Source organism: Mastigoproctus giganteus, chromosome 10, assembly GCF_048544385.1.
Source record: "Mastigoproctus giganteus isolate SK-2022 chromosome 10, ASM4854438v1, whole genome shotgun sequence".
Classification (NCBI taxonomy): domain Eukaryota; kingdom Metazoa; phylum Arthropoda; class Arachnida; order Uropygi; family Thelyphonidae; genus Mastigoproctus; species Mastigoproctus giganteus.
In genome coordinates this window covers 36,443,526-36,687,318 of record NC_143584.1, presented here as the reverse complement: position 1 = coordinate 36,687,318, position 243,793 = coordinate 36,443,526, and the positions used below count along the sequence as shown (strand labels likewise).

General features: G+C 36.6%; 3 protein-coding genes across 5 annotated transcripts; all 3 read right to left on the bottom strand.

The window, feature by feature from the left end:
* Window positions 1-1,204: 1,204 nt before the first annotated feature.
* On the bottom strand, window positions 1,205-125,191 carry LOC150078984 (serine/threonine-protein kinase NIM1-like). Of its 2 annotated transcripts, none has more exons than XM_090382455.1 (5): window positions 125,015-125,191; window positions 43,126-43,252; window positions 36,910-37,256; window positions 28,527-28,795; window positions 1,205-2,059 (listed from the first exon to the last, which is right to left on the bottom strand). In XM_090382455.1, exons 3-5 carry the CDS (start codon window positions 37,238-37,240, stop codon window positions 1,292-1,294), a joined length of 1,368 nt encoding a protein of 455 aa, XP_090238581.1. In that variant the 5' UTR covers window positions 37,241-37,256; window positions 43,126-43,252; window positions 125,015-125,191; the 3' UTR covers window positions 1,205-1,291. The 2 variants fall into 2 exon arrangements, with proteins under 2 accessions (XP_090238581.1, XP_090238582.1); XM_090382456.1 differs by lacking the exon at window positions 125,015-125,191 and adding an exon at window positions 74,854-74,958.
* Window positions 125,192-150,257: 25,066 nt separating this feature from the next.
* Window positions 150,258-230,893, bottom strand: Dph5 (diphthine methyl ester synthase). Of its 2 annotated transcripts, none has more exons than XM_090384118.1 (8): window positions 230,684-230,893; window positions 216,769-216,829; window positions 202,917-202,980; window positions 193,858-193,966; window positions 191,006-191,126; window positions 175,357-175,396; window positions 167,566-167,678; window positions 150,258-150,511 (listed from the first exon to the last, which is right to left on the bottom strand). In XM_090384118.1, exons 1-8 carry the CDS (start codon window positions 230,816-230,818, stop codon window positions 150,291-150,293), a joined length of 864 nt encoding a protein of 287 aa, XP_090240244.1. In that variant the 5' UTR covers window positions 230,819-230,893; the 3' UTR covers window positions 150,258-150,290. The 2 variants fall into 2 exon arrangements, with proteins under 2 accessions (XP_090240244.1, XP_090240245.1); XM_090384119.1 differs by having other exon boundaries at window positions 216,759-216,829; window positions 230,684-230,797.
* An 8,625-nt stretch (window positions 230,894-239,518) lies between these two features.
* LOC150078982 (uncharacterized) lies at window positions 239,519-241,031 on the bottom strand. The gene has a single exon (XM_090382909.1). It carries the CDS (start codon window positions 241,016-241,018, stop codon window positions 239,519-239,521), a length of 1,500 nt encoding a protein of 499 aa, XP_090239035.1. The 5' UTR covers window positions 241,019-241,031.
* Window positions 241,032-243,793: the final 2,762 nt, after the last annotated feature.

Sequence of the window (243,793 nt, the reverse complement as noted above, 5' to 3'; positions counted from 1 at the left end):
AAGACCATGTAGTCGCATATTGCCCAGGATATTGATTAGAGAGATGATCCTATTATTAAAATGTTCCTTCAGGAAAAGAAACACTACAGTCATCACATTTGGTCCTGTCGAATCTCGGAAAAATGTTTCACCACATTCACTCCCATTTCTTGAAGAAGTAGAACAAAGTAATTTTGAAAGAGTTTCAGGTAGTATTCCACATTAACTTTGTCATCCAAGAAGAATGTCTGATGACTCTAGCTGTTGAAATACACTTTTTAGGATGCAAAGGTGTCTCTATGACTATGTGAGGGTTCTTGCTGCCAGAGCTGTCTTTCTGCATAGTTTCCATCATCTGCCTGGGATCCTTGATTGTAGGGGATGGGGAGCAAGCATGTTGTTGACAGTTAAGTGGATTGCTGGTTGCTAGTCTATCGATCACCCAAATTGTAAATGATTTGAGGGATCATTGAGCCAGAAAATATGCATTTTAATTTAATGCTTTCAAAGATCATAATAAGAAATTATTTGGTTCTTATCCCCCCCCCACAAAAGGTGAGCCCTTGAATGAAATTGCTCCGATTTTTTATATACACCTTGTATATATATATATATTTTAATGGATATTATCATTATAATTATTATTTGAACCTGATATTAACTAATTTTATTTTAATATATGGTTAATCAAAATTAAACAACAGAGAAGTGTCTTGATATCTACTGTTAGTTTCTTACATGAAACACGCCTTCTGAAGACTACATTATATGACTTTTTATTTCCCCTCCCTCAAATATGTCCTGTCGAAACAAAATCCAAAAATGAGCATTAGATGTACTCCATTTCCCCAATGAAATTCTGCAGTTCTAGTATTTTAAAATTCTCATATCAATTAGGTGCTTTTGTCTTCCCTTTTATGAATTTGATAAAAATGATAACACGTGTTAAAAGGAAACAAGTACATGTGTCGGATTATTATATATGTATATGTCACAAATAATGATTTTTAAAGAGTCAATTAGGCAATATGAAACAAAATTATCTGTTAAATGTACAATAATATATTTATCAATATACATTCATTTTACAAATAGAATATATCTTGTCTCTGTATTTATCAACATGTATTCATTATTTACATACATTACATTTGTGGACAACTGCAAAGCTATATCAATTAAATATATTTCCAATATTTCTTCATTTATGTATCAGTATATAGCATTGAAAGATAATATTGTACAGGAAAGGCATAATATTTGTATGTACACAAAGTATATACCCGATATTAAAAAGAATGCCTAAAAAATGTCATAACACTGAACAAGTTTGGGATTTTTTGTTTCGGATCCCTGTTTTTCTTTCTTTTTTCTGGTGATTTTTATTAGACCATTTGGCTAACACATTTGGAGCAGCACTACTAGCTGAGTCTGTTTCCTCCTGATATGATATGCTCTGCAATTTGTGTAGAACAATGCGATAGGTACCTGTGACGTTACTGCGGGAACCCTTTTCAGAACAATCTTTCATCATGTCTTCAGTGATGCCTAAATCTTTTAGTTGCTGCCAAGATGCTACTTCATCTTCAGATAAAGGAACACCTTCATGACCATTTGGCTGCATATTGTATTTAGTCAGGCCTTCTGGAAAGTGTTGCCCTTTAAGCCAGTTTGATTTTTTTACTTGATTCATTGTGAACCGGGCTTGTGGGTCCTGTTGCAAAATGCCACAAATTAGAAAACGGCAACTCTCTGAGAGAGATGATGGCAAACTAAATTTACCATCTAAGATGAGTTTTTTCAAGGCTACTACAGTTTGTGCTTTGAATGGCATCGAAGCAGTAAGCATAAAATACAGCAACACTCCCAGTGCCCATATATCAACATATGGACCAATGTAGCACTCATCCTTGAATAATTCCGGAGCAGCATATGGTGGTGACCCACAAAATGTGCTTAATGCTTCTTCTCTTTCTTTAACTTGCGTGCTGAAACCAAAATCACCTATTTTTACTATATTTGGACCTGAGAAGAATACATTCTCTGCTTTTAGATCACGATGGATAATATTATGTTGGTGCTATAAAGAAATACAAATATTGTTAATATTTTATCATATCACACTGTTATTATATATCTTAAATTTCAAAACAGTCTTTTGGATTATTGATATTTTGGGCATTTCTTTAATATATTCAACTACTGCAATCTTTAAAAATATCCCAGTTTATTTCATATGACATTATCTGGCCACTTGATATCACATGGTAGTCATACTTGATACCTTTTTTTTAATAGCAAAATGTCTATTGTTATTTGTCATTTAAACAAAATGAAAGCTTGCTGTGATTATGACAATAATCACATCAATAATTATATAGGCATGCAAAATAAAACCTGTAGAGTGAAGCTTTTTTTTTTTTTTTTGAAAATTCTGATAATGTACAGAAAACAAGACACTAAAAGACTATTAATTTGAGGATACAAGAATGTGGCCAGAAAAATATGATGAGGTAGGATATCATAGTGAGGAAAGAAGGAATAACAACAGCAGTTCAGTAAAAAATAATCTATCAAAGTTTGCAATTGCGATGACAAATTAAAAAGGTATTTTATGTGCTTTTAGAGAAATGAAAACTGAAATAATGAAAGATATTCTTGCATTGCTATTACTGGGAGATGTAGCTGGGGGTCTTCAGGGGACAAACAAATACTATGTTAGGATTAATAAGAGCAGGAACAGGTGTAAGTATACTTTTAGGTACTAATGCTAGGAGTATAGTAAAAAAATTTGATGAATTTGATGTGCTAGGTAGGTTATCAAACAAACTTTGTAGGATTATTGGGGACATGGTACCACTCAGATATAGGAATTTGAATATGGTGAGTATAATGTGTACAGAAAGGGCAACAATAATAATATTTATGTTAATGACTCCCAAGCTTAACTTATACAGTTAGTCTTCAACTTATGTAAGCCCGAGTTAAGTAAATTTTTTTGGTAAAATTGTAAAGATACTTTCTGTAAAATTTTTAAGTGAAGTTGAATGAAGGAACAATAAGTATAAGTCTTTATTTTCATTCCCATACAAACTATGTTGAATAATAACCTGCAGCGTAACTAGAACCTAGGTAAATAAATTTCATTTTCTGCTTTAAAAATTCTGAAAAAATATTCGAAAACATGTTTTGAGACAGATGAACTACGTTGAAGTACTTCTGAGAAACCCCCACAATGTTTAAGTCATGTGGACTGTGTCCCATTGGCTTTTTATTTGGAGAATTACATTCTAGATCTTTAACATCCTTGATGGAATATGCAACATTTCAAGAGCCTAGAATGATATGACAACAACTTGTATGAGCAGAGTTTGGAAAAATCTTCTAGAAAATTCCGAGCTTAACAATGAAGGCTTCAACAAAGATGAGCTGATGTCTTCTGTTACCAAAGAAATTGTAAACTTAGCCCACAAGTTTCAACTGGTCCTGGGGAACGAAGATGTAGATGAGCTTGTGAATGAACAAGGTGAAGATTTAAAAACAGAAGGCCTAGCCCAGTTGGACACGCAAATAGTTGAGGAGCAAGGGAGAGCTGAACCCATTGAAGAACCAGAGCAACCCAAGAAGCAGTTCAAATTAAAGGAAATGGCAGAAGCATTTCGTAAAATTCAGGAAGACCTCTATGTTTGACAGAATGGATGAAAACACCGAATGTTTTTTGAAAATAAAAAGGAAAGTTCAAGATTTCTTATACCGAAATTTATGAAGAGAAAAAAAAAAAAAAGCATACGAAACAGATAAAGATCAAAGAGTTCATATCACATACTACCTCCCTGAACTCTACTCTACTCAGCCTATAACACCCTGTGATTAATGTGTCTTATTAATGTTTTGGGTTCATTTTAAGTTAACTTCAGTTCATCACACCTGAAATGTATAAACTTTGATTCAATGTGTGGTATAGACCAATTTTTTTAAATATGTATGCTTTGGTTTTGATTCCCTTAGTAGCCCTTATAAAGCCTACACAGCGTACGAAATACATATCAGTTTTTACAGTACAATAACATGCGTTTTTGATTCCTTTTATGTTTTCTTTTCTTATGTGCCAATCCGGTTAATTCGCCACTGTCCCCAGATAAAGTTTTTAATTGTTATGGTATATAATTATTTTTCTTCATTCTTCTGAGGATATTATGTGGTTTTTGTAATTTTGACATATCAGGGATGTAGCAATATTTTATTAGTCATTCCTGAGTTACGTAAAAATCAACTTACGTAAGAAGTCCTGGAATGTATCTCTTATGTATGTCAGGGACAGACTGTATCTGTATTAGTATATTATGTCTATAGAAGTATATGTTTACACACTTCTATAGCCATAATATGGCTGATCTGCATGTTGTGCAGGCTGCAAAGTCTGGAATAACTCATAAGGGGGAACTCTACTTCCTCTACCTAAGATCAGCTAGCTATAGCCTTGATTGAAGAGGACTTTAGAAATTCCTTCAGTCATTGATAGGAACTGAACTCTGACCTCTTGAAATAGGTGACAAGTAAACTCCTTTTTTATAATTATAGGAGTATACTATTTCTAATGTGAGAGATAGTCTTTATTTATTAAAAGGGTAATGAGAACTGTGGAATGAAACATTTCATCGTGTGATACTGACTTCATAAATTGAGCATTTCATAACTGCAGTGGTGATCATGCTTTTTGCATTAAGTGGAATCATTTTTTGTTTAAAATTTTGTGGACTTTGATATTTTTATGTTATAAATTTGTGGTAAAATTATATTTTACATTGATCTGATTAAGCAAATTTTGCAGAATCCATTGTATGGAGATGGGTATAATTCTTTAATATTTTCTTTTATGTAATGCTGTTAAATGTACAACTAATATTACATAATTTAATGTAATACATATACAGTAGATCCCAGAAAAGAATTTTTCCGAGGGACTCGAAATTTAGAACTTCTTACATGGAAAAACTTCTTAGAAGGGAAAATGACCTAAGGGTATGAAATATTAACTGTACAAATAAAAATTAAAAGATACATAAGTTAAAGATCATTTTAAAGTACCATTTCAGAATTTATAAAATATTTTACTCTGCCTATGGTAAACATTTTTAAACTTAGGATTTCTAATTGCTTAACATTCTGTTCATTAAACTCATTACCAAATACTCACACCTTAAAATGTAACTTACACCCTTCTAGCCAATGGCTGTCCTGGGGGTGTCTCCTCAACAGAGAAATAAATTGATAATAATAATAATTACCAAGTTGGAAGTGAGCTCCTTTGGAGTTTCAACATACCTTAAAAAGTTACAATTATAATAAGACAGAGCAACAATCCATTAAGTAATTCAGAACTGTTCAGAAAAATGAGAACTTAATGGCAAATACTTCACCGTACTTGAAAACAAATGCAATATGTCACTTTCATTATATCAAAATGTTTATACTAAAATGGTTTTAGCACTGAAAGCCTCAGAATACAGAAAATTCATTAATCAAACAAGTTATTGGCAATTAAACAAGGCATTGTTTTTGTGATATCACATATTGTGAATATTTTTGCAAGGTGGTGCATGTGAGAATAAATTTTTTGTTCACCAAATTTTCGAATACATGCAATATTTTGATTAAGTCAAGTTTGGCTGATTTGCATGTACAGCCAAGCCAACTTTTTGCGATCGGTGGGAGAAAGTGCTTGTATTTTGAAAGAAAGAATTTGTATTGTTTTAATGTTTCAGTAAATTAATGAAAATATTAAAAATTGTGTATTACTTTAAAACTCAAAGGTGGTGCACCATGCTGCTGGTGCCCATGTTGTGAATGCCTTCACAACAAGTTGCCCTGATATTAAACTACCTAGAATAAGCAAAGCTTCAACACTGGATTCTCGAATAGGCAATGGCAGTGGATTCTCGGCAGATACCACCATCCCCCTGGGTGGTGGTATCTGCTGAGAATAAGTAACATTAGTCTTCTCCATTGGCAAAGCATTACTTATTGGAAGTAATGCAATATCAGGGTAACTCATTGTGAAGGCATTCACAACATGAGATATTTCAAAAATGATGCCATTTCACCTACTTCAGTGATTTACTATGAACTAAAATGATGCTTGGCACTAACTTTTTCAATTACCAAAATGTTTATATTATTTAATATAAAAATAAAAAATTTCTATATTTAAAAAATGTATTAAGTGGGAAAATGTCATTATAATAACACACTGTATTCTTTATCACAAACTTTTTATGCTGGAAAACTTTTTACCTGAGAAAATAATACATTACAATATATAGAGGTGAAATTGGGACTTAAGAAACCAAACCTAGTATAGGGGATAACTTTTTATGTGGGAATTTCTTATCTGGGTTCTACTGTATATGATGGCTGTTCATAATTTGTTTTTGAAAAACATACCTTTATTAATCATCAATATTTTGATGGTCCTTTTCAAAATAGTCCCCATCTGATGAAATGCATTTACTCTAATGTTTCTGCCATTCTTCAAAAACATGGTGGAAGCCATTTTTTGACGTGTTTAGAATTGCCTCTGATGTCTTTACAACTTTTTCTGACAATAATGCTGGCTAAGTACTCGATGACAATATGAACAACGTGAGGTCTTGCATTGTCATGATGCACCTGCATGCAGTCTCCACCTGTATGCAGTTGTGGTCATTTGTGACGAATGTGATCCCACAAAGTGTGCAGTAAAGTTCTGTAGTAAGGTCCATAACAGTCATATGACATGGCATAACATACTAAACCATTCCTTGAATGTCAAAAAAAGAGATGACCGATAGATAACCTTTCCTGCAGAAGACACAACTTTTGCTTTTTCAGTGTTTGTGATGACTAGACCTTCAAACAGAGCTTTGTTGCTTACCTTCTAGGTCAAAATGATGAAGCCATGTCACATCCATGTATCACCTTATGCAGAAACTCACCATCCTTAGTAACCTTCATTGCAGCTCCTGACAAATCTCCTTGCAGATCTGTTGCTCAAGTGTGAGTAGGCTTGGAACTCAGCATGCAAAAACATGTCATATGCAAATGGTCAGGGAGAATACCGTGCATACCTCCTACTGATATTTTCAACATGATTGCCAGTTGCTTTACTGTTATACAAAGATCTCTCACGATTACAGAAGCAGTTTTTATGGGGTTGTTCTGTGGTGACAGCAGTGGTTGGAACTCCAGGATTACTGATTTTTGTGATTGAATTGCATCCACCTTTAAACATTCAAAACCACCTACAAGCTGTGCTATATAGAAGTGCAAATTCACCATAAACTTCTTTTAATGCTGCAGCTGATATTTTCAGGAGTTGGAAACAAAAATTTGAGAGCAGCATACTATTCCTTGTGTGTCACATCCACTTGACTGAACAGTCATAAACTTGACTGACTGCCAAGGTCACATGATGTGCACAAGTCAACTGAGCAATTGCTATGTGATGCAGCTGGGTTTGGTCTTAAATTCCACAACTCAGCTAGAAACAGCAAGCAGTACAATTGTTCACGAAAAATTATGATCATTCTTTATTGAACAGCTCTCATGTGTGTGTGTGTTTATATATACACACAAGAGCTACTTACAGAAATATATATATATTTCTGTGAGTAACTGGGTTCCGAAAGTGTAGACACACTTGGTTTTTTTTTGGGGGTATATGCTGTTTTTGTGAGCACTTTTTTAATGAAATATGTACAAATCATCCCACTAATTCCACAAAACGTATTAAATTTAAAGCTTTGAGATTAAATGCACTTAAGTATATATTAATTCATAATAGTATGTATACTCAGCTAACGTTTATGTCAAATCTGTTTTGCATTTGTTCTCAAAGGTGGAGGCTGTGTGCAGGGCCGAAACAGGCTATATAGCCGTCCCTATTCCAACCGGCCCCCATGGTCAATTTTCTTATATCAATTTTTTTTGGGAATTTAAAAAATATATATATCCAAAATAATATACAATTTTAGTTTTTAAACACAAAATAACATATTATGATACATGAAGTAAATATGTTAAAAATAAAATAAAAAAGCAAAAATGCATTTATTTTGCTTTGGCTGCAGACAACAGACAATAAAATAAAACTACATACATATAAACTTAAAATAAAAATGCTAATAATAAAACAATAACAAAACATTATATAAATTTAACTTGTCTTGCTTTGGCTGTAGCAAAATCAAGTCATAATGTTTTTATATCTAAAGAATCATAAATATGACTTTCTGTAGATATTTTCTGCCAAATTATTTAATCTTTATTGATGCATTGATGAACAAAGGTAATTTTTATTATTTTAATTTCAAAAAAGAGCACTCACCACTAATTACTGATACAGGCATTGTTAACATTATTCTTAATGAAATGAATATTAGGAAGTAGAGTGGTTAAATTATTTTTGAATGTAAAACTTAATTTCTTGTGGAGTCTGATTCATGGACATAAAATTTTGAAAAATTTGTATTTCATTTGCAAGATCAAGAGCAACAATATCTTTTGGAAATTCCTCATTGGTGGCATCTGATAACTGTAATTCTAAATCTGAACAATGTTTTAAAATTTCATCTTTTGACATTTTACTTAGCTCGCTAAAACATTGTAAAATATTAAAATTGTTATTATAAACCACAAGCTGTTCAAAACGTTCATCTATTGCATTTCTTGTAGTATCTAAAATGGCAAAAAAGAAGTTTATTTTAAAATTATCTTTTGGTGTTGGCACAAATTCATCTCCAGATTCATAATCAAATAATTTTTTCTTTCCTTCCCATTCTTAAGTTTTCTTTCAGAAAATCAGTGGCAATTTCTAATGAGTTATCAATTTTTGCTGCATTTTCATGTATATGTACAAAATGCTCATCTGTTCTAAAGTTTATAATTGTCTCCTTTAATTTTTTTTAAATGTGTTAGTGATGTTAATATATCTGATTGTGTATTTTGTAATAATTTGCTTATAAAATTTACATTAGATAAAATGTCAAACCAAATAATAGTAGAGCACACGAATTTAAAAGCTATAATTTTATTTGACAATGACTGAGACTGATGTTTTGTTTTTAAATTGAATTTATTATCACAATCTGAATATATTTCATAAAGAGCGTTATCAATTTGTTGTAGATTGTATATTAGAGGTTTTATAGCATCAATTCGACTTTCCCAATGCGCGTCTGACAAAGGTTTCAGTGAAAGATTTGAAACTTTGTTTTTTAATATTGCCCACCATTTGTATTACTAGAAAAAAAAATTATAAACTTCCTGAATAATTCCGAAAATATCAATTGTCTCAAAAGATATTTTTGCCGCATCATTTACCACTAAATTCAAAGTATGTGCAGCGCATGGTACGAAAAATGCTTGGGGGTTTATATCAAAATTTTTTCCCCGAAGACCGTTATGTTTTTCTTTCATATTGGCCCAGTTGTCATAGCCTTGCCCACACATATTTTGAATATTAATGTTATATTTTTCCAAAAATTCTAAAATGAATGTAGTTAGTCCACTACCAGTTGTATTTTTAATTTCACAGAAACCTAAAAATGTTCCCTAATTTCAATGTTTTGTGTTTCATCATTATAAATTACAAATCTTAAATTAATTGTCAATTGTTCCTGATGACTGGCATAAGGTGTACAAGCTAAAATCAAAGAATAATATTTAGCTTCCTGTAACTTTTTTAAAATTTTTGTTGTTATACTATTTCCTATTATATTTAAAATATCATTTTGAATTTTGTCTCCTAAATAATGTGGCATGTGAAGTTTATCAATCCGAATATATTGGATGTGTTCCAAATATATTGGATGTGCAAATTAACACATTGAATATATTGGATGTGTTAATTTGCAGTGTAATCAAATTTGACAATCATTTGTCAAATTTGTTTGCCAAATATTGAAACTGACTTAATACTGATTGCCATCTTATTTTTTCTTGATTTATCAGACTTTGATGATGTGTATCTGCTGTATTTTGTAATTCTAAGTTTTTATGTAAATTAATTAATTTGTTAGTGCATTCAGCATACATATTGCTTTTTTCGTGAATATTCAAATGTCTTGTTAAACATTGCCAATCTTTGAATCCACCGTTTTTTGTGGAACTGAAATACTACTAGTTAAAAATAATTTACAATTATAACAAAAGGTAGCATTTTTCAAAATCAAATACAGTAACCAATTACACAAAAGTGATTCACTGTGTTGTAATTTTTTAGTGTAATATTCAATAGAAAAGTTTCTTCTATTATTATCTTTATTTTTTGGAAAATCAAATTTTTTTAATTGTTCTGGTTTGTTTTCAACTAACATCATTCTTATTTTATTATTTAAAATTTGCGGCCATTTACCGGGATCATTAAGTGAAATTAGTTGATCTCGTATGCCACTATCTTCCTTTCCTCTTCATCCAAATTTGCTTCACTTGTGCCTAGTGTTTCTTGCTGAATTAGAATGAATTGGATTATCATCTTGGACAGGTGATAATTCATGTGTTTCAGTTTCTACATCAATAGTAGTAAAGCTAGAGGAAATCGAAGTCGATGGACCTGGCTGTGGTTAGATGTCCAGAAACCTGATAATCAAACTTTGCTTCTTTTATTTGGTCGCTTTTCATTTTTTTTTTTTTTTCTTTTTCTGTATTCATAACCAGAGAGTCATTTCTTTCCATCAGACAATTCAGAAATATTGGAAAAAAAAAAAAAAAAGTTTTAATTTTAAAATTTAGATTCATTATTTGTTAATATAAAATACGACAAAACACATTCTTTGATACACTGAACTTTTAGTCTCCTTAGTCTTTGCAGTCTCTTTTAGTGTTTACAGAACATTGGTTTTTACCACCTTTCTCAGTCATTGCTGCCCTGGTGTAGTATGCTACTTGCACCACTGGGTTGGCGTGGCTCTGGCTGCATGAAATTATCTCTGGTATAGTGTTACTATTGTATTGGAATATTACTGTTGTAGTATGAGATGTAAGCACTGTAATTTTAATTTAATTTTTTTAACTAAAATTATTTCACAGACTAGGGCAGCAATTTATTTGGCCCAGAGAAGTAAAGATACCTCTTCACTCGAGGCTCTAGATAGCCTATCTCACATGATGGGAGCAGGGTTTCCCTGCGAGTAATCTGGACTTTCCAGCTTGCATAAAATGCAATTAGTCCATGAAAACATACTTATATTGACAAATGAGCAACAAACTCACGTGTCATTAAAATAATAATGGAGAGACTTGTAAATGAAATCAGCTATGAATATATTGCACAAGGTTCATGAGGTACAATTTTTCTTAGCATAGCTTATACTTGTTAACAGAAGAGAATGTTTTTAAAGAGATGGGATATACTTGAATAGAAAAGGTATGAGAGTATTGTTGATGATATCAAGGAAGTGTTAGGTGTTTTTGGAAACATTTAGTGGTGGTGTGTGTGGGTAGGGAACCGACTAATAGTTTAATGATGGTCATGAGCAGAGGTGGCTATCATTAAACTATTACTAATACTCATGAGCAGACGTGGAGTTGATTCATTTACTGATTCTATTAGGACACACCCAGAAAGCAGGGGAGGGAATTACAAGGCTTGCTGGAGGAGGTCCTCTAAGACAAGGAATTATATGAATTATGTTACAGTTACTAAGAATTCAAACAAGTGCACATAATAATTGCTTATACACTAACGCTAGAAGAATAATAAGTACAGTAAACCCCCGCTATTTGCGGGGGTTACGTTCCTGAGAAATGTCGCGAATACCGAAAACGTGAATACTGAGTTATTGCTCCCATAGTAATAACGGGGTTCCGTTCCAAAGTATGTAATATATAAGAAAAACTAGTCTAAAATTTTGACTATGTATGTATTATATGTATCTTCATAATATGACTATGTACATAGACAGTACATAGTGAAATGCAAGCATATGGCATCGAAATGAAAATAAGAAACAATTTAATAATAAATGTAATATTTATTACAAATTTCAAACAAATCTTTCAATCCAGCACCTTTGCTAGCTAAAAAACATATCCTGCCAGTGCTATCACCAGTTTCGCTAAAGTGTTGATAAAGGAGTTTTGCTTTTTCACGAATGATGAGTGAACTTAACGGAATTTTATTTTGAGTTCGGTCTTCTATTCACAGATTTAAAGCTTTTTCCATTTTTTCTAATTTAACATCACGAGTTACAGAGCAAATTTTTGAAGCAAATAGCACGTTTTCACGTACACTACGGCGGATTTTTTCTTCCGATTTTTTGATTGATTGTACCGTTGACTCATTGATTTTATAATGTTTTGCCACTGAGAAGACACTTTCACCATTAGAAAGTTTGTATAATAACTCAATTTTATTCGCTAATGTCATCACCTTCTTTGATCTTTTCACATTTCTCTTGTTATTCGTAGCCATATTTTTGTACGGGTTAGAAAGAACTTGTCCACAATAAAGTCACTTTCTTCCGTTAACACACTCGAAAAAGTCTGTTTTACACTGCAAAACGGTAGAGTTTTGTAAGCATATCAATTTATAAATTGATAAATTTATTCAATTTATAAGCATATAAATTAAAAGCAAACGACGAAACCTTCCAATAAGCGCATAACACATACGGAACAAGGATTAGCGAGAAACATCCACGCTCGAGATTGTCACCCTCTCCCCCCCACCCACTGAGCGCTGTTTTGACTGGGAAAGATAATTATAGCCACGCCCATGTTTTTTTTATGGGGGAAAATATTCACGGCGCTTTAAATTTCACATTTTTTTAGGTTTCATTTTATACTAAATCAGCGATCGCGAATACGCGAATACAGATACCGCGAATAGCGGGGGTTTACTGTATATCTGACATTGAAATATTGCTTTTCTAATGCTTAAGTTATAAAATTAGCATTAGCAGTAGCATATGATGCAAGATAGCAAGCTTACATAGCATCAGCCAAAAAAAAACCTCGTTTCACCCATCCATTCACTCCAAAAGTTTGTCCAGTTCAGCCTTGAATTTATTTAAGCTGTCAACTTCCATAACAACAGATGGAAGCTTGTTCCAGCAATCAACCACCTACTGGCTAAAGGCAAATTTTTGCACATCTATTCTACAACTGTCTTTCCTCAATTTGGATTTATGCCCCCTCAGGTGCAGAATCTTAGCAAAAGGAAGAATCCTATCACCACTGAGCTTGCTCAAACCATTCAAGGCCTTATACACCTCAATCAGATCACCAAGCAGGTGCCTCATTTCCAGACTCTGCAATTTGTAGAACTTAAACCTTTCTTAATAACAGCAACCCTTTGTTCCACTCACTAATCTCACTGCCCTTCTCTGTACTCTTTCCAGCAGCTCTACATTTTTCCTAAAATGAGGTCTCCAGCCTGTACACAGTACTCAAGGTGTGGCCTGACCTTTGCCTTATACAAGGGGATAATCACCTCCTTATCCCTGCTAGTAAAATTCCTATATATCATTGACAAGACCCCCATGAGCTACTCTTGCAGCCTTTTTGCACTGCTCAGAAAACTTTATATCTGACTGAACAATTACCCCCCCCCAGTCTTTTTCATTCTCCACTACACTGAGTATAGTACCAGACAGTGGTACACATTACTCTGGGGTTACTGCTACCCATATGCAGCACATTGCATTTGTCAACGCTAAACTTCAGTTGCCACCTCTCAGCCCATCTGCTCAACTTTTCCAGATCCTGTTGCAGTAGCATACTGTCCTTACTGTCATTAACAACCCTACCAACCTTCGTATCGTCTGCAAACTTGGACAGTAAGCCTGATATAACTTTATCAATATCATTGATAAATACAGAAAATAGCAATGAGCCCAACACGGACCCCTGGGGGACATCACTAATAACATTAGTCTACAAAGAGCAGTGTCCATTGATTACCACTCTGTCTTCTCCCACTCAACCATCCCTTTATCCAGAGCAGCAACTTGCCCTTAATGCCATACTGCTCCAACTTGTACTGTAGTATTCCATGTGCAACAGTATCAAAAGCTTTCCTAAAATCCAAGAATATTATATAAAATTATTTTTTTCATCCGGCTCCTTTGTGACCACATCATAGTATCCAATCAAACTTGTCAGACAAGACTTACCCTTAACAAACCCATGCTGTGTCTGAACTATAACTGCAGCCTTGACTAGATGATCCTGCAGTGCTTCTTCAACCAGTGATTCCATTATTTTCCCTGAAACAGAAGTTTCGGTCTGTAACAGGCCAGTAACTACTCTTATCACTTTTTGATTCCCCCTTTGTGAATTGTGGATACATTTGCATATCTCTAGTCAGTGGGTACCGCCTCTGAGTCCAAGGATGCCTGCTTACTTCCTTTGCTGCCTCCTTTAATATAACTGAATAGATCCCAATCATCCCAAGTGCCTTCCTTATGTTTAACTTCAACAATTTCTCTTCCAATTTGCTCTGAGTTATTACAAAATCTTTTAGCTCCCTGTTACAGTTTGATAAACTTCTGAAATCAACAATCGAACTACTGATGATTGATAAATCAAAATGCTGACATTATAGGAATATCAGAAACATGGGAGTATAATGTACACAGAAAAGTTAAAAAATCAAATTATTATTTTAACAGTACCAAAGGTTGTTGTTGCCCACATCTGTATATATGTGTATTCATCAATGGAAGTGTGTGCTCATGGGTTAATATGCATACTGTGCACGCTGAAAAGCACAGACTAATTCATGGTGAAAAACCCTACTCACTCCACTTGAGATCAGCTAACTACAGCCTTAATTAAAGAGGTTATTAAAAATTCCTCCAGTCACTGACAGGAACTGAACTTAGACCTCTCTAAACAAGTGGCAGATAGCCTTGAATCATGCAGACTAAGCCACCACAGAGGCCTCTACAGAAATGAAAGATATGGTAGGAACTGGTGGCAGGATATTATTCTTCTGATTAAGAAGTACTGTACATATAATCTAAAAAAAAAAAAAGGACACTGAATAGACATAAGTTGGCAGTATAATACTGAGGCAGTGTGGTGTGACAAACATTAGGAAAGCAAAAATGAGAGTAGGAATATGTCATAGGCCAAAACAATTATGATGCAAAACCACCAACTTTAGACTTTCAAAAAGCAGGTGATAAGGTGGGCGCCTCCGTAGCCAGGTGGGAAGGAGCAGCAGTGCGTAGCACACGCTTCTTGATTAGATCAGAGTTCAAGTCCGTCACCACCAAATACGGAGGATGCGGAAAGGTCAGGGAATGACCACAGCATATCCCGGAGCAATATGGCCTTAGTTGCTAATGCTCCTAAAAACCAAATAACAAACAAACAAGAAGATAAGGTAACTGTAAGCAGGAGGAAAACAGCAGATTTTTGAAACAAAACAGACAAAAAAAAATGCATTTTTTTTGCAAAAAGCAGTAGATCATTGCAAAAACAGGAGGAAAATACCAAATTACCAAATCCTGAGAGACCCCATCCATTCATCAAATCAATCTAAGAAGAGCAGTAGTCATTAATAATCATTCCCTGTTTCCTGCCATTCAACCAACCCTTTTTATCCTGATGATCTCCTATGTTATTAGGAGATTCTTAGGATAAAAAGCTAGGCTCCTTACTGTTCAGTATTTATCAGCAGTGTACGTTTAATGTCTAAGTTCAATCAAGTTAAGTTTGTTAATAACACATAAGGTGAGCAGGGTAGTTAACCACTTCTATTATGGTATTGAGAGATGCCACTTCTTAATTTTTTTTTTTTTAATTTGTATAAATTAAAAGTGAAATCCAATCCTCCCATGTACCTTTGCCCACAAGTATTCTCTATGTCAGCAGCTCTCAAACTGTGCATCAAGACACCCTGGAGAGGCACAATAATTTACCAGGGGCGTTGCAGACAATGTAAGATTTCCATGGCAAATATTAAAAATGTATTAAGAATGATTTTTTTTTACTATTAGATATCTACTATTATTTGATCTGTATTATTAATGTAAATAATTATAGAAAATATTTGGGGAATTTTTGAAGAAGAGAATGAATCGTGTTCCTTGACCATATTCTTGGGATCCGATTACTACGAGTGATTGGTTTGGGTATTTTTGCACGTTACTTTACCTTGACTGAGTCTAAATTATTGTATTAACATATTAAAAATAAGAAATTGAACAATTATAGATGTTTTACTCTAAGGGAGATGCCAGTAAAATTTTACGGGTCAAGGGAGGAGTGGGCTCAGAGAGTTTGAGACTGCTGCTCTATGCGATCATGCAGTATTTTCTGTTTTCATCATTTTTCATTTTCTGTATTCACAGTATTTGTTTTAAATATACAGCCATACCTCACTAATATGACAGGTTAGGTCTCAGACCACTGCCGTAAAGCGAATCACAGCTTTTTTTTCACTTGCCAGCACATATAAAAGCTTAAAACCATATTTACACTATCATTTATTAAGAGTGCAATAGCACTAGGTCTAAAAAAATGATGAAAAAGTAAAAATAATAAATTTAAAAAAATGCTACAGTACTGTATTGCTAACCTTAAAATATTTTCGTCTTTTGTTTATGGTGACTGACGAATGAACATTTTAGAAGAAATAATTATGTAAGACAGGCTGAAGGAGATAGTGGAGATTCATCATCTGAGCCTTCAACGAATCTTATTTTCTTTTCAGTTTGAGAGTCTTGCCTTGATGTTGATGGCTGTTGCAGCCTTTTGTAGTAGGTGGCCATGGCACTTTCTTAAAATAAGACAACAATGAAGTTTGCCTCACTGACTGACGCTTCCTTTTGTGAAGGATTTCTCTGTAGCATGCTATACGGTTATTTCACCCACTGTAGAACTTCTTTCAAAATTGGTGTCAATCCTCTCAAAGCCTGCCACTACTGTATCAAATAAGCCAATGCAGTGTACTAAATCCTTTGTTGTCATTTCAGCAATGCTCAATGGATCTTCATCAGGAGTAGATTCTAAAGAAGTAACCTTCTTTGCTCATCTACCAAAAGCAAGTCATCTGTTAAAGCAGTGGTTCCCAACTTATTTGAATCGCAGAACCCTTTTTACCTTAATAAAAAATTTTGGAACCCTGACAATTTTTACTGATTATAAATAAAACAACAAATCAAAAAATCAAAAATAATTTATTGAAAATACAAAAAAACAGGTTAATAATGGAAAAGCAAATATTATTAATTCAAACTGGTAATTAATGTGAAGGATTAAACATCTTCTTTTCTTTCAATATTCTTTCAAAATTTGGTTTAATTGTGGACAGCTGAATTCTAATATCAGGAGTGGCATCCAACTTACTTCTGTATTTTGTTTTTGTCACAGAGTAGAGCAAAAATCCGCTTTCACACAAATATGTGGTACTAAACAGCAACAAACAATGAATTGCCTTTTTGAATAAATTTGGATATTTTTCTTTTAAGTCACACCAAAACTTGTTTAATGAAACTTCATTAAATTTAACTTTTATTTGGCTGTTTGATGTCAGGTCGATAAGATTTTCATATTCTGAAGTAGATAGTTCCACTGGTTTTTCTTTAATATTGAAAGGATTGAAAACCCAATAGTTATTGTCATCTTTTAGTAGAGGGAAGTATTCATTTAATGCCACAGTTATTGATTTTAGATGAGAAATAATTTATTTTAGAATTTCCTCATCAATTTCACAGTTTGATTCCTGTAAAAAATCATTTAAAGTTGGAAATGGATCCATATTATTTTTTTTCAACAGCCATGGTCCAGTAATAATGATCGTAATTTATCTTTTGTGTTGAAAATATTTACATTTTTTCCTTGAAGGGAGAGAGAGAGAGAGAAACATCATTCAATTTTGTGAATATATCCACCAGATGAGCAATTTGACTCAACCACGAAACATTTCTAAAGCGATCTGTTAATAGAAATTTGTCATTGTGTAGGAATATGGTGAGCTATTCTCATAATTCAAACAATCTGACAAGAACTCTGCCATGTGACAGCCATCTAATTTCAGTATGTACCAGCAATGATGTATGTTGGCTGCCCATATCTTCACATATAATTTGGAATAATCTTGTTTTTAACAGTCGTGTTTTCACTAAGTTAATAATTTTCACTGCTTCATCTAAAATACATTTTAAAGATGAAGGGATATTTCGAGAACCAGTGCATGTCTATGAAGAACACAGTGACTATGAAGAACACAGTACACGTTTTAGCAACATTTTTAATTCATGTTACTGCCCCTTTCACAAGTCCTATCACTGACTTCGCACCATCACTACATACATTGACATATTTCTCCCAACTTATTCCATGAGTCTTAATAACATCGTTGATACATTTAAATATCATTTCTCCTGTTGCATTGGTTTGTAAATTTTCAGAGTAACATGTCTTCTTCAATAGAATTACTGTAGTAATAACAAATGAAAAGTAATAAAATTGATAGGTTTGCAACATCTGTTATCTCATCTAATTGCAAAGAGTACTCATCACATGACTGAAGTCTTAAAATAAGTTTCTGCTCAATATCCTCAGTCATATCATGAATTCTGAGTGAAATTGTATTATTTGAGAAACAAATTTTATCAATTTGTTGACAGGATTTCTCATCGAACATACACTGAACAACATCTTTGATGCATGGTTTTATGAGTCTCAGATATTGTATGCACTTCACCTGTAAGTGCTATACAGTAGCTTACTTTGTAGGAAGCCACTGTTGCCCTTTCATTATCTGACAACATTTTCAACATAAAATGTTTAGTTTTGTCAAGAGACTCAAGTTTTCTTTCAAAAAATGTGACATCTTTATTTTTATATTCTGAATGGTTCATTTCAAAATGTTGGACAATTTAGCTGGTGCTAACGAACTATTTGATAAGATCTTATTGCATAATATACATAACACATCAGGGGCTTCGGGATTTCCTGTGGTCGTGAATCCGAGTAATAAATAACTCAAGTCGTATTTACGTTTTTTTAGCGATGTTTTAGTATTGACAAACAACACTTCCCTTTTCCTCGATTCATCTGCTACACAAGTAATGCTAGTGCCTTGATCTGTATTTTCATCAGTATCCACTTTACCAGTCTCCTTATCACTAGAAACATGTGAACTGCTTGCTACACTTTTTTTTAAAACTCCTTCTCTGAAACGATCCATGATATTTTAATTTGGGGTATACACAATCGTAATATTATAAATTAATACAATGCCCATTTTATTTTTATATGAAAAGTACATAAGACATCACAAAATGATTGCAGTGCAAAACACCACCGATCTATGATTGATAAGCCAGCTCGTACACTGTACCGCTGCATCCCACCTCACTACAGATGATTTCGTCAGGGGATATGACTCAACTAGTGGTGGGAGAATTGAATGCAAGTATTCAATTCATTCATCCACCATTAGACTAACTGAATTTTATTTTCCACAAATGCGAGCCGTGCAGAGTCTATGTGCAGGTCCCCTCTCCCTATGGAATAGTAATAATTTTTGAAACTTTATTTAAATAAATTTTTCATACATATTTTAAACTATTAATTAGAAATTAATTAATTAAAATTAATTAATGTTATCAGCGGAACCCTAGGGTTCCGCTGATAACATTTGGGGTTCTGCAATAAAAGCCACATCTTCAGGCTCCACTACCAGTTCTTTTTCCATTTCCACCACATTTGCAGTCACTTCCTCCACTGAAGTCTCGACTACCACTGCTCATCTATCATTCTGAAAATCCCTAGGATTTTCAGAATAGTAGATGAGCAGTGGCTTCAACTTGCAGTCACCTGCTGCATTAGCCCCTAATGAGAGGGTCAGCCTACCCTTTGCAGATTTCAAGCCAGGCATTGACTTCTCCTTAGCTATGAAAGTCCTAGATGGCATCTTCTTTCAATATAGGGCTGTTTCATTGATGTTGAAAATCTGCAGCTTAGTGTAGCCACCTTCATCGATTACCTTAGCTAGCTCATCTGGATAGCTTTCTGGAGCTTCTACATCAGCACTAGCTGCTTCGCCTTGCATTTTTATGTTGTGGGGATCAGTGCTGGCCTTAGCAAATGCGGGGTCCGATTGGAGCATGACTGCAGGGGCCCCTTGAAAAATTCAATATTAATCCCTCAATATTTTGAAATAATTAAAAATGAAAAACCTAAACTATTAATAATTGTTTATTATTTTTATATTCTTACAATTTGTTAACATGATCAGACATGTTGATAATTCAAACAAACAAAGCTAACCAGAAGGAAATTTTTCTTGCCCATTTATCGGCAAAATCTTTGAAGACTTTCTCAAAATTTAAATTCCTTGCTTTGCCTCTTAAAATGGATATGATAGCAAGGCTGGTGAGTCTCTTTTGAAGCGTTGTCGACCTTAGATATGTTTTAATCAAATAATTTATTAAATAATTTTGTATAATTTATAATTTAAATATTTATTATTTAATTAATTATGTTTTAGTTAACTTTAATCAGGAAAAGCTTCTTTCCCCAGATGTTACAGTCACTGGAATCATTAAAAATATTCTTAGCAACATCAATAAATTCGGAAATCCAGTGGCTCTTTCATTAGTTGTGAGAAATTTTAAAAATATTTAAAGGATTTTCGAAGCATGATTCTGGAAGAATTAGTTTCAGTGCTTTCATATGGCCATCAATATCTGCCACCTTCACAGACTTGACTAATTCGTTGCCCTCAATGATTTTAGCATCTGAAAGTGCAATTTTTAAATCTGCAGCATGTTTTCTTAACTCGTCCTTTGGCATTCTTAGAAACTTATCCAAGAAACTAAAAAAGATTATTATGTTTTATTAACTGCTAGAAACATGGTTCTAGAGACTGCAAAGCCTTGTCTACAATTTTATTAAAGCAGTTTACCTTGTAAGCTTCCTTAGGCTTATTATTATTATTATTATTATTATCATTAGCTATATGGTGCAAGGAAGCCTAAGGCTTATGCTGAACCAGCCAAAAAAAAAAAAATCCTGAGTTACCCTGAGGGGGAGAGAGAGAGAGAGAGAGAGAGAGAGAGAGAGAGAAGTAGAAAGGAATCACCAAGAAAGAGAAGAATGACGATATCCAGCTCAGGACCCTGGGTGTGTCAAGCCCATACTCACTAGATGGGAGTCCCTGGAGTTATAGGTTCATGAGGAGGCTGGTAATTGAAGTGCCTCTTTCTTTTTTGTAATCTTGTGCAAAATTCTGGAGATACTTCCAATTCTGTCGCAAGTTCTGTGTCACCAACTAGTCTGTGTGGGTAGCACAGTGGTATCGTCACTGTCCTCCCACACAGGTGGAAAAGGCCTGGGTTTGAATCCCTTCGATAATGCGAGGGACTTGAATAGGCTTTTTTCACTCTGTGGCTGAGTTATCGGTCTCAGGCGTAGATAGCAAGGTTTTCCCCCCCCAGTAACTGAGGCTTTTTCATCCAGCAAAACAGGCAAATCGACAAGAGAACACACGCAATTTACAGACACAAATACGGGTTTATGTAATCAATTACGGGGAATAATAATAATATTTTTTTTGTGGCACCAACTAAGATCTGTTTAAAGCCAGTCTCTCTATACTTTGACATCCAGTGCAGAAGGTTTAAAGAAGAAGAAAGAGCTGTATCAAGATCTGTTGTTATTTGGTTTGTATGAGCATTAGTAACTAAAGCCATATTGCTCCGGGGATATGCGGTAGTCATTCCCTAACCTTTCTGCATCCTCCATATTTGGTGGTCACGGGCTCAAACCCTGGTCTAATCAAGAAGTGTGTGCCACACACTGCTGCTCCTGCCCTCCTGGCTACGGAGGCGGAGGCTACGATGACGGAGGCGCCATCAAGATCTGTAGAATCGCTTTGCAGTTCTTTATTTACATGAAACAAAAAATCATGCAAAAATACTAATGAAACAAGAAGCTTGTATTCCTTGATCTGGTTGGCTAGTGATTCAGCTTCACTTCTTGCTTGGGCATCTTCTGATGTTATTTCCAAAAGTGCATCATCGAAATCACCAACTTGATACCTTAAAGCCTTCACACTGCATTTGACACTCCCACCTTGTTTCACAGAGAGGCATTACACAAAGACCCTCCATCACATATTTTTGGAAAATGACCATTTCTTTGTTGATGCTGAAAAGAGCACGTACAGAAGTTGAAGTGTCCCAAAAAAGGTCATTGCATCAGGACAGGTTTTGGCCACATCCCCTAGAACTAGATTGTAACTGTGACAAGCACATGGTGAAAAAAATATCCTTGAAGTTTCCTGTAAAAGTCCTGCCTGAACACCTGAAACTTTTCCTTTCATATTAGCTCCATTGTAGGATATTAATTATGTCTAATCCTAACACAGTATTTCGAATTCCTGTTTCAGCACATTGTACAAATTTCCTCTAGTACTGCTCTTTATATTGATTAGTTTTATGAGCTGTTCATATGCACTGACTAGCGTATTGGGGAACATTCCATTGGAGACATGTAATTGTGAGGGACCTTTTTTTCTGATCGGTGTCGGATTAAGGCATGAGCTAACAGGGCAGTCGCCCGGGGTGTCATTCTTACAGGGGCTCCCGAAAAGAAAAAAAATATTTTATTAGGGTCTCCCGTAATTGATTACATCTACCCATGTGTTATTTTGTCTGTAAATTGCATGTGTTCTTCTCTAGTCGATTTGTCTGTTAGAAGAAAAACCCCAGTTTCTGGGGGAAAAACCTTCTATCTATGCCTGAGACCGACTTACTCAGCTACAGAGTGAAAGTCCATTAAAGTTCCTTGCCCCATCGACGGGATTCGAACTCGGGTCTTTTCCACCCTGTGTGGGGAAAGGATGGGGGCAATACCATTGTGTTACACACTCAGATAAAGAATAGTATTAAAAATAAATAAATTAAAAAAATAAATCTATAGCAATGAGTAACATATACTATTATTACAAACTATACAACATTTTACAAAATCGCCGACATCGTGGACCATTCATAATTTGTGAATGTCCATAATGTAAACTTATGAAAACTGGAATAATAAATTCACTTACATTTAATAATAAAATCACTTATTACAGAATCACTACAAAGTTGGCATTGCAGCGCACAAAGCAAATCAATGCATACTTCTCTATTCAGAGGTGCACATTTATTGTTCACTAAGTGCAAGAAAAAAAAAGTGCAGACTTTTTTGAAATTCATATTATATCTTTCTCTGATCTGTAAATGATCCTTCAACAAATTTTCAATAAAAAAAAAAAAAAACCTGACACCAGAGTAATGAAATTATAAATCATTCTGTCAAATTACAACAGAATGCAAAGAATAGTAAAATAAATAAATAAATCTACAGCAATGAGTAACATATATTAGTATCAAAACTGGACAACATCATGGATAATTCATAATCTGTGAATGGCCCACATTCACAAATTATGAATCCACAAGTTGTGAACGAAATCCGGAAACTGATGTTAACTGGAATAATAAATTTACTTACATCTTCTGCCTTTTTAACACAAGTTGGGAAAAAAAAAAATGGTGATAATGAGCAAATTTTTTCATGTTCTGAGAAACTTATAAATGTAGAATCATTATTCATTCATAAATGTATTACACATAAAATGGTTATAAAATGTATTATTCATGGCCAGTGACAGGCTGGGCCTGTTGGCTGTATAGAAACAGAGCAAATAGACAAGGGTAGAATGTTCTTGTGAAAATGGAAAAAATTTTCACAATTTTCACAACCTCAAAACCATAAATTTAACGAAATTTAATGCTTTGTAGTGATTGAAGTAGATGCTTTACTCTGCCTGGTCATTGCTTATTCCCTCTGCCTGGTCATTGCTTATTCCCTCTCTAAACAACATGGGATAAACGCTAATTACTGGAAGGATCCCTCTCAATACACTGGTCAGGTTCGGAACGCCATATGCGAGGATCAAAGGATGGGCGATTCAGATGTGTCGCTTGTTAGCATAGTAATAACTCATTCCTAGTCCTTGCAGTTTTTCGTTTCAGGAAAAAAAAAAAGCCAAATCCAGCACGATACGCATTAAAAATGACAACACTGTCCATAGCCAGACTGTTATGCAACAAATTTGTGTATTGTAAAATGCAACAAATTTGTGTATTGTAAAATAAAACATATTTTTACCCTACCCAACAAACTTTTACCATATTTTTACCATACCTACGACAACAATCAGAGTAAGCATACACACAAAAAACATAAAATAAAATCAGACTGTGATGTATACTTATTTGACACTGGTGTTGCTGAATATTTCACGACTATCTTTTATTTACTAATATTTCTATAATCTTGGAATATGTCTAAACAATACTCAGGTGGTGGCCAGTCGCTGGGTTAATAAGAATGTGTTATATTTAATTTAAAAAACACTTGCTCGTTTATGAATGAAAATTGTGAATTGTCTTGAGAAATGAATCTGTCTTCCAAATTTTGCAGGGCCTTTCAAGCTCGGCTCCGCAGCTGCATTGGCATAATTATGTCACTGGGTTTGTGTTGCATTCCAGCTCCAACTCAATAAATAAAATGAAGAATAATATAAATTTTACTTACTTACACAATGAGGAGCAGAATTATTCAAATAAAAACACACCAACATTACAATACAAATTTATTGTGATGTGTACTGTGTTTGGTGGAGCGAGAGGGGTTGCTCAGCCATACAGTGGGAGCCAGATGAAAGTAACTAAGTTTCCTACATGTATACCCCACCTTATGTCTGGCCCATACCTAAAGTGGGATACACATGTGTGAAAATTAATTACTTTTGATATTTCAAGGGATGTGTAAAAACTGACATTGAGATAATTACCTAGATAATGGCCAAAATTTCCACACCTTTATAAATTATACAGACTTTGCTTTTCACATATTATGAATTAAAAAAATAATAATAATAAATAAATAATAATAATAATAAAAACATTATTTTTATCTGCGTCCTTTGTACTCATTAATAAAATGCTAATCATATTTTCTAAACCTATGTAAAAATGTCATTGTTTTGGGTTTCACAGGAGTCCTTTAACTTAAAAAAACTTGTTCCTTCTCTTTTTTTCTTTATTTCTTTCCCCCCCCCCTTTTCATTTAATTTTAATTTTTCTGTCAAGCGCGGGGCCCAATCGGTCCATGGCCGGTCCTGGTGGAGATGGCTTCTTTCCTTAAACCTTATGAACTAACCTCTCTTCTGCAGCTGCTTCGCCTCTCTCAGCCCCCCAAACCTAGCTTACGGCCTATCTCAGTGTTTGACATGCCTTTCTCACTAAGCTCAATCATTTCTAGCTTTTGATTTAAAGTAAGAGGCTTGCGACTCTTCACTAGCACTGCACGTAGGGGCCATTGCACTGTAATTAATAATTACAATAATAACAATAACACAAGTAAAAAGTTTGAAAAATTTTGAAAATTGCCAGAATATAACACTGAGACATGACCCCGGGGCTCACATCTGGCGAGTATGGGCTTGGCAAATCCAGGGCCTGAGCTGGACATCATCATTCTTCTCTTTCTTGGTGATGCCTTTCTACTTCTCTCTCTCTCTCTCTCTCTCTCTCTCTCTCTCTCTCTCTCTCTCTCTCACACAGAGGTAACTCGGGAATTTTTTTTTTTTTTGGCTGGTGCAGCATAAGCCTCGGGCTTCCTTGTACCATATGGCTAATAATAATAATAATAATAATAATAAGTGCATAAATGCAGTAAATAGACTGAGCATGGGTAACAAAATGGCACTGGTCAACTTGCTTGATTCAACTCAGAGTCTGCTGATGTGCGTGTTACTGCCGAAAACCCCCATTAAGTAAGGCAAGTGCCAAAAATAATCAACATGAATATAATTGAAAAGCACTTTAAAGTGAAGCACCTTAAAGCGAGGTATGCCTTTACCGTGAATTACAAAACATTCATTTTATGCTTGGCATTTAACAGTTTTGTTAACATTTTGTTTGGTGTCTATCTTTCTTCTAGGCAATTCCCATCCCCATGTGGAGTCTGTGATGTGTCTAATTTTATTGTAGAGCTTGGCTTCACTGACTAATTACAAACAGCTGGCAAAAATACAGACATTCATGTTGCATCTGCCAGACACTACACAAGCATCTGTTTTAATGTGGGGATGAGTGACCTTGAAAATTCCAAAAAATATGATAAAACCTTTATTATTGTTACCAGTTTCTTCAATTTATTTTTTAAGTGAGTGTAGCAAATCTGAATTAACAGATCGCCATTTCCAATTTGGTAAAAAAGCTAATAATTAATTTATTCTAATTAAAACAAAAAGGGGATACAGACACCATGTGAGTATCTCTGTTAAATTGAGGGCACAAGTGATGGGAGGTTAATGAGGATTGTTAAAGTAATTGTAAGCACGATGAAAAAGGATATTTTTCAGACACAACAGACAAAAAAAAAAACAGTAGGTTGTTTTGTGAAAGATGCAGGAGTTCATTGCAAAAAACAGGAGGACAGCAAGAAGTATGATGTATGATACTGCAACAAGACAAACAAATCAGGCGGATGGGCTGACAAGTGGCAGTTGAAGTTTAACACTGATAAGTGCAAGGTAGGGCATTTTGAATAGTAGTAATCCCAGAATTTCAAACCAATTGCATAGCTGACAACTTTTGACTTTCAAAAAGCTATAGCCCAAGTAATTGTAGCAGGATGAAAACAGGATATTTCTAAGACATAACAGACAAAAAACAGTAGGTAGTTTTGTGAAATATGTAGAAGTTCATTGCAAAAAACAGGAAGACAGCAAGAAGTTTTTGTAAAGTTTATACTGCACAGAAATTAAATTTCACTGATAATGTACATATTTTATGTTGAAATATAGACACAGGATTGCTCACTGGTACAGTATGCTTTCAAACATTAGCTTACCTAGGATTTTTCTATATCTCAGCATTTCTGTTTAGATTTTCTGCTAGACATAAATTGATTTTGATTTCTTCAAGAAAGGTACTGTTGCAAGATTTGTTCTCTTCAGAAATGTGTCAAAGATTTGCTCATAATAATGGCCCTGCTATCTATAGAATTAGATCTAAGTTTGATTTACTAAAAATTTTAAGAATTCCATAATAATAACCCTTAGTCTAATAATTACCCTTGTCTTTGCAGCCACTGAAGAAGTGGTAAAACAATACAATGAAACATTTGACTCTGTTATGTACATATTTCCAATTCAGAAATAAACATAATAACAACATAGGCTTTGAGTGCTTCATAATCGTTCAATCTGACAGGAAGTTCTCTGAGCAGTGGACAGGCTATGAAACAGCTCATGCAGTTCTGTCAGTGATATACAGGAACTTTGCAAGAAGTGATAGAGAGATGATTATTTAATTGTACAAAACAATGGTTAGACTACATCTTGAATAGTGCATACAGATTTGGACACCTTGTTTTTTGGAAGAGATCTGTAAACTAAGCAGCTGTGTGTTGACCTAATTGAAGTATAATAATACTTTGAAGGTTTAAGTAAACTAAATGTTGACAGCATCTTTACTCTTTCTCACTAGGAGGAAAGGGATGAACTACATTGGTCCACTGGATATACAAATTTGTATATATGGCTGAACAAGACACACACAAGGGGATATAAATTTTAAATAGAAAAAGGAGAGTTGCAGAATAGTTCCACCTAGTGTTGTGATATAAATTTGAAAACAAATTGGACAAAGAAAGTTTGGGCAAATAAAGTGTTAAATTTTTTTTTTTTTTTTTTTTTTTTGATGATGGTGTAGAAACTTACTTTGAATTATTTTGTCAATGCTAATACTAAATCTGAAAAAGTAACTCATATTTAATAATTTGAAATGAAACTGCCTTATATTACAATTCCTTTCTTGAAATCTTTGTCAGAGGCTAAACAATGAAAATTAACTGAAAACAGGTACACTTACATAGTAGTGATTAAGCTACCATACAGTCCTACACTGCAAAGCAAAGAGTCTTTCTGGTATATGAAGGAATAAAGAAATGAAATGTTTTGACTATGTGCTAGATACATACTTGGCACGCACACACACACACACACACACACACACACACACACACACTACAAGATTTATTAAAAGATCCTCATTCTTTTGTGTAATAGCAGGAATCTATTATTTCTTTTAGGATGACTTGATCATGACCATGAAGTGTATCCAGTTCAGTTAATTTTTTTGTTTCTCTTCCAAAAAAACGTTTTGAGAAAAGAAATACAATGCAAACAATTGTATTCCAAATTATAAAATGCACTCATCAGTTGGTTTTCCAAATTTATTAAATGATTAAATGTCATATGCAGTGAAGCTAAATCAAATTTAAACTGTTTCATATTTCCCCATCTACTTTCTTTCATTGATTCATTGTGAGGCTCAAATTTCCTGAAACATGATGATCTCATATTTTATAGTCAGGTTATACCTATTGTTAAATTTAAGACATGTGAGAGAATTTTATTAGTTTTAAGGCGTTAATACTAATTTTCTAAAAATATATTTTTTGATATTCTGAATGCTTACTATGTGATCAAGAGCAGCAGTCACTTGGGCGAAGATAGGCTTCGCTTCTGCTTCGGAGAATTTTCCATAGGAAGAAATGCGATGGAAGAGCTCTCCCCCACTGGCATACTCCATTATTAAGTAGATCCTAGTTAGTGTTTCAATGACTTCATAGAGACGGATGATATGCGGATGGTGAAGTGCTTCCATGGAAATGATTTCTCTGGACAACATTTTGTGAGTTTTCTGATCTAACTTAGCTTTTTCAATTATTTTAACTGCTACTTTTTCTGCAAATAATAATATAAAGGACTTGTAAGTGATCATATACAAATAGTTTTTAATAATTTTCTGTATTTCTAATACAAAAAAGCATTCATACAATTATATATTTAAATAAAGTAATTATACAGTAATTTAATTATTAATTAATTGATATTAATTATAAGTACAGTATTTTTAATTATACAGTAATATCTTGGATTTTTTGTTTTTCAAAAATAACTCTTATTATTAATCTGAATCTGACTACATCAGCTTGCTTGTTTTTATATTTATTATTATGGGTAGTAAGTGATACCTGTATTCATAATAAATTACAGAATTTATAACAGGGAATTTTAACTTTCCAGAAATTGATTAGAATTTGTGGTCTGGTCACTCACACAGTAGCAGAGCCTGTCTTTATGTATTAGAGGACTATCTGCAACAGCATGAGACAAGAGAAAGCAATACTCTTGATCTGATTATTAGCAGTGATCCTTCATGCATTAAAAGTCTCCAGATAAAGGAAGTACTAGGTGGAAGTGAAATTTGCTTAAAGATATAACTACTGTGAAGGGTGAAGGAACGGATTTTGCTTTAGCAAAGGGGAACTACAATGGTCTTAGTTTCTAAATCGTTTTCAGTGGGACCAACTACAAATTCTAAATGAGAAACATTCAAGAAGGTAATCATAGAAGCTACTAAGTTTTTTATACCAACTAAGAGATATTGTTCAAACTTAGACCTAAATGGATGTCAGATCTGATCATACTAGCAGCAGACAATAAAAATGCATGGAAAGATTATAAATTATCGGAAGATATAAAAACCCACTGTAAGTACAAACTAGTCTGCAACTAAGTCACTAAGGCAATCTACACAGATTATGAGAAGTCTGGCTCAGAATGCAAAGAAAAGCAGCAAATAATTCATTGCTTATGTGAAGGAAAGGAATGAACTACGCTGGCCCACTGCATATGAATGGAATAACTATTGATAATCCTTGGTATGGGAACATCAGAAATACACCAAGTTATAACTGGGAGCTAATTGATTTTGTGATAACTCAGAAGAAAATGAAAGAGAAATTGCTGAAACTAAAAGTAAATAAGGCACCTGGGACTAATGATATCTATCCAATTTTATTAAAAGAGCTAAAAGAAAAATAAGAGAAGAAAACCTTTTGCCATAATTTGGAAAGCATCCTTGGATGAAGGGAAGCTCGTATGAATTGGATATGTGCAATTACAGACCTGTAAGCTTGACTTCTGTTCCAGGGAAAGTAAGGGGGATTAGGTTATTAGGGAAAGTAAGGGGGATTAGGGGGATTAAGTACATGGGGTCACATTGATAGGAAAGCAGTTAATGAAATCACAGCATGGATTTGTTAAGGAGAGATCTTGTCTGACAAACTGAATAAATATTTTGCATCTACATTCACAGTGAAGATAGTAACTAATCTGATTAGCTACTATGATGCAGTAACAAAGGAACTGGTTATAGAAAATAATTTTTACATCATGTATTTAGATTTCAGCAAAGCTTTTGACACTGTTCTACATGAAAGACTGTTGTACAGATTGGAGCAGTGTGGCATTAAGGACAAGCTGCTTACTTAATGGGATGGTTGAGTGGCAGAAGACAAAGGGTGGTTATAAACAGGCACTGCTCTTCTTAGACCAATACTGCTAGTGGACTCCCTCATGGTTCAGTGCTGGATCCCCTTACTCTTTTCAATATTGGCAATATTAATGACAGTGTATCAAGCTTACTGTCAGGGCCGTACTTATAAATAGGTGCATGAGGTGCTAGCTTCACAATAGAGGGGGGCCTCTGTAATAGGAAACTTTTTAAAGCCCTAATCTAAACTAGGACCCACTTGTGCCTACCATGTTTACATTGTAACTAGAGATGGGTAAAATTTACTGAAAGTGTGGATGACTCATTTCTCCGAAATAACAGATTAATTTCCAGAATAAAGGAAAATCACTCTCTCCTAATTCTCTAATAGGGTGTAACAATAGACACAGGCTGACTACGGCATATTAATTGCATCGAGAATATGCCTAAATCTTTTCCACTGGCTATGAACACAAGAAAGCAATGACCAGCACGACCTTTCGGTATAATATGTGGGAGAGGTGGTTGTAAATGTATTACGAACAGTAAATTGTGGATTTTTAATCCTTATAGCTCTTAATTTGTGCTTTCTATAGCAGCAGCTCTATTGCCTAAAGGCTAGAAGAGCAAATAATTTGTACCCAGCCTCTCTCGAAATCCGTTTGTTATATGGAAATTTTATTCGCTCTGCAGAAACTATTTTAATTGGACCACCCATGGATTTGAGAATCTATATAAGCTGAGACCTGAAAACTAACATTTATCTATGTATGTATCTATTTCTCTGAAATTAGTGTTTTAGTTTAATAAATTTTTATTCTGTTGTAACAGAAAATTTAAATATCAAATCTATGTAATGTTTCGTTATCTATTGGTACTGTGGCATATATTTCCTTTACTGAAAGCATTTTGTTTTCTCACTCTTAAAATATGAATTGATCCAAGTGTTAATTTTTTATATTGAATCATTATCAGTTATTACTTTTAACCTGTTACTATAATCTCATTTTAATTAAAAATCTGAAATTGTCAGATTTTTAATTAAAATATAAACAACAAATTTGATGAAGCAGTAATTAAAACAATGATATTAATATTTAAAAAGGCATTAATCATAACAGCAGCAATGCCAAAGAAGAAAATGTTTCAAATATTGAGTATATGTTTTTTTGTTAGTTGTTGGCGCATCGGCTTCTGTGGCCATAATGCACCTCCCAAAGTTTTTGCATTTTACTCTGATCCAAGCCCGAGGCAGGATTCGAACCCACAATTGAGTATGTGTACAATATTATTAATGATGGATTTAGATTGACATTTCCGAATGTTGAAACAATTTGTCATTGTTATTTACTGAATCTGAACTAGTAAACAGCATTAATTATGATGATTTAACAGATATTTTTGCCAAGGAAAAACTATTTATGCACATAAATTGTATGAACTCATAATTTAGCTATTGCATTGCTGTTTTATAATGCACCTGCTATTATTTACTGCTAACAAACAAGATGTGGCTGTATTTATAATATTTTTGCAACACAATTTTTGATATTATGTATATATGAAAGTTTTTTTTTTTTTTTTTTTGGACTGGTATCCTAAAAGGGGGGCCCACAAGAGCTTAGTGCCCTGAAAAGTGTAAGTATGGCCCTGCTTACTGTCTAAATTTGGAGATGATACAAAGGTTGGCAGGATAGTTAATGACAAGAATTAAGGATTATTGCTGCAACAGGGAGTAGAAAAATTGGGCACAGAGGTTTAACTGAGCAACTGAGGTTTAACATTGATAAATGTAAGATACTGCATATGGGCAGCAGTAATCCCAGAATAACATACCAGTTAGCTGGAATGACACTTAAGGTGGTGGAAAAAGAAAGAGATCTAGGGGTAATTGCACAATCTGATATGAAGTTTTCTGAGCAGTGCAGACAGACTGCTAGGGCAGTTTATGGGGTTTTTGCCAATGATATACAGGAATTTTTCCAGCAGGAACAAAGGAGGATATTATTATCTCATTGTATAAGGCAATGGTTAGGCTGCATCTCGAGTACCATATACTTTTCTGGAAGCCTCATTTTAAGAAGGATAGAGATCTCTTGTAACAGGTGCAGAGAAGAGCAATCAGATTGATCAAGGATAAAAAAGGGGGTCTTTTTTTGCAAAACTGAAATCTTTTGTGGTACCTTACTAAAAAAACTTCAGTTCCACAAATTGCAGTGTTTAGAAGCTAGATACCTGTTTTGTCTTTCTTGGACAATACATAAAGGAACCCAGTAGCATAGCTACTATGTAGGCAGGCAAGGGAATTGCCTCTGGGCCCAGCGTCTTTGGCTGTCTCCTGTTTTTGCAATTTTCATTAATTAAGTAGGGGCCCGAATGTGTTCTTTGCCTCCGGGCCCAAAAAAGGGTGGCTACGCTAGTGAAGGAACCTAAACTTATATTGAAAAAAGATGCATGAAAATTTCCTTTCAGAAGAGAGTAACTGATTGTTGGAACAAATTACCATCTAGTATTGTGGAAGTGGATAGTTTGAATAAACTTAATGAAGAATTAGACAAATTATTAGAAGGGATGGACAGAGGAGTTTTTTTTTTGTTTTGTTTTTTGACGCTATAAGCTTGTTTTCTTGCATCATTTGCCACTACTAATACTAATTCCAAGACCCCACCCTCAGCCACAGAATTTTATATACAGCATCAGATGTTTGGTGCAATATTTGAGAAGGAACAATCAAAGTGTTTTTACCTGCTAGGGTGAGCAGTGACACTATGCATTGTGCTGTTGTGCTATCCATGAGGTCACCAATACGAAAATGCTGTTTTTTTAGGTAATGTATTTATATCTGGATATATGATCTTTTTTCTATTCTAGCTTTTCAAGCAACTGTATGCATTAGACAAGTAAAACAAAAGTGTTTTTTTTTTTTTTTTTTTTTTGTAATGGTGATAATGTTGACACCCATTCAGATTTTGTAGCCATTCTGATTATATATGTTGTAATGTCCAAGTTTCAGATCACACACTTATCTAGATTTAAAGTGAATGATAGCAAGGATTATTTCATATTTTCTTACCTTGTCCTTTTGATACTGTTACACATAAAAGACTACTGGACTACTGTACAAATTAGAACAGTGTAGCATTAAGGGCAGTTACTACTATACATAAAGAGATGGTTGAGTGGGAGAAGATAGAGAGTTGTTATCAACAGGTACTGCTCTTGGACAAATGTTATTAGTGGAGTTCCCCTCCACCTAGGGTTACTGCTGGGCCCATTGTTGTTTTCAGTATATATTAATGATACTACCTAATGTCTAAGTTTGCAGGCAACACAAAGGTTTGCAGAGTGGTTCATTACAGTAATTGGGGAATACTACTGTAACAAGATCTAGATAACTTAACAGATTAGCTGAGAAGTGGTACCAACTGTGTGGTACCACATTCAGGGTAGTGGAGAATGCAAAAGATCTGTGGATAATTAATTCAATCAAAAATTAATTCATAAATTCAAACTGAGGAAGGATGGTTGCAGGACAGATGTGTAGAAGTTTGCCTTCAGCCAGCAGGTAGTTGATTGTTGGCACAAACTGCCATCTGGTGTTGTAGAAGTAGGTATGTAGGTTGAATAAATTCAAGGAAGGATTAGACAAACTGTCAGAAGAGATGGATAGGTAATATTAGAAGTGTGTTTTTTTTTTTTTTTTTTTTTTTGGCTGATGCTATATATGATTGCTTTTTTTGTCACTTCTAAAAAATACTAGTCTGATTTATAATTATTAAGAAATGCAAGATCTATTTAAGAAAAGTCCTAAATATACACTATTTCCAGCTTAAAGCATTTTTGTTTCTTCAAAAATCTTACAGTAATTAACTGGAAACTATTCTAATATTTTCATTTTGTATTAATTATAAAGTGTATTTTTTAACTGTAAATATGTTCAAAAAATGCTTAATGGTCATAAAAGTGTATTTTGTGATTTCACTTATCAGAGGAGGTGGTCAGTAAACAAGTCAAAATTCAAGGAAGGAAAAAGAAATAACTTAAGTAGAAAACTGACCTGAATACAGCATTTTTTCATCTAAACATAACCAAAAACATATACAGGAAGGCCTTGCATAACGCGAGTTCGATTAACGCGAATTTCAGTTAAGGCTATTTGCAAAATTATACCACTTTTCACTTTACACGATCAAATTTCCAGTTAACGCGATCTTTTTTTTTTTTTATGTGATAGTTGAAAAAGATTTGAATCGCGCGTTAAGCTTACTGCGAGTAGTATGGTCAATAAACAAACATTTGCCTGCTGCCCGCTTCAGTGTGTTCCATCGGAAGAAGACGTGTTACTTGTTTGTCTCCTGCTAATAAAGTCAATGCACACTTGCATAAAAATTCAAATTTTTAAATGAGCCAGATGAAAATGTTACCGCGAAGGAGATAACGGTAAAAGAATTAGATGAAATCTTTCGTATCGCATAGAACATCAAACTTTGATGTTCTCTGCGATATTTATTTCGCCAGGGCCCAGAGAAGATTGTTGTCGGCTATCGGAAATTGATTGATTAAAAGAGAAAGTCAACACTATTCAAATATTTCCGCAACAGTCATTTCTTCATTGTGTATTTTATGTCAGAGGTTCCCAAACTTTCTCGGTTCATGGCGCTCTTAGTGTCTCAGTAATTTTTTCAAGGCGCACTCAGACCAAAAGAAATACCTAGCAGTTCCGCTTAGTAGTTAGGTCCAAACAACTTAATAAGAAATGTTGAAACTGTGAACTACCTCGAGCTAGTAGTTTGCGCGGTGTCCGACAGATGTCGAGTATCGCTGCGTTTCCCTTGAAAATTTAAAATATTCTGCGGCACGCATTTTGGGAACTGCTGTTTTATGCAATAAACATTTAATTCCATAATTATTTTCATTATCTTTTACATTGTATACAGTTAAAAAGTTATTTAAAAGGTATTTTTAAAATTCTTTATGGACATTACAGAAGGTCAAGGACCAATTATAATTTTTCCTATTGGTTATTATATTCGATTAACGCGTTTCCGTTTTGCGCGTTTTGCTCACGGGACGAATTAATTGTGTTAATCGAGGCCCTTCTGTATACACTTTCCCCATCGTTTTCTCAAATTCGGGAAACCACTGCGCAAAAAGATGTTTGTTGCTGTCATAACCAGTGATGTCCCTCACCACCAAGAGAAGGCATGAGGGACAACAACCTAGTTTTCTGGTATGCCTTGTTCTTTAAATATTTATTTGTACATTTCTCTATACAGTTTGATGAACTCTATAATAAATTCTTTGGACATCTTAACAGCAAAGTACAAAAACAAAGTGTAAACTACACATTAGGTGTAAGTTGTTTTCATAATCTGTGGCTTTGTTTGCTGATAAAATTGGCACTGTCTACTGCATACTAATGCACAGTTTTATTTGCACTGATTTTGTCTGCAGATAGATTTGGTCATTACTAGATGGACCAGATAGAAAGGTGAAATGACTGTGAGCACACTGATATATACCTTAAGAAAATACAAAATCTTGCATTAGGAAAAAAGACATCTTTCAAGAAGCAAAACACAGGAAATTATTCCAAAGCTGCATAAACACATCTAGTACATAATGTGAAATAATTAATGCAGATTACTGTAAGTTTCTCTCATAACATTCTTTCCTGTTTACCTCTTATAATGTAGATAAACAGCATTTAAAACTGATTATCTGAAAAAATAGTTGATACCTGAAATACCTTCAGTCCCAGTTGTTTCAAAAAAGTGGAATGCTATCATATTTACAACTTCATGATATTGTTTTTAATTTAAGCAAATTACTCACCTTAATATACAGAAAAAAGATCTCTCTCTCTCTTTTTTTTTTCAACAGGAAATATAATGTTAAATAAGCACTCTTCAAAAATAATTTATACATCTTTCTGCATCCACTTAAAAACCAGAGTTGTTTTAGCATTTCAGCCTATGGAAACTCGAATTTTGTGGATTTATTTAAAAATTTCACTCTTGCTCTTGCTTGATGCACCAAAATATAAATAAATAATCTTTATTCATCACAGTAACACCAATAAAAAGTCAATAATATTAGTAATCAGTATTACCAGTAAACTTGTAACATAAATTCTCTATTATAAAGCTAATGTTGATCGATTACTCTATAAGTATAACTAACCTCCTCAGTTCACTCCTACAGAATGTACAGCACCATTTTATCTCTGTGAAAGGAAACTTTACAGAACTAGTTTATTTTCACATTATTGTTATTCTTTTCAACATTACCTGGCTAGTGTCCATTCTAAATTTTTATCATGTGCAATTAGCCATTTTCTACCTAGAGGATTTCAATGTGACATAATTTAATTATAAACACTGTATTTCAGTGAATCTGCCTTTTCTCATGTGCAAATTATTAAATAAAGATATGGGTTAATGATAATGGGCAAACATTTTATTTCTTTCTCTCAGCAATTCTTACATTTATCATCCAAATAAATTTATCATTAACATACCTTTGGTAAGAGAATGAATGGCCGATTTCACCTGTGAGAAATTGCCACTACCAAGGTCACCACGGAAACGATAGAATCCTACTCTCCTTCCCAGGGCTATTTCTTTCTGCCACTTTTCATCACAGCCAAGTCTGTGGAGGACCAACTGGTAGGGAGTGAATCCTGTCCTGTCAAGGGAATGGGAAGAGGAGCTTCGGGTGTCATTATCTCCATTACTGGAAGTATATGTAGGTGTATCTGAAGAGATTGAAGGCCGCTGTTCTGCGATTGGAGACACCCTGGCGACCGGCATTGCTTGATGCTTGGCACGTGTTAGGGACCAAAGATACATGGATTATAGTTCCCATCTATAGATGAAATAATATTTTATAACATAATTTATCTATTTATCTTTTTATATATATATATATATATATATTATTGCTAAAAAAAAACCCCCATTCTCTCTCTCTCTCTCTCTCTCTCTCTCTCTTTTGAATAATGTGGATAAAAGGCATGCAAAAACTAAAGATATTTCCAAATCACATTATACAATGCTTGATTTCACCATATAAATATTCAGTATAGCAAGGATAAAAGTGAATAAAAAGATGAAGTTAATTTTGGTTCAACTTTTCCCTGAGGCAAAATTATAAATTCTGTCCCTACCCAGCAACAAACAGTCCCCCCCATGATCTTTTAACAACCATAGCAGCCACTGGTCCCCCCCCCAGTGCCCTGCTTCCCCATTGCATCCTGGCCAAAACTTGTGATGATATATTACCCCCAACCTTGCTGTTACATTTTTTGAGTGAAAAACTGTGTGATTAGCAGTTAGTCTCAGCTTGTGAACCCTTTAAATGACTGGGAGCAAAATTATGGGTGGCATCCATATTCAGAAATTCTGATTCGTGTCTGGCCTCCATGATCTCCAAGCATAATTTTACTGGATTTTTTGAGAAAAGAATTTATGAACAATCACCCTCATTGTAGGAGCTGTTGACGTTACCAAAGCAGTGAAGAAGATTCCTAAGGATAGGCTGCAGTGTATTACTAAAAACCCGTTAAATCGTGTGCGCATGTGCATAACTGAATATGGAGATATCTAATGATTATAGTGAATCATTGTGTAGACAAAGACTAAGGCATATTTCATAAATATGACTTTGTAACAAAATAGTAAAGAAATACTGATCATAACTGGGTTATACAGGCTGGTCACACAATTATTAGGAGTTAATTATCCTAATGTTTAACCTTGCTGCCAACAGGTGCCTTTTGAAAATATTTGTTGTGCATTAATTTGATTAATCTGAATTCTTTTCTACCCTCTCAAATATAGTTAAGCTTTTATTCAAGATGTTTTGGAAGTGAAAAATTGTTTACTTGGAATTAAAAATACAAAGAACCTGTCAAGTTCTGCATGAATATTTACTGTTTTTGCCTTCCAATGTGCTAGCTTCGCTTTCAGCATCTAGTGAACAACAAGTTGCTCACACATGTAGTTTGGAATTGGCACATCAGTTGATATGTGGCAGAAATGGCTGCTATGGAAAGTAGTTCCTCATTGTTTTATGTTTCATTATTATGCAAAATGTGTTTCTTGTCTAGATTATTAATGTAAAATGGTTTCTTGTTTTAACTATTATTATTATTTTTACCTGTTTATTCCTTTATTTGTTTGATAAAATACAATAATATGTATGCAAATGTAAGTTTTAAAATTTGAACCCTTAACAGTTCTCTAAACTGGTAGTTGAAGTGATTGTTAGTTTCATGTTTATATGTTATGATTGTAACTTTATTTTTTCATTTTCATTTTAAAATATTTTTAAATAAACTTATAAAAACTGAATATTTTATAAACATTTAATTTTTTTATTAAAAAATTACATACAATAAGTACTGCAATCCATTAAGAAAAGAATAAATATTGGTACAGCACAAGAAAAATTTAAACAAACACTTTTTCTAGAAACAAAAAACAAAGTTTGACACTGTCAGGTTCTGCATGACAAGTATATGTGGCAGAAATGGCCACATATACTGTCATGCATGACAGTACAGTATATATAAAAAGCAATGGCATGAGTGCTGCTAAAGGCTAAAGAACAAACACAAAAACATGAATACATTTTTAAATACAAATAAACATTGAACCCAATATTTGTTACTTATGAAATAAAATAACCTGTCTAATCCAATAAAGTCGTAAACCCTGTTATGTGACTAACAGCATTGTGAGAACACCATGGAACCAGTTCCATTTTGCTGAAGCCAAAACACACAGACTGTTTCATTAAGACTGTCATCATGTCACCTCCACAGAAGATTGCCATCATCTGGTTCTAACTTCAAAGCATCATAGAGACTTCATAGCATGACAACTTGCTTCACTGCTTGCTAGCTCTACAGGAGGACTTGTATCCAGGCACAACTTCTATAGAAGGCTTCACAAAAGGGGTATTTTATGCACAATGATCAACTGTGCTTCTGTGATCACAGACGAGCACATAGACAAAATACCCCATCTGAATTGTTGCTAACAGCAAGCAGACTGGACCCAGGGGCAATGGACCACAATGCTCTTCACTGATGAGTCCAAATGCAGTCTTCTATTGAATTCCCAAAACACTTTCATCTGGAGTAAAGAGGAGTAACTAGATTCCATCCAGCAAACATCGCAGAAAGAGGTACATTTGTAGGTGATTAATGGTATGAGCTGGGATCAGTTAATGGCAGTACAGGTTTCAAAATGCTCTTGTGAGGAACTCTCTTATGGCTGTAAACTATTAATATGAGATCCCCCAATTCTTGTGTATGACCTTTTGCTGAAGCAGGCAGTTTATCCAAACTTTCTTTTAATGAACAATAATGTATGTTCTCAGAGAGTTCCCCTAGTGACCAATACCTTCAGAGAAAGCCTATGGGAAATGGCCAAACAAATCTCTGTACCTTATTTCAATATAGAAAGTTTGGGGAACTGCCACTTATAGGTCTCCTTCTTCCTCCCAGAAACATCATAACCTCATTGGGCTTGTCAGCCTTTATATAAGAATGGACAGACGGACAGAGAGAGAGAGAGAGAGAGAGAGAGAGAGAGAGAGAGTATAGTATTAGCTTGTTAATAATTTTTCTAATAAAATTATTGAACAAGCTAATACTATACTTTAAGTGTTGCTGATTTTCTAACTTTTCAGTAAAAACTATATGAGAGCCAGTTCAAATATTGTAATGCTTCATAACAGTAGTCACCATAGAGTCACCTATTGAAGTATTAGTATTGGCATACGATGCAAGAAAGCAAGCTTATGCAGCATCAGCCCAAAAAAAAAAACAAAAAAAACCCTCCCATTCATTCCAAATGCCTGTCCAGATTAGCCTTAAGTTTATTTAGGCTATTAACTTCCACAACAAAAGATGGAAGTCAGGTCCACCAATCAACTACCTGTTGGCTAAAGGCAAATTTTCACACATCTATTCTACAACTGTCTTTCCTCAATTTGAAACTGTGCCTCCTCAGGTTCTTAATCTGAGCAAGAGGAAGAATCCCATCAGCATTCAGCTTGCTCAACCCATTCAAGGCCTTATACAACTCAATCAGATCACCTTGCAGGTGCCTACTCTCCAGGCACTGCAATTTGCAGAACTTTTTTGGTAAGAGCACCCCTTTGTTCCTCTCACCAATCTTGCTGCCTTTCTTTGTACTCGTTTCAGCAACTCTACATCCTTCCTAAAATGAGGCCTCCAGACCTCAGTACACAGTACTCCAGGTGTGGCCTGAACATTGCCTTGTACAACGGGATAATCACCTCCCTGTCCCTGCTAGCAAAATTCCTATATATCATTGACAAGACTCCATGACCTGCCCTGGCAGCCCATCTGCACTGAAATGCTTCATATTTTATTGCACAATTATGGCCACATCTTTTTCACTTTCCACTTCCCTGAGTGTAGAACCACACAGTTGGTACGTTTCTCTTCAGTTATTGCTACCCATATGCAGTATTTTGCATTTGTCAATGTTAAACTTTAGTTGCCACTTCTCAGCCCATTTGCCCAACCTATCTAGATCCAGTTGGAGTAGCATACTGTCTTTACTGTCGTTAACAACCCTGCCAACCTTTGTATCATCTGCAAACTTGGACATTAAACCTGATATAACTTCATCAATATCCTTGATAAATATACAAAACAACAATGGGCCCAACACTGAACCCTGGGGAACTCTACTAATAATATTTGTCCACGAAGAGCAGTGTCCATTGATTACCACTCTCTGTCGTCTTGCACTCAACCATCCCTTTATCCATTGTAGCAACTTACCCTTAATGCCATACTTCTCCAATTTGTACAGCAGTTTTCCATGTGCAACGGTATCAAAAGCTTTCCTGAAATCCAAATACGATATCAAAATTATTTTTGGCATTCAGTTCCTTTGTGACCACATCATAGTATCCAATCAAATTGGTCAGACAAGACCTCCCTTTAACAAGCCCATATGAAGATTGTTAGAAATATGTTGACAGATATGAAAAAATTCCATGGGTATGGGAATGCAGCTGCACACAGGGATGGAGGGGCTCAGAAATGACCTTTTGGCATATTCTGCCAAACGATCATTTTTGAACATGCCAATCAACAACTGGCATGCAAATTTCTGCATCATGCCAATTTTCTAAATAAACTTTACCATCGACATATCATCAACTTTTTATGTGAGAAGTTGCAGACATATCATGAGAACCTGTTGTAATTATGTCTTCACAAATATGTTAGTATTTATGAAGACAATTAGTATTGTATATTTTAATTTGGAACTAAGATTTTAATCCTGTGCAGAGTATTTTGCTTCCTAATATGATTATTCTGCCATCCTGACCAGTGGCATATCATCACAAGATTGGGCCCTGGTGCAACTTAATTTATTTTCCTTTATGTGATTTTCTCATTCTTCTGTTTTCCTTTTGGTCCCCACCCTTTATAGTGGATTGCATAGAATGGTATGCCACTGATCGTGATATATGTGAACATCCCCTCTTGGATTTTTGCTGTCCAGTGGTTTAAGATGTAAATGGAAATACATTTTAAAAAATACTTAATTTAAAGTATGCATTGTCATCAGGTTGAAAGAATCATTTGTTGTTGGTATTATTAGGTAATCACGTAAATGTGACTCATTAGTCACAAAAATCTGCAAATAATGTTAGTGAAAATATTCCAAGATATCCAAAATGGAAACTCAGACAGCAGAAATCATATCAGTTTAGTGTAAGATCTGGTATCTATGACATTTCAGCATATGAAATGTCATAGAATCAAGAGTCTATGAAAGAATCCAGAATATGATTGTGCACCATAAATGCATGTCATGCTGTAAATAGTAAACTTATTGAACATAGTTCATGGTTCTTTTGGTTGTTAATAACTGGAATAAGTTGCTTCTGTGGATGGTTCAGCCTGACAGCTTGGATAAATTCAAAAATCAGCTGGATAGGTACCTTCATGACGAGAAAATTCAAATAGGTAGTTTGTTTTATTTTATTATTTATATATTATTTATTTTATTAATTGATTATTTATTTATTTATTTTTGGCTGGCATGCACATATGGCTAGTGGTGATAATCTTCAAACAAGTGATAACTAATGAAACCGCTATCATAGAGGATTCTTGTTTATGTAAAGATGGGTAAAACTATCTTATGAAATATAGGCAGTGGAAGAGAATATACTTATCAGACTTTTGTTTCAGGATGCACATATATAATACAATTAATTTTTTTTTCTACTTTCTGTTTTATATATGCAATCTACAATGTTCTACCTCTGGATATGCTGAGAAACTGTTGCTGTAGGTTGATTTTGCACTGAGGAGCTAAGGCCATGAGACATCTGTGTGCTGTGCTGTGCTGTGTATGTAAATTGCAAGTATTCTGTGGTTTCAGTGGAAAGAAATCATGCAACACTTGCCTGAGACCTACTTGGCCACAGTGCGAAAAAAAACCTGTTAAAAACTTACTCCCATCTAATTCAAGCATTTTCCATATGGTGTTAGAGGACAAGGATTATAATTACTATGCTAGTCACAAATTATGGGAAAATAACTTGATAGTTATGTTATTATCCCTGGAATTTAATTAACAGATCTCATAATTAAATTTCATGTTACTGAATAATATGTATTTATTATAATTTTTAAGATTTAAGTGTGTAATGAAAGAGTTTGAGTACTTACCACAGAAGGAAATCAGGCATTAAGGCTGGTAGGAGTCCATTATAACAGAGTATTATGTGGTATTCTGGCCAAGAGGCTATGTGACACTGAACTATAGGAGTGATGACTGAACAGCAAAAACACATACCTAATAAATAAAATCAGGAAGCAACTGCATTGAGTAAGAGAAGTGTAGACAAATGTTTAAGTTATACAGGGTTATTTTTAAATTGAATATCCAAACCAAACTATAAGGGGATTTGCTGCAGAATGTAAAAAGCATACCAAGCTTTCTTGTCTTTCTGTGGGTGGGTATTCTGCAGGAAGGTATATAAATAATTTTTCTGTTTATACTCCGAGACAACCACACAGTCAGAGGAGTTCACAGGTAGAGAGAACACAAGAAACAGCACCGTATTCAGCAGTCACTCAAGGCATGTGTACTTATGCACCTGCACACATGACCACTCGGCTACGGCAGCCCTTAAATATGTGCAAAGACAAAAGATAGAATATCTTTTTTTTTCTCTGTGCAAAAATACACCTTTTCCTTTGAGAAAGTTTTTCACCATTTTACAAAAATCATCACCATGTCTTTTACATTACAAGATATTAAATTTTCAAATACAAAAAGGTTCTTTCCACCCTCCTCTTAACCTGTAGGCCTGTATTATTTCACATTTTAGTTAACATCAATTATTCTGGAAACAACGTAAATATCTTCTGGATTAAAAAAAATATATTACTAGCACATGAAATCCCACATTTCTGATTTTTGTATTTTGCAAGAAAAAGCAGGTAAGTTTCTGGTTCGATCTACTGTCATTTTTGTCATACTATTTTTAATATAAAATTACTCAGAAGGAAAATTTTATTATTCAGCATGAAAGTAAGCTCTACGACCCATAAACATATATTTTTGTTAATTAAAAAAAAAAAAAAAATCCCGTTTATTTTCATGGAAACTGATATCACTTGATCGCTCCTGCACATCGGCGCTGATATCCCTGTAAAAAGCACTTTCCTGCAACATTCAAATGTAATGCATTATACACTGTGTTTCAATTAAAAGGCACGGTGATCTAACTGGATTTTCTTCCCACCCCCACCCCCACATCACATTTGAGCTGAAATTTGAGCAAAAACAGTAGTTTTTGCTTCAAATAAAATAGGTTTAGGTTTATTTCTGAATTAGAGACGACTTTTTAAGACCAAACCGAAAACGGGGAAACAACTTTCCCATTGAGAACAAAGTAGTTGATTATGCAAAATTTTAATTTAAAATTCATAAAATCTAAATGGTGATATTTAGTCTAATTTTAACATCAAATTCAAATATTTTATTCCAGATAAGACAAAAAAAGGGGGGGGGACCAAACGAAAAATAGCCTTAGCTCAAAAATAAGCAAGAAGATCCCGGTGTCCGTCTTTTATTGAAAAACACTTTGTATATAGCACAATTTCCGTCAATGTTTTGAATGGGCGGGCTGCTAGTAAGTTCGTCTTTGAAGACGTGTAAAAAGCAGAAAGAAAAAAAAAAACCAAAAAAAAAACCCACATATATATATATAATCTCACCAAGTATTTCGTTAATTTTTAACGGCATTACTTTGCGATGTAGATTATAGTTACGAATATTTCCCTGGGTCAGATGAAGGCAACGCAAATTTTGCGTTTGTGTGGTGTGCAATGACTTGCGATAAAGGTAAGATGATAGTAGGAAATTATTACAGGCGAAAATGACCTAGGAATAAGACAAAACTCTATTAGGCAGATTGAAGAGAACTAGTATTACTGTCTCATTATGAGACAGTAATACTATTATTCAACCTACCTCTTTATTTTTACCTTATATAAAGGAACATGCGGATCGCAAATGTACTATATGGTAATAGTTTTTTTGAACAAACTTGATGATTGCTATTTATGCCAGCATGTCCCCGACGGCACAAGGAACTACAATATCCTTAGTGATTCTCGCTAAGGAGTCTAACTGTATTAAAAACTTGACAGTAGGAAAACCAACAGCAAGTAGGAATCACAATAATATAAAATGAGTTACATAAAGAAATCGATGTGATAAGGCATAAAGGCAAGAGCTTCAATTTCAAGAAAGGGGACGATAATGGAATAAGATATTTCTCGACTAACTGGAATGGCTACTGAATGCTGTAGGATACAAACATGCTATGTGAAATAGTCAAAGGATTTATCCTGGAAGCCACAAACGTATTCGTATCAGCAGTCATGTTCAGTAAGCGTAAGATGCTAAAATGGATGACAGATGAGGTACGAGTTTAATTGAGCAAAAGAAACAAGCATGTGCCAGTTACAGACAATCATACCACACCAATTGCATGAGCATTATAATATGTAACAAAATCACTGCTGGATAAGACTGGCAAGAGCTGATTACGATAAATCACTAATTAAGGTTAGCTAAAAACGGGGATAGGGAGTTCTTCTCATATGCGAATAAGAATAAGAGGAGAGTAGGTTGTAGTGTAGTGTAGTCCACAGAAAGTCCAGTAGAAATGGAAGTTGGCAAAAAAAGTTGAACGCACTTCTTAATGGTATGTTCAGTCGAAAGCAAGCTGGAATATCTCAGAATGTTAATGAGCCAGATTGCTGTGAAAAACAAGTGATATAATGATCTTAGAGAAAACATTAGAAAAAGCTTTTGCTCGAAAACCCTACGGAAGTTAAAGGAGAGCAAGGCTCCTGCGAGAAAAGTATATACTCAGTTACAATTAAAAAGGCTACATGTGAGTGCACCAAACCGTTGGGAATGTTCATTAGAGTCCGGAAAGATCCTCTTAAACTGAAGAAGTGCCGTCTCCCCAATCCACAAAGGAGATGCTAAAGATTAATTGGGTACGTATAGCCAGTGAGTTTGACTTGTGAGAGAAAAGATCATAGCGTCTATGATTAAGGATGCAATTCAGCGCCAACTCGACAAGAATAGTACAGTATTTTAAATGTCTCCCAGCATGGATTTGTTGATAATCTATAAAATCGTCAAATTATATTTGACGATTGGACTTCAGGTAGCAATTTAGATGTATATCACATTTGGACTCTGGTAAAGTTTTGATACTGTCTCTCATGGAAGATTACTACATAAGTTGGAAGACTTTGGAGTTATGGGTAAGATCCTACGCAGGATCGCAGGCTGGCTAAAAGACAGGAGACAGAAGTCATAAATCGTCAGCTTTCACAGTGGACAGTATAACAAGTGGAATCTCTCATGGCTAGGTAGTGAGTCCCCTTCTATTTCTAATTTTTATGAATTAGTATTTTTGATATTAATATTTTTAGTATTAATATTTTTGAGAGTACCCAAGGGAAGCTGTCCAAGTTTTACGATGATTTGAAGGTGGGAAGGGTGGTTAACAATTCGAGTCATGTCGCGTTGCTTCAAAAAGAATTGGATCGGTTACATATATGGTCCAAAAAAAAAAAAAAAAATTTTTTTTTTCGCTCATGTAGAACGATTTGTAGAGCCTTCCCAAATTTCATCAAAATCGGACCAAATATCAGGCAGTTATTATTATTATATATATATATATTTTTTTTTTTTTTTTTCATACATATATACATGGGCTACCCATATATCCTATATTATAGCTGAAGAATTGGGTATTACGCTAGTTGGCATGTGCTGGTTTGAGGAATGAAGGAGCAATTTGGCGGATGTTTTCTCTGTTCGCGAAAAAAAAAAAAAAAAAAATGTTGGTTTTTGCTCTTTTTTTGTTTTTTTATTGTCATAAATCATGAATTATTTCTATTAGCTAATGGGTCTGAAATGTAGCGCACTGCGTAGATTAACTAACTTATTTATAAAGTAAAATAACTTTTTAAAAATGAAATTTTATTCAAGGAGAATTCATAAACCCTTTTCTGTTCATTGAAGCTTTACTAAATGAAATAAAATGTTTACATTATTAAACGAAACGGTTCTTTACTAATGAGAATTAAACATCCTCATTAGTAAGGAACGGTTTCGTTTAATTTTTTTTACTAAGCAGTGTATATGTTATTCGAACTAAATGAATACAAGACACCACAAATAGTTTTTACCAACAAGATAATAAAGAACCACATATCAATACGCGTAAATGCAGCGTGGTCAAAAAAGTCCAGACACATATTGATCTTGGTCTGAAATGGGACGAAAACCTAAATTTCACACCGCATTTCGGACATGTAAAAAAGAAAACTTACGCAGCACTATGGACCTCCAGACAGGAGCTGGTAGGTATCAGGAACTTTGGCCTTGTTAAACAATATATTTTAAGATGCGTCATCCCCATCCTTCTCTACTCATCTCAGATTTGGTCTTCTGCCCCATATGCTACCATCAAGGCAAACCTTCAAGTAGACCCAGAAAGGCTTTGCACAGAGAAGAGGTACAGGAACTGAAATGTTTCAGAATGCATTACTCCACCTATAAATGCTGCGAGGAAGTGAAGCCCACAGATGAAAACAAAACAGAATGCAGGAAATGAAGAATGAACAGTTCGGGACTGTTTTTGTTCCGCACTGGTGCTCCTGTTATGCAGGGGCGGCGCTAGATTATCCACCAGCGACTGGCGCCCTAGGAAAATCATGAAGTCAGCACCCCCAAAACTCCAAGGGAAGTATAGGCTGAAGTCAGTACTGCGCCCCTCTGAGGTCTGCGAGGCGCCTCCGTAGCCAGGTGGGAAGGAGCAGCAGTGAGTAGCACACGCTTCTTGATTAGACCGGGGTTCGAGCCCGTCACCACCAAATACGGAGGATGCGGAAAGGTCAGGAATGACCACCGCATGTTCACGGAGCAATATGGCCTTAGTTGCTAATGCTCCTAAAAAAAAACAAACAACATCGAATCCTCTGAGGTCTGCGCTATAGGCGACTGCCTAGTTGGCCTAATGATAGCACCGGCCCTGCTGTTATGTTTATATTATACGTCTTATCTTTCTGTTATTTCGCTGTAAATAGTGGTGTAGATGTGAATATTCTTTAAAATTCTCTAATTGCGTGTAAAATTACAAATTATGCTCTCTATCTTGCCTGGAATGTAAAAATAAGGCAATGATATGTATAATATAATTAATTAGACAATGTATATAATTTGTATAATTTATTAAGACAGTGCTATGTATAAATTATAAGTGGATAATTATGTATATAACTTATATTTTTATGTATGAATGTGCACCCACTGGTTAATAGCCGTAAGCGGGTGTCTCTTAGGAGATAATAATAATAATAATAATAATAATAATAATAATAATAATAATTTACAGCCTTACGCAAAATAAAACTCTCTAAACATGCTAATATAAACACACACAGAATTCTCATTTGCGTGATTGGAGGGAAATTATCGCTGTTAGAACACACGACTGCTCCATCCTGATATGATTTACTTTCGTTATACTGTAAGGGTACCTCTTATATTTGTGAAAGATATGGATATGCTTCACTACAAATAGAAATTACACAAGCAGCTAGCGACTTGGGTAGAAAGAAAAGTGAATTTTTATTCATTTAAATATTCCGTGTAGTATGTAACTATGTTAAGGGCTCTTAACACAAGAGATGAAAAGGAATCACGCTTGCTATTTTAGCATAAATTCATTCATATGGAGATTTGTGCTGTTTTTATTCGATGATCAATAAATAAGCTCTCATTAATTCATTTATTGACAATGCCACAAAACGCAGTATGTTTTTTTGAAGAAGAATACACAGAGGACGAACGATTCTGGTTTTATCAACACATCAATTTATACGAAGATACAAACGTGATCGTCTGTTGCCTAGCAACATTTTTCCCAGTATGGCCGTTGTAACAGTAATCGATTGTTTCTTTTCATTACAGATGGTACGCCATTTACCCGTACAATAAGCTTTCATTCTTATAAAGTGCACGCACCAAGCAAGCATTGTTTTCTAAAAATTACATTTATAAACTTTTTTTTTTTTTTAATCCCACTCTTCACAATAAAAAGTCTGGGTGTACAGCATAGACATTGTGCTGGTATAATGGCGACATTTCGAAGTGCACAATCGATGCCAGTCTTCAAGGTCACGACTGCAGCATCATTTGCTTAGTAGTTTCTCATTTTAAATTCTTTCAATTTTAATTCTTTAAATACTTCTTGGAAATGTATAATAATTCATATATCTTATAAAACGTTCCATGAAAATTCTTATACATGGTGTCTCAAAAATATTGGTACAAACGTTTAGGGGAGGTAGGTCTAAAGGAATGTGAATCGCATAGGAACCCATACCGGAAACGTCACCGTAAGTCGGTACACGGCGCTGTTCATCAGTTCGCGAGAGGAAAAATTTCTGGTTTACTCATTTTTTTTTTTTTTTTTTTGGTAGTTGTTGGCGCATCGGCTTCTGTGGCCATAATGCACCTCCCAAGGTTTTTGCAGTACTTTGATCCAAGCCCGAGGCGGGATTCGAACCCGCGACCTTTGGGTTGCCAGGCAGGCACTTTACCCACCCGGCTAGCCCGGTCGGCGGGTTACTCTTTCAAGCAGTAGTCGCCGCACGAAGAGCATGCATCGATATACGAAATGTGAGCTGGCAGACATGCACCTAGTGTATGGATTAGCAGAGGGCCCCACAAGGTGTGTGCCCCCATGCGGCATAACATCGTTTCGCAATAAATGTGTGGACAGGTATGGTCGGTGACTGCTTAGTCGACCCATACCTGTTACCATCCCGCATGAACTCCGCTAAATATCGGATCTTTCTTGAACAAGTTCTACCAGGGTTACTTGACGATGTTCCAGCAAATGTGAGACGCAACATTTGGTTTCAACTTGACGGGGCGCCTTCCCATTATGGAAGGTGTGTTCGTGACCATTTGAACAGGCGTTTTGGGCGTCGATGGATTGGCCGTGGTGGACCCGTTGCCTGGCCCCCACGCTCACCTGATTTATCGAGCCTTGATTTCTTTCTGTGGGGGCCCTCAAATCTATCGTGTATGAATCGCCTGTGGAGACGGAAATGGATCTCGTGGTGAGACTCGTCTGCGCTGCTGCTACTGTCAAAGAAACTCCAGGTGTGTTCGACCGTATCCGCCAATCCATGCTGCGTCGGTGTCACGCATGCATCGCGTCTCATGGTGGAACCTTCGAGCATCTGTTGTAACATCATGAAATGCATCCATCTCGTACTCCATTGTTAATATTATGTCAAATAAATGATTGCCACTAATTACTGTCTTGTGTCATTTCTGCTTCTTGTGCCTCTGCTATTACTTTCCCATGACGTTTCCGGTTATGGGTTCCTAAGCGATTCACATTCCTTTAGATTTTACCTACCTCCCCTACACGTTTGTACCAATATATTTGGCCGACCGGGCTAGCCAGGTGGGTAAAGCGCCTGCCTGGCAACCCAAAGGTCGTGGGTTCGAATCTCGCCTCGTGCTTGGATCAAAGTACTGCAAAAACCTTGGGAGGTGCATTATGGCCCCAGAAGCCGATGCGCCAACAACTACCAAAAAAAAAAAAAAAAAACCAATATTTTTGAGACACTCTGTATATACAGTAATTAACAAAAAAAAAAAAAAAAAAAGAAAGAGATTAAATAACACCATTAAAATTTGAGAAATATCAAATACGTAAATTTTTAAATTATTTTATGTATAAAAAAACTAATATTGGGTATAAAATTCTGTAAAAGCGTTAAAGGACAGTTGTTTTCTTCCGATTACGAAATGAACTTACATTTGTTTTCATTAGAATTGTGTAATACACAGGGTGTCAAACACAGAACAGCTATGGACCGCACACAAGCGTTTCCCCAGAGATGGTGGGTCGCACACAAGCGGTTCCCCAGAGATAGTGGGCCGCACAGGTGTGCATGCCGGTGTGCGTGTGGCATTGCGGAAATGTGGGAAACCCCTGGTGCCGTTTAACACTAAACGCACTCAACACTGTGCGTGTGACATTGCTGAAAGAAACATTTTCTCGTATTTCCTCCCTTTCTTTTATATGCGACTTCATGACCAGTAACAATTACGAAGGTATAAATAATATAGTGTACTGTATCTCATTTAAGTATCCCCATTTACCTTTGTTTTCACGTAAACACGGGTTTATTAACACGTAAACAGGATTACGCGTTAATACTCTGAGAACGAGAGTAGCCTTGTGCAGGCGTGGTTTTTACTGCTCCTGGAATAGAGAAGTTTTTTGTGTTTTATTAGCTTATTTCCTAGAGTAGCTTTATAATCCTAGTTACGATACTTAGTTTAAAGTTTAACTTATATAGAGATTTTGTAGGTGTTAGTTTCGGTAAGGGTACCAAATCCACGTGTTAAGAGTTGCAGTTCCGCTGAACGAAAAGGTTTTTAGCCATATTTAGCCACTTTATTGACCGATTGTTGTATTAAATTATTTTCTGTAAGTAGCTTATAGACCCAGTCAGGATCCTTAGTTTATTCTGAATTGAGACAGCGAGATTTGGAAGTTAATTAATACTTAAGTGTCCGTAGATTTACCGTTCGTAACTTGCCGCCAAAATTATACGATACAACGTTATATGCCGAACTAGATGTCTGCGTGGGTAGCACAGTGGTATCATCACCGTCCTCCCCACACCGGGTGGAAAAGGCCCGGGTTCGAATCCCGTCGAGGACGCGAGGAACTTTAGTGGGCTTTTTTCACTCTGTGGCTGAGTTAGTCGGTCTCAGGCGTAGACAGTAAGGTTTTTTCCCTCAGAAACTGAGGTTTATTCATTCAGCAAAACAGGCAAATCGACCAGAGGACTCACGAATACGAGTTATTGTAATCATTTACGGGTAACCCTAATATAGTAATTTTTTTTTATCCCGAACTAGATAGCGTTAGCTTAGTATAGTATATAATTTAATTTTGTCAATTAATCAGTAAAATCTATTAATCTTGTTAAACTTCATTGTCAATTAAATTGTACTTTTTAACTAAATACATATAACGACTTAGATTTTAGAAACGTAACATAATTAATTAATACAGAACTTGATACGGAAGTTATATAAACGGAACTCTTAGATAATACTCGATACTGAAAAATATATACAGTATAGATATATAGTGTTATTATAACTGTGTTGGGATACAAGTTTAGGGTTATAATTTTGTACTGAAATTGGAATTTTATTGAAATTAAATCGAAATCATGACTCAGACCAGAGCAGCAAAGAAAAAAGCTCAAGTTAATGGGAGTGCTGTGGCTCAGGAGAGAACTGGGGGGGGGGGGGCAGTTGCCCTCTGAATCACAGCCTTTTAAAATGCACTGCTTGCATGATGTTTGTGGATCCATCGGGTACGGGACGTGATATTGCCATGGGGGATGTCTTTGTGTGTGTGCGCGATGCAACGAGTGTAACGAAATCAGGCGACAACTCAGCGTTGTTATGGGCCTATATGACAGCTTAAAGGACAGGGTGGATGCCCTCGAAGGATCTAAATTGAGGGGCCCATCAAGCTCTCAGCTGTCCACATCAATGTCAGAGCTTGCACTTGGTCATCATGCAACACAGCGGCAACCCACAAGGCAGAATGCGCTGGTCCCACAGGAACTAGTAGTTGTTGGTGGCTCTATTGTCAGGGAAACGGGGAACATGCTTTGTAAAAAGGATAGGTGGAACAGGACCAGGTTATGTCTGCCAGGGGCAAAGGCTGATGACGTTGTAGAGCAGATATCAGCTTTTAAGGGCACAAAAGGTGATATAGTTGTACACGTTGGCACTAATGATATTAAGAGTAGGAGACCGGCGGAATTACTTAACAAGTACAGGTCACTGTTGAAAAAAATCCGTGAATTAGGGATGAATTTGAAAGTGTCTGCAATTCTGCCCAGACACGATAGGAGGGAGTATATGATGAGAGCCTTGTCGATCAATTCGGCCCTGGAAAGACTGTGCAAGGCTCAAGGGGTAGAATTTTTTTCAGTCTGGTCTGTACTTGTTAACAGGAGAGACCGCTTCTACAGGGATGGAATACACTTAAATAGAAAGGGTGCAAGAATATTTGCTGATGCTATCACGGCAGTGTTAGGTGGGTCGGAACACTGCTAGCTTGGGGGGATACAAGGACTAATAGATTAACAGTAGCCACTGGCAGAGGTGAAAGTGATTCTTGCACTGCTTCTACTGGAATGAACAGAAGCCTGGAAAACAAGATGCAGGATATTTCAGAGACTGCTGGGAGTCATTGCGGTACAAGTAAACACATGGGTTGTGTTAGGGTAGCTAAGAAAAAGAACAGATGCATGTATACTTGCTTGTACACCAGTGCTAGGAGTTTGGTAAATAAATTTGATGAATTTGAGGTATTGCTCAAAGCATCAAAGGTGGATATTGTTGGGATATCAGAGATGTGGTGTCACACAGATATAAGGAATGCAGAACTGGAATTTAGGGAGTACAACGTCTACAGAAAGGATAGACAGGATAGGAAGGGAGGAGGGGTTATGCTATTAGTTAAGAAACACATAAAATCCAAGGAAGTGAAGCCAATCGACATCGCTGGACAGTGCACTGTCGAGTCTGTTTGGTGTGACATAAGCATAGGTAAATCAAAATTGAGAGTAGGAGTGTGCTATAGGCCTAATGACTCTGATGAGTATAATAAGACACTGTACAGGGAAATAGAATGGGCCAGTAAATCAGAGAGTCTTATAATGGGGGATTTTAATTTCCCAGATATTGACTGGAATTTGTGGGTTGGTCACTCACACACTAGCAAGGCTTTTGTGCATTTATTGGATGATTGTTTTCTACATCAGCATGTTCGGGAGGCAACTAGAGGGAGTAACGCTCTTGATCTGATTATCAGTAGTGATTATTCATGCATTAAGAATCTGCAGGTAAAGGAACAACGGGGTGGCAGTGATCACAGTGTGCTGAAGTGGGATTTACTCAAAGAGGTAACTACCATCAAGGGTAAAGGGAAGGGTTTTTGCTTTTGTAAAGGCGACTATGATGGTCTGAGACAGTATTTAAATTCTATGCAGTGGGACCAACTGATGATGTTACTAACAGCAAATTCAAAGTGGGAAGCATTCAAAGAACTTATCTTGGAAGCTATTAGGCTTTACATAATAACTAAGAAATATTGTTCAAAGTTTAGGCCTAAATGGATGTCAGATGAACTAATGAGACATATGGCAGAGAAGAGAAATGCATGGGATACATATAAATTAATGGATGACATGAAAGCCTATGATAGATATAAACTGGTCTGTAACCAAGTCACAAAGGAGATTAGGCAGGCAAAGGCAAAGGCAGATTATGAGAATTCCTTGGCAAAGGATGCAAAGAAAACCAGAAAGAGTTCTTTACCTATGTAAACTCTAGAAGGAAAGGGATGAATCAGATTAGTCCACTTGATATCGATGGTTCAACTGTTGAAGATTCTGCTCAGGTGGCTAACAAACTAAACGAGTATTTTGCATCTACATTCACACGTGAGGAGTTATTCAGGAAGGGGAATGCCAGAGGTGAAGTAAACTCTGGCAGTGAGCTAGATGATTGTAATAACTGAGAGGAAAGTGCAGGAGAAATTGTTGAGGATAAACATTACAAAAAAAGGCACCCTGGGTGGATGGGATCTATCCAGTTATATTAGAGGAGGCAGCAAAGGAAGTAAGCAAACCCTTAGCCATAATAATGAGAGCTTCTTTGGACTCAGGGGAGGTACCCACAGACTGGAGACGTGCAAATGTGACCCCAATTCAGAAAGGAGGGTCAAAGGCTGACACAAGTAATTACAGACCTGTGAGTTTAACTTCTGTTCCAGGAAAATTAATGGAGGCACTGGTTAAAGAAGCACTGCATGATCATCTTAACAAGACTTCAGTTATAGCTCGGACACAGCAGCATGGTTTTGTTAAGGGAAAGTCTTGCCTGACCAATTTGATTGGATACTATGATGCAGTCACAAAAGAACTGGATGCAGGGAATAACTTTGATATTATATATTTGGATCTTAGAAAGGCTTTTGATACTCTGCGCATGGAAGATTGCTGCACAAATTGGAGCAGTGTGGCATTGGAGGCAAATTGCTGCTATGGATAAAGCGATGGTTGAGGGGGAGAAGACAGAGAGTGGTAATCAATGGACACTGCTCATCGTGGAATAATGTTATTAGTGGAGTCCCTCAGGGTTCAGTGTTGGGTCCATTGTTGTTTTCTGTATTTATAAATGATATTGATATTGTTGAAGGGCAACAAGATTAGTGAATGGAACAAAGGGTTGCTCTTATGAAGAAAGGCTTAAGTTTTGCAAATTACAGTGTCTGGAGACTAGGCACCGGCGAGGTGATCTTATCGAGGTGTATAAAGGCTTGAATATATGCTCAAATGCCGATGGGATTCTTCCTCTTGCTCAGAATAATCACTTGAGAGGGTATAAATTCAAATTGGGACAGATGTAGGATAGATGTGCGGAAATTTGCCTTTAGCCAGCGGGTTGTGGAAGTTGATAGCTTAAATAAATTTAAGGCTCAGCTGGACAGGTATTTCGAACGAACGGAGGGAACAGGTTAGACAGTTTCAGTGTAAACAGGTGGTTAAGAAGGCTCATGGTGTCCTGAATATGAGTGCTTACACGTAGAAGTTGCACTGGTCAACTACTATGAAGGCCGCCGTAGCCTAGTGGTCAGGCGCGCTGGTGCATAAGTACACGTGCCCTGAGTGACCGGGGTTCAAATCCGTGACTGCTGAATACGGTGCTGTTTCTTGTATTCTGTCTATCTTGCGAACTCCTCTGACCGTTTAGTCGTCGTCCTGGAGTATAAACAGAAAATTTATTTATCTATGTGTTCATAGCCAGTGAGAAGCTTCCGCTTTATGTCGCTGCTGGTTTCCGGTACCCTAAGATATATACGAATAATGTGCCTTTAGCCAGAGGTTAGTTTATTGCTGAAAGAAACTTCCATCGGTCGTTGTGGAAGTTGATAGCATAAATAAATTCAAGAAAGAACTGGACAAACTGGAGCGAATAGATGGGTGAAATGGAAAGGGTTTTTTTTGGTTGATGCTGTATAAGCTTGTGTTTTTGCATCATATGCCTCTACTAATGCTAATGCTGTAGTACCTTCGGAAGTAGATCTCATCCCTTTGTATAAGGCAATGGTAAGAACACATTTAGAATTTTTTTGTTCAGGCGTGGAGGCTACATTTGAAAATAGAAATCCTTAGGGGAGATCCGACAGACGCCCTGAAGCGAATCAGTAAAATGAACGATGGAGGTATATTTTCTAGATTTGATAGAAGAGGGAAGACAAAAACACGGGGACAAAAACACAAAATTCTGGTGTGTAACAGAAGGCTGGATCTCGTGAAGTTTACTTTTGGGCAGTGTGTTGTAAATCACTGGAATGGAGTGTCTGCTACAGTCGTCGAGGTTGATACTTTGGTGAAATTCAAAGCGGAACTGGATAGCCACATTTGGCGAAGGAAAAAGCATGAATGATTGATTTTTTTGTTATTATTTTTATTTTTTTGCAGATGTAGAAAACAGCCTGCTTCCTTGCATCATTCTGCCATTATTAATGCTAAAATATGACAACACTTCAGGATAATATGTGACCCACCAATTTGGCATATCTGGTGTAGAATAATTCATCCAGTACTGCCAGCTTTTAATGTCATCTGAAAGTAGTGCACGACAGTACTCGATTTTATGTCGTTAATTGCGAATATTCTGGTATATACCATATTTCGTAAAAATCGTCAGTTATAGGATTCATGTCGCTAAAGGGTGGACACTATTGGATTAAAATTAATCCAAAAAAGGATAACGCCAAAATGAGGACGAAAATTAGCACAACCACAATGGTACCTCTCGAGACCTCGTTTACACATAAACAGCCCAACAGGTAGAAACGTCTAAAATGAGGTACAGAGAATCAGAACAGAGTACTGCAGACTGGGAAAAAAGGGCCTAGTGGTCTCCAACGAAACCCGCTTCCGATGACATCGTGCAGATGGGAGGGTTAGAATAGGAGAGAAACAGGTAGTCCTGGACACTTAAGCAAATAATAATATTACTTGTTAAAAATATATTTATTAAAGAGATAAATACATGTCATGCAGCCTTTCAAGTATGACAAACTCAACCAGAAAACGTAAACAAAATTCGATTATAATGAATTGAAGATGAGTGATAAAATAAAATAGTAAAAGTAACATTTCTGCTAACTGGCAAAGCATAAAGAATAACCCCAGAAATTTAGCATAACTAAATTTAGGTATGCTAAATTTTTATTTTTGGAAATACAGTAATCACTATAATCATAAAGATCATCTGGTTCAGCATCCGCACGTTCTTCATTATCAGAGTCCAGAATTCGAACCAGTTTTCTGAAAATGGTTCTCCAGAGATGATGGATCCTCTCATTTGCTTCAACTACTGGGGATTCACAGTAAGAGACTGGCCATACTTCTGCTGTTTATTTACATCTAATGATTTCTTTTACTTCATTAGATGTAAAGTGGTTTGCATGATACACGTGTTTTTCAAGTTCAGTATTATAAGCCATATTTTGATCTACTGTATTTACTGCTCCACGATGATTTCTTTGTAAGGATTAGAAATCAGAATTTCACTTTTTTTGAGCTTTTCTTTTTCTAGCTGTACTCTTATTGCTAGAATCGGACAATGGTGATACATTTTTAATATTTCTTCAATCCATTTATTCTTAGGCCTATATTATATCTTTATTGCATTCAGCGAATAGTTACATGGATGCCTGATGTAATACCCGTTACAGCGACAATGTAGGGGCTATCACCGTTTACCCTAAGTTTATGACTGTAGATTGCTTACGTAATTTTTTTAGACCTAAATTAAACTTAGACGTAAAACATTATGTAGTGCATTTTTCGCGGAATCACCACTCCATAAACTCCAATTGGTCGACATTCCTTTGAATTTGGCATGCCTACCAGCATAAATAAAACAACTATAACTAATAATAGGACCAAAGGTTTCCTTTATGTCTGGGACCACCCTACTTTTAGCTGTCCGGCATTATCCGTTCTAACACCGTTAGCACAAAATCAAAAAATAATAATAAATTTTCTGTTTACACTCCGAAATTAACACTATTAACGAAACATTAGAAATCGAGAAAATACGTTTCTTAAAACATTATGCACGTTATAAGTAAATCCATTTACCATATTTGGCGTAGGTGGCTGTTAAGTTTAACTTGCGTCTGCCGAATGGTACTGAAAGAACTAAAATTACGTCATAACTAGATGTTCAAAAACGAAAGTTATTCAAAGTTTTGCAAATGGCAAATGTTTTTCCTCCAGAAAAACATGCCCTAGGATTAATAGAGCAAATTTTTATGGGGATATAGTGTACCTCGATTCCAGTGGACCAATGCCTGAACACTGAAACGTATTTAAACGTTGTTGCCAACATGTGCACCTTATCGTGTTAAACCTTATTCTTCCTTCTTCGATGTCCCTACAATCACTGGATCTTAATCCCACAGGACATGTGTAGGATGACATCGAAAGGACCATCAGGAATAAGTGACATCCGCTCTAAGAAAATTGAAAATTCCGTCCACCGCATTGGCCAGTAGGCTATACTATAAAAACGTTACGGCAAGTTCATGCCGAGATGAATTGCTGTTGTATTTCAGGCAGAAGAGGGGAGGGATAGACGATATTAGATAAGTGTACCTCATAACGTGAATATTGAGTGTATATATGTGGCTCTTCTGGGAACGAAATTCCAAATAGAGCAGGAGTTGCCAATTTGATAGGAGGCAGGCGTCACCTGCTGGCAGAACCAGTATTTTTATTTTTGGAATATATAAATAAATTACATCTTAGTCCTTTGAACTGTATAAAGCGCTGTTCAAGTAGAAACACCTGCTTAAACTAAACCAACAGTACGTGGTTGGGTCGAGTTTTTTAAGGAAGTTCTGAAGCAACTAAAAGGCCATGATGCGTCGGATGTCTATAAGTTGCGAGTATCCTGTCTGAATCTACGTGGGAGAAAAATCAGAGCTCTTGTACGAAAAAAAAAAAAGCTCCAGTTTTTTTAAGAGGAAAACTTGCATTTGCTTCACTCGAAGCTGTAGTTTGTCGGTCTCACTCGGAGATGTAGGTACGAGTGTAGAGGACCTTCTGACGAAAAGTTACTTGAATCTATCGTGAGCGTTAGCTATCAATACGCCCAAGTATTCCACGCAATAAAGTCATTTTAACATTGCAGATAAGAAACGGGAAAGCAAAAGACTGGAAGAAGGGCGGGGAGAATGAGAAAGGAATATCCGAAATTGTTCGCTTGATTCAATTTTGAGCATCTGTTCCATAAAAGATAATCTAGGAAATTTCCTTATCTCCGCTTGCCTGTCTGTCTCTTCCGTCATTTATTTTATCCATTCATCAAATTTACTGTTTCACTCCAACAATTTACTGAAAAAAGTCCTTAGAAAATACAAGTCGACTGAGCCACCACCATGTTGATATAGCAGGGGTGTACAACATATGGCCCGAGATTTCATGAAGTCCCCCTCGGCATATTCTTTTTACAACTGTTCATCCAATGTTAACTTCGTAATCTGAGGTCCCACAAAGAATCATTTTTTTAACTTTCTCAAAGCAATCTGCTACAAATGTAATTGAAGCAATCGCAATTCTTAAACAATACCGTCACAAATAGCTTCAACAAGTCCATTTTGATATTGGACTAGAAGTAAAGGCGCTGTGTTGGGTACATCAACATTTCACAAACGAAAGATTTTCGAGACAAGCGTCACATCACAAGAAGATGAAGAAGTTCTAGGCAACTAGAACTTCTTCATCTTCTTCTTCCAGTGGTTACTTGCCACAGGCGCTGCCTAAAACAGACGCTGCTTGATGCTCTACTGTATACAAATGTGTGTTAAGATACGATATGAATTAGGCGCTGTTACAAGGTTTTGTCTCAGGCTCCACAAGCGCTAGCGCCAGCCCTGCTTCTGTCGTCCCATTAACATAAAAAACAAGACATTTTCTTGCAGCCAGATTCTTGACCAAGCAGCACGTATAAAAGTTTCAGGTGAATAAGAATCCATTCATTCTCATTATACTTAACCCTTTTAAGGTCAAGATTTTCGTATGTTTTAAGCAAACTGAAAGGACCACACAACAGAAGCATAGTAATTACATTAGTTACAATAATACGAACCCAAATGCAGACATCTTTAGAGACATCTTCAGACAGCTTCGGTGTCAACTGTTCAACATGAAACAAATTGGTTCAGTTGTCTCACTTTTTGGTCCACTGTACAATGCACAATTCGTCCATTACCTTTCCACGTTTACAGACAATAAACTTTCGATCGACCAGTGACATTAGGCAGATCTTGAATTTCTTTGTATGGCAAATTTTGAGTTTCATTGGTTGCTGCTGGTGAGCTGAGCATAGCATGTAACAAAGACATCCAAAATTCTTTGTTGCGGGTTTCCTTTCTTTTGCCTCTCGGTGGACAATATCAGTGATTGGGTAAAAATTGTCTCGATATAAGCTATGTAGAACATTTCAAATTAGAATTTCTGTCACCAACCGAGGGGACCAAAGTAACTAAATGCAAACAGACACAACACACTGTCCAGTCAAAACATTACGACCATCTACCTAACAGTGGCTATGTTCTCCTCTTGCCGCCAGTACCACAGCAACATGGTGAGGCATGTCGCCATGACTGAGTCTGATCACGATAGTTTATGGTGGAGAATCCAAACACCAGATCTGTCGATCCACGTAATTCCAGAGGTCTATCCGGCGGTAAAGGTAGCACCAGTCACTTTTGTGCATGGAGGGATGTACCCAGAGCCGGCACAAGGGTTTCATGCACCCTAGGCGAGACTTAAAATTTGCGCTACAGTTGTATTCTGCACCATCCATCCGCCTATCTATCCATCACCCTGCCTACCAACAAGCTTTCCTATTCTCACCCATTCATCTGATATTTATCTGCTTGATGTATATTATTATGATTTATTGTATGACGTGATAATAACAATACAGTGCACAAATACGACATGGAATATTATCCCGATAATATTATAGTTGGGTTTTCGGCATGGGACTTTTGGCGTGGAGGTTTGTACTTTTGCACTATGTTGTAGTTGCTGCGTGAAAAACGGAGAAAGCATCTGACTTAAATTATTATCCCTTCTTCCCTACCTTTTCTATTAATATTTTCGGAAGCTTTTAATTAAATATCAAAGTGATGCGCCGACAAAGCGACCCCGAATGTCATAAAACCATAAAGAGGATTGTGCTGTAAATCGATCTTTTTTTGTAAATATATTTTTAATATTTGAGAAAATATTTAGATAATGTTATTTCTTTATTTAGAAATAATTATTACCATATTTCATTTAAATAATTATTTTTTTTAATCACTAAAAAATTACATTTTGTTGGAATGCGCCCTTAGGCGACCGCCTAAGGGCGCATTTTTTTGTTTGCGCCCTAGGCGACCGCCTAGGTTCGCCTAATGGACGGGCCGGCTCTGAGTGTACCTGTCAGCCACAATGGATTTAAAAAAAAAACAAAAAACAAAACCGGTCGTATTAAAGCAACCCAAGAACTAACTAATATGTCCGTAAAGTGCGTGCGTTCTCTGGTCGATTTCCCTGTTTTGCTGGACAAAAAAACCCGAATTTCGGGGGGACGGGAGCCTTGCTATCTATGCCTGAGATCAAACTAACTCAGCCACGGCCTGAAAAAGAGCCCATAAAAGTTCGTGGGACTTTTCCACACGGTGTGGGAGGATGGTGATTGTAACAACTGTGCTACCCACCCATGTATGTATAGACATGTATATTATCTTGTGTAGGACAGAACTGAACATCAGTTCATCTCCGCCTTGGTACACTGTGATGGATACAGAACTCTGTAAAAGGCCAGAAATAAAGCGATCACATGGAAAGCCTGTCCAATGTCCGTCTACACCACGGGGAGGTGGGCCACAACTGCGCATGTACTATAGCGGACCACGACTAGCTCGTGGGTCTACTATTCCTTGTATATGCTATATTGTACAAATCCCGCACCCACCGGAGGAAGTGCTATCCGGTGGGCTATGCACCTCTCTGTTGTCTGTCTTGTGCTATGCTAGCCATAAGACAGACAACAGATAGGTACATTTTAGCATTCAGAGACTTCAAGAGATTTCTAGGAAAAAAAAACCTACCTCCCATATCAAGACGCTGCCGCCACTTGCCTGTCCCTATTGTACCAGGCCATCACAGTGATTCCTCTCTGCAGTTTATCACCCTATCCTGTCACTCTACCTACTGTCCACAAAGCATATCAGGAAATATGATTTATTGGAAAAGTTTAACGCAGACTTTAGGCGTCGTTTAATGGGTGGCCATAAGCATGAGTAAAAGTGACCGGACGCCTATTCCAGAATCCTACATGGTGAAGGGTTTGTTGGATCGTGGCCCTCGGAAACACCGCTGGTTATGCCCTGGTGAAAAGTTCATGGTCAGCCATTTTCGGTTATCAGCTCGTACAAGGCGGGACAGCCTACGTTTACCATGATCGATGAGGCGTACGTACCGGCAACTGCTGCTCTGTACACTATCTCTTCACTCACGTAACACCCTAACTACAGTACTCCGTGGCACAATTTGGCCACAGTAGCCCTTGCGCCAAAAAAAAAAAAAAAGAAAAAAAAGAAAAAGAAACAACAACAGCAGTACTCCGTGAACAGCCCACGAGATTCGCAGTTTCCTTAATATTGCCAACCTTCAACTGGTATCCGACAATCATCCCCCTTTTAGGAGTTTGTCAGGTCATGTCCTTTGTCCATTCGATCAGTTAAGTCGTATAGACCGCATGCCACGAACTGCAGTACCACATTTATTGGTCCAAGTCGCGACACGTGTATACGCCACCAGCGGGGAGACTGGACGATTGCTAAAACACAGTAGTAGTCATAATGTTTTACCTGGACAGGGTATTTACTTTAATTTTTGAGGTTATCACTTATCGGTTTTCTTTGTAAATAACTGGCGTTATAATGCCTAAATTTATGCTGAAAATTTATTATCCAATGCATACTGAACTTTCGGAATCACACAAAACATTCAGAGCTGCATATTGAAATATTCCTTGCGTAGAGGTAAAGCAATGATTACAAATTACACACAATTAGCAGTGTGAGAGCAATGCTACTCAACCCAATATACTTCTTTCAAATAAATGAAGACTGTGCCAAGTAGAATACTGAACAGAATGTGCAGAAAATTATTTTGCACATTTGTAGAATACCGTATATTCCGGCATATAAGATATTTGCCTTAAAATTTCGCTCTTACTCATATATTTACCGAATAAGTCCCGTCTTTTTTTTTTTTTTTTTTTAATAATCATCTTTCGCACTCGTGTAGTGGCACCACTACGTGAGTGCGAAACAATACATTAAGACCACAGTCTATTTTTCAATCCCATTATTTCTACTTTCTTTTTAAATTTACATTGTGACATTTTATAATACTGTACAGTAAATTGTAAAGAAAGCGGTAAGTGTATGCAGTTTTTTTTTTTTTTTGTTGTTGTTGTTAGCGCATCGGCTTCTGTGACCATAATGCACCTCCCAAAGTTTTTGCATTTTACTCTGATCCAAGCCCGAGGCGGGATTCGAACCCGCGACCTTTGGGTTGCCAGGTGAGCACTTTACCCACCTGGCTAGCCCGGTCGGCCAGTGTATGTAGTACTACTTGATGTAGCAGCTTAGGTGACGACCCGACTTGACCTCGCTCTTAACGATGCTATGCTCCTACGTTCCTACATGGGAGGCACTGATTATGTAACTGAGCCATTCCTTGTTGCCTGTATAGCACTGCACTATAAATTGGTTTCTCTGTAAACAACACCTCAATATGGAAGGGAGTTTGCTGTTATAAATTGGCAATCTCGAAAGTTCACTTTTTGATAATTCAAAAAGTAAACCGAAAACATAATTACAGACGAATTCCATAAACTATTTTCGTGTGATGAAGAAGATGAGTAATTTCTTTGGTTTTAAAAAAGGAGCAACAATGAATATTTGTGTAAAAATATAAATATAATAAATTGTAAATATATCAGTCTAAATTTATGTCTTTCTAACCCTAAAGCAATTTTAATTCAAGTTTAAGATTTCACTTATACTCGGCGTATAAGTCGAAACTTAAATTTTAGACAATTTTGTAGCTAACGAGATAGGCTTATACGCCGGAATATACGGTAGTTCCATCAATTATAAACATTTATGCCATATATAAATAACACAAATGTTCTGGCTGAAAATATTTAAAGCAACAGAAAGCTGCTCAAGAGGGATGATTATTCAGAGAAAGGTGACAAATGCTGTGACGGGTGGCGTTCAGAACTGGCTGACACTAACCAAGTAAGCTCCAAATACAGATGACTTCCATTAGTGAAACTCCCAATGAACTGAGGTTGCACCCTTTCGATTCCATGTTATTGAACCGTGATGGTATTAAAATTTTATCATCAGAGGTTAGTTCGACCATTTAGTCAAAGGTTATAAAAGGTTATATTAGCGATTCAACAGCACGTTTTGAAACTGCTGCAAGAGTAGTATGAGCCTAATGTTTTGAGTACGCAATAAGTGATTTTGGACATGGATCAGAAGAGCCATAATTAACTCGAACGGCCTTATACATTTTTAATTATTAACGCATATAACAAAGGCCACTGGAAGCCATGTGAAAATTCCATGTATAATGTATCAAGAGTGCCAAAATTATGGGCGGTGTCTACCAAGTTGAATATAGTACGATCGATAATAAGAGCCCCTGAAGCTTGTTGTAGCCGAGAATATAGGTCACAGAAGTTTGTTTCTGTAAAACGATAGGAATATCTCGTTTGCCCTGTTTACAGTCTGTGATATAATGCGGAACACGCCAACTGCATTATTTTTCCTAAGACAAATGTCCAGAAATATTCTTCTACTGCATTGCATTGCTATACTATTTCATTTTACTCATGACTGAAAAAGAATGCGTTTTTTTTTTCTTTGTTAGATATAATTCAAGAAAAATGCAGAGTGAATAATAGCAATAATAATAATAGTAATAACAATAATAATAATAATACGACACTAGCTTAATAAAAACAAGTTAGTTAATGTACGCAATGCGTTACACTTCAGACGAGTTCGATTTTTATTTTTTAAATGAATTGAAATTTTGTTTTCTGTGATTAGTAGAAGTGAAAAGTAAATAATTAATTATCTTGTTACCAATTAATTAACTAATAACATATAAGGTAATTGGTTTCACTACGCACACCTCACAATATTTATTCAGCTTTTTTGGCAGCACAGTGAATATAATCATCGTCCTCCCCACACCAGCTAAAAAAGGGGTGGGTTCGAATCCCGTTAGTGAGAGAGGATTTTTATTAGCTTTTTTTTTTTTTATCATTTAGGCCAGAGTAGCATAACTCCTGGGAAGCGGGATTTTCGTCCTGTAACCATGCAAATCGACCACAGAATACAGGCAATTTACAGACACAATATACCGACACCTCACACAGCCTAAGTCGCTTAAAACGTACATTTTCAGCTTTTTGTAATACAGTACTTTACTTAAATTCCTCCTGAATTTTAATAAAAATTGAAATGCAACACGTATTTCGCGAATCCGCAATTTAAATACAAGATGTACTTCGCTTTTCTGTTGTGATTAATATAAGGTGCAAACAGTATAATTCATGATTTATATTAGTAAATTAATAATAAAAAGGGGCACTTCAAAAGGCAACGAGATTAAACCTTTTCTTTTTTGCTCATCCGCCATACATATCAAATTTCTTATATCATTCCTCCAATCAAAGCACGGAAACAAACATAATATCCAGTGCTTCAGATAGAATGCACAAATATATGGATAGCTTGACATGCATGTGAGGAAAACAAGAGAGAAAAAAAAAAAAAAAAAGAAATAATAATGACGGTACTTTTATTGGTCCGATTTTAATGAAATTTAGGATGTCTCGAGAAAAAAGTTTAAATACACAAAAGTGAACTGCAAATCATAAAACAGTCAATTTTCGAAGAATGGTAGTCTAAGCTGTCCTACATGGACTCAAAATGAATTTGGTCCCATTGTGAACCCATTAAATCTAGTCGATTGATTTAAAAACTCATTAAGGTAGAGCGGTGCTTTTGTATGCATATGACAAACAGAGAGAACGGATAGCAAAGGAAATGAGTTGACGGAGAAGCGCAGGAGAAATTGAAAATCACTAGAGGATAAAAGTATATATTTTTACTTAACGTGGACTTTGATACCATTAGTTTACGTTTGCAATGTATGAGGCAAAACTATAAATCTTAGATTTCCCTCGCCAGATCACCCCAACAGCTCCCACGTGATCTTTAACAACCACACCAAAGCAACCGTCGGGTTTCCTTACTCCTTCTACTCCCTCACTGTACAGCCCAGGCGGTATGGTAGTTTCGCCACTGATCAGAATTCCAACTGCGATGGGAACGCCTTAAGGGATGCGCAAAGAACCAAACAAAATACCAAACTTTTTTTTTTTTAAAAAAGTAGACGGAAAAATTTTTAGAACAATATACGCTGAAGGATTTTTATAAAATTTTTAGTGTTTTTCATTTAAAATTAACATTAATGGCAGTAAGGAATTTTGGCAATGCGCCCCACTGCCATACCTTGTGAGCTTCTCTGACTGTGTGGTCGTCCAATAGAGTATGCTGTATCTCCATTATATGTTTTAGTCTTGCCAGTACATAGCTCATATATAATTCCCCATGGGTTCTCATTGCCAACTGTTCTAACCAACGTTCTCCAGGCAGTTAATTTTGATTTAGATATCATACGCACGTATGCGCTCCGTATCCTCTGATACTCTACTTTAAGTACATTAACTTCCTCTTCCCCATTGTTACGCTTACTTCTTTGGTACCTTTTCCGAGCTTTATGAACCTGCTTCCGAAGTTGGCTTAACACACCAGACCACCATTTAACTGGAATCCTATTACAGTTCTTTTGCTTCATAGATGTGCTGGAAGCCTCAAAGAGAGAGCGCTGAAGTAACTCCACTGCATTCTCTCCAGACATCTGACTGAATGCCCAAATACCCAGATTCCCAAGTCGGACATGAATATATTCGTCAAACCTATTACACTTTGCATTTTCGATAGCAAAATCGTCGTAACTGGAATAACGTAACTGTTATGTCCCTGACAGAAAATACAATGGTCCGATGATCAGAGCAGACCCAGTCTGCTCTTAATCGCCAATCGTCCACGATACCAGCTGCCCTTACGTTACATATTGTCAAGTCAATATTTGATCCTCCATTAACAGTGAAGAAAGTACTATCTGAACTTGGTAGATTTTGTATAAACAATCCACAACAAGCCAAGAATTCATTTAGTTGACAACCACGATCATCTGTAATTCTATCAAACCACGATGCTGATCTTGCATTAGAATCCATCGCAAATATCACTGAATTACTACCCAAGCGATTTTGAACTAGTTCCATGTACCTGATGTAGAAATTAATGTCTGTTGATTGATGACTGTACATACAACATAGATATAATGACGCAAGATCTGACTCTATTCCTATGCACACCATCTGTGAGGAGCACAACGAATTTATAACAGTAATAACTATGTCCTTATTAAACACTACAATTGCAGCTCTTAAGTGTGGTTCATCTGCACAGAGTACACGTACTGAAAGTGGATATCCTGTAGGCCGACTTTTCACTAAGTATGGTTCCTGTATGCAGGCTATATCAATATTCTCTCTCTGCTGCACACTAGTCTGATTTCATCAGCCACCGATTTTGATCTCTGAGCATTAATCTGTAGTATACGTAGGTTACCATTCGATTTTGCATTGTACTGATTAAGAATTAAGTGATTATCAATATCTGCCATTAACGTTATCAAATTGCCGTGCTCTTTCTTTGACCAATTTAAGTGCATTCAAGTATTCTGGACACTGTTTACTCCTTACAGAATGATTTGCAGCTCGATTTTTTGCCTTACAATTGGAACAGACGGGTTGTTCTCGCTGATGAGTACAGAATGTGTAGGAGTGTCCTACACCTGCACAGTGACTGCAGACAGGGTCTGTGCGATAACATGTTCTGGCTGTATGACCAAATCCCTGACAATTGTAGCACAAAGTAACTAAATGAAAGTCATTGAACTTATACGACATGAAGCCAATGAAAATCTTACCATGCAGTAACAAATGACTTCTAATACGCCTTGACACCTGGAGGACACAATTATTTCCTGTTTTTGCTTTATTAATACTACAAAAACAGACAAATATTTCCATCTTCACTTCCTCCCTAGAGATGTTCAGGACTAGATAAAGGGGTGCCATTTGAGAATAGGCGTGAAAAGGGCTGCTTGAGAACAAACAATAGAATGGGAGACGGGATTAGACGAGGCGCCTCCTTTGATCTACAACACCATCAGACCAAAACAGGGAGTGCTTGTCCAGTGTTCGTTTCAAATTAAAACCGGCGTCAGGCTGACTGATATTTGAGTTTCTGATACCGTTAGAAATGTGCGATAATAAAATGAGTGTTTGTGTAGGTTACTGGTGGACATCAAAAGGTCGTGCTGCCTGTGAGAAAAAAATAAGAATGTTCGAAAAAAAAGTTGGTTTTCGCGCTAGGGAAACAGCCTGGGAGAAAGGTGTTAGCGAATGAAACGGAACGTAAATTTAAACAGTAGTGCCAGGCTTGAGGGGACGGTGTAGAGTTCGGGGGACAAAAAGAAAGAGCGCGAGAAAAGAGAGAGGTTTTTTTTTTGGAACGAAAATGAGAAAGTTGAGTGAAATATAGGGAGGAGATAGTCGACGGAAAAGGTCGAAGTGAGGTTATCGGAAATGTAAGGGAGTGAGAACAAAAAGGGGTGAACGTGAGGGGTAGTAAAAGGGAGTTCGGCAAACAGTGAGAATGAGAGAAGAAGTATCACATAGATGACCAAGTCCACCGAGGAAGGCAATAATACCCTGAATAGTCTTGAAAGGCAAAGTAGCAGCCCCAGAACAGAAAGCAGCAGCCCTGGAACAGAAGGTAGCGGTCCTGATAGGCAGAGATAGAAGGCCCTAACGGAGACATCCCACCAGAAATTTAAAGTAAGTGCTAAGTTAACATAAGCACTCTTTAAATTATAAGGACTATAGAGAATAATAAGAGAATTATAGGGGAAGGTCATATGGAAATTTATACACTAAGATATATGTATATACATGAGTACAGTTGTGGTGTTAGAACATAGTAATGAACGGAAAATATATGGAGATGGTCAAATCACATATGAATGAATAGAAGTAAAGTAGCTAATATAGACGGGGAAATTAAAAGGGATAATTAAGATAAATACTGTTATATATGATGATCCAGTTGTACTATGGTGACCAAGTCAGAAAGTTTTTTTTGTTTAGTGCTGGTGTGACCCAGATAAATTAGATAAAAGCTAGTTAATAGGATGGTTTCAGTTGTATCATGTTAATTTATCCAGAGGAGATTTTGTGATTAGTATTGCTATATAAGAAGGAAGGATTGTATAAGAAAGTTGAATGTGGAAACTGAGTGTGATCCCAAAGAAAAATCGATGATAAATTAGAGAAGTTATCATAATGGAAATTCATGAAATTGTTAATATCCTTGTGCTAGATAAGTGATGTACATGAATATAAATTTACATAACCAATTAGTTCATACAATGTGTCATATATGTGGTGTTACCATGTTATAATATGTGCATAATTATTCTTAATTTCTTGTCCTGTATATATGTGTAATAAAGATTAGTATATAGCCTTAATGAAGTTGTGACTAGTCATTTTGAACACACAGCCCAATCCGAAGGAGGAATATACTTAATATAGCCATTCCCAAGAACCCGATTTCTTCTGTGAGATATACAAGTCAGATGCGAAAGATGGAGTAAGGAAAAGAGAATAAAGTAAAGGTTCAAATACGAATATTGGCATTCATACGGGTTAAAATATCCCCCCCCCGAACAATGCTATTTTATAACAGTTATAAAAATATCTAATTAAAGAGAGGGCATAGGCGTAATTTTAATAAAACACAAATTTCGAAAAATTTAATACATGAGAAGAAATCGCTTTGTAACCTACTTAAAAACTTTAAATATTGCAGAAAATGCTCGATGCTCTGTGACCTGCATTCTTTGACCTGAATCAAGACAACGAATGTCAGTTCATTCCCATCACAACCTTGGAAATCGTTGGGTGTGAGATTTAGCAGAAGGATTAGCCTGTACAAAAGATAATTTTCAATGGCAGACTGCCAGGAAGTGTTCCGTAGGTGTTCGGATAATTATTTCCACAATGTGGGTTGTCTGCTAAATAGTCCGTGGAAAATGCGCGGAGCTGCCGGGATAGGCAGATTAATTTGTCAATATGTTCCTAAGGAAAGCAAGAACGCTGTCTCAGGCTGCTCACGTCATGCATTATATTGTTACGCTGGCGAACGCCACACGTAATTGACATGCTCTGATAATTGCCATGCGCGCACGAGCGCTCTATTGTTAAAATACAATGCAAAGAATTTGCTTTAGAGTGCCGCTGGCAGTGGACTGTTCTTAAAGATTTATAAGTTTTGAATGACAGCAATTTAGTTTATAAACCGATTTTACCATTGGGGGCAAGTTACCATAAACATTTCTATCAGATTAATCCCTTAATGTGTGTTGCTCTTTTTATAATTTTGGCTGACTTCAGATTATGGGTACACCTTGTCGCTGCGATGCGGGCATGGCCAAATTCGGGACGAATTCAAGCAGAAGAAGTGTGGTGTTTTTTTTTTTTTTTTTTTAGTAGACTTTCATTTTTGGCTAGTGAAAAATGGTTATGTTAGTTTACGCCAGTAATTCGGGACGGATTCAAGCAAAAGAAGCCACTTCCTCCGGAGGTGTACCCATAAACTGGAGAATAACCATAATTTTTTTTTTTTTTTTTTAAATTCAGCCTTTAGGTTAAAATAAAATCCAGACAGTTGGATACAACATCCAGATTTTAGTAGTTAATCCTTCAGCGAAAATTAGTCGAGAAAACATGGATCTTTGTTTCGCATAGAGTAAAACTTGTTTTAATTTAAAACATATTTCGGAAAATAAAATAATGTATACTCATTCTGCAATAATAATATTATATTAAATTAAATTATTTATAGTAACTACAACGCGCGTTTTAAAAGGAACCTCTTGTTGGAATACCTGACATAACCGAGTGGCCAGGAGCGAGAATGCATAGCACACGTTCCTCGAGTGGACTGGGGTTCAAACCCGTGACTACTAAATACAATAAATATTTGTATTGACGATTTATTGTAAACTCTACTGACTTGGTTGTCGTGCCGGAGTATAAACAGAACATTTATTTATTTCCAAACATGAAAAGCAGGCTTGCGATTGCCACCCCTCCCCTAATAACTTGGTGTTTACAGTGTGATACAAACCAACTTTACAGTACAGTACACGTGAAGTACTGTACTTGCGTCCCGTGATGCGGTTACTTCTATCCGCCATCTTGAAACAAGATAAGCACCACTCAAATTATTAAGTATCACGCATTTAGAACTCTTGTGTTTACAGCTCAATCCAAACTAAATTTATAGAATAAGGGAAGACTCTATATATATCCTTATAGGGCTATATTTATCACAACCAGACATTTCAAAACAAGACTAAAGCAAGTTCCATTATTCACCGCTGAAAGAGTGGAAAGTAGCCCTCCAATAGTTCCGCTTAAAACTTCTTGTTAAACGTACCGTTCACCCACTCGTTAGCTATTGGCTCACTATATTAATAGTTATTATTGATTGTGTGGGCTGACACTATACTTTCTCTGAATAAATACATGTTTTGTTCATATCTAATGTCCGCGACTTTTAGTAAGATAATGTGTCTTCTTCTTTAAGGGTTTCTACTATTGTTGATGTCACTACCGCCCAGTCAGAAGTTGAAGGAGGTACAGTAGAGTCAACCAGTGAATATTAAAAAGTTGTTCAGCTGGAAAACGAGGCAACTGCTCGTGAAATTCAAAGAAGTGAATGCTATATAAAAATGTTACAACCTAAAGTTTCTATTCAGTCCATTTCCTTGATAATCGACTGGCCAAGTTTGAAAAGAGATGATGCGCAACCTTTTCACAAAGCCAGCTGGCAAAATTCCTCACCTATTTAATGCGATAAATGTGACCACTATCCTTAAATTAAATTCATGGCGTCTTGTTCTGCATTCGAGTTCGGTCTGTCAATATTTCGATTGGTATTTGAGTCTTTTGGTGAACGTCCATCAGCCATTTAAATGATCCATCATTCTGTCACTTTGAAGCTGAGCGGACCTTTGTTTTAAGAATAGTTCAAAAAATGTAAAAGACAAATTTTATAACAAAAATAAGATCATTTTTAAACACTGTATATATTAATACATATTTAAATATTCAATTATCGTTGTAAAAAGGTCCACTATTTGAGAAGGCAAAATTCCGACTCCTTCATACCGAGATTCTAGGCACGCCTATTTTAGTCGATGTGTACAAGGAAGGTTTTTTTGGGTTCTATTTCTAATAAATATTTGTTGGGTCAAAATGTAGCTGGACCAAGAGAAAATATTATTGTTTACACAATAACGTACTGTTTACACAATAACGTACTGTTTACTCACGTCAATAATGCAAATACATATGGAAGGAAACCAATGTAGACAACAGAGAGCTACTGTTTTATGGATCTCCTGGGACTCGCGGTTAATAAACGTGATGCAATAAAGTATAAAGGGGCGGGTCTAGGCAATGACTAAGTCGAAATATAATGCATTTTGCCGTCTATCCTTTGTGATTTAACAATATAAGTTTACATAAGTTTGTAGAGGAACAGAAATAATTTTCATTGATGTACAATAGTACCATGGGTTTCTAGGACCACTGCGGTTAAGAACAGAACAGCTTTTGCAACATAAAAGTTATTAGGAAGCTTTTTCTGATATTATAAAGAAAGGTTTTTTTTTTTTTTTTTTTTTTCGACATAGAACTGAATCGACGTCCAGTTATATGTCTGTGATTCCAGGAATGGAAAACACTACAAATTCCTCTGAGAAGCAACACCTATACGGATTCGTCTAAACTAGTTTTGATGTATATTGGGAAAGGGTTGAAGGAAACTAACGAAGACTGCCAATAGCAATTCACTGTGTGTGTATCAAAACGCTATTCACTCGACAAGGCTTCATACGGTTAATTGCTGTTTACACTCTTCTAGAAAATGGTTGAAAAAAGGGCGTCACCTCTGCCATATCGAACATGAAAACTAAGGAGGGAACTTGTGCACATTGCCGAAAGAAGTCAAGGGCGTTTTGCAGTTGCCTTAGCAACCGTGACGTTCATTTATTAGCCACGTGATACGTGTAACAGCATATTAATATTTCTGCCTTGAGGAAACAAAAATCTGTTGAAAGACAGCTTTAACAGCGCAGACAAATTTCGATGAGCTCAGCTTTGTAAGAGCCCTCCAGAGTGCTAAAAGGATGTACGACATGTGCCCTTGAGGTGCTAGCGCAACTCACGGATCACTTCCAGGTACACATATGAGACAAAAACCATTTATTTTCAACTCCACACCTATAGAGTGATGTGTGCAATGGATCTTAAGTTTCATAGCAAATATACAAAGTGCACCAATCAGAATATAAGCTAACGACACAGGTACAATATGCTGTAATTATAGTAAAAATGTTCTTTCGAAAAACAAGCATCAGATAAAAATATCCATCATAAAAGAAATGGTCTAATAAATTATGTGTATACTGTACTCCGACACGAACACATAGATCAAAGAAGTTTACGATTAATCGGTATTTGACAACCGTTATATCGTATTTAGCAATGATGTGAGCTCAACCAATGTGAAACAATATATTGAATAAAGGAACTTTTGTTTTTTGGAGATTTTTGTTATTTTCATAAGCCAAGACACATATTTCTCTGGATGAAAGTTAAAGGCGCATGAATTTCTTGAAAAATGCTAACTGATAATAAAATGATTTTTGATGTGAAAACACCTATTAAATTTTTCTGACTATAGTAAAACCGATTGGTAACGAAAATGCGAGACGGAAATGACGTTACTTCCTAGATTACGCTAATGATGCTAACTCAGTCACTAACGATGCTTCGATAGAGTAAGGTGCGGCCGTGAGCAAAAACTTCAGTTCTAGCTGTTCGATTTTAAAAATTTAAACGGATTTAATTTAATCTGAAGTGTACGTTTCCGAAGTATGTTTTCACATTAAATAAAATATCTTTTCGTGCGTACAGAGTACACACACGCTGCTTTTTTTTTTCTATTACTGTACCACTGTTATTCTACTTATATATTTTCTGTATACAGTAACAGCATTAAGCAAAAGGCTAATGTAAATAAAGTAAATAAAGTAAATAAATTTTACTTAAGTAAATAAAGTAATCAGAACCAAATGCAAAACCTCTTATTCGGATTTACATTTGGTTCTGAAAAAAATGTTTAAAAAACAAAACATCTAAAAATACAAAATATAAAGAAAGAGGAAACTACCCAAAAAAGGGAAGGACTGAAAAAATCGAAAAGAAAGCAATTGAAAGAGGGAAAAACAAGAGAATGGAAGAAGGAAATAAATTACTGTACAAATATGCATTTAATAAAATCTTACTCTTGCTACTTCTATCGTTCCTTCTGAATCTTTTGTGCTGCTTTCTACTTGGTTGTTCTTTCTCTACGTTAACTCTAACAGCATTATATATAGTAGGAGTTTGCTGGAAACCAAAAAATACCACGAATCGTAGTATAAATCTATGGAAACACGCTCTTAAGGAATATGCTTTCCAGTCACTAGGTGAGCAGTACATCAGCTCTGGAAGTTCGTTTTTAACGCCTTTGTCCGCATAGTGCGTGCTGTATATTATTTCGAAAGCAGTTCTGACATCCCGGGGATAATTTAATTTATCTCTAGGGAGATGTACGTGGCTAGGCGAATGGAGCGCTCAACGACTTGCTTACGCGTGGGCCAACGGTGGTGAAAGGAGCGACAAGTCTCTGCATGGTATCGAGTGTACGTTTATGTAAGCGCTTGTATGTGGTCGATGGGAGAACACCACAAACAGTGGCGAAGCGAATTGTTGTTTTTTCTTTACACGAAACTTTCAACTGCTATTGTGGCAAGTGCTGTTCATCTAGACCTTGATTTAGAGAACAGTCCATTGATAGTAGTCTGGGGAATAATTCACAAAAATTACACAGGCCTGCGATGTTTAACTGTCTTTAATATTTTACCTGTTATATAATAATTTAGCATACTGATTACGAAAATAGCATCCAATTTTCGCTAACACGTACACATTTTTCAGAAAAAGTCATGTATATTTTCAGTAAGTGATCACCATAATTGAAATCTGTGATCATCTTCATCGTGCTTTAGACACTGAAAGCCACTGGTTATAGATTTCTCTAGAAGAACTGCGACACATGGGTTCTCGAACATCTTTGCCTTTCTCACTACCAAGCGGAGGCGACAGTGGAAGAATATGGCACAAAAAACATGGTTTAGTTTCGTGTTTTTTGATGGAATGGGGAAGCAAAGTATAGCCCTAGATACAAAAGCAATAGCAACCTATAGTCATTTTGATGACGTGTACCATAAACATTCTACGTGAAAGTACGGTTAATCCGAAAAAAGGGCTCTGTCCTCCATTTTAATAAAATCGAGCTTGATGAAGCAGTTCATAAAAGCTTTAGACAAAGATGGAGACTGTTTAAAGTATCTATATGGTAAATTCCATGCTCATTCAGAAGCAAGCCTTAAAGAAGGATTTTTTTTTTTTTTTTTTTTTTTGTCGGTATTCAGATAAATAGACAGCTCGAAAGAACAATGAAGACTATTGAAAAAGAAGAATGGACTATCTTTAAGGAAGTTATTAATAGTTTTTTTAAGAATTAACAAAGACAAGTACAATCCAACTCATCATCTCTCATCTTGAGATGATGAGATGAGTTATACTTGTTTTGTACTGTTGAACAAGACTACAGTTCTTTGCTCTTTGAGCAGCCAATATGTTTGTTTGTTGTTTTTGGTTTTTTTTTTTAGGAGCATTAGCAACTAAGGCCATATTGCTCCGGGATATGCGGTGGTTATTCCCTGACCTTTCCGCATCCTCCGTATTTGGTGGTGATGGGCTCGAACCCCGGTCTAATCAAGAAGCGTGTGCTACGCACTGCTGCTCCTCCTTCCCACCTGGCTACGGCAATATGTAAAGACCATTCTAAGAGCGAAGTTGGAAACTACCAAACGGTCGCTTTGAGTTCAGCAGTAGGGAAAATCATGGAGACAATGATTAAGAAAGCAATACAAGGTCATTTAGATAGCAATGCAATCTTGAAGGAAAAAGCGTTTGTTAAAGGGAAAATCATGCTGGACCAACCTGTTCAGCTATTTTGACAGAGCCACTCATGAGCTGGATGTAAAAAGTAGAGGGCTGCCCTTAACGGTTGCTCTTCAGACTGGGCTAACGTAAGAAGTGGGGTAACTCCAAGATAGGGACTGGGACTACCGTCTCTGGTTTTCTTAAATGATATCGATGAAGGTATAAAGGGGCGATGTCAAAATTTGGATCGAGAGGATAGTAAACTCTTCGCGCAAAGCAATGCTTCTTCAGGCTACTTAGATGGGCTCCAGGGATGGTCACAGAGGTGGCAGCTAGGTTTTAAATACAAAAAAAAAAAAAAAAAAAAAAAAAAGAAAGCAAAGTCTTAAACTTGGGGAATCAAATTCCAAAATAACTTAACTTGGTAAAGTTGAATTAAAATTTAGATGAAGAAAGGGATTTAAAGGTCACAATACGGGTGGACATGAAGCCCTCCGAGTAGTGCAGACAGGCAGCAAGGAAACCCCCTTTGAACGGATTCAAAGACGGACAATGCGCCAAAGAGATCGGCGAAAGGGGGCCATATAGGGAAAGACTTCGAATATGTAGGCTAAAGAGCTTGGAAGCAGACATCTTTGAGGCTAAATTAAGCCCTCTCCAAGGCATAAAGGAAATAAAAAAAATAAAAAATAAAAAAAGAAATAACATAGAAAATAAAAATAAACACAAAAACCTCAGCTCATAATATACCCAAATTTAAAATACTCGCATATCCTTAAGGGGTATCTGTAAATTCAGTTCTGATCAACTGTAAACGCAAAAGTTATTAGAAGGGAGGCGTGCGCCCGCTTTCCATTTATGAAATGTAGGCTAAAATATGATTTTTTTTTCTGTTATTACCATAAAAACAATAAGAGCACAATTACAAAAACGGATATGACACGCATCACGGACTATAAAAAAGCCGGGAAACAACTGCATGAAAGAAAAGTTAAGATATAGCATGTAATGAAAAATCCGTGCAGCAAAAGAGACTTGTCGCTTATGAGAAGGGTGTAACCTTCTTATAAGCTTTTTCTGAAATATTCATTTCATTAAATATGTTTTCTTAGAACCGGGATTTCCTAGCAAATCTGGCATGCTATTACCAAGAACACATTACGCTGAATGACAACCAAGGTGGTATTGTGCACATATCTTGGCAAAATTTATTAACTTTGAGCACAACCTAACATCCGATCCCTGAAACCTCAGTCTCAGTGCAGATTTAAGCGTAAAGTTTTTAGTTAGACGTCTCCAAATTTAGGACCCCTACAATTTAGGAGTTAAGAAACTAGTATGTTCATGTCCACGGAACAATTCTATGGTTGACACTCTTTGACAGTGAACTATTTGCCTTTAATATACTAATACGTTTAGTTAAAAAAGAAAAAAATCTTGTCGTGTTTTATGCAAATAGTCACAAAACATAAGTTCAATGTAGGTACATTATTATTAATTTTTATTTCTTTTTGTGTAAGAAGGTAATGGTAAATGAAATAGCATATTTTTATATCAAATACGTATTCTTCACTCTCTGTCTCATACTCTGTTTCTGTTGCATGCCCTTCTATAGGCACTTCTTTCGAATGAAAGAAGTATCTATATAAAGAAAAGTTAAATATATGTTTATCCACGATCTTACTTTTGACTTTTGCCTTTACAAAGATATGTCTTTGTAGGTGCAAAAGTCGAAAGTAAGATTGTGGATAAATATATATTCAAAAATTACTTTAATAATAGATAAAAATGAAATAAATATTTCTGTTTATACCCCGAGAGGGCCGTATAATTGTCAGAGGCATCAGCAGAGAGAGAGAGAGAGAGAGAGAGAGAGAGAGAGAGCGCATACAAGAACAGCACTGTATTTAGAAGATACGTGAGTTACTATGACCACGGTATATTTAAACGCGTGTATTGCCATACCCTCGCGTTTGACATATATGATTAAAGTTCAACAAATGTCTTAACTTATTTCAGCTAATAGAATATAAAACAATATTTTGCTTTCCTGTTATCGTAGGTTCCAAACAGAACCGAAGCATGTATGAGTGGTGACTAACCAGATTGTGTATGTTAATACTATACAGTATGTATTTTTGACATGTGTTTAATATTTAGTGACTCATCAGAGAAAAATCAAGAAACATGATTTTTTAACCGTCATTGTTATAGTAAAAGATTACTACAATAAAAACACTGAAAAAAATCTATTCCTTGAATGGTAAAAATGACTTACGAAAATATTAAAGATTAATAAGAATAAAATAAAAAAACATAACACTATCTTAATTTTCACTTGAAATAAGAAGAAAAGCAAACAATTTAGGAAATACTGAAACTTTAAGAGTGAAAAATATTTTTGAATGAAATAGAAAATAAAATACAACATAACTAAATTCTGTCTGATGTCTTTTAAACCCGTTCTTCTTCGTGTAAGTTTAAAGATCCCCTCATTTTCTGCTTCCTCGGCTACTTGAGGGAATTGTTCGACAATATCGTTTTAATCAGTTGACTAACAAAATTTTAATTAATTTATTTTTTGCCTAGTTATGCTCCTTTCTAAGGGTGGTGTTGAAAAAAAAAATCTCTTCTAACTGCATTCTACACATAATAAACATTTTCTGGTGACGAGTTGTGCCATGTTCTTTATTTTAATACTTCTTGTTCATAGATGGTCACAAGAGTAAAACTACACTTGAAATAATATGAATATTACCAATCCCGTGGTATCCAAAATGATTCCTTAGTATTCAATACGATATGAATTAGTTTAATAAACTTGAAAAGTTTTAAAATTGCTTCTGGTAACTAATTATTATGCGTAAACGTAATTTTCTCAATCAGAACTACCGTTTTCACGAGAAAACATAACCGGGCACTGACTTCCACCATTCTTTCTGAAGGGTTACTAATTTTCAGTCAGCAGGATAATGATGTGTTGCTCCCTGTGGTTACTCGTGGAACTAATGATTTAATTCGCAAAATAAACGGAAGCAAGGTAAGGAACAGAAGCAAGTAAGGAACAAGTGGATGAAACCAATTATAATAATAATAAAAGGTTGACTTACATCGCTCCGATCTCACCGGCTCAGATTTGGTCTAAAAGTTTTGAATTGATGTTAAAAATTTAACACAGTATTACAGTTCAGATATTACGATTTTTAAATGACTACATTTTTCTTAATGGAAAAGTTTTTCTCCGTCAAAAAGTTTTTCTAGTTTAAAAAAACGTAATCGGTGTACCTCCGAAACAAACATAAATCGACTTTATTTTAAAGAAAGGGTACAACGTTGTATCTTTCGTATCAGCTTATTACAAGTAACCACTGGAACAACCAGACAGCTAAAAGAGTGTACAGCGATTAGTATTTACATCAAACGTGTACGTAAAATCAGAAAACAACAAAAAATGAAAAAAAATGCAAGTTGCTAATTTACATATAAGCTCAAAATGCTTTAACGGTTATGGGAGAGTGGCTCCCAGCCTACTTTCCTTAAAAACACTTCTTATATCTTCTGATGTCGTCCTCCATAGCAACTTAGTCGGCATGATACATCATGGCTTACTGCTCGTTTGGAGCAATCTTGGCTCGATTCCTCTCAAAGGTAGGAGGAATTCAAAAAGTTTTTTTTTTTTTTTTTTTTTTTTTATATTTAAATTGCTATGTAGTTAGCCTATCTCAGGCAGAGTAGGGTTCCACTGTCATTCTGGGTTTATCAGCATGCACCACGTGCAGATCGGCCGTGAATACACATTTCTACAGAGAGATGTACAAAATACTGATATAACCAAAAGCTAATTCTAAACAACGCAAAAGAAATATTCTCTTTTTTATGCATTTATTGTCAATAATCAATCAATTTTGTCATCTCTGTACAAATTATCATTTACATTTTCATCAAATAAAAAACGTTACATTTTATTTTTCGTGAATGCTACTTTAATTTTAGCTTTTTTCCTCAATGTGACCGTATTCGGAGAAATTTCGTTGGTCCCATTTCATAGATTTTCTTGACCGGCAGCTTTCAGTCAATACAAAGTAATGTTTTCGTAGAAACATAGCCAATAACACGCTATTACGGTTACGTATAAATTTATCGGAAATCCATAATATGTACGTGAACTTAAAAGGTACGTACTACACAGATTTCGCACGACATTTTAGCTTTTTATTTTTGTTTCTCCAATAAGTAATTCATTTAGAACCAGTGCATGAATCAGGAACCACTCGCCCACTGACAGTTTATGTCTGGATCAATTAGATGGGCTTCTTATATTAATATAATGGAGATACCAGGTAGGGAAGCAATGTTCTTCACTTGAGTGAGGATTCGCTTGACTCAGAGAATTTTTGCGTGCAAGAACCAATGGTAGGTAAGAATTACAATACATTAATGTGGGACATATCTAAAGAAAACTATTGTTCGGGGCAAAGTTGTTGTTATTCGGTTTTTAGGAGCATTAGCAACTAAGGCCATATTGCTCCAGTGATATGCAGTGGTCATTCTCTGACCTTTCCGTATCCTCCGTATTTGGTGGTCACGGGCACGAACTTCGGTCTAATCAAGAAGCGGGTGCTACGCACTGCTGCTCCTGCCCACCTGGCTACGGAGGCGCCTCGGGGTAAAGTGAAAGAGGAATTTATACATGAGAAATCAGGTTGGACTAAAGCATCCTTTAAGCTCTATTCAATGGGTACAGTTGACAAATCTAAAAGTACAAATGATAAATAAGAAATCTTCGAGGTTGTAATTGTAGAAGTAAACTATCAATATACACCTATAAAAATAGCTATTATTCAATAGCTCTTTTTAAATATAATGGAGCTTTATAATACAGCCATACACAGAGTCTGGAATTCTAATTTCAATAATAATAATTGTAATATAATAATAATAGAAAACGTTTTTAATGTAGACAAATATAAAATGAGAAGTGGTATGAACAATTGGTATCGCATTCGCGATGGATTGTAATAGTAATAGCGGCATGTGATGCAAGAAAGCAAGCGTATGAGCTTATGTAGCATCAGCCAAAAAAAAAAAAAAAATAAATAAATAAAAAATTCACGCAACCATTCCCTCAAAAAGTTTATTATTATTATTATTACTAGCCATATGATGCAAGGAAGCCTGGGGGCTTATGCTGCACCAGCCAAAAAAATTCCTGAGTTACCCTGAGAGAGAGAGAGAGAGAGAGAGAGAGAGAGAGAGAGAGAGAGAGAGAGAGAGAGAGAGAGAGAGAGAGAGAGAGATCACCAAGAAAGTTTATCCAGTTCCTCCTTGAATTTATTTAAGCTATCAACTTCCACAACGACAGATGGAAGTTTGTTCCAACAATTAACCACCCGCTGGCTAAAGGCAAATTTACGCCATCTATTCTACAACCGTCTTTCCTCAATTTGAATTTATGCCCCTTTAGGTTCGTAATCTGAGCCCTTCTCTGTAAACGCTCAAGCAAATCTACATCCTTCCTAAAATGAGGCCTACAGACCTGTACGCAGTACTCAAGGCGTGACCTGACCATTGCTTTATTAAAGGGATAATCACCTCCTTTTCCCTGCTAGCAAAATTTCTGTATATCATTGACAAAAACCCCATGACCTGCTTTTGCAGCCTGTCTACATTGCTCAGAAAACTTCTTATCTGACTGCACAATTACTCCCAGGTCTTTTTCATTTTCTACCACCCTAAGTGTAGTACCTACACAGTTGGTACGTTCCTCTGGGGTTACTTCTACCCATATGCAGTACTTTGCATTTGTCAAGGTTAAAATTCAGTTGTCTTCTCAGCCCATCTCCCAAATTTTCTAGATCCTGTTGCAGTAGCACACTGCTATTATTGTTATTAACAACCCTGCTAACCTTTGTATCATCTGAAAACTTCGACACTAAGCCTGATATACCTTCATCAATATCACTGATAAGTATACAAAATAACAGTGCGCCCAACACCGAACCCTGTGGGACTCCATTAATAACATTAGTCCACGAAGAGTAGCGTCCATTGATTACCACCCACCTGTCTTCTCCCACTCAACCACCCTTTTATCCATTGTAGCAACTTACCCTTAATATCATAATCCAAGTATATGATATCAAAATTATTTTTTGCATCCAGTTCCTTTGTAACCACATCATAGTATCCAATCAAATTTGTCAGACAAGACTTTCCCTTAAACCCATGCTGTGTCTGAATTATTGCTGCAGTCTTGTCTAGATGATCCTGCAATGCATCTTTAACAAGTGACTCCATTATTTTACCAGGAACAGAAGTTAAACTAACTGGTCTGTAATTACTCGTGTCACCCTTCGATCCCCCTTTGTGAACTGGGAATACAATTGCACATCTTCAGTCCGTAGGGACTTCCCCGGAGTCCAAGGATGCTCTCATAATTATGGCTAAGGGTTTGCTTAGTTCCTTTGCCGCCTCCTTTAATATAACTTGATAGATCCCATCCACCCCAGGTGCCTTTTTTATGTTTAACTTCAACAATTTCTCCTCCACTTTGCTCTCAGTTATTACAAAATCATTAAGCATCTTGTTACAATTTGATAAACTTCTGGCATTTTTCTTCCTTAATAACTCCTCATGTGTGAATGTAGATGCAAAATATTCATTCAGCTTGTTTGCTATCTGAATAAATATTCATTCAGTTTGTTTGCAACCGAGCAGGATCATTAACAGTCGAACCATCGATATCAAGTGGACTAATCTGATTTATCCCCTTATTTTTTGAGTTTATATAAATAAAGAAATCCTTGCTGTTTTTCTTAGCATCTTTTGCTAAAGATTTTTCATAATCTGCCTTCGCTTGCTTAATCTCCTTTGTGACTTGATTACAGACTAGCATATATCTGCCGTAGGCTTCTGTGTCGCCTGATAATTTATATGCATCCTATGCATTTACCTTCTCTGCCACGAGTCTCATAAACAGATACAGCCGTAGGTGCTGCAGCAGTTTCTTCCAACTTCTCAGTTGCTGTGTCTTTTTCCACTGAATGCAGTATCTATACTGCAGAATTATTCGCAATAAAATTGGCTCTAGATAATATAAACAAGTACCATATCAAGGAATCCTTGATATATACAGACTCCTTAAGCGCAATCACTGCCATTCAATCTACTTTTTGTCCCTCTCACCCCCATTCTTAAAGAGATCCGATCTAAGTTACTTCACTATCAAACAGTCAATCAGAAGGTTACCTTCTGCTGGATCCCTGGTCATGTCGGCATCTCAGGCAATGAACATGCGGATGCTGCTGCAAAGCATCCCGACTCTGGATCTTCCAGACAAATAAAAGTTCCCCACACCGATCACAAATCTATCATTAAAACAACATGCAGGAAACAATGGTCTCTCCTTTGGAAAACTCAAACCAATAATAAACTACTGCAGATAAAAAAAGAGCCACGACTGTGGATCTAGTTCCAGGAGAAGCAGGCGACAAGAAGTGATTCTAGCAAGGCTCCGCATCGGCCATTCGCATCCAACTCACCTGTTTTTGCTTATGGGAGAGAATCCTCCTCAGTGTTTCTTTTGTCAGTCGCAGCTAACAATAAAACACATCCTCATAGAATGTCCCCAAATTTCAACAGTCAGAAAATCAAGCTTTAGCTCCCTGTCCAACTTAAAGGAACCCTTAACCTTATTTCATATTCTTGGCAATGAAGCAAATTTCGAGGAACTGTTTAATTATTTGAAGCACATAAATCTGTATGATAGACTGTGATCAAAGTGACAAACAAATCATAAACAGGCACAATATGGCCCAAGAGGCCCTTGTGCCAAAAAAACCAATACAACAACAACGAGTCTCATTAGTTCATTTGGCAACCATTTAGGTCTAAACCTTGAACAATATTTCTTAATAGGTATGAAAAGTCTAGTAGCTTCCACGATTAAATCCTTGAATGCTTCCCACTCAGAATTCGCTGTTGGTAACATCATCAGCTTTACGGAAGCAAAAACCATTTCCTTTACCCTTGATGGTAATTATATATTTAAGTAAATCCCACATCAGTACACTGTGATCACTGCCACCTAGTGGTACCTTTATCTGCAAATTCTTAATATACGAATGATCACTGCGGATAACCAGATCAAGAGTATCACCCTGTCTGGTTGCCTCTCGAACATGCTGCTGCAAAAAACAATCATTCAAATAAATTCATAAAAGTCTTGCTAGTGTGCGAGTGACAAACCCACAAGTTCCAGTCAATATCTGGGAAGTTAAAATCCCCCATTATAAGACATTCTGATATACTAGCCTACTCTATTTCTCTGTACAATTGTTGTACTCATTCGAGTCATTAAGGCCTATAACACACTCCTACTCTTATTTTTTTCTTTCCCAGTGCTTATGCTGTTGAGAATTTCATTCTCACACAAAACTGACTCAACATTGCACTGTCCATCTATGTCAACTGGATGCACTTCCTTTGATTTTATGTTTTTCTTAATTAACAGCATAACCCCTTCTCCCTTCTTATCCTGCCTATCCTTTCTGTACACATTGTACTCCCCAAATTCCAATTCTGCATTCCTAATATCTGTGTGACACCACGTCTCTGATATTCCAACAATATCCGCCTCTGATATCTTGACCAACACTTCAAATTCATCAAATTTATTACTATACTTCTAGCATTGGTGTACATGCAAATATACATGCACCTATTCTTATTCTTAGTTACCCTAACACATCCCATGTATTGATTTGTTTCATGATGACTGCTATCAGTCCTGGAATACCCAGCACCACTCGCTCCAGGCTGCTGCTCACTCTAACAGAAGTGGTACAAGAATCACCTTCACCTCTGCCTATGGCTACTTTAAACCTTTTAGTCTGTGAATCCCCCCAAGCTATGAATTGGCTTGGGGGGATTATTTATTTTAGGAGGAAATAAATAAGCCATAAATGGCTTATTTATTTCCTCCTAAAGAGTGGCAATCCATTCTGTAACGAGAAATAAACTAAGGAAATAAAAAACGATCGCCTATAATTTGGGCAATACTTGTATCACTGGAAGGCTCTTTACATTTCATCCCTTTATCAGCTAAATCAACTTTTGAAGATAGACAATTACTCCTGTACCTTTTGTTTCACACGAAGATACTGGTTTGCCTTTTTCCCCCCATCAGTTTTCCCCTCCATCCCATAAACATATACACACTTATGCTTCATGGCCTGAGCTGCCATGGTGCTAAATAGAAACGAAACAATTTCTCCTTTTTTTGTGTGTTTTCAATAACCAAGGGTTTATTGAAAGCACATATCTGAAGAGGGCTTTGAACTTTTGATTGAATTTATGTTATTAACGTGATTTAAAGTGACTTGGATACAATTAATCAGATTATACAATTCAAGAACTTTTTTTATTTCTGTGTTTATCAATGCCAATTACGAAAATTGCCTTGAAACGTTTTTATTACGCTAGGTTTGGAGAAATTTTGTATTTGTCAATATATTATAAAGAGTAAGTTTATAAATAATAAACCCTAAGTTGATTAATTTTCGTATCAGAAGAAAGAAAGAAGTTTCTTTTGATAGTACGGTAGAACTACTGAATGATAAATGTATTTTACAATTTCATTCTAACGGGGGTTTTTTTGGCCGTGATATACAGTACAATTCCCATTATATGAATATTAAAAATAAATAAATAAACGAAATGAGAATTTTACACTTTACATAAGTGCGTTGCACAAATGATACGAAATATAAACAGTTATCAATTTTTAATTCCTATTCATTAACTTATCACATATTTTCAGCAAACATATGATGCTCACACTGTGATCAGCGATGTATGTAGTTTTGTTATGAATAAACAAGCAGAGATGCGCGTTCGTTTCGACTGAAGGAGAAAGAAATAATTAGGAGAGATTAATTGATATTTATTACTTAAAGCGGTCCCAGCTAACCAATGGCAACCCCGCTGTCAGTTACACATAATTTAGCAGTACTGTACTCTTATATACTCCCTCTCCTGTTTGCCCATGTACAGGGAGGGGAAAACCTGCCATGACTGAAACAGATTGATATGAACACACTGAAAATAATCAAATTACATAAAAAATAAATATACATATAATTAAATTTCAGACAAAGTCCAAACTTCATTGGAAAGAGCTACATCTGTTCACAGTCTGTTGGAAAGCCAGCAGCGCCAGGAGCTGCCGAGAACAGAAATGCCAGCACAAGGAGCTGGAGTTGCAGTGGATATAGCAGACTCAAGCCTCCACGATTTCACAGAGCTTTAGGTAATTCAGCATACACCATACCTCATTACAAATCTAAGGCTTCCAGATGCAGAAGAGTCTTCCGGCTAAGAAATATTGCCGTTGCAAAGGCTTGGAAAGCCAAGAAGTTCTGTTTATCAACTAGGATTGTCTCGCAACTAGAATTGTCTCGATTGGTATCTCGGGTAATCTCAATCTTATGGCAGAATAATTAGGAGAGAAAAACAAGTGGTTTAAACATTACTATTAATGGTCAGAAATATTAACCATTAATAAAAGACTATTAACATTAATATTAATTAATATTATTAACCATTAATACTAATGGTTACATCGTAGTTAGGCTAACCGCCAGGTGTATGTGCTGATTATTTTTTCAAAATATAATTTGAAATGCCGTGGGGCTTTGGGTGAACAATTCCAACAGTTTCTGTGGGGAATATTGTGATTCAATAACACAAAAGAAACAATTTCCATGATTACTTAGGATGAATGATCTGGTTCGAGGTTTGAAATTGTATGTATGTAACCAGATAACGAAAGTTTTATTTATTATTAAAACAGAGGAATTTATCTGATTTTCTGTATGGGAGGAGAGTTTCTATTTTGTAATGACAATGATTTGTTCGATGACGACTCTTGAGTTATATGCATAAATCACAAGCATAAAGATCTCAAGAGTGGAGACTTTTTATCGGCTTCTCAAAATACAGCTGAAAATTTGTCCGCTCGGCTAACAAAACACTTATCTATCAGTTCCTTTTGGGCATGAAGGAAACGTATGGAAATATGGAATTCCTTCTCAAAGAAAAGGCATAAATAAATATCGAAAGATAAAAAATCTGGGGCAATCTTAAAGTGATTGCGCTTTTACTCAGTTTACAACTTGATTATTCAAAGTATTTCTATTTTATATGAGAATGGAGTAACAACAGAGCAAGGAGTTATTACACTGCCAACCAACTGTGACCGTCTCATGAGGCATACATTCACGGACCAAAAAACGTTGCATATGCTCTGCTATTCGATGTTAAATGATTTTATTGCTGTCTCTCACTCTCTCTCCAAAACAAATTCGGTTTGATGGAAAAAAATTTACCGAAGCGATAGACAAAGAGCGCAGTGGTTTCCAGTACTTGAAATCCAGTACATGGCATCAATGACGCAAAAATAGGGAACTTTATTGGCTCACGGACTAATGAGCGATAATGAATTTGATGTCGTCCTCAATGAACCTGAAACAAAACAGAATACTTTAAAGCAGCATCCATAAAACGTTTAGGTCAGTAAAAAATAATCTACCTATGCAAAACTGGTGGATAAGCTTCTTGAATCTTATAGAACTCTGGCCTGATTGTAGAACACGAGTTTAAACTTTCACATTCTACATGCACACGCACGCTTGGATTTCTTCTGCAAACCTGGAAAGAGTGACGAACATGGATAACGGTTCCAGCAGGCATCTGTGCAATGGGAGAAAAGACATTATGGAAAGTGGACCTCCCACATGCTAAGCGATTATTGCTGGACCACTAATGGGAAGAGCCTCGGATGCTACGCATAAGTGGAAATAATGGCTAAAACGTTTTAAAAAAGTCGAACATTCTTATGTAATGACCATGGGCGCCGGCAGCATGGTGCAAGTGCACCACCTTTGGATTTCGAAGTAATACACAATTTTTAATATTTTCATTAATTTATTTTGGTGAAAATTTGGTAAACAAAAATTATATTCCCACATGCACCACCTTTCAGAATATCCTGTCGGCGTCCATTGTGATGACCCACTTTTAGGAATTTAAATAATGCAGTCAATACAACAATCTTGATTTTCTTGAAAATCTGAAGCAATAGTAAAATTAGGGGGTCATTTTCACGTTCAGCGCTCAAAATCACTAAACATAAATTATTATACAAGAAAAAATCAAATTTGTTGTCCAGCGAATTATTTAACAATTTGCATATTATGTTGTTTGAATTTTTAAAAGACGAAATGCACAGGGCATAATAGCATATGGGTTTAAATAACTATATACACTGGTGTGCAAAATTTAAGGACCAAAACTATTTCTAAAGGTTACAACCACAAAATCTTTACTTAAAGTACTCTTTACTGATGAGAGCAGATACAGTCTCAACAGCGATTCTGGACGTCAGCTAATCCGGAGAGAGGTTGGCACACGGTATCACCCCCGCAAACATCACTGAAAGAGATCGATATGGCGGTCGAGGTGTTCTGGTCTGGGAAGGCGTTATCTTGGATGGACGTACACAACTCCAGATACCGAAAGGCGGTACTGTAATCGGTGCACACTACTGTACTGAGGTAATCCTTCCCCATGTGCATCTGTTCCGAGGTGCCATTAGCCTCGAATTCGTGTTTATGGATGATATCGCCATACCCCATCGCACTGCAGCTGTTGATATGCTTTTGGAAAGGTAAGGTGTAAGGTGTAAGGTGTATTTAGTGTCAGACGGCACCAGGGGTTTCCCCCATCTCCGTGTTGCTTTCATTGTGGGTGTACCAGTTCACTGGGAAATGCCAGAGATTTAAAAGTGTGTGGGCTTTGTATCTGTGTGATGTCGTGTACCGTTGTTCATCTGGTCGTTTAGCCGCTGGACCCCTGCTGAGGCCCAACGTTGCCCCACCTTCGCCCCGTGGAGGCAGACCAGGAACCCAGTAGTTTTAGTTTCACTCTGGCAGGTCCTGCCACCTAATTTCCTGAGATTTCAGAGGCTAGGACCTAAAAAAAAAAAAAAAACGCGCGCGCTCTTTTATATGCACGTACGTACAGACAGAGACATATATCCATCATCGTCGGTTTGATGATCGTTAGGTGAGGGGGGATAATGCTTGCATAATAAAAGCCGAAAGAATGGGCGAACGGGAATTTTGACATAATTAAGTTTTTGTGTGTGGGACATTCGCTAGCATAAAGATAGAGTGGGTGGGAGACTGAAGGCTGGGGGGGTTAAGGCAGAAATATGGGGATGATAGAGTAGGCAACCCCAGAAGTCAGTGAGGCATGCCCATGCCTCACCAGGAGAAAGTAGGGGGCGCCGGGGGGACCGTCCCACCACCGGCGCAGGGGAGGGGGTGGAAAGGCACCAGGCAAGGGAGCCCGGTGAGCTGAAGAACAGATGTTCTTTGGTTATAATGGTAGTGGGTTGTGGGCTGCGGCCATTTGGTTTCTCCTCGTCCTCCTCCTCGTGAACAGTGCCTGTGCATAATCCGAGAAGGCTTGATACTCCTCCTTCGTGTCTAGGAGGTGATGTTCTTGTCCCTGTGGTAAGTAGTGGATTCTGGTGAGTAAAACACCACGTAGGTCTTCATAGAGCCTGCAGTCATACATTAGGTGCTGCCAGCTCTCCAGCCCCCCGCAAGTGCAAGTTGGATCAACCTGAATCCCAAGTAGAGACAGTTTGGCATTAATAGTTCCGTGTCCAGTTAAGAGGTACGTTGCTTGTAGACCTGGGGAGAACCAGTTGGGTGAGGTTGGGTAGTTTTGTTCAATATTGGGTAGAAATTTCTTTGTGATCTCTCCCTTTTGAGAGTTGCTCCACCTTTCCTGCCATGCCTGCTGCAGGTGAGTTTGTATCCTCTTCTTTTCCACATTTCTGTTGCTGGCTAGGTCAATAGTGAACCCCAGAAAAGTCTGTGGGGTGCCTTTGTCTAGGTAGTATAGTAGGCCGCGTTGTATGATTTCTAGGTCCAGCGGGAGAGTGCCTGCGAGCACTTGCAGGGCGTGGGTGCTCAGCGTGCGGCAAGCGCGAGTGATAGTTAGGAGAATGGATCTGTGAATTTGGTCCGTGATACGTCTGTTTATTGCTGTTGTAGTTTTTTGAAACCATGCACCGGATGCGTAGGTGACGATCGGGGTGAAGATAGCTTTGTAGAACAGTTTGAGGACTCGCTTTTTCAAGCCCCATTCTTTACGCGTGACCCTGGCAACCATGGCTGCGTAGCGTCTTATTTTTTTACGGAGATATTTCTGCTTTTGGAAAGTGAGGACATTGTTCGTATGGATTGGCTTGCCCGTTCCGTCGATCTAAATCCCATCGAACACATATGGGACGCTCTGGGGAGACGCCTAGCAGCATGTCCACACCCACCAGAAAATGTTCACCAGCTGAAGATGGCGCTGACAGAGAAATGGACGATGTTACCGCAAGAACTTATCAACAACATTGTTCTAAGTATGGACAGGCGGTGCAAAGCCTGCATCGACATTAGGGGTGGCCATATTTCCTACTGAGGACCACCTCTTCCCTTTGTTCCGTCTTTGGCAGTGATACATCTGTATCATGGAAACCAGTGCTATGTTGCCATTTTTGAATAAAGTCCCTCATTTATGGATATATATATATAATAATAATAATAGTACCGTTTTGTTTCCGTTGTTGTGTCGGTGTTGTTTCCTTCATCATTTCTGTACCTCACGAGGTTCCTTTGGTATGCTTTTCCCATATCCAGGTCACTCCTATGAGAAGCTACAGGTGAAAACCTGACTGGTCCTTAAATTTTGCACATCAGTGTAATATCGGTGTAGATACACCATAGTTTACCCATAAATTAAACTACGTACGTAGTGTAAAGGCGTTGTTTTAATTGTATCTCATATTGTGGTTACCTTCACAACGAGATACCAGGTATTGCACTACTTCGAATAAGTAACGATTCTCTAGTAGAGAGGACTATTGTTATTTATTCTCAGTGGATACCACCACCCAGACGGCACCATTTCAAAGTTGTTGGCCTATCATCGGTGGGTGGGCAGGTACCCTGATAATGCAAACATGCCATCACAGTTGCGAAGTGGTTCCACAATATGAGAGAGATGCCAAATGGTAAACAAATGATAATGTATTTTAAAAACGATGTATTATGCCTTGTGCATTTCGTCTTTAAAATACATTATCATTTGTTCACCATTTGGCATCTCTCATATTGGGGAACCACTTCGTAACTGTGGTGACATATTTGCATTATCAGGGTACCTGCCTACCCACCGACGATAGGCCAACAGCTTTGAACCGGTGCCGTCTGGGTGGTGGTATCCACTGAGAATAAATAACAGTAGTCTTCTCTAGTAGAGAAGCGTTACCTATTCGAAGTAGTGCAATACCTGGTATCTCGTTGTGAAGGTAACCATAATATGAGATACAATTAAAAACGATGCCTTTACACTACTTACGTTGTTTAATTTATGGGTTAATAATATATATCCAATAATAATATAATATGGTGTATCTACACCGATATTATATAGTTGTTTGAAATATATGTTCTGTATCGGTAGTTTTCTAAATAGTGGACTCAATATGCGACGCTCGTTTAGGAGATATGGCCACCTTGCCAATAAACCTCTGTTTCCTGGAGAACAAAACCATGCAACTCTCGCCCGATTACACTGAACAACAAATTTCAGGTCATATCTTGTTACGGGCATGAAAGTGAGTTTACTTTATAGATTTTGGGTGCTAAACACGGATATATTGCTTAAAATGGCAGATTGGCTCTTGTTTTCGAAAAAAAGTAGTGTTTTATATTTATACAAGGTATTTTTTATTTATATGGCAGTAAGATGTAGCTACGAACGTACCTGTATCAGACATGGACCTTTTCGCCTTTTGCTTGTATTCAACTTCGGGAGCATCCCTTTTCACCATCCAACAATAATCGGCTAACATGGCGGCACTCCATTTGTTTTTGTACCTTTGTTCCATCGCTGTGAAGTCTTGATGGAAGTGCTCACCATCGTTTGGAGGGAATAAATCTAGGTTTGAGTGCAAGAAATGCATCTTCAATAACATGTTGCATTACAGCTGGTGAGTATGATGGCCGGCAATCCTCTTCATTCAGCACTACACATTTAGAACTGTCATGTTTACAGTCCAATTTAAACTAAATTTACTATCATGTAATATTAGGGGCAGTCCTAGGTAATTCTGAGGGTTTTTATTATTATTATTGTTACTGATATCTTGGATCAATATGGCTACTCACCCATTCAAAAACCCTTGTGTTTAACTTCGATCCAAACAAAATTTACGATATATTTGTGGGATAGGGAATCGAACAGAGTTTATTTTTATTTTTAGCTGCCATCTTTAGCAAGAATGGTAGCTTTTATTGTTCACTGGTAGCTTTTATTGTTCACTACGTTGAAAGAACTTGGGCTTGGAGTCTTGGACAGTTCTGCTTAGTACTTCTTGTTACGCAGGATAGGTTATTACGGGCACAAAAGTAAGTTTACTTTATGGGTTTGTGGTCGTATTAATAATTAATTATCAGACTGCTAAAAATGGGCTGGCCGTAATTTTTGGGTAATCTGTACGCCAACAAATAAATAAAAAAAATAAAGACCTCATGTTAATCGTTACGATGGTGCCTGGCATAAGCAGCTGAAGCAACGAAATGTAATCTTCACTGGACACTGGGGCTGCATCCAAAGTATAAAAAAGATCTCTACAATTTGTAATGGTTGTTCAAAACTTGAAGGGCATATCGTAATCTCTTCTCTCATAAATCTAAATAAAGAATGACAAACAGCGTAATATTTATCAATACCGGATATGCCACTTATGGGTGTGGGAGACAGATAAGATTTCGATTTATTTTCAGGTTATTACCAAATCATTAACACATACGCCTACAAAAAATTTCTTACTTTATTTTATTCCGTTGACTTCTCTGAATAAAAATCAATAAATTTTAAAAATAGTTCTCCCAGAAACCGAAATTTTACTTAGATCGTGTACTTGAAATAAAAAAAAAAAAAAAAAAAAAAATTCGATTACTAATGGGCCAAGTGATAAGAAATCAACTGACTTACCTCAGAACAGGAACAGAAACCTACTCTTAGGCACAGCCGTTAATATGTTGTGTGGCAATATCTTAAAAACGTAGTGAGAGAAATCTTCCCTGTTTATATCATGACAAAGAACCATTTTAAGCGAAAGCATGAATACAATTCTGTAAGGCCAAGAAACAGTGACGATAAATGTGAAGTACCGTTTGGTTGGCCCACGTATAGATATCGATGTAACGATATAGAACGAATGAACCCAACCGTTAGATAGCGACAGAACTCCGGGGGGAAAAATGACAGTAGGAGAAAAGGACGGAGTAGGTGAACATATTGATTATTTGATTAAGAAAAGGTTTCGAATCGCTGTTTCCCTTCTTCCTTCCCCATCGGGATCGGCAATGATATAAAGGTTATTACAAAAATGTGTTTGACTCGCCACTAATGAATGAAACTACGTGATAAAAATTTATTATGGAAAACAGCTCTAATTTGTTCGCTACTTAATTAGAACAGCCTACCAATTCCCAGTTGTAACGAGGCCTAAAATAACATAAACGAAAATTACTAGACAAGCACGTACAAGACTACTCCCTACCTGACCTGAGAAACACGCATAATTTTTGACACACACACACACACACACACACACACACACACACACAAGTGGCTAATTCGCATTTGGCCAAAATTCCAAGGTTTGTAGGATGAAACCCTATGCTAAAGCAGTAATGTATTCATTATCTTCCTATTTTATTGCCGACCGGGCTAGCCGAGTGGGTAAAGTACCTGCCCGGCAACCCCAAGGTCGCGGGTTCGATTCCCGCCTCGGGCTTGGATCAAAGTACTGCAAAAAACCTTGGGAGGTGCAATATGGCCACAGAAGCCGATGCGCCAACAACTACCAAATCAAATCAATCAATCCTATTTTATTTTATAGCGCACACATAGAGGGAAACAGTCACGAAAACGATTATTTCTTTCTTTTTTTTTTATCATTTCAATGAATAACTCTTTTTGGGAAATATCTTTATACATCTGGATGGTCTAGATCAGTATCACGACCTTTGATTCTCAGTTTTACCGACGAACCCTCAAAATAAAATACTTTTGTTTTTATCGATATTAATAATAAAACATTTGTGATCAACATACAAAAATGTTTCTAATGCACCTCCACAAATTTGGCCTTCTATATTTAAAAGTAGATTTAAAGAATAAAATTAAAAATCTGCTCGATACATAGTAGAGAGTACACACCCTCTTGCGGACCACACTTTTGAGTTTCATTGGTCTAGGTCAGTGGTTTCCAACCTTTTTTTAATAACGGCATCCTAAATCATTTATTTTATTTTGCGGCACCCCTACTCAATTTTCTGCCTGTTAGATCCGATTCTCTCTCTCTACGTATATATATATTTAAAATATAAATGTTATATGATAGTTATCAATAATATAATTATAAAAATTAAATTTCATAATACAAATTACCGGTATATACATATATACAGTATATATTTCATATATATTTACAGTATAATTTTATTCTTTATATAGACGTACTAAGTAAACATCAATTATAGATCACCACAAAATTCAAAAGATATTGTACACCTTTTTATAATGAAATAAACATATAAATTAAAAATTTAAAAAAATAATAATAAGTTTAAGTAACTTAAAGCCAAATTATGTGGCACCCCTGAATTGTTGTTGCGGCACCCCGGTTGAAAACCACAGGTCTCGGTTTTATATCGAGGCGACTAAGGCCAAGAAGCATCAGTATACCGTATCTGTAAATTGGATGTATTATATAGGTGGTTTGCCTGTTTTGAAACTATGCAAGCCTTGCCCGATAACTCAGCTACACTTTGAAAAAAAAAAAAAAAAAAAAATCCAATAGGAGCTTTTCCTTCCGTTGCAATGAAAGTATTTCTCAACCTGATATGTCAGAAATCGAACTCTCCACATGGGATATGAATACAGCACGGATATACAGGGTGTCCATAAATTATTCAACTGATTATGAATCTCAATTAAATTTATTGTAATAGGTATCTAAAGTGGTTTGCTACAGCAAATAAAAAAGCAACTCAATGAGCTTTCCTCAACTTATAAAAGCAACTCAATGAGCTTTCCTCATGCTGTTGGCAGTCTTGATCCCAGCAAACATTGCGACAGTACAGGATTAAAATGGCAGCAGCGAAGAAGAAAGCAATGTGCGTGTTGTGGCTGTGGGATACCAAATCTCCAGTGACTGCAAAGAGACATTTTCAAAGGGAATTCCAGAAAGATCTACCTACAGTACAATCAATGAGGCGATGGTTGAAACTGTTTCAAGAAATCTGCAGTATGCTGCACTAGCAAGAAGCAGGTAGGCCTAGTATATCTCTAGATAAAGTTTCGGTAATTCAAGAAGTGATTACCTGAAGTCCTACAAAATCTATCCGACGGACAAGCATGCAGCTGCAAATATCACGAACGACATTGCACAGGGTGGTTCGTAAGAGTTTGGAATTTTATGCTTACAAAGTGCAAATTGTCCAGAAAATTAAGTCTTGTGACAAAACGACAACGAGAGGAATTCGCTGTTCACATTCTCAACCGTGTAGACGAAGATGAGCACGTTTCGGAAAACGTCGTTTTAAGTGATGAAGCGACATTCCACTTGTCTGGTACAGTTAACAGACACAATTGTCGCATATGGGGATCTGAAAATCTACTCAGTTCGTCAACACTAGCGTGATAGTCCCAAGGTAAACGTGTCGTGCGTACTGTCCTTCTGTCAGGTGACTGGGTCATTTTTCTTCCGCGAAAACACCGTGGACTCCGCAAATTACCTAGATATGCAGCCACATGTATTCCATGAGCAAAATGGGCACCACACTGGAGCTTTCATGTGCGCGATTTCCTCGATGAAAAAAAAAAATCATAATCGAGGAATTGGCTGGGAAGATCCCATTCCATGGCTTCCTTGTTCCCCGAATATCACACCTATGATTTCTTTGTATGGGACTAAGTAAAAGATACGGTGTATGCAAAAAAAAAAGTTAGCAACATCATAGAGTCAAAAGACCGGATTGAACAGACAGTGACTTCCATTTCTCAGGAGACGCTTGATAACACTTGAAATGAAATCAGCTACGGTCTTAACATTTTGCGTGCTACCAAAAGTGCCCATGTGGAGCTTTACTCAAGTACGTTGTGTGATAAGAAACTCTTTAGCGGCCTTTAACATGCACAATCTTTTACCGCGCGCAAGGGTGACTGAAACAGCGTGGGTTTTCTCGCAGTTTGAATGCGGGTTCATTAAAAAGCAGCCACACTCTTGTGCGCGTTCTTTCCTGTTGTTTTGAGTGGGAGTTAAAACTGTACTGTTTAGCCGGTGGTAACAAAACCTCAGCAAACTCTTGAGCACGACTGGAGTGGAAACTTCAGCTTTCGTTCAGGTACGTGCGTCTAAATGCAAAAACTGGTTTGTACCATGCTCTGAGTTTCGCGTGGAGCAATTGAGTTTCGAAAAGTTCTGATGACACTCCAGAGTTCTGAAGTGGACTAGTGGCTGCTCTTTGCAGTTATGCTTCTGCGCAGAAGCGGATTAAGGTCGGTTGAGGCCCCGGGCGCAGAAGAAAATATTGGGCCCCTTAAAAAAAAAAAGAGAGAGACAGGGAAAATAAAAATACATGTTAACCATTTTTTTAAATAAATAAAAAACATTATGTACTATTAATGTTTTATTTCCAATAAAAATTTAATATGTATTATATTATATTCGCGTCTTTTTTTAATTTGTATTTTTTCAGCCCCTCATAGATGTTTCATTTTTCTAGCTACCATTGGTAGCTAGAAAAATGAAATACCTATGAGGGGGTAGCCTATCAATGAAAAGAAAAATATAAAATTTAATAGTCTGATGATTGACTGTTACTTCATATGTGTATTTTCGTTATAGTGCAATAAATTAATGATTAATTAAAATTCAAAGATTATTCATAAACTACGAAAATCCAGGCGCTGATGTAACAACAGGAATTAATTTTATCTTAATATAATTTCAACAATATACGATATACGCGTATTTGCGTATATCGTAAGTTGCAGGAGAACCTTTGTAAGTACAAAGGAGCAAATACGATTCTATTCCTCTGATGAGCGGTAAGCGCAGCCGCGCGGGGCCTATGCAGCATAGTATGTGCATAGTATGCAGCGTAGTAATGAAATAATGAAAATAAGCGAATATAAACATACTATCAGGTTTTACCGCCGATTGTAAACTTGTACGTAATTAAAATTGCACATATGAAACCAAACTTGGTGTCATTAGAAAAAAGTGTAAAGTTGGGTTTTGACGGGGCCCTTCAGAAGTCGGGGCTCGGTGCGCTTGCCGTTAAATCCGCGTCTGGTGGTAAGGTATCCAACGGCTTCTGGGATTTCTCCCATTTCCGCGGGTGTGCGTTGTATCGGGTCAGAGATTTGAAGGTGTGTATATTGTGCAGTATATTGTGTTGTGCCCTTTGTTTTTGGCGCATATGACCCGCGTAGTCCATGCGCCACTCCTGGGATTTCAGTGGCTAAGACCGATTTGAGAATGAAATGATCGCTGTTTCTTGAGCAACGGTTGTAATTTTAATAGTTAGTCGGTCTCAGGCAATAGCAAGGTTTTTTTTCCCCCAGACGAAAAAACGGAAAAAACCCCAGACCTGGGGTTTTTTCGTCCAGAAAACAGGCAAATCGACCAGAGAACACACGCAATTTACAGACAAAATTATATTATATTCATAGATTATATTATACTGGTAAATGTAATCATTTACAGGGGACCCTAATATCATAATATTTGTAATTTTAGCAGAGGTTGTTCGCTGATAAGTTGTTCTGGAGCAATAATTTCGATGTATTTAGATATAGGGGCCTTGTATCAAATTTCTTTCAATTCCTTGACATACAGCTCTCTAAATCGCCACAATCTTCTTATTACACTGCTTTATGTCTACTTTTTATAACCCACGTTTTATATAACCCATGAAAAAAAAAACGTTGTGTAAGAGAAAAGTAAGGTGCGTAGGCTGGAAGGTAGGAAACAGAAGGAAGATGGGCCCTGCAGACAATGCAGCTTGGCACCTATGTAGGCGTCGATGACGAGGCACTTGGCCCCTATATAGGCGTCACCTGTTAGATGACGAGGCATTTGGCCCATATAGAGCAATGTTCTATATCCATATTGAAAAGCATGCATGGGAAACATAAGGGGGTCTCCACCCCTGAGAAGGTTTCGAACCCAACCATTAGCTGGAAAAGCATCATCAGATGGCATCAATTTTCTGGGACACAAAAGGATTGTTGTTAATTGATTGCCTTGCATTTAAAACCACAATAACAGAGGGTATGCTAGCCGTATGTCAAAGTTACGCACCAACGATGGTGAAGAGGTTGAACAAGAGGTTGTACACTGAAATTCAAAGAGACTTCTAGATGAACAGAAAACTCACTACACCATTATTATGGGGAACTTCAATGCTAAGGTTGGAAAGAGACAAAACAGCGCAGAAAGGAGAACTATAGGAAATTTTGGAATTGGTGAAAGAAATGAAAGAGTTGACAGACTTGTGGAATTTGCACAATCTCGAGAAATGTCAGTAATGAACACTTTTTTCAAGAAAAGGGTGAACCGAAAGTGGAAATGGAAGAGCCCAAATGGATTAACAACTAATGAAATAGACTTCATCCTCACTAACAGAAGATATATTGTGAATGATATTACCGTCCTGAACAAGGTAAATGTTGGAAATGAATACAGAATGGTAAGATGCACACTTGATATAGATGGAAGAAAAGAAAGGAAAAAAAAACTGACTCGAGTAAATAATACGAAGGTCTTTGAGATAACAGAAGAAGAGAAAAAGCAGTATGTACTGGAACTTAAGAACAAATCTGAACCTCTGCAGACCTTTCAAGACCAAGATATCGATGAGGAATACAACTTTCTGAAAGTGATAAAGCCCGAGAAACCTATAGGTAAAAAGAAATCCAAAGAAGAAAAATTTAATCAAGAAACACTTGTCGTGATGAATCGAAGACAACAAATGAAGAGCAAGATAAATATTGACAAGGACAAAATTGAGTATACAGAGTTATGCAAAGCCATTAGAAGGAGATTGAGAGAGGATATAAGAGGATTTAACACAAGAAAAATAGAACAAGCATTAAGGGAAAACAAAGGACTTAAATCAGCAGCCATGAGCAGTAATACAGAAAGACAAATGGTGCTAAAACTGTAGAACAGCGATGGTGTACTTATAAATAGCAGAGAAGGCATAATTCAAATAGCAGAAGACTACTATAAAGAATTATATAAAGAGCGAGGGAATAATGCCAGAAGTGGGGAAGATAGATCACATCTATCTGATGAGGTGGAACATACTGAGGAACAATATCCCAATTTGTCTGAAACGTAAAATAATGAACCAATGTTATACTCCCCACCATGACTTATGGAGGTGAAACTTAGGCAATCACCAAAAGAATGGAAGAGAAGCTGAAAACTACACAGCGAAGAATGGAACGAATTATATCAGGGACCAGACTGTTAGATAAGAATAGAAATACATGGATTAGGCAGCAAACGCAAATAAAGGACATTCTTATCAAACCTACAGAACTGAAATGGACTTTGGCAGGACACAGCTCGAAGACATGATGACAATGGACTGAGAAAATAACAGAATGGTATCCAAGCGGAGCAAAAAGAAAACCTGGAAGACAACAACGGAGATGGACAGATGAAATTCACGAGTTCGTGGGTAGTAAATGAATGGCCATTGCACAGAACAGAAGAAACTGGAAAGTTGCTGGAGAGGCCTTCATCCTTCAGTGGATTGAAAACGGCGGATGATGATGCCAAAGTTAAAAGCTGCAATTCGGGAAAAAAAAGACGAGAAATTGGGTCATCGGGTTTTGCTTCTTCGTGACAATGCATACAAGCATAAACCCCAGACTACACAGGCTAAAATTTATTGTGTTTGAAAAATGAAACCACACCCTCTCCTGTACATGCTAGATCTAGCCCCAAGGGATTATTTTTTGCTCAGACCTTCAAGTTTGTGGAACTCATTTTAAAGATGATTTGAATTTTCTTAAACTCTTTGCAGATTAAATACAATATGTGTATCGAAATTCGGGATAAATATATATTGGAACAAACAAACAAATAAACAGAATCTTGTAGCCGCCGTCTTTTATACTCCGTTCACGGAATATTTTGACAGCCCCTTGTATGTCATCCTACCCAAAATTTAAATATGAAAAGATATAAGCAACAAAGATAATGCGTTTATTAAGCTACCAAAAATATTTCGGAATAAGCGATATGAACTAACAGAGAAACAAGTTGTGACAATCAAAGTGTTGATGGACACAAAACGTGAAGGAATTAATTTACCTACTACTGTACTGATAAATAAAGAGAAAACATGAATAATTTAAAGTGATTTACTATTAATTAGTTGTACATGAAAGACTCCTTGGGTGCAAAGCGTGTTCAGCAATTAATTCTTAGGAATAAAGGAGAAAAATAATTTGTCTCTCCATTGGAGAAATATTTTCGTAAAACCATTAAGCGATTATAAGCTGACCCAACAGGAAAGAAATTAGCAGTACATAATACAAGTGCCAGTCATAAAAAATGCAGTTAATACGTGCAATCATAGTAACAAACCCGTAAAAATAGCGTGTAATATTACAAGCAGAACAAGTTCCTCGTAGAACATATAGAGTAATTCTCAAAAAATGCTCCGCCCCACAAACATTGGACTAGAGTCCCACTGAGGACTCGAAATGTAGTCTAAAAGTCTACGACGTTTAGGATACAAATTTTTCGACGTTTTAACATAAGAAGTTTGCAAACAAGTGAAAGTATCCTCCTCTGAAGAAGTGGCAGAGAATTATGTCATGGGACGTACGATTTGTACATTTCTTAGGAAATAAAATATAATTTTGTTCTTGTATAGGAAGAACAAATTTGTTTTATTTCCTAAGAAATATACAAGAGAAAAAATTCTTTTTTAACTTTGATTCTAAACGTGGAATTCACGCTTAATTTTTTCATCCTAATTTTTACATCGAGAAGAACCCTAGTAATCATTAATCCCTGCTAAGCAGGTAAGGGACTAGTTCTGCAGGGCTTTAAATTTTATTTATACTTTGTAAAGCAGTATCCGCCCCCAACAAACTGTTTGAAAACCTCTGGCATATATAAATTCAATACTAAGCACATATTCATGTTTTTAACATTTGCGCGTACTGCATATGGGTAGCAGTAACCCCAGAGTAACATATCAACTGGGTGGTACTACAGTCAGGGTAGTAGAGAATGAAGAGGCCCTGGGGATAACTGTGCAGTCAGATATGAAGTTTTCTGAGCAGTGCAAAAAGGCTGCAATGATATACAGGAATTTTGATAGCGGGGATAAGGGGGGTGATTGTCCTCTTGTATAAGGCAATGGTCAGGCCACACCTTGAGTACCGTGTCTGGAGGCTTCATTTTAGGAAAGATGTAGAGCTGCTGGAACGAGTACAGAGAAGGACAACGAGATTGGTGAGTGGAACAAAGGGTTGGTGTTACCAAGAAAGGCTTAAGTTCTGAAAATTCCAGCTTCTGGAGACAAGGCACCTGCGAGGTGATCTAATTGATGTGTATAATGCCTTGAATGGATTGAGCAAGCTCAATGCTAATGGGATTCTTCCTCTTGCTCAGATTACTCACCTGAGGGGGCATAAATTCAATTTGAGGAAAGACAACTGTAGAATAGATGTACGGAAATTCGCCTTTAGCCAGCGGGTGATTGATAGTTGGGAACAAACTTCCATCTATTGTAGTGGAGCTCAGCAACTTAAATAAGTTCAAGGTAGAACTAGACAAACATTTGGAGTGAGTGGATAGGTGCAATGGGAAGGGTGTTTTTTTTTTTTTTTTTTTTTTTTTATGGCTGATGCTATATAAGCTTGCTTTCTTGCATCATATACCCTACTAATGTTAGAGATATATGAACACGGATTTTCTTGCATTCTAGATACACAGCAACAAGTGCTGAAACATATTGAGAGTGAATTACGAAAACAGTTTTAAAATAGCAGATCAACAAGAGCTTGCATCACTTTTACAGGGCTCAGAGGGGTCGGAACAAACACATCAGAACGTCGTTCCGGATCGTTATCGGTAATGTCATGTACATACCTGATTTTTAAAAATAAGACATTTTATTAGGAAGTGATCCGTTTCTTAAAATGTTCTATTTCGACCCCGACTATAGGTGAGGCGTGAACACACGCAAGCTGTTACATACCGTTCTTTTATTTTACACTGCGAAACATCGTCTGCAGATGATCCAATCAATGTCTTCTGGCTCGCTTGATCTCTCTCTCGAAACAAAATCAAGAAATAGAAGCAGAAGAAATTATTAATAAACTTTTGGAGATGCTTTCAGAAACAGACTTGATGACGACATCTAATTATAGTGACAGCGCACCACGACATTTTGTCGCTTGTCGACGCAGCCATGATGATTGCAGACAAGTTTCCTGATAATCTGGACACTGTTTATGCTACAGAATACAATGGATTAAATTTCGGAAGTGAATCACTTCTGATCTTTTCCTGATTAACTGTACATGTACAGCTTTTCTTGCCAATTAAACAAATATCAATTAGAACTTCATGAAAAAGCGCATGAACTAGGATTGCATATTCGAAAACATTATTAATAATAGAGGATAAAAAATCCTTTGATATCTACCTAGTGGCATTAAAGTTGATATAGTAGAACCCGGAGAAGAAATTCCGGCATAAGAAGTTTTCCCCTGTAATAGGTTTGGTTTCTTATTTCCCAATAAATATAGAAATTCTTTATTTTTATATTAAAAAATATAAAACAATATGAAAATTTTTTTTAATCGAACAAGTTAGTGCCAAGCATAATTTTAGTTCGTAGTAAATCACCGAAATAGGTGAAGTGGTATCGTTTTTGTTAAATCTCATATTGTAAATGCCTTCACAACGAGCTGCCCTGATAAAATGTAACATCAGTCTTCTCCACTGGTGAAACGTTGCTTATTCGAGGTAGTGCAATATCAGGGCAACTCGTTATGAAGGCATTCACAATATGAGAACTAAAATGATGCTATGCACAAATTCACTAATCGATTAGTGAATTTTCCGTTGTCTGAGGCTTTCAGCGCTAAAACCTTTTTTTAGTATAAATATTTTGATATAATGCAATTGTTTTCATCGATATCCATAAATGGGTAGCGTCGACCACGTGAAGCATTTAAGTTCTGATGGTTGTGAGCAGTTCTGAAAAGCTTAGTGGATTATTGCTCTGTCTTATTGTAATTGTGACCTTTTAAAGTAAAGTATGTTGAAACTCCAAAGGAGCTCATTCTTCTAACTTGGTAATAAGTTTAATGAAACAGAACGGCAATTAGAAATCCCAGTTTAAAAATGTTTGCCACAGGCAGAGTAAAATATTTAAAAATTCAGAAATAGTACTTAAAAATTATCTTTAACTTTCGTATGTGTATCTTTTCATTTGTATTTGGGTATTTGTATTTTGTATTTGGATATTTCATACCCTTAGGTTATTTTCCCTCGTAAGAAGTTCTAAACTTCCAGTAAGGAAAACTTCTTATCCGGGTTCTGCTGTATATTAAAAGCAGTGGATGAAACAAAGCCATCTCATACAACACATTTCGACAGATCCCATCTTTTGATATCAAGTAGGCTCTTATAGACTCAATGTAGGAATTACTAGAAACAATTCTAATAAATGATTCGAAACTACGGGAAGGAACCGATTTTAATTACTGAATAAAAAAATAATAAAGTCACACTGATTATTCAATGTTACTACCAGTGAAAATTAACCATTAATCTTAGTACCATATATTCTTGAGTATAAATCTCCCTTTACTTTTCCTCTTGAAAATTCGTGCTTAATTATACGTTTGCCGTGTACGTACGTCGACCCCCTTTCTTTTTTAAAGTTATCTTTCGTACCTGTGTATTTTAATAAAATCTGAATTGATTACTACTGCTTTTAATTCTATGATTTGTACTCTTTCGAAAGTTTACATTGTGACATTTCATTATACGGAACATAAATTGTAAAGAAAGCGGGAAGCGTGCAGAGTACTCCCTTATGTAGAAAGTCCATCACTCCTATTCATCGTACAAGTATACATGGGAGGTTTTGAATACGCAACTGAACCATTCCATGCTGCCTTTTTTAGTACTGTACAACAAACTGATTTCTCTGTAAATAGTGCCTCAATATGAAAGCACGTTTTCTATAAGCAAATGAAAAATCTTGAAAATGAGTTTACTCTTCGACAACTCGAAAAGTAAACTCACCCAAGGAATTCCACGGAACCTTTTTTGTCTGATGAAGAAGATGGACAAATTCTTGGATTTAAGTAGGTGAGCATTCATTCATGCACATTCGTGTAAAAATACATACATGTATATGTAATAAATTACAAATATATTGCTCTTTCTATCCCTAAGTACGTGCCTTTAATTAAGATTAATATTTTATATTCAGTATATACACTGCTCGACAAAATTAACAGAACACGTAGAAAATGTGGTGTAACTCGTGCAGCTTGCGATGAAGCGGGACAAAATTTGGTATGGTGATGTACCATAGAATAACGATGAAATGAGGAGACAGCGAGAAACTTCGGACAGGTATAAGGGACATTTATAGGGGTTGTATGCGAATTACCAAAACGGTCACATTACAGATACAAGATGCTTGAAAATATGGTCACATAACAGTACGACGTATGATCCCTCCAACGGCTAAACAGGCCTGACAGCGGTGAACCATTCTCGATACAGAGTATTCTGTGGGAATCCTACAGTGAAAATTAGTGATCCCATGATTGGCGACTGTTAGCTGCATTTCTGACTTTCAACATTACAGATAGTCAAATTTTGTCTTTTTGATCCTACATTGCACATAGTAACTATGGATTCCCTAAGCCTTTTTGTTCATTACTGTTGCCTTATATTCGCAAATGAAGACAGCGCAACTCGACTGCAGAGATCAGTGGCACTTTGTGGTACATAACTTTTTTTTTTTTTTTTTTTTTATGAAAACCCCAAACACGAAAGGTATCAAAACCTATAGTACTTAGTACCGTGCATGGGTTGAAGGAGAAGTATTGGGGGAGGGGAATGCCGGAAACTTTGCTCTAGAGACTAAACATGGGTTTCACCACTTCAAGCCTCCAATAAGCAAAGTGGTGGTATTTCACCGGTTGATGAAAGTGAAACCAAGGAAAATTTACTTCGATTTATTACCGCGGGTTTGTCATTTTGATCCTACAACCAACCTTCAGAGCGATGCCTGGAAACTTGTATCACTGCCTCTGTTCGCAAACTCATTCCGTCCGTTTACTGCCGTCCCCAAGGGGTCGCGCAATTACCTGCAGAAGGTCTGTCATCACGGGCAACTACTAGGTCCAGATAATTAGAAACTTGCTCAAGCAATCAAAGACAAAGAGATACGGAAGTAACTGCGCTGTGTGTTGTCTCATCAAGACAAAGTTAATGAAACGCGTTCACTCAGGCCTTCATTTGTGATAGGTGTCATCTGATCAAACATTATTTTAACAAGCGGCATTCTTATTTGTCGTCACCCGCCACTGCTAAAAGTCACTTTTATTACTTACTAAAATTAAAGCAAAACTTTGGAAATGATATATTTTTTAAAAAAATTCAAGCATGTATACTTTACTGTGAATGCTTGGCTGTGGGCTACAAAAAAAAAAAAAACATCCAATTTTCTATTCCTTGCACTAAAATTTATTGAAGATAATAATTTATTATTTATTTTGTATTTTGCCATATAGTGTCTTATTTAAAAGTGGGAGTTTCTGTTTAGCTCCTGTACTGAAGAATATCTATGCGAAAACGAAACAGCAGTCCTTATACGATTTACTGTTGTTATCCAGACCCAGATTTACAGTTGTTATCTACACATGTTATACATATGTGTAGCATATGTATTTTAAGAACTATTTTTTTGGATTCTTTCTGGTTCCATGATGTGGTTGCCCACATGTGGCTGGCGCATTTGAGAAGAATATTAAAGATTTATCGAGAAGTACAAAAAATATAACAATATCTGAATGTTGATTCTGCAATGAAGCCAGTTGTAAAGTAGAGGACCCGATGGAAGATACAAATTACATTTCACAGAGTAGAGAAGAATTACACCTAAATGAACAAAGTGAGCTTACTGAGCTTGTAAATCTACTTTTGGGATCTGCTGATGATACTGATGGTACAACGATTTCCGCTATTTTGATAGAGTGAAAAAAATAAACTGTCGACATTTTATGATGTGTAAACTTCTCTTTGTGTGCGCCTAGATATAAATGGACTGCTGTAAAAATTGGGATTCGAACACAAAACTGAAGAACAGCGACTATTCATTGATTTGTCTGAAGTAAGTTTAAATTATATAGCTCTAGCCCATTTTGTGGAATAAAGAAGAACGGACACCACCCTAGAAGGTAAAAAGTGAAAGGAACTGTATCTATGCAAATTGGTCTTAATGTTATATAAGAGATTTACGTGAGTGTTGTACAAAGATAAATTCTAAATAAATAAAGCATTAATGAGGATGTAGGCGTTTTGTTTCGTTCTTGGCTGTTACAAGGCCAAATATTTTGTTACTTTAATAGGATTACGTCACAAAAATCTGTGTCCGTTCTTCCCAGCAGAAACCTGTGGATAACATACGATGGACCGCACTTTATTAAAAGAAGGAAAAATTTATATAAATGTTTTTTCTCATGGGTCAGAATTGGCCGGAACGTGCAGTACGCCGTTCCGGTTCGTCAGACGCATCGGTAATGTCACATACACAGTGCCAGATTAAGGTACGTGCTAGCAGTGCCCTTGTCCGGGAAGACAAAAACTGAAGAGCAACGAGGCAAAAAATATATATCCTTAGTGGGAGTGCCGAAATACCTTGGTCCGGCCCTGCATATACATAATTGTTTATTGAAATTAGATGCAGTATTTTTATTAATGAACATTGTTTCGTAAAATTTTACATCTCAACCTCTGCTTTTTCTCTAAATTCTATGCTTTTGTTGTACTTTGGTAATATAAATAAATTGTTAATTATTCCTTGCTATTCTGCACGTTTTCCTGTATTGTAACGCCAGTTAAGTAATATTTTAGTTTAACTCGTGACCTTTACGTGCTCTTATATATGGAAAGAAAGGTATCTATGAACTTGGCTTCGCTTCAAAACTGCCAAGGTCGACTTTATCTTAAACAGTCTTGAATGATTGTAAAATGTGAATTTTGTATTGATTTCCAATGTTAACGATTATGAGATGGTAATTATTAGTAATATCGAAAACACAACTGACAAAGAAACTTTTATAATATACCGAAGTTATAGAAATTTCTCGATATATTCAAACTACCGACTAATATATTCAAATTACCGTTTTGTAATTAATTAAGAATAATATTCCATGCATTTTTTTTTTCCAATTCCAAATAATAACCGATACTCTCTGAATATGGAGATCACAATGTCGCATAATACCAGAAATGACTTAATCATGAATAAATACACATTTGTAAATCGCGAGCAATAAATAAATAAAGCGAGCGGGGGCTTTGCCCCCTGCTTGCTGCGCTCTCTTCTTTTGATAAAATAAAATACTTACAGACGCTTTCGACTATGTGTGTGTGTGTCTCTTCCTCAGCTATGAATGCATAAATACGTTACTATATCTATATAATATCGGTGTAGATACACCATAGACAACTCTTAAAGAAAAACTAAGATCATAGTGTGAAAGGCATCATTTCATCTGTATCTCATATTGTGCTCATCCTTCACAACGAGTTACCGTGTATTGCACTACCTCGAATAAGTATCGCTTCACTAATAGAGAAGACTATTGTCACTTATCGGTGGGCACCACCACCCAGACGGCACAGTTTCAAAACTAGTTGGTTTTTGATCGGTGGGTGCCTTTCACACTACAGTAGTTTTTTTTTTAAAGAGTTATCTATGGACTCAAACAGAGAGCTAAATGATTTTGTAATAACTCAGAAGAAAGTGTAAGAGATATTAAATTTCAACATAAGAAAGGCACCTGGGTGGATGACGTAGCCTAGTGGTCAGGAGCGCGAGTGCAGTAGCACACGCTCTTTGAGTGGACGGGGGTTCACGCCCGTGACTACTAACTACGATTAACATTTGTATTGATTGATTTATTGTAAATCCACTGACCTGGTGGTCATGCTGGAGTATAAAGAAAAACACATGAATGGAGGCAGAAAAGGAAGTAAGCAAATCCTCGGCCATAATTATGAGAGCATCCTTGGATTCAGGGGACGTACCCTGGGACTGAAGATGAGCGAATGTACTCACAAAGGGAACAGGAGTAATACAGACCAGTTAGTTTAACTTCTGTTCCAGGGAAAAGAATGGAGTCACTGGTAAATAATTTATGTACTTAATTATTTAAGTAATTTATTTATTTATGGATGTTATTATTATTTATTGTGGTTATTATTTTATAACCATAATAATAACATACATAAATTTCTGTATAAAATAAGAAAAAAATGGCGATTATTTTTTTGTAGGGAATTTAAACCCCTAACTATAATTGGAGTTTCAATGAATTGAAACCCCTAATTCTAAATGGGAAGCTTTCAAGGAATCAATCTTGGAAGCTACTAGCTTTTCATACCAACTAAAAAATACTGTTCAAGATTTAGGCCTAAATGGATGTCGGATGAACTAATGAGGCTCGTGGCAGAGAAGAAAACTGTGTGGGATGCATATTATCAAGTGACACAGAAGCCTGTGGTAGATATAAGCTAGTCTGTAATCAAGTCACAAAGCAGGTTAGGCAAGCGAAGGCTGATTATGAGAAATCCTTGGCTAAGGATGCAAAGAAAAACAACAAACACTTCTTTACTTATATAAATTCTAGAAGGAAGGGGATGAATCAGATTGGTCGACTTCATATTGGTGGTTCGGCTGTTGATGATCCTGCTCATATAGATGACAAACTGAATGAGTATTTTGCATCTACATTCACACATGAGGAATTCTGTAAGGAAGAGGCGAACTCTAACAGGGAGCTAAATGATTTTGTAATAACAGAGAGCAAAGTGAAGGAGAAATTGTTGAAGTTAAACATAAAAAAGGCACCTGGGGTGGATGGAATCTATCCAGTTATATTGAAGCACGTAACAAGGGAAGTTAGCAAACCCTTAGACATAATTATGAGAGCATCCTTAGATTCAGGAGAGGTCCCCATGGACTGGAGATGTGCAAATGTATCCCCAATTCACAAAGGGTGACACATAATTATAGACCTGTTAGTTTAACTTCTGTTCCGGAGAAAATAGTGGAGTCGTTGTTGTTATTTAGTTTTTAGGAGCATTAGCAACTAAGGCCATATTGCTCCGCGGATATGCGGTGGTCATTCCCTGACCTTTCCGCATCCTCCGTATTTGGTGGTTACGGGCTCGAACCCCGGTCTCATCAAGAAGCGTGTGCTACGCACTGCTGCTCTTGTCCACCTGGCTACGGAGGCGCCCTAATGGAGTTACTGGTTAAAGAAGTGATGCAGGATCACCTAGACAAGACAGCAGTAATAGTTCAGACACATCATGGGTTTGTTAAGGGGAAGTTTTGTCTGACCGATTTGATTGGATACTACAGTGTGGTCACAAAGGAACTGGATGCAAAAAATAATTTTGATATCATATACCTGGACTTCAGGAAAGCTTTTGATACTGTTGCACATGGAAGACTGCTTTACAAATTGGAGCAATATGGCATTAAGGGCAAGTTTCTGAAGCATAAAGGGATGCAATGGATAAATGGACGAATGGATAAATGCACATGGAAGACTGCTTTACAAATTGGAGCAATATGGCATTAAGGGCAAGTTGCTGCAATGGATAAAGGGACGGTTGAGTGGGAGACGGCAGAGAGTGGTAATAAATGGACACTGCTCTATGTGGACTAATGTTATTAGTGGAGTCCCCCCAGGGTTCGATGTTGGGCCCATTGTTGTTTTGCGTATATATCAATGAAGGTATATTAGGCTATATTATGTCCAAGTTTGCAGATGATACAAAGGTTGGCAGGGTTGTTAATGACAGTAAATACGGTATGCTGTAGAAACAGGATCTAGAAAAGTTAGGCCGATGGGCTGAGAAGTGGAAACTGAAGTTTAACATTGACAAATGCAAAGTACTGCATATGGGTAGCAGTAACACAAGAGAAACGTATCAACTGTGTGGTACTACACTCAAGGAGGTGGAGAATGAAAAAGACCTGGGGGGTAATTGTGCATTCAGATATGAAGTTCTCTGAGCAGTGCAGACGGGTGCCAGAGTAGGTCATGGAGTTTTGTCGAGGATATATAGGAATTTTGCTAGCAGAGACAAGGAGGTGATTGTCCCCTTGTATAAGCTAATAGTCAGGCCACAACTTGAGTACTGCGTACAGGTCGGGAGGATTCATTTTAGGAAGGCTGTAGAGTTGGTAGAACGGGTACAGAGAAGGGCAACAAGATTGGTGCTGCTACCAAGAGAGGCTTAAATTCTGCAAGTTGTAGCATCTGGAGACTAGGCACCTGCGAGGTGATCTGACTGAGGTGTATAAGGCCTTGAATGGTTTAAGTAGGCTCAAAGCTGATGGGATACTTCTGCTTGCTCAGATTAAGAACCTGAGGGTGCATAGTTTCAAATTGAGGAAAGATAGTTGTAGAGCAGATGTGCGAAAGTCTGCCTTTAGCCAGCGGGTAGTCGATTGCTGGAACAGACTTCTATGTTTTGTTGTGAAAGTTGATAACTTAAATAAATTTAAGACTGAATCAGACGAACATTTGGAGTGGACGGAGGGGTGAAATAGGAAGATTTTTTTTTTTTTTGGCTAATACTATACACTGAGTGATCACTGAATTATGTCCACCTACCTAATACTTCATAGGTCCTCCTTTTGCCCTCAGTACAGCAGCTATCCGACGTGGCATTGATTCAACAAGGTGTCGGAAGCGTTCGGGAGGTATGGCCAACCAAGCTGTGTGTAATGCGGTCAGCAATGCAGGTATGGCGGTGATTGGTGTATCCAGATGTGCCTTTCCACAGTGTAACACAAGTGCTCTATGGGATTGATATCGCGAGAGTTCAGAGGCCAATCGATATGCTTTAAGTCAGAACTGTGTTCCTCGTACCATTCCTGCACAAGTGCCCGGTGGCTCGGCGCATTGCCATCTTGGAAGACACCATCGCCATTCTGGAAAAAGTGTAACATAGCGGGGTTTACAAAGTCAGCAAGCAGGTGACGATAGCGGAGACCACTGATACGTTGTTCTACATGGGCCAGAGATTAAAGTTCCTGTCAGTGAAACATGCCCCACACCATACAACCGCCTCCACCTTTGATACCATGCATGATGGATGACAAGCCTCATTTGTTGACGCCAAATCCGTATAGGACCATCCACGGTGTGGAGTAAATAACGTGACTTATCCGACCAGTACACCTTCTTCCAGTCTTCTAAAGTCAAACTTGGATGCTCTTTGATGTCATTTTTTGCACTAGGCGAGTCTTTTACGCAGATGAACCTTGGTTAGGAGAGGATGCCGTGGGGGTCGTCTGCTGGTATAGCTCTTATGTGCGAAGCATGGTCATGCCAGATATTGTTCCGGGTTGGCCCATGTTGTATTGGGTAGTCAACTCTTCAACAGTGCTGCACCTGTTCGCCTGTACGAGTTGTCGGACCCGGCGCTCACCGCTAACATCAACCTTTCGCTGACCTTTGCAGTTTTGCCGTCGGGTCGTTGTTTGACCATTTTTACGCAATTCTGGTACACTTTAACTGCGGCGGCTCTCGAACACCCCACCATTCAACAATTTGGGAAATCGAGGCACCAGCTCGTCGAGCACCCACAATCTGTCCTTCTTCAAAGTCCGATAAATCCTTCCTTGTACCCATCACGCTCGGAATTTTACTACCTATTGAACCACTGACACCTTATCTATGCTACGTAGGTCGACTAACTCCGCACTCTCGTACCTCACGTTGTCAACGGGTCGCATTCAGTTTTCACATGGGTGGTCATAATTCAGTGATCACTCAGTGTATAAGCTTGCTTTCTTGCATCATATGCCTCAAGTAATGCTAATGCTAAATAATAATAACACATAAATTTCGTATAAAATAAGAATATAAAAAATTTGGTAATTAATTTTTGAAGGGGGGAAGGGTATTGAAACTCCTAACTCGCCGATCTTTGAGCCATGTTGATATATAAGGTACTTTAGTAGTATAATGATTTGAGAGAGAGAGAGAGAGAGAGAGAGAGAGAGAGAGAGAGAGAGAGAGAGAGAGAGAGAGAGAGCAATTCGGTTGGGAGCATTTAGACAAAGCCATTCAAATACACAGATTAATAATACCACATAGTTGAAAATGGCCTTCGTACCAGAAGAACGGCCACCGCGCTAGAAAGTAAAAAGTGAAAGGAACTGTATCTATTATGCAAACTGGTCTTAATGTTATATAAGAGATTTACGTGAGTATTGAGTTACGAAAAATTCTAAATAAATAAAGCATTAATGAGGATGTAGACGTTTTGTTTCGTTCTTGGCTATTGAAGGTCAAATGTTTTGTTAGGATTACGTCACATATTTGTTTATTTAAAAATCTGTGTCCGTTCTTCCCAACAAAAACCTGTGGATAACATACGATGGACCGCACATTATTAAAAGAGGGCAAAATTTAGATAAATAATGCTTTTTCTCAGGGCTCAGAATTGGCCGGAATATGGTTATTATTTATGTTTGCGCATATCCATATAAATATATAAGATGTTTATTGTAAAGTTCATCGGTACACGCAGGTACCGATACCACGACCCTTCACGGCACCATGCCAGTGGTTAACAAGCGGCCTCGCCAGAACTGTAAAGATTAAGTTATACAAACTAAAATAATACAAATTGCGATAACAAGAGATAGTTTCCTAGAGTCCGTTTTTCTGTGAGATTCTTGCCTAGCTGTAACGATCTGAAATCAGTTGGTAGCTGTGGAAACCACGTGCAGATCTAGGATGAGCTATCTTATTATTATTATTTTTTTAAATTATTATTATCATCTGTTTATTTCCCATAAGGAAACCACCCCAGGACGGCAAAGTGCCAGGAGGGTGCTAAGTACATATCAGGGTACGAGATACTACGTGCAGAGGGCTACATATACTGAACACGTAGTTCAGTTCACGTACTCATATGAATTTTGTATTCATATACTGAACACGTAGTTCCCTAAATATTATATACAAATTTTATGTTTAATATATACAGTATTTACACATTAATGATTCTGTACATACATTATACAAATCATATATTTACAGTTCACTAATAATTCCATCTATAACTTACATATTTACACAACTGTTAGAGAAGGTATATTTTTCCAGTCAACAGCTTACCAAATTATTATTGTTCTTAAAGCAGAAAGTTTTACTCGCAATTCTTTGGTACTATGCAGCCGATTCATATTTCGGTAAGTCTGTACGAATTCTGGAAGATCTCTTTCCAGTATGTTGCATCCTCACACAGTTTTTCGGCATCTATGTGCAGAGAGTTAAATATTTTTGCTGCATTTGATGGAAAGAATCTTTGCAGGCTACTAAGATTGTTCAGGACTGGACGCAGTGGATGATTTACTCCTCCGCAACGTCAAGAAGTGACATGTGGTTTGACTAGAATATTATCCAGGGCTGGACCATCCACTCTGCCTGTGAACATTTGTGCGAGAGTGTGTATGTTCCTGTTAATTGTCCGCTGCATCCAGGACGTGATGTTACGGTTTGAGTAGAGAATGGCCCTTGAGATATTACAAGTGTGGCCAGCAACTCTGTTAAGCCATCGCAAGAACCAGTACTCGATCCCAAGGACGGACTTATAATGTGAATCTGGAGCTAAAAACCAGATTTGAGAGGCATATATTGCAATTGGCAGGGCACACATTAAAATGTACTTGGTCGCTAGCTGAGGATCCCTAATTCCCACCAGTTCTTGTCTAGTAGCCCATAAAGCAGCGAATATTTTTGTCTTCATATGGGCGAAGTGTTGAGCAAAGGTGAGTCTGTCATCCCACTTTAGACCCAGGTCCAGGTGGGAGTGCACTTTTTCCACACTAGACCCGTTCACAGAGATCGAGATGCCATTTTTATTCTGCTTGTAAGTTATGGTCATTTGGGCAGGCTTCTGTGCATTAATACGGAGCCCGATGCTTTTATCATCTAGGATTTTAAAACAAGTCAGCATCCAGAGATTGAACTAGATGCATGCGTGTGCGCATGTACATTTATATTTGCGCTTGCAAATAAATAGATATGCACGTGCGCATATCTATTTATGTATGCGCGTTCGCATGTCCATCTTTATGTATGCGCGTGCATCCTTGGATTCCGGGGATTGATACCCATTCGTGCACATGTCCATATATCTACACATCCTTCCCACTCCCCACACACTCTTTAAATCACAGAGTTCTGTGCCTTCACAGTGCTTCTATGAACTTCTTCATAGAGTTCTGTGCTCTGTGACGTATACAACGTGGAGATGGGGTAACTTTGCATATGTCCATATATGTATGCGCGTGCGCATATCCATTTGTGTATGTGTGTATGCATGTCCATAAATGTATGCACTTGCGCATGCCCGTAAATGTATGCGCGTGCACATGTCCGTTTATATATGCGGAAACTATTTAAATAAACAAATAAATAATCCTTATTTGTCCTATCATACTAAATAAGGTGTTACAATGATGAGTAACAAATTCCCTTCACGGCAGTAAATGCCAGGGGATTTACAGAAAAAACAATATAAACAAATACAAAATATAGATTCATTAAATTTACACTGAATTTCTGTCCTGACAGTTCACGTGCAAGTTGCTCAGAATAACAACTACAGAAAAAACACTGTAGACAAAGAAGCACACAATTCAGTACACACACTTCAAAAACGCGCACAACTGTTAGGCGACGGTAGCCTCAGCGAACCACATCGCGGTTGTTTTTCTGTACTTCGGATATTCCATCAGCCTTTCGAAGTCAATTCCAATTTCAGATAAGCAGCAGATTGATTCCGACGCCCTGGCTGGTACGAACCTTTCAGCTATCTTCAGTCTGTTTGCTTTCATCCTCAGGGATTTTATGCCTCTTAAGGCTGATGGCGGGATGTGCCACACAAATCTGCCAGAAGCACGTTCAGGATGTCATGCCCGTCATAATCTTAATTGAAGTTATGAGTCGTTTCCAGGCAATGATGTCTGGCAAACGCTGTAGTTTCAGTTGTTCCGCAAGCTGCCTGGTCCTTAATTGATAAGGGAGATGGTGCTTATTGTTGGCCTACTACAGTATCCAGAATTCAGTAGCATATATTCTCCTAATGTGTATGGGGGGGGGGTGGCAGACGTCCACAATTCAGCACTACAATATGGCCGAATACACTGTTGTTTTTATGTATCATGCGGTTGTCGCAGGTTGTCTAACGTGCAAAAGGTGCTGCTTGGATGTCCAACGTAGATAGTTCACCCTCTTTACCAGTAAATCAATATGCGACGTGAACGTAAGTTTGGCGTCAAAAATTATCCCCAGATCTCTATGAGTGGTGGTGACAACAGGGATGGGCGTTCCATTTATTTTTGGATATATGAGCGTTGGTAATTTTTTGAGAGAATACACCATCATTACAGTCTTTTGCGGATTTAGATCCAGGCCAAATTTATCTAAGTATATGAATAGCTCCATAAGCTTATGATTGATCTGGTCACACACTGCACTATTAGACAAGTACGGCTGGATGGTCGTTAAGATCTTAATGTCATCTGTGTACGTGTATATATCGTCCCTGCTCTCACAGAACGGGATCATCATCGCCGTAAAGAGGAGTCCGGATAAGACGCCACCCTGCGGAACTTCTGTATAGATTAGTCGTTGGAGGACCAGACTGTCTGTATGGAAGTAAATGGACCGGCAAGTTAGAAGGGACTGCAGGAACTTAAGCAAGAATCCTTTTATTCGGAATGAACGTAGGGTGGCAGACTACTACTGCTGCTGATGTTACACAACGGTACACAACACTACACATCCGTCCACTCTCCACACACTTTTTAAATCTCTGGCCTTCACAGAGTTCTGTGCTACACAAAGAGTAAACAACGCGGAGATGGGGAAACCCCTGGTGCCGTCAGACAACTAACACACTTTGTACTTGTCCATTTATATATATATATATATATGCGCGTGCGCATGTTTATAAAATTAACGATGTCTAAATTGAAATCGCAACCACATCAACCTCTCCTGGCTTTTTCTAAACTTAAGTGTCCTTTTTTTTAGCCTCTCAGGAAACTAGGTGGTAGGACCTGCCTGAGTAAAATAAAAGTTGTACTGCATTACCTGGTCTGCCTCCAAGGGGATTAGTGTGGGCCCCAACGGCTAAAAGGCCAGATGAACAACGGTACACAACACTACACATTTTAAATCTCTGGCCTCAACAGTGTTCTGTTTCACACGACAATGAAAGAAACGCGTGGATGGAGGGGAACCCCCGGTGCCGTTAGGCACTAATACACTTTACCAAATTATTTTTTACCTGAATGTGAGGAGCTCGATACGTTAGAAAAAAATTTTTTTTTTCTGGCGCTGCTGACATTGTCTATCTAGCCGAGATCGGGCCCGAATACCATAAAGAACAGCTGATATATGTCGCAGCACCAGGCTACACTATAAATTAAATTGCAATTGTAGAATTGATGTCAGAAGAGGAGGACGTTGGCATTCTAACCAACGTGGCTGAGTTAGTCGGTCTCAGACGAGGAGGGCAAGGTTTCCCTTCCGGAAGCTGGTGTTTAGACCAGGAAACAGACAAATCTACCCGATGATATGGGCAATTTAGAGATACAATATACTGTCGCCTCTGAGCCGTGGTTGCTTTGGAGGTTAAAACACACACACACACCTCTGCCGAATCTCCGGGTAATCCCAACAGTTATCAGGACTGGCACAAGGCGCCTCTGTAGCCAGGTGGGAAGGAGCAGCAGTGCGTAGCACACGCTTCTTGATTAGACCGGGGTTCGAGCCTGTCACCACCAAATACGGAGGATGCGGAAAGGTCAGGGAATGACCATCGCATTTCCCGGAGCAATATGGGGTTTTTAGGAGCATTAGCAACTAAGCTAATGCTCCTAAAAACCAAATAACAAACAAACAGGACTGGCACCCAATCAATCAAAGCCAACTAATCTCAATCGAAATCATTAAGAAAGAGCTAATTAACGCCACCAATTCTCCCAAAGATAACGAGAGCTCACATTTTATTGTGAGCTCTCGCTGTGCTTGCGATATATATAATATGTTGGCTAACCAAGTTTTTTCTCTGAACTGGAATAATTATGTACAGTATAACCCTGCCAAAATAAAGTTCTTAATCCCAAAATGCCGAGCCATTACAAACCAACTGCCGTAACCTCACCTCTTAAAAATTCTAGAAAAAGTCTTTATCTGAACAAATATTAGCCCACCTGCCTAACCAGTTGCATTACGTTATTCCAAATAGATGTACTTTTACAAATGTGCTAGCCAGAGCCGGCCCGAACAAAAGCGGGGCCGGTGCAAAGTTGACTTGCGGAGCCTTGATACAAATTTCGTACAACAAAATAATTTATTGCATTTTGATATTTATTATATTGCAGAAATTGGTTTAGTAAGGATTACATGAAAATGATAAATATTAAATTATTTTAATAAAATTAACATTTCAATCACAAAAAAATCTTTAATAAATCAAATAAGAAAAATAATTGCTTCATATGCTTATAAAATACAATTTGGTATGCGACTTAATCGAATAAGGTCACAATATGTGATTTTTGTTTCATTTTCTTACATGTTTTATAGCAAATTCGTTGATAATATCATCATAATTTAGTTTTTTGGCTATTTCAGATTCAATAGATAAAATGGCTAAGGAGGTAAATCGTTCTTGACTAATGCTAGATCTCAAGTAATTTTTTATTATTTTCAATCTTGAGAAAGATCTTTCTGCAGATGCGACGGTAATTGGTAAGGTTAATATATTTTTCAGAACAGTAACAAAATTTGGATACAATTCAAATAAATTATTTTTCAGTAAATATTGTAATATTTGTAGTATTGTGATCCCGGAAGGCAAAACTCGACGACAAATTTTGATTTCATTAAATAAATCAATGCAATCAATATCGTCTTGTGAGGTCGCATTTAAGTCTTTGCAACATTTAAGAAGATCGTTTTCAGTCAGTTTTTGAATATTATCCGAATTATATAAAAAGCAATATGATGTCTCATGTTCGTGATAAATTTCGAATCTTTTCTTAAAAGAAATAATCGCACTATCGATTATGACTAGAAAATATTGAATTATGAAATAGTCTTCACCTGATGTAATAGGCTGATCGGTTCCTTCATAACAAAATTGCTTTGTTTTTCGTCCAGTTCTTTGATTCTTAAATTCAGATGTCACTTGTAATTCTTCAGCTGTTTCCTTTGCAGTTTTTAAAGAAGATTTGAATCCCGATTCACGATACTGTTCAAAAATTTTAAAAGGCCTTTTAAATGTGAATTTACAGTACCGATATCTATATTTGAATTTTGAAATATCTTGCTCATAATATTTACTTCATTCAGTATGTCATACCAAATGACCAAACTTAATAAAAATTCAAATGAAGTAAGTTTATTTTCGATTGATTGGATTTCGTTTTCATATCACTGGTATGTTCATAAAGGTATTTCAAAGCTAGAGAAAATTGTGGTACTTTTGGTATCTCACAGATTTCACACTTTCGAGGCGACATTCCCACCTCATTTCTGACAGTGGTTTTGGAGTAAGATGTTTGACACGCTCTTTTAATATATCGCAGCGTATCACAGAACTTGCAAAAATATTATATATGCTTTGTAAAGTCCCAAAAAATGAATTTGCAAGGGAAGATGATTTTGAAATGTCTCCAAGAACTAAATTCTTTTGCAGGATAAGTGCTTGCACGCATTTATATAAACCTCTCATATGAGCTCCCTTATCATACCCCTGTCCTCGACAGTTCCCTAAATCTAATTCCTCCTTTTCTAATATGCTTTCAATTTTAGCTGATAACCCTTTTCCTGTCGAGTCTTTTACTGTTTCAAAACAAATAAATCGTTCTTGTATACTCGCATCACTTTCAGAATTATCTACATTAACATATCTTAAAATAACAGATAATTGTTCTTGATGGCTTACGTCTTGGAGTGCAATCTAATAAAATTGTGAAATACTTTTTTTTTTTTTTTTTTTTATGAAAACCCCAAACACGAAAGGTATCAAAACCTATAGTACTTAGTACCGTGCATGGGTTGAAGGAGAAGTATAGGCGGAGGGGAATGCCGGAAACTTTGCTCTAGAGACTAAACATGGGTTTCACCACTTCAAGACTCCAATAAGCAAAGTGGTGGTATTTCACCGGGTGATGAAAGTCATCTACCACCTACTTAGCTTTCTTAACTGTATTTATTATTTCCTTTCTAACTTTTTTAGCCAAAGCAGAAATCAGTTCATCTTGTATTCTATGAGATAAATAGAAACGCGATGCTGATTCTATCCACCAAATGTTGTTTCATGATTGGGTCAAATCTTGCAAGTAATTCTACAAGACCTAAGAAATTACTGTTGTGCGGTTTATATAAAGCATCGCTACTGCCCCTGAACGCCAAATTATGCTCTGATAAAATTGCAGCCACTATTTGTTCACAAACACATTTTAAACGCTGTGTTTCGTTTTTAATTATTTTTTCATGTTCTTTGTTAATAGTGTTTCCAAGTTTCAAATTCTTTTCAAGTTGTAACAATTTGTACATAGCTTGTAAATGATATTTTGATCTTTCATGACTTTGTAATCGCGATTACAATTTCATGACTTTGAGTAGAGCAACCACCTTCGTTCTTGACGTTCCCCATTCGTTAATTTTCTTAAATAATAATTTTCAGAAAAACTTCTGTTATTTTTATCTTTCGGAAAATCATAGTTTTTTACTTGTGTCACGCCATTTTGTACGATAGCCATTCTAAATTTATCAGTTATAATTTCGGGCCAAGTACCAGGATCATTGATATCGATATTTTCGTCTTCGTCGCTTTGTTAATTCTCTTGAAGCTGCGGTCCTCGGAATAATTCATCTTGTTCGACGCTGACAAAAAATCCTCCGTCTGTACTTTTCCCTCTGCTTCGTGATCTTCCCGTTCTACAGTTTTCTTATCATCGCTTTCCTCTTCATTAGGACGAGAGCTGGCTTTATGATGATCGGGATCGTTTTCGTGGATGTCGCACGGCGTAATTTCATTTCCGCGAGTTTGATCTTCCAGTAACTGTGAATTATGCGTTTCTTCAATTTGTTGCACATTTTCGGTTTTTAAAAATTTTGCAAGGGAGTTCCTCTGTTTTTCCTTAATTTCTTCACTCTTTCTTTTTTTCTTCAATTTATCAGAGCCACACATATACTTTCTTCCTGCATCTCTGTCTCTACTAGTCATGTTGCGAAATATATATTAATATGTTATTTATTTTCAAACCTCGCGAATCGCGATAAAAACGTACGATGTACGATCAGCTGTCATATATTCGTATTTGTGGGGAATATTTATTCAATAATTTCAAATGAAACTCCAATAAATTATTATTTTTATTTGTAAGGAGAGATATTTTAAATATATTTGAAAGAAAATATATTTTTCCGTGTTCTTTGGGGAATTCTTGGCGGGCTTTCAAATAATGTTAATAACATGATTATTGACATTTTATTTCTTATGTATATTAAAAATATGGCCATTTTATGGCGATGTCGCTAGATTTTGCGACAGTATTAAAACAAAAAAAAAATTAAATCATTTTTATTTTGAAAAATCAGTCAGCGGCGCGGGGCCTTCAGAAACGCTGGGCCTTGTGCGCTCGCACCGTTCGCACCCCCCTCGGGCCGGCTCTGGTGCTAGCCATTCAGTCCAGTTCTAAATGAGTTTGAGGCTGCCTGAAATCGCTGATGTCTACGCTATTGTCAATCGGCCTTCGACTGCATAAATGTTAATATTTTAATTAATGATTGAAAATGCTTTCGGTATAAAAGGAAATATACTTCGATTCCTACGATCTCCTCTAAGGTGAGATCAGTAATTTTCCGCATCACAAAAGGATCACCGAATAGAAAAATAACATATACAAACACTTCTTAAGGTCTTCCACAAGGGAGGAGCCTGTTCCACACGGTCTGGTCTACTCTTCAGAGCTCTCTCTCTCTTAATCCCATTTCTAAATCTTCGAGACGATGTTTACAAGTATACCAACGACACTAAACTCTTCACACCTTTACCCCAATCAATAAGTCCTAGAAATGCAGTGGCCCAAATCAACCAGAAGCGTGATGATTTCGCTCAATATATAAAACGGTTTAATCTCTTCCTTAACTTGGAAAAACTGTGCTGATAATCTGCTCTCTTAAGCTAATACCACTCATACTGAAACCACTGCTAGGAGTCGAATTAATTTCTACAGTTATGAGTCAGAAAGACTAACAAAGGGGTTTAGGGTTGAAAGCCTTAGACTACGTGAAATTCACTAAACGAAAAAGTTAGTGCAAAGCATCACTGTATTTCATAGTAAGTCAACAAAGTAGGTGGAATGGCATCGTTTTTGTTACATCTGATATTGTGAATGCTTTCACGTCGAGTTGATATTGGACTACTTCGAATAAGCAATGCTTCGCCAGTAGTGAAGACTAATAAATAATCTTTATCTGTCCTACCAAACTAAATAAAGTGTTACAATGGTGAGTGACAAATTCCCTTAACGGCAGTAAATACCAGGGGATGTAAATGTTACTTATTCACGGCGGATACTACCACTCAGACGGCACCGTTTCGAAGCTTATTGGCTTCTCATCGGTGTGCGGATAGGTACCCCGGTGATACAATGAGTAACAACCCAGTTATGAAGTATAACTCCACAATATATAGTGCAATATAACGGAAACTCGTTGTGAAAGCATTCACAATATGAGATGTAACAAAAACAATGCCATTTCATCTACTTCGGTGACTTACTAGAAGTCAGAAAGACTTTCGCATTCAGGTATCTTAAAACGGTCATCTATCCATCGGTAATATATGATCTGTTATGTTGTTATTGTTATTTAGGAGCATTAGCAACTAAGGCCATATTGCTCCGGGGATATAAGGTGGTCATTCCCTGACCATTCCGCATCCTCCCTATTTGGTGGTCACGGACTCGAACCCCGGTCTAATCAAGAAGCGTGTGCTACGCACTGCTGCTCCTTCCCACGAAGGCGCCTAATATATGCAGCATAAGTATATGAGTGTCGGCCACTCCAACCAAAATGAAACCTATTATTGCTGCAGAATACCGGTCAACTGAAAATCGGTAGATAAGCCATTCGCCATCACCGTGTTGAAGCCAAGTCTTATTTCCAGAAGTCTACAGAGAAATTTGATTTGTGTGGGAGAAGGAAATAAAAGCATAAAGCATTTTTCCAAATTCCAGGAGGGGGACGGGGAGGAGAATCAGATCTCACTTTGCATACATCCCTGGAATCAACGTTTTTTCTCCTTCTTTTTTTTTAATAGCAGGTGCTGAACTGATAAGGGATAGATAAATCTAGCGTTTAAACTTTATTTCATAAGTAAAATAGCTAAAGGCATGAAAATGCTGCTGTATTTTAACGGCATTCCTTTTTCCACATTTTTTCGATAATAACTAAAATCAATGAGATTAATACAAAATGGTGAATTTGAATATAAATCTAATATCTTACAAATTTAGATGGAATCTAAAATTAAACAAATAATACTTGAATATTGAGGAAGAATTAACATAATGTACTGTAATACTGTTACAAATTTACCATCAATGTATAAAGAATATACAGGGTGTCCCAAAATCACTATATACGCTATCTATTTGGCTAAATAAGATTAACTTAAAAAAAATATATATTCCAAATGACATTTATATATATATGTATTTACAATGTTTACAAAATATAGGTATTTGCCTTGTTCTACCACTTTTCATAATTTATTAATTATTATGTTTTCTTTTCAAACTCAAATATACGTATAATATTGCCATTAAAACAATTTTTTTTTTCTTTTTTTTTGAAATTCGCCTTATTTAGCCTAATAGATAGTGACTTTGGGACACCCTACAAATAAAGTGCGGAAAATAAAATTATCCAAAGCAAACACTGCGTAAGCGATAAGGCTCTGCTCTATGATGTACCTAAATTGAAACATTTCAAAAACGATGAAAATATAACTCCAAGTACAGTTAGAAGCGTTACTGAATTTAACACCTTTATTGGTGGCGAAACAACTATACTAGTCAGCAACCACAAGTGTATGTGTGTGTGTGTGTGTGTGATGGTGGTGTGTGTGTGGGGGGGGAGGGGATTTCGATGATTGAGTGTAGTACGTATATGCCTGTTAGATGCGCCTGGGGTGGGAGAGTTTCAAAAACTTAAGACTACAGAGGGCATAAAATTGCAGTTAAGCCATTCCCTTTAGATGCAATCACCTACATTTATACACGTCTTATTCGAACTAATTTTACAATGACCAGTCCTTGATTAAAATACATTCGAAGTAAAGGTTCACAATTTATACTGATACTTCTTGAAAATGGACCAGTTTTGAAGAACAAATTTTTACACTCTTTTATTATTTTTTTTTTTCTTATTAGGAATACTGAAATTAATGTTGCTTTTGTCACATACCGTTCGCATCCAGTACTTCAATTATTTGTATCGTGCAGAGATGTGTAAAATAAAAAAAAGGAATATATAATTTTAGATGACTTGTCAAATTAAGATGATAATAAGATAATATCGTTACTGTCATGTTTATGGGCACAGGACTCTGTTGTGCTGGAAACGTTAGGTTTCCAATCAATAGAAAATGCTACAGATAACTGTCAAGCATACACACATACCACATACTGTTTACACTATTTATGCCTAATCTTATTTTAATGTTTCCTTGCCTTCGGTGAGTCAGGTATCAATCCAGCAATAATTGCTATTGTGGCATATACGTTTCATTTCCATTATGTACCATCTACGTACGAAGGGTAGTTTTAAATTCATATACATTTTTCCTTAAACATCTTTCTTAAAAATAAAAATGCCACCTACCTTCTCCTCTTTTCTCCATTGCTATAGTACTTTAGCGTTTCTCTCCAGTGAGAACGTGAGAAGTAGGTCGACGCTGCTGCCGTTTCATAGTGAGCGGGCGAATCGTCGGGATGCTTTTCGCTGAAATGCTGGTTTATCCGCGAAATGCACACACACACACACACACACGCCGAAGGTAGGCACCCACAGCCTGTTGCATTTGTCGCGGCTCCTCCACGCCTCCCGCTATTTGTATACTCTCGACCACAACTCACTCACGACTTTTATTCATAAGAAATCGTTCCATCAGCTGATGTTTACACGAAAACGCGTGAATCTCCGTCGTGAGGGCTAACGGCACACGAGCTCAAGAAAAATGTTGGGGTCAGTATATCTGTACTAGTTAAAACATTAATCAATATTCACTAATTAATACATTTCAGTAATTGGGGATTCATACTCTACATAGCCTTGACAGGTGGCGCCTATTTCGGAATACAAATACTGATAAAGGAAATCGATTAAATGGTTTTTCAGACTACATCCGTCTGATGATGTATAGCGTTTGTAGAAACTTGTATAGAGTGATAGGAGGGAAATTATAGGGAAAACCGTTCCATAGATTTTTCTTACTTATTCGTCAAAGACGATGTTGAGCGGACAGGTGCACAATAGGGAAAGAAATGAAAAATTCTGGTAGACCATTAAATTCCCATTTTGCAATTTTAAATGTTCTACACTACTTAAATATTGCTGGGTGATGATATAATAGCATCCTATAGAATGAATTCTTGGTAACATTCCCTTTCAAGAAAGGGTAAAGGTAATTTATTTTATACCCATTTGTCAAACAGCACTTCTATCCCATAGATCTACGTTTTATCAGGAATACAGCTCCTGGGCAACCGAAGTCACATGACCTGTGCCACAGAGTAATAAGATATCTTACTACTCTGTGACCTGTGCTTCCCAGATATATGGATGTAATATATATATATATATATATATATATATATATATATGTTTTAATTATATATTATACTAATATATAATATAATATATTATATTCATATTTTAAGTTTCAAAAAGACGAGTTACAGTCGTTGAACTGAACGCCACAGCCAGGGCCGAGCAAATATGGGAGGTAGGGAAGTGCTTTGATACGCCGTACCAGGGCTCCGATCTACGAGGTCCCAATCGAGGGAGCCAACAAAATTAATAAACGAGGCCACTAAACTCCTTTTGCATCTGGGCCCCCGACGGCCCTGGCCACAGCTATTTTATATATATATATACAGTAGACTGTCGAAATAATGGCACCCCAAATAACGGAACATTCGAGCTAACGGCAAATTGAGACGGTGCCGAAAAAAGAAAACGGCAAGTCGTAATGTGATTACATACTGTTCGTCATTTTGAAAGTGAATTCTGTACTGATATCACGGATTATACGCCGTTTTACATTTATTTAAAATTAAAAACCCCCACTATGGCTCCTAATGCTAATAAACCTCATACAGAAGAGAATTACAACATTAAAGCTTAGTGACAAACTTGATATAATAATAGCAAATATAACGGGTGTAAGTAGGATTGTATTAATGGCAGAATATATAATATTGGATCATCATGCTTGTTTTTTATGTGCAGTTAATAAAATTGCATTCTTAATCTCTCTGTTTCTTATCTATACCTCATTATTTTTGCATTAAATATATTAAAAATAAAACTTTCTAGATAACGGAAAAATCGAAATAACGGCATCTTGAATCCCCGAAGGTGTCGTTATTCTGAAGGTCTACTGTAGTACACATTTTATTCTATGCTATAAAATTAAAATAAAATACAGGATTGTTAAAATTAAAGTATCCCTATGTAGAGGGCTCTGGAGCGAGTTCTAAGGCTCCTACTGAAGAGAAATTTGGACAACAGGTACAATAAAGAATGCGCTCGCCATTTATTGAAAAAAAAAAAAAAAAAAAAAGTTACAAAATTTGTCACTGTATGGCGCGTAACTATCTTAGTTACGATTTTGCAAATAACTTACGTTATTTGCATAATCTTAAGTTATTGCCACAACTCAGCTCTACTGTATTGTATAAAAGCAAAGCAGTCTCTTCAAAATCATACAGCAGATGTTTGCCTGCACTACACCAGCAGCAGCAATGCCAACAACTTTGCAGGAAAAGGTGCTATTAGCGGAGCTGTACTATCAGAACAGCAACAATGCAGCTGCGGCTATCACAGAATTCTGGCATCAGAAGCGCATAAGGCACCTATGACTGTTTGTGCTGTCCGCAAAATGATTGTGAAATTTGAAGCGACGAGACATCTTGGTGTTCAACCAAGTAGAGGTCGAAAACGAGTGGACTCCTCTGGTGTTGAAGAGGTGGCTATGGCTGTCATGGATTTATCAAGTCAATCTTCGTGTGGTAGCGCAAATGTGCCAGCTGTTTCTTGTGAAGTGGACATGCCATATTCCACTGTAAGGCTAGTAATGCGTCAGGTGTTGTGGTACTGTCCTTACAAGATGCACATGCTATAGCAGCTAAAGCATGGTGATGGCAGATATTCGTTTCAAATACGCACTTCAATTTCTGGCACGAATGACAGTGGATATCACTTGGCCATGGAACATCCTTTGGAGTGATGAAGCCCACTTCTACTTAAATGGTAAAGTGAATACACACAACTGTCGCATTTGGGCAACAGAAAACCCTCGAGTTATCCAAGAGGTCCCGTTGCATTCTACAAAAGTGACAATGTGGTGTGGATTTACGACTACATTCATAATTCAGCCATATTTTTTTGAACGGGTATCACTCGACTGGATCCCGCACCTGTTCCGTCACTGGACAGCGATATTATGAAATGTTGGCAAATTTCACAATACCAGAGCTGCAACAATGTGGGTGCCTTCATGATACTATTCATGCAAGATAGTGCACCATCCCACATCCACCGTTGTGTCCAAAGATTGCTAAGGCAACACTTTACAGACGAATGGGTCATCAGCCATCGTTTCCAGACATCTTGGCCACCCCAATCACTGGACCTCACCCCATGCGACTTCTGGTTGTTGGGTGTTTTGAAGAATCAGGTGTATTGGGAAGGATGTCAAACTCTGGCAGATCTGAAGGACAGCATTAGACATCATGTGCTGGCTATTCTAGTTGACATGTTACGTTCTGCTGTAGAAAATGCTGTTCTTCGAATGGAAACTGTTGTTGACCAAAATGGAGGACACATTGAACAATTGTAGTGCTGTTCAAGTGATTTGTATTTCCAGCGCCACATAGTGACAAATTTTGTAACTAATTGTTTTTTTTTCCCAATAAATGGCGAGTGCATTCTTTATTGTACCTGTTGTCCAAATTTCTCTTCAGTATGAGCCTTAGAACTCGCTCCAGAGCACTCTACATGCTCCAGAGCACTCTACATAGGGATTCTTTAATTTTAACAACCCTGTATTTCCATAAAAATTTTATTTATCCATAGATAATCCCTGAGACTCTTCCATCAAATCATCTGGTAACAAGATTAAGTAAACCACAGTTTATATATGTTTCACCTATAAACAAATATACAAGGTTTTTTGATCAGAGTGAACTTTTGTGATATTGCAAAGACAGCTGGTAAGTGTCTAGTATTATTGTATTTACTATATAAAAATTAAGTTTAAAACAAAATTCTTTTAATTAGATTTAATTTTGATTTATTAAAACTTAATTCTACTAAAAAAAATTAATATTTAATTCTACAAATTTTTTTTAAAAATTCCATAATAATAACCCTTAGTTACTGTCTTTGCAGACACTGAAGAAGTGGTAAGAAAATACCACGAAAATGTTTGACCCCATTATATACATATTTCAAAATCAGAAATAAACATAATACCAATGTAGGATTTGAGAACTTTATTATCCTCAACAAAACATATTTGTGTATTTATGTATTGTAATTGAAAAGTGGAATTGTAATTGATGTAATTGTAATTGTATGTATTGTAATTGAAAAGTGGAATTCACACCACACAGAAGAACAGCCATGCCTCTTATCATAGACAATATTTGATGGTAGATGCCTCTCATCATTAGCACTTTGCTTAATGGATACTCGAAGTGGCAAACACAATATTCAGTCTCCAGAGCAAAGCACTGGCATCCTCCCATATCTTCTATTATGCAGTACAAATCACATATTTTTAAGCCAGGATGGGCATTTTAAAGGTATAGTTTTAAATTGTTTTTGCAGCCTGGTGGTAGACAGTCCATTGGCCTGAACCAATTAATGAAGTTCTCGACAGGGTCTGGATCAGCTTGTGCATAATCGTATTGACTCTTTCTGTGAAGCTGTAACCGAGGCATACAAGTAATGCCTATTATTATTAGCATATGGTGCAAGGGAGCCCGAGGCTTATGCTGCGCCAGTCAAAAAAAAAAAAAAAAAAAAAAAAAGAAAGAAAGAAAAGAACTGCTTGAAAAGTTCTTAATTCATTTCACAAATATACATGGTTTTCTCAATCACCACTCAACTTGTTTTTCTAATTATTCACTCTATGATTATAAATGGTAGTAATTCTATAAGTACAAAAATACCACTTATGATTCTGTAAGTGGTATTTTTCTACTTGTGTTTTCAGTGATATTACTTGTGAGAAATTTCATTTGGAATCTCCTGTTTTGATTGTTTTTCTGATTCAAAATCTCTACTCCTCATCCTGCCAAATTCATTTGTTGTCCTAATCACTCTCCCAACTTGACAAATCACTCAGAACCTTTGTGGTTGTCTTTCTTTGTTTTGAAACTATTTTCTTCATTAATGTTCACAACTTCTAGCATTTTCTGTCTTCCAATCCCCAATATTTGTTTATAATGCACCTAGAATAAGTGAAATTATTCTTGAAGGGATGAAATTCTTTGTTACTCATTCCACCCTAAACTCTCATCCATTATCTAAATCATGGTTTTTCAAAAAATGTACTAAGGCTGTTCAGGATAAGAATATAGCATATTGCAGTTGGCTTGTATCCAGCTCTCTAGCTTCATTTTCTGTCTGCATTTAACATTTACAACAGCTATAAACAAGGTATTGACCCAATGTTGAAAAGACTATGTTGAAAAGTGATATATGGTATAGGAAGCTTGCTTCTTGCCCAAATGATAGTCAAGCCTTCTTGTCTCAACTCTTGGCAAACCTACTGGCTGCAATGTCTGTCCATCCATACTCTTACAACCTGGTTCTATTGCATTTACATTTAAAGATAATGCTGATTTACAAGTATTAGCATCATACATTTCCTGTCTTGCATCAGTGAACTCTGGTAAATTTGCTGTTATAATGAACACATTTCATTCAATGCTTTCTTTGGTTTTCAAATGGACAGATATTAATCCCTAATAACCTAGATTCAAAACTTTTTGGTACTGAACAGATTTCTCTACTTGGTCTTAAAATCTATGTTGCCATTTTACTCTTTTTTTCCTTGTTTGGAAATCTGCTCATGCTCAGCCAAGTAAGTGTCAAATTCCTTCTTTCCAGTTATTGATCCATTGCATTTATTTCAACTTTTTCCATCTGGTTAATGATTGCAAACATGGATTCTTGTGTCAATTCAGTGGTGATGCTTATGTTACTCACTCACCAAATTCTGTGGAAAAGTTTGGGGAAACTCAAGAATCTGCTCTCGAAATTTCTATAAACAAACTTATGATCATGTTTGGCATAATGATCTAAACAAGCTTTCATCTTATGGTGTCACTCAAGTTTTGAATTGGGTACCAAGTATTCTCCGGTATACAGTATGTACGAGTGATCTCTGTCTTCTAACTTCTCAACTTTTGCTAGAGTTCTCCAATATTTTGGGGTTTCAGCAAAAGTTAGGATTACTATAATTGCTGATAGAGACCGCCTGCTACGTGGTGAGAAGCCAGTAAGCTTTGAAACAGTTGTACCCGGTGGTGTGTATGAGATTTTCAAATGTATAGTGGATTCACCTATTCTGGCAATGCTATACATTTTTAAAATTTGTTGGCAACTTAGATAGAACCATGGATATGATATTTGTCTTTAAAGTTGAATCTAAGCCCAAGCCTTATTGCTGAGGGCTCAGTGTTTGGTCTTCAGTGAGAGCAGTCTCTCCATGATTGAAATTGAACACAAGTAAAACATATGAATTTAGATTTGATGCTTTACAATTTTGTCTGGATATTGTCACTAGGGACCACTGAAAGGGGACCAATTAGTCCCGAATCAGTCTGTCATAATAGTCTCATATTTTTGAAGAATCGGCAATTGACCTTTTGGCAAGGCAGTAGTGCAACATCAGTGGAACTCATTGCAAAGGTGAAGTTTGTTCTGCTGTGAGTATCAAGACCACTGCAAAATTTAAACTGCCATTAGGCAATTTAAATTCTGCTGGTTGCAAAAACACATGGAAGGATAAGTAGTTCTGCAAATTTCATCACTTCTACCTGTTTTTTAAAATTTTTTTTCAGCATTAATTCATTTCAACTGCCTGGCATCTTGGCTACTAAGGGGAGCAGGTAAAGGTGATAAAGGGGGGTGGATCAATAGGTAGAGACACATACTTTTCAATAACGGGAGTTCTGTTTCAATAAAGAGGTAACTCATTAAATCTCATATCCGCTACCACGTATACAGTTATTAATTTAATAGCACTAAAACTGAAACTTTTAGGGAAGATCAAAAGCAGAACTCTCAAGGCGATATTAATCATTTCATCAACAAATACCCCCAGGGGCTCACATCAGGTGAGTATGGGCTTGGCACACCCAGGGTTCTGAGTTGGATAGCATCATTCTTCTTTCTTGGTGATTCCCTTCTACTTCTCTCTATCAGGGTAAATCAGAAATTTTTTTTGGCTGGTGCAGCAAAAGCTTCAGGCTTCCTTGCACCATATGGCTAATAATAGTTTATATTATTTATTTATTTTTATTTTTTCAAATTTCATAGCATCATACTGTTAAATTAAGTTTCCAATGTTATTTTATGAACATAATTACTGTTTATTATTTCAGTTTATTTAAAAACATATTTTGATGGCACACTATTTTTGTTTTGAAATAAAAGCATGTTGCAACTCAGTTTCATATCTAAATAAAGGACTAAATTTATCAAAAAATATAAAATATATTTAAATTATCAATTAATTTCTTACTTCAAGCTTTCTTTCAACCTTATAAGTAGAAAAAAGCCAAAAGTAGCTACATTATACAGCAGACAGTCACTATACTGAGTATTCCACATACAGGGATCCTATCGTTTCTGTTGTAATCATCAAAGTTTGCTCATTTTTAGAGAGATAATCAGTAAATGCAAGCATTAACTTAAACATAAAAATTGATATTAAAGACAGAAAAATTAATAACTGAAATGGTGATAGCCCACTGATGTGGCTTATTAAGCAAGATTGCTATAAGAAGCACTTAAAAAAATTATGACTGATGTATCATTAAATTTGTTTCTTGTTTGTTGGATGTCTCTGCCCTAACTGAAAATAGAGCTGTTCCTAATTTAACCTGTGCTGTCTTTGTTATTGTTTAATTTTTAAAACTTTTACATATCTCCAGTTTTGTTTGCACATCATCTTTTGTTTGCCATGCTTCTGTATACTTAATGTGGTTTTTTTTTTTTCTTTCCTTGCTGAATATATTTGATTTTTAAATAAATGAAAATATACACAATATAAAGTTTTCTACTACTCTCGCATTGCATAAAATTTATACTGCATATATGCAAGTGTATATATTTACCCATCTATATACAGGATTGGCTATATGTTAGTTTACTGTGAAATAATTTTTAGAATTTCATTCTTCAGGTAAATTTCATGCCCATATTAAACTTTTATATTATTATATGGTTAATGAAATTTTCAATCTGGTTTTGTTAATTCACCTCTTGATAAAATGATATATGGCCCACCCTGTATAATAAAGAAAACTGAAATAAATATAAATTAAGAATATGTTAGCAGAATGGCCAAGAATGGTAAGAAGCAAATATAAAGAAAACCCGGTAGTTTACTAAATTAAGAATTTGTGTTGTAGAAGGAATATGTTCTTAAAATAATTTAGAAGTTAATAACTGAAATAAATTTAGCGCCATCCTCTTGGTGGTACCCACAGCAGAGTTAAGTGAAAATTATTATATAAAGGAACTGAAACCCTGCCACAACATGACCAGTAATATAAAGCAAAAATAAATTAAAACATATCATCCATTGGGCCTCATCTCATCAGAAGGCAATAATGGCCATGAATTCAGCACATTTCAAATATTAAACAAATCAATGCAACTGACAGATACTCTAATCAGGATACTGATACAACAGATTTGCATAATGATGACCCTTATGCAGTGAAAAATTAAAATATGGCAGCTAAGAGCACTAAAAAAAAAAAAAAAAAGCAATGTCAAACTGTTTAAAGAGAGCAAAGTTAAATAAGAGTTTACTTATGTAAACTCTAGAAGGAAGGGGATGAATCAGATTGGTCCACTTGATATCGATGGTTCAACTGTTGATGATTCTGCTCAGGTAGCTAACAAACTAAATGAATATTTTGCATCGACATTTACACATGAAGAATTATTCAGGGAGGGGAATGCCAGAGGTGTGTTCAACTCTGTCAGTAAGCTAGATAATCTTGTAATAACTGAGAGTAAAGTGGAGGAGAAACTGTTGAAGATAAACACAAGAAAGGCACCTGGGGTGGATGGAATCAATCCAGTTATATTAAAGGAGGCGACAAAGGAAGTAATCAAACCCTTAGCCATAATTATGAGAGCTTCCCTGGACTCAGGGGAGGTACCCATGAACTGGAGATGTGCAAATGTGACCCCAATCCACAAGGGAGGATCAAAGGGAGACACAGGTAATTACAGACCTGTTAGTTTAACTTCTGTTCCAGGGAAATTAATAGAGGCACTGGTTAAAGAAGCATTGCAGGATCATCTAGACAAGACTTCAGTTATAGCTTGGACACAGCATGGGTTTGTTAAGGGGAAGTCTTGTCTGACTAATTTGATTGGATACTATGATGCAGTCACGCCGACCGGGCTAGCCGAGTGGGTAAAGTACCTGCTCGGCAACCCAAAGGTCGCGGGTTCGATTCCCGCCTCGGGCTTGGATCAAAGTACTGTAAAAAACCTTGGGAGGTGCAATATGGCCACAGAAGCCGATGCGCCAACTACCAAATCAAAAAAAAAAAAAATAAATAAATAAATAAAAAAAAAAAGATGCAGTCACAGAGGAACTGGATGCAAAGAATAACTTTGATATCATATATTTGGATCTTAGAAAAGCCTTTGATACTGTTGCACACTGCTGCACAAATTGGAGCAGTGTGGCATTGGAGGCAAATTGCTGCTATGGATAAACGGATGGTTGAGCGGGAGAAGACAGAGTGGTAATCAATAGACACTGCTCTTCATGGACTAATGTTATTAGTGGAGTCCCTCAGGGTTCAGTGTTGGGTCCATTGTTGTTTTCTGTATTTATAAATGATATTGATGATGGTATATCAGGCTTAATGTCCAAGTTTGCAGATGATACGAAGATTGGCAGGGTTGTTAATGACACTAATGACAGTACACTGCTGAAACAGGATCTAGAAAAGTTGAGCAGATGGGCTGAGAGGTGGCAAATCAAGTTTAACATTGACAAATGTAAAGTACTACATATGGGAAACAGCAACCCCAGAGCAACGTATCAACTCTGTGGTACTACACTGACAGTGGTAGAGAATGAAAGGGACCTGGGGGGTGGTTGTGCAGGCAGATATGAAGTTCTCTGAGCAGTGCAGACGGGCTGCAAGAGTAGCTCATGGTGTATTGTCAATGATGTATAGGAATTTTTCTAGCAGGGATAAGGAGGTGATTATTCCCTTGTGTAAGGCAATGGTCAAGCCACACCTAGAGTACTGTATACAGTTCTGGAGGCCTCATTTCAAGAAGGATGTAGAGCTGTTGGAACGAGTACAGAAAAGGGCAACAAGATTAGTGAATGGAACAAAGGGGTGCTCTTACGAAGAAAGGCTTAAGTTTTGCAAATTACAGTGTCTGGAGACTAGGCACCAGCGAGGTAATCTGATAGAGGTGTATAAAGCCTTGAATGGTTTGAGCATGCTCAATGCTGAAGGGATTCTTCCTCTTGCTCAGAATAATCACCTGAGAGGGCATAAGTTCAAATTGGGGAAAGACAGATGTAGGATAGACGTGAGGAAATTTGCCTTTAGCCAGCGGGTGGTTGGTTGGTGGAACAGACTTCCATCCCTTATCGTGGAAGCTGATAGCCTAAATAAGTTGAAGGCTCAGCTTGACAGGTATTTCGAACGAACAGAGGGATGAAGTGGAAGTGGTTATTTTTTATTTATTTATTTATTTATTTTTTGGCTGATGCTGCATAAGCTTGCTTTCTTGCATCAAATGCCTCTACTAATGCTAATGCTAAATGATTTCACCAGCGTAAAGTGGGTTAGTTGTCTGACGGCACCAGGGGTTCCGCCATCTCTGCATTGTATACTCTGTGTAGCACAGAACTCTGTGAAGGCCAGAGATTTAAAGTGTGTGGGGGAGTGGAAGGATGTGTAGTGTTGTGTACCGTTGTTCTTCTGACCATTTAGCCATTGGGACCCACTGCTACTGCACTTGGTCCTGGGGAGGCAGGTCAGGTACTCAGTAGAGGGCCTATATGGAAAAAAGGGGGGGGGGGATTAACGCTAGAATATAAATGGCCAAGCGTGGTTGAAATTTGGACGTCATTAATTGATAAATTGTGTGGGTGTACACTGCGAGTTAGACAGAGTGGGGGAGAGACTGAAGGCTAGGGGGAAAGACAGAGGTATGGGAATGATAGAGAAGGCGACCCCGAGAAAGTCAGTGAGGCAGGCCCTTGCCTCACTAGGTGGAAGAAGGGGATGGCAAGGCGGGAGAGTTAAAGAAACCAGGCTAGAGTGCTCGGTTTGATTGCCAATGTGGCTTGTGGCAGAGAAGCTGCTGTTGTCTCCAATGTCTGGGTTTGGAGTCTTGCATTTAGAGTCAGGTCCCAGTTGATCTTGCCTGCAAATTCAGTTGCAGATATCAGCCTGATGGAACTTGGATGAAGGAAGTGAATTTCAGTTCAATTTATCTTCATTGAGGTTGGCTGTTGATGCTACTGGAGAGAAGTGCCCAGAATCTGTCTCAAGTTATTGGTCTTGGTGGTTTAATGGCTCCTTAATGTTCTTCTCTGTTGAAGATATCCTGTGCAAAAGTGGTGAAGTACTTATATCATGGGTATGAATTAGTGTATGTTCTTGATCCTTTGGAAAATTAGTAATCTTTGTGATCAGTAAGGATCTCAAGTTTTCATAGTCAGGACAGTCATACATTATAAGGTGCCAAGATTTGTCAGTGCCAACAGTGGCAGTGTGGATCATCTGTGATGCCCAGAGATGATAATTTTTCTTGTATCGACCCATGGCCTGTAAGGAGATACGTTATGTACAGGCCGGGGGAAAATTAGCTTGGGGCTTTTGGGAATGCAAATGTTACTTCAGGGATGAATTTCTTTGTAATTGCTCCATTAGTGGATATCATCCATCTGTCCTGCCAGGCCTGCTGCAGGTGAGCAAGAAGGCACCTTTTCTCTGTATTGCGATTGATTGCTGGGGAATATGGCCTCATATTCTGGTGTGACCAAACATTCATCTCCTGAACTATTTCCGATGCATTTAAGCCCTCAAAATGACTTGCCTCAAAATAATCATTGGTGACATGCAGCTAGAAAAACTCTCTTTGGCATAACTAGCTTGAGAAGTACTGGCATGCACATACAGTCTGCTCTGTAGTGATCATGGAGAGCACCTACAGCATCAGTTATGGAAAGTTCACATGGTAAACATAAAATCTTGCACCAGTCCATGAATTAAATTATCACCCCTCATACTATGCATGCCAACTATGTTATTAACTACGGTTAGTCATATTGTTCAACAAATTCCAAGTGGTCTAATCTTTCAGAAATCAGTTCTCTTTAATAAATAAACTGCTTGCATATTTAAACTAACCTAAGTTATTTTTAACAATGCAAAAGAAACTACTCAATTAATGACAAGAACGGTGTGTTAAACTCCATTTTATTAATTCTGCTACTTTATGAAAAACAGGCACTGAAATTAAGACATTAAAACTTAAACCTTTATTAGAAAAATCAAATGCAAACATGCCTGTGAAAACATATGATAATACTTTTTAAATACATTTGTTTATTTACTTATGCTAAACCCACCCATGCATAACCATCTAATATTGACTTTTAAGCATATCATTAAATTTGGTAGGTCTGTAATTGAAAAAAATAGGATATCTGTGTGTTCAAAAAATAACACAAACTTAACTATACTTATCAGAGCTTCTGATTAACCTAACAAGATTGACAGGTTATAAACCTGGATTTTTTTTTTTATACATAACGTGGGTGTGTGTGTGCACCAGAATGACAAAACACTCTTCATGGTAGATGGTGGGGACATTGCTTTGTCCCTGACACACATAGGCATGCCTTCCATACTTGTACATTATTATTAGCCACATGGTGCAAGGAACCCTAAGGCTCATGCTGGACCAGCCAAAAAAAAATTTCTGAATTACCCTGAGAGAGAGAGAGAGAGAGAGAGAGAGAGAGAGAGAGCGGTAGAAAGGAATCACCAAAAAAGAGAAGAATGATGATATCCAGCTCAGGACCCTTAGAAACTTACTTATAAACAGTGCAGGGCAGTATCCAACTCTGTCACTCCAAACAGCACAGTATCATTCAATTTGTTAAAAGAGAAAGTGACACTAGTTGAAATTTTCTGCGTATTAAGTGGTGCACAATATGGGAAAGGAGACTCTATCAGAAGTGCAAGTGTATATGATTGTTGCAACTAGTTTTCCAAAGGACATAAAGAAGTTGCTTGCTTACATGCTGTGAACATTCATAAGGAACCTACCACACAAAAAATTCAAGACAGCCTTTGGCTGACAATATCATGGCAAGTGTCTTTTGAGATTCTGAAGGGTTGATTCTTGTTAATTTCTTACTATCTTGTGTAACAGTTACTGTATAGTATTATAGCAGCTTAGTGATATGCATAGAGCAATTTCCAAGAAAACATTCTGCAGCAATGTGGGTACACTCAAAGTGTGCAATAAATAGACAAATTACAGTGATGATACTGCATTGCAAGTGTGCATGTGTTGGACATGTAGAGGCAATTATTTGTGAAATTCGTTTTGAAATCATTTGAATAGTTTTTCTTCCATGCAGAAAATAATAAAGGCTTGTTGCACATTAAAAGTTTGATCTTGGCCTCCTAATTCTTTAAGTTTAAAAGGCATCCACATTCAATCAAGTTCCAAGCATTTTAGGTTGGCCACCATCAAAAATTAATCACTCTTACAATTTAACAATAGTGGACACTGCTGTATTCTTCAATATCTAACCATTTGATTCATGGTCACCTTCCTTAAAGGATAGATTTATGCTCGAGTGATTATCACTTCTCTGGGCAAATGGAGATGCACCAGGAAGAGCAGAAATTTGAAAACACATTATGGGCTCAAGCACTGTGTCCTGAATTGGTTATATAGCCAGCCTACTTCTTTCTGTATTACCAGCATCAGTGGTTTGCCTAAGAGGGCAGTGTAAAATATCTTGAAAAGAGTAATGATGTTGATGATTCTAGTATCTATGTATTTTTTTGCAAAAAATAAAATTCCAGGTCAACCTTGAAGCACTCTTGTATAATGGCAAAGTTGAAACAAAAACCTTCTCTTTAAAGATATTGCCAGTTGGACACTATAGTTTTAGGGTGCAAAATAGCTAAACAAAAAAACTGGTTTAAAAAAAAAAAAAAGAGATTACTAACTGGTTAACATTACAGTGAAGAGTACACAAGCAATTCATCAAATGAAGCATTTTTTACTTTGTCTTATGTTTTTTTTTTTTTTTTAATGCATAATAACTTATTTCAGTTTGTTAACCTTATTAACTCCTCATCATTGAAACTGTCCCACTCAGAAAGAATGGAAGAATTTAGATGAAAATTTGCATGCGAGTATAAATGAAATGTCAAGCTGATTGACACAGCAGCACAACCAATAACTCGTCTCTTACCACTACAGCATAAGAATTTTATAGATTCTATAATGTAGATGTTACAAAAAATGTGTGTAAATGTTAGCAGGCTAACTCTGTCAAGCTGTTTGGGCCTTGTAAGGTCCAAACAGCTTGACAGAGCTGTTTGGACTCGGCATCAGCAACAATGGGTAAAGGATAGCACTCATTGTAAAAAATGAAGGTACAGGAAAGAAAAACATTCTCAGGGCTTTGGTGGCATCAGAAGAATGTCAGAGGACTGATGGATCTGTTGAGCACTGTGAGAAAACAAATCAGTCTAAACCTGCCAGATTTCTGTGCATGTTGAATAGCATGATAAGACCGCAGGAAGTGGGGCTGCATTGTTGCTTCTAATGCCATTCCTTCATTGTATAAATGCAGTGATACAGGGGACAAGAATAGTCCCCTGTATCACTGCATGGGGACTATTTATGTTTGGGGTACAGTTATGGCTATATGGAAGTCTGGAGACATGCCGGCAACAGAGTCAAGTCTGTATATCAGGGAGTGGCATACCAGCCAAGCACGCAGAATCATGGGTGTTATAATAACTGATCACCTGTGATTGTTACTGATGGCACATTGACAGCAATACATAATGTTTAAACCATTTAATACAACTGTTTCTGCTCTTATATGCACCATCCCAAACACTATTTTACAGCAGGATAATGCTTGCTCACATACAAATCTCATTCCTGACAGTGCCTATGTGATGTGGACACGTTTTCATGGCTTGCACAATCACTAGATTTGTCATCAACCAACACATTTGGGATTTGATGAGATGTTCACAGGCCTCCACCTCAGTCCACTACCACTGTTTCTTCACTCACTGCACAAATTCAAGAAGTGTGGCTCAATGTTGATGATCTTTTATTAATACCAGTAATCAAAAGGTTATACAATCCCATCATGGCTGCAGCCAGGAATGTAACAGTATAAGAAAGTATAAAAATTAGCTTAAAATGGAAGCAAAATGATATTAAAAAAAAAAAAAATATATATATATATATTTTTTTTTTTTTTAAATTAATTAATTGTTCTGTATTAATTGTTATATATATATATAATTAATACAGAAAAAAAGTCTTCCTTCTTTTCCTATTAAGTGTGCTTGCTTGTTGGGTTAGGATAGACCATCTTTCTTGGCTTTCCTCTACTTTGTTTGTCAATGGATCTCCAGTTATTTACAATTTTTGTCTACCTATTATTACTTTTATATATCCATTTATACTAAAAAAAAAAATAAGCTCACAAAAAATAATTTATTTTGTCATAAAGACCTTTAACTTCCAATTTGTCAAAAAGGAAGTAACAAAATTTGTCTCTAAAGTATGTATATGTTAATTATAGCTGATATTAATTTTCTTTTAAAAAGAAACTTATTAGTATAGGATCTATCTTTTTTTCAGTAAAGGTATGATTTAGTAAATTAAGCACTTACATATATTTTCTTTATATATAATTGCACATTGTTATAGTTATTCACATGTTTACCTTACTTAGTAATCTTCATTACTTTGCTCCATGCTGAAAAATGACATAGCCAAGTTTTGTTTTCCCACCTTTGCGGATGCTAATGTCTGAGAACACGTTCAACATAACGATATTCGGAGAGGAGAAGTGGAAAATTAGAATAGTGTGGATTGAAATTAAAAGTACCGATTTAGTTTTCCAAGTAAAGTAAATGTTTACTGATGATCATCTTAATGATGTTTATTCTTACTCTGAAAAAACAAGTATGCTCCCTACATTGTTTTTTCTCTGACTATATATATTGTAAATCCTTTGATTTTCTCAGAATTACAGTGTTTATGAAATAACATTTAAGCATTAAAATATGACGGCAACCACAGAGATCATTTGGCTTCATCCAAAAGGAATTATTTAATGGCTGTGGAGGAATATTTCTTTTATAATTTATATCCAAAAGGATATAAATTATAAAAGAAATATTTTGCCTTGTAATCCAAGAGAGTACAAGGCAAAAGCTTTCCATATATCCAAGAGAGTACAAGGAAAAAACTTTCCATACTGAATCATTTTTAAGCTGCGCATTTCCAGCATTTCCTTCAATGTAACATTGTAAAAATTGCAGGAGTGATTAATTTTTGATGAGGGCCAACCTAAAATGTTTGGAACTTGATTGAATGTGGATGCCATTTAAACTTAAAGAATTTGGAGGCCCAGATCAAATCTTTAATGTGCAACAAGCCTTTATTATTTTCTGCATGGAAGAAAACAATTCAAATGATTTCAAAGCTATTTAAATGTTTTTGTACTTTTCAATATATTATTTAAGGTCCATTTATATTGTCAGATCTACTTCTATTTGCTTTAAACACATTTAGAAGGGCACTAATTTTGAGATGGTGGCCACCTTAGTAGAACCTTACTTGTGAGAAACATGTAGTAGTAGTAGTAGTAGTAGTGGCACTTGATGCAAGAAAGCAAGTGTAGGAGCTTATGCAGCATCAGCCAAAAAAAAAAAAAAAAAAAAAATCACACCATACCCTCCAAATGCCTGTCCAGTTCCTCCTTAAATTTATTTAACCTATCAACTTCCACAACGACAGATGGAAGTTTGTTCCAGCAATTAACCACCCGCTGGCTAAAGGCAAATTTCCGCACATCTATTCTACATCTATCCTTTCTTAATTTGAACTTATGTCCTCGTAGGTTCGTATTCTGAACAAGTGGGAGGATCCCATCAGAATTCAGCGTGCTCAACCCATTCAAGGCCTTATAGACCTCAATCAGATCACCGCGCAGGTGCCTAGTCTCCAGCCACTGCAATTTGCAGAACTTAAGCCTCTCTTGGAAAGAGGATCCCTTCATTCCCCTCACCAATCGTGTTGCTCTTCTCTGTACACGCTCAAGCAAATCTACATCCTTCCTAAAATGAGGCCTCCAGACCTGTACGCAGTACTCAAGGCGTGGCCTGACCATTGCCTTATACAGAGGGACAATCACCTCCTTTTCCCTGCTAGCAAAATTCCTATATATCATTGACAAAACCCCATGACCTGCCCTAGCAGCCTGTCTACATTGCTCAGAAAACTTCATATCTGACTGCACAATTACTCCCAGGTCTTTTTCATTTTCTACCACCTTAAGTGTAGTACCACACAGTTGGTACGTTTCTCTGGGGTTACTTCTACCCATATGCAGTACTTTGCATTTGTCAAGGTTAAACTTCAGTTGCCACTTCTTAGCCCATCTGCCCAAATTATCTAGATCCTGTTGCAGTAGCACACTGCCATTACTGTCATTAACAACCCTGCCAACCTTCGTGTCATCTGCAAACGTCGACATTAAGCCTGATATACCTTCATCAATATCATTGATAAATATACAAAACAACAGTGGACCCAACACCGAACCCTGTGGGACTCCACTAATAACATTAGTCCACGAAGAGCAGCACCCATTGATTACCACCCTCTGTCTTCTCCCACTTAACCATCCTTTTATCCATTGTAGCAACTTACCCTTAATACCATTCTGCTCCAATTTGTACAGTAGTCTTCCATGCGCAACAGTGTCAAAAGCTTTCCTGAAATCCAAGTATATGATATCAAAATTATTTTTTGCATCCAGTTCCTTTGTGACCACATCATAATAACCAATCAAATTTGTCAGACAAGACTTTCCCTTAACAAACCCATGCTGTGTCTGAATTATTGCTGCAGTCTTGTCTAGATGATCCTGCAATGCATCTTTAACCAGTGACTCCATTATTTTACCCGGAACAGAAGTTAAACTAACTGGTCTGTAATTACTCGTGTCACCCTTCGAACCTCCTTTGTGAATTGGGGATACATTTGCACATCTCCAGTCCGTGGGAACCTCCCCTGAATCCAAGGATGCTCTCATAATTATGGCTAAGGGTTTGCTTAGTTGCTTTGCCGCCTCCTTTAATATAACTGGATAGATCTCATCCACCCCAGGTGCCTTTCTTATGTTTAACTTCAACAATTTCTCCTCCACTTTGCTCTCAGTTATTACAAAATCATTAAGCACACTGCTACAATTTGATAACCTTCTTCCATTTTCAAACTGTAATAATTCCTCACGTGTGAATGTAGATGCAAAATACTCATTCAGTTTGTTTGCTATCTGTGCAGGATCATCAACAGTCGAACCATCGATGTCAAGTGGACCAATCATATTCATCCCCTTCTTTTTAGAGTTTATATAAGTAAAGAAATCCTTGCTGTTTTTCTTAGCATCTTTTGCCAAAGATTTCTCGTAATCCGCCTTTGCCTGCCGAACCTCCTTTGTGACCTGATTACAGACTAGCTTATATCTGCTACAGGCTTCTGTAGCAGATATAAGCCATCTTGTGCCAACTTGTAAATTTTCAGAACCTATCCTTTGATTAGTTTAGTTAACTTTTTTTTTTTTTTTAAGAATGGCTTATATTTTATTTATGAAATTTCACTTTTCAACTATTATGCTCACTTATATCAATGCATTTCAGATCCATATTGTTTGTGAGTCTCTTTTCAGTCACTTGTGAACAGTTAAGATATATTTAAAGCAAATACTTGGAATTATCTTATAATTCAAGGGTGCTGTCATTTGTAAAAACTTGATATTTTATTATAGTCATTCCTTGCAAATGATTGTTGCTCTCTTCCCATATTTCTTGTGAATTTATTTTGTTTCAGAAGAGATCCAGCAATCCGTGATTTTAATAATGTGGGTGCAACTGGTAAGAATTCAAATTTAGTTTGATACACAGTACATACAGACAATCCACAGTTTCACTAAATGAAGGAGCCTAACCACAAGGTAGATCCACTGATCCAACTAATCTGGAATCTTGCAGAGGTATGTAATTGGGAGGATATGTGGATGTAAAACCTTGCAGTAATAATTTTTATTCCTTGCAAATCTTGAAATCAGAGTCCGGGGCTTGGATTGCATTCCCAAGTGAACTTGATTATATCAGGGAAGGCACCAACTTGTGTTGACTGGAAAAGGGAATTCTTCAGGAACAAGTATCCCAAAAGTCTGGTTCAGAATAGATCTACTATCATCTCTCATATATCAGTCAAGTATCCTACAAATGCCAAGGGATTGAGGATAGGCAAAATTTTGTAAGCATTCACTTAAGGAGCCAGTATTCTGGCTCCTTAGTGGATGATTACAAAATTCATAACAGGTTACAGTGAGGACAGTGTTGTAGATGCTCTCCTAAGTGAGCAGCTGGAACCCATCTTTCGGCCCTGTAGAGTAATGTAGGATATATGGCTGTGGTAATATATTTACATGCTGGCACAGGAAATGAATATAAAGTAGTTAGTTTTTTTGTATGCACCACAGATATGCCACTTTATCAAACAGTTGATCAACATGCTGATGAAACAGGAGTTTTGAGTAAAACTGAATTCCAAGGTCATTTTGAGAGAGGACTGTAGGTATTAATGAATCCCCAACAGCTGATGGATTTTGAATGGGTTGCACTTCTATGAAAATAAGATTTCGGCTGGTTTTATTGAGTTTATAAATAGGTTAAACAGGACTAGATATTCTACAAGTGTCTGATTTTTGATGACAATATTTATCCTCACTGGGTCATCAATAGAGAAATTTCTGGTGAGAGTCTTTAAATCATCTGCATATGTGATTACATCCAACTGACCACCACGAAGGGTTCATTGCCACCTAGCATGGCAATGAACAGAGTTAGAGAGAGAGAGGACACTCCTTGAGATAGCCCACAGTTATTATTCTGGAATTGGTGATTAGGCATTCTTAGCAACATCATTTGGTCACAGGATTGTCTTCATCACCCATAATAGGCCTCCATGAATTAAGGAGTATTTCTCCAGGTGTATCATTGTGGATATGCAGACAGAGTGAAATGCATACTGAATATTGACAGAAGTAACAGATCGTTCTGATTTTTCCTCAAATGCTATGTATAATAGTATTAGTTTTGTTGAGAGATTTGTCAGAATCGAGATGCCCAGAACAGAAATGAAATGGAGACGATTGCTGCTGGAATATCTCAGATGAGATGACAGGAAGTAATGTTTTCTCTAGCTCCTCAAGAATGCAGGGGACAGATGAGACTGGGCAAAGTTCAGTTACAGAAGGGTTTTAGGAATTGGCTGGAGGGTATATGTAGACGTTTCATGCTGGAGGAAAAAGTGTTTATCTAGCATATAAATATGATCCCTTTCATGAGAAACTGGAATTGTCATTTTTGGTTTTGGCTATATGGCAGTATACATATTATTTTTATTAGCTGCTGCTGGAGCACATCTGCATATTTTCCAAGGATGCTGAGATACTGATACCCTCCTTCTCCATTCCTTGGAAAACTGCAGTGTAATCACGTGAGTGGCCCAGGTTGAGCCTTTTGGGATGTTTTGTCTTCCATGGACAGAAAAGTGGATCATTTAATTTGAGAATGTATTCTGAGCACCAAAATGGGCTGGAATTCTCCCCCCCCCTCCACACTGCTGTCGTTTCTGGCTGTCATCTATTCTGGGTGAGGAGCAAGGCTCTGACCGAAGGACATCTTGGAAGTTGAGTCAGCTGACAGTCCCTTGGTAGCCTGCAATCTTCAGTGCAGGATTATCGATAGTGGCAGTCATGTCTGGTTTCCCAAAGAATGGTACCTTGAATTATGGTTCCTACTGGCCAGCTTCTGAAGTTCCAAATTCAATATTCATCAAGATGATAATCATCGTCTTTTTGATTCCTACCTTGTTGTTTAGTTGCTTTATGGAGACCACATGCCATACAGTGCACTCCACATTTTCATATGCAAATACTGCTGAACTGATATGAAAAATGAATCATTTCTTGTCAACATTGATATCTGTAACTGAACTTGAGCTCAAAGTATAAGATTATATCATTTATTCCACAACTAAACAGGTCATTATGTACAATGTGTTCACAATTATACAGGTCATCATCTAGTAAGTTTGCAATGGCCTGGGAGATGATGCATGCAGAACATCCACCTCTGAAGAATAAGCTCAGTGCTCTGATCGATATGCTCCTAGGTGCAGCATACAACTATTATTTACTCATTGAAACCTGGCTCTGCAAAAACGTGGATATCTTGCCCCTCAGCTCTAACCTTGTTTATCAATCATTTCTTGCTAACAGGAAAGAGAAGAAAGGAGGTGGTCTTAATTTGTCAACAGTTCCCTATTATTAAATTGGTGGTGTACCAGATGGTGATTTAGAAGCCATAATGGGCTACTACCTCGTCAGTAGCAACTGCTTTTTAGTGTGCTATGTACTTCCTCTACCTGTCACAGATTAGTGCATTGTTAACTTCTCTGCTTGGATACAACCTCTGTGGTAATGTCCAGTTTATATTATCTGCCTGCACTCAAAGCCACAGTGGAGTGGTGCCCTTATGCACCAATTCAAGAAGAAGCAAAACCATGCTAAGTTCAAGAGGTTGCCTTCAGCCATGTCATGCTAGAAGCAACTTCCAGGAATCCAAGAAGCAGGCCATAAACTCCTTCATGCAGAAAAGACTCTCCCGTGGACAGCACTCCTGATCAGCTTTTCGCATCCAGACAATCCAGTCCCATCCTTGGACCTAGCTGAATGGTATCAGAATTTGTGAAGAGCAGCTAATTAAGGCCATCAATGCCCTATTCCCAATAGAAAACAAGCTTCATTTCCACTTTTTTGTTTAAAGATCGCTTTATCTCATCAGCAAAGAACTGATAGAGCTATACAACAGAATCCTTCAAAATGGAATAATTCTAGGTGTTTGGCTAAATTACAGTCATCCCAGTTCCAAAGGTGCAAAACCCTACAGCTGCTGATTTCAGTTTCCTCATTTCTCAAATGCTTAGAGAGTTAGTTAGTTAGTTAGTTATTTGTTTGGTTTTTAGGAGCATTAGCAACTAAGGCCATATTGCTCCGAGATATGCGGTGGTCATTCCCTGACCTTTCCACATCCTCCGTATTTGGTGGTGACGGGCTCGAACCCCACTCTCGAAGCATCCTCTCACAATGACCTCAACATACCCACTACTGCAGAGGTGATATTGTCTGTTATCTCCTGATCTCCACTACCACAACAGCTGCTGCAGATGTCCTATCGCACTTTGCTCTCCTCTATAAGTATCTCTCTTCTTTCTACAAATATGCCAACTTCTTTGGGCTCCAGCTGAGTCCTGCAAAATTGAAATATGCCATTTTCTTTCCTTAAGGACAAGCAGACTTCAATCCAGAATCCTTTCTATGGATCTCTATTTCAGCGCACATTCTTATTCAGTCAAATTCTTAGGTGTGGCAATGGATAAAAATTTGACCTACAAAGAATGGATTCAGCAACTATGCTCAAAAGTGCTATGAGTTTCCTGGAGCATGAAACTTGACCTTTGTAGATTTCACAAAAAAAGAGGCCATCAGCAAATTCATCCTCTATTATATCAGATCTCCTGGGGTATGGCGGTATGGCATGGAAATCTGGTACACCACTCCCAAATCTAGCATGAAGAGACTTTGGGGTCTAGAATTCTGGGCCCTAAATAGAGCCAACAATTGGGCCCAGCTGCCTTATACAACCTCCAAATCACTGCTGTGCATCAACCTCCTCTACATCCCTGTTTAGCACTTAGCATATGAATGGAAAATCACAATGGAACTTGATCTCTAATCCAAAGTTTTTGACTTTTTCAAAATCTCGGAGATCCTGGGCTTGCAGATCCCAAGCAGAGCTCTCAGAAGTCCTCTAGTGGTCTGCTCAAACCTGCAGAAATTCTCTTCATTCAAGTGGCACTTTCTCAACAGTATCATAAATCACTGAACAAGTTTGATATTGATTTTGACTTGTGGTGGTGATTGTTGTTTTTGGTTTTTAGGAGCATTAGCAACTAAGGCCATATTGCTCCGGGATATGCGGTGGTCATTCCCTGACCTTTCCGCATCCCCCATATTTGGTGGTGACGGGCTCGAACCCCGGTCTAATCAAGAAGCGTGTGCTACGCACTGCTGCTCCTTCCCACCTGGCTACGGAGGCGCCTTTTGACTTGTGGTCCAAGGAATTTACCTACAGAGTCAGCAAACACAAATCTTCTTTTGTATCTTACAACATATTTGTAACTATTGAGGCAATTAATCTTGACCCCTTAGCGACATCTAAATTTAATACTGTTGTATATTAACTACTATTCTCAATTTTAATTGAATATATGTTATTTGTATGAATCTCTTTAATTTTGTCATAGTTGCAGTTAGGTTGATTCCTCTGGTTGTAATGGGAATCATGTAAAATTTTTTTATTATATTTCTATACATTAAAATAATTTCCTTCCTAGTGATATTTATTCACCAATGGGAGAAGAGGATGCGAGTTATGTCGTAATATGCAACAAATACTAAAATACGTAACAGAAGCTTGTTTTACTGTGGTAAAACAAGCTTCTGTTTAAGTGTATTCATTCTAGATAAACCTCGTGCACGCTCTTTGTTTATCTAACATGACCATGCGGTACCATTCTTGATTTCCATATGTAACGTATTTATAGCTAAGAAAGAGACACACACAGTGGCGAAAGCTTCTGTAAGTATTTTATTTTATTTTATCAAAAGAAGCGAGCGCAGCAAGCAAGGAATGAAGCCCCCCAGTTATTATTATTATATTTTGTTTTTGTGCATATATTATTATTGCCTTGAGACTTTTAGAAAATTTTTCTAATTGACAGGATTGCAATCCAAACCTTTATAACAAACAAGAAGAAAACCACTAAACTTTCACAGAGATCAAACCTCTTGGAATAGAATACTAATGGAATAATATGCTGGCCAAGTAAGAAAAAATTTTCAGTGATAGAAAACATTATGCTAGTGGACTTTTTAAATAGAATTATAGGCAACTACATAAGTAGTTGCCTATAAATTGGCATCATTAAGTATACCTCATATTGTGAATACCTTCACAACGAGTTGCCATGATATTGCACTACCTCGAATAAGTAACGCTTCGCCATAGGAGAAGACTATTGTTACTTATTCTCAGCAGATGCCATCACCCATATACAGCACCGTTTCGGAGCTTATTGGCTCCTCATCAGTGGGTGGGCAGGTACAGATATACTTAATGATGCCAATTTATAACTACTTATGTAGTTGGCTATGTACAGAAATGATGCAAATGCACTAACTTGTACATTAGTTAAACTATTTACATAACCTGAGGCTTTAGCCCGAAACTATACTGCAGTCTATAGAATTATAGGTTGTTACTGTATCTAATGTTACCCATCATGCATTTGAAACTTATGCAAAGTTGCATTTAAGATAACAAATGGTCACATATGAAGAATGGTGCATAGTGAATGCAGTGGGTAGAATAAAGATTATAATTTAGAAGATGGAGGTGAAGAGCAACTGAAATTTTAATGCACTTTTGTGAATCCAACTGGAAGTATAAAGTAATCAGAAATTATCTAATGTCAGTGTTTATGCTTCAAATATTACTTTATAATTACTTAGGAAACATTTTATAACAAACAAATGCACCTAATCTCAAATTTTTGGACTGCTGTTTTCTAGTGGTGATGTTTACAGCATCTTTAAATATAATTTAAAAAATTTTAGTGGATAAATTTTAGGGAACGGTTCTGAATTCAGAAATGGCACTTACTAAAAAATTAACATTCAAAATCATGTTTTTTTTTTTTTTTTATTTTAAATATTATTGAAAATTTGTTATTTGGCAACTAGTCAACTGTATTAATAAATGGTGATACTGTCATTAGTTTTGCTGCTAGCAGAAATTGTTTTGAAATGTGTTCTTGCTGATGTTTACAGAATCTTGAAATATAATTGTCAGTACGTGCCATTTATAAGAGTCAGTGTCATTTTTAGGATGAAAAAATTTTATATAAATTATTATAGAAAAGCTGGTAGCATGCCTTTTGATGAAGATTACACAGGTTGAACATACAATTTTATTTTCTCAAAAGATTGCTCGAGTGATTTTGGTAAGTTTTTTATTGAAAAATGGGTATATTTATCCATATGAAAGAAACCATCATAGTATGGATAAACCTATACAGATAAAATGAATCATAAATAAAACAATTTATTTTGGTTGACAGTCATTTGTATTATCTGAAATAATGAATGTAGTAGTTAAGATGTATATGCTGAAATATATTCAAACAACTTTTCATCTGTAACAAATAGTTTCAGCATATCAATCTCAAGCGGATGCAGTTGCCCTACAATAATAAGAGAATGAAGTGGATCACCAAAATCAATAGTTAGCATTTGCTCTAGGGTTCCTGCAACAATCTTCTGTTTATCTGTACCAACTCTGGCAAGTCCAACACAAATAGAAAGCTCAGAACAGGCTGAAATATAAGAAAAAAATTAGGGTAAATTTAAGTGACAAGAAATTCAAACTTTAAACATAATAAACATTTGGAAGATCTCTAACCAGTAGTCTAGATTTTTTTTGTTTACCAGACTTTTCAAAAATTAATATACAAAAATTACATTGACATAGAAGATATATTAATATGTATTAGGAAGTTTTGCTGTTCTCTATGAAAGTAATGGTTTAATTTCAGAGGTCACACGACAGCTATATGGCAGTGGTATATAAAAGGTATATATCACTTTTAAGTGATACGTAGATGGAACAGAATGGGATGACCAAAGGACCTAGATTCCTTAACAGGTGGTGTGATAGCAGGTTATCAAACAGCGGGCATATTCATTTGCCAGAAAGAGTGGAAGACTCAATCATGTGATGGAAACATTGCATACCAATGGAAGACAGAAGAAATGTGAACATTCATCCAAAGCTAGAAAGCCCCAAAAAGTGCATGGAGTAACTTTTCAAAACACTTAAGATTCACTTTTCAAAACACCTAAATTCACTTCCCAATGCTCAACAACAGAATCAACCTTCAGGCTATCCCACAAATACAACCCTCTGAATGTAATGTATTAACAAGCACATAGGATTTACAAAAAAGTCCTAAAGCACATCGGGGAAATTCTAATCTCCCTTGTAAGCTGTATATAACACAACTGAGGCAGTACCAGTACACTGAAAAAAACATTGTCAAGAGAAAATATATACATGACTTTGGCAAGACAACCCATCATTTTAGAAGGTCAATTTCCAATAAGACAATTTTTCAGGCACATAAAATAGTGACAGTATGAAACTGCTGTTAACATATTCACTGCTTTCTAATGAAAATATGCAGCACTGGATTTTTAATCCATTTGGAGGGGAATCACCCTGCTTTTAGAACCTTTTCTTATAATTTGACAGAAAAAAAAAATTTTTTTGTCAAGCAACCTTCACCAGAGGCTGATTAATTCAGTCGTAGTGAGAAGAAAGCCCAAAAATGCTTATACATTTTCCAATCCAAACAGACTTAATCATGGTTTTCAACCTTGGGTCAAAAAAGTCATCAGAAAAGGCAGCAGAAAAAATGTTAAAAGAAAATTCCTTGCATAATCTGTGATGTCATATATATAAAAACAGCACTAGAATATGCAAAGAGAACTCTTAATATTGCCACCACTAACAATATGGGAAAACAATATATGTTGACTAAAGCACATCAGGAAACTTGACTAACTCTCATATGCTACAGCTTACAGTATAGCATAAAACACTACAAGTGCTAAATAAAACTTTGTCAAGTGGAAAATAAATAACACAACTTGGATTAAAACAACATGCCATTTTCTTAAGTAAACTCTCACTAGAGACAATTCTTCAGACACAAAATGGTTGTGAAAAATTATGTACAAAAAATTTCCTTCTATAAACTGTGATGATATTGAGAAATGCAGTTCCAACGATTATGACAAGTATCGTGTACTTTCACAATATAGCCACATAAAAATGAATAATATTGAAGAGATATTCACTAGAGAAAGTAATTCAGAATTAACATAAATGTTGAAGCAGTCAACTTATCTCTGGCATAAAGTATTCAAAAACCTCCAAACACAGCATTGCCATATTTTGATAATTCGTTCCGGAAAAACAGAGCGCTAAGTGAATTAAGCACTAAGCGAGCGCAGTATTCCCATAAGGTAACATATGTACTGTATTTGTGAGTTGCAGCCTATGCCATAGGATATTTCCTAATCAATAATTGGTAGTGAAAAGATGCACTAATGTAGGTCAAAATATTTAATATTCAAGAATTTGCACATATAAAATATTCTGCATTACATACATATATAATATGTGATAAGTAACTACATTATGTATTAAACTTAAAATGCTAATTAAAATCATAAATTTATTATCCTATGGCCCTAGGCTGTCGAGTTTTCGTATTTTTGGTCAATTTTGAGTTGTAGTTTGGCCCTCTTCTTGGGAAACTAAAAGGGGTTTTAATTTATCCCCCCCCACCGCAACATTACCACCCAACAATAAAGCCAACCGATCCTTCACCGCTTTGAAGCTTGGCATGTTTCTTTCCTCTTTCGACATGAAACTTCTTTTAAGCATTCGTTTCTAAAAAAGTCCTGTTTAATCTATGTTAAAAACTTGTTGAGAAGTATTTCAATAATTTTAACAAATTCTTTTTTGAAAGTTTCGGCTCCTTCTTGACCTGCACTTGATAAAGACTAGTTAGCTTCTCTCTGGATTTTAAATCTTTTGAACCAGCCATTACTAGCTTTAAATGGTTCAAAGTGTTTTTTAGGTGAGCTTTCTTCAGATCATCATATCGGCTAATCGCTTTTACTTTAATAATATTTAACTTGATGGAATTCTGCATTGGATATTATCTTCAATAAAATTATTTAGGTCTCTCCATTTCAATCATAATAGCCAGTTTAGTTGCTTGCAGTGGAATGACTGTCATTCCCTCTACTAAAATTATTTCTTTATTTTTTATAAATTTTCTTACAGTTAAACCTGCCAGTCCTAAATTATTGCACACATCCACTTGTTGTTGAATGGAATCGATTCGCTTCAAAATGTCTAATTTAATTTTCAAATTCAGTCTTTTTCTTATCTTTGTAGTCTTCGTACTGCGTCCAGACATTGTTGCTTTTTCATTCTTATCTGCCATTATTAACTCTTGGAAAATGTAACTGTGTTGCATTAATTATGATACAATGTTTGAGTAAACTGTCCATTATGGATGATGCCTAACACTGTACTGAATGATGACTAGACTCCGGATAAATGCCTATAACACAAATATTACAAGCAATATACTTGATCATTTTTGAAAATGTTGATCTCGGCACTACGTAACAAGTCACTGTACTGCAATTAAATTAGTGGGAGACGTTTTATTGCTGTTTTGTTATTCATTATCAAGCTATTGACTACATCAGATGAAAATGTTTTCCTTATTTACTTACACAACTTAATTGTTCTCTGGCTCTGTCAGCAAACTTTGATATGATTTATCAGTCAATCAATTGCTTTTATATGTGATTTTACTCCTTGAAGTTACTCTCCAGATCTCTCTCTTCAGAATATTTTAATGTAACCTAACCTGATTATCTGTATAGTAAGTTGGGTTTCTTAGTTATTATCACAATATGCCAGGTTTTTGTCTGCCAGGCTTAGCTTTCATAAAGCCAAATCTGATACAACTGCACATTTTGTGGATTTTAATAACTGTAAAAGAAAACATTCATTTTCTAGAAATGTTGATGAATACCAACATTGTAAGAAATATAGGTTTTTATTATTACCAAAAACCTCACCCTGCTATGCACCTTTTGGGGAACCCTCATAAATCCAGCATCCACAGGGATAAGCACTTCCTGGATTTTTGAAATTTCAGTTTTTTTGAAGGTTATGCATATTGCCTAAGTATTCAGGGATAATTTGTTATTTTTATTAGATAACACAGTAGCTCTGACCCTTAAAAATTTTTAAGGGTCAGAGCTTAAAAATTTTTAAGCTCTGAAAAAATTTTTTAAAATTTTTAAATTTTAAAATTTTTAAAATTAAGCTAAAATGTTAACCAATACATACTGCCAGATAGGTAACAGAAATAAATGTCATGGATTCAAATGCTAACTCCAGTATGGGTGTAGCTACTGTCCAATATTTTTAATATGAGGTATAAATGGTGCTATATCATTTCAGCAATTGAATTGTCTTAAAAATTAAATACATAATACAGTATTTATACTGTATAATAAAATACTGCACTGTGAACTGGTACTGAATGTCTCACAAAAGGAATGATTATAAATGTTGCAAATATGTAGTAACAATAAAAAGTCTAGGAAACAGTATGCAAAACAGAAAGAAATTGGTGTCTGGAAATTATTATTAGAATATAATACATAAGTTTGTATGAGCTTTATTTAAGTCTGATCAGCCTATTTCTCCTTTGCCCTTGTATGGTTACTACTTAGAGAAATAGTCAAAAAATTCTAGATTTGAGGTCCACTGTATTCAATGCACAAAATTCTGGACATGCAAATGACACTCTGCCTGATAATATTTCAGCTGTTTCTCTTTCAAATTTCATTATCCAGAAATATGATCTAATTAATATAATTAATAAATTGTCTTTGAATGCTATCAGCAATTTAGATCAAGTTCCCAACTGTCATCACAATTTATTATATTGCCAATGCACTTTTCACATTGCAATTAACTAACAATACATGCCTCCAAATTGTTCCAGTTGTGAAGACTATCAGGCAGCTGCTGGTGTGAAAGACTAATGGGTAATTGTGATTAGTTCTGCTTTGTTAAAAGTTTTTGAGAAGTCATTAAATATACTTACTTTTCATATCCTTGGTGATCTCCCTGATGCTACCCATTATGTGCTAAAGAATAGATCAACTGTGTTCTGACTCATCTCCAATATTCTAGTGTATGGGATCATGAATTTAGTTTTTGCATGGTTTAACTGGTGCATTCAGATCGATTTGACTTTTAACCCCTTATCATTTAAGAATTTATCCATTAATGAAACAATCTTTGCAGGTGAAAATACTTACTTTTATCTGTCAATAGTTTTGGTATCCTCCATGGAGGATTCCTATTTGCACTTCTTTTTCACTGATTTTTATTCTATTCGTAAGCATTTCTGTTCATATACTAAATGTTTTTACCTTTTCAATAGCTATCATTAGTAACTTTAATCACTTTTCCTAGATTATCTATTCTGAATTACTTCATGCTGTTACTTATGCTGAAAAGTTTTTGCAATTAGCAAAATTCACAATTTGTTTTCTTGTTCTTTGCAGCAAACCTCATTTTCTTAGTTTAAATGATTCTATTTTGCTCCCTAATCAAAAATAAAAATTTGTAGGGATTGTCTTGGATTGTAAATTTACTTTTCTTTCCACATTTCCTTTATTAGAAATAAAACACTTCATGCCTTGTAGCTATTTAAATGTATGATTTTAACTGTAAATCCACTTTAATAAAATATTTTATTCCATTATTTATTTATGTGTTGCTGATTTTGTCTTCACCCTGTGAAGTTATTCTTGATCCTCCAAACCTTCATCAAGCATTGAGGCTTGAAATGGAGCAAATTATAAAGCCTCTCTCTAGCATATTGAATCTTATTCTACTTTGATTTACAACTTAACCATACCCTATTAAGATTATTAACATCCTTCCCTAACTATATTATACCCTATTAAATATTTATAAGTGTTTCAAATTATTAATTTGTTGTTTGGCAATGATCATTTTATTATTATTTGGAATTTTGCCTGTGGTTTATTTCTATGACTAAGGTTAGAGACTCACCATCTTGACTGTTCTCTCTTTACTCTCTCTAGGGCAGAAGAGACCCGAGACTTTTTTTTTAAAAATTAATTCTGGTATCAGTGGTTATCTTCTCCTGAGTACTTTGAGTGCAGCAAAAATTTGCTGTTTGTATGAATTGGCTATCTGTTTCCTTTCCAATGTGTGCAATCTGTTAGCTGTTTTCTTTCATGGCTATAATTACAAATTATTGTTTTGTGCATCTATAACAATGCTCAGCTGTGACATTATAAGGACTATGTAAATTTGTAAATGTGTATTTATTTTACAACAATAAAGATTTTATATATAATGGACACTATCAGATATCATGGACTTATATAAAATTTATTTGATGCCTGAAATAAACTTATTTAGAGTTAATTGTCGATGGCAATTTAGTAGGCATAATACACCACTGCCTTTCAATTGCTTGGAGAGGCTTCGGTTTGATTACTGTCTGTGACTGGAGAAATTGATTAAGCCTCTGCAAACAGGACTTAAATCAGTCTCAGGTAGAGGGAGCACTTTTTTGCTGTTGAGCTATTCTAGGTTTTTCTGCCTGCACAATATGCAAATTAGGAAGTAAACACATACTTTGTACAGTCTGAAGACACCTTTTCCATATTAAAATTAGCCACCCAATACAGCAGATGAAATCTGGAAATCTGCTGTACACCAATGCAAATAGCTAAAAGAACGAAGGTGGGGTTGGCTTTCTAGTCCAAAAAGATATAAAAAATAATATTTTGGAATTCAAAAGTACATCAGCAAGGGTGTCAAGACTACTTCTCAGGATTTCTAAGAATTTCAAACTAAAGGTTATAATGACTTATGCACCAACATCGAGCCATGATGACGAAGCAGATAAAGAAACGTACACCGAAATTGAGAGACTTCTAGATGAACAGAAAACTCACTACGCCATTATTATGGGGGACTTCAATGCTAAGGTTGGAAATAGACAAAACAGTACAGAAAGGGAAACTATAGGAAATTTTGGAATTGGTGAAAGAGGCGAAAGGCTTGTGGAATTTGCACAATCTCGAGGAATGTCAGCATTGAACACTTCTTTCAAGAAAAGGGTGAACAGAAAGTGGACACGGAAGAGCCCAAATGGATTAATAACTAATGAAATTGACTTCATCCTCACTAACTGAAGATATATTGTGAATAATGTTACTGTAAGATGCACACTTGATATAGGTGCAAGAAAAGAAAGGGGGAAAAAAAAAAAAACTGACTCGAGTAAATAATACGAATGTCTTTGAGATAACAGAAGAGGAGAAAAAGCAGTATGTATAGGAACTTAAGAAGAAGTCTGAACTTCTGCAGACCTTCCAGGATCAAGATATCAATGAGGAATACAAAAACTTTGTGAAAGTGAAAAAGCCCGAAAAACCTATAGCTAAAAAGAAATCCAGAGAAGAAAAGAAACACTTATCATGATGAACCGAAGATGACAAATGAAGAACAAAATAAACATTCACAAGGATAAAACTGAGTATACTGAGCTATGCAAAGCCATTAGAAAGAGACTCAGAGGACATAAGAAGATTTAACACAAGAAAAGTAGGACATATTAAGGGAAAACAAAGGACTTAAATCAGCAGTCACGAACAGTAATACAGAAACAGAATCTCAGTTATCGGTTGATTCAACTACTGCTCACCTCAGTTGCCCAAATTATTCGCTGTATGATTCTTTTTTGCCTCAAAGGTGGTACTTGTGCATATGTCTGTTCCGATATTCCATGTCAGAGACTTGGTAATTTGGAATCTCCTCTTTTCGATCTTCTCTGGCTTAAAATCTCTCTACCTCATTGTGTCAAATTCATCTGTTGTCTCTACCGTTCTCCCAACTCCACTAATCATTTGGAGCTCTTCGACTTCCTCTCTTTGAAACTTGACTTTCTCCAGTCCAACTTTCCTAACAGTGAGGTAATTTTCTTTGGTAATTTTAATGTTCACAACTCCAGCTGGCTTCCGTTTTCTAGTCACACTGACCCAGCTTGTCAAGATGCTGAGGGCTTATGCAATTACTAATGACCTTGCACAGATTGTTCATTTACCTACAAGAATATCAGACAATCCTAACCATACAGCCAACACGTTTGATCTTTTTCTCACAAACAACCCTTCTAAGTACACGGTCGAAATGAGAGGTCCTTTAGGCAACTCAGATCACAACTTAGTGATTGTCTCTTCTCCAATGGAGCCTTTATCTCATGGCTATTCCCAACCTCGTATTGTTTGGAATTACAAGAATGCAAAGTGGGATGACCTGCGAGATTTCTTTTTTTCTTTTCCTTGGTTGGATTACTGTTTCAAAACTTCTGATGTCAACGTTTGCTCAGATCGTGTCAGTGAAATTATTCTTGCAGGAATGGAATCCTTTATCCAACACTCCACTTTAAAATCTCGTCCTTTATCTAAACCTTGGTTTTCCAATAAATGTGCTAAGGCTGTTTAAGAGAAGAACGTTGCATATTGTAATTGGCTTGTTTCTAATTCTTCAGTTTCATTTTCTGCCTACACCAAAGCTCGCAACAACTGTAAAGCAGTTATTAATCAGTCCAAACTAGAGTTTGAACAGGCTGAGTAGAAAACTTGCTTCTTGCCCTAATGGTGGCCGAGCATTCTGGTCTCTTGCCAAAGCTATTGGCCGCAACTTTTGCCCATCTCTGCTCCCACCTCTGTCCAAACCAGATGGTTCTGTTGTCACTTCAGCCAAGGATAAAGCTGACCTGCTAGCATCCCATTTTTCTTCCAACTCATGTATTAATGATCTTGGTAAAATACCTCCCACCATTCCCAACATGCTCCTGTGGTCTTCCGTCAAAAGGATTTTGATGAATCTCAATGCTAAGAAAGCTCCAGGTTCCGATGGTATTTCTCCACTTGTTCTCAAAACCCGTGCTCCTGAACTTACTCCTTTTCTTTGCCACCTTTTTTCACTTTTTTATTCCAAAGATGTTTTTCCTTCTGTTTGGAAATTTGCTCATATCCAGCCAGTTCCTAAAAAGGGTGACAAATCCCTCCCATCCAATTATCGTCCCATTGCAATTACTTCTACTCTTTCTAAAGTAATGGAGAAATCAATTAACCGCCAACTCTTAAACTATCTAGAAACCTTCCGTCTGACCAACGATCGCCAGTATGGATTCCGTCAGTGTCGATTCACTGGTGATATTCTGTCTTATGTTACCAATTTATGTCGTCAGTGTCGATTCACTGGTGATATTCTGTCTTATGTTACCAATAGCACATTGCATTCCACTTTCCATTTTGAGAAACCTTGCCCTGCTCAATCAGCTTCAACGTCTCAAAATTTATGGACTAATTCAATGGAAAAGTTCGGTGAAACGCAAGCAGTTGCTCTTGAAATCCAAAGGCTTTTGATCATGTTTGGCACAAAGGTCTTCTAAACAAACTTCCATCTTATGGTTTGCCAACTGTTTTCTCTCTGATCACTCACTGAGGGCGATGGTAGATGGCTCTCTTTCTTCTAACTTCTCCACTAATGACGGTGTCCCCCAAGGTTCAGTTCTTTCCCCCACTCTTTTCCTCTTGTATATTAATGACCTTCTTCTATTGATTGGAAAACCTATCCATAGTTTTGCCGATGATAGCACATTGCATTCCACTTTCCATTTTGAGAAACCTTGCCCTGCTCAATCAGCTTCAACGTCTCAAAAATCTGCTGCCAATTCCTTAAATGCCTTTCTCTAGGTAATTCTTCAGTGGGGCACAGACAACTTAGTTGATTTCAATCCTTCTAAAACTCAGTCTTGTCATATCTCGCAAAAAGGATTCTTCTGCTCCTATGCTTATCTTTGGTGACACTCCAATTTCTAGGCGAAATGATATACTCTTTTGGGGATTACCCTGACTTCTAATCTCTTTTGGCACAAGCACATTACAAATATTGCTTTCTCTGCATCTAAAAAACTTGGTTTTCTCTTTCGCTCTCGGCGTTACTGTTCTTCGAAACAGCTGTTCACTCTGTACAAATTGAAAATCTGCCCTACCATGGAATATTGTTCCCACATCTGGGGTGGTGCCCCCAAAACCTCTCTCAGGCTTCTTGCTTCTGTTCGGAAGAGGGCACTTAGGTTAATTAATGATTCATCTCTAACAGAGTCTCTCCACACGCTGTCTCATAGACGTACTGTTTCTACTGCATGCCTCTTCTACAGATATTTCCATGTGCACTGTTCTTCTGAATTGGCTTCTAAAATTCCTGCTCTCTCTCTCTTTCAAAACAGTCCGAACATGTGCCATCACCAGCCAACATCCATTTACTATCGAACTTCAAACTCACAGAACCAACTTTTCATCTTCCTCGTTTATTCATTCAACTGCCGTTTTCTGGAACAACCTTCCTTCATATGTATTTCCTGAAAATTACAGTCTACAGAAGTTCAAGTCCAATGTCAACAAATATCTTCTTTCGTCTTCTCAACCTCCAACCCAAGCACGGTACTAAGTACTATAGGTTCTAATACCTCTCATGTTTGGGGTTTACATAAAAAAAAAAAAATAAAAAATAAGTTGACTTTAGGACAGGATTTTCAACTACGAATCACCTTCACGTAATATTGCAGCTAATGGAGAAAGTAAATGAATAAAAAACACCATTATGCCTAGCATTTGTGGATTATGAAAAGGCATTTGACTCCATACAGCATAAGGCAATGTTTTGAGCATTGGAAAGGCAAGGCATAGATACCCCCATACATTATGATTATGAAGAAAATATATGAGAACGCTACCTCCTTTATTAGACTTGACAAAGACAGTAGCAAATTTAAAATTGAGAAAAGAGTCCAACAAGGAGACACAATATCTCCAAAGTTGTTTACTGCTGCCCTTGAGGAAGCTTTCAGGAGATTAGACTGGTTGCAGGAAGAAGTCAATGTGAATGGAGAGTACCTAAACCATTTACGATTTGCAAATGACATTTTGATTATAAGCCATGGTCCCAAAGAATTAGAGGAAAATCTTTATCAGTTATGCAGAGTTAGTAAGGATTTCGGACTAAAGATGAATATGGCTAAAACAAAAGTAATGATGAACAAGTATGCCACAGAAAAGGATATAATCATTTAAGGAGCAGTAATTGACAAGGTGGACTCATACTTATCTGGGACAAGTCATTAGCTGTAATAATGATAAATGGCTAGAAATCAAGAGAAGAATAAATTTCGGATGGATAGCATTCAGGAAATATAGTAACATACTGAGAAGCAATATCCCAATTTGTCTGAAATGTAAAATAATGAACCAATGTATACTCCCCACCATGACTTATGGAAGTGAAACTTGGGCACTCACCAAAAGAATGGAAGAGAAGCTAAAAACTACACAGCAAAGAGAGGAACAAACTAATTAGGAATCAGACTGCTAGATAAGAAGAGAAACACATGGATTAGGCAGCAAACACAAGTAAAGGACATTCTTATCAAAACTAAACAGAAATGGACTTGGACAGGACACACAGCTTGAAGACATGATGACAGATGGACTAAGAAAATAACAGAATGGTACCCAACAGGAGCTAAAAGAAAACCTGGAAGACAACAATGCTATTCACAAGTTCATGAGTAGTAAATGTATGGCCATTGCACAAAACAGAAGGAACTGGAAAGCTGCTGGAGAGACCTTCATCCTGCAGTGGATTGAAAATGGCTGACGATGATGATGGGCGATGACTATAAAAGGAAGCAGAATTGTCTCCATACCCATAGCTATGGGTGTGGCAATCATGTCATTCATCGTTATGTATTTTTCTGAAGAGGTCTGAAAATAAAATGTATAACAGTACACACTCGATAACCAAAAATGAACGGAGAGTGGAATAGTATTTTCCACTGCAATTATGTGTAACAGAACAAAAAAAAAAAAAAAAATCCCATTATGTGACTTATTACAGTGTATTTTTATGATTATTGATTCCCATTTGTTAATTCTGCATATTATATTGGCTTAAAAATGCAAATTCATTTTATGGATTTATATATGAATTGTCATGCACAAGGTTCTAAAAAAATCTGGGCCTTCGGAAATGATCCAGAGTAATTCTCTTCCTGCACGATAAAACTCCTCCATGGTTACCCGTCCTTGGAACTAGGTAACATGAAGAAGCTTAGTCATGCAGGAAGAGGATTACTCTAATCCTTGGGACTAGGTAAACTAATCTTTGGGTCTAAATAACCAAGGCGACAATCAATATTAGTTATGAAATTTCACACACACACCCTTTCTACAGTCCCTTCAAATTATTACCTCTTTCATGCATTGAAAATAATCAACAAAAAAAAAAATCAAAGACAAGCAATCGGTTGCAAAGCAACAAGCAACAGAGATTTCTTGTTATCTTTGATAGAGCAATAAACTATTTGTAAAATAATAAGAGGAGTTTACCTCAATATAGTATATAGAACACTTACTAGTAAATTAATAAGAGGAGTAAACCTCAATATAGTACGTGGAACACTTCCGTATGATACCCTCCAGAAATTAAAACGGAAAAAACGAAAAAAATCGACAACTTACCGGTACATTAAAGTAAAATATAAATAATTAAATAATCAATTTAACACAATTCAAAATCAATTCAAAACAATTAAAATTCAAATTAACGCAATTAAAAGAATCTAACGAAAATATTCAAAACGATTTTCCTTCCTGAAGCTGACAATGCTTTTCGACCGACTGTCGTGATCACAGGAATGAAAATTACCGAATCAGGCTAAACCTGCAACTTAAATAGTGATTATATGTCTTCGCGCATGCGCGTAAAGGTCCACGCATCGGAGATCAAATATGGCCGCCGAACATTAACAGAATTCTCGTGTAATTTAATTTCAACGGTTTCTGCAATTAATAGTCGCGTATAATTACGTTGAACGTTAAGTATTTTGGCCTCGTTAAATAAAAAAGTATGTTTTTCGTTAATGGCATGAAAGGCTAATTCTGACGCTGCTGAACGAGAAGCACGAACTGAGGCTTCGTGTTGATTTACACGAATATTAAGAGAAAACCGCGTCGAACCCTGGTAAGACGAGTCGCAATCACCACAAGAAATGTTGTATACTAGATCATTAATTTGTGTTGCGAACGCGGAAAGAACCGAGCGATTGTTCAGTATAGTGTGTAACTTCCGTATAGGCCTAGCTATAATTTTAAATTCGGTATCTTTAAAGAATCTGTTAAGCTGTTTGTGCCACTGTTCAACATATGGGACAGAAATAAAGTATTTTTTGATATTACTATTGTTGATTGGTGTAGTATTTTTTATCCTATCTTTAGCTTGTACCCTAATTCGATTTATTGTGTTAATGGGATAACCCCTGTTCAAGAATCTGCTAGTTAATATTTGTATTTCTGAGTCCAAAGCAGAATCCGTCGTTGAATATTTATAGGCATTTAGAAATTGATTAAAGATAATCGATCTTTTGTAGGTGAACAGGTGGTAGCTATTATAATGTAGAAGCATACCGGTGTTTGTGGGTTTTCGATAGATGCTAAATTGTATTTTGTTCGAGTCCCGGGTAAGCGTGAAATTTAGAAAGTTTAATGACTTAGTATCCGTATCTTCCCTTTCCAATGTAAATTTGAGTCTAGAATGAATATTATTAAACGAATGTAAAATGTCTTGGATAGTACTACTATCAGTAATAACTAGAACATCGTCTAAATACCTCCCATAGTATGTAATATGGGGACGAAAAGGTGTCAAATGTATCTGCTCAATCGTTGAGAGATAGATCTCTGACATTAAGCCACTCAGGCTCAAACCCATTGGTAATCCAAAAATTTGTTTATACACCTTGTCTCGAAAGGTGATGTAGTTAGCCTCAACTAATAGTTTAATTAAGTGAAAAATTTCCTTAATGGGCAGCTTCGTATAATTAATCGGTGTCGAGTTTTTATTTAACATATCCCAAATAATATCTAATGTGTATTCAACGTTTACATTCGTATATAATGAGGTAACATCTAATGAGAATAAATTGTCATTGTCGCCGAGTCTACAGTCTTTAAGATTATTAAATAATGTATCGTAATTCTTAATCCCAAATTGTATAACCTGTCTAAAAGGTTTTATAATATTATATACATGTGTGGCTAAGGCTGAAAATGCCGAGTTCCTGTAGGAAACAATAGGTCGAATCGGAAATCCAGGCTTGTGTAATTTTACCTGACCAAAAAGTGCAGGAATATTGTATGTTCTGGACTTTAATTCCTTCAACTGAACCATAGTAATGTAGTCGTTTTTACGATATGTGGTTAATGTTTTATTGTATTGATTTACCAAATTGGTAAACAGTGCCGGGTCCACTTCACGATAAGTGGAGGTATCAGACACAACTGAATCTAACTTATTAATATAATCATGTTTATCTAGTATTACCACTGTATCTCCTTTATCTGCCCTCTGTATAATAATGCCCTTATTTTCTCGAAGTTCTCGTAAAGCTGAACTGTCATGTGTATTCAATTTAGGAAGTCGCGTTTCTTTTATGTTATTCACTACTTGGTTAACTTGTTGAATAAATACATCTTTTTGCGGAACACTACGAAGTCCAAATTCAATATCAATTACGCATTGTTTTTTTGGCAGCTTTCGAGGTGGTAAATTATAATTTAATCCTTTGGATAAAAGTGAAATCTGGTCCTGCGATAGTGTACACGAGGAAAGATTTGTAACCTGTTGATATGTCGGTTCGTTGGATACTGGGTGAGGGGGTGTTCGTGAACTAGCCGACATATTCTGTGGTAGTGCGTTGTGTGTCTGTGGGGGGATGTCACCCAACTCGTGTGAACTTGGTCGCAAGCTCGCGATAATGTGTTAGAATTCGCATGAACGTGTCTTGAACTATTCGATAATGCTTGCAACTTATTAACGTGTCTGTTTTTTATTTCTGAGGCTTGTGCTTCCCGTCGCAAATCTATGGAGGTCTTCAATACAGACCAATCGTTCGGATGTAGATAATTTTTTAATTTATCGCGAAGCTTCCTAACCTGGGAAAGGTATTTTTGTTTATCCGAATATCGAGATTTTAAGGCAAGCTTAACAATATTACGTGATGTCGCCAGTGATAGTTGTTTTATGCCTGAAATTTTTTTATTTAAATTCACCCTGCAAACTTCGGAACGATGTTGTTTTGAAGGCAATATTTTAGGAAAGAAATATGGTAACTTTGGGCCGAGTACCTTAGTGTAGATTTAATGTAATTTTGTACCAAGCCATTCAAAAAATCTCCCATAATTGTGTGTATCGATTGTATACTACTGGAGAGACAGGAAGTGAATGAAATAGTCAATAAGAGTTTGAAAATTAATTAGATAGTATGAATCAGAGCTGTAATACTCAATATGTTCTACGATGATAATATTAGTAAATTAATAAGAGGAGTAAACCTCAATATAGTACGTGGAACACTTCCGTATGATACCCTCCAGAAATTAAAACGGAAAAAATGAAAAAAATCGACAACTTACCGGTACATTAAAGTAAAATATAAATAATTAAATAATCAATTTAACACAATTCAAAATCAATTCAAAACAATTAAAATTCAAATTAACGCAATTAAAAGAATCTAACGAAAATATTCAAAACGATTTTCCTTCCTGAAGCTGACAATGCTTTTCGACCGACTGACTATATTGAGGTTTACTCCTCTTATTAAATTTTTGGATTACCAATGGGTTTGAGCCTGAGTGGCTTAATGTCAGAGATCTATCTCTCAACGATTGAGCAGATACATTTGACACCTTTTCGTCCCCGTATCACATACTATGGGAGGTATTTAGACGATGTTCTAGTTATTACTGATAGTAGTACTATCCAAGACATTTTACATTCGTTTAATAATATTCATTCTAGACTCAAATTTACATTGGAAAGGGAAGATACGGATACTAAGTCATTAAACTTTCTAAATTTCACGCTTACCCGGGACTCGAACAAAATACAATTTAGCATCTATCGAAAACCCACAAACACCGGTATGCTTCTACATTATAATAGCTACCACCTGTTCACCTACAAAAGATCGATTATCTTTAATCAATTTCTAAATGCCTATAAATATTCAACGACGGATTCTGCTTTGGACTCAGAAATACAAATATTAACTAGCAGATTCTTGAACAGGGGTTATCCCATTAACACAATAAATCGAATTAGGGTACAAGCTAAGGATAGGATAAAAAATACTACACCAATCAACAATAGTAATATCAAAAAATACTTTATTTCTGTCCCATATGTTGAACAGTGGCACAAACAGCTTAACAGATTCTTTAAAGATACCGAATTTAAAATTATAGCTAGGCCTATACGGAAGTTACACACTATACTGAACAATCGCTCGGTTCTTTCCGCGTTCGCAACACAAATTAATGATCTAGTATACAACATTTCTTGTGGTGATTGCGACTCGTCTTACCAGGGTTCGACGCGGTTTTCTCTTAATATTCGTGTAAATCAACACGAAGCCTCAGTTCGTGCTTCTCGTTCAGCAGCGTCAGAATTAGCCTTTCATGCCATTAACGAAAAACATACTTTTTTATTTAACGAGGCCAAAATACTTAACGTTCAACGTAATTATACGTGACTATTAATTGCAGAAACCGTTGAAATTAAATTACACGAGAATTCTGTTAATGTTCGGCGGCCATATTTGATCTCCGATGCGTGGACCTTTACGCGCATGCGCGAAGACATATAATCACTATTTAAGTTGCAGGTTTAGCCTGATTCGGTAATTTTCATTCCTGTGATCACGACAGTCGGTCGAAAAGCATTGTCAGCTTCAGGAAGGAAAATCGTTTTGAATATTTTCGTTAGATTCTTTTAATTGCGTTAATTTGAATTTTAATTGTTTTGAATTGATTTTGAATTGTGTTAAATTGATTATTTAATTATTTATATTTTACTTTAATGTACCGGTAAGTTGTTGATTTTTTCGTTTTTTCCGTTTTAATTTCTGGAGGGTATCATACGGAAGTGTTCCACGTACTATATTGAGGTTTACTCCTCTTATTAATTTACTAATATTATCATCGTAGAACATATTGAGTATTACAGCTCTGATTCATACTATAGAACACTTACGTATGATACTCTCCAGAAATTAAAACGAAAAAAAAAAAAAAAAAAAATTTTTTCGTTTTAATTTCTGGAACATTATTTATTATTTAAAGGAACAACAGCATGTTGCAGAATCAATAACTGACAGAATAACTGTTTGCAAATCACACAATTGCTCTCGGATTTATTCTTTAACATGTTACTGATCCTGTAAGTAACTCAATGCAGCCATAATTTAATATTTGTAGACTTATTTCAGATATATAAAAACTTTTACAGTGTTTCTTTCAAACTGTGTATTGTGTAAATCTAGCATGTTTAAATTTTTTGCAAAATATTTTAAGTTTGTTGCATTCATTTATAAATGTCCTATATACACAGAAACATGAATTAATAATATTTACATTATAAAATCCATTTATTTAATTGACTATTTCAATAACAGAAACTTTCCTTTCATCCCTGTGGTTTTAATGTTGATCCATTATTATTTCTCAGATTTACTAACAAAGTAATATATGATCTTGCCTTAAAAATGTATAAAGATCCAAGAATTATTATTGTTATTTTAAAGTTTACCCAAATCCGAGTCACCACAACCATCTTGTCTTTTGCTTTTTATAACCTCCAAAAGCTGCTGTGCTGCTTGGTTAACAGTCATGAATTTTGGTGGTTCGTATATTTTTCTTCCCCTAAAATGATAGAAATAGAAAACTTTTGCAACTAAATAAGTTTTACGTTTTAAAAGCCATAAAGGTAAACTAATAAAAGTAAAGCTATAAGATCAACTATAATTATATTATAATTACATTAACTCCAATTTGATATGAAGAAGTAGCATAAACCCTTTTTTCTCTGTTTATGGGAAGCTGATGCAGCATATTTTCTGCCAAGAACTAACAGTCTAATAGACCATTCTGGAACTACATAATCCCTGCCTTTTGGGAAGTCTCTCCTGCCCATATAAAAAAACAATTTTTTGAAAATTTGGGCAGCTTTGCTACATTTCAAGAAGTGTTTATCAACGGAGTTACCTTAGTTTCATTTCCTACAAGGTTTGCCCTTGCAATTTGGAACTCAAGAGCTTAGCTTTATTTTCTCTGCTGCCAGGGAGTCATATATCCTATGTGCAAGGTCTGAAACAATGCACCTAGTATACTGGAACTTATCAGCTAGGTGTGAGCCAATGTAAGCAGGGGTCAAAGTGCTTATCAATTTGGAACATAAGAGCTTAGCTTTATTTTTTGTTAAATACTTGTCTCTAACAAGATCATTTAATACTGGGTGTGAAATCAAGTGAGGTATCATTGGAGTAGAAGGCTTTCAAGTCTAGATTCATTTTACGAGTTTGCTTTTATTGCTTGATTCTCCTCCCCCAAACCCCATTCTTCAAGTGACTGAAATACTGGTAGATTTTCAAATAAAGGGTTTTCCAATAGTAACGCTCTATGTTTGGCAACAGCGCATGACGAAGTCGACAGTCACACAGGTGGTATCTTTGGTAGCCGTATTCAGTTAGTCTCTGCATTTTATTATGGAGCGTTACACGACTGAGCAACGAGTCGAAATTGTAAAAAATCAAAACCAATGTTCTATTCGTCAAACGTTTCGTGCACTCCGTGCAGTTTATGGTGTCGACGAACGTCCTTCAGAATCCACAATTCGCCGTTTAATAAACAAATTCGAAGCAACTGGGTCTGTGGCAAATCTGAAAGTGCCTGTACGTCAGCGAAACGCAAGATCCGTTGAAAATATTGCTGCAGTCCGGGAAAGTGTGCGTGAGAATCCGCAACAGTCCATTCCGCGTCGGGCTTAAGAACTTGGCCTGTCTTCGACGACAACTTGGCGAATCCTGCATAAGGACTTAGGGCTTCACCCTTATAAAGTGCAATTAACCCAACAACTAAAGCCCAACGATCATGCGCAGCAGCTTGCATTCGCTGATTGGGCGCTAGAGCAGTTGGAGGTCGATCCTGATTTTGGGCGAAAAATAATGTTTAGTGACGAGGCTCATTTCTGGTTAAGTGGCTTTGTTAACAAGCAAAATTGCCGAATTTGGAGCGACGAAAACCCACGGGAGATTCATGAGGTCCCACTACATTCCGAAAAAGTTACATTAGGCGCGTTATTGCTGAAATTGAGCCACTTTTATGCGATAACGTCATCACCAATTGGGTATCCAGGATTAACCAAACCAGACAAAGCCGCGGCGGATATTTATCTGATATAATTTTTAAAACATAATGTTAACACATATACTTCATAATAAAAATAAAAATAGATCACTATCACTCTCACAATTTGTTTTATTGCGTTACAAAAATCGAGCGTTACTATTGGAAAGCCCTGTACAAATAACAGATAGCAAAGTCTGGTATTACAGAATGTTTTGAATTTGAAGAATTCCATATCTAAGTCAAATAGAAACAACAGCAATCACTTAAATGGTTCTTTCTTTCACTCTGTACTGTCGGGTTGGACAGACAACTTGTGTAGTCGAGACCTGCTAAAAGACAACACAAGTTGTCTGTCTAACATGTCTAATAAAGTTGAGACTTTAGGATTTCCATAATGTTTTTTTACACTGTACTGTCAGAATGAAAAATGGCACTGACGAATGCGAGCCCTGTAACCACCCAAAAAATGATCTAACACAAGAACTACAGCACAGTGTATAGCTCAGTATAATACATACACTTTAATGGAATAAATACTTGTTTATGGGATTTCGAAGTCAATTCTCCATATAACAACAAAAGAATACAGATTATTAACACATTTTCTAGACATATGTGACATTAAACTAATAACTGTTTCTACACACACACACCCACCATGGCCGGATTTATGGTCGTCGTGGTTTAATAGCGTTTCAAAGGGTGTGTATAAAATGCTACATACATAGTAATGTATGTTTTTATTAATTGTTAAAAAAAAACATTTTTGACATTGATAATAATATCAATTAAATTAATAATATAATAAAATAAGAATTTTCGTTCATTTTTGTTAAAAAAAATAAAAAATAAAATGAAATTAAATTTTTTGCTTGTAATAGATAAAAACAGATAAATAAAATAATTTTTTATTTAATGATTAATAAATAATTTTATTAATAAAAAATTATTGATTCAAATTATTTAAAATATTCATTTCCGTGATTTCATTATGGCAAAATCTGAAACAACATCTTCAAATGATAAGCTTTCAAGCTTGTCACTTTTCGTATATAAGATGCTCAAGGAAGAGAGTTTATTATGAAGCATGGTTATACAAGATTCATTTTTTACCTCTTAGGCCTGTTAAATGATGTATCTCCAGAGCAATTAGTTATCAAGGTAAGAAAAATTCAAAAAATAGTTTTAACATTTGGAAAAACTGACTGTATTTTGTCTCGAATTATTATACTGTATAATAATTTGACAATTAAACTCATTTGTTTGAGAATAATTTTTCTTTATGTACAGATGAAAATGCTTTATATCTTCGTATAAGTTATCATCTGTGTCTTCGGGGTAATTATTTCATATACAGTGGATTCCGGTTATTTGGGCCACCGGTTAATCGGGGCAGGCGTTTATTTGGGGCAAATCTTAAAAAACAAAAACCAATCGAGAAAATAGCCAGAGTTTACTTCGCTTAATTGGGACAAAATGCCGTTTAATCGGGGCAGGAGACCTCAGCACTGGAGATTACCCTATGATTGTCTCCGACCGTACCACGTAGTTCGGTCGGATTTCTGGAGGTCACGACCATAAAACAATAAAAACAATTAGCAGTCACCTGTTTATTGGGCTTTTCTGTTAGTGCAATCTATCATAAATGGACAGTAAACTCGATCTTATTGAATTTGCGGTAATACCGACAGCTGGAATTCTGTGGGTTATTATGGTAAAATATGTTTACACTTCCATGGAATCTTCAATCATATAAAAAAAATTATTTTCAGAATCTTCTCTTCATTCCTATTTTTAAAGCTTCCTAATTTGTTACTCCGTTCTCACTTGCGCGTGTTGTGTTACTTGCAATTTGTGTGTGCCCTGTTCTTTGTTATTGATTGCTTATCTTTTTACTGTTTTAAATTTCAGCCCCCACCAACAAATGTCAGTGAACAGAAGTGTCAACTAGTTTAGTTAGTATGTACATATTACAGTACGTATTAATTCTTCCTATTATCACGTATATTCTTCCGATTTTCACGTATCATTTAATTTTTTTAATTAGTAAGGTAATAAAGAGTAAATTTGCGCTTAATATATCTTTACTTTTATAGCCTGATAATATTCCTCCTATTTTCGCTCATTAGAATCGCTGTTTAATAGAATTAAAATGCAATTCACAAACGTGATCACAATGACCGGCGCTTACTGCACATCGTATAGTGAACGGTACTTTACTATGGTGAGTTCGTCGTAACGTGATTTGATTGTACAGTGAACTAATTGTAAAGGGGGGGGGGGTAAATTGTATTTTTAGCTACTTATGTGAAACTTCGGATAATTGGGGCAGCCGCTTAATCGGGCCAAAATGCACTAGTCCCGATGTGTCCCAAATAACCGGAATCGACTGTATTTACATTTTCTCTGAGCTCTTCATCTGTCTGTTCAAAATTTAATAGAAATTAAAATTTCTGAGAAATATTCTTATATACTTCAGCTCTTCTTTGTAAATTACTTTCTAAAGAATCCATGATAAGAATGAAATATTTTATCCTAAATTTATTTCTTGCAGAAAGGTCATCAATATCAGAAGCATTTCCATCATTAATCTGTACTTTTCTAGATCTTCTTTTCTTTGCACTCTTAAAAAGTATGTTATCTGGTAATTTTTCTTTTGCATTTTGTTCAAATTCATCGAAACTATTTTTGGTTCCTTTTATGAAATCTGATAAATATGCATGCAGTTTTGAACATGTACTTAATGATGTTTGAGGGTCTTGTAATATTTTACTGGTTTTGTGAAACTGTTACAATATATAATTCCATAAAACAAGCATAAACATAAATTCAAGTTCTTCTAATTTTGGATAATAGAGTCTTCTCCTCTGGTTTCGCCATTTTCGTATTTGTCATCCTGAAATTTAATTAAAATATCAATAATTGAATTATAATTGCTCTTGTAGCTTTAATATGTGCTTCCCATCTAGTGTCAGGAAGACATTTTGGAACTTCAGATTTGGATCCCAAACCCGATTTTTAAAATATACCATTGTTTTGTTGATGCAGAGCTGGCTAAAATAAAATCTATATAGGTTTGTTGCAAAATTGCAAAGAAATTTTCTGCATCTATGCAACAATGTTATTTTTACTTATTGTGAAAATGTAAAATTTTCTAAAGTAAATGGTCTCTTTTATTTTTCTTTTGGTAAGATCCCTAGCATCACCAATAGGAGAGGTATTATGCAAGAAAGCAAGCTTATATAGCATCATCCCAAAAAAAAAAATCCTTCCCATTTCACCCCATCCATTTGTTCCAAAAGCTTGTCCAGTTCTTCTGAAGAATCACATCAGCACTGAGCTTGCTCAAACTGCAAGGTGCCTAGTCTCCAGATTCTGCAATTTGCAGAACTTAAGCCTTTCTTGGTAAGAGCAACCCTTTGTTCCACTCACCAATCTCATTGCCCTTCTCTGCTCATTCCAGCAGCTCTACATCCTTCCTAAAATGAGGCCTCCAGACCTGTGTGCAGTACTCAAGGTGTGGCCTGACCACTGCTTTATACAAAGGAATAATCACCTCCTAATCCCTGCTAGCAAAATTCCTGTATATTACAGACAAGACCTCATGAGCTGCTCTGAGAGCCTCTCTGCACTGCTCAGAAAACTTCATATCTGACTGCATAATTATCCCAAGGTCTTTTTCATTCTCTACTACCCAAGTGTTGTACCACACAGTTGGTACGTCACTCTGGGGAGTTCATTCCCCACAATAGTGAAATAATTTTTATATATAAAACTTTTTACAGATATATCTACATTCTGCAATTTTTCAGTTTTATTCTTACTCTTTTCAATATGTTTCAGGTGTTTGTTTCCCTATTCTTGTGCTTAATCTATGAAATGTGTCCTCACTGTGCAGTTTGCCACATCCACATGTATTTTTGTAAACATGTTTTTTGTAAAAATAATTAATGTGTTCTTTGAAATAGTTCCCCATCCTAATCACTGGTTTGAAAATCTAACCTACATGTTTTGTGAATAATTTTTGTTTTTTTCACTTAAACCTATAACAAATTCACCATGACTACTTTTCTGAAATTAAGATTTGTCTTATTTTGTACCTGTCTCTCCTTTGGCAACGTAGTGTTCAGTCATATTGTCAAAGTCTCTGGCAAGAAATGTGTTATTCATTAGGGTATTTTTTTATATATTCTAGCTCTTTATAAAGGTAATGATCTTCACAAATCTGATTTGTTCTGTATGATGGTGTTTTCATTATCAATTTAATATTAGAACTAAGGACAAAATTTTATCATTTTCCATTTTAAACCAGATCGGTAAAAAAGCAACCAAGTGCCTGCATTGTTATTCATTTTTTGCATACCTTCTAGATGGCACATATTTATTAATGATACTGATATAGGTAGGTATTTTGAATTTTATGTCTAAGTTTGCTGATGGTGGGAAAGGTGGTTAACAATATTAATCAGGGTATGTTACTTCAAGTTGATCTAGGTAGATGGGCAGGAAAATGGCAACTGAAGTTCCAACTTCTATATTTTGCAAATTGTACATAAGGGAAATCTTTACCACCCTTACCTGTGTACTGGCTAATTACAGCCCCTGATTCAAGAGATCTTTAAGAATTTCTTTAGTCTCCAACAAGATACAAATCCAAACCTCTTCAAATGAGTGAGAGTCAAAGCTACTATAGTTTCGTGGAAGAATCCTATGTGCTATGACCTAATAATTGAGCAATTTTTAATATGTACAACATGCCTGCTGGATATGTGTTATGCATATTTAAAAAAAACTTCCACTCAACTGGGTGTAAGTTTAAGGATATCTTAATTTGACTATACTAAAAGGAGTAAATTACCAAATAAAGTCTTTAAAGTTTAAAAAAAAATTTACACTTGAAAGCCAGCTTGATCAATTGCAATAAATTTCTGGTTTATTTCAAATGAAAATTAATACTCATATGAAGCATATTTGATGTTTCCATATTCTGTATCCTTTATATTAAAATAATTTGTAAAGGAATAAGAGAAGTTTACCTCAATATGATATGTAGAACTCTATATGATACTCTCCAGAAATTAAAACGAAAACAATTAAAAAATCGAAAATCTTACATTACAGTAAAAAATAATTAAAAATCAATTTAATGCAATTCAAAATCAAGTAAAAAATTAATTTAATGAAAAAAAAATGCAAAACGATTTTCCTTCCTGAAGCTGACAACGCTTTTCGACCGTATGTCGCAATCACAGGAATGAAAATTACCAAATAGGTGTGAACACAAACCTTTAAATAGGAATTATTTGTCTTTGCGCATGTATTGACCACAAATTGGAGATTAGATATGGCTGGCAAACATTAACAGAATTCTCATGTAATTTAATTGACAGTTTCTGCAATTAATAGTTTCGTATAATTATGTTAGACACTAAGTATTTTGGCTTCGTTAAATTAAAAAGTATGTTTTTCGTTAATGGCACGGAGATTAATTCTGACGCTGCATGTTGATTAACACAAAAATTGAGAGGAAACCACATAGAACCCTGATATGACAAGTAGCAATTGCTGCAAGAAATGATGTATACCATGTCATTTATTTGTGTTGCGAACAAGGAAAGGACTGAGCGATTGTTCAGTATAGTGTGTAATTTCCATATTGGCCTGGTCACAATTTTAAATTTGGTATCTTTAAAGAATCTGTTAAGCTGTTTATGCCACTGTTCAACATATGGGACAAAAATAAAGTATTTTTTGATATTACTATTGTTGATTGGTTTAGTTTTTTGTATCCTATCCTTAGCTTGTATCCTAATTCGGTTCATTGTAGCAAGGGGGTAACCCCTGTTTAAGAATCTGCTGGCTAATATTTGTATTTCTGAGCCCAAAGCAGATTCCATTGTTGAATATTTATAGGCATTGAGAAATTGATTAAGGATAATCAATCATTTGTAGGTGAGCACCTGTTCACCTACAAATGATCTGTTATACCAGCTACAACCCGTTCACCTACAAATGATCGATTATCTTTAATCGATTTCTCAATGCCTATAAATATTCAATGACGTTCTACTTATCATATTGAGGTAAACTTCTCATATTCCTTTACAAATATTGATATCAACATAGAATGTATTGAGCATTAGAGCTCTGGTTCATACTATCAAATATTAAAATAATACATTTTCATACAAACCTCATTAGGTTTTCAATAGTCTGTTCTTTTACTTTGATATCTAACAAAAAAAAAAAAAAATCAAGAATTAAACATTGAATTAATAAATAATTAATTCAATGTACTATAATGAATATACCATAAACCTTAATATACCCTAATGAATATTTTCATAAATGTCTTGTTCAGCATCTAAAACAATGCAAGTTCATAGTGCTGAGGCTCATAAAGAATATGATAATCATATAGATAAAACATCTCAACATCAGGTATTCAGAATCAGATTAGATGTCAAGGTCTCAATTAGGCTCTCTGAAAGTGATTTGCTTTACTCTGAGTTAGTTACAAACTTTTACTGGTTAACTTTTATCAAGGGCAGAGTGTGTTAGTTGTTTGATGGCACCAGGGGTTCTCCCCATCTCCGTGTTGTATACTCTGTTTGTTTAGCACTGAACTCTCTGAAGGCCGAGATTTAAAAAGAGTGTGGGGAGTGGAAGGATGTGTAGTGTTGTGTACCGTTGTTCTTCTGACCATTTAGCCGTTGGGCACCTGTTGGCACCCACTGTTACTGCACTTGGCCCCGGGGAGGCAGGTCAGGTACCCAGTAGATTTTATTTTGTACTCTGGCAGGCCCTGCCACCTAGTTTCCGAAGATTTCAGAGGCAAGGGCCTATGTGGGGAAAAAAAAGGGGGTTACGCTAGAATATAAAAGGCAGAGAGAGGTTTATGCAAGCACGGTTTAAATTTGGACGTTATTAATTGATAAATTGTGTGGAGTGTACACTGCATGTTAGACAGAGTAGGGGGGAAACATAGGTATGGGATGATAGAGAAGGTGACCCCAGAAAGTCAGTGAGGCAGGCCCATGCCTCACCAGGTGGAAGAAAGGAGGTGGCGGGGGGGGAGACAGAGACGTCTCCCCCCAGCCAGGGAGGAGAGTAAAAGAAAACCAGGCTAGAGTGCTCGGTTTGATTGCCAGTGTGGCTTGTGGCAGAGAAGCTGCTGGAGTTTCCAATGTCTGGGTTTGGAGTCAGGTCCCGGTTGATCTTGCCAGCAGATTCAGTTGCAGTTATCAGCCTGATGGAACTTGGATGAAGGCCAGAGATTTTCGATGAGGATGGCAGTTGATGCTACTGGAGAGGGGTGCCCAGAATCTGTCTCAAGTTATTGGTCTTGGTGGTTTAATATGCTCTTTAATGTTCTTTGTCTGTTGAAGACATCCTGTGCAAAAGTGCTGAAGTATTTATAATTGTCAAGGGTATGAATTAGTATATGTTCTTGATCCTTTGGAAAATTAGTAATCTTTGTGGTCAGAATAGATCTCAAGTCTTCATAGTCAAGACAGTCATACATTATATGGTGCCAAGATTTGTCATTGGCAGCGTGGATCAACTGTGATGCCCAGAGACGATAATTTTTCTTGTATCGACTCATGGCCTGTAAGGAGGTACATTATGTACAGGCCAGGGGAACACCAGCTTGGGGCTTTTGGGAATGCGAACGTTACTTCAAGAATGAATTTCTTTGTAATTGCTCCTTTAGTGGATGATGTCCATCTGTCCAGCCAGGACTGCTGCAGGTGAGCAAGAAGGCATCTTCTCTCTATCTTGTGATTGAATGCTGGTTTGGTGGTGAATCCAATGGTCATAGTGGAGATTCTTTTGGACAGATGATACAACATGCCACATCTAATTATTTCAAGGTCTAGAGGGAGGACTCCAGCGAGGACTTGGAGAGCAGGAGTGCTCACTGTGCAGCAGGCTCTGGTGATGGTTAGTAGTATTGCTCTTTGAATGGTGGCTAATTTCTTCTGATTTGTCACAATAGTTGCCTGGTGATATCAGACCACTGCAGCATATGAGATGGCTGGAATAAATACTGCTTTGTAAAACAGGGCTAGGGTGCATCAGTTTAAACCCCAGTCCCTGTGGGCAACTCTTGCCACCAATGCTGTGTAATTTCTTATCTTCTTTTGGATATACTGTAGGTGTGGGAGGGACAGTTTTGAGTCCAGGATTACACCAAGCTGCTTAAGCTTGGTGTGGTGCTTGATGGTTGTGCCCCTGATCTTAATCTGCGGTGGTCTGGTTGAGCTTAGGTTCCCTTTCAGGAGGATGCTGGAGGTTTTCTCAGCAGAAATTGTCAGGTTGTGCGGTAGCCCACTCCTGGAAGAGCCAGAGTGCTTGGTTAGCAGAAATTTCAAGCTGGGCCCTTGAGCTGGCTGGCACAGAAAGGATCAAATCGTCTGCATAGGCTTGGGACTTAACATGCCCAAGGTCTTGATTTAGGAACTCATCCAGGACCATGTTCCAGGAAGTTGATCATAGGACCGAGCCCTGTGGATCTTTCTGATCACCCTGGAGTAGGGAGTCTCTACACTGATAGATCTTTTAATATCTATCACATATCACATAGATAGCTTTTAATGCAGGAGTAGAGATTTTGAGGAATCTACCAAGGATGCTCAGCCACCAAAGTCGACTGGAAATTACAAGGAAGTATTTTTCAGGTGTGGATTGAGCAGATATCAGGTTATTTAGTGCATCTACTGTCGAGCGCACCTGACGGAATCCATACTGGTTGTTGTTTTGTGTTTGTATAATACTTGTGAATCCTGAAGAAGAGTCTCTCAAAGAGTTTGCTGAGAACAGTTAGGAGGGCAATTGGTCTGTATATGTTGGCTGTTGTGGCGGTTTATTCAGATTCTTGAGGAGAAGTCGAAGATTAGTTGTCTTCCAATCAAGTGGAAAGGATCCTTTAGCTAGACAGTGGTAGAAAAGGTTCAGCAGCAAGTATGGCTTGTAGTCTGCTACTCTTCTGACAATCTCAGGCTCCAGAAGGTTAGGACTTGGGCATTTCCTGTCCTTGAATTTCAATACTGCTCAATGAAGTGCCTCCAGGGTGAAAGGGTCTTCGGTTTCCTGTGTGGTGTAGCAAACATTGGAGGAATACAGTTGGGCTTGTATTGGTGTGAGGTCAGATATTGGTATTAAGTATTTTATTAATTGACTGCTCCCAGGTAGTGGTTATTGTGCCTTGTGGTGTGAGAGTGGTTGTCAGAACCTCCCCTGGGGAGCTTATTGCTGGTAATTTTATATACCATCCTCCAAGGGTCGGCATTCCCAGTCGATGCCACCAGATGCTCCCAAGATGTCCTTTTCCTTTGGCGGATTAGAGCCGTATAGGTGTTCCTGACTATTCTATATTGCTGTCTCAAGACCCCCACCTCTAGCTGCAGCCATGGTCTCCTTGCTCTTTGGAAAGCTTTCCTTTTACTATTTACCTCTCTGCGGAGGCACTGCAGCTCTGAGTACCACCAGGGAACAGCGCTGGGGAGCGGATTTTTTTTCATCTAAAGGTTGTGGTACAGGCTTTTGTAATGACCCTGGTAACAGTTCTCTGGTGCACTTCTGGATCCAGCAAGTTACAGTCCCTTGCCAGGAGTTGCATGACAGAGATGTCCAGAACTGCTATGAAGTTGTCCCAGTTAGCATTTTCTATTTTAAATCTGTTCAGTGTGAGTTTGGGATTCAATGGTTACTGTTGGATTCTAGCCATTTGGAAGGTTATGGCCCCGTGGTCCAGGCCTCCTGGCCATACCAGCCACCTGTCTGCTAGCCAGGGTGATATCAATATTTGATTCCCAGAGAGTGAATGAGAATGTTGGCAAATTGTGTGACCTATTTAATATGGTAAGCTGTGAACTGGAGATAAACTCTTCCAATCGCTGTCCATTGCGGATGACACTATGGTCATCAGACCACAAAACCAAGCAGGAGAGCGGCAGTTTACATCTGTCCCCATTATAATTTTCTCATTGGGAAAGAGGGCCGCGATGTTTTCCAGATAGTTGATTGTTGGTAGAATATCCTCTCCAGGTCTGTTATATATAGAAACTACATAAATGGTTCCAAGGGGGCCTATGACATGCAGACACACTGCCCTGGATGTGCAGAGACTTGATATTTTGGTGGTGGTGAGTTCTGGGTTCATGACTAACAACTGCCACCCAGGGAATTTCATTATCTGCTTGGATTATTTTGTATGCAAGTGGGTAAAATCTTGCACCTGCTTGACATGGATATAAGGTTCTTGAAGGATCATGATGTCGATATTTTCCTCATTTGCAATTACTTTTAGCTGGTCTGGAACTGCCTTGGCCCACTGTATATTAAGTTGGATGAATTTGATCTGTTGAGTGTTGAACTGTTTAGGGCATAGGCCCATAATCGGTTCTACTTTGTTGTGCTCGCTTTGCACTTAGATAAACTGGACAACCGTTGTCTCTTATTGAGTGATTATGAGGAAGTTTTGAGTTTTTGCAGACAGGCTTTCTGGTTTTGCTGGGACAGTCCTTATACTGATGTTCCTTCTGGGCACAGTGCCCACAGGTTGACTCTGCCTGAGTGCAGTTGTGCATAGTGTGGCCAAACCTGCAACAGTTGAAACACTTTGAGACAGCCACGTGTTCTTTAAAACAATGGCTGCCCCAGTCTATATATATATATATATTCTGTCTTGATTTTTTATTTTATTCCAAGCTGGGGGGGGTTAACTCCACCACCCAGTTGACATTATTATCTGACTTAGACTTTTTATGAAATTTTGGCTTAATAAGCTCTTCTGGGGCTGAGTCAGGGTGAAATGCTTACAGGTTACGGTAGTATAGTTCCTCGGTGATTTGCATAGGTGTGGAGTCCTTGCTGACATCAAATATGATTACTGAGGGGCCTTTTTTCTTCGGTTGTTCTGCAGTAAGGCCAAGTGTCGAGATGGCAGGATTTTTTATGATGTCTTCTATTTCTTTTAATGTTTCAGTTTTGATCAGTACCCCAACATTTCAGGTATTCCTGATCGATTTAATTCTTATAGTTTTAAAGTGCTCCTTCAGTTTATTGACGACTGTATTCTTGACTTCCTCGCTAGACTTAATTTCTTGGTTGTCAATACGTTTTAGAATAACTAAATTTGGGGTTTTTAGTAGTGTTTTTCTTTTGGTTGTCGGGCCAGAGGCCTCATTACTCGGCTTGGTAGAGGTCCTCAGTGCATCTGCACATGAATGAGGGTGCTGTTGCATTTGGTTTCCTCATACCTTCATATAAGCCTCTAATTTGGCTACAGTCTTCTAGCATTCGATGTGCGTATTCAGCAATAAGTATGCCATCTTTGACCAGATGGTAATTATCTTCCTCTCAGGGCTGTAGTTATGTGATTACTGGGGTAAGTGATAAGGTCCTCCAGTTCTATCGGAAAGTTTTGACCTGGTCCATGACAGGATCATCAGAGTGTGTTGGATCCAGCGCCATAGCATTGTCATAAGGTGTATTTGGTTGCTCTTGAAGCTCTGCAGGGTCACTGTTTCTTGCAGTGTCAATGTCTTGCTTCCTGCCACTTTCTGGGTTATCGGTTTCACCTAATCGTGGCTCCTCAACAGACAAGTCTGCAGGAATGAGAAAGATGTTGTGCTGTCTCTCTCTCGCTCTCTCTCTCTCTCTCTCTCTGCATTGTTTTTCCCAGTACTTGGGATGCTGCTTTTGCACTGGCTGCAGACGTGTATAGCTCGAGCAATAGCACTAATCTTTGGAATCGCTCTTCCAGAACGGCACTCCCCCCCCCCAGGGTTCTTTTGCAGGGGCCATTGCAAATCAGAAAAATTTTAATATTTTTTCTGCAGCAATCACAGTTAACCTGCAGTGAGTTACAAAGGGGTGCCTCCGTAGCCAGGTGGGAAGGAGCAGCAGTGCGTAGCATACGCTTCTTGATTAGACCGGGGTTCGAGCCCGTCACCAACAAATACGGAGGATGCGGAAAGGTCAGGGAATGACCACCGTATATCCCGGAGCAATATGGCCTTAGTTGCTAATGCTCCTAAAACCAAATAACAAACAAACAAACAGTTACAAAGGAATAATCTGAAGCACTGAGAGTGCTTGTTTTAACAGAAACTTAGACAAGCCAACTTTGCTTCAACTGCAGTGAGGGATCTCTAATATTTGTTCATAAAAGTAATTGCATTAATACATTTGTACATACTTGGCATTATACAAGTTCGTTTTAAGAGAATCATCACTTATCAATATTTCAAATAATTTAAAATAAATTATAATACAGCAGACATAAGAATTTTTCCTAGCAGAAACATTTGTGACTGACAAGATAAAAATAGAGTAGCTCATATGTCATTAGACACTAGCACTATTATATCATAAACTACTGTAAGACTACATTATTCCCTCATGAATGCCTTTTGTATAAATTCGAGCAATACAGCATTAGAGGGAAATTACTACAATAGTTAAAAGGATAATTAAATAGTAGAAGACAGACTGGTTATAAGTACCATTACTTTATATATTTTTTATGGCAAATAATTATATGAACACTAAAATATATCAAAAGTTTACTTTATAAAAATAATCAAAAATAGCATTTTATGGCTGTATTTGTCATTGGAATGGCCAGAAAAGGTTACCATGCACTCCCCCCCCCCCTCTTTTAATCTGTCAAATATATAAAAAAGACAATAAAGAACAACTGTAATGGTATTATTTTTTGCAGTGCAGCAGTTATATACATAAAAATCATTTAAATTAGTGAAATGGCATCATTTTCATTACATCTCATATTGTGAAGGCATTCACAATATGAGATGTCTTATAAGTAAAAGAACCGAAAATGTTCTTGAAAATTTTGAAAAGTTTGTAGGTGTGTGTTTTGATGGGTTCTTACCTCAGCAAAGTGGTAAAATAATAGAGATGAAAATCTAAATGATTTTTTTACAGTTAACAATTATATAAATACTGTAATACCAAATTTCATATTCATAACAACAAATGGTTATTTTATTGAAAAAAAAAAAAAAAAAAAAAAAACACAATTACCTAAACTGGAAACATTACCTAACAAGCTAAATCTGGGAAACTTATAGTGCAGCCACCAATAGAAATTTCTGTTTGATTTTTTTTTTTTTTTTTTTTTTTAATCTTGACCACTATATAAAGAAACATGTTATAACAAATACTGTTGTTAATATCATTCTTTCATTTTCATAGTTTATGCCTATAGCATTTTAGACATAAGTAATTTGACAAATGGCAAATTTTCATACTTGCTAACTTTTCAACATCTGAATCCATAAAACTTTTAATATAGATCAGTCATTAACATGTTTGCTTCCTTTATGCATATAAGTGTAAAACAGTACTAGGAGTGATGTGCTGCAATGCATATTTGCATTCAGTGTGTGGCACAGTAATGCTTGGCTTTGGTTTATAGACTTGACACATATTTTTATTCGTTTTTTGCTTGTATTGATATTAGTTTATGTACACAAATAAACTTTTTTATAAAATTTTAAGATTTGTTCTGATTTACGGCTCAGCACATAAGTGTTTGCTTTTAGCAATTCCAAACCTTTAATTATCAACCATTATGTATGAATTTTTGGAATGCTGGGGAGTTCTCTCACATTTAGGTGGCAGCAAATGTGTTAAGCTGGAACAGCATTATAATCAGTAATTAATAAATATCATATGCAACAAGAAAATTGTGCATGTCATTATGAAATCAATAAATCATATTTTAAAGTTATTGCTTCATTTATACACTACCCTCCAAAAAAGTAACTGGATATACATCGGTATCATATTGATGTTACTGACACTCACTTCAACAGCATATCAATTCCCACTATGCCAGTATGACACATTCCACCCTACTGAGTAAGCCAGTTCATCCTACCAGGTGTTATACAGGAGTCAAATCAGGACTTACTACCAGCCATCCCAACTTTGTATATTCATGTCCATGAATCATCCTTGAACAGCACCAGCAGTATGGCATGGGGCCATTATCCTGTTGAAACAAACATGATCTGTATCAAAATAACTGCCACAGCATAGGAAGCAGAGAATAATCAAATATATTATGGTAGGTGTCCAGGAATCCTCCACACACACCATCCCCCGAAACCATCTGATCAGAATAGAGTGTAGTGAGACCCATCACTACACAGAACCAATTTACACTGCTCTCTGGACTAATTACAGTATTTGTTTCACTATGCAAGGTGGGATTGCCAATTGTAATTAGTGATTGACTTATGCACTGCCATTCTCCCATGAAAAACGAGGCTGTGGATCTCTATATACAGACATCAACCCCTGCAGATGTCTGAATTCTGTGGCTGATGTTTTGCAGGAATGTCTGACAAGATAGTCCCCTCTGCATGTTTTCTAGTCATATAGAGTGAGCTTCTGTGCATTTCTGGGCAGTGATAGTAGCATCGTGCACCTATTTCATAACATCATTGATGGTTAATTTTGGATAGCGTACACTGTCAGCAATTGCATGAATCAACAAGCCAGAAATGTGGCATTCGACAATAACACTTCCACCTCAAAATCAGTCAGTTTTGCTCTATCTGATATGAAGGGAACACCTAATTAGTGTGGCTCATAGACCTGCCTTATATATTGGCCTGAATCACTTGTTTATTCAGGAAGGTCCAGTGTAATTCAATTATATGGGATTGGCTACTAAAAGTTTTGTGCTCTAAAACTTTTTTTTTTTTTGTTAGAATTCAAAAAAAGAAAGCCCTGTAAATATACAGGGTGAATCAAGTCTTGTCCAACATAATCACTTCTTTATTTGTTTTTTCATGAAAAAAAAAGGGGGGGGGGGACTGTTTACTATGCTATTATAGTTCAAATAGCAGTCACAGTACAAAACACCTTGATTATTTTTTTTTCTTTCATACCGTGCAGCACAGTTATCCACAAATATTCAATAGTATAATTTCTAGTAAGAATGTTACTCTAATGAGAATAGTGTGAATAAAATATGAATATGTAAAGTTACAATACACTCTCTGTGTGTAGAGTGTAAGCTGTCTTTAATTTCGTAAAGGACTACAGATTATTCTCAGACATGCAGATTGAAATGCTTATTTTTTTCACCATTTTCCATTTTATTCTAAATGAGATTTTTTCAAAATAAAGATGGCTGAATGTTACTCCACAGGACAAAGTAGAGTAAATACTTCATGTGGTGGTTTTGAGTCAAACAGAGGCATATGAGGAAGCCCACCATCGATATCACAATAAACCCAAGGCAAATGACCAATGACCAAACAGTATTTTAGTATTTGACCAACCAATTGGTTGGTCAAATACTAAATGCCGAAAGTACCAAAAGAAACAGGGAATGCTCATGCCAATCATTATGACAGACCTAAAAAAAGTATAGATATCACCTGTAAATATTTTGGTAAATTAGTTTGAAATTCACAAGTCAACCAGAAAAGTTGTCAGTTGTTAATATTCTCAAGGGATTTAAAGTTCATCATTATAGAGTAACACCAGTACGAGAACTGGTGCCTGATGATCTGGGTAGATATAATAAAGTCTGTGAGTGATTTGAAGACTAATTAGATGTAATGTTTACTGATAAAGCTGCCCACCAATTGCACGGTCACATCAACCATCATAATACTGTGAACTGGTCAGATAAACATCCTTGCTTTGCTGAGGAAAAGCATTTTTGAAAGGTGAAGTCTGGAGTGCAATTTGTGGCAACAGAATTACTGGGCAATTTATTTTTTATTTTTTCCTATTCCATTAGTGTGGATATGTACCCACAGTGCAACAGAAATAATTACAAGCTTACTTGGATGATTTACCTCTGAGTGAATATTTGTGAATGATCTTTTAGCACAATACTAGTTAAATTCTACCTACCCAAGGAGACAGAGTAGTTACCAAATTGCTACAGAATGGCTTCAAGATCACTCAATCTTATGCCACTAGATTTATTTTGTGAAATATTTGAAAGCACATGCATACAAAGGATGAATTAAATTATAAACTGAATTAGATATAATCTTGAAGAGACACTGTCATTTGAGTTCTAAGTTGTTGACATTCGACTTCAATTTTTGTAGATCATAATTTTCAGGAAATACATGTAAAGGAAGGTTGTTCTTGAGAACAGAAAGTAGAAGAGATAAATGAGGAGGAGAAAAGTTGGTTCTGTAAGTTTTGAATTGAACAATAATTGGACGTTGACTGGTTTGGGAAATTACAGATGCAAATTCAGAAAAATAGTGCCTGTGGAAGTATCTGTATAAAAGGATGCAGTAGAAACAATGTCTATCTGACAAGGAGTGGAGAGACTTTTAAGAGTTAGGTCATTAATTAAGCTGACTGTTCTCTTTTCAATGGAGTTAAAAAGCTTGAGAGAGGTTTTGGAGTCACCACCCCAGGTGTGGGAAGAATATTCCATGATAGGATGAATTTGAGATTTGTGCAGAGTGAAAAATAAAAACCTAGTTTTTTTTTTTTTTTTTGATGCAGAGGAAACAATATTTGTGATGTGTCTATGCTAAGAGAGATTAGAGGCCAGGGTAATTCCTAACAGATATGTGACCTTGTCTAGAAATGGAAGTATCTATAGAAAAAGCCTGCAGTAGAAACAATGTCTATCTGACAAGGAGTGGAAAGACTTTGTAAGAGATGGGTCATTAATTAACTTGACTGCCCTCTTTTCAATGGACGTGAGAAGTTTACATCACCATTGCAGGTGTGGTAACAGTATTCCATGATAGGGTGAATTTGAGATTTGTACACAGTGAGTAGTTGTTTAAAAGAAAAGTATTCTAAGAGCAAAAAAGAAAACCCAGTTTTTTTAATGCAGAGGAAACAATATTGTGATGTGTCTATGCTAAGGGAGAGACAAATTGGAAGTTAGGTAATTTCTAATAGAGATATACAGGGTTGTTAAAATTAAAGTATCCCTATGTAGAGGGCTCTGGAGCAAGTTCTAAGGCTTGTACTGAAGAGAAATTTGGACAACAGGTACAATAAAGAATGCACTCGCCATTTATTGGAAAAAAAAAAAAAAAAAAAATGTTACAAAATTTGTCGCTATATGGCACTGTGGCAATACAAATCACTTGAACAGCACTACAATTGTTCTTGCACTATAAATCACTTGAACAGCACTACAGTTTTGGTCAACAACAGTTTCCATTCGAAGAACAGCATTTTCTACAGCAGAAAGTAACATGTCAACTGGAATAGCCAGTACATGACTTATGTCTAATGCTGTTCTTCAGATCTGCCAGAGTTTGACATCCTTCCTGATACACCTGGTTCTTCAAAAAACCCCATAACCAGAAGTCGCATGGGGTGAGGTCCGGTGATTGGGGTGGCCAAGATGTCTCGAAACAACGGCTGATGACCTGTTCGTCTGTAAAGTGTTGCCTTAGCAATCTTTGGACACAACTGTGGGATGGTGCACCATCTTGCATGAATATGGTATCCTGAAAGCACCCACATCGTTGCAGCTCTGGTATTGTGAAATTTGCCAACATTTCATAATATCGCTGTCCAGTGAGGGAACAGGTGCGGGGTCCAGTCATTGTTACCTGTTCAAAAAAATATGGCCCAATCGTGAATGTGGCCATAAAGCCACATCAGATTGTCGCTTTTGGAGAATGCAACGGGACCTCTTGGACAACTCGAGGGTTTTCTGTTGACTAAATGTGATAGTTGTGTGTATTCACTTGTCCATTTAAGTAGAAATGGGCTTCATCACTCCAAAGGATGTTCCATGGCCAAGTGATATCCGCTGTCCTTCGAGCCAGAAACTGAAGTGCGTATGTGAAACAAATATCTGCATCACCATGCACATGTGCATCTTGTAAGGATAGTACTGCAACACCTGATGCATTACTAGCCTTACAGTGGAATATGGCATGTCCACTTCATGAGAAACAGCTGGCACACTTGTGCTACCACATGGAGAATGACTTGATAAATTCACGACAGCCATAGCCACATCTTCAACATGAGAGGAGTCCACTCGTTTTCGACCTTTACCTGGTTGAATGCCAAGATGTCCTGTTGCTTCAAATTTTGCAATCATTTTGCAGACAGCACAGTCATAGGTCCACGCCTTATGCACTTCTGACGCTGGAATTCTCTGATAGCTGCAGCTGTTCTGATAGTACAGCTTCACTAATAGGACCTTTTCCTGCAACATTGTTGGCATTACTGCTGTAGTGCAGGCAAACATCTATTGTATGATTTTGAAGAGACTGCTTTGCTTTTATACAGTACAGTAGAGCTGAGTAGTGGTGTTGTGGCAATAACTTACGTTATTTGCATAATCGTAGCTAAGATAGTTACATGCCATACAGTGACAAATTTTGTAACTAATTTTTTTTTTTTCTAATAAATGGCGAGCGCATTCTTTATTGTACATGTTGTCCAAATTTCTCTTCAGTACAAGCCTTAGAACTCGCTCCAGAGCCATCTACATAGGGATACTTTAATTTTAATAACCCTGTATGACCGTGTCTAGAAATCTGAGTGTCAATGAACATGAGCACAGGTGTAGTACTCTCTTTTGTGTGAAATAAGACAAGGCTTAGTTTTAGAAAGACTGAAGTTAATTTCAGTCTTCTTTGCTGCATTGGAAAATTATGTAGAGAGTGATATTTAAGGAATTGTTGAGTGATATTAATGAAGTCAAAGGTTTCTCAAACTGAGAAACAAACTGAATGCAGTGTGCTGCCATCAGCAAAACTATGGATAGGATTTCCAGTCAGTGGAAGAAGTTATGTGATATACAAGAGTAATATAAAACGTGGGAGAAAGAACTGAATCCTGGGGGACAGGACACGGGCATTGGTGGAAGTCAGAACATGAGAGCTATCTCCTGCCACTCTGCAGTGAGCAGTCAGAGAAAACTCACTGCCCAATTATGAAAAACAGAATGCAACCCATAAGATGGGAACTTGTTTTGAAGGCTTTCATGTCATACATAATCAAAAATTATAGAAATGTTGAGCAACTATTTAATTTTCACCAAACTCTTCCATCAAATTTGTTCAAAGATGAGTAACATAAGCCAATGTAACGGTGAATCACTACTGATGGAACACATATTGGCAATTGTTGATCAGATGGAAGGTTTAGAGATAGTTTAACTTGGCAGTATAATGGATTTCTTCATTAATTTGGAAAGAGTAGAAGTAAGCATAGTGGAGCAATAATTTGATGGGAGAGATTTTCACCCTTTTTAGAAATTGGATGAACACAAGCACACATACAAACAGGAGTTTGTAAATGGAATAAGAATAAAGTGGAAAAAGGCAACACACAACAGGAACAAGGTCAGCGGCACAAGTCTGGAGAACAAGTGGAGAAATATTATCAGTACCTGGAGCTTTCTTGGCATCAAGACTGTTCGCAATTCTTCTGAAATCCTTCTGCCAGCAGTTTACCAAGATTGTCAATATAAGTGTCAGAAGAAAAGTAGGCTGCTAGTAAGTTGGTTTTGTCTTTAGCTGAGGATACAATGAAACAGTCAGATTGTAACAGAGGTGGGATTATAGATGGGGGGAGGGAGGGAGGGAGGGAGGGAGAGGGAGAGAGCGTGCGTGCACGAAGATACGGCCAATAACTTTAGCAAGAGACCAGAATGCTCCATCATTTGGAAAAGAAGCAAGTTTTCTACTCGTAGCCTGTTCAAAATTAAATTTGAATTGTTTACTTTAGTGTAGAAAGAAAATGAAGCTGGAACTTTAAATACAAGCCAATTGCTATATATGCTACAGTCTTATCTTTAACGGACCATATTTGCCATGTGTGCCAAACTGAATGAATCATAATTTGAACACTTGTTGTGAAAGAAGAACTAAGACATGTTTCTGTACTTTGTTATAATTTAATAATTTTTTTCCGTTGTAATTTTGTTTTTTGAAAAAAACAAGTAAGTTAACTTCTTAGACAAACCTTCTGATTCATTCTGTATACAGTCTACTAAACTGATTAATTATGCTATTTATATCAAAATTAACACTGAATATACAAATGTTGAAATTAAAAGATATTCAAGGACAACCCATTCCTGTGAAGATGAAAGTCTTTATTTGATATAGATAATACCATGAATTGTGTTGTTCTCTTTTGACATTATGGAAAGCACGTAGATACACACTATGCATTTCTGTGAAGGAAGAAAATGAAGGATATTCTGCCACATTTAAAAATTCCATGTGCTCCACAAAAACTGGCTAATGTAACTCACTTTTCCATCAACACTATCTTATATTTTGGAAAAGCCAAAATATCCATCTGTTGAAGAGATGCAATTACTTCCAAACTTCTTCCCATATGGAACAGAAAACAGTCATTTCAGAGTAGACATGCAATGCCTGATACATTTAAAGAAAATCTACAGAACATAAAAAAAATTCCTCATCTAAGTTGCATGTTCTCAATATCCTTTTTAAGAATTAATCTAAAACATTTTATAAAACTAGACCAGTATACAAGAGTACATAGCATAGAAAACATGGAGATGCCAATATGTTAAAGCCAAACCACATCAATCACATGATTGGTATGTACTACACTTTGTGCTAAAAAAGATGACCACAGCCACCTAATGGCAGTTTGAGAAGAATATTTTGCAAAGCACGAACAACAACATTGTTGGTGCTTTGCAAAATGTACAGTATGCTTTCATGACACTACCTTGTCTCCTTTGTAGCTACTGCATTTGAAGCAAAAACTTTGTAAAACAATATAAAGTAAAATGAAAAGCCATTAATAGAAAATTCTGTTAACTAACTGATTCATTTATTGTCACTTAGCAGTTAGGAAAACCTGATTAGTATGAAAGCCAAACTTAATAAAATCTAATAAAACTAAACACCAGCCAAACATAAATTCCCTAAAAATTATATAAAGAAGGATTTCATCCATAGGTACTCCCACCCCATCAGGAACCAAAAGCTTTGGTGAATGAAAATAATAAAGGGTATACCAGTTCAATTACCTTTAAACCTTGCCATAGGACTAGATTGAGAGGCCAATACCCTATGCTTTTGGCAATCTCATTTGCAAAATTTTTGCCAATTTAAAAACTAAAGAAAAGAAAGTTTATTTTTAATATTAAATACCCCTAGATGAAAAATCTTTTGATGAAAATTTCAATCAGGAAGTTATTTCAGAACATATCCCAGAAAAATTAGAAAAGCTGACAGGTATGTGATTTGATTGGCTCTTAGCACAACAGCTGTTTTTTGGAGACATGTAATAGCTGCAAGCAAAATACAGATAACTTTCAGAGAGTTTCCAAATTCATAAAATTTTCAGAAAATTAGGCACTTTTTTTGTGAGATGCTGGTCCCAGTGTCATTTTTCACTTGGACCAGCATCTCACCCATTTTTTAACTAAGTGTTGGTTAACTGTTGAATCTTTAATAAAGAAAACAAAGAAACTGTTTTTCTGGAAAGGTACTGAGTGGAAAATCTGGATGAGGAGATGCAAATAATTTTTCTGTCAACAGTTTGAAAAACCAAAAACCTCTACATTGTAGATAGGTTATAAATAAGCAAACATTTTTTCTTTTTTTTTAAATCTCTGAGGATTTAATGATAAGTCAAAAATGAGTATGAGTATACTGTGTATACTCATTTAGTAATCTAGACTTTTGATTATTGGTTTTAAAGAAAAATTGGTGCTGACTGATATATTTTGACAAATTGTGAAATCAAACTGGAATCAACAGAAAATTTCAAAGCCAAGAGATTTGTTTACACTAGTTGTAATAATCACATAAACACAATAGTTTATTAAGACAAAAAAACCAACTTACCTAAGAGACATAATGTATGAAGGCCCCTTGCCTTATTAGCAGCTATTCGATCATAAAAGCTATCTGGTTTCCAATCATCAGTCCAGAAAACAATAGATACTGTCTCTCCAAAATTATAAAGCTATATGGAGAACACATGATAATGAAATCAAACCGATACAAATACTGAAACATAACAGTGAAAGTTATAAATTCCACACAGACAGATAAAGGATATTTCAAAAGCTTTGTACAAAAAAATTAATTCTGGAAAGTATTCTAGGGTCCAGATTAAGAAAAAAAAAAGTTATATCAATATGTCTAAAATGTTTTATTTCATAGTTATTATGTATGAAACTGATTTTCAATAATTATCTGAAGTATTGTTTTAGCATTTCATATCTCCTTTCTCTTCATCCTTAACTCGGGATGAAGAAAAGGAGACGTGCAAGTACTAAAACGATAGTAAATGAAGCAAACAACTCTTTCAAACAAAGAAACATGACTTTTTTTGCATTCATGCAACCACCATGCTGGAATGTGTCTACAACTCAACACATTCCAGCATGACTGTTCCATATATAATATTAGTCATTCACTAAGGCTCATTCAGCAACTATGTTGTTCAGTTTCGCAGCAATGACCTCAGTTTTCAATATTGAGTACATAGACATGTATCTCACTGTACGGTTGCTGTTGTTATTTGGTTTTTAGGAGCATTAGCAACTAAGGCCATATTGATCCGGGATATGCAGTGGTCATTCCCTGACCTTTCCGCATCCTCTGTATTTGGTGGTGACGGGCTCGAACCCTGGTCTAATCAAGAAGCGTGTGCTACACACTGCTGCTGCTGCTCCTTCCCACTTGGCTACGGAGGCGCCCACTGTACGGTTGCAGTAGAAGAAATTTACTTGAAGCAAAGCATTATACCATGAAAACGATCCTAATACAAGATTGCCAAATTGTTGAACATTTGTAGCTATCAGACATTTGAGTAAAAGGGTTACATTTGGCATATTGCATGCCATTAAGACATTGAAGGTGAAATTTTTGACACAGTGCAAGAAGATCCATGGACAAGTACCAGACGAATTTGTGCTGTTCTACAGGTTTCCCACACACACCTGTCTAGTACATTATTCGGCAGCAGCAACTGCATCCCTTTCACCTACAGAAAGGGCATTCACTGAGCTTCAAAGACCACAGTTCTGTCAAAAGCCATGCCAGATCTCTGACATGGCCCCCTCCACTGCCATGCCAGAGATCTGGTTCTGTAAGCTGTACCCTGTTTACCAATGAAGTAAGCTTAGCAAAGCATGGAATTATAAACTTGAATGAGTGGGCAGAAGAATATCTGCATGGCAAAATGGTAAGAGCTCACCAACAGCAGTTCCATTAACATCTGGTGCAGTATTATCGGTGATCAGTTAATCAAACTACAGGTTCTTCTACAGCAAATAACTGAACAAGCTTACCACTACTATTTGCTTTACTGTTTACAATATTTATTAACAATATTGGTAATTGGCATATAATGTTTTTTGTCTAAGTTAGTAGATACAAAGGTTGGCAGAGTCATTAAATACAGAAATCTATGTATATTACTGCAGTAAGACCTAGAAAAATTAGGCAGATGAGAAGTGACAATTGAGGTTTAACATTGGTAAATGAAAGGTGTTACATATGGGTTGCAGTAATCCCAGAATAATAATCAATTAGGTATGTTATTCTGGGATTACTCCAACTGATGAGTAATATGTTTTGGGCAATATTTGTGGTCATGTAAACTAAGGCCCAACAATAAAATTTGGTTATATATTTTTTTAATGAATATCAATATGTTTTATTTCAAATAAGTTACATATTTTTACGTTAAGTTATTTTATGACCACCTTGTAGTTTTGTCTCTTTCATACATAAAGGTAGTCTCATGTAATCACTCGCAGAGTTGGGAGTAATTACATACTAAAATTACTGCCAGAAAAAAAAAAAAAAACTTCCCAAATTATTCAACTGATTTTTTTAAATTTAAAGTTGCAAGACTGAATCAATACATCACAAAGATTGAATGTGTGCCAGTAAGTCAGCTGCTCTAAAATGATTATAATACAAATGCAACTTCTCTAGCCATCTTGTAGCCATACTGAAATATAAAAATAAATCTTTTTTTTTTACCTTCCCCAACTGCAAATCTCATTCCAACTCTCAATTTTCCCTTTTGCAAGACAAGTGGATTTTTGAACATATGCCACCAGAGTGAATTTTTTCAGAAAAATTTTGGAAGTTTGTAACTACTGAAAATACTTATTGTTTTTAAGTATTAATTTTTTTTTCCAATTTTGACTTTATAGTCAAACAATAGTGTGGAAATATTGTCAAAAAAATAAAAATAAAATGAAAACTTTGCATTGCTTATTCTTTCCTTTGTATTTGTCTATTATTTATATATGCATTATTAGATTCAGTTTCATCAACTTCCACAGAATTTCTTCAATTTTACTTTATGTAAATCCACATCTTGATTCTACTTGAAAGAATGCATCTTCCTGTGCTGATTTTCAAAACTATTGTAAATATAAAAACAGCTACTATTACTTATAAACATAGTAAGCTTCAAGAGAATCTGTACATATATAAATGTAATTTTTTGATACTGCACTGGAAGAAAATGTATATACAGCGTATGTGAACACTCACAAAAGGGTCAACAATTGCATTCATAAAAATGTGTGTAGGCTTCAATGTACTTGTGCAATATACCATTCTATTTTGTTCTGTTTATTCAGTAGTTATATATCATAACACCAAATTTACGCAGTTCAAATTTTTAGATGATATCAAATGAAATAAAATAGCAATCTAAATGAACAAACCTGCAGGCCACAACATCCCACAGCATTCATAATAGAAGCATTATGAACAACTTTATATGGAATATTCTTTTGATGAGCACGAAGAACAAAGTCTGTATGTGTTGTTGCACTAAATTCAGAAAAAGAAAATTATAAATATGCAAGCAAATATGATTTCTTTATACACAAAATAAACGTTTATTTTCAAAACAAATTCATGATTCATAAGTGTTTTTTCATTATTTGTAAACTAATAAATAAATACAGAGTAAATTAAAGTTAATTAACTTTGTTTCTATATACAGTAAGTCCCTGACATATGTAAGAGATATGTTCCAGGACTTCTTATGCAAGTCGAGAATGACTAATAAAATATTGCTACTATATTCCAAAATTACAAAAAGCACATAATATCCTCAGAAGAATGAAGAAAAATAGTCATATTTTTTCAATTAATTAGTTATATATTAATTATATACAGTGGATTCCGGTTATTTGGGACACTGGTTAATCGGGGCAACCATTTATTTGGGACAAATCTTAAAGAACAGAACCAAATCGAGAAAATATCCAGGATTTTCTTCACTTAATTAGGACAACATGCCATTTAATTGGGGCAGGAGATCGCAGCACTCGAGATTACCCTGCGATTGTCTCTGACCATACCACGTGGTCTGGTTGGATTTCTGAAGGTCACAACCATAAAACAACACAAACAATTAGTGCAATCTATTATAAACGGATAGTAAACTCGATTTTATTGAATTTGCGATAATACCGACAGCTGGAATTACGTGGGTTTTTACGTTATTATGGTGAAATGTGTTTCCCTTTCCTCGAAATCTTCAATCATATAAAAAACATAAATTTTCAGAATCCTCCCTTTGTTCCTGTTTTTTTAAGCTTCTTAACTTATTACTCCATATCTCATTTGCATATATCGTGTTAGTTGCAATTTGTGTGCGCCGTGTTCTTTGTTATTTATTGCTTATCTTTTTTACTCTTTTAAATTTTAACAGAAATTTCAACTAGTTAGTACATATTAATTAAGCTATGCACATAAGAGTAAATTTATTTTTATTTTGCTAACCTGTGGAAAATATTTTCCCGATTTTCACTTATCATTTAATTTTTTAATTGGTAAGGTAATAAAGTGTAAATCTGTGGTTAATATATCTTTCTTTACTTTTACAGCCTGTGGATAATATCCTCCTATTTTCGTTTATTAGAATTGCTGTTTAATAGAATTAAAATTCAATTCACAAACATGATCACAACGACTGGCGCATACTACATATCATAACGTGATTTGATCACACAGAGAATCAATAGTTACGACTGATACTGTATTTTTAACTACTTCACATAATTGGGGCAGCTTAATCGCACCAAAATGCACTAGTCCCAACGTTTCCCAAATAACCGGAACCCACTGTATTAGTTATATACCGTATTTCCCCATGTATAAGACACACTCTTTTTCGAAAAATTTGGGGTATAAAAACTGGGTGCGTCTTATACAGTGCTTGTAGATTTTTTTTACTTGCATTTCCCGCTTTTTTGCACTTGTTGTCTTTGTGCTCATTGTTTCGCACTTGTTACTGGTATATTAGGTTACGTTTTTCCACGTTCTGCCCAGAAATGGCTCAGAAAAGATTTTTGTACAGTGCTGAATTCAAATTAAAAGTGATCCAATTTGCAAAAGTGAATGGAAATTGTGCTGCTGAACGTAAGTTTGGTCCTCCTCCAATTGAGAAAACAATCTGAGACTGGCTATGGGAAGAAAGAAAAAAACCTACTGAAAACGCCGCAGCAGAAGAAGGCCATGAGAGGCAAGTCAGAAAAATGACCTGATTTAGAGAGGGAATTGAAGATATGGATTGAAGAGCAAAGGGCAATTGGAATTCCTGTGTCCACAAAGATGGTTCGGCATGAGGCAAGAAGAATTGCTGATGAAAAAGAAGTTACTGATTTCAAAGGAGAACACAACAGGTGCTTCAGGTCCATGAAACGGAATGGACTAAGCATGCGTACACATACCAGACTTGCCCAAAAGATGCCTGAAAGCTATGAGGAGAAGGTCCTTGAATTTCATCGTTTTGTCATTCGATGTCGGACAGATTTGCAATCTGTCCCAACTCAACAGTTTGATTTGGGACAGATTGCAAATATGGACAAAGTCCCCCTTCAATTTGGTCCCAAGTAACAGAACTGTTGATAAGAAGGGGGTGAAAACTGTAACTGTGAAAACAAGTGGACATGAAAAGAGCCATTATACAGTTGTTCTAGCTTGTTGTGCTGACGGAACCAAGCTGCCTTCTATGCTGATTTTCAAACGCAAAACAATGCCAAAAGAAGACATTCCTCGAGGTGTGATTGTCCACGTCCATGACAAGGGTTGGATGGATCAGGATGGGATGAAGATCTGGTTTGAGAAAGTTTGGAGCAGGAGACCAGGTGGGCTCTTACGCAAACCTGCCCTATTGGTGCTTGATCAGTTCAGGGCACACATAACACAAAATACAAAGAAGATTGCTGCAGAGCAAAAAACAAAACTTGCCGTCATACCTGGAGGCTTGACATCCCAGCTCCAACCACTTGATGTCAGCATTAACAAACCCTTCAAAGCTGCCATGAGAGACGAATGGAACCAATGGATGAAGTCTTCTGGGGACAATTTGACACCAGCAGGAAGAGTGAAGAAACCAACTATAGGAGAAGTTTGTACCTGGGTGAAAAGATCCTGGGATAATATCAAGATTGAGATTGTTGTCAAGTCATTTAAGAAGTGTGGCATTTCAAATGCCATAGATGGAACTGAGGACGAGGCAATATATCAAGACAGTGATTCGTCATCAGACACAGATGAGGACAAGCTAATGGATGGGAGTTTTGATGATGAGGAGTTGTATGAATTTTATGATGAATAAAACTGGAGTTCAATAACTTTATGTAATAAATTTTTTTTTCAAATTTCGGTCCCCAAAATTAAGGTGCGTCTTATATGTGAGGAAATACGGTACATAGAAAAATAGTTATATATTTTTAATTAGTTCAATTAAAAACTTTCTTTGGGGACAGCGACGAAGTAGCCGGAGTGGCACATAATAAAAGAAAACATAAAAGAAAGAAAAAACACAAGTTTCTGTACTGTAAAAACTGATATGTATTTCATAGCCTTATAGTTGACTTCATTGGTGCTGATTTCTTCACTGTTTCTCACATTCTGTCTTTGTCCTTTATTATTATGTTCACTGTTGACACTGACAAATCTAAATTCCGTGCGGCACTTGTTAATGTTGGACCATTTTCATACATCCTTATTATTTTAATTTTCTGATCCAAATCGATGGCTTTCCTTAATGGTCAAAATGAAATTTTGACCATTAAGGAAAGAAATGAACAGAGAATTTGCATACTCTTTTCAAGTTTAAGATATCAGATATGATGGCATAGTGATTACTGCATGACATTCCAACTTGAAAGGATGTCTTTAATTTTTATTTGGTGATTGGCCCAAATAATGCTCTGAGCCAATACTACTGTAGCAAGATCTAAACAAATTAGACAGATGGACTGAGAAGTAGCAAATTAAATTTAATATTGGCAAATGCAAGATACTTTATATGGAGAGCAGTAATCCCAGATTAACATACCAGCTGCATGGTACAACAGTCAGGGCAATGGAGAACAAAAAAGACCTGAGGATAATTGGGCAGATATGAAGTTTTCTGGGCAGTGCAGACAGGCTGCCAGGACAGCTCATGGATTTTGTCAATGACATACAGGAAGTTTGCCAGCAGGGATTAGAAGGTGGGTACATTGTATAATGCAATGGTTAGGCCACATTATGAGTACTGAATACAGGTCTCTGGAGGCCCCTCATTTGTGGAAGAATGTGGATCTGTTGGAGCAGGTGAGAAGAGCAAAAAGATTATCTCCCTCTCCCTTTGCCGTTGATGAATGAATCTCTACTCATTAGTGAATATCATGTTGGAAATTTGCTCTTCATTTCAATTAACTTGATCTAAAGGGTGCTCTTACCACAAAACTGCAGCATCTGGGGACTAGGTACATGTGAGCAGACCTTACTGAGGTGTTCAAGGGCTTGAATGGATTGAGTAAGCTTGCAAATGGATCCTTCCTCTTATTCAGACTACCACAAGGGGGGGGGGGAATAAATTTAAAGTGAGGAATGATGGTTGCAAGTCACACGTGCAAAAATGTTCCTTCAGCCACAGGGTGGTTGATTGTTGGAACAAAGTCCCATCTGGTGTTGTAGAGGCTGCTTGAATAAATTCAAGGCAGAACTGGTGGAATGGGAAGTGTTGGTGATGTTTTTTTTTTTATTTTATTTTTGGCTGATGCTATTACATTCTTGTTTTCTTGTATCATTTGCCACTACTAATAATAATAACAGTTATAAGAAGAGGGGCAGGTTTGTCATTTGTTGATGTGCAAAGTCAGTAAAGCCACACTGTTCAATAATATCCTGTTCATCTTTGTAGCACTTGTGTCATTCAAATATCCTATCTGTTGATAAAACACTTTTATTGCATGTTTCAACAATCATTTCTGGTCACCGAGCCCAGTTTCTTCATCGAAAGAAATAAGCCTGTATGGAAATTGGGCATCTGAGTGGTGACATGTTTAAGGCTTTGAAAGGAAGTAAATAAAATGATGAAGGCATCTTTATTATTTCTCAGACTATGTACATAACAGAACATAAAACGAAAAAGGACAGCTGCAAAACAAATGTGCAGGAATTTGTATTATTCAGCAGAGCACAACAGATCACTTCCATCTAGCATTTTAGAAGGGGCTAATTGGAATAAATTTAAAGCACTGGACAAATTATTAGGAAAATGAAGTGATATATCAATCCTAAAAAGTCAAATTTTATCACTTTTCACTGAAGCAAAGACAACAGAAAATTACATTACTTACCACAATATGACAGATAAAAATAAACCTTTATGAAACCTAGACTAAACATTCTAAATTACAAAACAGAATTAGTCATTTTTTATTTGACATTTCAGATATTTTTAACAAATTCAGTCCCGAAACTTTTTATCCTACTTTACTGGCACTTCAGCCAGAAAAGTGCTTTTTAACAAGCAATATCTGAATTGCTGCTACTTACCTGTAATAAGGTTTATAAAATTAAATCCACATATCAGGAAATTGATTAATATTACTACTTCTTATCTAAATACTACCAGTGGATGGACATGCTACTTTGTTTAATAGATGGCTCATTTGAAAAGACAGAGTTGTAAGTGAAACATTTTTTGAATTTTAATATTAAATAAATATAATGTTACAAGTTTTACAATGGATTATACTTGGCCTTCGCAGATGATCTTGTCCTTTTGGTAAGTGCTGATACCCAGGCGACCCTGGAGACAACTGCAAGTGGTGCACTCGTGAAACTTCAGAATTGGGCAGCCCTGAACAACCTTACCATCTCAGGAGAGAAACAAAATCCATACTCCTTAAAGGCAGGCTACAAATCAGGAGACCACCTACAATGAAATTAAACTTTACCTCCATATGACTGCACACCGAAGTCAAGCACCTAGGTATCTTCTTAGACTCAGGGGCTTACCTTCTACCACCACCTAAAGTATTTAGTCAACAAAATTCAAAGGTACGCTGCTATGATAAGGGGCTAGTCACTTACCCTCATATACCAAGCAGTATACATGCCAATTGTGTGCTATGGTGTCTCCATTTGGTACCAACAAGCCACCCTAGCCAGAAACAAACGTAAACTGGAATCAATCCAGAGGTTCATGCTCCTTTCAATTTGCAGAGCATGCCACACCGTCAGCACTGCAAGTAATAACTGGATGCCAGCCACTATACTCATAAGTGGTTAAAAGAGGGCTTTTCTATCACTTAAGGGAGTTCCAACCCAACTTCTTAATCTTCAACTTGACATCACAAATGACCCCAAGCAAGAAAGAAGACGGATAACCCAGCACCTACAAGAGATATGGCAACATGAATGGGACACCGCAACAATGGGAGACATTACAAAATGATTCCTTCCATCCATAACCCCAGGGGCTCACATCTGGTGAGTATGGGCTTGGCACACCCAGGGTTCTGAGCCGGATATCATCATTCTTCTCTTTCTTGGTGATTTCCTTCTACTTCTCTCTCTCTCTCTCTGTGTTGGTAACTGAAATTTTTTTTTTGGCTGGTGCAGCAAAAGCCCCAGGCTTCCTTGCACCATATGGCTAATAATAATAATAAGTACAACTCATCCCAAACCTCCACCCTGGTTTTTGCCTGGTCTCCATGTGACCTTTATCATCACTGGGCATGGAGCCTTCCAACAAAAACTGACAGCCATGGGAATGATCCATGTTGTCACTGTGGTGAAGAGGAGTCCTGGGGGCACCTCATGTACGAGTGCCCCAGCTACGACAACATCAGGCTTCACCACAATACAGAGAAACCTGCGCAATCAAGAATTCACTCTGTTACTTGAGGAAGATACCTATAAGGTTGTTGCTGTTATTTGGTTTTGAGGAGCATTAGCAACTAAGGTCATATTGCTCCGGGGATATGCGGTCGTCATTCCCTGACCTTTCCGCGTCCTCCGTATTTGGTGGTCACGGGCTCGAACCCCGGTCTAATCAAAAAGCGTGTGCTACGCATTGCTGCTCCTGCCCACCTGGCTACGGAGGCACCTACCTATAAGGCATTAATCACCTATGCACAGGAAAAATTTGCACTTAGGTGAGCTAAGACTGCAGAACTCATGAGTCCAAGATCTAACCCAGACTGGCGTGGGATAACTCACCCCGCCCATAACAATGCAGACAGGACCATGCTAACCCAAATGGGGTAGGATTTATTGCAGGCACAATCTAAAGTGCAGGATGCTGGCATTCCTCGGAGTGTGGGATTTAAAAGATAGAGCAAGCCCGAAATGTGTAGGTCATACTGCTGGCACTGATCTAGGTGTGGGATTGCTGGCACACTGCAGTGCGGGATCTAAAAGTACTATGCCAATGGCATAGTACTTATAGATCCCCTGTGACTTTTAAACCTTCACCTTTCCCTTACTTTGCCTAAACTCGCATAGATTAATTCTCACTTGTCAAACTACCCAAATTCATCCCCTTTTCAATTCTCTCTTCTTTTATACCCCACTCTTCATGCTCATTTTCTATTTTTTACTTGGTCTTCAACAGGAAGACCAAGTAAACCACCACTGAGAGGTGAGCCAGGCTGCCCAGAGTACTATGGGCAGCCCGGCTCACCTCTCAGTGGTGGTGGCTGCGAGCAATACGGGGTCCCACTACAGGCCCTGCGGCCAAGAAACCAGAGAGAGAACAACAAAACATAACACTACTCTGTCACAAACCAGACATTACACTTTTCTGGCTTTTACAGAGATTCTGTACTTCTTCACAAAGTACCATGGTGCAGATGTGGGAAACCAATGGTGGCACCTTCCAAAAAACACTATGCCACTATACATATTTTCTCTCTCCTTAGGAAAGAATAAGTCTTTGAAGCACTTGTATCATTGTTGTTGTTATTTGGTTTTTAGGAGCATTAGCAACTAAGGCCATATTGCTCTGTATCATTCATATGTCTGTTGATAAAACATTTTTACTGCATGCCTCAGCAATAATTTCTACAGTTATTGAGCCCAGTTTCTTCAACGAAAGAAATAAGCCTGTAAATTGTCTAGAAACTAAGCATCTGAGTGGTGACATGTTTAAAGCTTTAAAACGGTTAAGTAAATAAAAAGCTGAAAGCATCTTTAATTATTTCTCAGACTATGTACATTACAGAACAAAGTGAATAAAGGAAATAGCTGCAAAACAAATGTGCAGGAATTTGTATTCAGCAGAGTGTAACTGATTGCTTCCACCCAGCATTTTAGAAATGGTTAATTTGAATAAATTCAAAGCATTGGAAAAATTATTAGAAGAATTAGGAAAATGAAGTGGTGTTTTTTTTTTTTTTTTTTTTTTGGCTGATGCTATATCAGCTTGATTTACTGAATAAGTCAGGCTATTAGATTTTATATACAATGACTACTCTTCAATATCAATTTTTTTTCATAATTAGTGAACTATTCTTGCTAGCAATATTAGTAGCAGAAAATGATGCAAAGAAGCAATCTTATACAGCATAAGCTGAAAAAAAAAAAAAAGAAACCCATCTGCCCATTCCCTTTAATCATTTGTCCAACCATTCCTTAAATTTAAATTTATTCAAACTACTCACTTTACACACTTCCACAACAGCAGAATAACTTGAATTGCTAAGTTATTCACTCAGATAATAAAATAATGGCAACTTTCAAAATTGTTAGGTCTAACCAGAAACAGTCCTCATGATTTTGCCTATGTTTTTCTCTATTATGATAGCAGGTAAAGAGATTGTATTACCAAAACAAATACAGTTTAATTTGATAATAAACAAGCTCTATGCAGTTTCTCTTCTCTTCTTTGTGTGCAATGGCTCTGAAAAAATTGGAAATTATTTTTAAGAAGGTTTAATAGCAAGGGTCTTTGGTTTAGATAACTCCTTAACTGCACATATGATGATGAGCTCTTGTTAGAGATCATCATTTATCACCTTGAAATAATTCTTGTTATTTGAAGGCCTTGAAATTACAAGGGTTGGTAGCTACTGCCGTTTTATGGACTTCACTAATTGCATGTGCAATGTATTTATATTAATGTCAATGGGATATTCAGAATCTGCATGTAAAATTATGTACAGCAACATATTTTCACTTTCTGGCCTACTATTATAATAAATATGAAAATTGTGTTCACCTTAATTTTATCTGTGTATTAATTTCATTTCGGTGTATAACTAACTTGGATTGCTAAGCCTAAGTTATACATAAAACTTAGCATTCTTTTTAATTTACAAATAAAACTGCTTCTAAATTTTACAATCTCCACTACAAAAAAAAAAAAAAAAAATCTGGATGCAAAACTCTTAAACGTTTCATGCTGGGAAGGGGGGGGGTGTAATAAACTACACAGCATTAAAGTTAATCACATAGAATACAGGTAGTAATTTGTTTTACTAACCCAAATGGATCTCCCACCACAAGAAATGCAATATCTTCTGTTTTTGCCTCCTCCAATATGTAATCTAACAAATATAAGTAAATTCAACTGTCATTTAGTGCTTTTTAATATGAAGTTCATTTTAAAAATATCAACATATAAATAATTTTGATTTTACGTGGTGTATTTTTTATGATAAACTACAATTGCAAATTAGTAAAGGTGTGGCGATGTTATTTTGACACAAGCATACCTATCATATAATTACTAATTTAAAAATGAAAATAGAAATTTTCTGTTGCTTTGTAGATAGCAAAGTTGTTTCTAAAGTGAGCATTAAGCCTTGTTGCTATCAGAATAATGGAAACAGAAATACGAACAGAGTAGCATTCTCTTTTTTTTTCATATTACTGTGTTAAGTTATCAGTGATATCGTAACATCTGCTAATATATACCAAACAATGCAAATTTTAAATCTGTATTCCACAATTTAAGGCCATTAATTTTTTACACAAGTTTTTACACAAGTAAAAAGGTTTATACAAATCAATTATTTGTAACTATTTGGATGCAATGTTGTGTTATAATGTTTACCAAAACAAATTTATTAATATATATACATATGATGATAGTGAAAGTACCATTTCATATTCTCACAAATGGAAATGCATTTGTCAATTTCCACTCTCTTAACTTTGCAAAAAATACATGTTAAACATGCATTTAATGAATGTTAAACATTCACAAATACCACATTCCAAACCACGTGCATAGCTATACAATACAGTGTACCCCGCTTTACGATATTAATCAGTTCAAGAGACACCACTGTACAGTTAAAATATAGTAATGTGAACCCAACAACACATTGTTTTTTGGTAGTTTGTTTCAATATCTCGGAAGTTCCCGAAATTTTCGCTGTATAACTAAGCTATTTATTTTTTAAGGTCACGAGTGTGACCTTAAGGCCATATAAAAGGTCGTGAGCGTGGTTTGTAAATTGTATTAGTTACCAATTAAAATGCACTACACTTTCATCGTTATCATATGTTCCGTTATAAGAATCAATCTTAAACGCCTTTGTGATATTTTTCTAAAGCACATTTCGGGAGGTCACGACCATAAAACAATAAAAACAATTTGCACTTTCTGGTTTATTGGGCTTTTTTGTTACTGCAAGCAATTATACACAGGTAGCAAACTTGATCTGCTTGCATTTGCAAAAATACCGATAGCCTGGAATTGTGTGGTTTTTTGGGTTATTATGGTGAAATGCAACTTCCTGAAATCTTCAATCATATAAAAAACAATAAATTTTCAGAATCTTCTCTTCATTCCTTTTTTTTAAGCTTCGTAAACTTGTTACTCTGCGCAAATCGTGTTAGTTGCAATTTGTACGTTCCGTTAAAATATGCTTATGCGTGCAATCGGGAAATTTATAATTAAAAGAGAAGATTATCTTGGAAACAAACGCCTCTTGAAACATTTCTGAAGGCGATCCTTGTGCAACAAACCAATGAGTGTGCATTTAGTCGATGATGATGATGAAGAATAAACATTCTTTAACATTTGTAAGTTGTAAATAATTTCTCTATTATAATTTGCTTGATTTTACAGGCTACATTTTCATTTCTTTCAATAAATCAATCATTGTTTAAACATAATTTCATTGTTGAGAATGTAACCCCTATTTTTAACCTTATGTTTATGGGAAATAAATTCCCACTTTACGAGCGTGCGCTAGGAACAAATTAACTCGTAAAGTCGAGAACTACCTATACTTTAATTAAACATAATTAAAGTAAATAAATGTGCTATGTGCATTCTATTTCCTTAGAAATATTTGCCGACCCGAGTGTTTCTTATAGTCCACTTTGCTTTCCTTCTTAAAAAACCAGCAGTAATCTCCCATCATGGCAGTATTCTAGCAACCTTGGTACCACTTTTCCATTGTGGATGTATCCTAATCAAACCATTCTCCTTGTTCATCACTTATATCTCCCAAATTTTGAGGGAGGAAAAAACTGAGACAGGAATGAAGAAAATGAATTTTCAAAGACATTTAATAACCCATACCTTTATAACGTTAGAGCAAAGTTTTCACCAGGGATTCATAATTATCTTTTTTCCTTCTTCCAAGAAATCTCTGCACAACTGCTTTAAAGAATTGCCAAGCTGCTAGTTCAGTATTCTGTAGCTTTGTTCCAAATACATCATCTTTGAGGAGTTTCTTTATTTGAGGTTCACTGAAAATTCTTTATTTCAGTTTTGCATCTGTTGAATTGGGAAACACTTCACTTAGTGACAGAATTTCTAGAATTTCTTCCTTCTTTATCCAGAGCCTTAACAAAATTCTTTATTAATCCAATCTTTATGTGCAAAGGTGGAAGAAGAACCTTTTTTTTTTTTTGCTTCAACCAGTGGAATATATGTTCTCCCTGGTAAAAAATTCCTTTCCCACTGTTGCACAATATAATATTTTTCCAATGCATGACTATTCCTCAAACACAGAAAACAACAGTATTTTTTCAAACCTCCCTAGAGACAGTAAGTAATCCAATTACTAGCAAACAGGTTAGTGCTACTGCATCATGTTTGTATATAGTGAACTACCGAAGTAGATAAAGGAGTTATACTTCATAACTAGAAGGCCTTCATGACACAGATATTTCAACTGATAATGACAAAGTCATGGAGACTATTGTAGACATAGCCTATGTCCATGCACCCATTGAGCATTACAGCTCTGGTTCATACTGTAAAACACAAAAAACCAACGAGAATATCAAAGAAACAATTGCCTTCATTTCTTGAAGCAAAGTGGTAACATAAACAAGGTAAAATATGTAGAAATGTGCAAGCCCATAAGAAAGCAGATAGAAGAAATGCATAAGTTCAACGTTGATCTCGTTGGAAGAATGCTAGAAGAAAATCAAAGGCTAAAGAAAGCAAAATGAAAAATGATTACACACAAGAACCAACTGTTTACTTTGAAGCTTGAGGATAGTACAACAACAACAAGTAATAAAACAAGTGGAAGAATTTTATTCAAATCTTTATAAGGATAAAGGACAACAATTGGAGACGACCGGGCTAGCCGGGTGGTTAAAGTGCCTGCCTGGCAACCCAAAGGTCGAGGGTTCGATTCCCGCCTCGGGCTTGGATCAAAGTACTGCAAAAACCTTGGGAGGTGCATTATGGCCACAGAAGCCTATGTGCCAACAACAACAACAACAACAACAACAAAAAAAAAAAAAAAAAAACAATTGGATCTGACACCAAATGCAGAAGGTGTACCAGAAATTTTGGTAGAAAAATAGGGGATGCTATAAAATAATGAAAAATGGCAAATCGGCAGGATCTGATAAAATCCATGTTGAAAGCTGGAGGCCAGCTAGTATGCAAAGCTCTAGTTAGATTATTTTATAAATGCCTTCTACTTAACAAAGTACTTGTAGCATGGAAAAATGCAGAAGCCATCCTAGTGACAAAAAAAAAAAAAAAAGGTGATACGGCAAATTTAAAAAACTACCAACCAATAAGCCTACTGCCAGTTGTCTACAAGGTTTTTACAAAGATACTTTCAAGAAGACTAGGCACAATACTTGATGTGGCACAACCTAAAGAACAAGAAGGTTTCAGAAACGGCAGCACTGTTTCGATCACATCCAAAAAGTGCAGCAAGTTATAGAACAGCACAATGAATACAACCTTCCATTTAGCCTCCATCAACTATGAAAAAGCATTCAACTCAGTCATCCCAACAAGCAATAAATGTCCAAATCGACCAAGGTGTAGACAGAGCTTATTTCAATATTGTTCAATCAATATATGAAAAGGCAACTGCATCAATACAGGTCAATAATAATAAAGTTCAGATCAACATAGAAAAAGGCATCCTACAAGGAGACAATCTCCCCAAAACTATTTTCTGCCTGTTTAGAAGAAATTTCTCAAAATAAATGGAGATTACCTGACTCACTTATGATTTGCAGATGATATCATTCTCTTTGCCAAGGATCTGGAACAATTGCAGCAAAACATTTTGGAACTGCAGGATGAAAGGACAAGAAATTTCAACAGATGGAAACTGAATGGTGCATAAAATTGGTATGGCAAGCATTTGGAAAGCTTAATATAGCCGAAAAAGTTTTACAATTTTGGTATAACAGTAAGGAATTAATTCACAAAATATAATAATACTACAAGTTAAGTGTAAGCAATTTAACACATAACAGAGCACGGATGTTGCCCTCCTACTGATGAGCATGACATATATCAAAATGTTTCCTTTTTCAAATCAGCAAAAATAATTCAAAATAGTTCACTTTTTGATGACATTCTACATTTTAAATCTATTATGAACAATACATATTTTCTTAAATTGGAAACATATTTTCAAACTCCCATGGAGCACTTTACAGAGTTATGCTTGTCAATTAAGTCATGCACTGAATAAGAATTAAACACAGATGTGGAAAAACTTTGTTCCTCTTTCAATATTTTTTTTTTTTTTTTTTTTTATAAAAACCCTAAACAGAGAGGTATTAGAACCTATTGTACTTAGTACTGTGCTTGGGTTGGAGGTTGAGAAGACAAAAGAAGATATTTGTTGACATTAGACTTAAACTTCTGTAGACCGTAATTTTCAGGAAGTATGTATGAAGGAAGATTGTTCCAGAAAATGGCAGTTAAATGAATAAACAAGGAAGATTCTTGCAGGAAGGATTCCATTCCTGCAAGAATAATTTCACTGACACGATCTGAACAAACGTTGACATCAAGAGTTTTGAAACAGTAATCTGACCAAGGAAAAGAAGAAAAGAAATTTCGCAGGTCATCCCATTTTGCATTCTTGTAATGCCAAACAACACGAGGTTGGGAACAGCCATGAGATAAAGGCTCCATTGGAGAAGAGACAATCATCAAGTTGTGATCTGAGGTGCCTAAAGGACCACTCACTTCGACTGTGTACTTAGAAGGGTTGTCTGTGAGAAAAAGATCAAGCATGTTGGCTGTATGGTTAGGATGGTCCGGTATTCTTGTGGATAAATGAACAATCTGTGCAAGGTCCTTAGTAATTGTAAAATCCTCAGAATCTTGACCAACTGGGTCTTTGCGACTAGAAAACAGAAGCCAGCTGGAGTTGTGAACATTAAAATCACCAAAGAAAATTACCTCACTGTTAGGAAAGTTGGACTGGAGAAAGTCAAGTTTCAAAGAGAGGAAGTCGAAGAGCTCCAAATGATTAGTGGAGTTGGGAGAACGGTAGAGACAACAGATGAATTTGACACAATGAGGTAAAGAGATTTTAAGCCAGAGAAGTTCAAAAAGAGGAGATTCCAAATTACCAAATCTGACAGGGAATATTGGAAAAGACATATGTACAAATACCACCTTTGAGGCGAAAGGAATCATACAGCGAATAATTTGGGCAACTGAGATGAGCAGTAGTTGAATCAACCTGAACTAGGAAGTGTTTGGTAGGTTTAGATCTTTTTGCAGATAAGCTTACTCTATTAATTTGACAATTCATGGAGTATTCAATAGTAAGAAAAAGTGGGGGGGGGAGGAGACATGCTGTAATGAAATGCTGTAATTTCATTACTTCATGTCAGCATGAAGTAACGAAATTTTTGGATATGGTATACACATGGTAAGAATATACCCAGATCCTTGACAATGCCCCCGCATACACACTACTTGGACTCCCTCCAGTCACTATCTGGCAGAGTAAAGGTAGCAAGATTATACACTGATCAGGAAGCCTCCTAAAGAGTTACCAATAGGTTCGGTCCGGTGTACTAACTAGCAGCCGGCCTATGAACACTGTTTTAGAGCTGTACCCTTGATATGTAAGGAAGATTGGATCTCGCCATGATGTCAATCATAACCTGAAAAGTCATCAGTCATACTGCATGCTGGATGAGATGGGGAAGGGTTGACCGGAACTTAGTTCTGGAGACTAAACATGGGTTCCACCACTTCAAGCCTCCAATAAGCAAAGTGGTGATATTGCACCGGTTGATGAGAGATATCTACTACCTAGTATTGCCTGGTAACATGGAGGGGAGGCATTCCTCCATGTGGTGTAGGTGCAAAACCTCGAACCCAGCTTATGTTAGTTCACATCAGGGTGGTCAACCCACAGTGTGCTTGTGCATGGGGGTGATACCCAGGATTACTAACTGTCCCACCATCATAAAGGTGCAAGCAGAGGATTTGGCTGTCACAGACCGTCCGGACTTCACCGAAATTGGGTCCACTTGATTTGAGTGTCATCCGAATATCAGTTCCATCAGTGTTTTAGACTCCCAGGTAACAAGTACCGCTTGTCTGGCATATCTGAGAGAATGTCTGTGACAACCTCAAGGACCAATCATGCCGAAAATAATCTTGAGCATCTTAGCATACACATCTTGAATGGGTAAACTGCAGCATAAGTAATCTTTTCATTTCTCGGAAAGTAAGGCTAAGTTGGGGCATCATTAAATCATTGAATGGTAATCCCTTTAATTCTTAGCTACAATGGTAATACCCAAAAAATGACCAATATATTGTGAACCAACCCCCTCCTGTAATTGAGCAAGGGTGTCCAGTGATTTTCAGGAGAAAATGCGGGTGTCCAGTGATTTTCAGGAGAAAATCACTGGACACCCGCAGGGAAAGAGGGGGGGGCTATTTTCTAATGTAACCACTAAATTAATGTTAATTTTCTAATACTCCCATGATCACAGGAAAATTTGATAAATCTTTCATTAGAATGAGTTATTGAAATACAGTGGAACCTCAATATAATGTGGGTGTCAGGTGACAATTTTAATGCTCACATGATGAGTGAAGCATGTTATAGCCGAAAAAATTTTTACAATTTTTTCCCCAGTTTTTTTAACATAAATACACTTTAGTTAATAAATAAATACTTTATTTACTAATGTTTTATGAGTACACAAACTAAAAGACATAAAATCTTAAAAGGTTATAAAATATTAGATCAGTCACTTTACATTTTACTAATGCACAGTGTTGTTATGGACTAACATTTTACACATCTTTTCTGAAATAGTTGTGTAATTTAGTTTGCCAGAATTGATGACAGTATTTTTTCAGTACATAATTCTTAATAGTGGTCAGATGCAATAAATGAAGATGTTCACTATCACTCTGACATTCTAAACATGCCCTCACCTCATTGATATCCTCACGCACTTTAATTTCTAGTGCTTTTTCCTCACGAGTAATCCTCATTATCTTCCGAGTCATTCCTTATCACTGGCCTTCTGTTTGTCAATTGTCTTCCCAATGTTCAATGACGCTGCAATTTCTTTCTTGCTCAGGCAATGCACAACTGGAGCTTCCACATTTAGCTCAATCCAAGTAGCCAGGTTATTTTCTCTAAGACTACAAGCAGCCTTTTCTTCTTATTCTGAAAAAGCTGCTAATTCAAGGTTATTATTAGTGATCTTGTCTTTTCCAATATTTTTTTCCATAGCAGTTTTCAATTGCTGTCGTGTTTACTTTCACCTATGCTAATCCAATATTGTATGCAATGTCTTTCAGTGTTAATGTTTTCAGAAATTCTAGAACTTGAATTTCTGAGCTCACAACACCAGCAAGAATCTCACCATGATAGTAGGCTTTGAAGGCTTTAACAATGTTCTGGTCTATGAACTGAATTAGTGCAGTTATGTTCCTTGGCAGAAATGTGATTCTGATCTTGCCAGCTTTTGATTTCAGGACATCAGCCAAAGGATAAGCTGGGCACTGATCCATCAGTAACAGAGCCTTTTCTACAAGTTTTTTGGGAGGCAAATGGCATCTCACTGATGGTACAAACTCACTTTCAAACCATGAGGCAAAATTTTCACTCACCATTCAAGCATTGGAGCTAATTTTATAAATCACAGATAGAGATTTCATATTGATGTGTATAAAACACGGGGGACTTCAACTTTTAATTTTACACAATGGCTTTAGTTTGTGATTTCCAGTGTTTGTGCATAGTAACACACTAATTCTCTCTTTGTTAGTTTTCATTTTTTTTTTTTTTTTTTTTTTGTTTGGTAGTTGTTGGCGCATCGGCTTCTGTGGCCATAGTGCACCTCCCAAGGTTTTTGCAGTACTTTGATCCAAGCCCGAGGCGGGAATCGAACCTGCGACCTTTGGGTTGCCAGGCAGGCACTTTACCCACCTGGCTAGCCCGGTCGGCTGTTAGTTTTCATGCCCACTTTGCTGGGTGCTGTTTTAATATCCAGTGACTTGCTGGGCAGAAGTTTATAGCACAGTGTTTTCATCAGTTATACAACTGCTTATCTGTGAATTCACCATCTTCAATCACATCACTCAAAAATTCAGTAAACACTTCTGCTGCTCTAATGTCACTAAATGCAGATTCGCTTACAAGACTAACCTAGGATATTACATGACGAGCCTTCCATCTCCTTCCATCTCTTCAGAAGCTTTAAATGTATCATCACCTCCACCAAATAGCTTATGAACTTTAAGTGTCTGTGCTTTCAAAATTATCCCATTCATAGGTACTCCTTCACTATAATTCTGTACAAACCACTTGTATAAGCACTGGTCCACATCACTGTTTTCACAAAGTCTAATTTTCTTTCAGTGAAGGCCTACTTAATTTTCTATGGAGTCTAAGAATGAATGTAATTTTTCTTCCTCTTTCATCTAATCATGGATTGTTATTTCTGGAATTCCACGCTTGCAAAATATTATTGCATTTTTTTTTTTTGCCAGTCTTAATTCTTTCGATAAGCTAACTTTTCTTCAACTGTATAACGTTTTCTTTTGGTGGTCATTACTTCAGTCCTACTGATTTACTAATTTTGCCGTGTATTTATTTCTGATATCCCAGAATTTACTCATTTTGAGAAAACTAAACAAAATCGAACTGTCTACCTTATCACAGTGCTGAAGTGAACTCACGTGATTTCTCCATAAATCACTTCTAAGTTTGTAATTTCTAATCAAAGAAAGGATGTCATGTGCTGTTGTTTACAAAAATTTACTTTGTAACTAAGGTAACATACTTGACAAACAGTAGCTGTATTCCCCTCCAGTGTTTGTAATTAGTGTTCCACTGATTGTCTAGAGTAATCAGTTTCCGACAAGTCCTGTTTACAAAAATTACTCTGCAACTGAATATACAGCCAATTTTTAAATAATTTCCCCTCTTGGAAGTATAGTAGTAGGATGTACAGGATACAAGTGTATACAGTATTCGTTTTTTCCAGTTTCCAATATGAAATTGCTAGTTCTTTGAAAACATTACTTTTTTTTTTCATAATTCATTTTAGAGGACATGATCACAGCCGCAGTATATCCAAAACCATTGTATGAAGAGGCACATTATACTGAGGTTGCACAGTAATTAATAATGATTTCAAAATAATTTAAATAATTGAAGATGGAATAATTTAAAAAAAAACATACCATTTTACTATATCTTATGAATAACATAAACACAAACTAAACAGCATTATTGAATAATATAACAAAATCCACAAAGAAATTTATAAAGGCTAGCACTATTGTAATTTGAATTGTTTCTACAGCACTCCCAAGACCAAAAAATGTCTTGTAATCAATTGTGAGATATACAGGTATGTATTTATGTATGAATGGTCCATAAAATAAACTTATGAAGATCAGAATAAAAATACCACCAGCAATCTTAAAACATCTTTTATAATGGAGCAACAATTAAGTAAACTTTCTGATAACACTGGATTAGTACAGAAAAAAGATATGAAAAAATCCTTCTTTTTTTCTAAACTGTTAAAAGATAATTCACAAATGACAAACAGTGAAATGACAGAAGATTAGACGAATCCTTCTATCCATCAGAGGGATGGAAGACTATGCCTTTTCTCTTTAATTTTATTTCCAGAACAGTTGTTCCGATTGTCCTTGCCTCTGCATAACAGCTTCTAGCAAACAATGCAATTCATTAATTAAAATTATTACTCTTGCTGCAGGCACCAGAGTTAATTAAATAAGCATACATGCCATATATTGCATACATGACCAAGATTGTCATTTTATTTTTTTATTACATTTCTGAATTTCTAAACACAACTATGTACATATTGAAAATAAAAATAATGACTGAGGAATATTAAATTGACATTTGTGTTACCTCTCATGTGTGTGTGTTCGCTTACTTAGGCTTCCCTGTTTGTCCGCACTCTTTTCGCCTTCACGAGCTCTAGGGTGTGGCTGTAACAGAAATGACCAGACTAGGCGTAACTCATACTTTTTTATTATTAGTGTAGTTATGTCATTTTTGGCTTTTTCTTTTGGTTGGTTATCTTATTTTACCTTAACATACTTAACATATTCGCCTGTCTGGTATCTAGTTCTGCTTTCGTCTAGTGGGTTTTTATAGAACAAAGTCTCGTATACCCTCAGAATAAAGAGGGAGAAGGTTCCTTCTCCTCTCCATTACACAGTTTGGACTTTCACGTTGTGTTGATCATTGAGTAATAATTAACTTGATGCCGCAGTTAACTTCTAATCATACTTTAGTACTTAGCTCTACTACTTTAGTGAGTGAATGTGAGGTTTTGGAAGAGAAAAAAGAAACCTTTATAACACAAAACATAACAGTTTATTACAAGAAAGAACTTTCAAAAAAGGACTTACATCTTCCATTAATATAGGCATATTATGACATTTTATGTTTATCAGAATTTTCCAGCAATTATAAGATCAAACTTTAACTTTAAGGTTTTACATTCTTAAGTTTCAAGAGGCACAAATTGTATGAAACTAGAAAGGAAACATTTTAACAGCATCATGTTTACTATCATTTTCGTACTCATATCATTTTAACTTACCAGCTGAAGATATCACGCTGGGTTGATCAGTCAATGGCTGTGGCTTTTCAATTTCCTCGGCCAGCTCTGGGCGTTGGCTCAGCAGAACGACAGTCGGTTACTCCCTGGGCTCTTTGGCTCGCTGGTCCTTCCTTCGACGTCTCGAGTCTTCTTTCAATGGAGAATTCTGCAATGGTCACGTCAGCTTCTCTCCGTCCGTGGATCCGCTTTTTATGTCCCCAGCTCGCCTACATTGTTTATTCAAAACTTTTTTCTCATTGGCGGGAGCCAAGTCTTAAGAAATTTGATGGCACGTGATGGAAAAATATTGGGTCCAAAGCAGTATCTCACATCGCCTCATCACGCCACCTCACGAATATTCCAGCAACACTTGGAGCCACTCCAAGTGTTGCTGGAATATTCTTTTTTCCCTTTTTTAGGTAATGGTAGAGCTATTGCTCACATTTATGCAGAGTCTAAGTGGGCTGAGAGGTATCTAGATGTCTGTTCACACGAGTATCACTGTTTCTTACCCTCTCCCTTTGCCCTAATTTGTATTTCGAAGTGAACGCGTCCATCTAGTGTTTACAGAAATCTTCCACTTTACACTTGTGAGTGGCTAACTGATATAGCTGTTGCTGGCTAACAACTGTAGGCCTTTTAACACGTATCTATTACAGTTATAGTGACTAATTTTGCCATTTTCTCTAGAAAAATATACACTTTTACTTGAGGATATTTATTCTGCTTTATACTTTTTATTTGGTACTCAAAGTTATTATTATATCGAAGTTTTTTGAAAGAGATCTAGGTAGGGCGGGTACGGAAAATTAAGTCATTGACTTTACCGTAAGTTTGAAACATAGAAAAGGGCAGAATTAGCACTATAACATTTGTGCCACTCTGGTAGATAAACTTTTATTTCAAATTAATGGCATCTGCAGCACTTTTTGGACAAGTATGCTTAATAATGCTTTGAGGTAGCAAACAATATTATCCTATCTTATAATACTATGTACTGAAACAAGCAGTGTATTTCTCATTCACATAAAGTCCTTTCTTTTGATTTTAGGAATCTATTTCTTCATTAATCTAAGCTGTGGAGAGTAACAAATGAAATTCGATTTTTTTTTTGCATGATCTTTTTTGTTGTTGCATCATGTGACTCATGAAAAGTGTGATGTCACATACACATGCCCCATTGTTAAGGGTTAAGATGTGTTGATGGCTATCGAGAATAAATAAGCATTCAGAACATACTCTCTTGATGTTAGAGAGTAAACAACTATCAACGATAATCTATTGCTTCCATCATGTAGTGAGGTGTAAACACCTAGAAGGTGTTTACATCTAGGTTGACCATCCCTGCAAAGGGATGGTCAAACTATCCTTGAAAAGTGTCACATATAACAATGGAAATGTCATACATGCTGCACATTTCCAATGTAACCCAATCCTGCATTTAAGGACTTGGTTACAACTTTTCTAAAAAAGAAAACACACATACACACACACCTATAACAGCCTTATACAAAAAACGTTGCTCTTATTGAAGAAATGAATAATTCCCTCCCCCCTCCCCCCACTAATCTGATCCTGGTGCCATTTAATATTTATGCTTATAAAATAAATTTAATATAGATTAACAAACAAATTTTCATCTTCACAGAATTGATTACACGAGGAGCTCACTAGCACTTCAACCTAACTCTATTGAACTAAAGCTTAAAGTTGGTAAATGTGAATTGTAAGTTCCTGTCATGTTCAAATCAGGATCATAACATCTGACAATAAAAGTGGAATTAAAACTATGTGTTTATCTTCATTTCTGATTTTTCAAATCAGTGGCATGCATGTCACTTCTGGCCTGCACAGCTCTTGATAGTAGTTCGACCATGATGTGAAAAAAAAAAAAAAAAAAAAATGTAAAAAATTATACAATTTTAGAAATTGGAAATGAAGCTAAACACATACAACAGAGCGTTCCAAAATGTGTCACCAAATTTTGGCTTCATCGCTTTGATTTCCTTTACTTGCATATACTGGCTGTAAATGATTAATTAAAATGCAATTATTTATTAATACATAAAAATTTATTACATTTATCTCTTCACATGCTTCTTACTTGGAGGTTGGTGAGCTCAGTTCTCTTTGAGAGCTAATAAATAAACCTAACAATTTCAACTAGCATTAGTTAGGCTGGAGCCTGAGAATTCATCTTTGCTCTCTCTTACTCATTTACATGTTTTTGACTTAAAACAAAGATATCACTGATCTGTCACTAACTTAAAGATAAGGGAAAAAAAGGGGTAGGCTGTCAAAAAATTACAGAACTCTGGGTGGATGTCGAATTATATTTTGTACATGCGTAAGTGTGTCAGTGTTGAAAAAGTCTGAAAAGCCCTTGATATACAGTATTAAATTCCGCTTTTATTACTAGACATTATTACCTGGATTTCTGCATGACAAATGATATTTACTGACTCACATTTAGTACTTTTCAATTTTCATTTAGCAAAGGTAACTGGGGCACTAGGGGGCTTCTCATGACGATTCTATGAAGATGAATATTTATTTGATAACCTACATTAAATTTATTTTATAAACTTTTTTTTATTACAAATGTTTAACATAAAATTACTTTGCATAGTTTGGCTGAAACATTCGAACATTCAATAATCAGGTAGGAGGGAATAATGATTCCAATTTTCAAAGTTTTTATATTAAAATTTGCTGTATAACTGCAATTTTCAATATATTTAAAACACATTATTGGACTTCCACTCTATAAATATCTATTTTTAAAATCATTTATCATCGCTAATTACAAGACAGGTTTGGGATGAACAGCTAGGAATTAGCTTTGGTGCATAAAAAACCAGAATTAAATGCATACCTTAGATACAAGATCTCCCATCTATGTAAAAATTTATTCACCAGTGAGTAATGTAACCAACTGCAAATGTTGTAACTAACTCTTTAAGTCAGCCAAATCATTTCTTATAATTTCTCTATATTTTAAACTTACAGACATCTACCTGACTCTTGCTCCACCATTTCTCTATCTGCAAGGTATACTTCTCTTTCATAAAATTCCTCCTAATATAAATGGGGGAAAAAAAAAAAATCCTTTTAACGGAATGAAAATACTTTTTATATAATTTATGGAAAGATCATTTCAAATTGAAAAAAAGCATTACATTATTCATTAGATGGAATGGAATCCTAGCCTTTTAACAAGTAATTATATCTTAATATAATACAAATCAGTGAACCTTCCAATTTTGATCCTTAACATATTTTCAAATTTATATTAAGTTTTTATATGTAATACCAGTATGACAGTTTGTTACAGCCGACATGTAAAAGGGATTATAGAATAGATACCTATTTTGAAATTACATAAAAATAATATTAAATGGGAACTCTGAGCACATTTCACATATAATAATATTAGTAGTGGCAACTGATGCAAGCAAGCTAATAAACCATCAGCAAAAAAAAACTTACCACATCCCTCCTATGGTGCAAGGAAGCCCGAGGTTTATGCTGCACTAGCCAAAAAAAAAAAAAAAAAAAAAAATTTCCGAGCTACCCTGAGAATAGAAAGGAATCACCAAGAAAGAAAAGAATGATGATATCCAGCTCAGGACCCTGGGTGTGCCAAGCCCATACTCACCAGATGTGAGCCCCTGGGGCTCTAGTTCTTCCTTGAATTTATTCAAACTACACACTTCTACAACAACAACAGATGGAAATTTGTTCCAACAATCAACAACCTGCTGGCTGAAGGCAAACTTCCATCAATGTGATTTGCAACCATTCTTCCTCAATTTAAATTTATACAACCTCATATGTAGTCTGAGCAAGCTTAGTGCTGATGGTCTTCTTCCTGCTCAGACTACATATACAACATCATATATTTAGTCTAAGCGGGAGGAAGAATACCATCAGCACTAAGCTTGCTCAATCCATTCAAAGTTTTAATCAGATCACCTCGCAGGTGCCTAGTCTCCAGATGCTGCAATTTGCAGAACTAAAGCCATTCTGGGTAAGACTACCCTTCTGTTCCCTTCATCAATCTCACTGCCCTTCTCCACACCTGTTCTAGAAGATCTACATTCTTCCTAAAATCAGGTCTCCAGACCTGTATGCAGTAATTAACATGTAGCCAAACCATTGCCTTGTACAATGGGATAATCACCTCCATATCCCTGCTAGCATAGTTCCTGTATATCACTGACAAAACTCCATGAGCTGTCCTGGCAGACCATCTTCACTGTTCAGAAAACTTCATATCCGACTGCACGATTATCCCCAGGCCTTTTTCATTTTCCACTGCCCTGAGCTTAGTAATACTACACAGTTATTACATTAATCTGTGATTACAACTACCCATATGCAGTACCTTGTGTTTGTCGATGTTAAACTTCAACTACCATTAATCAGCCCAATTTTTCTAAATCTTGTTGCGCTTACCTTACCTTGATTATTGTCATTAACTACCCTACCAACCTTTGTATCATTTGCAAACTTAGATATGAAGACTGATATACCTTCATCAATATCATTAATAAATATAGAAAACAACAATGGACCCAGAAATGAACCCTGGGGGACTCCACTAATAATATTAGTCATTAATAACTATGTGGTCATTAATGTAATTAAACCAGTGGGAGAAGACAGCGTGGTCATTAATAACCACGCTGTCTTCTCCCACTCAATCATCTGTTTATCCATAACAGTAACTTGCTCTTAATCCCCTGCTACAATTTGTACAGGAGTCTTATGTGCAACAATATCAAAGGCTTTCCTGAAGTCCAAGTATATGATATCAAAATTATTTTTTGCATCCAGTTCCTCAGTTACTGTATTATAGTATCCAATCAGAATGGTCAGACAAGACCACCTCTTAACAAATCCATGCTGTGACTGCAACATAACTGCACTCCTGTCTAGATGGTCCTGAATTATTTCTTGAACCAGTGTTTCCATTATTATCCCTGGAACAGTTGGTCACCTTTTGAACCCAGTTTTGTGAATTGGGGATACACTTGTGTGTCTTCAGTCCATGGGGACCTGCCCTGACTCCAAAGATAATAGTTAGCCTATACAGACAAAAACAAACAACAATAGTTATCAATTTACTTTAAATGAATGAATGAACAGAGAATAGCATTCAGATAATTCCAAACAGCAGTTGACAATGAACTAGTGCCCTATAGTCTTGAAAACAAATATCATCAGCAATGTCATATCTCACCAAGTCTGCCATTATATAATTTATTTTTCAACATCTACAAATAACTGTGCTGATTCACCAGCCCAACAAAGAAGTACGGGCTGATGGGCTGAAAGTGTAGCCAACACTAAAATGTGGAGGATGATTGTAAAATTTCCTATGCATAATGTGGGTTTGCACTGTTCCAGAATTAAATGTACTGAGGCATTAAACTTAGGTATGCAGCACATTTATCGCTGAAGAGAACTTGAATCGCTTTGGAAATGTGTTAACATGCACAACAACGTAAGGACTCAGTTTCAAGTCTCTTGTCACACCACAAAAAGCAATGTAATGTTGCATGCTTTACATATAATTCATCTGATCCTTGCAATGGGCATACCCAAATGATTTCCATAATCAAATGATTAATAATTGATTATTTCAATAATCAAAATAATTGATTATGAAACCGAAAAAACAAAAGTAAAAAAGAAACAAGAAATAACAGTGGAGGGATTGTCATCAAAACTAAAGCATTCTCTCTTCCCCCCACCACCCCAGAAGTGATTTTCAATTATCAATTTCAATTAAATTATGAAAATGACAATCAATTAATCTGATTATGACCTCTCGATTATGCTCATCATTAAATATTTTCATATAGAATTCCTCAGGACAGATTATACATGGAAGTTTTCAAAGATGTCATTTGGGTATGCATTTGTCAAGAGTTGTGGAAAATGTATTCTTCTCCCAAACATGCAAATTTGATAATTTATCAAACTGTTCTCTAAATTCATTAAATTACTTTGAATTTCCAGGCAGTGTTTTTCTTAAAACGATACTGAAAATCATTCTTCAACTGAATATGGACTACTACCAATAAAGTACCAGTAAGATACTTAATCTGATGAAATTCCAATGTATGTTTGTTCTAGTTAATTGTTTATATAATAAACAGTTTTTAGTTGTTAATTGTTTATACAATAAGCAATTAACTACAATCAAACATGTATCGTGTATTTGAATTTCATCACACTGGTACCTTAGGACATGAGACATCCTGTATGATTGGCAACTTCAAGTTGACTTGACTGCTATGATGATTAAATATAAAACAGCAGCGTACAGAAGGTGGACTCTGAATTCGGGTTTTCAGGTTCTTCAAGCTGTTATCAGTATCAATTTAGTTTAATTTTTTTCAAAATGCATGTAGTATTCATATCAAAATTCATTCACTCAATCATGTACTTTCTGTCAACACACATACAGCTTTATAGCCACAGTTGAAACACAGCTCAATTCAGAGACTAGACTCACCTCCGTTTCACAGAATTTTCATTTTAGTGTCATCTTGATAGTATGTCTATTTATATCTAAATAACTCTGTTCAGAAATTATTTTCAACTCAATCAGTTTTATTTGAAAACACTAAGGGTACTTTCTTCTTCTTTTACTGGGTGATATTTTATTGCCCAATCTCTTCAGTTGTTGTTTCCTCTCAACTGCTTGATATTATACCCAGGGGCTCATATCTGATGAGTATGGGCTTGGCACACCCAGGGTCCTAACTGGATATCATCATTCTTCTCTTTCTTGGTGATTTCCTTTTGACTCTCTCTCTCTCTCTGTCTCTCTCAGGGTAACTTGGGATTTTTTTTTTTTTTTTTTTCTGCCTGGTGCAGCATAAGTCTCAGGCTTCCTTGTACCCTATAGCTAATAATAATAATAATAATGTGTGTGAGCAAGTTCAATTTAGCAGTCAACTTGCCCATCTAAATTTCTACTAGATTTTTCAGAAATTGTCTATTTTTGGTTACACTGCACTTCATCTTTCTCGAATAGGTCTGATGCTCATCTTGATCATGTTCTAACCAATGTTCTGTTCCTTTCACCTTTGAAGATATATTTTTTTTGATTCTAACCACAAATCCTTGGAAGTGTATTTTTCTATTGCTCCTACTCATCCCCAAAACTCACAGAAACTGGTTGATGATATCACCTAGAAATTCCCCTCATGGAACATGGTTTTGGTTGGCTCATTAGCTTTCATTCATTCATTCTGCATATACTGTGCCTAAGACTTATTTCTATTTACAGTATGATAAGGTACAGCTCCAATTTAATAATTTTATTTAAGGTAAAGCAATCTGCTTACCAGAACTTTTTCCAGGCCTAGGCTAGTCTTTAATGTTTAAGGCTAGTCTTCAGTTTAAAATTCATCTGATTTTGGGTATACCAGAACCAAACAAGGGAAAATGATTTTTTTGAAGGCTTCTGAGACCTTATCTACAGTATTTCCCAAATCATAAGGTGCACTTTTTCCCCTGATAATTTTTTTACCCTTAAAACAAAATCCCCTGCATCTTATGGACCAAATGTATATCATGTGCATGCAGTGACGTACTCATCTCTTGTTGTGGCTCAAAATGTCCAGGTGGCGTGAAAAGGTAGCTCTTCTGAAATATAAACGCTTCAGACCTTACATAATGGAAGCAATAAAAGAATTGATTGCCAAATTAAATACAGAATATTTGTAATTGCAGGAGGAATTACAACTATTGAACTACAGCTATTGAATTACAGCTTTTGAACATCAATTAAAAACTCTTTAAAGAAGGAGCAGCTAACCTACCTCAGCACACATGCCACCTGTGGCATGTGTGCTGAGGTATTGGACCACATAGCCCTTGTTAATGGCCTCCCTCCCAAAGTAAAAAAATGAAATGTTTTTTTTTTTGGGTAAAATAGAGCAAAAATAAGTAATAAATAATGTAAAAATATCATAAAATAAGTTAAACTTAAAATAACATAAAGAATTATGAAACTGATGTGGAAAATCAACAATGAAACTAAACACATATAGCACAGTTTTTCAAAGTGTATCACATCATGTTCCAAGGTGTGTGTTGTCAAATTTTATTGTGATACTGCATTGCTTTCACGCTGACTTCCTTTCGCTGAACACATTAGTATACTTTCTTGATTAAAATACAATTATTGATTAATAATTGTATTTTAATCAAGAAACTAATTTATGATATTTATTTCATCATGTGCTTTATAGCGGAGGTTAGTCAGTTCTGGACATGTACTTTTTATCCATAAACTAATAAGTGACCGAGTCAGTTTCAAAATGAACTTAGTTAAGGTTGTGCCTAGTAATGCATATCTTTCCTTTTTTTTTTTTGCCTGAAACAAATGAAGTTGCATACCACTGCATTCATTGTTATTGTTATCATTAGCCATATGGTGCAAGGAAGCCTGAGGCTTATGCTGCACCAGCCAAAAAAATTAAAAATTCTGAATTACCCTGAGAGAGGGTGGGGGGGGGCATCACCAAGAAAGACGATATCCAGCTCAGGACACTAGGTGTGTCAAGCCCATACTCACCAGATGTGAGACCCATTCATGATCAACTTAAAGATAAGGAACAGAAAGGGCATTGAATAATTACAAAATAGTGGAAATAACATATGCACATGTCAAATTATTTTTGACATGTGCATGTGTCCCAGGAGCTAATTAAAAAAAAAAATTATTCATGAATATTTAGGCTATATGCATAATTTTCAGAAAATCAAATTTTCAAATACATGTATCCAGAATGTGCTACATACCCAAAGATGCCAGATTTATAAGGTTCTGCTGTATATGAAATAAAATATTTTTTCCTATGATTTGTCTTCTAAAACATGGAAGTGTCATACAGGTGCAGTTTGTCTTGATAGTCTGAAATATATGGTAAGTCTTCCAATCTGATTTTTCACTAAATGTAATCCTGGATCAGCCGACAATCTGAAAACTACCACTTGGATAATCTCCTAACTGGTTATTTGTTGTGTTTTTTTTTTTTTTTTTTTTTTTTAGGAGCATTACCAGCTAAGGCCATATTGCTCCAGGGATATGCAGTGTTCATTCCCTGACCTTTCCGCATCCTCCGTATTTGGTAGTCACGGGCTCGAACCCAGGTCTAATCAAGAAGCATGTGCTATGCACTGCAGCTCCTGCCCACCTACCTACGGAGGCGCCTAATCTCCTAACATCTATGCCCATTCAAATATTCAGTTATCATCATCAACTTAAGAAGCTTATCAATTCTCTCCTTGATGTCTCTACCTTTGGTCCAGGCAGCATTCTTTATTTTTGTCATATATATATATATATATATATATAAAATATTTTATACATAATATTGAAGATAATAATATAAAAGATAATTCAAGCAGACATTACCAAGCTGGATTTAAAGAAACACAAGGGATATAAATATAAATACATTAAAAAATAATAAATAAATAAATATATATATATATACAGGGTGTCTCAAAAATACACGGCATAACTTCAGGAACAAGTTTCTCACATGTAGACAATAAAAATATTTTGTATCAACATAGTTCTGGAAATGTTTAGTTCCCGAGTTATTAACCGGTATGTCTTATCTCCCGCAAGTGATTTCCTTCATCACAAGGTACTGTCAGAATCTGGTGGGTTTCCATTCCGATCATGTACTCAAATCAGGAGCAAACGGGTATGCACTTTATGTACGGTTTGGTGGACAGCAATGCTCTGGAGGCTCGTCGTTTGTACCACGAAAGATTCCCAGAACGAAGATGTCCAGACAGGAAAACGTTTGAAGGTATCCATCGCCACCTTTGTGAACATGGGACCTTTACACCTCGTGCTGCCAACAGAGAATGACCAAGATCTAAGACTCCTGAAGTAGAGGAGGAGATTTTGGATGTTGTGCATGCCACTCCTGGAATCAACACATACACAGAATAGCAATGCAACTGACTGTTCAACATTCGACTATTTGGAGAGTGTTGTGAGAACACCAACTGTATCCTTACCATCTGCAATGGGTACAGGCCTTGTCACCAGCAGATTACCCTGTGCGAGTAATGTTCTGCCAGTGATTCTTGCAGCAGTGTTGTACAACTCTGCACTTTTCTGCTTTAGTGATATTCACAGATGAAGCACAGTTCACACGAGATGGAATCCAAAACTTTCACAATCAACATGTATGGGATGAGGAAATCCCACATCATCAACAGCGATTCAGCCTCAACATCTGGGTGGATGTTATTGGTGATAAGTTAGTTGGGCCCCATGTACTTCCAAACAAACTTACAGGGCAGGAGTACAGAAACTTTCTGGAAAACAACATACCTGATTTCTTGGACGCCACGCCACTGATCATTTGTCAACAAGCACACTTCGTGCAAGATGGCACTCACTCCTGCATATTTCAGCCACCTAGCCCACAATTACCTGAATCGAAGGTTTCCTGGTCGGTGGATAGGTAGAGGTGGACCAACTGCCTGGCCTCCACGCTCATCTGATTTAAACCCACTAGATTTCTTCTTGTGGGGCCATTTAAAGTTATTGGTGTATTCAACTCCGGTAGCTGATGTGATATCTCTCCGCAATCGAATTGTGGCAGGTTGTGAGACAATACGAAACATGTCAGGAATTTGGCATCATCTTCGTGAGGCTTGTATTCAGGCAGGAGGTGGACATTTTGAACAATTACTATAAGGTGTTGTGAACAGTTAAGTGTCATAGACAGACCTTCAAAACTTGGAAACCAAGCATTTCCAGAACTATGTTGATATAAAATATTTTTATTGTCTACATATATATATAAAACTTAGTGTTGTCTACCCACAATCTAGATGACTTCAACTGGGGCCAACCATCCAGACTGAAGACAAAAAACGACAAGGAGTTTTCTGTTTCTGTAATGATCAATATCTGCTAAGATATATAAAACTTCAGAGATTAAGTAATTTGAATCTAAACCAATTAAAGGTACTTTACATTTATTAAATAAGAATAAATGTAAAGTATAAGGCATATCCAGGACATAATGTAACAACTAGTCGTCATGAAATAATAATCCCTCTAGTAAGTATATATGTGGTGACCCCTATGTGATGGAGATGGCAAAAATAATTAATTAATTAATTGAAATTAAGTTAACACAAAGAGAAACATGCAGATAGTAAGAAGAATAAAAACTAATAGAGTAGGAATAATAGAACCTGAACTCCATAAAGGCGAAAATATAGTAGTACAAATAAGAAATAGTTTCTCCTACATACTTGGATTACAATTTATTAACTTTAGTTATTCAAGCTTTTCAAGTGGAAATGAGTTATTCTATCATCATCCACGGTGCAAATGGAGGAAGGACATCCTCCATTTGATGAGTTGATGTTTAGAAATGCGAACAGTATCAACGGAGTGCGGTTCAAGGATGAACCCAGAATATTACTCATATATATACTATACATATATATGAAACATTAGTTGTTTTTTTTTTGGTCTGTTATCGACCCCAGATGTATCAACATTCTGCCTATTTTGATATGATAGTGATTAGATGGCACTGAATGGTTAGTTCAGCTCCTGCCAAGCTACAGTAATAGTATGTATATAGAAAAGAATACAGTCATATGTAAAAACTTCTGATTGTGATTTTCCATATTGCCTATATATTGTGACTATGTGCTTTCCCTTGTTGCTGCAATCAGGGAAACGGGGAACATGCTTTGTAAAAAGGATAGGTGGAACAGGACCAGGGTATGTCTGCCAGGGGCAAAGGTTGATGATGTTGTAGAGCAGATATCATCTTTTAAGGGCACAAAAGGTGATATAGTTGTACACGTTAGCACTAATGATATTAAGAGTAGGAGACCAGCGGAATTACTTAACAAGTACAGGTCACTGTTGAAAAAAAGCCGTGAAGTAGGGCTGAATTTGAAAGTGTCTGCAATTCTGCCCAGACACGATAGGAGGGAGTATATGATGAGAGCCTTGTCGATCAATTCGGCCCTGGAAAGATTGTGCGAGGCTCAAGGGGTAGAATTTTTTTCAGCCTGGAATGTACTTGTTAACAGGAGAGATTGCTTCTACAGGGATGGGATACACTTAAATAGAAAGGGTGCAAGAATATTTGCTGATGCTATCGAGGCAGTGTTAGGTGGGTCGGAAAACTGCTAGCTTGGGGGGAGACAAAGACTAATGGATTAACAGTAGCCACTGGCAGAGGTGAAAGAGATTCTTGCACTGCTTCTATTGGAATGAGCAGAAGCCTGAAAAACAAGATGCAGGATATTTCAGAGACTGCTGGAAGTCATTGCGGTACAAGTAAACACATGGGTTGTGTTAGGGTAGCCAAGAATAGAAACAGGTGCATGTATACTTGCGTGTACACCAATGCTAGGGGTTTAGTAAATAAATTTGATGAATTTGAGGTATTGCTCAAAACATCAAAGGCAGATATTGTTGGGATATCAGAGACGTGGTGTCACACAGATATAAGGAATGCAGAACTGGAATTTGGGGAGTACAATGTGTATAGAAAGGATAGACAGGACAGGAGGGGAGGAGGGGTTATGCTATTAGTTAAAAAACACATAAAATCCAAGGAAGTGAAGCCAGTCAACATTGATGGACAGGGCAGTGTCGAGTCAGTTTGGTGTGACATAAGCATAGGGAAATCAAAATTGAGAGTAGGAGTGTGCTATAGGCCTAATGACTCTGATGAGTATAATAAGATACTGTACAGGGAAATAGAATGGGCCAGTAAATCAGAGAGTGTTATAATGGGGGATTTTAATTTCCCAGATATTGACTGGAATTTGTGGGTTGGTCACTCACACACTAGCAAGGCTTTTGTGGATTTATTGGATGATTGTTTTCTACACCAGCATGTTCGGGAGGCAACTAGAGGGAGTAATACTCTTGATCTGATTATCAGTAGTGATTCTTCATGCATTAGGAATCTGCAGATAAAGGAACCACTGGGTGGCAGTGATCACAGTGTGCTGAAGTGGGATTTACTCAAGGAGGTAACTACCATCAGAGGTAAAGGGAAGGGTTTTTGCTTTCGTAAAGGCGACTATGATGGTCTGAGACAGTATTTAAATTCTATACAGTGGGACCAACTGATGATGTTACCAACAGCAAATTGAAAATGGGAAGCATTCAAGGAACTAATCTTGGAAGCTACCAGGCTTTACATACCAACCAAGAAATATTGTTCAAGGTTCAGGCCTAAATGGTTGTCAGATGAACTAATGAGACATATGGCAGAGAAGAAAAATGCATGGGATACATACAAATTAATGGGTGACATGGAAGCCTATGATAGATATAAGTTGGTCTGTAACCAAGTCACAAAGGAGATTAGGCAGGCAAAGGCAGATTATGAGAAATCCTTGGCAAAGGATGCAAAGAAAAACAGAAAAGAGTTCTTTACCTATTTAAACTCAAGAAGGAAAGGGATGAATCAGATTGGTCCACTGGATGTTGATGGTTCAACAGTTGAGGATCCAGCTCAGGTGGCTAATAATCTAAACGAGTATTTTGCATCTACATTCACACATGAGGAGCTATTCAGGAAGGGGAATGTCGTAGGTGAAGTAAACATTGGCAGTGAGCTAGATGATTTTCTAATAACTGAGAGGAAAGTGGAGGAGAAATTGTTGAGGATAAACATAAAAAAGGCACCCGGGGTGGATGGGATCTATCCAGTTATATTAAAGGAGGCAGCAAAGGAAGTAAACAAACCCCTAGCCATAATTATGAGAGCTTCTTTGGACTCAGGGGAGGTACCCATGGACTGGAGATGTGCAAATTTAACCCCAATTCACAAAGGAGGTTCAAAGGCTGACACAAGTAATTATAGACCTGTTAGTTTAACTTCGGTTCCAGTAAAATTAATGGAGGCACTGGTTAAAGAAGCACTGCAGGATCATCTGGACAAGAATTCAGTTATAGCTCAGACACAGCATGGTTGGTTTTGTTAAGGGCAGGTCTTGTCTGACCAATTTGATTGGATACTATGATGTAGTCACAAAAGAACTGGATGCAGGGAATAACTTTGATATTATATATTTGGATCTTAGAAAGGCTTTTGATACTGTTGCGCATGGAAGACTGCTGCACAAATTGGAGAAGTGTGGCATTGGAGGCAAATTGCTGCTATGGATAAAGGGATGGTTGAGTGGCAGAAGACAGAGAGTGGTAATCAATGGACACTGCTCAACGTGGACTAATGTTATTAGTGGAGTTCCTCAGGGTTCAGTGTTGGGTCCATTGTTGTTTTCTGTATTTATAAATGATATTGATGATGGTGTATCAGGCTTAATGTCCAAGTTTGCAGACGATATCAAGGTTGGCAGGGTTGTTAAGGACACTACTGATACTATGCTGCTGCAACAGGATCTGGAAAGGTTGAGCAGATGGGCTGAGAGGTGGCAAATGAAGTTTAACATTGACAAATGTAAAGTATTACATATGGGAAACAGTAACCCAAGATCAACGTATCAACTCTGTGGTACTACGCTGACAGTGGTAGAGAATGAAAAGGACTTGGGGGTAATTGTGCAGGCAGATATGAAGTTCTCTGAGCAGTGCAGACGGGCTGCAAGAGTAGCTCATGGTGTCTTGTCAATGATATACAGGAATTTTTCTAGCAGGGACAGGGATGTGATTATTCCCTTGTATAAGGCATTGGTCAGGCCACACCTTGAGTACTGTATACAGGTCTGGAGGCCTCATTTCAAGAAGGATGTAGAGCTGCTGGAACGAGTACAGAGAAGGGCAACAAGATTAGTGAATGGAACAAAGGGTTGCTCTTACGAAGAAAGGCTTAAGTTTTGCAAATTACAGAGCATGGAGACTAGGCATCGGCGAGGTGATCTGATAGAGGTGTATAAGGCTTTGAATGGCTTGAGCATGCTCAATGCCGATGGGATTCTTCCTCTTGCTCAGAATAATCACCTGAGAGGGCATAAATTCAAATTGAGGAAGGACGGATGTCGGATAGATGTGCGGAAATTTGCCTTTAGCCAGCGGGCAGTTGGTTTGTGGAATAAACTCCCATCGCTTGTTGTTGAAGTTGATAGCCTAAACAAATTTAAGGCTCAGCTGGACAGGTATTTCGAACGAACGGAGGGGTGAAATGGGAATAGTGGTTTTTTTTTTTTTTTTTTTTTTTTGGCTGATGCTGAATAAGCTTGCTTTCTTGCATCATATGCCTCTACTAATGCTAATAATGCTAATGAAACATTAGTTGTTTTTTTTTTTGGTCTGTTATCGACCCCAGATGTATCAACATTCTGCCTATTTTGATATGATAGTGATTAGATGGCACTGAATGGTTAGTTCAGCTCCTGCCAAGCCACAGTAATGGTATGTATATAGAAAAGAATACAGTCATATGTAAAAACTTCTGATTGTGATTTTCCATACTGCCTATATATTGTGACTATGTGCTTTCCCTTGTTGCTGCAATTTCCAGTATTATTCTTTGTAACTGTATCTCATCACATTATGATGAATTCATAGTATGTAGTCTGTCTGCTTTGATAAGCTGTGGACTACTGTTCATTCAATCTGTTCTGTGTGATGATGATAATGATTTGTTGTTTTATGGTATTAACAGGCCATGACCTGTTCAATCTAAACCCCTCCAGTAGTACTATTGTTTTTGTGTAATGCCTTGTATATACAAGATGTATTTGAAAATTTTCTGGCCAAACATTGAAAGAATGAAGCAATCTGGAAATTAATTAACTTTCCAGATCTTTCCAGCATCGTAATAAATTTCTTGTGGCCCTTTAAGATGCCATTCCACAGACTGTGCATCATAGCAGTAAATCTAAGTTTCATCCATAGTCTTCAATTGGTTGCTAAACTTGTTTGAATGAGTAAATTGTACAAGGATTGCTTTTGCATAGTTCATCCTATCCCTCTTCTGGTCTACATTCAGATCTTTTGGAGCAATCTTCATAAAATTTTTTTGATGCCTAATTCTTTGTGGGCATCAAACTTATTTGTTGAACTTGTATTGTGTTGAACTTATTTGCAGGTTCTGTTTAGTATCTTTGCTATATATTGCAGTTTAATCCAAGAACCTTTCAAAATGAGATCCTGAATAATATTAATGTCATCCAAGATTCACACGTGGCAACCAGATTGTTGCCACGTGTGAATATTGGAAACTAGGCACCTGCAAGGAAACCACATTGAAATATTTAAGGATTTAAATAGATCGAGTAAACTAATTGTGGATTGCTTCCTTACTCTTTCGCCAACAACTTGCACAACGGGAAGTAAACTTAAATTGAGAAAGATTAAATGCAAAATAAATGTGTGAAACTTTACTTCCGGCAGGAGAGTAACTGAGTGTTTGGAACAAACTTCCACTTGGTGTTGTGGAAATGGAAAGTTTGAATAAATTTAAGGAAGCATTAGACAAATGATTAGATGAGATGGACAAGTGAGTTGGATTTTTTTTTTTTTTTTTTTTTGAGTGATGCTGTATCAGTTTGCATCATTTGCTACTACCAACACTAATATTAATTACAAAAACTGTTGCAGACCTAGGTTCAACAGTGATAACTTTATAACCCTTTTGAATTCAGTAATCCAGTTCTTAATTGTTCTCCATAACTGACAATCTTTATCATATCTTAATAGATTTTCTGCCCAGGAAATCTTTTTTGAAATAAATAAAGTAATGATTTACTATAGAACATTCTTCTTTTGTTAAATTATCGGTTTGGGAGTGTATGACTTTTTTTTTTAAATTTAAAAAAAAAAAATTTTGTTATAAAAATTGAACTACATATAAATGCTTATTAATTATATATTCGGGATAGAAAAAAAAAAAAAAGTTATCCAAGCACAGCACTGGAAACACTTACTAAAGCTTCTTTTCCAACTGTTAGAATGGATGTATAAGCCTCTAAATATACCTTTGAGGCACTTTTCACAACCTCCAGACCTTTCACAGTTATATCTGTGGCATCCCCAAGACCTAGACCAACCAGATATAGCATTTCGGATCATAAAAGGAATTAAAGATCAAACTCCAATTGTAAATACAACAAACCTCATCGAAAAATTCCCTAAGACATTTCAATTGGAAATAACAACACGTGCAACACATAGCGCCCCCTTAAAGTACATCCAATATCACAGAGAAGTAAAATATAATATTTTTTACAACTCAGTGACCAACATGCGGTTGTAAAATCACACAGGTAAACACAAGAATACGCGCAATTTTCAAATATAGTACAGTACTGATGCTGCATTGTCATAGTTGCTTTAGGGTAGTTCCCAAAAATGTGCTCCCTGACCCAATACTCCAGTCATTGAACAAAAAGAAAGAAAAACATTTTTTTTCATCGAAAGTATCCAATAATCGCGTGATCCTATTACTATAGAGCAATATGCACGAACGTGGCAGTTCACGAAAGAAATATAAAATTGAAACTAGTTTATCGCCTTTGGTTTATTATTATATTATTTCTCCCTGATTGCGGGTTCCACCACGTGACGGTTATTGCTACCAAGTACAGGGGGTGGTTGTTGTTATGTCTGGTGTTACTGACTGTCCTACAGGTTCTACAGGTTGTTCAGGATTGCGACTTTCTGGAGTTCCTTGTAGGTGTTCGCTGGGAGGACATATTGCTGCTAGGCTGTTGTTTAGGGTCTTTGGCACCATACTTGAGGTTGACACAATGATCGGGATGGTCGTTATAACTTATGCATATACCACATCTCTTTAATCTCGTGTCTTAGGTTCGTGTACTTCCTAATTTTTTCCCCATGGGTTTTCTGCAGGTTACTGGTGTTGGGTATCGCTATGACAATCAGTTAGGCAGCCTTTTCCTTCTTGTCCACAAGGGTTATGTCAGATCTGTTGTTTGGGATTGTCCTATCCGTTAGTATGGCACGGTTCCAGTACACCTTGTGGGTTGGGATCTCTAGTACTGCCTGGGGTTCGTACTTGCAGTATGGTACACTTTCTTCGATCAACTGGTATTTCCTTGCTAGCTTCTGATGTATTATCCTGGATACCTGGTCATGTCTATGAGTATATTCAGTCTAGGTGATCAAATTGCACCATGCGGTGATGTGTTGTATCGTTTCTGAGGCCAAGTGGCATCGTCGACATGTGTCATCGGACACACCGGGCTCCTTGGCGATGTATTTTCTATAGTTTCTGGTGTTCATTACCTGGTCGTGGATGGCGAGCATGAATCCTTCAGTTTCGGGGAAGAGCGTCCCGTTCTTGAACCATGCATTGAAAGCAGTTTTATCTATGTGATCTTGATGGAGATCATTGTAGTGTCTGCCGTGGAGTGTCTTCTCTGCCCATCTATCTAGCTTCGTTTATAACACCTGCTTCGGGGAAGGGGGGTTCCTCGCTTAGGTTGAGTGGGGTATACCGCTTGCCTATCTTTCTTATATCTTGCTGGAGTGCTGCTGTGTGTTTCTGAAAGTAATCCTTCAGGTTAACTATCGATGTCTTCTGTTGCTGAATGAGGTCTTCAGGCCCCTTTCTTCTTCTTCTTTCCGGGCAATTGTCAGTCTCTCCATGGCAGATTTCGGGTGGTGTTGGCGGCTCTTAATGATCATTGTCCTTGTCTTTCTCACGATATCCTCCAGCTCGGTTTTAGTCCAATCCATAACCCCGAAGGAGTATGTTAGCACTGGGACTGCATAGGTGTTTATGGCTTTAACTGTGTTCTCTCCGTTCAGCTTTGCTTTCAGCAGGCTTTTTTGTCTCTGATGGTATTTTTCGGTCGGGAAAGCCTTAATCGTTCATTTCCTTGTGCTGTAACTGCTGAGCCTGCATCATCTACAAGTATTTGTAGGCCTCTCCCTGTGCCATGGCTTCAATCTCTTTACCACTCTGTAGCTGGTAGTTTCGGTTGACTAATTTTCTCTGGCTCAATCCGTGGGTCTTGCATTTGTCTAGACCAAATTCCATCCTAATATCAATGCTGAATTCTTCGGTGATCTCGAGTAGTTGCTGTAGGTGCTTCTCGGTTCCCGCGTTGAACTTGATGTCATCTATGTACATCAGGTGGGTGAAGTTGTACAGGTTCTTCCTTCACGTTTCCAATTAATTTCTTACACCTATTGCCCCGTTGGTACTGGGTAAATTAGCCTATCTTGACTCTTAATTCTTCTAACTTCTGCTGAAGTGTTCTTTCCCAACCTGGTGATTCCTTAGGTTGTTTGTTCTTCTGCTGCTGGTCTCTTCCTTCTGTTCCATTAATCCTCGTGGCTGCTACCGCAGCACAATACATGGCTGTATGGATGGCCTCCACTGTTGCACCATTGCTGTAGAGGTAATGCGGTATTAAGAACCAATTTAGTGGTCTTTGACTTTCCCCAAAATTCTATTCGGCCTCTGTTTGGGATCACGTAAGTCTTTGTGGGGCCCATTCCTTCGAATTCTGTTTGGGGCTTCTTCCACTCGTCCTCTATTCTGGATATCATGACCACGTCTCTTTTCACTTCTTCCTCCTCTGATTCCACATTCTTTATCCTATGTAGTTGATCGCTCACGTCCTGCTTGATTTTTTCCAAGATTGCAGGAGCTATCAGGTTCTTCGTAACGCTGGTCCTTCTCTGGTCCGCTATTCGCTGTTCGGTAACCTGATTATCCGGGAATCGTTCTAGCCTTTTAGTATGTAGTCTCGCCCTGTAAGTAGTCATATCGGTCTCCAGCTCCGTTATTTCGTAGGCTTGCATGATGGAGATATTCATTTCGATGGTCCACTTCATCCGTTGGCGTTTTCTTCCTGCCTGGGTGGTCGCTAGCGCAGTTGCGCAGGAAGAACTTCCAGTTGGTGGTCTGGATGGTGTTGCCCTTCTCTTGTGGTAGCCATACGATGTACACTGTCTTTCTCGGGAGACCGTCTCCGATTTTTATAACCGACTCCTCTGCCTAAGGCCTGAATGCGAGTGACTTTATCCTGTGCCACAATCAATGCAGTATGATTAATATTTCTCTGCAACATCATCCATCTCTGGAATTGGACCTGTTTAGCTTCGGCTTATGTACAGTGGTAGTTTTCACCAATACTCCGAGCCACTTAGCCACTACTCCGACCTTGGGGTACATAGGTCCCTTAGACCAACTTTCACGATGTTTATTTATTCTATTATTTTTTTATTACTATTAATTTATTTATTACTATTAATTTATTTATTATTTTTATTCTAATTTATTACTATTATTATACCGGTCTTTCAGCGTGATGGGAGCCGCGTTCGCTTCCGCCAAGTCGGTATTCGAACCCGTGTCCATCAGGCTGGTAGTCCAGTGTCGTAACCACTGGGCCATCGCGCCCCGCTTTTTTCCCTATCATTGCTTATGCAACTGGAGCGTGGTGACATAGGGCCAACAAGTCTGCAATTATGAAACAGCTTCTGCAGGCCCAACGTGCTGCCTTCCTCATGATGTCACTGGTGTGCAGAACCACTTCTACAATGGCTTTGCAAGGGTTATTGGAAAAATTACCTCTACACTATGAAATACAATACAAATATATGATGTATCACCTGAAGAAATCAATACCTGTTACATTGGATGATGTGCAACTTGACCTAGATGTTTCATTACCATCTAAGAAAAGAAGGCTTCGTTTCATTTATGTAGGTAAATGGCAAGGAGACTAGCATTAGCAAAGGTATATGATGCAAGAAAGCAGCTTATGCAGCATCAGCCAAAAAAAAAAAAAAAAAAAGAAACAAACTTCCACTTCACCCCTCTGTTCGTTCGAAATACCTGTCCAGCTGGGCCTTAAATTTATTTAGACTATCAACTTCCACAACAAGGGATGGAAGTCTGTTCCACCAACCAACTACTCTGGCTAAAGGCAAGTTTCAGCACACCTATCCTACATCTTTATTTCCTCAATTTGAATTTATGCCCTCTCAGGTGATTATTCTGAGCAATAGGGACAATCCCATCAGCATTGGGCATGCTCAAACCATTCAAGACTTTATACACCTCTGTCAGATCACCTCGCCGGTTCCTAGTCTACAGACACTGTAATTTGCAAAACTTAAGCCTTTCATCGTAAGAGCAACCCTTTGTTCCATTCACTAATCTTGTTGCCCTTCTCTGTACTCGTTCCAGCAACTCTACATCCTTCTTGAAATGAGGCCTCCAGACCTGTATACAGTACTCAAGGTGTGGCCTGACCAATGCCTTATACAAGGGAATAATCACCTCCTTATCCCTGCTAGAAAAATTCCTGTATATCATTGACAAAACACCATGAGCTACTCTTGCAGCCCGTCTGCACTGTCAGAGAACTTCATATCTGCCTGCACAATTAGCCCCAGGTCCTTTTCATTCTCTACCACTGTCAGTGTAGTACCACAGAGTTGATACGTTGCTCTGGGGTTGCTGTTCCCCATATGTAGTACTTTATATTTGTCAATGTTAAACTTCATTTGCCACCTCTCAGCCCATCTTCTCAACCTTTCCAGATCCTGTTGCAGCAGCATAGAGTCAGTAGTGTCCTTAACAACCCTGCCAACCTTTGTATCGTCTGCAAACTTGGACATTAAGCTTGATATACCATCATCAATATTATTTATAAATACAGAAAACAATAATTGACCCAACACTGAACCCTGAGGGACTCCACTAATAACATTAGTCCACGATGAGCAGTGTCCATTGCTTACCACTCTCTGTCTTCTTCCCCTCAACCACCCCTTTATCCATAGCAGCAATTTGCCTCCAATGCCACACTGCTCCAATTTCTGCAGCAGTCTTCCATGTGGAACAGTATTAAAAGCCTTTCTAAGATCCAAATATATAATATCAAAGTTATTCCCTGCATCCAGTTCTTTTATGACTGCATCATAGTACCCAATCAAATTGGTCAGGCAAGACTTTCCCTTAACAAAACCATGCTGTGTCCGAGCTATAACTGAAGTCTTGTTTTGATGATCCTCAGTGCTTTTTTAACCAGTGCCTCCATTAATTTTCCTGGAACAGAAGTTAAACTCACAGGTCTATAACTACTTGTGTCAGCTTTTGATCCTCCTTTGTGAATTGGGGTTACATTTGCACATCTCCAGTCTATGGGTACTTCCCCTGAGTCCAAGGAAGCTGTCATAATTATGGCTAAGGGTTTGCTTACTTCCTTTGCTGCCTGCTTTAATATAAATGGATAGATCCCATCCACCCAGATGCCTTTCTTGTGTTTATCTTCAACAATTTCTCCTCCACTTTACTCTCAGTTATTACAAGATTATCTATCTTACTGCCAGAGTTGAATACACCTCTGGCATTCCCATCGCTGAATAACTCCTCATGTGTGAATGTCGATGCAAAATATTCATTTAGTTTGTTAGGTAGCTGAGCAGGATCTTTTTTTTTTTTTTTTTTTTTTTTTTGATTTGGAAGTTGTTGGCGCATTGGGCTTCTGTGGCCATATTGCACCTCCCAAGGTTTTTGCAGTACTTTGATCCAAGCCCGAGGCGAGAATCGAACCCGCGACCTTTGGGTTGCCGGGCAGGTACTTTACCCACTCGGCTAGCCCGGTCGGCTCTGAGCAGGATCACCAACAGTTGAACCATCGATATCAAGTGGACCAATCTGATTCATCCCCTTCCTTCTAGAGTTTATATAAGTAAAGAACTCTTTGCTGTTTTTCTTTGCATCCCTTGCCAAAGATTTCTCGTAATCTGCCTGCCTACCTAACCTCCTTTGTAACTTGGTTACAGATCAAATTGTATCTATCATAGGCTTCAGTGTCACGGGTTAATTTATATGTATCCCATGAATTTTTCTTCTCTGCCATATGTCTCATTAGTTCATCTGACATCCATTTAGGCCTAAACCATGAACAATATTTCTTAGTTGGTATGTAAAGCCTAGTAGCTTCCAAGATAAGTTCTTTGAATGCTTCCCATTTTGAATTTGCTGTTGGTAACTTCTTCAGTTGGTCCCACTGTATAGAATTTAAATACTGGCTCAGACCATCGTAGTCGCCTTTACGAAAGCAATAACCCTTCCCTGACTAGTCAACTTCGGAACTTGGCGCTGTGACCAGAGAGAGATTGTACCATCGGTGAAGGAGTTCAGGAAGAGAGAATCTTTGCGGTTTGCACGGTACATTTACTCACCGGCCATAGGAGTATTAACAGCAAATTATTTAAATTAGGATTGTGTCCTACCCCACTTTGTCTCTGTGGACAGGAAGAGTGTATTGACCACATTATTTTCGATTGTCAATATTGTCAAGACTATAGGCGTGGACTACAGCTTGTTTCAGATACCTTCACAATAGGAAGCAAACCTGCGCTTATCTGATCTCATGCAGCATTTCTAGCACTGAACATCTTTGCCTCACATGCTTTTAAAAGAAGAAAGGAGCTTAGACTTGCTAATTTGGGATAATTTTTTCAGGCGTTGATGATGATTGGATATCATTGTAATCAAATATACCTTGCTGGACATTCACCATGTTGGTGTATATAGTGTAAATTCTTGGTGTTCTTCTGAAGACGTGGAACCTGTGTATAGCGTGATTGGGGTTAAAAAAAATTATAATAAATAAATAAAACAAAATAAATAAATAAACTTGTTTCTCCGAGGAAGTGCCTGGAGGAATGTCTACAAATGATTAGACATAATTATACCTCAAGAAATCTTGCTGATCCTAGCTTCTAGGATGGGATCCTCCATGGGATTATTTCCCATTGCTTGATAAGTTAGTCCACTTCTCCACCTCTCTTTCCTTCAGTCTTGCTTTATTTTTTCTACCTTCTAACTATTGGAGGGTCCCTCTGTTTGATCCTCCTTTCTTCTATTCTTTCTAACCTCTCCAGCTCCCAAACTCCTCCTTCTATAGCCTTTTCATTTCATTCTAATTTGGGCTCTCTTGGGTCTTTTTCCCCTGGGTCAGTTCAGCAGGTGATAGTAGAGACTGGTCGCCTCCACGTGGCGGGGATGGGAAGTGGTGACCAGGTGTTGCTATTTCCTATCTGCTAAGAGCCATGTACCGGCCGAAAACATAAAAACACACCATATCACTACACCAACACATCCAACACACTACATAAAAATGGCCGGTTTTGGTGAAAGCTTCTACACAAGACGTATAACGGCGGCTGATGGAGGAAACCCTGGGATCTGCCTCAGCATCACATGAATATTCCCTGAATAATATATAATAAAATTATTATTATCATTCATATGGTGCAAGGAAGTCTGAGGCTTATGCTGCACCAGACAAAAAAATTCTGAGTTACCCTGAGAGTGAGAGAGAGAGAGAGAGAGAGAGAGAGAGAGAGAGAGAGAGAGAGAGAGAGAGAGAGAGAGAGAGAGTAAATAGAATCATGAAGAAAGGGAAGAAGAATGATATCCGGCTCAGGATTCTGGGTGTATCAAGCCCATACATTAGTACTTAATACACGCAAAAAATACAAATACGCGAGAGCATATTGTGCAGACTAGAAAACATGAAAAACTGCTGGAAGTGAGTCCAGTTCTCTAAGCCACAGAGAGCTGTGAAGGAATTCAGGCGTAAGATACTGTGTCTACAATAGCCGATGTTCTTCAGTCGGTTGCCTATTTGCTGCACAAAACACTTGATTCCGGGAAATAAAAGCACGTAATCCGCTCCTGAGTAACTTGGCCACGTTTAAAAAAAAAAGCTAATAAAATCTCACAATAGACGAATTTCGAAAACAGTTCGTTTCCATATGGTGAAAGAGGTTAAGTGTGATAATAGCAAAGACAAGTGGTGGGGGGAGGCGTTGTGCTAACCGTTATGCTTGAAGATGTCTGGATAATTTTGAATGAATGGGGAAGTGGGGAGCAGAGACACTGACCAATGAAAAATTATAGACAAGCAAATAGTATAGGGAATGGTAAACACTAGGGTAGGGGAAGGGAAGAAAAGCTGTTCAAAAGAAGGCGAAACATCTTTTGAACATCTTTTCTCTTCTTCCCCTCTCCCTAGTATTTACCATTCCCTATACCATTTGCTTGCCTATACCTTTTCAAGCACTTCACATACATTGGTATTATATTCCACATTACACTTTTGTAAATTTGTATTTATCTTAATTTACATTTTTTACACTGAGTAGGGACTACCTTGTCTACTAGTATTACGATAAAAGGTTACATATTTGGTCCCCACCTTTTTTTTTTTCTAATACTACAGACAAGTTTGGAAACGCAGTGCTTGATACATGGTCAGGAGTTGTGCCCTGATGAATTTCCTGGCTACGTATCATTTTTTCATCTATTATATTCAGGTTTTGCAATATTTACCATCCCCTGATTCGACCTCTTGCTAAAATTGCCCTCCCATATCTGAATATAGTGTTATTTATTTATTTACTTGTATATTCCTTTTTTTTCCCTCTCAGTCCCAATTCATTTTTGCACTAGCTTTTTCAAATTCTTTCACCTGTTTAACCACTACTTCACTTTCACTTTCTACTGTCCCTTAAACTTCTCTTAGTTTTGGCACCTTGTGTACTTTTCATTTCCATTTTCACAGACACTTTATTTATTCTACAAACCACACATTATATATATACGTTTAAAACTGTGAACTGTACAGGACAACAACTTTTTTTTCTATTAATTTCCTGTTAAAAAGGCACCAGACTCTTGTTTAAAGACAATTTATTGTATTGTATTATGCTCCAAGAACAAAATATCTCAAGAACAAGAGATAAATAAATAATTAGAGTTATTATTCATAAAACATAATTTGTACATCAAGATTGGTTCCCTTAGCAACATTTCTTAACATCAAAATATTGTCCCCTGAGATTGAATCACATGATAAGATATTCAACTTTCGTAGGTCATTTTCTTGTAATAATAAATCTTGTATGCCATTGACGGTTATGCTCGATATATCACTGATTTCAATTTCTTTTATTTTCGTCAAAGGGTTAAACTGAAGAAGAGTAGAAATAACTTCATCTGTAAGAGCCTCGCACCAGCCAAGGAATAAAGTAACTAGGCCTTTGCAGTCTTTAAGAAGGAAAAGTAAATCGTTTTCAGTAATACCATTGATTTCTTCAGCAAAGAGTTTCAAATTTACCAAAGAAGAAAATGGTTTTTCTTGAGCTTTCTGTGTTTTTCTGAACCTGCTTACCTTTATACATTCGAATTCGGTAAGTAAAGGACAACAACTGTCAATTACTGTGAGATCTATTTCAGCCATAGACAACTCTAATCGAGTTAGATTAATTCCGACAGTATTTAGGACGGGCAACATGGCATCTCGAAACAGTTCGGCGGAGTTCCATGTTATATCAGTAATAGACAAAGTTGAGAGACGTTTCAAATTGCATAATAATAATAGAGAATCTTTGTTATCTATTGTTACGCGAATGTCCGTGAGGAATGGACAGAGATTAATTACAGATGCTAGGAGATCAAAAGTGTGTGGTGTTCCTTGCATATCATCATAATATGTGCGTAGACCATAGTGTTTTTTCTCACTGAGATCGTAACTTAACTGAACAAGAGCTTCAGTTAGATGTGGGACCTGAAGGTTTTCAAGCTGAGGTAATCTCCTAATTAAGTGGACCACTGTTTCTGTACTCACTTTAGGAACATAATATCTATCACTTTCTAATACAACAGATCTGAGAGGAGGAGGGAATTCTCGACTATCTATTAACCCATTGATGCCAATATCTGTAATACTCCAGCCACTAAAGCTTACTTCTTCTACATAATGGCAAGTTTCTCCGACAGCTATCAGGATACTGTCATCCAGTTTGCTAGAGTGCAAAATTAATCTTCGTAAATGGTTCAATGATTTTATGGTACGAAGAAGTTCGTCACTGTTCCAAAGAATGCATCCTTTCAAAGAAAGGTCGGTTATCTGCACTCCACATTCACTAATTCTTCGGAGTATTCGCTGGAAACCTAATGGAACATTTCTGAGGCTTTTAGATTCTTGGTAGTGCAGCCAAAGTCTACGAACATTACCTCCGAGGAGTATTTCTAGTTGAATGCAGTCAATACCTGATGGCTGTTGAGTGTGCAACAAATCAATGAGGTCCTCAAGAATGGTATGTGGACACTGACACAGAGATTTTACAAAAAATGCGCACAGTGTAAGTGGATTTCTAGTGTCGTCATACCTCTCTTGCTTAGGAACACTACTTAGCACTTCAGCTGCATGGCACAAACATAGATATCGAAGCCCGTGTGGACTTCTACGACGGGGCATAACGATCAGCAATATTACCTGTAACATAAAAAAGGCATGTTTACAATCTGCTGGTAAACATAATATAAATATACTACTATATGTTTCAAATATAAAGTATATATTTGAAACATATAGTAGCGTAGCCAGGATTTATAATGGAAAAGGAGATTACTCAAAAATCATGTGAATGGAGAGACTAAAATGGTGTCATATTTCGACCAACTTGATATAAAAAATCAATTATAAAATTATTAAAATATAAGAAACGTCCTATTATTTAAATATATATTTATTATACACAGGGTGGCCAAAAAATAACTTTACAACTTATAACGGCTTGCCATTTTGGTTTGGTTTGAACATGACAGTTCATACTTTGACCGTCGAGCAGTTTAGACACGGCAAATTTGTTATGGAGCGCTTAAAGATTCAGCAACACATTCTTATTATTAAAACATACTACGAAAATCAGTCGGCAATAATGGTGACCCTCAGAAAATTACATCCAATTCTTGGCAGAAACAATACGCCTTCCAGACCCACAATTACTCGTTTAGTGGCTAATTTCGAGGAAAGCGGTGCTGTTGCAGATAGACGAAGGTCAGGCAACGTTAGAAGTGCACGCTCAGTGGAGAATATTGAAATTGTGCGTGAAAGTGCAGCTGAAGAACCGACAACGTCACCATGGCGATGTTCCCAACAAATTGGAATTTCGTGGTTGTCTGTGCAGAATATTCTCAGAAAATATTTGCATATGTATCCGTATAAGGTACAGTTGATTCAAGAACTTCAGCCTCGAGACCATGAACGCCGTCGTAACTACAGTAATTCAATCTTACTCATCTCTAATGAAGACCCGAATTTTTATGAGAAAATCATGAGCGATGAAGCCCATTTCGATTTCAGCGGTTATGTTAACAAACAAAATAGTCGCTATTGGGGCACTGAAAATCCACAAGTGATTCATCAGCGACCATTACATCCTTGCAGCGTGACAGTGTGGTACGGAATTTGGTCAGGAGGTGTTATTGGTCCTAATTTCTTCGAAGACGCTGCGGGTAATGCTGTAACTGTGAACGGCGACCACTACCGTGCCATGATTGAGAACTTTCTGTCACAGATGATTGGATGAATTGGATGAATTGAGTTTGGAAAACGTGGTTTCAGCAAGATGGTGTTACATGTCACACAGCACTAGCCACAATCAAAATTTTGAAGAGAATGTTTCCACATCGATTAATCTCCAGAAGCGGTGACATCGACTGGCCACCAAGATCGCCAGATTTAACCGCTACAGACTTGTTTCTGTGGGGTCATATTAAAGGATGTGTTTATGCCAACAAGTCAACGTTGATTGAACTAAAGAACAATATTCGAGCAGCAATAGTTGAAATATTTGTGTGGCAGCAAGAGGCGGCCGACATTATATTCCACAAATAATTGCAAGGTCCAAATAAAGCATTTATGTTAAAATATTTATTGTTTTGTCTTTATTATTTTTTTGAAATGAAAGTTGTAAAGTTAATTTTTAGCCACCCTTTATATTATACAGTATATATATATAATAAATATATATCTTTCCATTATGAAATAATGGAAAGGTAGTTAAAGGAAGAGTGGAAAATGTATATCATCATCATCATCATCATCATCATCAGCCATTTTCAATCCACTGCAGGATGAAGGCCTCTCCAGCAACTTTCCAGTTCCTTCTGTTTTGAGCACTGGACATCCATTTACTACCCACAAACTCATGATATCAGAATGTATATCAGATCAGATTAATGCCATCAAATTATTGATTAAACATTACATCAGTCATTTATTTAATTAATTACTACTGTAAGACTGTATATGTACAATATAATGCTCAAGGTGACTCTACAGACCCAAAAGAGCAAATGTATGTATGATACAGATCGAGCCATTAGGCAAAAAGCGGGAAATTGAGGTCCTATGGTTTCCTTACTCTTACCTCCTTTCCCCTTAAGTCAGCATAAGCTTTCTTTTTCACATAAATATAATAAAATATTTTAATATTATTCATATTATTATTATTTATTATATATAATGAATATAATAAATACACCACAACTCAAATGATATTTATTGTTGGCTCTCATTTTCTGTATTATTTGTTTCAAAGCTATCTGTCGGGCTAGCTGTTATTTTGCCTATTTGCTGTTAAATTTAAATTTTAAATATAGATTGCCTTAATACCTATAATTTTGATAATTTGGACCTAGTTAAACAGGCAGATAACAAACAGAAAACGACAGCCTTGCTTGATTGGATATACTGAATGGTGCTAGCCTGGAAAACGTGCCATTCAAGGTATCCTATTATCGATAATTAGCCTCATAATCATTATTATATTATATTTTTATTATTTTATTGATAATTATATGTTTATTTATAGAGTATAACGAAGTAAACCAATATAGGCTATCTTAGTCTCTTACAGAAGTAATTATATATATGTGCATATTATAATAAATATAAAGATGACATATTTAGTCTATTTACCCTTTATTTCCAAGGTTTTTAACTTATATATATATATATATAACGGGTGGTTATAAAATAAGTTTCCCTATTCAGGAGACTAGTGTCAAAACGGTTAGAGTTAGCGCTGTGAAAATCTGCGAGTGTGTCATATATTATTATTTTATTATTATTATTAGCCATATGGTGCAAGGAAGCCTGAGGATTTTCTGCATCAGCCAAAAAAAAAAAAAAAAAAAAAAAAAAAAAAAATTCTGAACTACCCAGAGAGAGAGAGAGAGAGAGAGA

Excerpts from the sequence above, each read along its gene's own strand:
- LOC150078984 (XM_090382455.1), bottom strand. The coding sequence starts at position 37,240 with ATGTATCTTTGGTCCCTAACACGTGCCAAGCATCAAGCAATGCCGGTC. Across the intron at positions 28,796-36,909 it reads CATTCATTCTCTTACCAAAG|AAAAAGTAGCAGTTAAAATA; the intron begins GTATGTTAATGA and ends TATTATTTGCAG. Across the intron at positions 2,060-28,526 it reads CTGCTGCTCTTGATCACATA|CACCAACATAATATTATCCA; the intron begins GTAAGCATTCAG and ends ATTTCTTTATAG.
- LOC150078982 (XM_090382909.1), bottom strand. The coding sequence starts at position 241,018 with ATGCCCCGTCGTAGAAGTCCACACGGGCTTCGATATCTATGTTTGTGC.
- Dph5 (XM_090384118.1), bottom strand. The coding sequence starts at position 230,818 with ATGCTATATCTGGTTGGTCTAGGTCTTGGGGATGCCACAGATATAACT. Across the intron at positions 193,967-202,916 it reads GTGGTGGGAGATCCATTTGG|TGCAACAACACATACAGACT; the intron begins GTTAGTAAAACA and ends TTCTGAATTTAG. Across the intron at positions 150,512-167,565 it reads TTGTGGTGACTCGGATTTGG|CCTGTTCTGAGCTTTCTATT; the intron begins GTAAACTTTAAA and ends CTTATATTTCAG.